We start from the raw sequence: 288358 nt of genomic DNA, 5'->3' as shown, positions 1-288358 counted from the left end.
GGCCGAATAGTAAACCAAGAGGGAAATTGAGGGTTGCGGGGCTAACTAGATTTAGCTGAAGTAAGAATTTGAAACTTTGTTGCTGTTTAAAAACTTATTTGAAATAATCCTTTGAGTAGGGGTCTCTGCATCAGCACTGGCCTTTGTGAGATTCTGTTTGGGGGTGTCTGCCATCTGCGCCTTGGTGTGAATCTGTTTGGGGGTGTCTGCCATCTGCAGACGCCTTGGTGTGAATCTGTTTGGGGGTGTCTGCCATCTGCAGACGCCTTGGTGTGAATCTGTTTGGGGGTGTCTGCCATCTGCAGACGCCTTGGTGTGAATCTGTTTGGGGGTGTCTGCCATCTGCAGACGCCTTGGTGTGAATCTGTTTGGGGGTGTCTGCCATCTGCAGACGCCTTGGTGAGATTCTGTTTGGGGGTGTCTGCCATCTGCAGACGCCTTGGTGTGAATCTGTTTGGGGGTGTCTGCCATCTGCAGACGCCTTGGTGTGAATCTGTTTGGGGGTGTCTGCCATCTGCAGACGCCTTGGTGTGAATCTGTTTGGGGGTGTCTGCCATCTGCAGACGCCTTGGTGTGAATCTGTTTGGGGGTGTCTGCCAACTGCAGACGCCTTGGTGTGAATCTGTTTGGGGGTGTCTGCCATCTGCAGACGCCTTGGTGTGAATCTGTTTGGGGGTGTCTGCCATCTGCAGACGCCTTGGTGAGATTCTGTTTGGGGGTGTCTGCCATCTGCAGACGCCTTGGTGTGATTCTGTTTGGGGGTGTCTGCCATCTGCAGACGCCTTGGTGAGATTCTGTTTGGGGGTGTCTGCCATCTGCAGACGCCTTGGTGTGAATCTGGGGGGTCTCTGCGTCGTCAGAGGCCTTGGTGTGATCAGTGTTGCTGTTCAATTTTATTAGGTTATGTGAGTTTGTTTGAGTCGGTGTGTGTGTCAAGTCCGAGTTCCAGCTGAAAGCTGGGACTGGGGAGAGATTATTAAGTTATCCCCTGTTGTCCTATCCGGGTGTTATTGCCCGGGAGGGAAAAAAGGGACTTTCTTTGTTTTCCTCCTTTCCGGTTAACCAAATAGAAGTTATCTTGTTGATAGGAACTGTTCCCTGAAAGCAGTAAGTTACAGGAAATTTTTCTGCTCCTTCCAAGTTACTTTTTACGAAATAAAAGCTCTCTATATCCCTGATTGAACCTTGCCTGTGTAATGTGTGTGTGTGTATGTGTGTGAGTGTGCTTTTCCTTCCACAAATTCTCTGTCTGTGCAACATGGGGGTAGAAACATCCAGGTCCATGTACCCTCTTTGCATGTTTTTTTTTATGGGCTTCCCCCCTTCCTCCCGAGCAAAAGGGCTGGGGAGGGGGGGGGTTAGACCTTTGCATGACTGTGTGGCTGTTTCTCTTTTTGAGTGCTTTTTGCATTGAGGCTTGTGTTTCCAACCTGATGGAAGGGGGGGCTGCGAAGAGCCAGGCGTTTGCATTCGTGTGTGTGTGAAAAGGACTATGTGTTCCTTAAGCTAGCATTTCGAATTGTATCATTTCCCCCAGAACGAAAGAAGATCAGTGCATTCTTTTTTTTTTTTTTTTTGCTGTTCTTCTGAGTTACTTTTAACACAATAGAGGTTTGTCCACTGTGTCTGGGAGCACACCCTTAACCTTCCATGAATTGCTTTACCTTCCTGGTGTTAGGGAAAAATGACCCCTTCTCCAAACACATTGCACTTTGCAGGCCTTCCTTCCCTTCTTTAACCTGCAGCTTAGGTGCACTTAAAGGCCTGCTCCCTTGATTGGCTCTTACTGGTCTACACTGGTTACTCTAATTGTCTCATTTATTCCTGCTCTCTCACTGGTTCATATTGGTTTCTGGATTTTTTTTACTGCAGCTCCGACCCCGACTATTGTTTTTTTAGTTATTGCTTGCTGGTGCTTATTCATTTTTTTTAAACGAAATTTCATGTTCTGGACTTTCCTTAATGGCACCTGCTGGTTGCATGTTCTGGCTTTCAGTATTTTATTTTTTTTTAACACATTTTCACATTTTGTTCAGGTTTTCTGCACCCATGATAGCTGCGCAATAATAGGCCTGTGTTCTCTGTGTGTGTATGTGCGCGCAGAGGGGGGTGCAGGGTATCACTCCCCCCCTCTCTCACACAGACACCCTCCCTTCTCTTCTCCATCCACCCCTCCCCTCCCTTCTGGGAGTAAATGGAGGGGGCATCCTTAGTGTGTGTGTGCGTGAGTAATCCCTTTGTTCTCTGACTAGCAGTATGAATTGTATCATATTTTGTTCTCTTCACTGCTTGTGGCCTTCCTTCCCAAGCTTTTGGCCTGGGAAGGTGGGGGCAAGTGAAGTGTGTGTGCTTCCTGATATCACCATTGCTTTTGGCATTAAACTGACTGGAAGATTTTTTTTTTCAGCACACATGCACCCAGTATTTTATTTTTTTCACACATGTTCCTGTCTTGTTCACACATGCACTCAGTATTTCATTTTAAGTGGGGAAAGAGTGGTGTGCAAGCAGTGGGTGAATTTTGAAATGGGTTAGGAAAAGAATGGAGGAAGGATATTGGTTTGTCATAAGCCCCTCTTGCACAACATTCTAAGCAAGTGGGATGAAAGGGGGCCTCACAGCTCCCAATGATCAGTGAATATGTGAACAGAGGTTTATGTGAGGGTGGCAAGTGAAGAATGGGATGTTGGGAATGGAAAAGGTGGAGCTCTTGGAAGCAGCAGCTACAGTACTAGACCTGACATTGTGAGGACGTGGGGTACTTTTGAACCTCAGGAGAGAAAGGGGGATAGTGGGATGCTACTGGTAAACAGACCGGGGGCAGAAATTTGGAATAATTGGAAGAAAAACAGGATGGAAGAGGAATGTGTACACATTTTGAGGGCAATGTCTATCTTCTACACAGATTTGGAGTGTGCTTTCACAACCCTCCGTGCCCATGTTGCAGAGCACATCTAAGGGGTGACTCCGTCGTCCAAACGGAACGCTGTGGGGCAGAGTTGATGGCCCGCCAAGGAGTTGGTGGCCCGCCAGGCTGCCTGTCATGGCAGAAACAGGGGACGATGAGAGGAGCTGAAGGTGGCTCTGGTTCCGGGGTATTGGAGGAGTGGACAAAGCAAACACTTCATAGACTGTGATAAAATAGACAGAGGTACCCCTGTTACCCTGCCCAGAATTTGTTGTTACCCAAAAGGAACCCTGAAATTGTCACCTTTTGAAAGAGCACATCGAGGGGTTAACTCCATTGTCCAAGCAAAACACCGTAGAGCGGAGTTGGCAAACACGCCAAGCTGGCCGCCACGGCAGTGTAGAACAATGAGAGTTGCCAACTGATGGCTCTAAACCTAATTCAATGCCTTGGCTCTGTCCAGCAACCTAGCTCTGTCTGAGCTTCTCCCTATTGCCCTGTTCACAGACCCCCCATTGCCCTGTTTGCAGATATTCCCTAGACCCTCCAATATTCTCCTGTGGGTCAACAGTGGGCTGGTGGTTATTGGGGGACATGCATTACATCACCATGTGCAGTCTCTCTCTGCCGTGTTTTGTTTCTTTTTCTCCCCAGGTGCGTCCTTGGGCATACCCCTTTGATGGCCTCTGCACCAGCGCACCAGTACACATCTGGCTGAATCTGTGGATTGATGAGCCATTGACACCGCGGTGGCGAGGGCTGTTTGCTGTTTTGCTGACCACAGACTGCGATTGCTGGGGGGTTTGTTCCTTGGATTCACCTTTGGTCTGTGAGCACCAGGACGTGTGCTTAGGACTAAGACTTTGACTTAGAATTGACTTTGTACCAACAGGATCCCTACGTCACACTCTGGAAGCTGGTTTGCTCTACGCAGAATGGGAAGCTTGAGGATTCTTCGATCCTAATCTCCAAATCTAAAAGACTCCCTTATTTTTAGCGCCCTCGTCCAAATAGGGCAATGGCAATTCTATACATTTTTGGATGTTAGTAGGGGGATTGGCACTGGTCTTATTGGCTAAATGGAATGGTGCCAACCCAGTACCAAATTTAGATGACAATCTGTATTTAAATCCTTCCCAACATAGTCCGTAAACATGGCCCAAAAGCAGTTACTTTTGCAATACCACCAATTGCCAAAAGCAGGAGTTGTCTAACTGAGTTACCTGAGGGTCAAGCTGAATGAGTTACATAAGTGTCAAGCTGATCGGTGCGAGTAGTCTCGCACCTCTAGCTTGAAGTGAAAGGGAGAAATGTAGCAGGGGCCCAAAGGGCCCCAATTAAGTTAATAATGTAATTCCCTATAAATCCTGGAATATGCTTATAATAGTGAATTATGGAAACCTGTTGCTTTAAAGAAACTGATGATTCAGCAAGAAGCCGTCCCTACTGGGATAGAAGGTCAGCTAATACGTAAATCACAAAGAAGCAATTCATAAGCTAGAACACAAATTGTTATATAGTACACGTAACACAGGTTCCCAACACGCATACTATCTCACAATGTAACATCTTATTGAGAATCAGAGGCCTAGCTAGCAATCCTTGGCCTAGTTAGCAATGCTTATTGCGCATGCGTATTAGATTAGGTAATGATATGCGCATTGAATATGAAATGAGACAATGATGAATATTAAAATATTAAATGATGTAATGTTTTATGTGATTGGTTAAATCAAAATCCTTTGTCTGAAATGTTATAAATTCCTGCCCGACCTTTGGGCGGGGTTGCAGTATTCCGAAAAGATTCGACTGTAACCTTATTGCTTTGCAATAAACATAATGGACTCCTAACTCCTCTTGTCTCTGAGTTTTATTGGCTAACTCAGAAGATAAGCCATTTTTGGGCTTACAACACTCTGGACTGTGATAAGGGAGGTCCTATCATTGAATCAGATTTGTAGAGTTGGAAAGGACTCATCTAGTGTCATTTAGTCCAACTCCCTGCAAAGCAGAATAGGCATAGCTGCCAAGTCTCCCGCTGAAAAATGCGGGATCAGCAGTGGCGCGGCACCGGAAGTCGCTTCTACGCATGTCTGGACATGCATAGAAGCAACTTCCGGTGCTGCTCTGTCCAGTTTCCGGTGCCCAGGCATGGGCAGAGTGGCACCCGAAATGGAGCCTCCCTGGCAGGTAGGAAATCCAGGGGATTTCCAGGATTTTTTTCTATTCAAGATAATAGCGGGAAACGAATTAAACTCCGGGTGTTTTCTGCAAAAAACAGGAGACTTGGCAGCTATGCAGTATAGGTGACACTGTGATGCTGCCCTGCTTGTTCTTGGTGTATATCTATACCTCTTTATTGTCTTTGTATGTTAATAATAATAATAATAATAACAACAACAATAATAATAATAATTTATTATTTATACCCCATCCATCTGGCTGGGTTTTCCCAGCCACTCTGGGCGGTTTCCAACAGAAAAATAAAACAGTAAGTAATCTATTAAAAGCCTCCCTAAACAGGGCTGCCTTCAGATGTCTTCTAAAAGTCTGGTAGTTGTTTTCCTCTTTGACATCTGTTGGGAGGGTGTTCCACAGGGCAGGTGCCACCACCAAGAAGGCCCTCTGCCTAGTTCCCTGCAATTTGGCTTCTCACAACGAGGGAACCGCCAGAAGGCCCTCAGTGCTGGACCTCAGTGTCCGGGCAGAATGATGGAGGTGGAGACGCTCCTTCAGGTATACTGGACCGAGGCCATTTAGGGCTTTAAAGGTCAGCGCCAACACTTTGAACTGTGCTCAGAAACGTACTGGGAGCCAATGTAGATCTTTCAAGACCAGTGTTATGTGTTCTTGGCGGCCACTCCCAGTCACCAGTCTAGCATTCTGGATTAGTTGTAGTTTCCGAGTCACCTTCAAAGGTAGCCCCACGTAGAGTGCATTGCAGTAGTCCAAGTGGGAGATAACTAGAGCATGCACCACTCTGGCTAGACAGTCTGCAGGCAGGTAGGGTCTCAGCCTGCGTACCAGATGGAGTTGATAGGCAGCTGCCCTGGACACAGAATTGACTCCATGGACAGCTGTGAGTCCAAAATGACTCCCAGGCTGCGCACCTGGTCCTTCAGGGGCACAGTTACCCCATTCAGAACCAGGGAGTCCTCCACACCTGCCCGCCTCCTGTCCCCCACGAACAGTACTTCTGTCTTGTCAGGATGAAAGCAGGGTGAACTTAAAGAGGGTGGGGGGCAAAGTAGGCCAGAGAAAACAGGGAAGGTCTCCTTGACTAAGCAATCTTGTTTCCCTAGTTTCACTCTGTTTAGAGTCTAAGCTTGTCAGGGCAGGCATAGAGCTTATCTGCTTATTTTTGTGTCTGGAAAATATCTCCCTGTTTCTGAAAACGGCAGAGTTTCAAGTCATCACCAGTAATATTCGTAGGCAGAGACTGAAGATGTTGGCCTTAGTTTCATTAGTTAGGGGAAATAATATATATTCCGTGAGTTGCGTGAGATGGAGACACTGGACTTTGTGCTGAAGGGGGTATGGTGGTGGGTATGCTGAGATGGACAACACTTCTAGTGAGCAGAAGTAGTTCCGGAGAGAAGTTCCATGGAAATCAATGGCTACCAGGATCAGAGGCAGCACGTCCCCGAATACCAGCTGTTGTGCTCCTCTCCTGCTTGTGAGCTTCCCATGCATATCTGGTTGGCTGCTATGAGAACAGGATGCTGGACCAGATGGGCCTTTGCAGAAGAACTAATAAACTGAAATGATGCGTGGGCATTCCAGTATAAATCCACCACTGATGCACTGCTATTGTGTCTATGACAACAACAACAGCACCAGTCTTTGGAAGGGCTGTAAGTGACCACCCTACATCCAACCATCCCACCTGGGCTTAAGGATACAGCACTTGGCTAACCCTGTGCAAGCCCTTGTCACTGGAGCTGGGGTTAGATCTTTGGACCAGGGGTTTAAGCCTCAAATACCCAACAGGGCCCACACCACATTTTTGTATTGTTTTAAAGGTGGGCCAACTAAGACGGGCCAACTTAAGATAGACGGAAGTTGTTTTGCACATCTGACAGTTGTGGCTGCTCCACTTGTTCAGAAAGTCTATTTTGGTTTAAGCGCAAGAACATGTGCATGCATGTGCAAAGATCTTAAAAGACGATGACCTTTTAAAGTCAATCAAGCTGAATGTTGACAGCCACGCTGGCGTGGGTGGCAGAAGATGTGGTTGGAGATACTTTGGTGTAGGAGGAAACTAATGAAGCTGTGCAGTTTCCTTGCCCATCAAGAGAAAAACCTCCTGGTGCTCTAGGTTTTGTCAAACGATTACAGTAGATATATATATACACATACCCTTTCATGTTTGTTTATGGGAAACTTCCATATAGGTTTCTTAAAGGGCCAGCAAATAGCTGTCTCATTTGTATTTATTTTTAATCTGAGTTTTTGAAAAGATCTGTGCAGTGCAAGGGCAAGATCAGGGATGGGGATCCAGATATTGTTGGACTCCAACTCTCATCAGGCCAAGCCAGCATGACCAGTGGCCAAGGATTATGGGAACTGTAATTCAGTAATATCTGGTTGTTGCCAGGTTTTGGGAGCTCTTGGGTAAGACACCCATTCTCAGTGTGAGCTGCCTCCCTTGGTTGGACCATCCCTCCTCACTGCTGCTGTCACCAGCTGTTGTTGCTGTGCCTCCTTTTCATCAATGCCACGTAGCTGGCAGGCAGGCAGGTGATGACAGCTGCTGCCACCATTATTCAGTTGCTCACCCCTTCTGGACCAGAGAGGCCAGGGAAGCAAGCAAGGGAGCTGGAGAAGGTCTAGGGAACGCTTTGTGGTCTGTTCTCACTCAGTCATGCCAACCCCAATTGTAGCAATTCAGTACTGTATAGGGAAACTCGGGTTCACATCCCTTGACCAAAGGTCACTGGGAGTCTCTGGGCAATTTCCTCTCCCTCTTTTCTCCTATTCCCCATTGTCAAAATTCAGGTTCTTCATATCCTGGTGTTTTTCATGCAGAAGGTTAAAGGTTTAATCTCCTACTTCTCCAGGAAGAGCTGGGAGAGACTGCTGCCTGGAGAGACTGCTGGGGAAAGTTGTTGTTGTTGTTGTTGTTGTTGTTGTTGTTGTTGTTGTTATTAATTTATTAATTTCTGTTGCCAGTCAGTGTGGACAATACTGAGCCAGTTGGAAAAATAGCCTGACTCAGTACAGCAGTTTCCTCTGTTCCAAATGTGCTCGGATGATCCAGACCATCAGGACTGGGACATGTCCCTTGTGTGCCCTTCAGATCCTTAGAGAACATACCTGCACATTCCCCACAGCAAACATCAGCACCTATGTGCTAAGCTGCGTCAAGGGTAAGCCAGTCCGGCTGTGCATATCAGTGTGTCTGCAGCTGCATGAGGTCAGCAGAAAAGTCAGTGCGCACATGGCGCAGAAGGTGAGCGAGGAAGCTGCAGCTCCTCCATGTCGGATGTGAACGGTGTGGGCGAGCTTCTTCTCATTCTTCTCCTCCAGCAGATTTTGGATGGAGACTTCACAACCTGGGGCAATGGGTATGAACACAGCCAGCCTCAAAGAGATCAAGGGGCTGATGAAAAGTAAGGTGTTTGTTTTGTTGATGCAAACAGGATGAGGTTAAGACTTTCTAATTCAGGGCAACGGAGCAAGTTGTGTTTTCTTGGGGGTTTGGGTTATTTTTGTTTTTGTTTTGGCAAAGGCTCACTTTCCTCTCAATTTGCTTACACATACCTTTGGTTTAGGTTTGGACTTGTGGGGAGAAAGACAAAATGTTATTCTGAACACACACACACACACACACACACACACACACACACACACACAAAACGTGTGTGCCTATGCATGCATACACTATATCGATCTATCTGTATCTATATTTGGCCTCAGGCTTTGTTCTCTTTTCTGCTTCTGTCAAAAAGGCAAACAGGTGCGTCAACTCATAGAGCAACAGATGGCAACCTCCACCCTTCCCCAATATCTTTGATGGATTGAAGGAGTCAAGAGTCTCAGCTGGGGAAGGGTTGGAGCTCAGAGGCAGAGCATTTGCAGGCAAAACGTCCCAGGTTCAATCCTTGGCCTCCCTAGATTGAATTGGGAAAGAATCTTGCTTGAAACCCTGGAGAGTCACTGCCAATGTTGACAATACTGAGCTAGATTGACCACTGGTCTGATACATTAAAATGCTGGGAAGGGCTGTAGCTCAATGATAGACTAGTTGCTCTGCAGGCAGAAGGTCCCATGTTCAACCCCTGGCCTTTCCTGGTAGGGATGTGATAGTCCCTGCCTGCAACCTTGGAGAGCCCCTGCCAGTCAGTGTCTAGACAACACTGCACTAGTTGGACCAAACGCTCTTGAATCACTATAAGGCAGTTTCCGATGGGCTTTTTCTGGTTAGCAACAGAGAACAAGGCAGCCTCACATCCTTCAAGCTTAGCTTAAAACCGCTAAGCTTGGACACTGAATAAAACTGAGGTGGGGGAGACAGCAGTGTGTATATGGTACAGCTTATGAAGATGAAAGTTAAGGAACTGCTGAATCAGGCTGTTTGCAGTGTCAAAACACTTGCCATTTAGAGTGTTTGACTGGAGAGTTTTCACTCTTCAACAGTGCTTTTCAAACTGTATTTCTGGGAATGTTTGAGGTTTCCCTAGAACTTTTCAGGGGTTTCTTCAAAGGGAAGATCACTACTTGGAAAACACGCTACGCTGAAACACAGCTTGTCTGTTAGTAATAAACTTGCTACTGTGAAGTGCAGGCACCCGAGGGGGGCTAGGAATATTCTACGTCACTTTCTCCAGTCCAGAAGAGCAGCAAGCCAAGTTGGTGCCCTGCAGGAACTGAGCTGATGCCTCGCAGCAGGTTGGAAAGAAGGGGGAACTGATGTCCATTGGCCACATTTCCGATGAGTTGCCCAATAATGCCTGCCTGCTTCTCGCAAAGCATTCTGGACTTGACCCAGCTATGAAAATATACTCAAGATCACTTAACACAGATGTGATGGAGCTTAACTGTGAAGCAGGAACGGGGAACCTGTAGTCCTCCAGATGCTGATAAATTCCCTACTCTCACCAGCCCCAGTCAGCATGGCCAATGACCATGTCAGTCACCACCTGGAGGGTGTGTGTCTGTGTCTGTGTCTGTGTCTGTGTCTGTGTGTGTGTGTGTGTGTGTGTGTGTGTGTGTGTGTGTGTGTAGGAAGGGCCCTTCCCTTATGTTAAGGGATGGACTGGTCGTTAAAAAGAGTTCTCCTCCCCTCCCAGTTCAACACATAAAAGTAACAACCATTGTCCATGCCTCCATTAAGTGAATATTTCAAAAGACTGTCCAAAGGTTTGCTCATAGCTTGGGTACAGGGGTAGAGCACCTGTGGATCTCCAGATTTTGATGGACTACAAACCCCCCCCCCCATATCTTCTCTGCCCTTTGGTCATCCTGGCTGGGGCATCACAAAATCTAGAGCACTGCAGGTTCACCACCCCTGCCTTAGTTATGTTTGTTAGTTGTGCATAATTATCATTTCTTTAAAAATTAAATCTGTATACTGTCCTATACTTGCGGGTCTCAGGGCGGTTCTCAACATAACATCACAATATAAAATGGGGAAAGTTCCACACGCCTATTTTGGGACACTGTTGACCAACCTAGGCTGCCTTATTCAAAGGCAATGAACAAATGAACTTGACTTGAAGCAAATGAAACATGAAACACTTCCTCTTTCTCTCTCTCAAGTTGAGAGCTCACTGACTCCCACCTCACTTGTTTCCTGAAACCAACTGTCTGCTGGGGCAAGGCTGGAGGCTGCTCTATGCCCCCCAAGACCCAGAGGAGGAATGACACAAACATTTCATTGGATCATCCCATTAACCTGCAAGCCTATTCTGAGGTCCCCAGCACTTTACAGGAAAGGAACTCTGGCATCAGTAGAATTTGATAGGTAGGGAAACCAGGGATAACTGGGCACACCAAAAGAATTCTTTGATCATACCTGCATTCTGTCATCCTTTTCAGGTATTTTATACATGGGTATGTCCCATTTTATCCTCTTAATAACCCTGTGAGACATGGTCAAGATTATGTGTGCCTGGCTCAAGATCCCCTAGATGAAGAAATCACTTGGCACACATCAGTAATATCTGCCAAAGGCTTAGAAAGCAACAAGGATTAGTGGGAAACCTTCACAGTTAAGGGATGGGATTTCTTTAGTTAATGCAGCGATTAAATCCATTGTCATGCTTCCACTTATGGTCTCCTTTCCTCCTGCAAACCTTTTTTTTTAAGACCAAAAAGGAGTAAGGAAAACATATAAAACGTTTGTGCATATTTTCAGAAATATCCTTTAGGCACAGACTACTTCTTCACCATCTACAAAAAACTGCCGGATGAGGTCACGCAGAGGTTTGGGTTGACATAATCAGTGCACTGGTGACACTCAGCCATCCTTCTCGTTTCTATCAGATAATCCTAGGGAGATGGTGGAAACTTTGAACCAGTGTCTGCAGGCAGTTTTGATCCTGATAAGGGCAAACTAACTGAAACAATCCAGGCAAGACAGAGGCTCTGGTAGTTGGGCATTCTACTGATCTTGGTGGAGCTTTGCAGCTTCTTCCAGGTCAGATTGCACTCCCCCCTGGAGCAGGGCTTCCCCCCCCCCAGCCAGAACTCACTGGAACTCAGTTCCAGCACCTCTCAGGTGGGCGTCATTTCCATTATAAGAGAACAAGGGAGGCATTTGGGGTGAGTTCCGGCACCTCTTTTTCTAGAAAAATAGCACTGCCCTGAAGGATCAAGTTTGAAGTCTGGGGATTCTCCTAGACCCCACATTGTTCCTGGATGCCCAGGTGCCGTTGAAAAGTTAGAATGCCTTTTATCAGCTTCACGCTGGAGAAAGCAGATCTGGTATCAATCACTTACGTGTTGGTTAGATCCTGGCTAGACTACTGCAATGCTCTCATGTGGGGGTGCCTTTAGAAGAGTTTGGAAACTGCGATGGGTTCAAAATGTGGCCATAGGATCATGGCAGGAGTAAGACCATTATCACAGACTATATCGAGCCTACACCAATTACCTTGCTTACCAATTTGTTTCCAGGCTCAGTATGAACTGCTGGTTTCCATCCAGAAGTGGCTAACCTGTGATCTTCCACATGTTGTTGGGCTACAACTCCCATCTTCCCTAATCACTGAATATGCTAGCTGGGGTGACTGGAGTTTGAGTCCAACACCTGGAGGGTCACAGGTCAGCCGCTACTGGATTAACCTTTACTGCCCTAATTGACCGACGACTACATTACCTTAAGGATCACCTCCGCCCATATGAATGCAATTTAAGCCCCAAGATCAGCATCAGCAACCTTATTCCCTGATGTGTCATTAGCAAAAATTTGAATGGCAGGTTACAGGGAGTGGGATTTTTGGACAGTGGCTCACTGGTTCAGGAATTCTCTCCCTGGGAAAGTACAGCAATCCTCATCTCCTCCTGTGTTTGGACAGGCGCTGAAAACCTTTTTATCCACCAAGGCTTGTAATGATTACTTTTCCCTAGTTTTATGCTGTCTCCTTTGCATTGCAGTTGTGATGGTTTTGACATTTGGCAGATCTTAACTTTCCCCCTCTTTTTTATTATATCTGTGATTTTCATGAGTTGTTTTGGGGAAAAATTTTTTTATTTGTAATTGTTTGGATATACTGTACATGATTAAAATAAAATAAGAAATATAATTTGAGGTTAACAACCGGACTGTGATTTATTTATTTATTTTTATGAGGGAAAAACCTGAACTCCAGGCACCCAGCAAACATTCCTCTGCAAACCCACTTTATCACCACATTGTGCCATTTCCCATCTTCTCCTGTTGTGGAGATTCCCAGTGCTCAACAGCAGGAAAACAACATCATTGCTGCAATTTGATAGAAATGCTTGTTTAAAAGCGCCCTTAGCAGAAGGGCTCCTGCAAGCAGAGCAAAGGGATTAAAGTAATCCAACACAGAGCTGGATTATGGCTGAAGATCTGCTACGGTTTGCCAAATCGTGTCAGGACCATCTCCTCCCCCACCCCACTCCTGCTCAGAAGAACACTGTGACTCCACTGGGAATCCCTGGACTCAGGCCAGCCAACTGTTTCTGAACGCTGCCTGGTCTCCAAGGGATGCGCAGAAATCCCAGCTTGCAAAGTCTGCACTCAGGGTGCAATTCATTATCAGCAAATAAACAGATGAGCACAGGTATGATGTATTGCTTTAACTTTAACCCCTAAATCATCTGCAGGCTCTCTCACTAAGGTACAAAGAAAACTTTCAGCAAAAAGACTCAGATATTTGAGTCTAAGTCTTTGACAAACTTCTAAAAAGCAAGGGGACGAAGGTAAAGGAGCAGCATTTGGAGGGGAGGGTGGGAGGAGTGTTTAACCCATCACCCTCCGGCTCCTCCCACAACTTCTCCCCTCACCACTTTTTAGGAAGTTCCACAAAGTGCTGGATTCCATCACCCAAGTGTTTCTCCAAACATCTAGTCTGACCGTTAGGCAATTAGGAGGAAAATGATATTAAAATCCACAGTCACTTGATAGCTAATGCACATGAAAGAAGGCAGCTGCCTACTTATTTCATTTCATTTTCAATTTATATTACAGGCTTTCCTCTTTTCTGTCCTCAAGGTAGTTTGCAGCCCATGGAAATGACAAAAATATACAACAAAAATCAATGAAAACTGCCATCCTATAACCATTCAAAAAAGGCCTGAATTCTTGTAAGCACATTTCAATAACCCATTTCACATAAAATACAACAAAACATCAGCAAACAAATCACTCCATCCTCATTACAAAGAAACAAGACAACATCTGCAAAAATACAAAACCTCATAATGCCAGAGGTCACGCAAAAAGAAGAATGGAGCTGTTAGGTTACATAGATCCTTCCTTGCCCTGTGCGACCCATCCAATCACAGCAAGGGGGCCAGAAACACCCCTGTCCTGAAAATACAGTGCCATCCATTTCATGGATCCAGGATCAATATGATGCTGAGTTGGCACTTAAAATCTTGGTGCCACAGCATCAACTCCCCCCCATCTCTTGGCACAGGCAAAGAACCACACGGCAAGAGTTCTTTGGCTCTTGCTAAAGGCTTACATGAGGGACGCGGGTGGCGCTGTGGGTTAAACTACAGAGTCTAGGACTTGCCGAACAGGTCGGCAGTTCGAATCCCGCGATGGCGTGAGCTCCCGTTGCTCGGTCCCAGCTCCTGCCAACCTAGCAGTTCGAAAGCATGTCAAAGTGCAAGTAGATAAATAGGTCCCGCTACAGCGGGAAGGTGGGACCCAGGTGGCGCTGTGGTTAAACCACTGAGCCTAGGGCTTGCTGATCAGAAGGTCGGCGGTTCGAATCCCTGCGACGGGGTGAGCTCCCGTTGCTCGGTCCCAGCTCCTGCCAACCTAGCAGTTCGAAAGCACGTCAAAATGCAAGTAGATAAATAGGAACCGCTACAGCGGGAAGGTAAACAGCGTTTCCATGTGCTGCTCTGGTTTGCCAGAAGCGGCTTTGTCATGCTGGCCACATGACCTGGAAGCTATACGCCGGCTCCCTCGGCCAATAATGCGAGATGAGCGCGCAACCCCAGAGTCGGTCACGACTGGACCTAATGGTCAGGGGTCCCCTTTACCCTTTACAGCGGGAAGGTAAACAGTGTCAAAGTGCAAGTAGATAAATAGGTACCGCTCTGGCAGGAACGTAAACGCCGTTTCCGTGCGCTGCTCTGGTTCGCCAGAAGCGGCTTTGTCATGCTGGCCACATGACCCGGAAGCTGTACACTGGCTCCCTCGGCCAATAAAGCGAGATGAGCACCGCAACCCCTGAGTCGTTTGTGACTGGACCTAATGATCAGGGGTCCCTTTACCTTTAAAGGCTTACATGAAAGGCCCAAGTAGCTCTCAAATGAACAAACTACCTGCTTCCAGGTGTCTACACTTCTGCTCATCATCTCTGAACTCTTATTCCCTTCTCACCTGCACCATTTTATAAAAGTTTGAAAGCTGGCATTAAACCCAGGTCACAACAGCACAACAAACTGAAATTACCTTCCCGTTGGTGACAAGGCCCACAGGGCTTAATTCACTGGAGGGTGTGGGTGTGTGCAGGGCTGCCATGGCTCTCTAAAAACTCAGTAACAAACAGGCAAAAACCCCGAGGAGACTCAGTACCATACGGTTTCCTCTCTCAAGAAAGAGTCCTCATAGTTCTGGATTAATTTCAGTCGAGTTGCATACACGAATGTGAAAACACAATGACTTTCAAAGGGGTCTAGGGAATGAAGCCAAAATTCATTTCTGCTTCAGAAGTGTACATTACAAGCCCTCTGTCAGCTTCTTTAAAGCAAGAGTGCCAAAGTACCGTAAGAATATTGTAGCAGAAGAGAAAGATAGCTGGCGTGTTCATTAAAAAGAAACTGGAACATAACTGCTTTTTAACTATGTGCAAGTCACTTTCTTTCTCAACTTGCAAAGAATGATAAAGTAGGAGGAATGGAAAGCAGATACGGGGAGATGGAGTCAGGAAAGAGGACAAGGAGGGGTGCAGAATATTTGAACCCGCAGCCAGTTCCCTGCAGGTTCTGGACTTTCAGCAGATGCAAGGGCTACAAAAACCAGCTTTTCTTATATAATCAATTCTTACAGCACTGAGTTCCAAAGTCATTTTCAGGCTTGCTTTTCGACTTTATTACAGAACATCTTGTGTGCAAACTTATTCTGGGTGGCAGAAGGTGGGTGGGGGTGGGGGGCAAAAACAAATTCAGCGTTATTCCTGTTATCAAAGCAGGAAACTCTCTCTTGTCACAACTTGCCAATCAGAAGATTTCCCAGAATGAAACAACAGCAAGGAAAACATTCCCACTAGGACTTATTGAACAGATTTTGCACAGAGTCATATAAAGCCTGAGGTCACTGCTTTGTTCACACGCCACTAAAGCGAAGGCTATTAATAGGCTAAGCCTCGGCCGCATGTTTTACTTGAACTCCAGGCGCTCTGCCTGTCTGACTAAGCTGCCCTTTTGGAGAACCTCCATTTCAGGCTGGATCCTAGCTACTCAACTCTAGCAAAACAAAAACCACCTGAAGCTGGAGTATGAATGTAGAAAATAAGTAAATGAAAACAATTCTTATACCCAGAAAGCAATATAAACAACAGTAGGCTTCTGCAGGTCCACACTCCTGAACCACCAAGAAGACAACACTCGAGAGCTCAAATACTACTGATGTATCAAGCTGATGGTTTTGAAGTTTCTGTATGTTTTATAAATTTCAAAGTTACATGTTAAATGCATATTATGGTTGGTTTCAACCCCCACTCTCACTCCAAACCCGCACTTAAACAATAATTGCTTATTTTTTTATTTCTCTATTTTGTGCAGCAGGTTCAAATGTAACCACTGAACTGGTTTTTAAACTATTTTTTTTTACATGTGTTTATATATGGAATTGTTTTAAAACTATTTTTAATGCTTTTCTTGTTGTGACCTTTTTACAATTGCATATTTTACTGCCCCAGGACCTTACGGTTATACTTTCAAGTGGATTTTGCCAGAAGAGCTCACCGCCTAGCATTCTCTGCATTCTGCCTTTGCCGGGGGGGGGGGGGGAACGGGACAACAAATAACAAGCTCACACAGAGGTTGTGTATTCAGCAGATCGGAGGCTGGTGCCAGCCAGACAACTAGCTCAGAACAAGGTTCTTTTGGCTGCGACACACTTGCCGCCTGCCCCAGTTAACCCTACCCCCGCCCCCGGCCACCTGCTTTCTTCCGGTGACTTTTAGTTGTCACAACTGGTGACAAAACCCTTTTGTGAATGAGAAGTCCTTTAACAAGCTCACACCTGTTTCCCATGGCACTGAAGCCCCTGCTGAAAGCCTCCTGAAAGCTGCGCTGCCCTGCAGGTCAGAGTGGGTAAGTTAAAAAAAGAAAAAGAAAGAAAAACCACCCAAGCATTTTTGAAGCCTGAACCAGAGAGCAGCTGAGCTGCCATGTGGCTACTGCCGCCAACAGGGCTCTGAAACCGCCCTGCTGGAGTTTCGCTATTCAAGCGTTTGGCCCCACATTCCAGGGCAGGGCTCGGCTTGAAGCCTGGGACATTCCAAAAATCGTTCCACTGACATTTCCTCAGGAGAAGGGAGTCCCCAACACAGGAGTATCTAAGGCCAAAGGGCTTATAAGAGCTCTTCAGAGTCACATTCCAAATGGACAGTGAGTGCAAACGCAGAAGGGGAGAGATGTCAGCATCTCTTGCACTGAGGTCTTTGACAGGGCACCCGTTTCTGGCTTTTGTTTGTTTACTTATTTAGATTTGCATGCTTAAAAACAACACACAATTCAAAAAATCAGGGAAAGAAACCAGAATTGAGATGCAACATCCGAACCGTTTCTGGGCAATCCAGAGCTCTAACTCTAAGGTGTGGAACATTTTCCAGACAGAAGGCTGCATTCCATTCAGGGCAGCTGCCTGGAGGCCACATGCACCTGGTGGTCAGAAGCAAATGTGGGCAAAGAAAATGTGAATTTTGCCTTTGTGCAGGAGGCAGGTTTCTACACACACTCATGCACGCGCCTCTTTCCTGCACTTAGGCAAGCAAGAAGCATTATTGGAGTTCAAAGACACAATCCTGATAGGAAGAACACTTCTCAGTGGCTAGTCCAAACAGGTCGGATCTTACCATGCTTTCAAAAGCCTACAGTGGGAGATTCATAATTTTGTGTGTGGTGGTGTGACATCCCCCTTTGGATCTGTGCAGGCTAAACTGGGTAACAGATGGTGTCGTTAAGAGGGAGTCCTTAGAGGAACAAACGGCAGTACAAATGCTGTGCCGAGAAAATCCCAGTCCCTCAAAATCAATGCTGAGATTAAATCAATGGTGCATATTTGATGCTGACCTAGTTTTCATGCGTGAATCGTAAGCAGATCATTGACGTTTTTGCTGCACCGGACTTCTGCTTGTTTGCAAGCTGAAGTGTGACTGCTGTGGTGATCATGGCAGAAATGCCAGTAGCCATGTTGAAGCAGAGACAGAAGTAGTTTTGAGTACAGGCTCACCCAGAAAGTAGCCTCCTCTGCTCCTGGTTCAGCATTTCCAAGGCGGTAAGGTCAGCACTACAGTAGCACAGCTGGACCATGAGCTACGGACCACACTGCCCTCTGCTGTTTACATAGAGTAGAACCCTCCCTTGCATTTGGTTTAGTCGACAGGAATCTTGCTTTTCAAGGTACAGAAGAGATGTAACAGAAGAGATAAAAACAGAGCAAACAGAAAATATTGAAGGAAATCTCTCTCAGTTCTAAGTAGCTCCCACAGTTACTGCAACCAAATAAATGAGATATCATCAGAGACAGGAGTGCTGGGTGGCAGGAGCCTTCTTTTGGGAATCACCAGTAAGAACCCAATAAGGTCCCCAAGCACCATGCTTTACTTTCTCCTGTGTAAGTGAATGGGTGCCCTTCATTTATATGGCAGAAATGAAAGCATTACAGAACAAGAGTCTGGCTGCTGGATCAAGCCAATAACTCGTCTAGTCTAGCATCTTATTTTCACAGCAGCCATCCAGATGCCTGTGGGAAGCCCACAAGCAGAACCTGAGTGCAAGAACACTCTCCCTACTTGAATACCAGTTGCTGGGGACAGCTTTTCGGTGGGTCAAAATCTGCCACCCATCCTTGACACACTCGGTGGCCCAACATTCATTCTCCCACCATGATTTCTCTGCAACATACCGTTTCCTGTTCCCACCTCCTAACCGTGTCTCAAAACCACATCCCATTTGTTTTGCCCCATAGAAATTTGTGGTGGAATTCTGGGACTGAATCAGTTCAAGCCTAAGTTTTGTTTTTTGATAATGAAGGGAATGTTGCTAGTATACAAATAGTCTGACTATTTTAAAAAGGTAAGGAGATCATCTAAATATAATGGATATAATTACTTTTGTCCCCCTCATCTCACTTTGCCCCAGAATATAAACAAAACATAAGAAAGCACTTAACGTAAAACCACTTTTAGGAGACAGGGGATCAACTTTTTAATTGATACTTACAGAAGACAGACAAATAACAAGATGCACACTTTTTTGAATTGGAGTTCAGAATTGCATAAAGTGTAAAAAGATACATTCTGTAAAAAGGGTTGTCAATATGTTCCCCTCCACATGTTTGACCACAACTCCCATCATTCACAACCACTGTCCATGTTGGAAGGGGCTGATGGGAACTGTAGTTCAACAACATCCAAGATCCACCATGTTGGCTTCTGCTGCTGTAAAAGGTAAGGAAAAGATGTATAGCAAGATCCGCTTCCACCCTAGCCACCTTCCCTCCTTAGCTACAAATCTCTATTAAGATTCTCACCAGCCTGCCACCAAATATCAGATATTATATAGGTAACAGATTCAATATATCTGTGACACTGAGGTTACTGCCCTTGAGCTCCTTTTTGTCACTGAGCTCTTCCCAAAGAGAGAACCGGCTGGCTAACTGACTGAAGACTGCTGTGTAGGAACATCATTTCAAACCAGAAAACTGCAGGACTATTTAAACACACACATGAACTATCCCTCTTCCCACATTCAAATACATTTACTGGGAAAGAGAACTCAACGCAGAGCCAATCTTCTCTTTTCTCAATGAAACTGCAAGCTACAAAGGCATCAAAGGAAGAGCAGAAAGAAGCCAATGATATCATACACATCGCAATTCAAAATCCAGAGTTGTCTGTTCCAGCGGACTGCATCCAGAAGAAATAGAGGGCGAGTGGGGCAAGCTGCATAGTTGTAGAATGGCTCTTTTCACACCACCGTGACAATTAAGAAACACTGGGGTTAGAAGCTCCTGGAAGAAAATGAGTTTTTTTGCAAGCAGCCTTGGCTACAAGGTCATTTCCATGCTCTCCATTGTTCAAGTGTTCCTGGTCTTGCCTCTTGCGTTTGTTAACCAAATGGTTTGCTTCTTCATTCCACTTCCCTTCTGGGAGGCCAAGGGTTCGTAAACAGGCAATAGCTGCAGCTTGTTCTGCTAACTTCTTTGACTTTTCCCTGTAAGAAAGAACAAAACGTAGGGTAGGAAGAGAACAATTCAGAAACATACATGCTGTCCAACCCAAGCTGTGACACTTGCATGTCCTATGATGAATTCTCAAGGTAGGGCTGGAAGAGACTCCTGATTGACACCCCAGAGAGTTGCTGTCAGTCAGTGTAGGCAGTACTGAGCTAGATCGACTAATGGTCTGACTTGGTATACAGCAGGTTCCTACATTCCAATTAACCACAGTCTGCCTGGGTGTGGACAACCCGGCAAGGTGTAATTAATCAAAAAGCTTCTGAAATCCTCACAGCTGTAACGCCCCCCCCCCCGGGCAGAACAAGCCCAAGGCTTGCTGCGGTTCATTCTTGCAAAGCCAAATGGCAGTTTAGTGTGCTACATCTAAACCAGTCTAATGCATGTGAAGTTCTTTAAACATTTGAAATCGCTGTGCCTACACACCAGCATCACTTCTGTATTTACAGGTTATGCAAACTAATGAACAGTTATGTGTTGTTCCCTCTGACCCTCCAGCTCCCATTTGGGGTAAAAAAAACACCCCATCCTCCAAAAAGACTTACCATAGGGTTGATCTGTACTTTTGTTCTGCTACCGTGACAATAGAACAGAAGAGTCTATCTAGTGGTCTTTCGACCTAAAACAAGGCAAGACATCAAAGGATAATTTCATGTTGTCTTCATAAAATGAAAAAGACACCTGTGAGCTGCGAGTTGGCTCTGGCTACAGGGTCATATACCCTCTTGGAGAAGTGGTAAGGGCAGCCCTCAGGTGGCAGGTCCCTGGAATTGCAACTGTGAAATTGTAAATTGGAGCAACAGTGCAGCTCTCTTAGAATACACATACCTTATTCAACAGGTGTGTTGCCGTGGTACTTCAACATGAAACATCAGATGCTGCCCACCAAGCAGCTAGGATATTTTAACTTGATGTTGGGGCAAACAACACTAAAGAAGTAAACCTGTGTTTGGCCTGTAGCACTTCCCCTTGCATACTAGAACTCATCTGGCTGAATGTTCTCATAGAAATCTAGGTATCAAGCAGAAGAGTTCTAGCCCAGTCTACTCCCTGACACGCTAGTTTTCTATGATGAACATGGGATTTTAAAAATGAACTAGCTCTCACCTGAAAAGTAAATTTGCTCAGCCCAGATAACAGGCCCACCACTTTGTGAGAACTAGATCCACAGCCTGTTTCAAAGATGCAGGGTGGAGGTATAATCCAGTAAATACATAAGCAGAAAACAGCTCGTTGGGCTTTTGACAGAGGAACCAGATGAGAAAGTCACTTCTCCCCTTACAAGGAACAGTTTTATATTTGGAATGTGGAACTATGTGCACTAATGCTAAGAAACGAGCAAACAAATAAGAAAATACCACCCTTGTAAAAGCTGCCCATCTACGAAGAAAAAGTGCTCCAGACATGTAAGATAACTTCTGGCAATGCAAATATTTGCAATAAATAAACAAATATATATATTGTGGAAGGTTTCACATACCCCCTACCGTAAATGCCAGAGGGTAGCATCAAAAATGGCTGAAACCATATCTGGCTGGAGGTCTTTGATTCTGGGAAGCTTCTATGTCACAACTTCGAACACAATTATTGCAACTTCAAATAATAACAACTTGCATGTGCCCAACAGCCACCACAGATAAATCTTAAAGCCTGCTCAACATTATCTTTGTAATTATACTTTGCAGGTAGCTCACACATTCATGAGAGACTCAGTAAGTGTTCAGAAACTAAACACATGTGGCAAATTCATTTACAGATAAAACTGCCACATAGAAATAAAACATGAGGACCACTTTGCACACTACCTGGAAAGCTGATTTATATGTTGGTGTGTGAATCATGAACATGGAGACATGAACCCGGTTCCCCAGATTACAAGTCTACCACTCTTAATCACTACACCACACTGGAAGAGTTACCTCGAGTTGAGAACTTTGACCCAGGATGAGGACAGAAATCATGTGCTGGTGGCGCAGCGGCAGCAGCAAGAGGCCCCATTATCAAAAGTGCGCCTCTAGTTAAGAACAGTTTCAGGTTAAGAATGGACCTCCGGAACGAATTAAGTTTGTAACTAGAGGTACCACTGTAGACATGTATAGGATTACACTGTGTCTTTCAAAAGAGTACTTGTTGCAGAATGCAGAGACTCACGGTTTCATAAACCGGCTGAGGGTGCTTTTCTTTCCTACACCATTCCAAGAGACACATTTTGGGTGTGATCTGTGGGGGATATTCTCGTCTGAAGAGAAAAACAGAAACAAATAGTTATTACTCATCCCAGGAGAGTCGCTGTGTTAAGTCTTTGGATGGCAAAAGGATGGCTGCAGCAGGCACAATGCAAAAAAAGGACTGCAGGAACAAACTCTTCTGGGCAACTGACATGGCTGTGTGGTGCCTGTGCTAAAAATAAAAATTAAGTTCTGCATCTAGGCAATCCAAATTCCGAGCCAATAAAACCCCAATTCTACAAGCTGAGTAAATTATGGAAACTGAGTATATGTTCCATGGACTGTATTCAATGTTACTTCTACTCAAAGGAGACACAATGGAATTAATGAACATGATTAACTTAGTTTCAATCATTTCACTGCGTCTACTCTGAGTAGACTGCAGTTGCATACCCTCATTTATTTTATTCTGCATAATTATTTCTCGCTTTTCCTAGTCATAATCAAAGTCAAAGAGTATTGGGGGGGGCACCAAAGGAACCTGCTCCTTGCCTGCATCACTGGAAATTGGCTCCTCTCTGGTTTCTGAGATTTATTTTAGCAAGCATTGCCCACACACATTCAAGAATATCTGTGTCACCATCAGGTCTTCTTTAAATACAAAAACTGGGACTCTCAGAAAGCTGAACCTTGTGTCCAATGCAGACAGTGACCATTTTAGGTGCGTCCGATATGTGTGCAACCATACCGAACCGCGACCACAAAACATCACAACTAAAGGCAGGGGCAGAGTGGGGTGTTTGCAGGCTTTTTCAATGGAGAATAGAAGACACTGGGATAGCCCTGTACTGAAAGAAACAGAACAATCAAATCCCTTTTCTTACTTATCAAATTTAACAGCCATTTTTATGACATCGGAATCTTCACTGTGGTCTTCTTCATCTTGGTTGTTAGCTTCTGAAGATGCTTTTTTGGCTTCCAAAAGGGCGGAGGTTTCTTGGTAAAAACTGCTCATCTCAAAAGCTTCACTAATTAAAAACAAAGCCACAATACATCCAAATTAATACTAGAAATATACCCTCTAATTGCAGAGGTGTTTTAAAGAATGAATCAGGTGCCAAAGCTGGCATCTGTCACAGGGATGGTATCACTATTTCCCCATTTCATAACTTCTTAAGAAATGTCATGGGCAGTCTATGCCACAGAATTTGTTGCACAGCTGTGTATAAAGTATGGAAAGCTGCTGTGGGGAGATGATTTCCAAAAAGATTTTGTTCCTTTGTCCTGAATGATCAGGCCGGAGCTACATTTTTTACATCAGAGCCAAGATCTCTCCTGAACAGCTGCCAAGCAGCAGCATGGGATGCTAAATTATAGCAAGGAAGAGGAAGATGTTTAACCTGACTTCCATTTTGCCCTGCAATCTTCACACCCCACCCTGCTGCAGCAACTATGTGCCTGGAAGCCAAGTTAGCGAAGTGACTGGGAAGTAGGTATGCAGGAGGAAAGCAGTAGACCAAGCTAAGCATCCTCTCCTACCCACCTCTTTACCCCCCTCACTCTGCCACTTGGCAGTGAATGCAATCTGTCATTGAACATGCTGCTCTGACCTCAAAGACTTGTCTGTGATGGCAACTTTCTACTAGATGCAACAAACCACTGACCACTAGGAGGTAGTTCTAAACTACTGTACTTTTTAAAATTCAGGGTCCTCATATGGTACTTTAACTGAAATTTTAAAACAGTGACCTTATTAACACACTTCAAATGCATTTACATTTAAAAACTCATCCCTTTTCAGGCCCTCTTCCTCAGGCACAGTACAACGGTCGCTTTACCAAGGGCTATTTACTTTGGTTCAAAAGGAAATATTCCTACCAGATTTCCTGCATGGATTGTGCTGCATGTAGCTTCTTCCCTTGTGCATTTTCTAATTGCTCCCTTAACATCTGGCACAAGCAGTACTTGGTGTTGGTGTAGTGGTTATCATATCTCACTGCCTGATGAGAGCAATACAAGAAACAGCATTTTATGGTAGGATAAAAAGCAGATTGTAATCAGCTGGTGAAGTCTTTCAAGACTTTGCTTCTAGTCCTGAAGTGGGGAACCTACAGCCCGTGGGCCTCATTCAGCCGCTTACTTAATTTCATCCAGCTCGTAGTAAGTGTATCTAAATATAAATCTATTATAGTAGACCGAGAAGGGATGCTTTTGCCTTTATTCACACTTTCACCTCTCTCAAAACTATCCCTCATTTTTCCTTGTGTGAGGTGTCCCCCCAACAGATTAATATTTTTTTGTGGATCAATGGCCCTTGGGGTTGGGGGAAGGTCTCCCAATCCTGTTCTAGCTTTGACTGCTTTGCCGGTTACAATCATTCCTGGATAGAGTGTGACTACAGTGACTCGTGCTCTGGTAACCTTATGTTGGATTATTGCAATGCACTCTCTATGGGGCTGCCCTTAGGGTTCAGGTAACAATGATCCTGAAAGATCTTCATTGGCTGCCTATTCATTTCCAGGCTGAATTTAAGGTGCTTCCTTTCCTCACAGTGACCATGGGAATTCCACAAGCAGGACTCTTAGCTCTCCTTAGCAAATGGTATTCAGAAACAACTGTGGATGTAGTTTTTTTAGAACAAAAATAAAGAAACCGTACATATTTGATATATTCCTGCATGACATCCTTTAAGGGCCATGGACCTTCCTTCCTGAAGACAGAGGGGTTCCACATGGCAGCACGAGCAACCATGACTGAAGATGCTGCTGTTACTTGCTGGAAGACCTTTATGTCAGAATATTCTTTTATGAAGTCATGAGAGCCTCCACTGAAATAAGAACAACATTTCTTCTATCAGTATTAACAAACTCAGTATTAGAATTTAATTATTATTATTTTTTTTTAAAAAAACCAAGCTACAGCAATGTAGTTTAATTCCAATGAACCCCACAAAGCTGAAAATGAGTATTTATCTATGCTACAATCCTTGCAAGCCAAGAATGGCACTGTTCTAATTAGACTCATTTGGTTAACAATGTGCTCCACTATTTTATGAGATCATGCTGATCCAGCAAAGGCCTGGAAGGTACTCAAACCTGGTGCTCTTGTTGCAGCCGGAAGGATTAAAGGAAGTTTATCATCAAAGCAGTCAAAGTACTGCTGAAGCTGCAATTAACCACAGGATAGGATAACATCCTATGTCAAGCTCTCCTAAATGATGTGAAGTCCTTAACATTTGTAATTTCTGGGCATTTTAGAGTTTGAGTTAAATCAATATGCTAAACCATTTTTTTAATTAAAAATGAATTTAGGACTAAGTACATATTGATCTGAGTGCTAGTGTGATGTCATTTATCATGAATGAATCTTTCAGTTCCTTTCTCTAGTTTTTCTCAACATACTGCCCATTGCTAGATAGGGATGCCTCATAACAAAAAGTAGCCATCTAGTCCCACTTACTTGGCTATTACTGGTATAGAGACTGCTTCAGAAATGGCTTTGATCACATCACAGTGGACAGGATGCTGAGGCCTCTCTTCTTTCTTCCTTTGCAAGGAAGAGAAGGAAAGGAAACAAACAGATCAAAGATTACTGGCACAGAGCATTCTTCTTCGCAGATGTAATTCCAGCCAGCTAGGCCCTTGTGGTGCAGAAATACATTCAAGAAGGGCTAACCAGAAATTATTTTGCTCCAGTGAGATGGAAAATTAACTCACCTTCCATGAACTGCAACAGCAGCAACACCAGCCCGCTCTATCTTCTTCACTAAACTTATTGTTTCTTCTTTCTGGAAATGGAGAAAAAGTCACAAACCGCCATTTGCAAGTTCCCTTCAATGCAGGCAGTACTTAACTCTATGATGACCTGGGTATATGCCCAATGAGTGATGGGAATTGGGCAGGCCTTGCCTCATGTCTGTACCCTTATGTCATGTTTGACTAAGAGCTTACACACACAGGCCCAGTGAACAAAACATTACACCCAAACTTTGAGGGGTGAAGACAGGGTCTACATGCAGTGAGCTGTACATACCTAATGCCATGGAGGCGAGGCCAGTGCATCCCAGTTCTGCTTCCCCTCCCCATGTACACTCTATGCTAGCAGGAGCTATGTCTATCTTTGGCTCATTACCAAACAACTTTAACAGAGTGATCCTATACAGTACATATTTACTCAGAAGTCAGACTCCCAGGTAAATGTGTGCAGAATAGCAGCCTGAACCCCACAAAATGAATTTTCTTGGCTTATTGCTGAGACCTAATTCAACTAGTGACAGCACTGCCCCCCCCGATGTTGCTGGACTTCAACTCCCATCAGCCCCAGTCAGCATGAGCAAGGGCCAGGGACAATGCTTAGGGCCATAGTGTCTTGATTTCTGGTCTAGACAGATTGTGCATGGACGCAACATTTGACTTTCCTATTCACAGAAGGGTAAATTTCACAAGAGTTGCTTCTTCCAACATAGCACTATTCTGCATGATTAAACCATTTGCTTGAGCAATTATTTTCAGCTAGCTTTTGCAACAGATGTATTGCCGGTCATCTTAAACATTTAAAAGCTAATGATTTTCATCTTTTTAAGCTTCATTGGTTTGTCATAGACTGCCTAGGCAGCAGTGCTATTTTATTCATTTCTGATAAAAACACAACTATTATTGTCATAATTTACTGTGCTTTCTAGTCAAAGCACTGCGCATTTGCCCAAGATCCAATGTTTCAAAAACCACAAGATGTTCTTACTGACGGCAGGATTCTGATTTTGCAGGTCACTGGCTTACAAATGCCTTTGACAAGAGTAGTCAGAATCTAAAGAGATAAAAAGGGCTGTTTCAGCAAAAGGAAAGCAGGATTTGAGTCTTGACAAGCCTAGCTAGTACTGCTAAGATTTCCTCACTTGCTCTGCTCCCATCCCTTCCCACTTCACTTCCTTTCTCAGTAAGAAGCATGGAGGAGCAAAAGCACCTTAAAAGGTGAACAACATCTTACGTCTAATTACTATCTTCTCAGACCGTTTGTTTCACCCGAGGATCACACAGTATAAAAGCACAAAAATACACAACATAATAACAAACAACATATCTGCAGCTTGAGGTCAAAAGTTGCCTTCCTCAGTCTGATGTCATCCAAATGTTATGAAATACAGCTCCCATCATTCATCACCATTTGCCATGCTTGCAGGGGACTTGAAGTCCAAAACAACTGGAGAGCACCATGCTCGGAAGTTTGACTTAACTAATCCCTAGAACAATTGCTTCATGCTACTCCCAACTGTTCCTTCTGAGCAGATTTCTTTAAAAAGAAGTTGTGGTATGCTTGCATTTTCATCAGCTTTCAAACAGCGTGCACAGGTGGTTGGAAATGTTCAAGTACCTTGTTTTTGTACTTCATCCTTTCAAGGATTTCTAATTCTTGACATATTTTAATAGCTTCAAAAAAAACCCAGTAACATTCCATATGCCCTGGAAGTCTTTAGAAATCAAGGATTCTAAGCACAAGCTGGTTCTTTGGTCCTGCACTGAATAACGCCCCAAACTCCAAAAACTATAGCTGTAGAGATAGCAAAATAGCACTACAAACCATCCTTTGTCTTAAAACACTCGTCATACAACAGCAGACATTTTAATGCCTTGCCAACCCATCCACTTCCCAGGACATTTTGCAGTTTATTCTTTGTTGAGTTAGAGCATAAAACCAAAAGCAAGACAATAAAAAAAATGAATCCAGAAATTACTTACAGATTCTATCTTGTCGGGATCAGACAGGAGTGCTGCTCCCATTCCTCCCTGGGAAAAGGCACACACAAAAGGCATTCATTATCTCAGTACCACAGAACCAACAAGGCACTTATCAAAACGAATATAAAGCAGTATAGTCACACCCACACCTGAAAATTTCAAATTGCCACATATTATGCAGAAAATCATGTTTGCTCCCATGGATCATTATTACACTTTCTGCAATGCAATCTATTGACAAGTAGTCTGATACAAAGCAATGCACATGTTTCTCAACCCCTGAAATCTTCAATTCAGGAATGAGGGACCTGATGGACTCCCATCAGCACTAGCCAACAAGGTTGATGGGAGTTGTAGTCCAACAATATATGGATGACCACAAGTTTCCCTTTAGTTCAAAGTATCTCAGATAGGCTGGGGTCTTTTTCAGCTATGCCTGAACCCCTGGGCTAGAAGGACCATCAGTCCGATTCAATGTAAGGTATGAGGGTGGGGCTGCCACCAAGAGGCTTCCCCATGCCCTGCAACTACAAAATCCTATTTCTAAAAATGGATATGAAGTCAAACCACATGCGTAAACACAAGATGCATTATCTTTACAGGAAGACAAAAAAAATACAACTGGACAAGAGTCAACCTACCTTAGTGGAATATTCTTTGGGGCATCCCATGTTGACATCAACGCCAGCAACATCATTCTCTCTGAAATGCCAGAGAGAAAAAGAAAATGTATATGTTAAAACCAAAGGACCCCCAAATATTTATACACTGCCTTTGAACAATGGATCTCCGAGGTGCCTTTCTACAGATTAAAACAGTAAGATACAAACAATTGCTCATCTCTCAACTGTGGGGTGGCTAACTGAGGCACTGGCAGCTGGTGAGCACACCATGTTAAGAATTCTTCCCAACTTTCTGGTGTTTCTGTTGATGCCATTCTTACATTGCCCAGCAGTACTGCGCAGTCAAGCCAGGTGGTGGAACATTGCTTTCAGCAATGGGTTGGAGAACTCAAGAGAGACACATAAGGGGCATTATGTGAAAAAGCCTATCCCCTCCAAGCCTGCTAAACATGCCCCCTTGAGAGCTTTTGCCTTGCTGGGAGGTGTCCTTAAACAGTGATCATGCATTTTCTTTGCCTGGATGGAAAGCATGTGGGTGGGTGAAGAAACTCTCGACTTTTGCAGTTCAAAGCCACATGATGGGGTGAGCTGCTGTTGCTCTGTCCCAGCTTCTGCCAACATAGCAGTTCAAAAGCACCAGTGCAAGTAGATAAATAGGTACTGCTGTGGCAGGAAGGTAAATGGCGTTTCCCTGCGCCCTGGCACTCATCACGGTCCTCCGTGCACCAGTAGCAGTTTAGTCATGCTGGCCACATGACCTGGAAAGCTGTCTGTAGACAAACGCCGGCTCCCTCGGCCTGAAGCGAGATGAGCACCGCACCCCATACTCGCCTTTGACTGGACTTAACCATCCAGGGTCCTTTACCTTTTTTACCTTTACTATACACAGATAAGGTTCACATCCATTGCTTTGGCCACTTGCGCTTCTGGCCCATCTACTTTTGTCCAGAAAGGAATACAGGCTGAAAATGGGTCCTCACCCTTGTCACGAGGTCCCATTTGGGGGTATTAAAATAAAACTTTTAATACTGTATAAGGAAGCAACACTTTGCACAATAACCTAAACACACCATTAGGCTGTTACAAACAAGCAGGCTCTTATTAGCTACTGTTTTGCCTGCTATACAGTAGGTGTAAATGCTGGGATGTGGAGTATCATCTTTACTCCTGATGCACAAAAGCAGATGAAGTGAGAGAGTAATTAGCAAGATAGTAATTTTTGTCAATTTATTTGCAAGACTGGGTGAAATGCCAAGCCATTTTTCAGCAGGCCCCCAAAGGAGGAAAAGGTTTTAATAAAAAGGTAAAATTTGACAGATACTTACACAAGTTTGGCTACCGCCAAGGCTCTCTCAGCATCTGCTGTCCCCTGAACAGCACAACAGCAAAGAGAAAAATACATAGACAAAAACTGTTTTACCTTTTTGTGAACCACTTTGAGATTTTTTTTTTTACAATCAAGCAGTGTTGCCATTTTATGAAATAAATGAATAAAATAATTAATACATGGCAGACAAGGATTACCCATGTTTTCATCCAAACCTTACAAAACAATGTGCTCTCCTCATTCTCTCTCCTTCTACACCCGTGAAATCACAAGAGATCTCACGGGAACTGTCCTTAGCAGTACATTAAAAATGTAAATAGCACAGATCTTATTTGGTTAGCAGGATGTTGAGGGCTAGTTACTTCCTACCATTTGAAAGACAACATGGTCCTTTTCCCTTTCACAGGTCCTGAACACAACTCTTTCATTGGGAGCAACAAAGTCCACTGTTCCAAGCATCTCTGCAGGATAGAAAAGGGAAACAGAACAGGATAAAGATAAACAGCATGCACCCATCTTTTCACTCAAAAGGGTTTCAGTTCTAAGATCTTAAGAGAGAAAGAAAAACAAAATTGCTGCCAGATTTTTTTAAAAAGCATGCATTTTAAGATGATTGGCAGGCTTTCCATTTTCCCAATTAAATTTATTGGGTGTATCATTGTTAGATTAGTGTTAAACTCTTCCAAAGGAAGCAGGTCCATTACAATACACTTCAAACTCAAAGTATCAAATATTTATACGCTGTTTTTTTGTGCAGAGTGCCCCTATCTCTAATAACAATCCTGAACAGTTTGAAGTCCCAGCAACTTATAACCTGAATCTTCAGCAATAGGGAGGAACATACTGTTTTGTTGTTTAGTCGTGTCTGACTCTTTGTGACCCCATGGACCAGAGCACGCCAGGCACTCTTGTCTTTTATTACCTCCTGCAGTTTGGTCAGACTCATGTACTTATATACTCATGTACTTATATTTGGTCAGACATACTGTGCTTAAATTTAATTTATTTCAAGGTTTTAGTTCATAGTTGAAGAAGTTCGCAATTACCTACACAACCATTTGGTCAAAGGACTTCATTCTGCGGCTGTGCTAGAATGCATTCCATTAGCCAATATTACAGGGAATATTCAGCAGTCTGTGAAGATTTTCTACTAAATTAAATACAAGCAGTAGACAACAAACTATTCTACCAGTGCTCTGAGAAACACTGGTTTAAGGAATGCTTCAGTTAAACTAGGTACAGGGAACCATTGACCCTCCAGATGTTGCTGAACTATAATTCCCATCTGTCCCAGGAAGCATATATAATGGCATGGGATGATGGAGAGCCCAAGAGAAGAAAACTGGAAAACCCCACCTACAACCTCACCTTTTTTGTCCCTCAAGTAACTGAATACATAAGCAGATACTTGCCATTTACAACTCTCTTGCACTGCAGCATCTTTATGTCAATCAGCTCCTTCAAGAAAAAAGGCAAAAGTTATAAAAATGCATCAAACGAAGGGAAAGGTGGATTCATATTCAGGAAGGCACCCCAACTTAATCATGATTTAAACTGACTCAGGTTCCTATTACCAGAATCCAAAAACTACTTTCAGCAGTGGACTTTAGTTGGACTAACCAGTTTCAAGACGTTTATGTTAAGGGGAAACTGTGTATTGGTAGTTGCTCACTTCTCCTGGCTTGGACACTGTGACCTTGGAAGAAGAATGCTTCCGGGGAGGGCTATACAGCCAGAACCACCACTGATACATCAAGTCCCTCCCATGAGGAGTTTCCCATCAACTCAGCAGCCTGAAGGGAGAACCATGTCACAGGAGCTGCCCCAGCCTCCTGCCTGGACATGGTCACCAACTCTGCTCCTAGAAGTGATTTGGGGTGGGGACTGCTTTTAGGGAGGGACTGTTGTTTTTATTTTTAAAAATAATAATTTTAATTCAATTTTTCCATCAAAACACAATAGAACAATATAACACATGAACAAGAAAAAAACAAGAAAAGAAAAACCAGCAAACAACAAACAAACGATAAAAAATATAACTTTTAAACATCCATTTTTCTTAATCATTATCTCGTGGACTTCCCCTTCCCCCCCCCCCTTACTGATTTCCAATTCATAATCCTCTTTAGGAATTTCATATATCATAATTTATTAATCCTTTTCATTTACCGGTACAGATATTACTCTTCCTTAACATCCTACCCCTCCCCCCCACTCCAATCCCAGGCATCCCCCTGCCACCAGGGAATCCCTAGGTGGGGTAGGACAGAAGAGGCAGTCCTTTTATACTTGGAGCCCACCCCACCCCCATACCTCCCCCTGCCACCAGGAGGACCAAGATGAGGGAACGAGCGGAAGTGTAGGGACACTCCACCTAAAATACCATATTTAACCTATTCTACTTTACATCTTAGGAACTGCTGTTTTAAAGAGCAAGTCAGCCAGAACTGCCACTGGAATCAGCAATGAGTTGCTGATCTGCTAAAATCTGCATAGCAGAACTATATAACTGTGTTATAAGAATTGTAACAAATTTAATAAGTTCTGCTTGACTTTGCTTTTCCCTCTTCCTGCCCATTCCTTTTTCCTTGTGTGTCATGGGGTTTAAATTGCAGGTATGAGGGAACGATCTATCTTAGTACTCATTTTTGTAAGACGTCTTGAGGGCCTTTTTGGCTAAAAGGCAACGTATAAGTGCCTTAAATTTTAAAAAGACACGTAAACACTGGTTAGCATTTAACACTGTTAAGTTCTGAGTTGAAGTTTCCCTTTTCTGCTTAAGCCAGGAGTAGGGCATTTGCTCCAGAGGCTACCTTTATGCACCATGCTAAACCACGGTTTAATGCTACATGCATGAGAAGGAAGGAGCCACTGCAAGCCTTGGGCTCATGCACTCTTCCTACTTTCCTGCATTGCGAAGAGGAGTTTGGCAGAGTTTCACATCACTTTCCACAAAACACTGTAGCTTTGAGGAAAGGCTTGTGACCTATTGCTCCTGGTGTGGCACAGCCAGGCAAAAGAAAGAGCAAAGCTCCAAGTTCTGAGCAACATCCACCAACACTCTGCTTGTTTGCAGTTAACCATAACGAAACAAAATTAACACAACATGCAAGCCAAGCCACTGGGAACAACTTGAGCAAAATAGAAATATTCTCTTGCCTCATTGACTCAGCCACCCTACCTCACAGTATACAATATCAGCACCATAATCCAAAGCTAAAAGTCGCATTGGTAGGGTCCCAACCCTGACCATAGGTGCCAATATGGCCTTATTTCTGAAAGAGAGCGATGTTGTGTTCACCGTCATGTTTCTTGGATTGTCTGAAATGAAAACATTTTTTGGGGGAAATTGCATTATTTTTAAACAATGACAAAGACAAACTACAAAGACAGTTCAGAGTGGGAACTTATATATGAGCTGGAAGCCTCACCCCCCTTCCTGGTTTTCAGTTAGGCCCCAACCCAAGCAAGTATTTCCAAAGCACTTCTCCCTTCTTGCAAGTAGCCTCATGGGCAGCTAGGCAAGCACTTTGAAATCACTGCCCCTGTGGGAAACTGGGATGTGTGATAATTTTTTCTCTTTCCCTTTGGTCACTCTGTAAGACATAGCACCTGAACTTGTTGTACTCCCTAACCCTTTCTCCTTTTTATCATGTCTCTTGGGGAACCTGCAGACAGGTGCTGTCCACTGATTTAGATTTGTAAGCTACTCTTGAGGGCCTTTTTTTGGCCAAAGAGTGGGACAAAAACACTTCTGAATTATTTCTCTTCATTCTGCACTAGTCAAGCACATCTAGAATACAATGTTATTTAAGGAAACAGACAAATTGGTAAAGGATGATCAGAGCAAGAAAAATAAGAAGGAACTAAAAAGTAAGTGCAGTTCAACAGTGGAACTAATCAATTTGGGATAGGTTTTCAACCTTGCTGCAGGCCTTCAAGCAGAGGGTCGAAAGCAATCTGTTGGGGATACTGAAGATCTCTTGTTTGACTGTATTGATTACAAGGTCCTCTCCAAACTTTAAGAATCAATGAGACTCCTGCTGCATCTTTTAACTAAGTGTGTTGGTTGAGTGGTTCCCAAGCTTCTTTCCCCACAGACCACTTGAAAACTGCAGAGAGTCTTGGCAAACTACTTAATGATTTTTCTGTCTGTTGTAGCAATTGCAATATGCTGTGGTAAGTGCTACATTGCTTTTGCTGTTCTTCACGAACAGTTCCTAGACTACAATTTGGGAGCTCCTGTGTTAGTCTGCTGAAGCAAAGAGAGAAAAGGGTTGTATCTGACTAGGTCATCCTCAAAAGTAGACCCATTGAAACCAATTGAATTAAATCAGCCATGACTAACTGAACAGCACTAGTTACAGGTAGGTAGTCATGCTGGTCTGCCGTAGTTGAAACAAAATAAAAAAACCCTTCCAGTAGCACCTTAGAGACCAACTAAGTTTGTTATTGGTATGAGCTTTCGTGTGCATGCACACTTCTTCAGATACAGCCCTGATTTCAGTGAGTCTGCTCTGACCATTAGTTCAGTGCCAGATGTAGGGCGGTGTGGGCAGTTTCCCTGCACAGGGCATTGAGCCAAGGGGGCACAAAATGGAGAAGATCCATAACTGAGATCTATTTGAGGGAGCTACATTATGAAAAATTATCAACCCTGATTTGTTAGATACAACCCAGACTTGCAGCACCTTAATGAATAAACAAATTAATTATGGCATATTACAGCAGCCTAGGGCTTGCCGATCAGAAGGTCGGTGGTTTGAATCCCTGCAATGGGGTGAGCTCCTGTTGCTCGGTCAGGTTGCTCCTGTCAACCTAGCAGTTCGAAAGACATCAATGTGCAAGTAGATAAAAAGGTACCGCTCTAGCGGGAAGGTAAACGGTGTTTCCGTGCGCTGCTCAGGTTCGCCAGAAGCGGCTTAGTCATGCTGGCCACATGACCCAGAAGCTGTACGCCGGCTCCCTTGACCAGTAAAGTGAGATGAGCGCCACAACCCCAGAGTTGTCCATGACTGGACCTAATGGTCAGGGGTCCCTTTACCTTTAAGCAGCCTAAGTAACCTCCAGATGTTGGTGGTCTCCAATAATAGGGTCATTTGATACACCAAGGAGAGGAAAAGCCCAAGGCTGTAATGGAGAGAAACCCTTAAAACAGGCACCCCCAAACTTCGGCCCTCCAGATGTTTTGGACTACAATTCCCATCTTCCCCGACCACTGGTCCTGTTAGCCAGGGATCATGGGAGTTGAAGGCCAAAACATCTGTAGGGCCGCAGTTTGGGGATGCCTGCCTTAAAAGTTGTGCGACTTCAGTTCCCACCAGCCCCTGCCAGCACAGCCAGCGGTTCAACATCTGGAAAACATTCAGGTTTGGGAAGGTCTACTTATTATGGACTTATTTTTATCGCCTTTAATGTTCTGCTTCTTTCTTCTCCAAGCAGGGTTAAATGAGAGCCCAGCCCAAAGTTAGGGAAGGGGATTTTAGGGGAGGGGGGAGGGGATAGGGGCCTCCTCTATCCTTTAAGGAGCTTCAGAAGGAGAGGGGCAGAGGGGCGGCCTAGATGCCATTCCCAACGAACTCACCACGCGCCAGACTCAGCCCCACCTCCTTCATCGAGAGTCAGCTACCACGCATGCGCGCCCATTCCTTCTCCACCCTCGCAGTACGTCATCCGCACGAGTCTCCCCTTTCCCATAGATATATAAATGGAGAAAAAGGCACCTTCGATTTCCGAGTTCTACTTTTGAAAACAAAATTTAAAAAATGAAACGAAACATTTTTGTTCTTCCCTCGGAAACTGAGAGATGTCCATAGAAAACAACAGAGACTGAACCATTACAATTTTGGGCATCAACCCTGAAATATTTAGGTAAGGTATGATGAAGCGCTAGATATGGTGTAATACCTATGGAGGTACCACAGCAATAGAGCGACACCACTCTACGTGCATAAATAGTCCATAAACCAGGCACAGGCAAACTCGACCCACCAGATGTTTTGGGACTACAACTCCCAGCATCCCTAGCTTACAGGACCAGTGGTCAGGAATGATGGGAGTTGTAGTCCCAAAACATCTGGAGGGCCGAGTTTGCCTATGTCTGCCATAAACAGACCTTTTTTGTGCGTCTGCAATATCTTGTTATATTTCTGTGAGACCATCACGGCCGGAAGTATCACTCTAGTTCTTTCTCTATGGCGTACCAATTGAGCATTCTCTAAACGCGGCACAGCGCACGCGGTTTACGTCATGAGCCGACGACCTCATGCGGTGAGGCCGATCGCCGAATAGAAACAAGAGCGGGCTTAAGACGTCATTAGAACGCGACTCTTACCGAAACTTTCCTATTCTGCTTTTGCGGAGGCTCCGTCTCATGGCTCTCGCCGCGTGCGGGGCCCTTCAGGGCGCCCCGACCCGCTTTACCCCGTGGTTGCGGCTGGCTTTCCACCGCTGGGTCCTGCTCCGCCCGAGCTCCGGCGGGCCGCCACCCCCACCAGAGTCGGAGAAGGAGAAGGTGGTGCGGATCCCGCGCGCTTGGCAACTCCGGCTGGAGCGGGGCTCCTTGAGGCCCAGAGGAAAAGGCGCCCCCGCAGCTGACCTTCCCCGGACCGGGAAACTTTTGCTGCGGAGCCGGCGGCCGGAACTCAGTCAAGCCGCTCGCCACACAGTGGGGCGCTGGGAACAGCCGCTCTTGGTCTCGGCTGGCTGGAAGCATCGCTTGTCTCGGGGGGACTATTTCCAGCTGCAGCGAATGCGACAGGAGTCGCCTCAAGAGCGAGACCCTGATGCTGCTGATGCTGCTCCTTCCTCTTTCCAAGCTCTGGGAGTGCAGCCACAGCTGGCCTCCATCTTAGAGGATGTTCTGAGCATCTCTAAGCCCACTGCTGTGCAGATACGTGCCATCCCTCCCCTGCTGACAGGGTGCAATGCGCTGTGTGCTGCAGAGACTGGCAGCGGGAAGACCCTGGCCTACCTACTGCCCCTTATCCAGCGACTCTTGCAATCCCCGGCCTTCACATATGGGGCCGCTGCTATCCCTGCCCCCCGCTCCTTGGTGGTGTTGCCATCCCGGGAGCTTGCAGGACAGGTGCGACGTGTTGCCTCTTACCTGTGCACTCCACTGGACTTGCAGGTGAGGGAAATTGGTGGTGGCCGGGGCAAACACTCTGTTCGGCAAAAGCTCCGGGCTGGTCCTGCCGATCTCTTGGTGGCCACACCGGGCGCACTGTATAAGGCTTTGCGGAGAAAGGGATTGTCCCTGGAAAAGCTGTGCTGCCTGGTGCTGGATGAAGTGGACACATTGCTGGATCCCACATTTGTAGACCTTGTGGAAGATGTGCTTCGGCATGCCTTCTTTGCCACTAGCCCTGAGGAACTTGGTGATGTTTGGAATCCTAAATCCCAGTTAGTGGCTGTAGGAGCCACCCTTCCAAAGGGGTTGGGTGACCTTCTGAGTAAAGTCGCTGATCTGAGCAGCTTCAATGTCCTGACCAGCTTTAGTCTGCATCGTCTTCAACCTCATGTTGAGCAAAAGTTCGTGCGTCTGAAAGGCGCTGACAAGGTGGTGGAGCTGTTGCAGCTTATGAAAGACCGGGGGCCCTCATCTGGAGCTGTTTTGATTTTCTGCAACAAGGCCAGCACTGTCAACTGGCTTGGTTACATTTTGGATGATCATAAAATTAAACACCTACGCCTGCAAGGACAGATGGCAGCACGTGAGAGAGCTGGCATCTTTGGCACCTTCCAGAAAGGCGAATTTGACATCTTAGTATGCACTGATATTGCTTCCCGGGGTCTGGACACCACCCACGTAGAGCTAGTTGTGAACTATGACTTCCCACAAACATTGCACGATTACCTGCATCGTGTTGGGCGTATTGGTCGCACAGGCAGTAAGTTCCCTGGGACTGCAATTAGCTTTGTAACCCACAGGTGGGATGTGGACCTTGTCCGGAAAATAGAAACTGCAGCTCGTAAAAGGACTCCATTGCCAGGGATGGAGCCTATTGTTAAAGAAGCTTTGTATAAAAAGAAAAAGGTCTGATTTTCACTAAAGGATTCCAGTTTAAAGTGATGTTTGAATAGGTACTTGACTGTGTAAGTACAATCAAACATTCTGTGTGCTTAGGTTGAGAATCTGTGCAAAAGAGCAGCCCAACCAAATAAACATGTACTCATTAAAGGCACAAGCATAAATGACTGTTGGAATGGAATTGTCTGACTTCTCAGTTTCATTTAGGCTGATGCTTGTGTGTTAGGTGAGCACATCCATCACATATAGGGGAGGGTGGAACTATTTTGTGTGATCCCCTTATTGGTTTCACCTATAGAGGTCAGGTTCAACTTCAAAGAAAGAATAACAACCTATACCTGAAGCACCCTTTGTTACTTGCGCTTACCTAAGCAGCCAGAGCAGTTAGAGAATTGGGGGCAGAACTTTCCAACAGGCCCTTCTTGTCCCTCTGCCATTTGCACATTTTTCTTGATGCATGAACTGTTGGTCAGTGGTGAAATATATGCTTTGCATGCCAAAGGTTCCCGGTTCAATCCCAGCCATCATGAGGTAGAGCTGAGAAAAGTGCCTACCTCTAATCCTGGAGAGCTGCTTCCTGTCAGTGTAGACATTACTGAGCTAAAATAACTTGTGACTGGAAAATATTCATACCTTCCTATGTTCCAATGAGGGTGGTGCTGTGGTCTAAACCACAGAGCCTAGGGCTTGCCAATCAGAAGGTTGGCGGTTCGAATCCCTGCAACAGGGTGAGCTCCCGTTGCTCGGTCCCTTCTCCTGCTAACCTAGCAGTTCGAAAGCACATCAGAGTGCAAGTAGATAAATAGGTACCGCTCCGGCGGGAAGGTAAACAGCGTTTCCATGTGCTGCTCTGGTTCACCAGAAATGGCTTTGTCATGCTGGCCACATGACCCGGAAACTGTCTGCGGACAAAACGTCGGCTCCCTCGGCCAGTGAAGTGAGATGAGCGCCGCAACCCCAGAATCGTCCGTGACTGGACTTAACAGGGGTCCCTTTACCTTTTCCTTTATGTTCCTATGCATGTGAAGCCAGTCTGTTAGCCGAACTTAACTCCTAATGAAATAAAAGAGAGTTAAGACTTGATTTGACCCATTTACTCAAGTGGTATTCACATTGAGCTAACAGCTTAAATCCAGCCTGACATCTCCGTGTGGGTGCAATATACATACAGGTACGTATTGCAAGGCCACCAGTATTGCTGGTGCAAGAGCCGCAGTGGTTGTACCAGCACCAATAGGATGTGACCTTCAAATGACTGTGCAACTCCTGTTGTCCTAGCATAACCCACTTATGCTGCTGATCTGAAGGGTTGATACCTGTACAAAAAACTTTATCTGCCTTTCTCTTATCCCAGCCTGCCAGGTCCCAGGTCCTTTCTGGATGTTTTCTAGTCAGTTATGGTATCTTCAAGAGGAGATGAAGGTATCACAATATGCTTTTCTATAATTACCAGTACTTATACGCCTGAGCTTATCTTGAGCATTTGTTAATGGATAATTCCTTTGATTTATGGAAAATAGATTGCTAGCAGGGTAGGAGTTTGGGGCATCTAACCTGGACATATTTATTCCAGTACTGTACCTGCAATTGGGCCAATATAATGAATCTTCCTTTCTTTTCTCTTGGAAACTATCTGGATATTATTAAGATAGGTGACAAAAGGCAGGAGTCTTATGGCTCAAGAACCTCCTGCCCCTTCTGCACAGGCTGCCTTTTACAAATTGCAATTCCCTTTCTGAATTAAGTACAGAGAAAGGTTGGTGTGGTTATTTAGACAACCTTTTAATTTGAATAAATTCAGTAAACATATGAATTAGAGACCAAAATTTATCCCATACACCAGGATCCTGAAAGGCTAGTTTGATGCTGCCTCTGATCACAATTAGACAGTTTCCTAAATCAATGGAAGCTTTTACGGTGGCTTGAATTCCTGCTTGTAGTTCAAAATTTGTTTTCGTTATTGTGCTGGGTTTCTTTACTGGCCAGTTATGAATGACCACCTGTGGAACATCTGGGGACCACTTTCTATAATAATTCTTGGACTTCAGGCTTGCTTCCTTATTCATTACCTTTCCAAGTATGACCTATCTCTTGGGTCACTTCCAACTCTACAATTCTATTATTCGATCCCTGCCCCTGAAGCAGCACCATGCAGGATTGATAGCTAGTTGATTAGGGCTATTTTTTATTTTTTTAAAAAGCACCGAGACTTATTGAACATTGAGTCACACAATGTTTTAATACAGTGTTTTCCAATTTTGCACAGCAGAGTGAAGCAAAGGACATTCCCACTGCAGACTGATCACTATGGTGTTTTTCATTTTTACGACAGCAACACAATGTAGGGGAAAATGCACAACCTGGTGGTTAGTCTGATGCATTCAGATAATGCACAGTAACAGATATTTTTTAACATGAACATTTATTTATTTTACCACCCTATACCCATAGGTATAGGTATTCATTTCAGAAAGAAATTTAAAAATATACATACGCAAGCACACAGTTTGCAGCCAATGCCTCTGAACAGAAAGACATATTGGTGCCTTATGAAAACCATTGTGAAGCTCAGCACAAAGTATACATGTTTCTAATGACATTTTCTTAACATACATGATGCATTGCCTTTGCCTCTGCCCTTCTCCTATTTTCTGATTATTCTTGTTGCCTCTCCCCCTCTGTTGTCTCTCCCATGCCCCACTCCAGGGTTAGCCGGATCTGGTGTGCACCTGCACCTGCCAATTTTATCATGTTTACTATAGTCTCTAAGCTGTGTACAAGCTGGTTAGCTCAGTTGGTTAGAGCATGGTGCTGATAACAACAAGGTGGCGGGTTTGATCCCTGTATGGATGCATATTCCTGCATTGCACGGGGTTGGACTAGATGATCCATGGGGTCCCTTCAAATTCTATCTATCCTTTCAAGTAAACCAACACAATAATGACAAAAATCAATTAAGAATGTAAAATCATAATTCCTGCTGAACTAAAAATAAGTCTTCAGTAGGTGCCGGAGGTTCAGCAGGCCTGCTTGACCTCAACTGAAAGGAAGTTCCATGAAACTGGGCCTACAATATTGAATGCATGGCTCCTCGTGACTACAAGCCATGCAACTGAACCATGGGAGTACCACTAGCAGTGATTTGGCAAATCTCCCAAAGACCTCAGTGATTGGGCAGGAATATTACGCACAGTATGGTTACTTTTTGGAAGAAGAGAAAAGAAGAGTTTGGATTTGATATCCCACTTTATCACTACCCGAAGGAGACTCAAAGCGGCTAACATTCTCCTTTCCCTTCCTCCCCCACAATAAACACTCTGTGAGGTGAGTGAGGCTGAGAGACTTCAAAGAAGTGTGACTAGCCCAAGGTCACCCAGCAGCTGCATGTGGAGGAGTGGGGACGCGAACCCGGTTCAACAGATTACAAGTCTACCACTCTTAACCACTACACCACACTGGCTTTCTAGTGGCGACAGAGCTATGTGGACACAGGTCTTCATGGCAAGGTGGAATCAGATCAAACTCTTTCTGATTGTAGAGATTGATCTATTTAATGTTTACCCTCCAGGGGGCTCTGAACATAGTCCTTGGATTTCAGCAACACCATCACAAAAGCAGAGGTTTGTGATAGACTTGTTCATCTTGTCAGAACTGTGCAGGGAACTGGTGTCACATCAACACTTTTCACAAATGAAGCTGTGCACATTGTGTTTCAAATGATAAATGTGCCACTTGGATATATGAATTGGGCCATCTGGGCTATGCCTGGGCAACCTTTTCTGCAGGATACGGAGTAAGCAGAGAGGATGGCATTGGAAGCAAAATGTATTAGAAGCAGATTTCTGCTTCCTGCAAATCAAAGTGTTTGTTTGTTTGTTTAATTGGAGATGGAGAAACAAGTTTCTAGTCCTTATGGCTATGAAGATATACTTAACAGTATTCAGGCAGGGCATGCTGAAACATCAGAACCCAGAAAAGTAGCTGAAATAATTTTCAGCAGTTGAGAGGGAGGCATCAGTGTCCTAGCTAGCTCCTTCCTGTTACTACCCAAACTAGAATAAAGAATAAGTTTTTTAAATAAATTATGCAAAAAAGAGTGACTATGCCAATGTACATTCTGTATCGAAAGGGCAGAATCCAGACTTATTTTGGGCCAAAATTTCAAAATGTCTTGGTATGTGCAATGCAACATCAAGGAAGCCTTTCACAAATGAGGTGGTAGAAACAAAAGTGAGCTTTAGCACTATGGATCCATAGCAGCAATTGCTTTCCAATGTGTCTCCCCTCAACATCCTCTTACCTTTATTATCTGTCACTGCTAAATACACTTACTTCACACATGGGCATATCTTTCCATAAGAAACTACTGTACTACACTTCATGCATAGTGAAAGCAGATAGGTGTCCTGCTCCACAAAGGACAGCCCCCACTTTGAAGGGTTTTGCGGTCCAAGTCCAGTTTAAAAATAAAGAACCGTAAGAAGGGTATAGACTGACTGGGAGGGTTTGAAGTTACCTGTCAACAGTGAGCCTCTGGACTGAGCAGGCCCACCAGTCACTTGGGCAGTGTCTTCCCCATATTGTACTTCGGTTGAATTAAAAAAGGTAAAGGGACCCCTGACCATTAGGTCCAGTCGCGGACGACTCTGGGGTTGCGGCGCTCATCTCGCTTTACTGGCTGAGGGAGCCGGCGTACAGCTTCCCAGTCATCTGGCCAGTATGACTAAGCCGCTTCTGGTGAACCAGAGAGCGCATGGAAACGCCGTTTACCTTCCCGCTTGGAGCAGTACCTATTTATCTACTTGCACTTTGAGGTGCTTTCGAACTGCTAGGTTGGCAGGAGCTGGGACTGAGCAACGGGAGCTCACCCCATCACAGGGATTTGAACCACCGACCTTCTGATCGGCAAGCCCTAGGCTCAGTGGTTTAACCCACAGTGCCACCCGTGTCCCTATCACCTATTTACAGCGTCCCTATTTACAGTGATTCTAAATTTGTTCCTATACATATGCACGTCAGCATCCTGTACATACCGGTATGCATGTCAGAAGGCTGTCGCTCTGAAGCCACAATTATGAGCAATGGTCTAAACAGTGGCGATGAGGAATGGACAGCTCCTGTGAGTACCATTAATGTCACAGAGGGAACACCCAGAATGGGTCTGTTTCCCCCTCCCCCTCCCCCACCCCCTTTTCCCCCTGTTGAGATGTATCTGCGTCTGTGCAAGGAATTTCTGGACACTACTGTGTTCTCTTCTGTTTCTTCCTTTGCTGATAGCTCTTCCTCCCCGCCCCATGTCACACGTTGGTTGTTGAGTGAGAAGTGGAGAAGTTCTCCATGCGGATCCTCACCATCTTCTCTGCAGGAGGCGGCTGAAGGAGGCCCTTGCATGTGAAGACTTGCCGGCAGGCTGTGCGGAAATTCTCCGACAGGAAAGCGTAGATGATGGGGTTGATGCAAGAGTTCCCATAGGCTAAGCAGTGTGCGATGATGCGAAAGGTGAAGGAGATATCGTTCAGGGGGAACTTGCCAAACTCAGCCCACATAGTGATGACGTGGTGCGGGAGCCAGGAGATTAGAAAGACAGCAACCACCAGCAGCACTGTTTGAGCTGTCTAGAAGACAAAAGCAAACAAAGGTTTTAAAATTTTAATAGTGTGTTTTGATAGTTGTATAGCCTGCCCTGGGGCCTTAGAGTGAAGGGTGTGTAAATATAATAACAACAACAACATCAACAACACAGAATGTGGTCTGACTATTATAATGTATTGCTACCATCTAAAACAGATTTGGCTGACTTTGGGGGATGCAAATCAGCCTTCCCCAGGCTAGTGCCCTCCAGATGTTTTTGGCTGCAACTACGGTCAGCCTCAGCCAGCATGGCCAGTGGTCGAGGACGGTAGGAGTTGTAGTCCAAAACATCTGGAAGGAATTGAGATGGGGAAGGCAGGTGCAAAATGTTAATGTTGCTTCCACACATGTTTAATTTGTGTGCAGTTGCACAGCAGCATAGGTTGGATAGTCTTTTACACTTTTATCATATTTTTTTATTTCTAGAGCCTGCCTCCCAAAATTCTGTTCCACTCTCCCCATCCTACTTATAGCACAGAGAGACAATAACAGAAATAGCACACAGTAAATTTGCAAGAGGCCTTTAACAAACCATATGTACAAAACAAAGACAACCTCCACTTATAACCAATTACAAAAGAAAATGTTATAAAGAGGCGGTACTGAGAAATGGTCAGAAGATACTAGAATAATCATGAATCTGGATAGCCTTATCACCATCTGCAACATGTTAAATGGAAAATAGCTGCAATTAACTGCTGAACTTGGTCAATGGGGGGCTAATCCTCTTAGCTGTTTTGAACAGTCTAACAACCCATTAATTAGCTGCTTTTCCAGTCAGGCTTTATCTGCACGTGCCCAAAAGAAAGAAGTGTCTTTGTTTTCCCTTTGGATTCAGTGTGGGGTAGAGGGAAATAGTGTTTGCTAATAGCCAGATGTCTAAGAACACAGCACTGCAGGCACAGAGCTGTGACACCATCACAGGCAAGTCCTTCCCTTTGTACATATACCTGCAGGGGCTCGTGCATGGGCAGAAGATAAACATCCAGGACTTGGCTCTAAAACTTTATTTCCCATTAGCAAAACATAGCTGTAAATGTGATTGAATTAAGCTGGCGGGAGATGACTGCCAAGAAGTTTCTGGCTGGCAAGGGGTGCTGGAATGCTGCTGCTTTGGGATTCATACAGCCCGCCTGCTTGCTTTTCAACCTGTTTATCTATAAACCTAAGAAAGCACCAGATGTCTCCAGTTGCAATCCCGTCCTGCCTGCGTGTGGAATGCTGAACTAGATGGGCCTTTGGTCTGATTTTGCAGGGCTGTTTTTATTTTATAACGCAGGATAAAGGCTACCAGCGGCTACTAGCCACTGTCAGAGGCAATAGGCAGTATGCCTCTGAATGCCTGTTACTGGGACTCACACATGGGGAAAGGGCTGTTGTGCACAGGTCCTTCTTAAGAGCTCCCTGGCTGGTCACTGCGAGAACAGGATGCTGGGTTGGAAACACAGGAAGTTGCCATATATATACCAACACAGACCGACTGATCCATCTGGCTCAGTACTGCCTGCACTGACTGGAAGCAACTCTCCTGGATTTCAGATGGGGGTCTCCAAGCCCTGCCCGGAGAAGCCAGGGGGAAAAGATGCCTGGTGCACTTACGTTCTTAGCCAATGCAGTCATAAATAAAGCCCCACTGAGTTCAGTGAAGCTCATTTGCAGGTAATCAGGCAAAGAATTGCAGTTACTCTGATCCTAACATTGGCTATTATGTCATGCTTCCTATAGGGGTTTGTGGCCATGGGTGTGTATGTGCTTTTGTGTGATGATGATGATGGCCTGCACTTTCCACTCCACCATTAGCAGGCCCTGATTTGGATTTTACAGGATGTGTAAATTACAGAGGATTGAGGTATAGTCCCTGGAAGGGATGATAGTAGTAAATCACGGTGGGATTGACTTTGTGGTTCAAAACAAAAAACCTTAGGCATGTTCCTATGGACATTAGCTGGGTGTGAAGTTTCGTCCCCTGACCCCTCTGGAGTTTTGACAGCCCTGCTCAACATCCTGGTATAGTCTGCATTGCCCTTTTAACACTGGCTTCTGTCGGGTGCCTGAGCGTAATCTCAATCTGAGTCATCATTCAAACATCACTGCAAAAGTGCAAACCTCACATGGGCTAAAGTGCTGTTGGAAATGCGTCCTAATCACGTTGCTTTGGTTACCTGTGTTTGGCTCAGAGAACAAAGCCATTTGGAGCTGCGTAGATGTTCTACAGCACATTTTTGGTAATTCTGGAAAATAATTACAAAGCAGCTTATGGAGTGGAGGCAGAAAAGGTGAAGCACACATGAAGAAAGGGCATTGTCTGTTAGAGAACCTGCAGCTGCTCATAAGAGCTCAGGAAGAGCCCTGCTGGATTTGGCAAAGAGACCCACTGAGCCCAACATCTGCTCTCACAGTAAGAGGCAACCAGTTGCCTATGGGAAACCTGCTAGCAAGACCTGAATAAAGCAATGATCTCTCCCATGTGGAAATGTGAAGAACTGAAGATTGGAAAAAGGAGAAACCGATAAAGATGAATTGCAAAAAAAGAGGAGAAACCGAGAGACACTGAAATTGACTGATTCACCCATCCCTGTCCACACATGCAGAGAGAGAGAGAGAGAGAGAGAATAGGAGAAGGCACCCTTTGCTTTTGGGCAGGGTTGGCAATGGAAGAGGTAGTGCTCATTCTCTACAAAGAGGAGTGTAAACATACTCACAAAATGTTATGGAGCAATCTGCCACAGAACTGAGAACAAAACTCAAATGTCTCTGCTGAATGTTCTCTTTCTCTCTCTCTCTCCTTCCCCCTTCTCCACCTCATCTATACCAGGATAATAGGTGGCAAAGTCTGTAATCGTATTATGGGATGTAATATCACAGGAACAGAAGCTAGAGAGCTAATGGACAGAGGAAGGTAGAGCAAGAAAGAATATCTCAGCAGTAGACGCTCCAAATGGGGAAATGATTTTTAGATTCAATCCAAACCAATTAATTCAACTTCTGCCAGTCTTGTAGTAGCCCAAAAATGTAAGAGCTGCAGAGGAAGAACTGCACTGCAAGGACTCTTGTTTAAAAGTGCCATCAGCCAGTCCAAAGTATAAGAATCATATGCTGTTCATGGGAATGGGATCACAGTTCACATTCATCATTTTGAGTCACCCCTCTTAGAGCATTGCAAGAAAGTTTGTTGTTCCCACTTGCTGCAGATGGGAAGCAGATGCTAAATAGCTGCCCTCTGGCAAAAGCTACCATCCAACCTCCCATCAACATTTTGCAGATGGCAATGGGGATACTCTGGGAGGACTTGTGACTTATAAGGATGGATGAATCTGCCAGTTTCCATTTATCCAAGTTTCTCATTTTCCCCAGGTTCATTTCAGCATAGTTTGCAATTTTTTTAAGTACCCCACAAAAATTCACCAGCATTTTAGTGTGCATTTCTCATAAAACACATTTTTGAAAGCAATTTCCCCTAATATAATGCCTTTGTGTCTGTTATTGTCAGCAATATACAGCCATACCTTGGGTTGTGAACGCTGTGGGTTATGCGTTTTCGGGGTGTGGCCCGCACTGAAACCGGAAGTCCCGGAACGGGTTACATCCAGGTTTCAGTGCTCACGCATGCACAGGAACACAAAATGACGTCATGCGCAGAAGCGCCGAAATGCATCACACGCATGCACAAACACGGCGCTGCGGGTTGTGAACATGCCTCCTGCACGGATCACGTTCACAACCCGAGGTTCCACTGTATGCATTATGTACATGTGCACATTGTAATCCATGTGTTGGTAACTTCAAGGCTGGATTACTGTAATACGCTGTATGTGGGGCTGCCCTAGGGCCTGATTCAGAAGCTCCAGCAGGAGCAGAATGCAGTGGCCTGACTACTGATGGGAGCACAACATGGCTAACAACATGTGACATCATTGTTAAAGCATCTGCATTGGCTGCCCATTTGCTACCAAGCCAGGTTCAAGGTCCTTGTATTAATTTGACCCCTAAGGCACCAAGAGCATTTCTCCAGGAGCATTTTGGGAAATTTAAAATGGGGAACTATACTGTAGCTATCTATTGTTGCCCCAAGACCACAGCACCAATGTCAGTGCCCACCATTAGCTGCTACCCACCACAATGGCTATGTTATGTTCTCCCTCTACTGTTATGTTCTCCCTCTACTGTTATGTTCAGGGGCAGTATGCCTCTGAACAGCAGTTGCTGGGAACTGCAATTGTGCTTGTGTTCTGTTTGTTGGCTTCCCATAAGCAAAGGGTTTTGTGAGAACATGATGCTGACCTAAATGGGCCTTTGGCCTGATCCAGTAGGTTATTCTTGTGATCTAATGCAGGGTTTCCCAAACTCGAGTCACCAGCTGTTTTTGGACAGGTCATCATCCCTGACCACTGGTCCTGATAGCTAGGGATGATGGGTGTTGTAGTTCAAAACCAGTGGGAGACCCTATTTTCGGAAACCCTGTTCTAATGTCTGTAGGCAGCCCTGCACAGTTCCTTTGCCAAAGGAAAGAAGAACCACTGGCTATTCTGGCTTGAAAGAGGACACTATATGGGACCCTTCCCCTCTGCAGGGAGGTAGGACCAATTCGGATGATCCGCCCCCGCCACCTTCCCAGACCCGCTGAAAGAGGCGGTCATTAAACTGCTTCTTAAAAAAACAGCTTTAGACCCGGCCAATATGGCCAACATCGCCCAGTCTCAAACCTACCATTCCTGGGCAAGGTGATTGAGCGGGTGGTTGCTGAACAACTCCAGGCACGCCTGGAAAAAGCGGACCATTTGGATCCCTTCCAGTCAGGATTCTAGCCTCACCATGGGACTGAAACTGCCTTGGTTGCGATGATCTCTGGCAGGCTAGGGACAAAGGTAAGAGTTTTTCCTAGTTGTGCTGGGTTTCTCAGTGGCTTTTGACACCATCGACCATAACATCCTTCTGGACCGTCTAGAGGGCTTGGGAGCCGGGGGCACTATCCGCTCCTTCCTCCTGGGCCGTGTTCAGAAAGTGGTGGGGGGGTGAGTGTTCAGACCCCTGGGCTCTCACTTGTGGGGTGCCTCAGGGTTCTGTCCTCTCCCCCATGCTTTTTAACATCTACATGCAGCCGCTGGGAGAGATCATCAGGGGGTTTGGGCTGGGTGTTCATTAGTATGTGGATGATACACAGCTCTACCTCTTTTAAATCAGAACCAGTGAAGGCGGTGAAGGTCCTGTGTGAGTGCCTGGAGGCGGTTGGAGTATGGATGGCGGTTAGCGGATTGAGGTTGAATCAGACAGAAGTGCCTGGAGGCGGTTGGAGGATGGATGGTGGTTAGTGGATTGAGGTTGAAACAGACAGAAGTACTGTTTGTGGGGGACAGGAGGCGGGCAGGTGTGGAGGACTCCCTGGTCCTGAATGGGGTAACTATGCCCCTGAAGGACCAGGTGCGCAGCCTGGGAGTCATTTTGGACTCACAGCTGTCCATGGAGGCACAGGTTAATTCTGTGTCCAGGGCAGCTGTCTATCAGCTCCATCTGGTATGCAGGCTGAGACCCTACCTGCTCACGGACTGTCTCGCCAGAGTGGTGCATGCTCTGGTTATCTCCCGCTTGGATTACTGCAGTGCGCTCTACGTGGGGCTACCTTTGAAGGTGACCCGGAAACTGCAACTAATCCAGAATGCGGCAGCTAGACTGGTGACTGGGAGCGGCCGCTGGGACCACATAACACCGGTCCTGAGAGATCTACACTGGCTCCCAGTACGTTTCCGAGCACAATTCAAAGTGTTGGTGTTGACCTTTAAACCCCTAAATGGCATCAGTCCTGTATACCTGAAGGAGCGTCTCCACCCCCATCATTCAGCCCGCACACTGAGATCCACCGCCGAGGGCCTTCTGGCGGTTCTCTCATTGCGAGAAGTGAGGTTACAGGGAACCAGACAGAGGGCCTTTTCGGTAGCAGCACCCACCCTGTGAAACGCCCTTCCACCAGATGTCAAGGAAATAAGAAGCTATCTTAACTTTAAAAGACATCTGAAGGCAGCCCTGTTTAGGGAAGCTTTTAATATTTAATGCTGTATTGTTTTAATATTTGATTGGGAGCCGCCCAGGGTGGCTGGGGAGACTCACCCAGATGGGCGGGGTATAAATAATAAATATGTTGTTGTTATGAAAATAATAATAATTTATTATTTATACAGCGCCCATCTGGCTGGGTTTCCCTAGCCACTCTGGGCGGCTTCCAACAGAAAAATAAAACACAATAATCTATTAAACATTAAACGCCTCCCTGAACAGGGCTGCCTTCAGATGTCTCCTAAAAGTCTGGTAGTTGTTTTCCTTTTTGACATCTGTTGGGAGGGCGTTCCACAGGGTAGGCGCCACCACCGAGAAGGCCCTCTGCCTAGTTCCCTGCAACTTGGCTTCTTGCAACGAGGGAACCACCAGAAGGCCCTCGGTGCTGGACCTCAGTGTCCGGGCAGAATGATGGAGGTGGAGACGCTCCTTCAGGTATACTGGACCGAGGCTATTTAGGGCTTTAAAGGTAAGCACCAACACTTTGAATTGTGCTCGGAAACATACTGGGAGCCAATGTAGATCTTTCAAGACCGGTGTTGTTGTTGTTGTTGTTGTTGTTGTTGTTGTTGTTGTTGTTACTATACGGTCTGAGTTATGATCCTGAAAACAGAAGAGCAGCACAGGCAATATGGCTCACATCCAGGATTTATTCTCTCCTCCTTGATACTTAATCCCCTCATTTTTCCTCCTTGAAAGCTGTTTGAATTTTTAAAGCCAGGCATTGAAAGAACACAGCATCTGCGGTGAATGGAGAATGATATGTAAGTTCTATGTATGTGTACAAGATGGCTCCATCCTTCTGTTGTATTCAGTGCAGGCCAGCCTACAGGGGTGAATGGGGCACTGCCCTGCCATGCTGTCTGCCCCATGGGTGTAGTCAGGGGGCAGGGGGCAGCCCCAGTCAAGTAAAACAATGGAAATATTTAACGAATTGACCAATCACATCAGTTCTGCCCCCCTAACAAAAGTCCTGCCCCCAACAAAAATCCAGAAGAATTCAACCTGAAGAATTCAACAATTTTTTAAAAAAATATGTAAGTTTCCTTCCCTGCTAGAAGAGAAGTGTGCAGAGGCATGTTTATGGTGGGGCGTTCTATTTGCCATCCTTTAGACCCCCTAAGAAACTCCAATCAAAGCAAATCTGCTGTAGCCTAGAACTAGGTATGTGGGACACAGCTGGAAGCAGCCTGAGCAAGCTCTGTCAACCTTGACGCCTGCCCATAAAAGTAACGCTAGATATAGGTCATGCCAGCATTTTGCAGGAACTCTTCTTATTATGAGTTTTTGGCATTGATCTGTGAATTTGTTTGAGTGAGAGCCAGGGTGGATGGGTGGCGTCCTGGGTGAGAGCCAGGAGGCTGAGAGGTGTTGCATGGGAAATGGTGTTAGAAAGGCAAGGAATTGATATCAGTATCTATACTGTAGTACAGATATGGTCTAGAGAAATAGAAAAGATAATCAAGCTTTAAAGATAACTCATCACCAAACCACAAGGATATATTTTGCCCATAATTTGGCATGTTTTTATCTACTCTGGAGAACAGATACTACCGGTACTATTCCTGCAAATGACAAGACAATAGCCATTTTTTAATTCCCCATCATACTGAATGAAGCTTCATTTTGTCCAAAGTGGTTTCTGCTGGGTAGCTCAGTTGGTAGAGTATGGGACTCTTAATCTCAGGGTTGTGGGTTCAAGTCCGTTGTTGGGCAAAATATTCCTGCATTGCAGCAGGTTGAACTAGATGACTCTTGTGGTCCCTTCTAGCTGTACAATTCTAAGATTTGGACCCCAAGCCAAATTAGGCAGTCTCCAAAATACTTCAGATCAAAGTAATGTGGTTTCCGACATGCTGAATTAGGATCCAAACCAAATCTTGTGGCAGGTGCCCGCCCCTGCTCTGCACCTTTTCCTGCCTTTAGGCCACTCATTTGAGGTGGGTGGGAGGTCTGCTCCCCCGCTTGGGAACTTAAATACTGGTATATTCCAACTTCAGATATCATTTCAACAGAGCAAGATAAATGTCTCTGGAGTTTTACATTTGTACAGCTTCCAAAGGTCACCTGGATGAAGAGGCAAGCGTCTGCTACAATTCATTAATCGCATCAGAATCAGAATTAATCACATACATAATTGGGAAGGAAACAGACCAAAACCACAAGCCATAGTCAGGCATCTAAATAGTGATCTGGCTGACAGCACTGAAAAGTATATGCTTCTGATGGAGCCTGATAGAATGATTTTACAGGACTCTGTGATCAGTTATACTTTAGCTCTGGGGCAGGCAATATTTTGCTTGCTAATGTTCCCTGGTAATTGGATGCTGTTTTCTTTTAATTTACCTTTCTTTTGGATCTCTCTGACTTCTTGGAAATATTCTTCACCTTCTTTTGAAGATGGCGTATAACCTAAGGAAAGAAAGAAAGAAAAACTTGCTTTATTGCACAATAGATCCTCCTTATTCTGCTGCATCAGGGGTGTGGGGTACCTTAGGTCAGGGTGGGGGGCAAGTACAGCCCTCTGGCTATTTCTTGCCAGCTCCTGGGACTCTTACCAGGTCACCTCACACCAACCCTGTGCTCTCCTCAAGTGACTTTGCCTGGCCAGAATGTGTTGATATTAATTTACTTATACCACGAAACAGCTAAAAAATAGTTTTGAAAACAGTACCCCAAAACCATGGGTTACTGTTTTCAAAACTTTTTTTTAAGCTGTTTTGTGGTATAAGTAAATAGTTTTGAAAACAGTACCCCAAAACCTGCATTCTGAAGGAAATCAGCCCTGAGTGATCACTGGAAGGACAGTTCGTGAAGCTGAGGCTCCAATACTTTGGCCACCTCATGAGAAGAGAAGACTCCCTGGAAAAGACCCTGATGTTGGGAAAGATGGAGGGCATAAGGAGAAGGGGACGACAGAGGACGAGAGGGTTGGACAGTGTTCTCGAAGCTACGAACATGAGTTTGACCAAACTGCAGGAGGCAGTGGAAGACAGGAGTGCCTGGCGTGCTAAGGTCCATGGGGTCAGAAAGAGTCGGACACGACTAAACGACTAAACAACAACACCCCAAAACCAGCTAAAGATAGGTTGAAAACAAGGCAAAATGAACACATAAGGCAGAGCCTTTTTCACCTAGCTGGAAAAGTTTGGTGAAACAAAAATGTTTTCAATTGTTTCCATAAGGACAAAAAAAGAGAGTGCCTGTCATATCTCCACAGGGATGTTGTTCCACGAAACAGGGGTAGCCACACTGAAAGCCAGTCCAGAACCAAACTGGTGGCACTGCGGAAGGGCCAGACTGTGGAGTGTGCAGGAAGCACAAGGCTCAACCCTTTGCTCCCAGCCATGGCCCCTGCCAGAATCAGATCTGTCCCTCTCCCACATTGATTCGTTTATCTAAGCTTATATGCAATTTGTACATAATCAATTTAGTTTGTTTTTAAACGTTGAGTAGAAATGATTCACATGATGTATTGCCTCTGTTGTTATAGCCCCTGAAGACAGCTTTTAAACACTAATTGGCTGAAATACGTTGGGCTGCTTGGAAAACAAAACCCATATATTTAGCATCTTAAGACACATTGTTTTCTGCTTTGGGGTTCATTTTGGAAGCTCTCTGCTATTTGCGTTTCTCACGACATTGATGCAATCCCAGGGGTGCGTAATTGGATCTGGTTGGTGGGTCAGATTATAACATCCCCCAGCACCCCCCACCCCATGAGCCAAATTTAACAGGTGGCCATGGTAGCAGTCCAGTCTGGGAATGACAAGTGAGATCTGACCTTGTTATTAGCAATGGGGGAAAGTGGTCTTTTGAGTTGAGTTTACTAAGGGAGTGTGATGGACTAAAATTGTGACTGACATATTTCGGTGGCAACCATTCAACTCAACAATTGAACTCAGCCATTCGACTCCATTCGAGGGTGGCTGTGTTTTGTTTCCTATATTGTGTCAGTGTTTATTCAATAGGGATGGCTATATGCTACCTTCAGGTTTGGAAGCAATATTCCTTTGTGGATGAGACTATTAGGCATAATGCTCATTGTGTGAATGCAAATAACATGCATTTTTATTGTTATGAAAACAGCAACCTTTCTGAAGCTGCTCTCTGGATTTCAGTTGAATCTTCCACTGACGCTAATGTGGAATGCACAGAGATGCTTTGGAAAGGTCATTGTCAACCCGTAGCAAGGAGAGAAAGTATTCAACTTCACATTGCCTTCCCAGTGGTGCTGAGCTTGTTCAGGCTCCCCCGGAGCAGCTGTTTACATAACAAAATCCACACGACTCAATTGTATTCATGTAATTAACATAAGATTCCAGTCTGGCCCTGAATTGCCAGTTGCCAGGGAACAACGAGAGGATAAGCCCATTGCACCGATGTTCTCCTTGCAGGCTTTGCCCAGGTATCAGGCAAGGCCCCTGTGGGGAAGAGGATGCTGGACCAGTTAGGTCTCTCGTCTGATCGAGCTTCTTGGGTTCTTACCTGTCAGGTGCAGGTATATAAATAGAACAAAGTGGAAATGCATATGGGTAAAGCATGTCTTGTAAAAACAGGAATGCTTCTGTCTCCTTGGATATTCAAATAATGTTGTGTACTGGCTTCTATTTATATCTTTATATTAGAGAGCTCTTGCTTTTCATCTATAATCTCTAAATAAGAGGCACAGCCAATCTCAGCAGGTGTGTGTTGCTAAGTACAGTGGTGGGCAGGCACCTGGCTTGTGCTGTCTACTTAGGGGATCTCTGACAGCCACCAACTGGAACCAAGTGCAGAGATAACCAATATGGTGCCCTCCAGATGTTGTTGGACTCTGCCTTCTATCACTCCCAGCCAGCAGGACCATTGGTCAGGGATGATGAGAGCTGGAATCGAAGTCCAGCAACATGCATCTAGAGGGCACCACATGGACTTCCCCTCCACACTGGCTCAGTGCAGCAGATGTATACTCACAACTGAAGAAGGACAATGATACTTCTGAGCATTATGCTCAGCCCAAGGATTCATTCTCATTACCAGAACTGAGTTTTCATTCTCCCTCCCTCCCATTCTCTCTCTCTCTCTCTCTCTCTCTCTCTCTCTCTCTCTCTCTCTCTCTCTCTCTCTCTCACACACACACACACACACACACACGCACACACACACACACACACACACCTTCCTTCCTGCCACTCACCCAAAGCCTTCTTCATTTTGACAGCCAGGAAGGCAGACTTCCAATTGTTGCTGCTGCTAGTTAGTTGGAGGTCGGAAATTCTTGTGATCTAGCAAAAAGATCTAGCAGTAGATCCCAGCCTGCTTTTTGCCTACCCGAGGCTTAGTAGATCCATTACACAGGAAGGTGCCTGTCAGTGAGTCACACCACTGGTCCATCTAGCTCAGTATTGTCTATACCAGGGATGGGGAACCTCATTCCCAAGGGCCAAGTGTGGCCTAACAAGCCTCTCTATCTGGTCCTCCAAACCCTCCCGAGGATTCCCCCTACCCCTACCCCTCACCTTCCCAGGCTGCCCCCTTCTCTGACTGACTCTGCTTTGCACCTTGGGGATTCTTGCCTGCCTGGAATGTGTCCTTGAACTCTGATGAGACCTTTTGCTTCCCTGGATAGAGAATGATATATTTTTGTGATATAGTGGTATATAAATGTTTCTGTAACTAATAAATAGATAAAGAGGGGCACATGCAAAAACTAAGCTACTGGGCAAAGGTGGCATTTGCATTCATTGCTCTGCCCACTTTTGTTTCTGGCCCTGCCCACCATTGGCATGTGGCCCTCGGAAGGTTGCCCAGAAGGAAATGTGCCCTTGGGCTGAAAAGGTTCCCTCACCTTTGTCTGCATGGACTGGCAGCAGCTCTCTGGGGTTTCAGGCAGAGGACATTCCCAGCCTTACCTGGAAATATCAGGGATTGAACCTGAGACCTTCTTCAATCTTCATGCAAACCAAGCAGATGCTCTCCCCTGAGCTATGGCCCTTCCCCTCGACAGAGTCTTTTTCTTTTTAAAGAGCTGCTTGTAAACAACTGTCTATTATTTACTTTCAGGTAAATAATCTCTGCATAAAGGTTTCGCTTTTATTTAACTCCATTCCAGGATCAAGATAAGGTACGTTAGACTCACTGGAGATTTTATTTTAATTCTTTTAAAGAATGGCATTAAGAGGGGGAATTCGTGCAGTGCACCAACAAAATTTAGATTAACCTTTTGAAAACGCAGTTACAGCAAGCACTGTAACCAAGCAATGAATGGGCTTAACCATTAATGCTAGGAGACTTTACGTACTTAAGCCAATTAATTAAAAGAAAATCTATCATGCATACCTCTTGCTGGCATACTTACACAAAGCAATGAGGCAGAAGGCAAACTACTCCCAAGCAGCCACACTACAGAATGTTTTGGTTGGAAGGAAACATACATTCATTCACTCACTCCAGCCACCTGCCTGTCCCAAAGCAAGACTGATCACATTTCCTTCGATTGATCCACATCTTCCCTGCAGTGTTGGCACCTGAGGTGGGTTCACAGTGGAACAAGGTGCTCCTGCACATTAGTTTGCTGTATTACCCTCATTAACAACCTGGGAGGTAGCTTAGGCCACTCCCAGTGACTTGTCCAAGACTTCCTAACTGAATGGGGATTTGAACATGGGTCTCCGAAGTCCTGATCAAACAACTACACCAGCTTAACTCTCTGGGACGGTTTTTCCGCTCCTGCTCTTTGCTTTGCTGAACGTTGCTGCTTATCATTTTGCTCATCTTTGCATCTGGCCCAGCACCAAGAGTCAGCATAACTGGGTATCTGCGGAGAGCCCACACAGTGACAAGTCGCCCTCCCCTTGGACCCGTTGCAGTGAGGAGGTGGAGCCTCTCAGGAAAGTGGAAGGGGGAGCATAGCTGCTGAGCCAGCTTGCCAGCAGACAGGTCACTGCTACTTACTGAAAGGAAGGCACTACTGAGCAAGGTGAACCAATGGTCTGACTCACTGTAAGGCAGCTTCCTATGTTTCTATGGGTTGCGTTCAATGAACAGGCTTCCTACCCTTGAAATACAGGATGCCTTCAAACAGAGGACTGTCTTCTGTAAAGCAGGGCACACGACCACCCGAGAAAAGGTGGGCAGGTGTTGAACTAGTCTCATGACTGAGCAAGTATGTAGAATAGGACCTGCCATGGTTCAGGAATGGGGAGGATTCATAAAGCCAAGTAGGCATGTGGGTACATTCTGGATTTGACTCAAGCCTAATGCTTCACAAGCTCTGCACAGGTGTGCATTAAAGGGGAAAGAAAGCCAACTCTTATTGTCGTTGGTTCAATTAGTTTGCTGTGAGCATCACCCGGCTGGGAACATGGATAATTTGAGGTAGTCCCAGCTTCCGTGGGAGACAAATCTGACTCAATACCTGTCATGAAAAGGACATTTTATTGGGGATCAAGTCCATTAGACCCGACCTTCTGTATTTTGTGATAGTGGCACTCCCTGAGTCCCTAGTGCCCCACAGGAAGGGAAAGGAGGAAGTTCCCAAGATCTTAGCTGGAGGGGAAGAAAAGAAAGGAGGAAAGGAGGCAAGATAAGTTTAGGGCTGTACTCTTGTAGGAAGGAAGCTATTCTCACTCCATTCCTGTCTCTCTCACCCAGAAGGCTTCCTCCTTCCTCTGCTCTTAATATACTGTCCACACCTGTCCACACTTGTCCACTCCGGCCACACCTGTCTCAGAGACAAGCTAGAGCATAGTGGCCCAGAAGTGAATGCAAGGAGTCCTTTCCCTTCTGGGCATTGTCAGAGAGGGACAGGGCCAGAGACAAAAGTGGGCAGATCAATAAATATATTTTACCTTCGTAGATATTATATTCCCTGTGGTCTTTCCAAAATCTATTTATACACTATGTAGCGATTTGTGTAACCAGGTCTTGTCCCCCAAAAAATTACACAAGGATGATCATACCTATTCCTCTCTTTGAAAAGGCTTTCTTTACCCAGACACACTATGTGCTAATGTAATCCACTTGCTTGATAGAATTTGATGCGAGCAATTTCGCTGTTCCAGCTATTACCTGCAGAAGAAAATGATATTCTGCAAAAGATCTCTGTCTGAATTTTGCTTAGGAAGAAAACACATTAAAAAGTAGGACTGCAAAGTTTAATCAAATCAGAAACTTTGAATCAACTGAAATGGTGTCCCTAAATTATCATGCAAGATGGTAGGCACGCACGCACACACACTTTGTACAAGGTAAGATGCAGTCTTCTGATGACACACTTGTACATCACCTAAAAATAAAGGGAGGACGCTTCTTGCTTCAGAACTACTATCTTACTCATATGCAAATGGAATGAAAACTCATATGATGACTCAATTAAAATGTTTGTAACTGGTTCACGAGGACTTAAAAAAAACAAAAAAAACACCCACACCACCACAAACTGATGTGGTAATTTGAAGAACTGTACTTAAGTTGGGGGGGGGGAGAGAAATTGAAAGTAATTGAAATATTCACACATCCTAACTGGGACAAATGGTCTAAGAGTGGAGAGAATACGTTATGGGGTTATGGGGAGAGACAAATACACTTTGAGTGTCTCTCACGCTCTCCCTCTTAAAAATGCTTTAAATACACAGACCTTCCCTTACAGTCACAAACAACATTTATCTCATCATAAAACAACACAGGCTTTCCTGCAATCATTGTTAAAGGTGGCTCCCAGACATTGGAACTCCCTGCCCCTTGAGGTATACCTGGCCCCAGCTATTTCATAAAAAAGGAAAAGGTGCATATTCTTTTGCCAAGGTTTTGGGGAGGTGAAATGATGGTTTATTTTCTGCGTATGATTATATTGGTGGGTAGTTGTTTTAATGGTTTAAGGACTTCCTTATGAGTAGACTTGGAGTGGTATTCAGTCTTGTTCTACTGAAAGTAGTAGGTCATTCAAGTTAATAGGCACACTAACTTACAGTAGGTTCAGTCATTTCATTCAGTCTGCGCTGAGTAGGAGTTATTTGATTAGGATTTGCTACATTGCAGGCATGTTGTGCTGTCCAAAGCATCCTGAGATTGGGACTTAAACATTTGAGCAAGCAAACTGGACTAAGGCTGCTGTCCTAAAATGACTTACCTAGGAGTAACTCCCTTTAAATTCAAGGGCACTTCCTTCTGTAGGATCCTGTCCTACTAAGATTCCCTTTCTGCACTTCACCCCCAGTGTCTCAAGGCTCTCTTTAGCCCCTCAAAGCAATGAGGCAGGTCCGTTTGTTCTCTTGTGCGTAGGTTTTCAGGGATGTTGTGTTGTCCAAATCACATCCAAGGTCGGGAGTTACTTTTGAGTAAACATACAACAACAACAACGACTGCAATTCCAAATCAGGGAGTAAGCACACATAACAAGCCACAATCCAGACCTGTTTTTTGCTTTGTTTTTTTCCCCCAATGGCAGGTCTTTATGTAGATAATGCTAATAATACTGCCCTGTTTCCTTTTCAAATTTGCTGTACAGGCAAACATGCATCATGAGACAATTGTCTAGCATGCAATTAATAATCGTGGAAGAATAGGAATATGAGTAAGAAAAATAAGAATATGAGGGAAATAAATCCCCTCTGGAGAGCTACAGGGTGGGGCAAACTATTTACCTGAATCCTAACTATGTCTACTTAAAAGCAAGTCCCTTGGATATCAGTGGGGTTTACTCTCAGGTAAGCCTTTGGACATTTAGTCCTCCCGACTTAGGGAATAACCTATGTCTACGTAATGCACACGGCACATGCAGCCTTACAGCACCAATCTTCGAAACGTCCACTCAGAAATCCCACTGAATGAATGGGGAAATGAGAGAGCATGTAAAGGGAGAAAGGCGGCCTTCTTTTGATAGATACACATCAGGAGGAAATGGACAACAATTCACACCCCTAACTGCAGTTCTGTTCCCCCACTCCCAGCAATCCAGGGCTTCATCAGCCATAGAGGTCCACTATAATAGAGGTCCACTAGCACCAGTAGCCCAGGAGTAGCACCAGTTAAGGGTTACCTACTAATATTAGATTTAAGGTGTAGGTCCCGGCTCCTCAGCATGGCCAAATCTCTATGGGGAGGGCTGAACATGGGGAGAATGAACACAGAGAGGCAGCAAAAAATTGGGGGAGGGATTTGGTGGCAAGAGGTCACCTTTGGGGGCCACACTGAAGGCATCTGAGGCTAAGGATTGGCCCTCAGGCCATGGGAGGTCCACATGTGCAGTAAGAACCACCTTGCTCCTTAGACCACCGCCCGTAACTTAGCATTTGCTGCAAGAGCCCCAGAAAGTGTCCACCCGTGGGCACAATCCATTTGATGCTCATCACTGTCCTAGGGGACTTGGGAAGGGAGAAGAAAAAGGGAAATCTTAGTGCTTGTACTTGGCTGAATAAAAAATGAATGTAGAAAATAACGGGAGCCAATGCAGCCTACAAGAGAGAACAAAGCAGAATAAGAGTAAGAGCAGGAAGAAGAGCATTTCTGGAAAGAAAGCAGTGAGGTGTCCTGCCAGATATCCAAGGGAGGAGAGACCTGCACATAGTTGACGGAGAGAAAGTGGCAAGATGACCATGAGAAAAAGTACAAGAATGGAGAAAATGCCCCCACTTACACTTCTTAATCTCAGATTTTCAAGAGGTCTAGCAACATAGCTAACTTCAAACATGCTGGGATTGCCGGTGGCACAGTTTACGTGGTCTTAGACCTAATGATCTTACGCAGGCTGTCAAAAGAAGTTCTGGGATCAAGTAGTCGTGGTTTAAACTAAGCCACTAAGCCACAGAGAAGAAGTCTGTGGCACCATTCTGAAACCCTGTTGCCAACCACCCATCTCCATCCCCTCTTGCCCCGGCACCCACCTTGGCATAGCAGCAGGTGATGAGCACCAGAGGTAGCAGGTAACCCACCACCAGAATGGTAACCTTGTAGACCTGCTTGGCCGCAGGGTTGTCTGCCCAATGCTCCCAGCAGAAGGAGCTGTTGGGTGCCTGCCGGTGGCCTCTCATGAGGGCCTGGTGCTGAGCCACCGGGATGGCGATGAGCAGAGACAGGAGCCAGATGACCCCCACGCCCAGGGTGGCGTTGCGTTTGCTACGGATGCAGAGCGAGCGCTTGGCATGCACCACGGCGATGTACCTGTCCACCGACATGGCCACCAAGGTGAAGATGCTGACCAGCATGGTGGTCATGACCAGGTAGTGGACCCACTTGCAGAAGAAGGCACCGAAGACCCATTCGGGCAGGGAGTAGATGGTGGCCTGGAAGGGGACGCAGAAGACGAGGAAAGAGCAGTCTGCAATGCTCAGGTTGAGGATGAAGATGTTGGTGGCACTGCGTGATGGGCGCCCACCTGGCCGGAGGTGGCCAAGCACCACCAGGACCAGCATATTCCCCACCATGCCCAGGAGGAAGATCACCCCAAACAACACAGGCACAATCACCGTCTCTGGGCCACTTCCAGATATGCTTGGCCAGGAAAGGGAGGCGTTGGCCTGTTCGAACCCAAAGTCATGGCTGCAAACGGTGGCATTGCTCACAGCTTCTTCCATGGAGCCAGGTCACTTGATGGGATGCCCCCCACACCCTTTGAAAGGGATAGAACTACCTTTCCTTGGACCCTCCAGTAAAAAGAGGGTGTCTGTGTGTTTTGTCTGGAGGTTTGGGAGTTCTTGGACCCTGGGGCAAAGGCTTCTCCTCCAGGATGGAGACCTGTTGGATCCCGAATGCTCTCTCTTCAGATACCTTCTCCAGTGTGGTGGTGGTCAACGTCAGTGATGCCCCACGAAAGGGTGTGTGGCTAGACAGGCAGCTGGACGAGAATCTTCTGGGTTTGGTCACTGGAAGCCAAAGGTCAGCAGCAGGAGGAGACAGCGTGCGAGAGAGAAAGAGCTAAAGAGACCTCTGCGCTTGAGAGGCTGTTGCCTTAAGCCTCTTCCAAAGATCTGCGGCTGAAGTGTTGTGAGCCTAGGCTGAGAGTGGCAGACCGAGTCCTTTCCAGCTCCTCCTCCCTTTGCTTTGTAGTCAGAGGGAGGGGAGAGGGCTGACAGCTAAGCAGAGAAAGTGCTGGTATAGTGGGTGTTTCGAGAAGGGTAATCAAGAGTATTGCTCCCCCCCCCCCCAATTTCCCAAAATCTACAGTGCAAATTAAAAACATGTTCTAGGGGTGGGGCAGAAATTCAATTTAAAGGTGAAGCTTTTTGCATTTTCCAGAGCAATACACAAACCGAAACACAGCTGTTCTTTGAAATTTGCATTTCTCTGAACATTGCAATGCAGTTCTCTAGCCATGTGTATAAAAATGCATATACTAGGGCTAAGTGTGCATAAAAATGCATATATCAGCATGCAAATGTGAATTATCTTAGGGAAATTGCTTTGCAAATGTGTGCATATGTGGCAAATTTGCATTGAATAATGTGTATATTGGGAGAAAATTGCACTAAAATGCTGGTGAATTTTCATGAGGACTGTTAAAATTATTTCATGCAAACTGATGTGGAATGGTGGAGAACTAAACTTATTCTTAGAAAAGTGAGAAACTGAGAGGAATCAGAATTGATAGATATTTCAATCCCTTTGCTGGCTCACTAGGCGTTCAACTTTCTGAGCAGTGTTAAAGAACATGTACACAAAGGTGTCTGTCTTTGTGTGTGTCAATATTCTGTACAAGAAGTGCAGGCTGCCCAGGGACCTGAAGAAAGCCAGAGCAGGGACTCTTTTGAAATCTGAGGGCCACCTTCTCCAATAGACAACCTTCTGGTATCCTACGTGCCTGGCCCGTCAGGTCTAAACCACGCCTTCTCCCTAGGTCCTGCCCTTCCCTGGAGCTGCTGCACACCCAATGAGGCTCATAGAATCATAGAATTGTAGAGTTGGTAGGGATCCAAGGGTCATCTAGTCCAACCCCCTGCAAAGCAGGAATCACAAGGAAATACGGTAGTTTTATTTTATAATATTTATACACCATTTGATTGTAAAAAAAGAGAAAAGAAAAACCCTTAAAGCAGGTTTCAATAAGTTAAAAGTGTAAAATAAAGACAGATTTACAGCAGCATTTTATTTTTTTAGGTCAAAATATACTTTTTATTTGACTAACTTTTGTTAACAAGTACGTAAGCTTTCCTGCTACACAGAACTCTTCAGTAAGGAAGAGGGAAGGAGGTTTCACAGCCATAGAGATAGAGCAAGATTACTCATTAACATTAATGCAAATACTTTATTATTTTGCCACTCCCATTTCAGTCCACTCTGTAATGGCCAGTAATCTTATCATTTAATACATCTATCAATCCCTTTTCAGCTTAATAACGTCTTACAATACAAAAACCTCACTCCCTTCCGGTGGGTCCTGGCCACTCAGGCTGCTCTTCTGCCCAATAGTTCTGTGTACTCCTGAAGCTTACAACAGTATTTCAAAGCATATGTCCCCCCAACAGATGGCCATCCAACTTCTGTTTAAAAGCCTTCAATGAAGGAGAGTCATCCAGGCAAACAAGAGGCAATTTTCTTTCTACAATTCAAGTATATATTTTGCAGATTTCTGTATTGCAGGGAGTTGGACTAGAACACCCAAATCCACTTTAATTGCATAAACCTAAAGTTCTGGGATGCACCTGAATCTCTCTCTGGTAAAATACTGACAGCCTGTAGATGGCCACAAGTGTACTCAGAAGAAGTAAGTTCAGTGAGGCTTCCTCCTAGTTAAGCTGGTATAGAATTGCAGCCTTAAGTTACACAGAGGCTGCAATTTTCTGCTTTCATCAGGAGCAAGAATAGAGTCTTAAAATGTACTGCTCTCTGAATAAAGTGTTCTGGCTTCTGACACATTTTGCTGCTCTTTCAGCTTTATATCATTATGTCCTGCCTAAAGAAGCAAAGGAGATTGCTTCATTAGGTGTTGAAAAGTGGAGATAATAAGGCACCAGTCAGTGAAGCAATATGAAAATGTCAGATAAGGTAGATGGCTGATCTGACTGGAAAAAGCCAAGAGTGACTAAGGTAGGGAAAGCTGAAACTGTCAATTTCAGTTTCGATTAGTTTACATTTTTCCACTTTTACAGTTCACTTCTCCACATTTCTACATATGCTTGCACTGATAACAAAAGTTCCTCATGAAAATTCTTCAGCATCTTATGGCAGATCACTCCTAATATGCACATTTTAGGAGGAACACTTATTTGGCAAAACAATTGCCCACCCCCACCCCCATAAAAGAAAGTACTTTCCCCGCAGAATGCAGCCTGCATTTATGATATGCTGACTTAGATGGCTTCGAAACAGGAAACCAGACAAACTTCTGAAGAAGGCTAGGACTCTCCATGGATGCTTTCCACAATACAGTGGTAACTCAACTTACGAACGACTCGACAACCAAATTTTTCAACTTACGAATGGGGCAAATGGCTGCACGCTTACGAATTTCTCGACATCCGAACGGAAACCACGGTGGTTTTAGATAGGGTTTTTTTGACTTACGAATTTTTAGATGGGGTTGCTTCGACTTACGGATTTTTCCGTTTCCAATGCATTCCTATGGGAAATCACGTTTCCGAATTTTTCGACCTACAAAGGTGCCTTCGGAACGGATTAAATTCGTAAGTCGAGGCACCACTGTAGCCATATGCAACCACTGCATTCAGAGGCTGTGTCATTCCCTTTATGTTTTCAGTGTTCGGAGCAGAGTGCCATGGCTTATGTAGCCAAAACAGTACCATCCATGCACAGGACATATCAGCAGCTCAAGGAAAACTCCAAGTTCTACAGAAGTGCAGAGCCCAGTGCAGTTTGAGCAAAGTACGTGAATGTGGAATGTTGGCTGGCTGTTTGGAGAGGGTGACCCGACAGGAGAGAGGGAATGGAGTGTCTTAGAGGGGGGCATGGCTGGCTGAACAGAAACACTCCATAGTGCAATATTTTGTTACAGGTTCAGCTTGAGTCTCTCAAAGCAGTTGCTGGGCAACCACAATGAGAAAGGACAACTGGTGTGCACGTCTTGCTTGTGGGCTTCCCAGGTTGTCCGCTGTGGGAAATTGGATGCTAGCCCTATCCGGTTGTTTTTCATTTTATGTACCTCCCCTGCATGTGAGAATGTCAAGACAGCCGTGTAAATTAGCCAGAGCCAAGAATACTTAACATTGCTTTGGCTCATTTAGATGCTGTTTATCTGCGCATCGGGGGGTCATGAATTTCTGAAATGCTTCTGTTTTGCAGCCTGGGCTTGATTACGCACTCTGCAGACCCCCCTTTCATCAGACTTTCTCAAAAGCACTTTAAAATCAGGCAAAGCATGTCCTAATGATGCAGTGGAAAAGGAAATTTTAATTCCGGCTTGGGATTCATCCAGTCCAGCCTTTTGCATGATGAATTCTGCATACAGGGGCGTAGCGAGGCGCCGCAACACCCGGGGCGGCAAATTGCCATGCCTCCGGGGGGCGCAGCATCGCTATGAAACGACGCATGTGTTGCTATGTAGAGGGGGAATCACAACCCCTCCCGCAAATTCAAAACAGAGCCTAAACGGAGCGTCCGGGCTCCAGGTAGATAGCCCACTGGCGCTCATCCCGCTACACATGTGTGCTACGTAGAGGGGGATCGTGTGGCCCTGTGACTTCTAAATGGAGCCTAAACAGAGCGTCCAGGCTCAGGCGCCGATTGCGGGACGAGGGCGCGGCCCTGAGTGCCACCTCCCCTCCAGCAGGCACCTGCATGGCACCCAATCGCTCGGCTGGTGCACCTGCAGCTTCCCCCCTCCCCCGAGGCTGCCGTGCAGAGGCGAGGGGTGGGGGTGCGGCCCCTGAGTGACACCCCATCCAGGGCGGTACCCGGGGCGGACCGCCCCGCCCCCGCTTGCTCCGCCCCATCTGCATAAAGGTTAAATAAGCAGGGAGACAATATACAGCTTTGTCGTACTCCTTTCCCAATTTTGAACCAATCCATATCCAGTTCTAACTGTAGCTTCTTGTCCTACATAGAGATTTCTCAGGAGACAGATGCGGTGATCAGGCACTCCAATTTCTTTAACAGCTTGCCATAGTTTGCTGTGGTCGACACAGTCAAATGCTTTTGCGTAGTCAATGAAGCAGAAGTAGATGTTTTTTCTGGAACTCTCTAGCTTTCTCCATAATCCAGCGCATGTTTGCAATTTGGTCTCTGGTTCCTCTGCCCCTTCAAAATCCAGCTTGCACTTCTGGGAGTTCTTGGTCCACATACTGCTTAAGCCTGCCTTGTAGAATTTTGAGCATAACCTTGCTAGCATGTGAAATGAGGGCAATTGTGCGGTAGTTTGAGCATTCTTTGGCACTGGTCCCATCACCCCCTGGCAAATAGAAGGGGAAGAAATGGAGGCAGTGAAATATTTTACTTTCTTGGGTTCCATGATCACTGCAGATAGTTACAGCAGTCACAAAATTAAAAGATGCCTGCTTCTTGGGAGAAAAGCAATGACAACCCTAGACAGCATCTTAAAAAGCAGAGACATCACCTTGCCGACAAAGGTTTGTATAGTTAAAGCTATGGTTTTCCCAGTAGTGATGTATAGAAGTGAGAGCTGGACCATCAAGAAGGCTGATCGCCGAAGAATTTATGCTTTTGAATTATGATGCTGGAGGAGACTCTTGAGAGTCCCATGGACTGCAAGAAGATCAAACCTATCCATTCTGAAGGAAATCAGTCCTGAGTGCTCACTGGAAGGACAGATCCTGAAGCTGAGGCTCCAATACTTTGGCCACCTCATGAGAAGAGAAGACTCCCTGGAAAAGACCCTGATGTTGGGAACGATTGAGGGCACAAGGAGAAGGGGACAACAGACGACGAGATGGTTGGACAGTGTTCTCGAAGCTACGAACATGAGTTTGACCAAGCTGCGGGAGGCAGTAGAAGACAGGAGTGCCTGGCGTGCTCTGGTTCATGGGGTCACGAAGAGTCGGACATGACTAAACGACTAAACAACAAATATTTACCTACAGAGGTGGGGAAATGGTTAAGTGGACTCCTCTGGCAACAGAACCCAGGAACAGCAGGAACTGGGATAGAACATTAGCTAGACAACTTGCATTAGAGCAATCCATGCTATGGACTGAGGTGGAAGGGAGAAGCTGTTAATACCCCTCTCCCAATCTCATTCCCAACTATCTTAGGGATTTGGAAACCAAGTCCTATAACAAATTATTGGAAAGAGCCAGGCATGTTTAGCTCTGAGAAGCAAAGGTCAAGGGGAGGCATGAGTGGTCTTCAAAGGGCTGCCACACAGAAGCAAAACTCAGACCAACAGATGAAATTGCAGGGAAGATCTTGGCTAAGTATTAGGAGAAGCATCCTAACAGGATCAACTGTTTTAACAGTAGAGCAGTCTACCTTTGTGGGCTGGTCAGCTCTCCTTCTCTGGGAGAGAATTAAGCAGAAGCTGGATGGGCACCTGTCAGGGCTGCCATTGTTGCATCCTGCAATGCAGGGGCTGGACTAGATGACTATCATCATCATCTATCTATCCTGGCTAATACCTTTTTGGGCAAGTAGAACAATCAGAGTCCATACCTCACATGTTTATCCTAGTCTATTGGTTTTCTGATGCCTTACTCTGGCCCACATTTGATACCAGACTGAAGGTTTTTTGTTTTTTAGTAACATGATTTCCCCTAGTTGTTAGGGTTTTTTTTTTTTTTAAGAACTGTTTTTATCGGCTATAACCGCCTCTCATTTTATTGCATTTGTAAATGTTTTACGATCTATTCTGTTAATAGTTTTTAAATTGAACCTTCCCAGAGTGCTGTGATTGCAGCAGAACAACAGAGCATACATTTTACGAGTCAATAATGGTCTCTGGGAGAAAGTGAAGAGATGCACCCTTGGGGATTTGGGGCTAAGACTTGTGGGGGGGGGCTGCAGTGGGCTTCGTGCTTGCCACGTGGCAGGTTTGCCCCCCTCGCAACTGTGTCAAATCACACGCTTTATCCCATAGGATTGAATGAAGACCACTGAGAACTAAGCCGGCCACTGTGAGTTCAAAACAAAACAAGCTTCTTTCCAAGTACTCTTGTGATGGCACATCCATAACAACAACAAATATGGTCACTGAGGCATGGAGGTGATCCAATGCAGAGAGGAAATTACTTTTTTTTTTTAGCAACTGCAAAGAAGCCCTGGCAAGATATAAAGGCAAATACTGAGAATTGTTTGGTCATGAATTGGTAATGACCTTTTTGGGAAGAGGAGACCAGGGGCTGGTAAGGAGGTTAGAGGCATCACCCTCCACAACTACACAGGCTTCCTCAGGAATGTTCTTATACTAAGTCACGCTACACAGCTTTCCTTGGACCTGGTGTTTGGGGACTACAGTGTCCATCAGCTCCAATCCGCACAGCTGTATTATCTACTCCAGTGTAGCCATGCTGGGCAACATACTGCAGATACTGGAGGGTGAACATGAGACCTTCTGCAGGCAGAGTATATCAATGCGCTATAACTCAACACATGTTCTGGAACTTATACTGACTCAGATAAGGCTATTGGTCTTGTAGCTCACCTATACTAACTGGCAGCAGCTCTCCAGCCTTCAGACATTCAGAACCTTACGTGGAAATGCCATAGGCGGTTACATGCAAAGCTATAGCCCTTCCCTAAGTAAGTGAAGTAATATCCAATGCCATTCACGAGCCCATTAATTCCAGAATCTAAAATTACCTAATTGCGATGGTGCTCCATAATTTCAGGAACCTTTACTTTTAAAGCAGGGTGGTGGATGCATTCTTTGCTGGCTATATACTTTCCTGCTGTTACAGTAGGTAACGCCGAGAAAGTGCTGCCACCTAGCTCCAGTTTTTAAACTTTGCAGGGAAAAACACAGCTACCGGTACACACACACACACACACACACACACACACACACACACACACACACACACACCTGAATTGCATCAGGTTGCAAAAGCTGTGCTTCTGGGAGTATTTGCGTCATGGATAAAATGTATTTGGTGCACGCTTAAGGTATTTACACCAATCACCTTAGAAAGTGGTAATTTTCTCCAGCAGAAGTAAAATACTTTTCTTGAGTGTGTCTGTTGCTAACGGTAAGTTGATCTCAAACAGCAGTAATAAACTTTACATAATCAGATTGCCCAAAATAAATTACTTGACTGCTGGTGCAAAATCCTCCTGCGAGTTTCCCTCAGGAAAGTAACTGGTAGAGCAGGCATAGGCAAACTCGGCCCGCCAGATGTTTTGGGACTACAACGCCCATCATCCCTAATCACTGGTCCTGTTAGCTGGGGATGATGGGAGTTGTAGTCCCAAAAAACAGCTGGAGGGCTGAGTTTGCCTATGCCTGTGGTAGAGACTGCTAAAACCGTTTTACTAGATAGCCCTTGTAGCCTGTTCCAGCAGGGGTCACTGTAAGAGGCTGGAGCAACGGAATGGTAACTGTGACAGAAAAACCCAAGCAGCATCAAGTCTTGTGGGCGAGGCAGTGGAAGACTGCAAACAGAGGGAACTGATGGCCTGGTCCCTGCCACAATTATTATTATTATTATTATTATTATTATTATTATTATTTATGCCCTGCCCATCTGGCTGGGTTTCCCCAGTCACTCTGGGTGGCTTCCAACAGAAATATTAAAATACACTAATTTCTTAAAGATTAAAAGCTTCCCTAAACAGGGCTGCCTTCAGTTGTCCTCTAAAATTCTGGTAGTTATTTTTCTTTTTGACATCTGGTGGGAGGGCGTTCCACAGGGCGGGTGCCACTACCGAGAAGGCCCTCTGCCTGGTTCCCTGTAACTTGGCTTCTCACAGCGAGGGACCTGCCAGAAGGCCCTCGGCACTGGACCTCAGTGTCCAGGCAGAGCGATGGAGGTGGAGACGCTCCTTCAGGTATTCTGGACTGAGGCCGTTTAGGGCTTTAAAGGTCAGCACCAACACTTTGAATTGTGCTCAGAAACGTACTGGGAGCCAATGCAGGTCTTTCAAGACCGGTGTTATGTGGTCTCAGCGGCTGCTCCCAGTCACCAGTCTAGCTGCCACATTCTGGATTAATTGTAGTTTCTGGGTCACCTTCAAAGGTAGCCCCACATAGAGCACATTGCAGTATTCCAAGCGAGAGATAACCAGAGCATGCACCACCCTGGCGAGACAGTCCGCGGGCAGGTAGGGTCTCAGCCTGCGTACCAGATGGAGTTGATAAACAGCCGCCCTGGATACAGAATTGACCTGTGCCTCCATGGACAGCTGTGAGTCCAAAATGACTCCCAGGCTGCACACCTGGTCCTTCAGGGGCACAGTTACCCCATTCAGGACCAGGGAGTCCCCCACACCTGCCCGCCTCCTGCCCCCCACAAACAGTACTTCTGTCTTGTCAGGATTCAACCTCAATCTGCAGTGCCATCCCTCTAAGGATGATTGCCAAAGTATGTACTGCAGTAGGATCAGGTGACCAGAGGAGCCAGCTGGGGCTCATCTGGGCTTTTATGGCTGCTAATTCTGGCCTGCTTCCTTAGCCAGAGTTAGTTGGAGCTCGATGCAGAATGAGCCAGCTTGCTGGGCACTCTCCTGGTGTTCATAGAAGTGTGTGCAAAGCTACACTGCCTAGCTTTGCTCCAACTCAGGAGAGGAGAGCAATAACTTTGTTCCCTTCCTCTTGGCTTAACACAAGCAGCCTAATGGCCCATACAGGGCTGACCATGAGGCAAAGGATAAGATGGTGCCAGTCCCATTCCATGTAGCTGAATTTTGCTTCAATACTAATGACAGGGCAGCCTCCACCACAGAGTTTCTTTGTTAGTTGCCACCTCCCTTGGATGGAGGTTTTCTCTAGACAGGAGGGAAGCATCAATTTATTTTTAGCGGAGAAGCTGAAGAAGGTGGAAGCTGAAACACTTTAAAAAGTGTGTGTGTGTAGTGAAAATTACTTACCTATCATTGCTATCGCTGCGGTTTTGATGAAAACAGCTCCAGGCTGATAGCTGATGCTGCCATTATCATCACCTTCAAATTGTTGATCCCCAGTCCTGCGTGTATGTGAAACAACATCCCACGACACCATTCCCAAGCCACCCAGCCGATGACCCTCAAGGAAAGCATGTCCCTGCCCTGGCTCCCACTCGTGGATGAAGTACATGGACTCTTGGCACCATTCTTGCCAAAGGTTTTATTCCCCAAATCACTGCAATGTCCAAACACAGATCAGGTTACACAGCTCAGGAATTCAAAGCAGAGCTCTATGGTGCATGACTGGGCAATAGCTAGTCCCTGACTCAACACCTGACACAGCCCATTCACACGAGTCCCATCCCAAACGACAGGGCTGGGCAAGCAAACAAGCATTCATGAGGGCAGGTTGGGCCAGCACATGCTCTTTTTGGTGCAGCCCTGGAAACAATGCCTGAGCCAGGCTTGTGACGTGAGCCTCCCTGTTGGCAGTCAGAGACAGGGCAGTGGCTGGAACAGAAGCTTGTGAGGTGGGAGCAACGCTAGGTAATTGAACATGGGATCGAACCCAGATTACTTAGCCCCTCTCCAGAATCCAGATGGACATTCTGACTCCATGCAGAAGGTAATAATAATAATAATAATAATAATAATAATAATAATAATAATAATAATATCTTTTTTACAGTCATAGACCAGCAAAAAAGAAAAAGAAAACCAATAATACATAAAATAGATAGTATCATCTTTGGGCAATACTGTTTCATAATCCTATTTTAAATTAAAATTAGGTTAAAATTTAATGAGGGATAGGTTCCCTTTAACTATTATCCGCTATGAATTAATAGGCGGCTTTATCACTGTTATTGATTGATGTCTCTGCGTGTCTTAGTCTTGACGTGTAGTAACAAAATTTAGCTACATTCTTAGTGCACTCTGAATTAAAATCCGCTAGTAGGTATCTAGTAAGCGTTTCTGTTGAGCAGCCTGGTAAGTTTTTTAACAAGGGATCAATTAACTCCTTCCTCATGTCTCGATACAATGTGCAATGGAGGAGGACATGACTTATAGATTCAATCTCTTTGTTATCACAAGGACATAGTCTCTGTTCTACCGGAATCTGGAGATATCTACCAGTTAACAACACCGAGGGTAGAGCATTGAAACGAGCCCTAGTGAAGGCCCACCGATATCTCGGATTTTCTAACGTTTTTAAATAATTAGCTAGATAATTTAATCAATGCTCGTACAGTTGTCTATGTATTAAGGAAAGTCGGGTTAAGTTGTTTTGTCGATCAATATCAGAGATTCTTTCCTTAATTAGCTTTTTCGCCCTTTCCCATCCCGTGGACAGAGTGGACCCCACCAGCAGTCCATACGAGACTAATTTCTTTTGGATGGTCTGCTCCCATATAGATCAGAATCTATCAGTGAAGATTAGGGGGAGAAGGCCGTTTGAAGTCTTATTCACTTTTAGCCAGTACAGTAGAGCTGAATGCCATACTTTAGATTCTACTTCCTGTAGTCCAGCTTCCAATCGTAAGGCTGCATTAGGAACGCATTTGGGCGTAAGGAATATAGATCTTAAGAATCCCGATTGGATTTTCTCATACACATCCAATTTAGATGTTATCATAAATGGGGTGCCATACAATAGTTGGGCTAGTGGTTTGGCCGCAGATAACTTGAGGGCTCATGCCAAAGGTAGATTGGGGTTGTCTAGTAAGTCTCTGGGTGATTTCTCAGTATATCAGAAAGGATTCTAGTTTCCAATTGTTTAACACAATAGCAAATTAAGCTGCTGATATGAATAAGGTTTGCAGGGGTGGAGTGGAGACTGGAAGTAGAATTATTGTGTGGCCAGTCTGTGTACCAAAAAACAAATTCCGGGGCTGAACATGTGCCAAGAGGCACCACATTTCCTTTTGGTGGATCTCGGGTCCCGGAAGCCAGAAGTCTTCCCACTCCTGGTTTACTAGGTTAAAAAGGCAACTGGCGCAAAATTGGGTAGCATTGCTCAATGTTATATGTAGCCATTCTGATTCCTTCCAGATGTTTCAGAATACAACTCCCACTAGCAAGCAACCATTATGGCCAATGACTAGGGGTGATGGGAGTTGTAGCTTGCATCATTTGAAGGGCAGTATGTTGGCTACCCCATACCTCAAAAAGTAATATCTGGGTAGAAAAATAATCTTCCTCCAATTTTTAGAATCCCGCTGATTCCCATGACTCAATAATGGCGAGATGAGAAAAGTGCTACAGCCCACTCAGTGACTTTCATCTTGTTTGTTTTGTCTTGAGAATAAAGCAGATGCCATCCAACACATACAAAATAGTCATTCACTATTGTGAAAGCTTGGCTCTGTCTGTAGGAAATGGGAAGGATAGTGATGTTACAGGGTGCTCTATATGTCCAGGCTAGTCAGGAGGATTTCTGAAAGCAAGAGAAACTTAGCCTTTTTATAAATACGAAATACTATTGTTATTTTTTGCACAATAGGATGCATACTTTAAGGCTCTCAATTGTGCATTGGCTGCCCCACCTACCTCACACCTGAAAATACAGAGGTAGAGCAGGAGGGGGGAGGTTCGGGGGAATAGCCTCATGGGCCAAACTGGTGCCTGTGTCAGGCCTAATTCTGCCTGTAGATTCTTTATTTCTCTGTCATATGTTGCTTTATCACTCCCCTCCTTAAAGTCTTTTTTGATTTTGTCTATCTCTGAGTCTATTCTATCTACTTCAGATTTTGATTTTTCGATAATTAACAACATTAAATCGATAGCACATCTGTTCAATATGCCTGTCCATTTTGTAACGAAATCTTCATCTCCTTTATAGAGTCTAGGCTGTTTTAGAACTCTTACCCTGGGGATCATGTTAGACCTTATGTATTCTGACAGGGTAGAGGCATGTGAAAATGCCCTGATTCTTTTCCTTTTCCAATCATATAAATCCTCTAAGTAATTCACCATATCGCTTCCTTCTTCCTCCTCTAAGGGAAAGTTACCAACAATGTGGGACTGTTCCTCCTCAGTATAACCAAACACATGGGTACCAGATGCCATGGTAAATGCAAAGATACTGGAAAAATGTACCTGTGCTGCTGGTACAAGTAGTGATATAAAACATGCAACATGTGGCGACACACAATAATCTCTAAATTAATTATGCATTATTCATCATACGTTATTTATCAAAACTTCTAGGAAAAATACAAAGCTTTATCTGAAAGCTGCAGAGACTTGCAAACTACCAAATCTGAAAAGAACTGTTGATACCTGATTCCAATGAGTTTTTCAAATGTTTGACTCAGTCTAAATGTCCAATTCTAATATGTTTTAAAATATTTAACTCAGTCTTTTGATTTCCTTTGGATCAGTTCATAAGGATACCAACAGAGGTAAGTTTGATGTTATTCACAATACCGAGAGATGCTGGTAGAGTTGTAGACAAATGTTATTGAAAATGTAGATGAAGATGTAGACAGGGTGCCGGCATTTTGATCCTGTTTTGCCCTGGCAGTCCTGTTACTTAGGAGGCCGCTATTCACCCCCTTTGGCTGGGGTTTGCAGATAGCACACTCCCACAATAGTTTCCGGGCTTCTTCAGTGGTTCTCAAAGCTTGAATACATATTGATATTTAATTTCATGAAGAATACTTTAAATCGGCAATTCATGGCTGTCATTTCTATTTACTTAACAGCTGTTAATTATTAGGGAGGAGAAAGGAAGTGTAGGAGAGGATGAAGGACAAGAGGAGATAGATGCTGACAATACTTACAATGTCTATGTTTCTCATACAGATTCCACTGCTCATGACCATATTTAAATAAACACTGAGAGAGCAAACTTTGAATTCAATCCCCCCGGTTGTAATGTTTTAAACAAAAAGATTAATCTTGTTTCTTGTTGCCAGGAAATACAATAAACAAGATATCCAAAAAGTCTTGGTCATGAGCAGTGGAATCTGTATGAGAAACATAGACATTGTAAGTATTGTCAGCATCTATCTCCTCTTGTCCTTCATCCTCTCCTACACTTCCTTTCTCCTCACTAATGATTAACACCTGTTAAGCAAATGTTAATGAAAGAATGTTTTTATACCCAGATCCAAACAGGGTAACCTTGCTAAGCAAATTAATTTCTTCAGCTTAAGCCAAGAAAAAGTATTCTTCATGAAATTAAATATCAATATGTATTCAAGCTTTGAGAACCACTGAAGAAGCCCGGAAACTATTGTGGGAGTGTGCTATCTGCAAACCCCAGCCAAAGGGGGTGAATAGCGGCCTCCTAAGTAACAGGACTGCCAGGGCAAAACAGGATCAAAATGCCGGCACCCTGTCTACATCTTCATCTACATTTTCAATAACATCTGTCTACAACTCTACCAGCATCTCTCGGTATTGTGAATAACATCAAACTTACCTCTGTTGGTATCCTTATGAACTGATCCAAAGGAAATCAAAAGACTGAGTTAAATATTATAAAACATATTAGAACTGGACATTTAGACTGAGTCAAACATTTGAGAAACTCACTGGAATCAGATAACAACAGTTCATTTCAGATTTGGTAGTTTGCAAGTCTCTGTGGCTTTCGCATAAAGCTTTGTATTTTTCCTAGAAGTTTTGATAAATAACGTATGGTGAATAATGCATAATTAATATAGGGATTATTGTGTGTCGCCCACGTGTTGTATGTTTTATACCACTACTTGTACCAGCAGCACAGGTACATTTCCCCACTAATTCTGCCTGTAGGCTGTAGGATCCCTGGCCCTGATCTTCAAAGATCACCAGCTGCCACCAGTTTCCACGTCCGTGGAGGCAAGTACCTTTATTATTCTCTTTGCACAACATGATTCCCACATATTAAGGTGCTTGGTTGTCCCCAAGAAGAAGACATTAACCAGGAGGAGGCTTCAACTCTAAACGGCAGTCGTGTTGTACGTCATCTGGGGAAATTTCCTCTTCTCCGGCTGTCATGGAAGCACTCTCATCACGCACCTAGAAAAATCCAAAATTCAGAGCTAACTAGAAGGCAAAACCCACTGGAATCTCCTCTTCATCTATTTCAATAATTTGTATACCAATCTTTTCTAATTGGTGCATAGGAGCTTCAATACAATGAAACTAAAAATAATGAAAGAACGAAGAATACAGAAGCAGATGTAATCTGTAGGTATATTTATTTGCATGACTCCTCACTACAGCCATCTTTCCATTTGCTCTTTTGTTTCCACCAGCTGTCTAAGTTTTAACTGCAACCTGCTCGCTGCAGGGGCTTTGCTTCAGGTATCTAAAATACCTGAAAGGCCCCAGGCTGGGGGATGCTGCTTTATATACTGATGGTTCTGTCTGTCTATTTTAAAAAGCATCAGCAACAACAATAACAACAACCAAAAGCCCAGATCAGACCAAAGGTCCATCTAGCCCAGTATCCTGTTCTGACAGAGGCCAATCAGATGCTTATGGGAAGCCTGTAATATCTCTCTGCTGTTGACAGCTACTGACTATGTTAGGTGCTTATCTTTAATTCAAGAGGCCAGAAAAATAGAAAGAAAAGAAATTTAAAAATATCAGGTTGCCATAAGCACATTAAACCACTGGACCATTAGCATAGCTAGAAGGCCTTCTCGGTAGTCACACCCTCCCTGTGGAAAGCTCTCCCTTCAGATGTCAAGGAGATTAAGAACTACATAATTTTTAGAAGACATCTGAAAGTTATGCAGGCAGCCCTGTATGGGGAAATTTTTAATGTTTGATGCTTTATTATGTTTTATATATTCTGTAAGCTGCCAAGAGTGGCTGGGGAAACCCACCTAGATGGGCAGGGTATAAATAATAAAATTAATAATAATAATTAATTAATTAATTAATAATAATAATATTTAATGGGCTGGATCCCAACTTAATTAATTGAACTCAGTTCCTATTGCAACCAATAGGAGTTAATTTAAGACTCAACTAACTTGTCCCAATGATTTCAGTGTGACCTAAGCTCAACTAACTTTGATAGGATCTAAGTCGATGTCGCTCATTCTTCTGTTCCAGTAGACAATATCAGGCTTTTAAAAACTGTAATTCAATTTGTAGAATTTTGCCTTGCTGTAAATGTTTACAATAAGGTGAATCAATTTATTATAACTATCATCTAAACTTTCCTTAACCATTCAAACAAATTTCGAAGTTATCTATTTCCACCATCACCCCAGAATTCTGCTAAGCAAAATTAATCACACAATGTTTTAAGTATTCCGTCAACATTCCCAAGTGGCATGTTGTATGAATATGGAGATTATAGGCTTGGGATCGAACACGTGTTTTCCATAAGAGTCCCAAAGTTGCTACTGTTTGTTCAGGAGGCCTGGTGCATCACTTATGCCTGTAAACCAAAAATAGGGAATGCAGGGGCCGAATGTGGCCCTTCAGGCATCTATACCAGACCCTTAGGTTTGTTTCAGGAAGTGCAAATGAGTGCAGTTTTGCATTAAACTGAATTTCTTCCCTATCCCTAGCATGAGTTCAGCTGAACATCCAAATGGCCAAGGTGATCTGCTAGATAAACAGATAGGTAGTCTCTATTGTTAGAAACCAAGCTGCATTAAAAAGGAGTCGCTTTAAGCAAGAGAGCCAGATGGACAAAGAAAGGATTTCTTTCACTCTTACTTTTTCCACCTCCCGGAAAACACGAAGGAAGTTCTGTCTCAAAACGCCCGCCAGTTCCTCCTCACCCCAACCTCTCTTTAACAGCTCCTCGATCAAGGCTGGATATTTGGAAACATCTTCCAGCCCTTCAGGGTACCTGCAAAGAAATTACAATTCACCATATAAGCCACAGTGCCGTTGGGCCAGTAATTGCAGAGAAGGGAGCTGATGTCCTTCTCAGAACAAAGCAAGGGGCAAGCTGCTTTCAGCTAACCTTTGGATGGTTACAGTGGACTTCAAGAGCCCAGCTAGGAAGGCCACATTGAACTCTCGTAGCTTCCTATACTGTATGCTTTTTGCAACCTTCATCAAGCTGGTGCCCTCTTAAGGTTTTGGACTGCAACTCTCAGCATCCTCAGCGAGCACAGCTTGTTCTGATGGGAGTCATAGTCTGGGGAGAGGCACCAGGTTGGCAAAGGCTCCTGTATGGTATATTCTTCTTTTCCCCTCAGAGGAAAACAGCTCTGGAGCCGTCGGCTGCTTCCCGGGAATGGCTCTGCTTCTGCTGTGTGCACTCTAAGGTTACCTCCTCCTACCTGGCCGATCCCTCCTCCCCAGCAACGCCTCCCCAAGCTGGATTGGACGACTAACTGTGTGTGCGGAGACCACCAGTATCCAGCCCAGGAAGGCAGCACCGGCCTCCGAACTCACAAGGCTGCCTCAGGGATCCCAGGGGGCTGTGTGCGACTGCACAAAATGCGCCTCCCCTTCTATGGGGGGAACGGTCATTCCCCTCAGAGGAAAGTCAATTGAGGGAGGCGGGTAGCAAATGTACTTGAGCTTCTCAATATCTCCCAACAATTCAGGTCTGGTAGAATTCCAGGTGAAATGGAAACAACTGCTTCACACCTTGCAGATTAATCCCAAGTGTAAAACACTGTTGTTGTTGTTGCTCCTGTTGCTGTTATTTCCACATTTCTTTTCAAATAAAGCCAAGGCGGTAGACAAAAAAACAAATCACAATGCCAAAAACAGTAATACAGTACCAATTAAATCCTAGCAGAGTGCAGCAAACCAAACAGCCAAGCAATCAGGATGGGGGAAATCCATGAAACCCGCAAGTCCAGCATCTTGTTCCCACAGCGGCTTATGGGATGCCCACAGTTTAACTAACACATTAAGTTGTTAGCAACATATTGATTTACTAGCTTAGTCACTCAGTCTTGCCTACCCCTAATAATGTTTACTAACTTGGTCACTCCATCGTAGTCACCACCAATTCCGATATATTCTGAGCCTATCGTTGTCTTGATGTGGTCAAAATGATCTAAGGGGAGGATGGAAGAGGCAGAAAAGCATGAGTTACATGATTCAGAAAGACTGGCAAATGTGACTAGTGTGGTTTGGGGTTGGTAAGTAATTGGACTGGGAGAAGAGAGTTGAAATCAGAATTCAGCCATGGAGTTCACTGGGCAACATTGGGGTCAGTACTGGGTGTGGTTTTTTGTTTTTTGTTTTAAATTGCTAACAAATGCTCCGAGCCTCCAGCCAGCAAGCGGCGGATTCTTCCTTTAAAAAAAGACCAATCCGGATTAAGTAAGTTAATTGAGTAATGGACGATGCAGCAAAGCTAAGGAAAGCTCAGAAATCTTGTTTTAAAAGGAGCTTTTTTCCAGATGCAGAGTAAGAGAAAAGGGGAAAGTGCTTAAAATCTCTGCAAAGACTGTGATCTCTTAAGGGGAACCCCCCCCCCGGTGAACTTGGAGTCGGGTCAAAGGAAGGACCAGCTAGCCGTCTTTATGACGTCACAATGGAAAAGAATGTGTCTGCTTGTATGAGACTGACTGAGAGCTGCAGACAAACAAAAGAGGAAGTCTTTAAAAAAATAGACTCTAAGGCTACTCAGTGTTGAATTTGAGACTGAAAAATAAAGAAAAAAGAGCAAAGAAATAGAGGTTGGATCCAGTTCAGATGGAACTCTATTCTTTGTATACTTGGAAAATTTAAAATAAGGACAATAACAACACCACTTCCTGCTCTGCCACAATTATGGAGGTGGAAAGCATCAACAGGAAGGAAGAGAATGTTCTGGACTGTGAGAAGAATAACACACTGTGGGACTTGATTTTGACAACAATTTTGGAAATGACAGAGGAGATTCGTAATCGTAAAGATGTTCTAACAAGTATGGACGGAAGGACTGAGGAATTAACAGAAAAGAACTTTCAAGTAGATGATCCATATGAACTTAGAGAGGAACAAGATGGAGAAGACGCAGAAGGACTAGGGGATGCACTAGAAGAAGATGTATGCTGTGACTTGACCATGGGGAAAACTTTGGAAATGACAGAGGGCAACCGCAATCCTGAAGGAGGGAAGAAGTTTGCTGACTCTAAAGATCTGATTTTTGAGATTGAAGAGGAAGAAATAACTGTTCCACCGGTGGGAGGGGTGGAACAGGGAAGGGATGAAGAGGAAACCACTGTTTCGCCAGTGGGAGGGGTGGAACAGCGAAGGGACTTGACTCAAAAGCCCCCCCCCCAAAAGGGGAAAAATAAAAAGGTTTTTACCCCAGTGAGAGAGGGGGAGAAGGAAGTAGGAGGGGGGCTGAAAGAGAAGATTGAGGATATAATGTTGGGAATATAGCAGGGGAGAGACAGGGGTGAGCAAAATTTAGAATGTGACAGAACAGGAGTGGGGTGAGGGGGAATTGAGTTGATTTTTATGGGCGGATTAAACACGGTCTGAACATGGAATGTAATAAGGTGCTGGCTGAAATCTCTGGAGACACCGATTCCAAGGAAAGGGGGGAGATCTAGTTTTTAGGGTAGCAAGAAAAAGGGGGAAGAAGATTTTGAAAATTAATTATGAATATTTTTGGGTAAAAGGTTAGAGAATATTGGATATTAAAGGAGAAGTAGGATGGGTAAAAGGTTAAAAAGAAGTTATAAATTGGATGAAAGAAGGTAATTTTAGATTTGGAAACTGCAATAATTAGAGATCGATAAGGAACTCAAGAGGGGGAAATGAGGAAGTCCGAAAGATTTGGATTAGAAATGGGAGAAGATGATAATGTTTTATGCCTTTTTATTTTTAATTTGGGCCTTTTCCCCCTTCTTTTCTTTATCTTTCCTTCTCTTTTTATACACAATGAGTAAGAAGGATTTAAAATAAGGTTATGTAATGTGTGATAAGATGTAATTTTATGTTATCCAGATGAGATTTGGAAATGATAATAGTTAATTATAAATTAGGTCAGAAAGAAAGGGAAGGGAAAATGTTAGAAGTAGTAGAAGGGGATTTACATTTTCTTTTTCTTTTTTGTATTTTGCATTTTTGTATTTCTTCTTTAATTTTTTTCTTTTTTTTGTTTTCCCCCCCTATATGTAAAATTTAATAAAAATTATTTTTTTAAAAAAAATTGCATGGTGGGGCTGTCCATTTTCAATCAAGACTGCAGCATGTGGGGAACGCAGGTATAACCCCTTTGTCCCACTCTGATCCTGACAAAGTTGGTGCATGCACTGCAATCAGCAGCAGAAATTAATCTCTCTTTGGAATTCACGGAAGGGGTTTTTTTGTGCTGCTAATTGCAGCAGTGGCAATTTTTATTTATAAAGGTGTTTGTGCATTCCCCACTCATAAAATATCGGGGAGGTGTACAGCAATGTGATATATATATATAATTTATTTAACAAAACAAAACCAACCCTGAAAAGCAGAACTGAACAATCATCATAATTACTGGCTACTCAATATTTTATTTTATTTTTAAACCTGTATAGGCCAGCTGTTGTAAAAAGGTAAGGAGACACAAGCTCGTATTCCAAATCCCTGCTGGTAGGTAAAAAAGGTAAAGGACCCCGCCTGACAGTTAAGTCCAGTCTCAGAGGACTCTGGGTTGTGGCACTCATCTCACTTTACTGGCTGAGGGAGCCGACGTTTGTCCGCAGTTTTTCCGGGTCATGTGGCCAGCATGACTAAGCAGCTTCTGGTGAAACCAGAGCAGTGCGCGGAAATGCTGTTTACCTTCCCGCCGGAGTGGTACCTATTTATCTGCTTGCACTTTGATGCGCTTTCGAACTGCTAGGTGGGCAGGAGCTGGGACCGAGCAACGGGAGCTCACCCCGTCGCGGGGATTCGAACCGCCGACCCTCCAATTGGCAAGCCCTAGGCTCTGTGCTTTAGACCACAGTGCCACTCGTGCCCCCTGCTGGTAGAGTGTTGTGAAAATGTGAAGAACTGAATTTAAGACTGGAAAATGAGAACTGTGGAGAACTGAAAGTGGCAGATTTGTCCCCCCACTACGCTTGACTCCTGCCCTGGGAGGTACACACCTGCTACGGTCGAAATGCCAACTGCATCATTGTCACAGCCCACTATCTTGGCATGGAAGGTCACCATCACAATTCCGTTGTTTGCTTTCTGCAAGGAGGAAGGCAAAATGAATGGCCAGCCCATTCACCACAATCCAAAGTACGGTAACACTTGCAGTCTGATAGCACTTTCCTAGTGTTCTCAGTTGGATTACCACAATGCACTCCATGTGGGGCCACCCTTTGGGTCATTGTTCTCATTCTTATGTATTAAAGTTATTGGTCACTTTTTTACCAAGGGAACTCAAAGCGACTTACAATATTTAAGCAAACAAACACATACATTGAAAGTGGCATGAAAGGAAAAACAAAGAAATATCTAAAAGACAATCCTATTTTTTTAAAAGGCAAGATTAAAACATTCCATTCACCCAAGGCCACAGATAATTAAGAGCCTGGCTAAAAAGTCTGGCAAAAAACGAAATGTATTTGTCTGGCACCAGGTGAATATTGTCCTCTGGTCAGTTCAGAGGCTGCAGCTGGTGCAGAACACAGTAGCTTGCTTGCTTGCAGGGGCAAACTACTGCCAGCGTGTAATATCTTTCAGGCTTTGCGATGGCTTCCAATCTGCTAAGTTGAAGGTGTTGGTACTAACATATAAGGCCATATACAGCTTGGGACCAGGTTCTGCAAGGGACCACCTTATTCTTTATATACCCAGGAGATCACTGCAGTCTGCACAAAAGTTTCTCCCAGAAGTTGCAAAGATCTCAAAAGCCTACTCTGCAGTAACTCAGAGCAGGGCTTTCAATGTGGTTGCACCTGTTGTTCCAAACAACATTCCTGTAAAACTGTAACAGGCTCCCACTACCGGCACTTTCTGGAAACAACTGAAGACATTCTTGTTCTGACAGGGTTTCCCAATCATATAAATGGGTCTTTGCCATGAGCATCTGTTTTGCTGGGTTTGTTTTGCTTTAAATGTCATCTGCTGGGGTTTTTTAAACTTTTGTTTGTTGTTTCTATTGTACATTGCCTTGAGTTGATTGTTTACAAGGTGATGAATAAACTGATGGAGATGATTCAATGCCTGTGGTGCAGACGTACGCACAATTTGTGCAGAGATTACTCTTTTGTTGCTTTTCTGCAGCACAGCTGCCCCTCTGGAAATGATCACATGCAAAACACAAAATGCCATTATGTGCACGTATCAAATAGTACCATATTTTCACTTGCAGATATGATATTCCACAAATATTTGAATATTCCATGTATATCAATCATCAAACAGCCACAGAGGAGAATAATTTGGGATCAGTTTGGTTTCTCCTCCCTTCTTAAGCAATAGTAAGCCAGGCTTTAAGTTTAAGACATTGACCAGGAAAGGGTCTGTGGCCCTGCAGGAGAGCATCTTCTTTGCATTCAGAAGGTCCCAGGTTCAATCCCCAGCATTTCCAGGCAGGACTGGAAGAGACTTTCTGTCTGAAACCCCGGAGAGCTGCTGTCAGTCAGTGTTGGCAATACTAAACTAGATGGACCATTATAATACAGCTTTATAAGTAGCTCTCCATCTTGCTTTTACCTGGACATCTTTGAATTGGTTCTCTGAGGAAGCACTTTTTAAACTGACTTTGCAGCTGAGAGGAAAAATGTGCCTCTGAGCCCCCTATTATATCCTGCCTTTGCATGGGTTTGGACAAGCATTAAGCTTTAGCTACACCCACCAGGAGCTGCAAAATATGATCAGGGACGTTCCTTGGGTTGTTGCAAATGGAGAAGGCTGAAGAATGGCTGAAAATGACTGGTGCGCGAGAGGCGCGGAGGGCAGCTTCTGCCGTTGCGTCAGATGTGTGAGATAAATCTATTAGCATCCCAAGACGATTCATCTCCTTCACCACTTCCTAGCACAAAAATAAACAAGACGGTTTCATCAGTTTTGCCACTCTGGCCAAAAATAGAGCACAACTCATATTTCACTTTGGCAATGGAAATATATGCATTCTATTTTTCTTGAGCTTTGAAAATCCCTGTGGGGAAGGGAGAGCCAGAAATTGGACATGCATCCTCGAGTCAACAATGTGACATAGCAGCAAAAGAAGCTAATGCTATTCTAGACGGTATCAACAGGTGCCTGGATTAAAAGACGTAATAGAGCCACTCTATTCTGCCTTGATCAGACCCCAGCTAGAGTACTGTGTCCAGTTCTGGGCACCACAGTTTAAGAAGGATATTGTCTGGCAAACTTAAGTGCCTCTGCTGACAATGTTGAATTCCTCCCTATGAGTCTGGGAGTGGGATGGAGATGGAGAACTCCAGAAAATAATTCTCAGCCCCCTCTGCAAACTATAAACCCCCAGGATTCTTTGGGGAAAGACTATTAAATTGGCCTAAAACCCAGACAGGTGATAATAAGCTTTTGTTGCTAAAGAATGCTAGAATGCTTCTTTGGAAGAGAATCAGTAGCGGGCATTGCAAAGGACTTCATCAGTTTACGTACTTTGCCAAAATCAGTCAAGCCATTAGTGTTAGGATAGTCTTGTGATTGCTTTGATGATGTCTCAGCCCTAAAAATGCAGGGAAGGGAAATGATTATTCAAATGGAAAAGAAGTACAAGGAATCATCTAGCCCAGTACTGTTTACACCTGTGTATTTTATATATTTCTTTATAGTGACCTGTATTAAACTCCTTTCTGAACCAGCACAGGTAATCTCGGGCTGGATCTAGACACATTTTAAAAAAAAGTGTTTCAGGAAAACGCGTTCTGTACTTCAAAATGGAAAATCACATTGGCGAAAGACGGGATTCCACAGCGCCATCTGTTGTCACAGTGTTATAACGCATACAGTACAAAACGCTTTTTCTTTACTAATGTAGCTGAGTCCCCAATCTCTTTCTGTTCTGCTTGTGGCTCACTGGTCAACCATCAACCTGTGCAATCTGAACATTTGACGGGTAGGGTGTTGTTTTTTTTAACCACCATTGACCATTACTAGAATCCCACCTCCTTGAAGGGGGGGAAACATTTATTTTCTCACTGCAGGAATACATTACAGTATTTTAAGCAATGTTGGTAAATCCCAAAGAAGGGAACACTTGTTTGTAATTTACCAGGGAGTGTTGCAGTTATGGGTCAGCGTCATGTACCGAACGCCCAGCTTGTAAAACATCCTCAAGGTCGCGAGGCTGCTGTCAATGGAGTGCCCCCCTTCGATGCCAATCAAGCATGCTATCTTTTTGCTGTCAGTTCTGTCAATGCCTGTATTTCGATCAGGAAGACAGAAGTTTACCAGGCACATTAACACAGAATGATCAAAAGAGAGCAATACAGGGAGCTAATAGATACATGGACTGCTCTGTTTGGTATGTATGTATGTATGTATGTATGTATGTATGTAGTTTATGACCATGTAGTCATAGACTAGCTTAACAGTAATTTCAGTTCCAGTGTGGAACAGTAGTTAAAGTGTCGGAATGAGGAGTCCTGAGTTCAAATCCTCTCTTAGCTACAAAGCTCAAAGGGTGAGTGTTTGGAACAATTATGGGGGTAGAATTCTTATCTCCCACCTCTAATTTCCCAAAGCTCTGTTAGTGGAACCAATAGTTTCCTTTTATGTATAAATATGGAGTGTAACTCATGGAGACCTGCGACCAAAACCTTTTATAGTTAGAGACAGTGCAGCATAGTGGTTAGTGCTGGTCTAGGACAGGTGGGGGACTTTCTTATGCCTGAGGGCCACATTGCCTTCTGGGCAGTCTTCCAGGGGCCACATGGACCAGAGCTCAAAGTTCAGAAAGCATCAGAATATAAAAATCAGTATCAAGCGTCACCTTCAGAAGATGTCACCAGTTCCAGTTCATCATAGCTTTCACACATCCGTTTGACAACATCAATCTGCTCCAGAGTGAGGCGCACGACATCTTTCTTCTGAGCGCTGCACAGAACATACACTGACCAAAACTGAAAGAAACATGAAAATAGAGCATGAGTGGGCGGGTGGGTGGAAAGCATAGCTGCCAAGTTTTCCCTTTTCTCACGAGGAAGCCTATTCAGCATAAGGGAATTTCCCTTAAAAAAAGGGATAACTTGGCAGCTATGGTGGAAAGCTGGAGCATGCCTACGGTCCCTTCCAACTCAGTTGTAAGACTGGCATCTGGCCAAGAGAGGGGAGGGCTGCTAAAATGGTCAGACTGATCTGATGGATCTAGCCAGGAGCATTCTTTTGTTAGACAATTTCTGGCAATGTGTTTCTATGGGAACCGAGATAGTTCAAAAAGGCATAGATAGATGATGACTTGTCACCTCACTTCCAGCAGGCAGGAAGGCAGGCTAGGCCTGCAGTGTGAGGCAGCCAGGCAGAGAACTGAGTTTTGGGGCTCTGCAAAACGAACAGCGTTTTGAGGGTGCTGGCTGCCTCTCCAGAGATCTAATGTGGGTTTGGGCTATTTGTTGGAGTATTTAAGCTGTGCATCCCCCACCTGAGGTTAACCTGCCCATTTTAAAACCAGTCAATTATCGCGAAAATGTCAAAAAGCCTGCGTTTCCCAGTGGTGGCTGGTGCCCATTGGGACTCCTAAGGTGGAAGGCAGGAAGGATGAAAGAGGGAGGCAGCCAGTGACAGGCAGAGCCAGCTAATGCTAGTTTTGTCCTCAAGCTCCTGCCTGCAGGATCCTGCAATGGCAACCCTGGGATTAAGGAGGAGGGAACTGATAGGCAGTGCTAACCTAGCCTAGATGGCCACCAAGTGGAGTTGGCTGAGGGCAGACAGAGCTTGATGGGGCAGTGCCCTGTTCTCTCTGATAACAACAGCCTCCACTGCTGCCACTGAATGAAACCAAACTGCTCACTGCTCAGAGAAGTGGTTCCCTTCCACAGGCCTCTTAGCCAGGAGAATGTAAACTTCCTACATTCAAGGACTTGTCTGCTAAGGAGACTTGCTACATCTGTCAGGAGGGTCGTGGGTCATGTTTTACTTGCCCTCTCATCTGTCAGGTCCACAACACTGTTCTACTCGCCCTCTCCTTTGAGGAACTGTCGGGGAAAAGTCCTCCCTTTGTGGAGCTCCAGTCCAACACCATTTTAAGGATAAGGAAGGAAGGGCAGGAGCATTCAAGAGCTTTTGCCCACAGAGGGGAATTGAACTTAGCTCCCAATCAAAAGTGTTGCCGCTGCCACTACTAAAACTCTACATATACTGTGTGTGCAGTCATCTTAGGGGAGGGGAGCGTGGGTGTTTGGGGGCAGGCATTGGCAGCACATGCTGCTGAGGGCCTCCTGATATATGGAGCTGGCCTGGCCACTAACACAAAATCCACCAGAGGGGGCCAGGTTGGCCAACCAACCAACACCCAATCTAGCCTTGGTTTCCACCTCCATCTTTCCCATCATGGCAACAGACATCCAGCCAAAGCTGGAAGTGTACTCATCCCTCCCCCATGCTTGGTCTCTGGTTCACTCTAGTAAGGAACTCAATCCAAGAGTATGGATCTACTTCCACCCTGAAGAGAGCCTACCTGGGCACCCACATGACCAGCCTGGAGCTTCTCAATGTTTGTGGATGTGGTGCTGAGGGTCCTTAAATCAATTTTACTCAGCTGGTTTTTGTAAAACCATCTCAGCTTCAGTGGCAGATCATTGTGCCTGAAAAATAAAAATACCTAGTGGAAGAGTTAAAGGCTATAAAATCCTTTCCGTATTTAAAAAAAATGGCATTCAGACAATGCTAGCAGCACACATAGATCGAAGCTATAAGGATATCCAATTAGAACAACATCTTGGTATCTGCTGATAAAACATAACAGAAAACCCTAGTCCATTGTGTTTTGCACTGTTCATTATAGAAAGTTCCAAAAACACCTGAGCTCATGGGCAGGATCACAACATGTACCAAGCATTGAACAACCTCCCTGACACGCAGGGACCCATCAAGATTTATTCTGGACATAGTTATCTTGAATGGCTTCGTTATTTAAACAATTCTGTTTCCCCCCTGCCAATTTGGCAGGATCCCATTTGGCACTGGTGACATTTCAAAGGCCACTTGCTCTGGAATTAGGATTAACTTCCCTTTAAAACGGTTCTGCCATCACTCTCATCTCCAGGCTGAGATCCAAAAGCCTGCAAACTCTTCTCAGTCCTCGTTTCTTGGCTGTCCTCATTAACCTCTTTCCACCAAAGTAGTTGCCAAAATGATGATTAGACGCAGAAAGAGAATACCCAGATGGACCAGAGTTGCCAAAACTGCCAAGCATGAAACTGTCAATTTCGGATTGCTTGGAGTTTGGGAGGGTTGCAGTCTCTGCATGTCCTCTATGTCTCCTCGTTATTAAATACCCACGACATCATATTATATCAGTATAGTACAGTCTATGAGCAGTATTATAGTTGTAAAGTTTTCCAATCAACATTACCTCCACCTTAGCTGTAAAGGCATTTTTGGTTTAATTCTTTTGCTCATCCTGACACCTCATCCACACTCAGTGCTGTATCTTTCTTATTATGGGTTTTTACTGGGGGGCTTCTCCTTCTTTCTCAGTGGGTAAATCTCCATTGGTTAATCTTGGTGGGGATCAACAAAATGCAGTAAGGAGCACAGTTCATAAAAGGGAACAATTTGTGTGTGAAGAGTTCCAGAAAAGCATTCCAAAAACCAAAAGCTCCAACTCTAGTTCCAAGCGCTAAAGTCTCCCACTAGGGTGATGACTTTTTCATTTTTTTCCTCAAAAATTATTTCCTGTAGCACAAATGGATGAACTTTTGCCTATTAATGACTAAAATGAGGTATATTCCATTGAAATATTTAAAAAAGGTTACGCACAAACCATTTTTTAATTGCCGTTTTACCATTTCATAAAATTCTATTAACAATTATATATATATTTCGTATCAAATTTGGACACAACACCACATTCCACAATGGGGAGTGTTCTTAGCAACATAGGGTATACAAATGTCACACCTGCGCAAGGTAAAAGCCCCTTTTTGGGACCTCAAAACTCAGCCAGCAGACCCTGCCGGACATGCTGGGAAAAGAACCTACAGGAGAGGTAGCAAAACATCGTCCTCTAGCAGCGTCTATACTGTTACTGCAGCTAAAAAAAGCTTCCTTGTGTGTTTGATGACCCTATATAAAGTTGTATATATGTGACTCTAAAGCGTGGGTTCAACTTTATATCTGCTTACAGTGACTTCAAAAATGGTCAAAAAACTGATAAATAAATTTTTTTAAATCATTTTGTGTGTGAGGTTTTTTTTTATATCAAATCTCTTTGAAAGTAAGATTTTATCTAATCTTTAATGAAAGCTCATCAAATTATGATACAGGGAAATGAGGTTGTAAAAAAGTCATCACCCTAGCTCCCACACAGCTGATAGTAATTTAAGTAAATGAACTTTGGAGCCCTTTAAACCACAAAGGCAAGGCAGAAACCCAGCAGGCATAATTCTTTTGGTTTGAGGTCAGCAGAAGGTAAGTTGTGGAGTTAAAATAAACAAGAACAGTTAAAAAATTAAATTTATACTTAAACCACACAGTTACCACTCACATCTCCATATTGGAAATAATCCACCAGCTATTTATTTCAAAGATTTATGTGGTACCTTTTAGGGCAAAACTTTCCCCAAACATCTCACATCAGTTTCTGGTGTTGAACTCCTGTGTTTATCAGACCTGGTACTGGAGTTTGTTTGTTTTTTTTTAAGAGAGCTAAAAATGCAATTGCAGAACCAGCTTATCTAATGTGGAAAGTTAAAGCATACTACTACCGGTAAGTCTTTTGGGTTGTAACTGTTTGGTTAAATTGAAAGCTTTTTGCTTGCAGATTCAGGCCATATTATTGCTTTCTTGCTCAGTGTGGCCTGAGGATTAGTAATTAATTGCCCTCATTCATGCTGTTTTGTTCCCAAGTGGGGGGTGTTAAATAACTGATTCCTGTTATTTTTCCCCTCTTCTCTTTCCATTATGATAAAAGAGGGAAAAGGGGAGGGGATGAATAGTAAGAAACTGGAATATAAGCCCCCACTATGAGAAATTAAAGTTGATTAAATAAGGGGAAATTAAGGGGACACTTAATTCACTAATCTGACCCTCAGGCACCCCAAGAAATGGTGTTTTAAGTACTGCGAATAACAATTTTGAAATCTCAACATTGAGATAGTAAAGCTAAATAAGGGTTCTGTAAAATGAGCACCATCATCTAATGGCATAATCATTTTGGTGCAGAATTTGAAAGCTTTCTCTTGGGTACAAAATGAGGTCTTTTTAGTACAGCGTATGATACCTTAGGCTTGCCCATAGGGCCAAAAAATAACACAAAAAGGTGTCTTAAAAAAACACCAAGATCATGGCCACTGGTCCCATCAGCCCCTGACAAATAGAAGGGGAAGAAATGGAGGCAGTGAGAGATTTTACTTTCTTGGGTTCCATGATCACTGCAGATGGTGACAGCAGTCCCACCTGCTTCTTGGGAGAAAAGCAATGATAAACCTAGACATCATCTTAAAAAGCAGAGACATCACCTTGCTGACAAAGGTCCATATAGTTAAAGCTATGGTTTCCCCAGTAGTAATGTATGGAATTGAGAGCTGGACCATAAAGAATTGGCTGATCGCCAAAGAATTGATGCTTTTGAATTATGGTGTTGGAGGAGACTCTTGAGAGTCCCATGGACTGCAGGAAGATCAAACCTATCCATTCTGAAGGAAATTAGCCCTGAGTGCTCACTGGAAGGACAGATCCTGAAGGGGACAAGATGGTTGGATAGTGTTCTCGAAGCTACCAACATGAGTCTGACCAAACTGCGGGAGGCAGTGGAAGACAGGAGTGCCTGGCATGCTCTGGTCCATGAGGTCATGAAGAGTCGGACACGACTAAACAACTAAACAACAGCAACCATGTGTTTTGGACAGGGAGATGAAGAAAGAAATCGGGCCTACCCATCAATTAAGGGGACTTCCACCATGAGGTTGAGAGCCTGCTGTCTTAACGAATCGTCAGCTCCAGCATCCCAAATGCCAGAAAGCAGCAGCAACAGCTCCAGCAGAAGCCATTTCAGCACAATCCTCTTCAGGTCCAAAAACATGTTTGCTGAGTGGCAGAAGCAAGGCAGTTTTAAACTCAGCCGGTAGTTTTATCTTTTACTAGTTTAGCTCTGAAAGGAAGAGGGGAATACCCACCTGAAATCATCCATCAGCCTTGGCCTCTTCCCACACAGAAAGAAAACACATGGTGACCCTGTTCTGAATGAGTACTGGAAATCCCTTCTTGAAAGGCTCTTCTCCACCCACACCCTGGTCATATACTGTACATCTCATAATCTGTCGATATAAAAAGTTACATGGCCTAATAATGTAGGAGGGAAGACTCTGTACCAGAGGTCAGCAACCTTTTTCAGCCGTGGGCTGGTCCACCATCCCTCAGACCATGTGGTGGGCCGGACTATATTTTGAAGGAAAAAAGTGAACCAATTCCTATGCCCCACAAATAACCCAGAGATGCATTTTAAATAAAAGCACACATTCTACTCATGTACCGTAAAAACACCAGACAGGCCCCACAAATAACCCAGAGATGCATTTTAAATAAAAGGGCACATTCTACTCATGTAAAAACATGCTGATTCCCGGACCGTCCGCGGGCTGGATTTAGAAGGCTATTGGGCCACATCCAGCCCACGGGCCTTAGGTTGCCTACCCCTGCTCTGTACCATGTTGGGTACAGTACCTGGGATATGTTGCTGGGTGATTCAGGCTCTGTTTCCCACATAGCCTTGGGGCTTGTTCACATTTGAGTAAATTCACTTCCCCACATTTCCACCACAGTTTGCTTAAAAAAGAGAGAGGCCCTCATGAAAATTCATCAGCATTTTAGTGCAAATATCCACGTGTTTATAAGCAATGTTGACAAATATATGCATTTTTGCAAAGCAGTTTACCCTAACATAGTGCATTTGGGTGTGTTATTTCTATGCTTTTTATGCACGAATTACCCTAGCATATGCATTTTTGCACACATTACTTGGCCAGAGAAATGTGAATTTTGAAGGACTGGTGTTTCTTGGTTCACATACCAGAAAGTGCAAATTAGGAAGATTTGCCTTTCTTTCCCCATCCCTCAGGAGATCTAGTTTGTGTTACAAAGAGGAAAGGAAGAAAAAGTAAAGACAGTGAGGCTGTCCAGATTTTCAAAGGAGATGAGGAAAATTCACTTAAGGCTGCTAACTAAATAAGTTTCAGCATTTATAGAATTGTGGAATATCATGCAACTGGGGTGGTCAATGCCACTTGTAGCTCGCTTTTAGAACAGAAGCAAATGCAAGCAGTTGAAGCATTGGCAATACAAATCTCCATTGCATTTCCGCAAACTCCTTCAGAAGCGTGACTTCCCTTCGTGAGCAAATGCAGTTTCTTCCATTTCCATTTCCCTATTTCGCTTCCCCCAAAGTACAAGCCCAGAGACTGCTTTTTGCATTTTAAGAGGCACCCTGCTTCATTCCAATATATTTTAAAGTTCTCACATTGTCTGGAACTTGAAAATGATATACGCAATGACTACATTCATAAACGAAAACTAAGAGGTTTAGATTACTTCTGTGTGATCTGTTGAGAACTGTCCATATTGTTTGCTTTATCATAAAGGATTGCACTCCATGTGTTTACCATTTGCCACTCACATATACAGTACTGAAAGTCCGTAAATGAAGACAGATAGGACAGATAGATAGATAGATAGATAGATAGATAGATAGATAGATAGATAGATAGATAGACAGACAGACAGACAGATAGATGATAGGTACATGATACATACATAGATAGATAGATAGATAGATAGATAGATAGATAGATGATAGATAGATAGATAGATAGATAGATAGATAGATAGATAGATAGATAGATAGACAGACAGATAGATGATAGGTACATGATACATAGATAGATAGATAGATAGATAGATAGATAGATAGATAGATAGATAGATAAAGATGATAGATAGATGAAAGGTAAAGGTAAAGGGACCCCGACCATTAGGTCCATTCGTGACTGACTCTGGGGTTGTGGCGCTCATCTTGCTTTATTGGCCAAGGGAGCTGGCGTACAGCTTCCAGGTAATGTGGCCAGCATGACAAAGCCGCTTCTGGCGAACCAGAGCAGCACACGGAAACACCGTTTACCTTCCCGCTGCAGCAGTACCTATTTATCTATTTGCACTTTGACGTGTTTTCGAACTGCTAGGTTGGCAGGAGCAGGGACTGAGCAACAGGAGCTCACCCCATCCGTCATGGGGATTCGAACCGCCGACCTTCTGATCGGCAAGCCCTAGGCTCTGTGGTTTAACCCACAGCGCCACCTCCGTCCCAAGATAGATGATAGATAGATGCTAAAGCAGCCTCCCTATGGTATGTTCAAATGCATTTTTGAATTCTGAAAAAGGGAGGGAAATGACCATCCAAGTATTATAGGAACCATTGCAAAGTGGTGCCACTCACTCTAATTCAGACAGCCACTTCAGAAAGATAACATGGTTGATGGTATCAAAAGCCACTGAGAAGTTGAGGAGAATTAGCAAAGATACATTTCCCGTTTCTCACCTGACAGAGATACAGGGTGACCAAAGCAATTTCTGTGCCACAACCAAGTCTAAACCACAACTGAAATGTATCCAGAAATTGCCACTAACTGAGTTTAAAATCTGCCACCCTCTGAACAGCTCCACCCAATGACCTTGAAAGAGGTTCTGCTGAAGTGGCTTCTGTTTTCTAGCATTTGAGATACCAGAACTGACCGATTGTTAAGGCAGAGCCGCCTCGACCTCATGACAGGAGTCCCTTTAATGGATTAGTATGCCCAATTTCTTTCTCCCTCCCCAAATGCATTAAGGCACCTTGCCACATTATTGTTTTGGGCACTCTGAGTACATTATCATGTATTAAACGTATTATCATGTAATGCATTAAAAAAAAACCTATCATTTTGAATGCAGAAAAGCCTTTCAAATGCTGTACCCAAATGAGTTATGCAATTAAATTAATATGCTCATTTTGCACAAAGATCCTATTTTTGCTATTTCCACTCTGAAGCCAAATATTGAAGGAGGGAAAGAAGAAGGCAGAATTAAAACGATGTCCTCTAAAGGAAGAATATGATATTATTTTTACTCTTACTTATTTGATTTATAACCAAACCTTCATGGAATTGTCACAAACACATTATTATATAAAGTACTGGATTGGGAATGTGCTATTTAGCAGGGTGCAACTTTTGCTAGGTAGAAGGGGTCACCTGTGCAGATTGCTAATCTCTCCTCTTTTTACCATGCAGAGACAATGATCTATCCGAGAATCTGAAATTGTTCTAACATAACAAGCAGAGCAAAACTGACATAAGGACCCTTGACACCACCCTCACAAATGTTCAGAAGCTCCAGGCTGGCTGTGTTAGTGCTCAGATAAGTGTTGCAGACCATGCATTATGTTCAGTTTGTATTATGTGTATGTTTTTCAAGGTGTGTTTAGCATTTTTTCAGAAAAAGCCACTTACTTTTTCCAGTAAAAACAACCGTGAGAGCTTCTGTCCTGGATTAGAACGCTAGCACATGGCAGGATGGGCTTCTTCAGGAAAAAGAAACTGGCCAGCATATTTGGTTTTTTAAAATATGCTTAGCATAACACGTAATTGCACTCAGGTCTGCATCCTTGAATCGATGTCCTTGTTAGAATGATCAATAAACCCAGCTGGTTTCAGGGTTTGATAAATCACTTGCTTTGGCATGCATACCTTGGACTGTAAAAAGGACTGTTCCATTATGTTCTTTGTAGGATATAAATGCAATATACGGCTGCCAGACTGTGTTAAAAAAGGTATTGAATAGGAAGGAGAACAAAAGTAAATTAGATCTACCGGTAGGAACTGTTAGGACATCCCTTTTCCCCTCACAGAGCTACAATTCCATATATATATAGAGAGATTTTATATATAGATAGATAGATAGATAGATAGATAGATAGATAGATAGATATAGATATAGATATAGATATAGATATAGATATAAAGATATATATAGAGAGATTTATATATATATAAAGATTTTTTTATATAAAAACAAGCAGTAACATCTATATATACGTACCATATTCAAACATTCATATCAATGAAAAGAAAGAAACATTAGGAATCAAGATAACAGATAAATCTAGTTTAATAACTCACTTTCCGTTTCAATCATGGACTTCCCCGAGCCCCCTTTCTAACGGTTCATTGCATATCATTCTTCGCAGGTTCTACTCGTATTTTCTATCCTTAATTTCAATTACCACATTTTATTTTACGCTTTACCATCCATTATAAAATTCTAATCTAAATTTTAAATATCTTCCCTTAATTCTTAACCTGCAACATACACAATTGCTTATATTTCTCTTCATATATCAATTCTACAATATTTTTTATAATAGATTCTAAAAATTTTCCATTCCTCTTCCGTCTTCCCCTCTCCCCGGTCGCATAGTCTTCTGGTCAGATCAGCAAGCTCCATATAGTCCAACATTTTCATTTGCCATTCCTCTACAGTAGGTGTCTTTGGTATCTTCCAGTACTTTGCTAACAATATTCTAGCTGCAGTTGTGGCATATAAAAACAAATTCACATCTTTCATAGGTAGTTCTTTTCCCACAATGCCCAATAGAAAGGATTCTGGTTTCTTAATAAACGTGTTTTTCAACACCTTTTTCAATTCATTATAAATCATTTCCCAGAAATCCTTAACCAATGGGCAGGTCCACCACATGTGATAAAATGTTCCTTCGGCGTTTTTACATTTCCAGAACTTATTATCTTGGTTATGGTTGATCTTAGCAAGTTTTACTGGCGTCAAATACCATCTATAAAACATTTTCATCATATTTTCTCTTAAGACCGTACATGCAGTAAATTTCATATTCTTCTTCCATAACCTTTCCCAATCCTCCATCATAATATTGTGCCCCACATCCTTTGCCCAATCTATCATAACTTTCTTTGTCTGCTCATCTTTCAAATGCCACTGTAGCAGCAAACTATACATTCTGGAAAGATTCTTTGTGTTTGGATCTAACAACTCCGTCTCCAGCTTGGACTTTTCTGATGAAAAACCATTTTTCTTGTCCATTTTATACAGTTCATTTATCTGGTAGTATTGGAGCCAATCATCTGGATTGCTTTTTAATTGTTCATATGTCTTTAATTTTAACTGGTCTCCTTCCTCCACCAGAATATCCCTGTATTTTGGCCATCTGGTCTCCATATTTAGCTTCTTTTGAGCCTTAGCTTCCAATGGTGAAATCCAAAGGGGGGTTCAGAGCTACAATTCCCAGAGTTCTCCGTGAAGGGAAATTGATTGTTAAACTATTCCGGGAATTGTAGCTCTGAGAAAAGAATAGGGGTCTCTAACTACTTTCAGCACCCTTGACACATTACAGTTCCCAGGATTCCTTGGGGGGAGCCATGACTGCTTAAAGAGGTATCATACTGCTTTACATGCATAGTGTAGATGAGGTCTCAGAGCTGGAGGGAGCTTGTAGACTGTTTTCTAACACTACAAAGAAGTATGCCCATTTTATGGCTTTTCTCTTTCAGTTTCAAAACACAATTTGAAATAATAGAGTCCCACCCTGAGAGTTGTCTGTGCAATACTTGAACTGAGACAAAGAGCTGTGTTTAGCCAGGTTGCTATAACTGATGGTGCCATCTGTCTCTGTTGCACTAAGAAGTAGTCTGAAGCAACTGCAGTGGCAGATCTCAGCATCTCCAAAGCCCTGGCCATTTCCAGCCTTTCATTGGCCCTTTCAACAGCCTAACGAACATTCCTGATCCTATTTTGAAGTTTCTGGTGAGTGTGGCAAATCCTTCATGCCAGTGTCCATACTTGTGCTAAGAGAGGATCATAGTAGGGTATGTCTTTCCTCCCAGCTGCAAAACCAGTAAGGGAACTGATTCCTCAAAGGATCAAATGAAAGAGCCCAGGTACAAACAAGATACACAAGGTGTATTTGTACACTGACAAAGCCAGTGTTGATATCATTTGGTCCTGTCCAGTCCCATCCCATGGATGGCAACTGTTGCAGAGGAACCAAACCAGTAACCTGGAATAGTTCTGGACTGATTCTTTGACTGGCATTCTTGGAGGGGGAGGGACAAATAGAAATGCTAATGATGTCTGGGTAGATGAAACAGAAATTTCTTAGGCAACCCTCCCTGTGCTTCTTGTTTTTGTTTCTTTTGCATTCTATTAACAATGTAAGATTGCTAGACCTCTAGCATTTGCTAGATACTCTTCCACTTCCTGTAGTTTCTCAGCTTCGCTCTGCTTGCTGGCATTACCATGGAAACCAGACTGATTGAATGGACACTGCAGCAAGTGCTACCAAGCTACAGCTTAGTCTGTACAGCAATTTAATGTTCAGGGACAATGAAAGCTTGGGGGGCATTAAAATTAGTAATAAGTATGAGAGAGAAAGGGACGCGGGTGGCGCTGTGGGTTAAACCACAGAGCCTAGGGCTTGCCGATCAGAAGGTTGGCGGTTCGAATCCCCACGACAGGGAGAGCTCCCGTTGCTCGGTCCCAGCTCCTGCCAACCTAGCTGTTCGAAAGCGCGCCAAAGTGCAAGTAGATAAATAGGTACCGCTCCGGCGGGAAGATAAACAGCATTTCCGTGCACTGCTCTGGTTCGCCAGAAGCGGCTTAGTCATGCTGGCCACATGACCCGGAAACTGTAAGCCGGCTCCCTTGGCCAGTAAAGCGAGATGAGTGCCGCAACCCCAGAGTCGTCCGTGACTGGACGACTAATGGTGAGGGGTCCCTTTACCTTTATGAGAGAGAAAACCAAGCGACCCCTTATGCCAAATATGCAGAAGCAGCAGAAAAATACACTCTGCAGCAGGGAGGAGTAATTGGAGAAATGAGGGATGGAGCTTCAGCACATCACTGGGCTAGAGTGATATGATCAATGAGAAGGACAGTCCAACTTGCTATCCAAAGGCAGAGAGAGGTAGCCAATATGTGTCCAGAGTTCAGGAGAACCACAGATGTCAAATACAAGGCTTGCAGTACCATGGACAGATCACTGGGTTCAAGGAACTTACTCCCAATTGAGGAATTACAGTGGAACCTCGGTTTATGAACACCTCGGTTTATGAATTTTCGGTTTATGAACGCCGCGGACCCATCTGGAACGGATTAATTCACTTTCCATTACTTTTAATGGGAAAGTTCGCTTCAGTTTATGAACGCTTCAGTTTATGAACAGACTTCCGGAACCAATTACACCCATGTTTCAGTTTATGAACGCTTCAGTTTAAGTACTTCACGGACCCGTCTGGAACGGATTAATCCACTTTCCATTACTTTCAATGGAAAAGTTCGCTTCAGTTTATGAACGGTTACTCTGCGGACCGTCTGGAACGGATTAATCCACTTTCCATTACTTTCAATGGGAAAGTTCGCTTCAGTTTATGAACGCTTCAGTTTATGAACAGACTTCCGGAACCAATTGTGTTCATAAACCGAGGTACCACTGTACATGCACTTCCTCTTCTCCTGCTGCTCCCCACCCTTCCACTCTAGGGCTCAGTCAGAGCAAAGATATGCAGGCTGAGCCCCTACCTGCCCTAAGACTGTCCCACCAGAGTGGTGCATGCCCTGGTTATCTCCCGCTTGGACTACTGCAATGTGCTCTACATGGGGCTACCTTTAAAGGTGACTCGGAAACTACAACTAATCCAGAATGCGGCAGCTAGACTGGTGACTGGGAGTGGCTGCCGGGCCACTCCCAGTCGAAGGATCTTCACTGGTTCTCAGTAGGTTTATGAGCACAATTCAGTGTGTTGGTGCTGACCTTTAAAGCCCTAAATGGCCTTCGCCCAGTATACCTGAAGGAGCGTCTCCACCCCCATCGTTCAGCCCGGACACTGGGGTCCAGCTCCAAGGGTCTTCTGCTGGTTCCCTCACTGTGAGAAGCAAAGTTACAGGGAACCAGGCAGAGGGCCTTCTCAGTAGTGGCACCCTCCCTGTGGAACATCCTCCTTTCAGATGTAAAGGAAATAAACAACTATCTGAAGGCTGCCCCATTTAGGAAAGTTTTTAAGAATTGATGTTTTATTATGTTTTTAGATATGTTGTAAACCACCCAGAGTGGCTGGTGAAACCCAGCCAGATGGGTGGGGTAATAATAATAATAATAATAATAATAATAATAATAATAATAGGCAGTTCAGGTTTTCTCGGGATTGTTGTTTCCTCTGATATAGCACTAAAGAGCCAGTTTAACCTGGGAAAGGAGCAGGGCAATGGGAAAACCGCTCTGACCTATGCCTAGAAAGTGTGGGTCAAGTGGAAAACCACTTGGACTTCTGCTTTCTAGGACTGGGGCAAGCGGAAGTGTGGATGAGCTCTGAGTCTCAGTCCAAAATGAGCTCTTATTGCAAAAGCTGAAATCTTGCAGCCCTAGACGTGATTCAGAAAAGGGCAACGAGAAAGTTCAAAGGTGATGGAGCAGCCTCCCCTAGGATGAAAGGTATCTGGGGCTTTTCAGTTTAGAGAAAAGACAACTAAGATGTGGCATGATAATTGCGTATAAAATAATGCATAGGGTGGAGAAAGGCTAGAGGAAAAAAAATTCTGCCTCTCTCTTAACTTGTAGACATCCAATGAAGCTGAATGTTGGAAGATTTAGGACAGACCCCCCCCCCCCCAAAAGAGCACCTTTTTCATGCAGCACATAGTTAAACTGAGGAATTCACTCCCACAAGAGGGATGGCCCCCAACTTGGATGGCGGTAAAGGGGGATTAGACACATTTGTAGAGGATAAGGCTATCAGTGACTATCAGTGCACTGCGTGTGTTGTCATTTCCAGAAAACATCATCAGTAAAAAATTATCCCGCTGATAAGGTGCAGGTGACAGAAAACACCACTGGATGCTTTGCCTATTACCAAATATCCATAGTAAGAATGGTTTGTTCTTCTCTTACCCTCCCACTTCCTCCTTTAAGTGCACTCATTTTAGCCTTATATGGCTTTTGAGGCCTGGGAGCTCTGCCAGAAAAGTAAAACCTATTTTCATCTGAACTACAATGTGCACAATTTTCACTAAGCAGCTTTTACCATGCCAGAGTTGCTGAAATTGTTTCGCTGGCAGCCTGTGCATTTCAGTTCTCTGTGTTTCGTTATCTCTGGGGAGAAAGAAAACCATGTACCAAACTGTCGGAAACTACTGGAAGTCAGTGTGGCTCTGACTTCTAGAAACCCATTATAAACCCCCCAGTGAGCAGTTTCCACGCATTCAGCCCTTACTTTGCTGCAAGGAAGATCCACATATACAATTACTGGACAGAAGAAGTAATGAGTTTTGTGGTGACTCATCATGAGGTGTTTCCCCCCCCCCAACAGACACGCTAGACTAGAGGACTGGAGGAGGTTTCTAAATATCCAGTCTTGATCCAGGATTTGCTGAGAAGAGGCTGGAGTTAGGAAGAACTGACGGGCACATTGAAAGAGAACTTCTTCATGGTTTCCAGACAGTGGGAAAAGTAAGGTCAACAAAACCCAAATAGCATGTTTTGTTTTTCAAAGCTGCCATTTCACATTACGGTGGTTTGGTTGCCAATGATGGTTCTGCTATATGGTTGTAATTGTTTGTACTTGCTACACAGTAGTGCAGTGTGTTTCCACTTGATGGGTGGAAGGGCACCAAGAACCTGGTTTGCTCCGTCTGGCTTCAAAGGATAGGACTATACATGTGTGACAGTGGCAGAGTTCTCCTAACAGGCACGTTTCTATGCAATTTTGTCTAAGAGGCACATTTTTGCAAAGCAACTCCCCTAATATAATAGATAGTAAAAATGTTATTTGCATATACGTGTGTGTGTGCACTCTCTCACACACAATTTACACTAGTACACGAATTTGGAAACTGCAGTGCAAAATTCAGAGAAGTGTGGATTTCAAAGTACGGCTGTGTTTTGGTTCACATTATGTTTTGAGAAGTGTGAGTTGGGTAGGTTTGCCTTTAAATGCACACTGAATTGACTTTCTCCCTTATTCCTAAATTGAGATTCTGTCTAGGGACTCTAGAGGTGAGTTGTGTATGTGGCAATTGGGTTTTTCAGGTTAGTTTTTTTGTCTGCCTGCCTGCCTGCCTACCTGTTTTTTTCTGAGCAGCCTCTGGCTAGATGGTCTGCTTTGGTTTACAGCCGCTGCCTGTGTTCTCCTGCCCCTGGGGGAGTTTCATAGGGAGTTCTCTGCTATGGCACCCCATCTTGCATCATTGCCCCAGTGATGCTGAGGAGCATCATAGCCCACCCATTTGAGGCTTCAGTTTGAGTGTTCAGGGCTGGCAATGCCATTAGGCAGAGGTGGTGGGAAGCAGCTTCAAGGTGTTTAAGGACAGCGTTGTGTGTGCCACATAACATGTCCCATATCCCTCAAGGCAGTGGTTCTCAAAGGGTGTGGCATGCCACACTGGCATGGCAAGAGAGGATGGTAAGCGTGGCAGGAAGATTCAAGGACCATTAAGGAAACATTTAAATATTTCATTTGTGTTGATGAGGAGTTGCGAGTTTCTTTGTCTCAATTTTGAAATGAGATTACCCAGCAAAAACAAGCTCACACTTCTCATTAAGTTGGTATAAATACTGAAGGTACACATGCAAGAGACTCGTTTCTAATTATATTTTGGGAATGATTTGTGTTCTTGTAGCTGCATTGTTTTATACTTTCTGGGTGTCCCATGTTCATATTATAACGTAGTTGTGTCCTATGTTATAAATCAAGCCCTGCTAGAAGTTGTGTCCCCCCCCCCATTGAATTTCTTATTTTTTAAAAAAAGCAGAGTGGTTCAAGCAATTTTTTTATTCTGAAAGTGTGTCCCAGAGAAAAAAGTTTGGGAACCACTGCCCTAAGCTAACCTACTGTTTTCAGCTGCGGGGGAGGATACTAAGCCATTACCAAATGTAACCAAAGAGAATCTAGAGTCTGGACGAAGTTTACCACACAGGGATCTACTGCTGGGGATGTAGAAGAATGAAAGCAGATTTTATACATAATTCCTGGAACTGTAGCAAAGGAAAAATATTTTGGACAATAATGTTGAAAACAGCACAGGGAATTACAGGATATGCTTTTACCCGAAAATCCTTTAAAAATGCTTCTTGGAATGTTCCAGTTTGCAGTTAAATATGTTGATCTTCAACCAATACAAACTCTGCTGATGACAGCAAAACTTTGTATTGCCCAATTTTGGAAATGTAAAAAATACTCCAACAATTACACAATTGCTAAAGAAAACCTGGGAAACAGCCTTGCAGAGAAAGCAATCATATAATAGAAAAACAACAACAGAATAATTACCAAAGCAAGTGTCTTGACCAATGTTTATACATTTCTGGAAAGACAATGTGGCAGATAATAACCTCCTTATTTACATTAATGTAATTATCTATCTGCGCTCTCCCTTCTCTTCGTAATACTTTTTTTCCTATTCACATTTTCTCTTCACTTTATTACTGCATATCTATCGTAAAATTAATAAAAAATATTAATTTGAAAAGTCATAGAGAATCCTGGGAACTGCAGTTTGTTAAGGGCTCAGTGAATTGAATCTCTGCGAGGCCAGCACTGTTAACCAACTACAGTTCTCCGGATTCTTCGGGGAAGCTGTAACTGTTAAGAAGAGTGCTTTAAATGTATGGCATGGATGCAACCCTAGTCCAGCTAGCTAAGCACAACTGGCTCTCTTATAAGTTTCCATGATAGTCCAACATCCTATTTCATTGCCAGAAGCTTTATTATCTTTCCCTCCCTGTAATACGGGTGAGAGACCTGATACTAAGCAAGTTGAGCAACTCCTAATCTTTCTCCTGCCAGCTGTCATCATATCAGGCACTGTTGCTGGCAGAAGTGCTGTGCGTTCAGGGGTTTTTCCTGATATGACGTGATAGAAATTCACAAAATTATGCAAAGCATGAAGAAACTTTTTCTCCTTCCCTCGTAACACCAGAGCTCAGAGGTATCCAAGGAAGGGGGATGTTGGAAGATTTGGGACAGATAAAAGGAAGTACTTCTTCACACAGTGCATAATTAAACTATGGAACTCACTTCCCCAGGAGGCAGTGATGGCTACCCATTTGGATGCTAATGGAAGAGGATTAGGCTAATTCATGGAGGGCAAAGATTTCAGTGACTGCTAGCTAGGATGGCCCTGCTATACCTCCACTATTAAGGCGTTATGCCTCTGAATACCAGTTGCCGGGAACTACAGGTGGGCAGAGGGCTGTTGCGCTCAGGCTCTGCATTCAGGCTTCCCACATGCATCTGCTCAGCCACTGTGACAGCAGGAGGCTGAACTACGGTAGATGGGCCACTGGCCTGATCTAGCAGACTTGTCCTATGTTCTAAAATTACTTGGCCATTTATTGTTGCAGTTTGGCAGGATTAAGACTGTCAGGCAATCTAAAATGGGGTGGATTGTTGTTGTTTTCTCCGTGTTATGGGTTTCTGCTGGGGAAGGGAGAGCTGGCAATCATAGATAATGACGCAGAGAGATAAGTTCCAGTGCAGGGCAAAGTTGGCAACAACTGCCGAGAAATCACAGAGAGTGAGGATATTCGGTCCTGTCCAAATTGCTCTGAAACTACAGACAATGGATCTGCTGCAACTTGGGTCATCAGACATCTGCAATGACTACACTTAATGTACCGGTAAGTGTTCTATTTTGCTGCCATAGACCTCTGAGCAACTGCTGCAAACTGTCTTTAGAGCTTATTTAATTCTAAGGGAGAAGACCAAGCTGCCATTCCCAGAGGGTTTACAGTCATTTGCCTCCTCATTTCTTTTTTACAAGACAGAAAGAAAAATTGTAGTAGAGATTGTGAGTACTTCCTACCCACAACTATCCTTTGAAATTCACTGTCCGTTGAAATTCACACAGCTAAATGTTTCAGAATACATTGATATGATAGGACATACAGTGTCATTCCTTCCAACAATTCTCTGATGAAAATAGGGACGTCCCATTCCATAATGATAATTTTACTATTTATACCCAACACATCTTATTGTGTTGCCCCAGCCACTCTGGGCAGCTTCCAACATATATGGAAACATAATAAAACATTAAACATTAAAAAAAAACTTTCCCTATACAGGATTGCCTTTAGACAGCTCAGGGGTCAGATAACTCCATATCCTCCAACATTTCTCCAATGAAAACAGGGACATCCTAAGGAAAAGTGGCACATTCCGGGATCAAAACAGAAACTGGGATGGCTTCTCTAAATCAGGGACGTCCCTGGAAAATAGGGACACTTGGAAGGTCTGCAGTGTCTGCATTTCCCTGCTAATACCGGTATACACATTTTTGTACACAATGTTTGATTGGAGAACTACACTGCAAAATGAGGAGTTGTGTGAATTTTGAAGGGTAATTGTATTACAGTTCAAGTATTGTTTCAAAAAGTGCAAATTAGGGCTGTGCATGGCCTCTGGTTCTGTCCAGGCCCGGAATTGGGCCCAATTTAACACACCAAAGTGGGCACCAGATGGGGGGAGGGGGCATACACAGCCCTGCTATTTTACATTTCATTGCATTTTAATGTAGTGCAATCCTACCTTGGGTAAAGGTAAAGGGGCCCCTGACCATTAGGGTCCAGTCACGGACGACTCTGGGGTTGCGGCGCTCATCTCGCTTTACTGGCCGAGGGAGCCAGCGTACAGCTTCCAGGTCATGTGGCCAGCATGACTAAGCCGATTCTGGCAAACCAGAGCAGCACACAGAAACGCTGTTTACCTTAGATACCTATTTATCTACTTGCACTTTGACGTGCTTTCAAACTGCTAGGTTGGCAGGAGCTGGGACCGAGCAACAGGAGCTCACCCCGTCACGGGGATTCGAACCGCCGACCTTCTGATTGGCAAGCCCTAGGCTCTGTGGTTTAACCCACAGTGCCACCCGCGTCCCTGCACCTTGGGTAGTAGGTAGGATATAAATAATCCAAAATAGCTAAAATAAAGTGACATCAGTAGTATGCCCTCTAAACCTTATTGTGCTGAGGCAGCGATAAGCACAGAAGAAGCTACCTTACACCAGCCCAGTGCTGTCTGTTTGATGTTGAATATCAAGTGCCACTTGTCCTTCTCACCACAGAGGCCAGGGAAGGATTCTGAGGTCTCCTACATGCATAGCAGGTACTCTGCCACTCAGCTATGAAGGCTCCTCCCCATACATAGCTACATCCACACAACCTATTTTGGCAGTGTACAGAAGAGTATCCAGTTAGTGGTTGTAGAGGAGAGCGAGAGCGAGAGGAGAGGTGTAATGTTTTGGGATAGCTGAAAGGCCTGAATGCTGGGAGAAATGAAAAGCCTAGGCCAGGCATAGGCAACCTTGGCTCTCCAGATGTTTTGGAACTACAACTCCCACGATCCCTGACCACTGGCCCTGAGAGTGGTCAGGGTTGCCTATGCCTGGCCTAGGCAGTTGGAAAAAGAGGAGAGTTATGAAGTGAGATGGTGCATTGTGAGGTGGGAGGAGAGAGAGAAACGACTTCATGTCAGCCTGGAAACATGTTGCTATAATTTCTCAGCTGTTCTCACAGCATGCGGTTGAGAAACTGAAATGCCAGCAACTCAGTTATGATCATACATTCCAGTGACCCTGTTTTCCAGGGGAAATTCCTATTTGGGTTATTGGTCCCTGGTAAATTGCTGTCCCAGTTTTGCCTTTTAAGGATGCCCTTTTAAACTTCTCACAGGGGTAGTCGCATTTGGCTCTTGCAGCAGCAAAAACAGCATGCCTTGTCACACCTTAACTAGCAGATTTCTTACGGTGTAAGAGGTGGTCTTGAGACCACAAAAGCTCATAAGGCCAGAGTCACCACTGCAGTGACTTTGGGTACCAATGTGCTCACCAGTGCCTGTGAAAGGTGTCAGTAAACGTCCCTGCAATATAATAGAAATGTAGGTCTGTCGTCACACAGCAGTTCACTTGGTCGCTTACAGATGGTGCTATATTGCAGGACCGGTATGATGACAGATTGGGCTCCCAAAACTGCAGCGCCATTGCAGCACTGTCAGAGGGTGAGGAATGTGTAATTTGGGGATGTGTGTGAAATTGCACAAACTGCTTGGTCTGTGTTTCGAGTTGCCCCTGCCCCACATCTGATTTCTGTTCAGTGTTAGAATGCAGGCTGTGATAGGCCTTTTGAAATAGCTCAAGGCCACAGGTCTCTGGCATCACTGATCCGCCTTCCCTTTCTCCAAAGAATGTGTATATATGCATTGGTGTTTCATATGTGTTTATAAAGCAGTCATTTGGGTGCATTTTAGTGAATTGTGGTGGTGGTGGTGGATCTATATCCAGACTTGGATCTCTCAGTATATTTGAATCTCTTTAGTATATCCTCTAAGACCACAGAAATGTGGGTGAGCCCCTGCAATTGGGTTTCTATGACAGCGATTAATAATTTCAATTTTGAAGTTATGGGATTTATCTGTGTCAATCTCCCTGGGCCATTACAAGCAAAAGGTGGTGTATCAGACTGACAAGTGAATAATAGACACATTGAACTGAGAACTGTATTGCAAAATTCAGAGAAGTGCAGGAATCAAAGGATGCCTTCAATTGCATCCATATCAAAAAGTGCCAGTCAGAATGCTTCAACATCCTCAGGTGCCCCTCTGCTGTTGCTTGTTTGTTTTTTTGCTATGTAAACAGCAATTACGGAAAAGTTTGAGCAATCTTGTGACACTGAGGGGTGGACAGGAACAGCTTAACTCTTTCTATCCCTGTTTGTTTGTTTGTTTTTAATCACCTCTCCAAAGGTACTATTTGCATTCCATGAGGCTGAGATAGGGGTGAGATCTGGAATGGGAGGGACTAAGTAGGAGCAAGAAAAAAGCAAGAAAGCCCTGGGAATCCTAGTCATATGAGAAATCCTTGCATGTGTTGTTTGTTCTCTGTTATTTCTCACTAATTCTTTATGCTGTTATAGTTACAGCTTCATCAATCTTTAAAATAGTTTTTTAAATTATTTTTTATTAAAGATTTCTTGAATTACAAAGGTGTGTGCAGTGTCTCATATTTTAACATGTATCATTTTTGCAAATCAGTTTCGTTTGTTAAGACATTAAGAAGAAAGAAGGAAAACGAGGTAGATAGGGGATGGGAGGGTGGATAGTTTTGACTTGTCTGATCTAAGAGGAGGGAGTTCCCATGAACTCCAGGCCCGAATCTTCAGTCAGGGCAATAGGATCCTTACTGGACAGTGTTGGAGTCATATTATAAGACAGGTAATAAAGAAAAGCTGACTAATATCAATGGACAGGAAGTTCCGTGGCGTAGATGCTGCTGCCACATGAAAAGACTGGTTACCTGCAAGTGTGGAATGTATGTCACAAGGCATTTGTAAAAGTAAATTCTTTTCAGCCCAACTGATATAACCTGTTGAAACATTTTGCCTTACTTGAGAACCGTCTCTGTGAGTGAGGGTGCAAAAGACATGTGAGGGCTTGTTCAAATGTATGGAGAGCCTTTTCATCTGATGCCACATACAGTATCAAAAACCAGTCATGGCCTGGAACTCATTCAGTCTTGGCAGGGAAAGGATCAAGGCTATCCTTAAATGCCCTCAAGGAGGACGTGAGTGTGTGTTTTATCCATGTGGGAGTCAACCCCTGTCACGTCCATGGAATGTGAAGCTAAATACATCTCTCCTGGGTTAAAACGCTATTAATCATTTTCTGCTGGAGAGCCAGCTTAAAGACGTTGCTTTCTGAAAGTGGGGTTGCAAGGTTCTCATCTGTAATTAGCACCCTTTCTCTCTCCGCCCCTCCTTCAGTGGCCAGCCAACAAAACACAGAGCATCATCTGTGTTTGGAAGCCATTGCCTGAGGAGCCTCCACAAGCTTGACAGCTTGGTGGTGCTCTTTATTCAAGGTGCCACGTGAACGTTGCCATTCGGTAAACATGCTTGTGGGTCCAAAGAGGGATCCGTGGAAGATGCTGCTGCTCCTGCTGCTTGCTGACATTTTGGGATCCAGAGCTGAGGCAGACTTAAGAAAGAAAGCTCATGATCTAATGAAGCAAGTCCCGTTAATCGATGGGTAGGTGGAATTCCTTGTTTTCATAACTACGAAAGCATCACTGTGGTCTGGGCTGTGCTATATTCTGATATAGCAAGGATTGGGGAAACTTTTTTTAGATTTCTGTGGGTTGTATGCCAGTTACTGGTGGGACCAGATACAAAAGTGGACAAAGCAATGAATGTCAAGTTTTCTTTTGTACAGAAAGCTAGTTTCCTTCCTTCCTTCCTTCCTTCCTTCCTTCCTTCCTTCCTTCCTTCCTTCCTTCTCTCTCTCTCTCTCTCTCTCCCTCTCTCTCTCTCTCTCCACCCATGAAAGCAAAAACCATTATCAGAATTCAAAAGCCTCTTCTGGCATGGCAGAAAGACAGCCTGAGGTGAAAGAGTATGACTTAGAGGTGGGTTATGACCTGGGGAGAGTCCCAAGAGCCATCTAGAGAGGCCTGGAAGGCTGGGTTTGGCCCCTGATCCTGAGGATCTCCACCCCTGTGAATACAGTATTCTTCTGATTCAATATACAGTAATGCCTTTCTTGAATACGAACAAACAGAGCTTGCAAATATTCAGTCATTCCTGCCTGCCTCAGGAATTTCATTCCTGGTTGTGTTGCAAACTGCCTCTGCCAGGCAGCAATGAGGAAGGAATCTGCCCAACTCGAATTTCAAAGCAGACACACCTGATTTGATTCCAGTCCGTACATGAGCCAAATCAGATCACGTGTCCTCCTTATAACCTGCATTCCTATGGTTCCCTTCACAAGGTAGTGCAGGGGCTGTTCCACATTGCCTTATCTCTTCCTTTTACATTAGAAAGAAAGATAGAAAACCCAGCCTCCCGGAACATAGAGTGCATGAGGCTATTAATATGGTTGTTTTAACATAGGGGCAGCCATGTTTCCTTTATACAATCCCTGGCCCCGGCCCCCAAAAGTGAAAATATGAGTCTCATTGACCTGCAACATTTCAATATCAAGTGTACTGTGGCAAACTGCTGCCATGATGGGGCCAAAAGTCTGGGGGCCAAAAGTCCAGGTCATTCAGGTCAAGAGAGGGAGGGAGGCATGCCACAAGTTCTGTGACAGAAATGCACGTGTGTGAACTAAGTAATTCAAAGAACGTCTTACAGTCCATCCTTTTTCATTAGCTCCCACGGCGATAGCAGACAGAAACGTACCTTTTAGAAAGCAGTAATAGACTAGAACAGGCACCCCCAAACTTCAGCCCTCCAGATGTTTTGGACTACAATTCCCATCATCCCTGACCACTGGTCCTGTTAGCTAGGGATCATGGGAGTTGTAGGCCAAAACATCTAGAGGGCCGCAGTTTGGGGATGCCTGGATTAGAATGTCCTGTCTTCTTATCACGCAGACACAATGACCTGCCCCTGAAGCTGAGATGGTTCTACCGGAACAAGCTGAGCAAGACTGACTTGAGAACACTCAACAAAACAGACACAAACATCCGGAAGCTCCAAACTGGTCATGTTGGTGCTCAGGTAGGTGCTCAGTATGTACCCAAACCCTGCAAAAGGCAGGATTGAACTCATCAGCTGATTCTACTTAATCGCAGGTACAAAAGAGTGTGGGAAATGAATTATTGTGTAGTCCCTTGATGTAAGAGGTGAAAGAGGAAAAGTATAGCAAGGAAGGGTGTAGGATCCTGGCAACAACAACAACAACAACAACAACAACAACAACATATTTATTTATTTATACCCCGCCCATCTGGCTGGGTTTCCCCAGCCACTCTGGGTGACTCCCAACAGAATATTAAAAACATGATAAATAAGGCCTGTGAGCATGTCATCTATGATATGGGTATTTTCTATGGGGTTGGGTTATGGAGGGAAAATGTCCATTTGCAGTTACAGTTTGAATTCATACCACACCTACTGATAGACTTCAAAAGGATCCCTTCTCGGCACCCATCAGCTCCTTTGAAGGCAGCTGGGTCAACGACATATCAACCGAGCATCCATTGTGTGTACCTATAGTTGTGCCAAACAGGCATATTTCCATCTGAAATTCTGTTTTAAAGCTGCATTTTGTCAACCTTCTTCCAGTTTTGGTCAGTGTATGTTCTCTGCAGTGCACAGAACAAAGATGCTGTCCGCTTGACGTTGGAACAGATCGATGTTGTCAAGCGGATGTGCAAAGACTATGAAGAATTTGAGCTGGTGACGTCTTCTCAAGGTAACGTGCCCTGCATCCGCTAGAGTGAGATGGTCTGCTTAGGCAGCTAATTTTTGATAACCTGAAAGGGGAGCAAATGGTCAGCTATTGAATTTATTATCATTGTATTTTTACTGCTGGGGGGGGGAGCTGCTTGTGGGATTTTCTTCCTCAAATGCCAAATAACAAGGCTGGGCTGGGGTACTAAGCACATTGACTTGGTGTGTGTGGCGGGGGCTCTATCTGCTGTTATGCCTCAGGTAGAAAAATGTCTTGGGCTGGCCCTAAAGATAAAGGGCCCCCTGACCATTAGGTCCAGTCGTGACCGACTCTGGGGTTGCAGCGCTCATCTCGTGTTATTGGCTGAGGGAGCCGGCGTACAGCTTCCAGGTCATGTGGCCAGCATGACAAAGCCGCTTCTGGCATACCAGAGCAGCACACGGAAACGCCGTTTACCTTCCCGCTGTAGCGGTACCTATTTATCTACTTGCACTTGACATGCTTTTGAACTGCTAGGTTGGCAGAAGCAGGGACCGAGCAACGGGAGCTAACCCCGTCGCAGGGATTTGAACTGCTGACCTTCTGATCAGCAAGCCCTAGGCTCTGTGGTTTAACCCACAGCGCCACCTGCATGCCCTACTCAGGCAGAAAAATATCCCGTGTACATCAGCCCAAAATCATATGCTAGTACCAGAAATAAGTGGCACAGTTTTCACATTTGCATATTAGCTTATCCACAGCCCCTTCAGATGCTCCATCCTCACATGGAAGCAGGGGGTGCCAGAGGCAGGGTTGGAGCACTGCATATGAGGAGGGCAGGCATGTTTCATGGCTGTTTGGGGCTGGCAGGGGGGGTCAGATATTATTTTGCCTTATTATTTGCAGGCATTGCTAACAGTAAAAACATGAAAAGCTGTTAGGGATGGGAGAGATATTTGATTCTGTTTACATTGAAAAAGGAACTTACCTCATTCACATTTTGCATAAAAATATGCAAATCAAACACAAACGTCCCACTTTTCTGAATTTTGCAATTCAGTTCTCCAGCCATGTAATGTGTGCCAAAATGCATATAGTAAACTGTGCATATAAATGTGTATATATTAGTGAAAATAACATGAAAAAATGCACTATATTGGGGGAAATTGCTTTGCAAAAATGTTTATATCAGAGGAAATGTCATTTTAAATGGTGCATAGTAGGAGAAATTCACATGAAAGTGCTGATGAATCTTAAGGAGAACTTTAAAAAAACAACAACCCCAAAACCGATGAGGAAATGTGAGGAACAGAACTTAAGACTGGAGAAACCAGAAACCGAGCGAAAACAAAATTCCTCATTCCTATATGCTGTAAATCTACCTGTAGTTGCACAACTATGTTGCTCTGATTTGATGTGCCTTAAAAAAGTTGGATCTGTCTTTCTGATTGAAATCCAGGCATTGCCAGCACTGACAGCAAAAAGATAGCATGCTTGATTGGCATCGAAGGGGGACACTCCATTGACAGCAGCCTTGCGACCCTGAGGATGTTTTATGAGCTGGGCGTTCGGTACATGACGCTGACCCATAACTGCAACACTCCCTGGTAAACGACAAACAAGTGTTCCTTCAGAGAGGGGCTGTTTCAATGCCAACATTGCTTAAAACACTACAATGTATTTATTCCTGTACCGAGAAAATACATGTGCCAGTAGGGGTAGGTCAGTATGCTAAATGAAGGACCGGGGGAAGGCTGTAGCTCACTTGTTCAACATCTGCTTTACATACAGAAGGTCACAAGTTTGATCCCTGGCATCTCCAGGTTGGGCTGGAAAAGGCTTCTGTATGAAACCCTGGAGAGTCAGAGCCAGTCAGTGCTAAGTGGAAGGAAGAGGCAGTGCAGTTGAAGCAGGGGTGGCTCAGGAAGTTTTGCTTTGTTGTTGTTGTTGTTTAGTCATTTAGTCGTATCCGACTCTTCATGACCCCATGGACCAGAGCACACCAGGCACTCCTGTCTTGCACTGCCTCCCGCAGTTTGGTCAGACTCATGTTCGTAGCTTCGAGAACACTGTCCAACCATCTCGTCCTCTGTCGTCCCCTTCTCCTAGTGCCCTCCATCTTTCCCAACATCAGGGTCTTTTCCAAGGATTCTTCTCTTCTCATGAGGTGGCCAAAGTATTGGAGCCTCAGCTTCACGATCTGTCCTTCCAGGGAGCACTCAGGGCTGATTTCCTTCAGAATGGATAGGTTTGGTCTTCTTGCAGTCCATGGGACTCTCAAGAGTCTCCTCCAGCACCACAATTCAAAAGCATCAATTTTTCGGCGATCAGCCTTCTTTATGGTCCAGCTCTCACTTCCATACATAACTACTGGGAAAACCATAGCTTTTGCTACTTGACCCAAAACAGAAAATGGCACCTGCAGCCACCTGAATCCCAGCATGCTGAAGGAGGTCGGAGAGGAGCAGGCAGTGGTGGCGGTGGGTGATGGGTGGCGGTGGGTGATGGAGCAGGCAGTGGTGGCGGTGAGTGGTGTGCTCCTCAGGGCACAAATCTGCCACCCCTCCCAGTTGTCCCCAGCCTGCCACCTGAGGTGACTGCCTCACCATGCCTCTTGGGAGGGCAGGCCCTGAATTGAAGGACGGTTGGATTTAGAGTGAAGAGAGAGGAATTCAATTCCCTGCTTGGCCCTTTCTCAGTTCATGGGGCTGTATTGTTTATGTTTTAGTGAGATCTTTAAATAAGCACTAGTATAATTAAATAATAAATTAATCTATTTTTATGTGCCATTTTGGGATGCCCACCAGTACCTTCTATGGCACCTGTGAAACGCCTAAGTAAATATCCCCTCAAAACCCTGCAATACACTTTGCTCTTCCTGCTCAGTTCTTGTTTGCACTGGCTCAGCCTCCCCTTTCATTGAACATGCCCCTTTAAACATGCTCACTTGTCATGGGATGCCAGGATCGGGCACTCAGCATCCCATCTGTTCCGACCAGAAGAGAGGTGCAAAGGGCTTCTCTCTGTAAATGAATGTGCAGGAGCTGAGAGAGGTGTCTTTCCTGCCCCCGCTTTAAGTGGCTGATGGGGAGTGAAATATACTCGGAGTCAAGAGTGAATTTCATGCTCTTTATTCAGCTCATAGTCATCAAGGAGGAGAAGAGAAGACGAATGGCTCTTTTCCCCAAACCATCTGCTTATATACATTATTTACACAATGGGCCTTGCGTGATTGGCTACTTCAGGGCTACACCTGTGGGCCAATTATATTATGGATTGACTTCTGCCTGCAGCTTGATTGGCTGCTCCTACAGGCCAATCAGGTAGCAGATTCACTTCTGCCAGCCGCCTGATTGGCTGCTCCAGCAGGCCAATCAGGTTGCGGATTCACTTCCACCTGGAGTTGGATTGGGTAGCTCCCGCTGATTCTGAATCCTATTGTTCTAGGATTCAGCTCAGTACATAACACCCCTCCCCTCTAAGTTCCAGTCCTGCCCGGGAAGTTGCATTCGTAGTCCCCAAGGTCTGCTGGCCGCCTCCGTGTGCGTTGTGGCCTGGGGTGTTCCTTGGTCAGGGGTTCTGGTTCTGGCTCGTGTTCCGAGGCTGCTGGCTGTGCCAGGGCTGTCTGGTCTGGCGCCACTGAACCACTAGGTTGTAGCTCTGGTTCCGGTGTCCTTCCAGCCTCGGGGCGCCCCTCTGTGCCTACTGCTTCTGCTTCCCCTGGACACCCCTCTCGCTCTACAGGCCTCACTGCCCTGCTGTCCCCTTGGGACCCCTCTGTCCCGCTCTCCTCCCGGGTTCCTCCTGGGAATCGTCGTCGTAGCTGGTCGCAGTGGCGGCGCCAACATTGCCCCCCTTCCGTTAGTACCTCGTACGACACGGGACCGGTCACCTTGGTGATTGTGGCGGGTACCCATGCTGGGCCTGCCCCAAAATTCTTTGCATACACTGGGTCCTGGGCCACAAATGTCCGGGGGTTCCTGCCTTTCCCCACCACTACCTCATCCTGAGCTCTGTCGGGGTGAAGTCGGTCCAGTCTAGTTGCAAGGCGCCGGCCCATTAGTAATTCAGCTGGGCTCCGGCCCGTCGTTGTGCTTGGGGTGCTGTGCTGTGCTAGAAGAAATGCGGCAAGGCGGTATTCCCAGTCCCCTTGTGTCATGCGGCGGAGGTTGTCCTTGGTGGTCCGCACCATGCGCTCCGCTTGGCCATTGGTGGCAGGGTGGAATGGTGCTGAGCGGATGTGGCGGATGGCATTCTGCGCTGTGAAGGTCTGGAACTCCTCTGACGTGAATGCGGTTCCATTGTCCGAGACGAGGGTGTCAGGGAGCCCGTGGGTTGCAAACAGCTTACGTAGTACCCGGATGGCTGCCGCCGTAGAAGTGGATGGTACCAGTGCGACCTCCAGCCATTTGGTGTAGGAATCCACCACTATGAAGAATGTTTTTCCCTGGAAGGGGCCAGCGAAGTCCACGTGCAAGCGTGACCATGGATGTCGGGCGGACTCCCAGGGCTGGACTGGGGCCCTTGGGGGATCCGGGCGGGATTCTTGGCAGGTCTGGCAGTGTTGGACCCAGGCCTCTATCTCTCTGTCAATCCCCGGCCACCACACATAACTCCTGGCAAGGGCCTTCATCCTCACTACCCCTGGGTGTGTCTCGTGTAGGGCTGTGAGGACCCTTTTGCGGAGGGGCTGGGGAACAACAACCCTGCTTCCCCATAACAGGCACCCCTTGTGGGCCGACAGTTCATGTTTGCGGTTTGTGTAGCCAGCGAATTCTGGCCCGGGGCTGCTACTGGGCCATCCTCGCCACACCCAGTCCAGGACCCGGGAGATGACCCTATCTTTTGTGGAATGGTGCGCAACTTCTTGTGCCTGAATGGGTCGGTCGGGAAGCAGCTCCAGGGTCATAACCTCTTGCGCAGGCGCTGGGTCGGGGCCTGTTTCTGGTAGTGGTAGCCTGCTGAGGGCGTCTGCGTGGCCCATCGCCTTCCCAGGGCGGTGGATTAGTGCATACTGGTAGCCGGCAAGGAAAATTGACCACCTGAGGACACGTGGAGACAACACTTGGGGGGTCTGCTTCTCAGGGGCAAACAGGCCAAGCAACGGCTTGTGGTCAGTCACTATGGTAAAGGGCCGCCCGTACAAGAAATCATGGAATTTTTTTACGCCCTTCACGATTGCCAGACCCTCCTTGTCAATCTGTGAGTAGTTTCGTTCGGCTGCAGCAAGCGTCTGGGAGAAGTATGCCACCGGCACCTCTCTTCCATCCGGGAGTTGGTGTCCCAGGACAGCGCCGATGCCATAGGGAGAGGCGTCGCATGCCAGCACCACTGGCAGCCTCTCGTCGAAGTGTGCTAAGACCGAGTTCGAGACGAGCAAGTCCTTGACTGCCTGGAATGCGGCCCTTTGTCGCTGGCCCCACACCCAAGGGGCCCTTTTATCTAGGAGTCTGTGTAGGGGCTCCGCTACCGCTGCCTTATGGGGAAGGAAGGCATGGTAAAAGTTCAATAGTCCCAAGAATGACTGAAGTTCGGGCTTGCTCTTGGGCGCTGGGGCCTCACAAATGGCCCGTACCTTGTCACCGGTTGGATGGACCCCTTCTGCGTCCACCTTAAATCCCAGAAAGTCCACCTGCGGCACTCCCAGTAAACACTTTTCCCGCTTCACCTTGAGGCCCGCCGTCTGGAAACGGTGCAGGACGGAGCGGAGGCGGTCCTCAAATTCCTCTGGTGTGGGCCCGGCGATCAGTACATCATCGAAGAAGGGGGTGACGCCAGGAATCCCTTTAAGGAGAGAGTCCATTAGATTCTGGAATATGCCTGGTGCCACGCTAACGCCAAATTGCAGCCGCTTAACTCTGAATGCCCCTCTGTGCGTCACAATCGTCTGAGCCTCTGCTGTGGCTTCGTCCACAGGCAACTGTTGATACGCTTGGGCCAAGTCCAGTTTGCCAAAGATTTTTGACCCAGCCAGGGTGGCGAGGACATGGCTGACCACTGGCACTGGGTATGCATGGGCCGTGAGAGCCTTGTTTATGGTGCATTTGTAGTCTGCACAGATGCGGACCGAACCGTTAGGCTTGACGGGTGTGACAATTGGAGTTTCCCAGGGGGCGTTGGGCACCGGCTCCAGCACTCCTTGCTCCACGAGCCGGTCCAATTCCTCGTCTATGCGGGGTTTCAGGGCGAACGGGACCCGGCGGGCCTTGTGCCTGATGGGTCGTACAGCGGGGTCCAGCTGTAGGGCAATGGGGGGTCCTGTATATCGTCCCAATGCCCCATCGAAAACCCCTGGAAACTCTTTGCATATGGCGTCCACGTCCACTTGTAAGCTAGTGCGGTTCACCCCGGTAACGGCTAGCCCCAGAGGTCCAAACCATGCCAGTCCCAGTAAGCTAACGTAGGGGCCCTTAACTACCAGCAAGTCCAATTGTTGCTTTCGCCCTCGATATTGCACCCTGAAGGTCCCCACCCCCATAGTAGGGACCTTACGTTTCTGGAAGTCCCGGAGGGTGAATGGGGCCGGCCTTAGTTTGGGACCCCCATTAGGGCACAGTTCCCTTAATGTTCGGGCCGAGATTATGGATAGAGTTGAACCCGTGTCCAGCTCCATGCGGCATGGGGCTCCCTCTATCTGTACCTCTATATAAATTTTCTCTGTGCTGGGATGGGGCAACTGGAATACCTGGTAGTCCGTGATCTCCGTCGAGTTGCCTTGGTGCATGGTGCCGTGTGACCTGGGGCTCCTGGGTCGGTCATCTGATGCTTGTCGACGGGTGAGTCGAGCCCGACACACCCGGGCGATGTGTCCCAATTTTCTGCACTGCCTGCACTCTGCGTTGCGGAAACGACAGGTCCTCCTCTCGTGGTTCTCCCCGCAGCTTGCACAGTTCCCTCCTTCTCGTCGAGGCTGCTGTGGTGTGTGTGCTGCTTGAGTGCGCCGCTGTACTCGGTGTACTACCTCCCTGTCAGATTCGGATTCGTCGGTGAGGTCTTCGTGGTAGACCCTCGGTTGGGATGGCGGGGCCGGTCGTGCCTCTTGCGTTGACCTCTCGGCGGCTTCGGTTGCCAGGGCTTCCTCCAGAGCAATCTGGAACGTGAGGTCTTTTTTGGCGTAGAGGCGTCGTTGCAACATCTCGTCCCTCAGGCCACCGACGAGGCGGTCACGAAGCATGTTCTCCAATTCTGAGAAGTTGCATAACCGGGCGGCTTGGCGGAGGGAGGTCACAAACCCAGTTATGGTTTCCCCCGGGGCTTGCCGCTTTGCGTAGAAGGCATTTCGGCAAGCTACCACCGAGGGCTGTGGTGAGAAGTGCTCCTTCAGCCGTTCCATTATTGTTTTGTAAGAGACGGTAGCGACATCTCTAGGTGCAAGGAGAGCCTGGGCGATTTCAAATGTCTCCTCTCCACAGACGCTGAAGAATGTCGCCCTCTTCATGGCATCGTTGGTGACTTCTTTCGCTTGCAGGAGGAAGTTGAAACGGGCGGCGTACCCTTCCCAGTCTCCTGATGCTGGTTTGAATGGCGAGAAGCTGCTGTCGGTTGCCATTCTGGGTTCCTTGGGTCCTGGAGCTGAAGCCTGGATGCACAGTGCGATGCAGCGGTGCAGCAGGTGGCGGTGCTGCGGTGCCGTGCGTGGTGGCGGTCAGCTCAGCAGGATCCCACCCTCGTCGCCAGTGAAATATACTCGGAGTCAAGAGTGAATTTCATGCTCTTTATTCAGCTCATAGTCATCAAGGAGGAGAAGAGAAGACGAATGGCTCTTTTCCCCAAACCATCTGCTTATATACATTATTTACACAATGGGCCTTGCGTGATTGGCTACTTCAGGGCTACACCTGTGGGCCAATTATATTATGGATTGACTTCTGCCTGCAGCTTGATTGGCTGCTCCTACAGGCCAATCAGGTAGCAGATTCACTTCTGCCAGCCGCCTGATTGGCTGCTCCAGCAGGCCAATCAGGTTGCGGATTCACTTCCACCTGGAGTTGGATTGGGTAGCTCCCGCTGATTCTGAATCCTATTGTTCTAGGATTCAGCTCAGTACATAACAGGGAGCATGCCTGTTCCTCCCCGCCCACCCTTAAATCTTTTCTGCTCTCTTGGATGTGGCAGCTATTTTGTGTTATGTCACGAACCCACAGCGGCCTTTCTGTTTCATGCCACACACCCCATGGCAGCCAATTTTTTCTTGATGCTCACAACATCCCCAAAAAGTTCAGTGTTCTAGATGCAATTACATCTGTCTCTCTGTGTGTTTGTAACACTGTTCCACTTCAGAGTTTGTTCCTTGACAGGCTTAAGTTTCTTCTTAAATATCCCTTACCATCTTTGTTCCCCTGCAGGGCAGAAACCTCAGCAAAGCAAGAACATGACTTTTATCCCGGCACTGAGGGCCTGAGCACTTTCGGCAAAGTAAGCATTAGTGAAGTGAAAATTAGCAAATTGCTGGCTGCTATGCACTTGAATGTATTCGAAATGTACAGAAAAGGCAAATTCCATATTAGGATCACTAGTAACGGGATCAAAATAAAGCTGCCAATATCACAATGCCTTTGTAAATTGTACACCCCAAAGGGAACCACACTGTACACAGCATTGAGTGGGGAGAGTATTGTTGCGCTCAGATTCTGCTTGTGGGCCTCCCAGAGGTATCGGATTGGCCACTGTGGGAACAGGATGCTAGGTGGGCCTTTGTCCTGATGCAGCAGCCAGGCTCTGCTTATGTTCTTAGATCATGTGAAGAGTAGCATAACCGACAGCACCATCTGCCCATATTGTGCTAGGAAGTGGTGAAGGAGATGAATCGACTGGGGATGATGGTGGACTTATCTCACACGTCTGACGCAACAGCAAGGGAAGCTCTTAGTATCTCCAAAGCACCGGTCATTTTCAGCCATTCATCCGCCTTCTCAATCTGCAACCATCCAAGAAATGTTCCAGATGATATCCTGCAGGATCTGGTGAGTGAGACTTAGGGCTTATCCAAACTCACTTTCCATAGCTGCCAAGTTATCCCCTTTTTTAAGGGATTTTCCCTTATGCTGAATAGGCTTCCTCGCGAGAAAAGGGAAAACTTGGCAGCTATGTCACTTTCCTTCACGGTCTGGGATTTAAAGCTCTGTGTCTGAGCACTCTCTCTTTCTTTCTGTTTTGCTTTGGCATTTCCCCCACAAAAAAACCCATTCTTTAAAGCTGAATCAGAGCAAATGGAAATCCATTGAAAACCCAAATTGCCATTTGTTGTGCTTCGGCATTAAAGAGTGGGTTTTCCTGGGATAAGCCCCTCCTGTTCTAGCCAATGACATGAAAACCTCTATTTCTTGTTGTCCAATGAGCCTCGCCAACTCAGGGAATGACCAATAATGCTTCTGCATATGATCTCAGTGATCAAGCTAGGATATAAGGGTTCTGGTGGTCCCTGAGGTAGCCCAGACCTAATCAGTTTAATACAGGAACACCTTCAGTTGTTTCACTTGTATATTCTGTAGATAACCTGGGGTGTGTCTACACTTGTGGTTTATAACGTTAAAAATGTGTTATTAAAATGTGACACCAGGGGCGCTGCAGAGCAAAGGGAAACTGCCATTAAATGTTATACAATCTTATATTTAATAATTTTTAGAAGATCAATGTAGATCTAGCCCTGGTGTGTTCCCACATCAAATCTGGGTTTGACTTTATATTCTTTTCTGAGAGTTTTTTCTTCCCCACCTCAGCCTTCACTTTCAGATACAATTAATTTGTCGTTGATGTTCTAGCTGCCAACATCCATATCATTATTGATGGTACCAGTCTACTTGTATCGGACTCGCTTCATTTCCTCTTCCTTTGTTTTAGAAAAGGAATCGTGGGATTGTGATGGTGACGTTCCCTACCAAATTCTTGGCCTGTGGTAGCCAAGCGGTGAGCATTTCAACTGTTGCAGGTTAGCAGAAGCAGCTTTCTATATATCACTCTATTAGTAATATCAGACTACCTTCCAGAACTAGAGTGGAATATAGCAGAAGTTTAGCCCTCATTTCCATGTTATTTGCAAATGGAATATTTCTGGAAGCAAACGACACAGAAATGAGCACTAAACTTGCACCACAGTCCACTATAGTTCCAGAAGTGGCTTTTACATGCTGTGAAAGCTCAAACAGAATACTGAACTTCAGTGGAAAGTTGTGAAAATGGAATAAATTGCCATGTGGATGCAGCCTGTGTCATTCTGCCACACACAAAGACTGCAGGTGTGCTTATTCAAGGTAGATATCCACCCTAAGGAACAAACTAGACCAGGGTCCCCAAACTAAGGCCCGGGGGCCGGATGCGGCCCAATTGCCTTCTAAATCCAGCCCACAGATGGTCCGGGAATCAGCATGTTTTTACATGAGTAGAATGTGTCCTTTTATTTAAAATGCATCTCTGGGTTATTTGTGGGGCATAGGAATTCGTTCACTATTTTTTTTCAAAATATAGTCCGGCCCCCCACAAGGTCTGAGGGACAGTGGACCAGCCCCCTACTGAAAAAGTTTGCTGACCCCTGAACTAGACCTTACTTAATGGTGTGATTAGGAGCTTTAAAATAGTACCTTTTTAGGTGCATGAGGGTGGTTTTCATCAGGGCTGCAGAACAGACGAAAGGGAAGTTGAACCTTTTCCTCCACAGCTACAATTGCAATGAAATACCACCACCACCACTAAAAAAAAGTGTGGTGATTTTCATCAGTATTATGGCTGGTTAGGGGAAGCTAAACTTTTTGTGGTTTTATGTTGAGTATGTTGAGTATCTGTTGGAGGGTAGTAGAGAGGGGGCGTGGATTGGAGGTTTCTGGAAGAGAGCATAGCTGAACAGTGCTCCATGCTGCAACCTTTTGTTGCAGCTCCCACTTGTAACCCTTCTAGCACTAACATAACTACTGCTCCCAGCACATGACATTTTCTTTTTCAGCACGGTTCAAATGGTTTCCCCTTTGTATATGTAATTGAAGGTAATATTGAACCCAGGTCTTATTATCCCAAGGTCAGTGACCAGGGAAATAGATAAATATCAGGCCAGCTGCCTTGAAAATTTTCATTTCCAGCTATGAGCTTGCATTACTGTGGCAGCTGCCTTCCTTCAGCCTGTTCTGACTTCTCCCTCTGTGAAAAATTGTCCTAATGAATAATGTTACTAAGAAAATAACCTAAAATCTGTACAAATGTTTTTGTTCATTTAATCAATTGCGGCATTTCTGCAACTAAGAACAAAATGTTCTAGGGTGTTGAGGTAAACATTCAAATTGCAAAACATAAAGTAGATCTGATATATAAAAGTTTTTATTTTACCTTTTGGTTAGCTGTCTATAAGGTGTCCCTTGACAGCAGAGAATCCCACACCGTCCCACACCTGTTCCACACCTGCCCCACTCAGTTTTCTCATCATTCTCTGGTAAAGCAGGACCAGTGAGGGGTGTGGCCTGGAAAAAGCTCTAAGGGCCAGACAGAGAGGCCTCACTTTCAAGACTTACCAACCTGATCTTGGTCTTTAAAATGCAAAGGGTGAAAAAACCATGGAGAATCATGTAATGTGTAGTTTGAACCTCAGGGTGGGTTGCACATACTTCAGTGACCCAACTTGCAACTGAATTTGCCCACAATTGGACATGATGTGTTTCTATCAGATGTCATAAATGGGTGTGCATTTCCCCCCTGACATGTACTTCTGCTCTGACACCTATTGTCATTGTTGTTTCCTTTAAATGATCTAGATCACTTTGACCACATAAAGAAAATTGCAGGTTCACATTCAATAGGAATTGGCGGTGACTATGATGGATTAGTTCGGTTAGTAAACTTTTTTCATTGCTGTGCAAGACAGTTATATATTCAGCACTACAGTGGGATGCAGTTTTAAATGGCATCCTTGGAATTCCCCCACAGTGTAGAATCACCCCATGTCCTCTTGATATCATCGTGTCTTGCGTTTCTCCACCTCCACTGTTGGTAGCTAATGGTGAGGACTAGGGGTCACCATCATTATTGATTAAATTTACAAACCACCCTTCATCCAAAGATTATAGCATAAGAATGGTACCCTTGAGATGTTCCTCCAAGCACACTGCAGCCACCCCCTTGAAAAGTACATCGAGCTGATGGAGGAAGTTGGAAGAATGACACTCTTCCCCACTTCCTGTTTCAGCTCTATGCTCTCAGCTTACTTCTACTGGATCCAACTTTTACCCAGATGTATAGGGAAAGCAGAATGTTTGTGTGTGCGTGCATGTACACCTTCTTTCTGTCGCTCTATGGTCAGATGATCCAGGAGCGGGAGAAGTACTCAGAAGTGATGGTGCCTGTGACAGTCAGTCAAAAATCTGCACGTTCCCACATGTGTAAAATAGTTGGCAACCCTCTGGATGAGGCAATGCACGACAGGTTGAATCAGACCACGAACTAAGTGGTCTACCATTTGAGCTGATATCCTCTAACCTGCTATCCTAGGCAATGTTAGAGGATATTGTCCTGTCACCAAAGATTCAAGAGCTGTAGCTTACTAGTGGTGCATCTGCTTTGCATGCAGAATGTCCCAGTTTCAATCCTCAGCATCTCTAGGTATCGCAGGAAATATTCTCTTCCTAGAGAGCTGCTGCCAGTCAGTGTAGATCAGGCATCCCCAAACTTCGGCCCTCCAGATGTTTTGGACTACAATTCCCATCTTCCCCAACCACTGGTCCTGTTAACTAGGGATCATGGGGGTTGTAGGCCAAAACATCTGGAGGGCCACAGTTTGGGGATGCCTGGTGTAGATGGACCAAGCTAGATTGACCACGGTCTGACTCTGTAGAAGGTAGCTTTCTAGTTTCCTAAATTCTAACTGCTTGTCCAACCTCTGTACAGTATGGAATACAGGGGGAAACGCAGCACTGCACACCGTTTTCATAAGTGCTTCAACTTCCAGAGTGTAAGGACTTTATCTAGAACGAAAAGCCTATGAAAATGGTTGCATCCCGCTCAGGAGGGGCATTCCAAACTTGACTGGGATTAAATCCCTGAAAACAATTTAGATATCCCACAGTTTTCATGGCCTTTTCATTCTGTGAAAGGAATTACATCACACAGTGCAAGGTGGAGGAAATGATTGAATGCCAGCAAGGCTTCCTCAGTCGGACTCTTGAATCTGATTTAGCACAAGAAGGATGTATATCCCCTCAGGAGTTAGCTGCACAGTTAACCGAACTCGGGAACTTATTAAGTTCCCTCTCTAGGGGAAAAAAAATGCCATCCAATATACAATTTGTTTGTTCCATACCTCAGTGTGAGCTTTCTTTGCTAACAGATTCCCTGCAGGACTAGAAGATGTCTCTAAATATCCAGCCTTGATCGAGGAGCTGTTGAGGAGAGGCTGGAGTGAGGAAGAGCTGAAGGGTGTTTTGAGAGAGAACTTCCTTCGTGTTTTCCGGGAGGTGGAAAAAGTACTGCTAATATTTGTTTTCCCCTTTTAACTGGCATTACATTTCCCCGAGGGAGGGAAAGAGATCCTCTAGGTCCGAGAGAAGGAACCTGCGCCTTCTAGATGTTCCCTGATCTAAGGGCTGAGGTTACCCAGCAAATTGGAATTGTGGGAATTAAAAACAGAAACATTTCATTGCTGGATCAAATTTAAGACTCTTTTAGGTCAGTACTCAGCCTCCAATAAACAGCTAGTCAGGTGTCCCGGGGGGTGGGGGGGAGCAGGCCAGCCTAAAGATGGGCATCACTTAGTGTGGGAGGAAAATATAATCCCTGTGACCCACATGTGTGGGGTAAATAATAATAAAAAGTATCAGCTGGGTGCCTGGATTCACAACTTGGGGCTAAATTCACCCTCCAGCAGGAGAGTAGCAGAGTTTAAACTCTCCACCCCCCTCCATTTTCTTCCTTCCCCATCCCACAATGATTAGACAGCAGTCTGGATCAACTAAGCATGTTCAGTCTGTATAGGACTCTCTCTCTCTCTCTCTCTCTCTCTCTCTCTCTCTCTCTCTCTCTCTCTGTGTGTGTGTGTGTGTGTGTGTGTGTGTGTGTACGTACATAATAGAGCGTTTGTTGTTTTGAAATTGTAATTCTGTAAACCTTGGAGTCCTCCCAGGTCTGATGATACTTTTCTCCTGGGTGTGGTGGTGTTTGTTTTCCTAGATAAGGACCAGAATTTAGAGCATGAGTTCACTCTTTGTATGTAGCAGCCTTCCCCAACCAGGTGCCCTCCAATAGTTGCTCTGTCCCAGTTCCTGTCAACCTAGCAGTTTGAAAGCACACCAGTGCAAGTAGATAAATAGGTACCGCTGTGGCAGGAAGGTAAACAGCGCTTCTGTGTGCTCTGGCTTCTGTCACGGTGTCCCGTTGCACCAGAAGCGGTTTAATCATGCTGGCCACATGACTGTCTGTGGACAAATGCCGGCTCCCTCAGCCTGAAGCAAGATGAGTGCCACACCCCATAGTCGCCTTTGACTGGACTTAATTGTCCAGGGGTCCTTTACCTTTACAAGTCTTGAATAGCAACTTCCATCAGCCTCCGCTAGCATCGCCAGGCTGCTATTTTAGGATGCTTTGTTCACAGAAGGTCCCAGCTACTGGCATCACCAGACTTCCCAAGACCCTGGTAAACCACTGCCAACCCAAGGAAACATCATTAGACAGTTTATGCACAGCCTAAATCAGGACTGGGGAACATTTGACCTGCCAGATGTGGCTAAACTACAGATCTCATCATCCCTGGCCACAGTCCAGCAACATCCGGATGGCCACATGTTCCCCAGTCCTGGCCTGAATTTTCTCCAGCTAAGTTGTACTAAAAGTAGACCCATTGAAATCAACGGGCTTAAATTAGTTGTGCCCATTAAATTCAACAGCCCTACTCCCACATATAAGATGGGTCAACAGAATAAGGCAGCTTCATATGTTTACAGTTGATCCAAAGGTCTCGCTTTCTGATACATATCGTTGTGTTTGAATACTTCTAGGTGCGTAATGAGAGCTTGTCAGAGGGCGTGAGCGAAGTGGAAATTCCTCCTGAAAAAGTCGACCATTCCTGTCGCACAAAACTAAAGCCCCCATCTAAGACAGCGACCAATTCCCGTGGACTGCACTGGGGAGGGCAGCAGCCGTACAGCCTCATACTCACAATTGCGGTGTATGCAATGCTAAATTGAGATCATCATCTCAGGCAGTGGTGCAACAACTCTGCATGCCTGGCTGGAAGATACAATGTGAAGTGTGACGCATGTAGATGCTGCTGTGGGGGGCCCCCACTGTGCCTTCTTCATTTCCGTGAATGAAGAGTAGAGGCTGTCTCTGGACACGAAGGGCAGTCAGGTGAAATACAAGGACAAGACTCCTTTGCCTTAAATACTCGTGCCAAATACCAGGTTTCAGCAAATGCCACCTCCAAATGCAGCAGGTGTTAAGTTTGGGGCAGGGAACCAGATGCTGTGGGACGCCAGCTCCCATCCTCACTGACCCTTGCCTGCATTGGCTGGGGCTGATGGGAGCTGAGAGCCCCACATCACCTGGAGGGTCACTGCTAGCAATGTGGGAGACATTCAGTGCAGTTCATGTTTATAGGCAAACCAGCCTAACGCACTTTCCAAAACAATATGCAATTCAAAACACAGGCATCCTTAACTATCCATAATTTTGCACTAAACCACTGTTAGATTTTCACAAGGACTTTATTTTTCTTTTCAGATAAAACCACAAACTGGTTTAGAAATATGGAGAACTGAAGAGTGGAGGGATGAGAAACTTGGGGCAGATTGACCACACCATATACATCTAGAGCACACCCCGTATACATTTAAAGCACATGGCTTCCCCCAAATACACCTGGGGACTATAGTTTATTAAATGTAGTTTTCTGAGAGGAAATGACAATTCCCAGGGTTCTTTGGGGAAAGCCATGCACTTTAAATGTATGTGGTTGCCTGTTTGATAGCCATACCGCAGGGTTGCCATACATCTGGAATTTCCTGGACATAGCCAGCAATCGGCCCTTGGAAACAGTGTCTGGGCAGAAATTGCTTAAATGTCCGGGAAAATCTGGACGTATGGCAAGCTCAACAACTTCTGTTCAGATTTTCACTTTTTGAAATATGGCAACGCTACCATACCGAAATATAGGAATTCCTTCCATATGGAGGTTTGTCCATCCCTACATTGATGACTTTTCACCGCTATTTCAGGGCTTTCCTCTTCTGACAGGCTTTTGACCTCTGAGATTAATTATCTCTCTCTTTCTCTTTCTAGTGGTATGCTGTTTTTTGTTTTGTTCTGTTTTTTTTACTTTTAGCTTGTTTTCTTAGCTGTTTGCTGTCTCAAGCATGCTGAGTGAAAAGAAATGATGTTGTTTATTAAAGGCAGTAAATCGTTAAATAAATCCAAAACCAGATCAATATCCAGCAGTTTCAGATTCAGCAATTTAAGAGGATCACCAAAACAAATGAGGGACAGCTGCTGAGGGAGAGGAGAGTTAGATTCATGGATCCTATAACATGCTGAAAAATTGTTGGAAAATATCACATGCGATGTAATAGTTGTGAAGAGTTTTGCTGTACAATATATATATTTAAAATCAGTATAATGAGCAATTCTGTGACTGCTTGCTGTTGGATTCGCTAGAGCAGTTTGAAAGCTAAAGCCCCAGTCAATTATTATGATTAACTTCAGTTGAATCAGAACCTTTGGTTCCAGGACCTCTGACCCTCCAGGGGTTGCTGGACTACAGATCCCATTATCTTTGTCCATTGGCCATGTTGGCTGGGGCTGATGGGAGCTGGAGTCCAACATCATCTGGAAGGATGATCATTCCCCACCCCAGTTAGTCTCATGGACAAAACTTGGCACTTTCACATTTTCTTCTGCAAGTTCCAAACATCTCAGATGCCTACTCCACAGTAACTCAGAGCAGGGCTTTCAGTGTGGCTGCCCCTGTTCTGTGAAATAGCATTCCTGTCAAAATATGACAGGAGCCTACCTTCTTCACGTTCTGGAAACAGAAAGATATTTTTCTTCTAACAGGCTTTTTCCCAACTGCATAAATGGATCTTTACCATTAGTGACTGTTTCGAAGGGTTTTCGTTATGTTTTAAACCAGGCATCCCCAAACTGCGGCCCTCCAGATGTTTTGGCCTACAACTCCCATGATCCCTAGCTAACAGGACCAGTGGTCAGGGAAGATGGGAATTGTAGTCCAAAACATCTGGAGGGCCGAAGTTTGGGGATGCCTGTTTTAAACATATGTTTTTGTGTTTTCAAATGCTGTGATGATTGTATAGAAGGCAATAAATAAATTAATAATAATTATTTATTTTTGTTATTAAAAACAACCACGTGCATGTTGGTATGAAACACAGGGCTTAACTTCTCTGTACCACATTGCTTTTTTTAATAAAAAAAACACTTGGCTGAAAATTTTAGAAAGGCAGTAACATGTAAACGATCAAATGTCTGACTTGGGTCCAGTAGTTTTGTTTTAATTTAAGGGTGGGGAAGCTCTGGCCAAGAGCCGAATCTGTCCAGCCCTTTTCCCCAGGCTTCAAACCACACTGGTCCTGCTGTGTCTCCTCTTAAGTAACCTGACCTCACTGGCGGATGGTTCCACTCAGGTTCTTGAGTGACGACTGTGAGTACCACCCCCTCTGGTTACTTCTACGTGACACACACACACACACCCAAAAAAGATACAGAGGAGACAAGGTGTGCACACCCACGTTTCTGAGGGAATAGTATGAAAAAGTTGGATCTGTTAATCTAAGCCACAAAGAGCTGAAACAGCAGTTCCTAAGGACTTAAAGAGATTCCTGTTGTTTGGTGTCCAAACAACTCGCTCATCCATCATAGGTCTGACTTCACTCACTGGTTAACATCTCTAAGGGGCGGGAGCAGCCAAGGTGGGTCATCTCACAGGTATGACTTAGAGGGGTACCTGCCATAGCTGCCAAGTTATCCCTTTTTTTAAGGGATTTTCCCTTATGCTGAATAGGCTTCCTCGCGAGAAAAGGGAAAACTTGGCAGCTATGGTACCTGCACAATTTGCTGCTTAACTTTCTTTCTAGGAGGACTAGATACTTCTTTTAAAAACAACAACAAACAAACAGAAAGCTTTAAGTCTGTGGATCCTTGCAGCCATGTGCAATTGCCCCAAGCGCACCTGTATAATCTGATCATGAACAAATTTCAGACACACTCGGGAAAGACCAGGAAATAGGTTAGACTTGGTTGGCAGGAACAGAAGTGGCAAATATTGCCCACCATCTGGAATATTTTAAGGGACAGAGGGAGGAAGTGTGCCAGCCAGACCAGTACACTTAGCTGCCCAAAGCGAATCTCAGGTGACAATCTCCCCTTTCAGAGAAAGGAAGCCCAGCTCATCATTGGAGCAACAGAAGAATGTGAGCTTGGCTTTGAAGTCTGCCTTGACCCTCATTTGTTGGGCTGCAGAGCCCTCTTGTGTCTTTATGCAGTCCCTGCAAGCGCCTCACTCTCTTCCCCCCCCCAATTTCACCCAACCCCTTTTTTTGTTTTAGAGGCTTTTTAGTTTAGTGTAGGCCAGAGGTTCAGCACCAGTCAGATACCTCCAGGGGGACACTAGCCATCTGTAGAAGAAGGGAAATGCCGAATCAGATACCTTTTTTTTAATATGAAAAACAAATAATGGGTAAAAAAAAAGAGTACAGAAGTTGAGTAAGGGCATGAAAGGAAGACTTGCTTCCACCCTGGCCTGAGTGAGCCCCAGCTTCCCAGCCCCAATCTCTTGCCCCTGAGGACCTAAGTGGACCCTGCGGCCTAGCAGGCAGAGGTCAAAGGACAACACCAAGATCGAGGGCAGGAAGTGCCTCCTGAATAACCCTGGCACCGGAGAGGCACATATCATGATTTGCCTTCCAAGTATCAAACATGATAGCTTCTGTGAGGCTCTCTTATGGGTTGCTTTGAGAGCCTCTTGCAGCTATCAAGTGGGATGTAAGAATCCCAAAGAAAGAAATACAGGTGAGCTGCTAACGTTTAGTTTGGGGAGCCTTGATGCGTATGCCATCAGTGACTTGATGCTGCTGGCAGTCCTGATCTGTTGCAGCTTCACTATTGCTGCCTGCGTAACACCTCAAACCCACAGGAGGATACAACACCTCAGAATCAGGGGGGCTGGCCTTGACCAAAGAGGCAGACCACTGCCCTCTACCAGGGAGTGCCACTAACTGTGTGTGTGAGAGAGTCCTTGCTTTCTGTCCTCGTCTGTCTTGCCAGGTGATGCAGACCCAAATCTAAGGTCTGCATCACAGGGTCCCCTCTGACTACTCTGTCAGGGGGACCTTTGCAGTGCTGACCTCTTGTCTGTCACCAGAAATGTGGGGTGCTGCTATTCCCTGTATTCCCAAGAGAGGAAGGGCCCAAAGGGTGGGTGGTTCTCCTGGCAAAACACCTGCCAGGTGGTGGCTTCTTCCTGCATGGATCTCTTTAGAGGAAACAAACCCTGAGCAACACACTGTATCCGTTGTGTGTGTGAAGCCCCTTTCATTGCTATGACATTCACACACACGCCAAAGAAGAAAAAGGAGTCATGTGCAGCATGTAAAGGCATCCCCAGTATCATTTTTTATATACCCTGGCCCTCTATAGAGAGCTGGAAGGCCCATAACAGTGCATATATGAAAATTCTGAATATAAACTGAAGTCATCTTGTTAACTGTGCAATAAAGCCACTGGCGCTGCAATGTGACTTGCCCCAAAGCTAATTGAAACAGACAATAAGGAAAATGTGGGAGAACAATTGCTTACCGTGACACCATACAGCCTCAGCAAAGGAGAATGCGTGCTCAGTAAATAACCAACATCATTGGGCTACAAACTTTGTGCAAGCAAATGAATTATCAATAAACAGATTGTTTAGAACTAGAAGTAACACATGCACACACATCCCACTGCCAAATCCCTTTTTCCTAACATACACCCAAATTCTGTGCTTTCCACAGCTGCCGACTGGTTAAGCATGAGGTGCAACACTTTGGAAATATTGCTCCACATCTGAGGCCAGAGCTTTACATGGGTGCTCTGGGATTGGCCCTTGACGTCAGCTGACTAGAGATTCTGACAGGCTGGCATCACAGCCTAGCTGGTGCCCTTGAAGCCCAAAGCTGAGGCTTGCCAGAGAAACAGAGCAATCCATCTTTGGTTATTGTAGAGGCTGGCTTTCTCCCCAGGGGCTACCAAATGGTCCAGATTTTGCTAATCTCAAGTAGCTGGATACTTGTGCAGAGCTCCACACAAGTGCAAGCAACAGGGCAAACACTTCTGAAAGCCAAGAGGTTTTGTTTCATAAGAGCTAATAACAGGAGAGCCATTTTGCTCCTGTGCAAACTTTGCCACCAGTCTTTTGCATCTGGAAATAGAGGGTGGAGCCAGGTGGCTTTTGTGTTGCTGTCGTCTGTGGAATTGAATCTCTTATTTTGGAAAGTGTTTGTCCTTTTGCTTAGATTATCTGGAGCTCAACAGTGTCTTCAGCTTCTGGAATGTAAATTACTTTATGTTTTCACATAAAGGTTCATTAAACCATGGCTTAGTGTGATGTATTAATCTCAACTAGTAGTTTAACAATGGTTTGTTTACTGACAACAAAACACATCCTAAAACCCTGGTTTGCTGTTGACTTACAAACCTTGGTTTGTTTTAGAAATACAGTAAACAAATGGTAGTTCAGTTGGTAGACCCAGGTGGCGCTGTGGGTTAAACCACAGAGTCTAGGGCTTGCTGATCAGAAGGTCGGCGGTTCGAATCCCTCCAATGGGGTAAGCTCCTGTTGCTCGGCCCCAGCTCTTGCCCACCTAGCAGTTCGAAAGCACATCAAAGTGCAAGTAGATAAATAGGGACCGCTCCGGCGGGAAGGTAAACGCCGTTTCCGTGCACTGCTCTGGTTCACCAGAAGCAGCTTTGTCATGCTGGCCACATGACCCGGAAGCTGTCTGCGGACAAACGCTGGCTCCCTCGGCCTATAGAGCGAGATGAGCGCCGCAACCCCAGAGTCGGACACGACTGGACCTGATGGTCAGGAGCCCCTTTACCTAGTTCAGTTGGTTAAAGCATAGTGCTGATAATGCCAATGTTGCATATTTCTGCAGGGGTTTGACTAGATGATCCTCAGGGTCCTTTCCAACTATATGAGTCTGTGAATCAATCAATGGCAATTTCTCATTTTTCCAGTCTTAAATTCCATTTTCCACATCAGTTTGTGATATTTCTTTTAAAAGTCCTAATGAAAATTATTCAGCAGTTTAGTATGAATTTCTCCTAATATACATGTGATATAGGCAAAAATCTGCCCTTATTCCCTATGCAATTTTGCCTCACATAGGTTAGGCAGAGGGGGCAGGAGGATAATCCAGGACCAGTGATTTATAGGGTTCTGTGCCACCTGTGGGGCAGGAGGAAAAGGAAGAAGTCGGGCAGTCAAAGATGGGAGCAGAGGAAGCAGGGGAAGAGTTGCAGGAAGGCACAGAAGTAGAAGAGATGCTCCCAGAGATAGTTGGGCCATTAGAATCTCCTCAGTCCCCTCTCCCGCTGTCTCCAAGATGAAGATTGGCTTAAAGCAACAGGAGCAGCTACGCAGAAGAAGTTGCCAGCTGCTTGCACACACTAGGTTTAAATGTGCTGATGGAGGCGTGGTCACACTGTTGCTCTGGCTCAGAGCACAAGTCTGAAGGAGATGCCTAGCTAGCTACCGTACTTAGCAGGAATGGTGCATGTGACTCTTGCACCACAGGTACTGATGTAATTGCATGCTTTGGCAATAAAGAACTAGACTTACAATTGCATGTCCTCATCGGGTGCTGGGTGTGCTCAGGACATATACCCATTTCGCAAGTCAGTTTTACCTAATATAATCCATTTATGTATGTTATTTTCACTAATGGGCTGTTTTAAATGGTTTTTAATGTTGTTTTGATGTTGCAACCCACCCTGGGACATTACAGTGGAAAGCAGGTAATAAAACAACAACAACATGACACACATTTTACACACACTTTAATATACCATATGCATTATGGTACAAATTACTTGCTTGGATAACTGGATTGCAAAATTTTGAGAGGTGTGAACTTTGAAGGATGGCTGTGTTTCCATCTGTGTATTGTTTTAGAAAGTGCAAATTAAGTAGATTCACCTTTAAATGTGAAGTGAAATTCCTAATTTGTTTAAACTATAGCTTTGCATTGTGCATGAACCCAGCACCTTTTCCTAACCACAGTTTCTTTAGGAACCTCACTGTAGATGCTCACCAAACTACAAAGTCATAAGGCAAGAGCAACTGGAAGACAAGACAAGCTTTGGTTTGTTTGGACATTTGTGGGACAACTTGTGTTGTGGTTTGCTAAATAACATGTGGCTTAAATAAACCATGGTTTAGTGTTATGTGTGAACCAGCCCACTGTCAAATCATTAAAGCAATACTGCCTGGCAATGTCTACCCACAGCCTCCGGCAGGGAAGCATCTTCCGAACTATCTTCTGGCAGTTCCAAGTTCAATCCCTGGCATCTCCAGGCAGAGCTAGGAGAGTCCTCTGCCTGAAACCATGGAGAGGTGTTAAATGGTCTGACTCAGTATCAGGCAGCTTCCTATGATTCCTAAAACAATAGCTCTACCACTGAGCTATTGTCCCTCCCCAAAGGAGAGTGATTTAACTAATATGACATGGAAAAACAAACACTGCTTCTTGTCCATCTCCGCTCGCCCTTTGAAAGAAGCAATCGAATAAACAATCTAAACAAACTTCTGAAAGTTTCCTCTTGAGAATGCACCAGCGCACTGCTCAGCCTTAACCAAGATTGCTTTATATCAGTGAATCAGACTAGGCTTATCCTGACTGCCTACCACTTCAAAGCATGCAGCACCAATTGCATTTTAGGCTTTAGAGTTTAATCCTACACACCCTGGGCTCCAGGAAAATAAAGCAAAACTCTTGTTTGCTTGTAATGGAAGCGATAGCAGTGCCATTGTCCTTCATTATAAATGAAAAAGCAGGATGATGTGCTCTCTAGAGCAGTGGTTCCCAACAGGTGGTCCGGGGACCCCCAGGGGTCCGCGAGCTATGCCAGAGGGGTCCGCAAGATGCTATTAGAATAAAAAATATCTTAAATATATTTCGTATGATAACAGATTTTTTGTTTTGGCCGCTTCCTGCATGAGCAGAGTCTAGCGCAAAACTAGAATTAGATGAGGCAGTACTTCTGCTGTATGCCGTTAGGTGGCGCTTTACAAACACTACTGTTTTACAAAGAGGCAGCGCGCGCATTCTACTAACGCTCACCTCCCCAAGATGCTTTGCGCGCGTCGGCTTCATTTGTGCGCTACTGCGCAGGTACCCTGTCTTCTCCATTCCCCTCCCTCCTCCCTGGACTCTTATAAAAAGACTCTTAATTTGGCTCTCACTTTTTAATTTTAGGATTAGGAATTAATGGGGGTCCTTGTCACAATAGCGGCTCGATGAGGGGTCCTCGAGAAAATTTTGTTGGGAACCCCTGCTCTAGAGCATGGAGGGAGTGGGGGAGACACCACTGGGAAAAGTGGAGGGGGGATTCTGCATTCCTTTCATATCACTTGTTATCTAAGCATTTATTCTGATTTATTTGCAAGGGAGGTTAAGCAATATTGTGTCAAGCTACTTTTATACTTTGCAAGTGATTTTCTTGGTCACCTTCCTTACCACCACCACCCCCCAAAAAAACTTTTAAAAAGTGAGTTGTTTGTTGGGAAAGATCACCAAATCTACTTCAACTACACAACCCGAATTTGTAGCAGTAGTCTGGAAGAAGCCCCTTTCTCTAACATGAAAATATCATGTTATGGTATCTGAAGAAGTGTGCATGCACACGAAAGCTCATACCAAAATAAAAACTTAGTTGGTCTTTAAGGTGCTACTGAAGGAATTTTTTTATTTTACTTCGATCCAGACCAACACGGCTACCTACCTGTAACATGAAAATATCAGACACCAAGACAACAAACTTCTGATTATAGCCACCCGGTCACACACAATAAGAAGAACATAAGAAGAACCTGCTGGATCAGGCCAGTGTCCATCTAGTCCAGCATCCTGTTCTCACAGTAGCTGACCCAATGTCTATGAGAAGCTCTCAAGCAGGGCCTGAGCACGAAAGCCCTTTCTCCCCTCCTGCGGTTTCCAGTAGCTGGCATTCGGAATACTGACCATGGAGGCAAAGCATAGCTACCATGGCTAGCCCTTTCCTCCATGGTTTTGTCTAAGCCTCTTTTAAAAGTGAGCCAATTTGGTGACCCTCACAATCTCCTGTCGGAGCAAGTTCCAAAGTTACACACTATGTGTGAAGACGTATTTTCTTTTTTCCTGTCCTGAATCCTCCAATAGGCAGCTTCATTGGGTGTCTGCAAGTTCTAGTCCTATGAGGGAGGGAGAATTTTTACCCCTATATCCACAATACACCAGACATTTTAAATGAATACCACAAAACAGCAAATATTTAATTTTCCATAAGCACTGTTTTCTCAAAGTCCCTTTGTCTTCAACCACATTTCAGAAAAGCAAACAAGAATGTTCCCTTCCCCTCCTTTGTAAAGTGTACTTTCGGGGGGCATGGGTTGAGGAAGTGGGTGAGATAGTAATCCTTGCCTGAATGGGGGATAAAAAGAGATGTGTGAGTATGAAGAAACTGCCCCAGTGAGGAGGTCTTGCCACCACAAGCAAGCGGGCAGGAGGCAGGCGCAGCACCCAGGTCCAAATCTGCCACCCCTCCCAGATTGTCGCTTGAGGCAGCTGCCTCAGAAAGGCTCATATTAGTGCCAACTGTGTGGCTGGGGCTTATGTGTGGCTGGGGCTGATGGAGTCCAATAACATATGAAGGGCCACAAGTTGTGCTAAATCCAGCTCCTGGGGAAGCAGTATGGCTGGGCCTTAAAAGTCTCCCCCACCACTCCAATTTTCCTGGAGAATTTGCACAACGGTCACCATTTCACAGACAAAAACAGGACTGTGTTGCTGGGATTTCTATTCACGTGCCAAGAGTCACCACAGAAGTTCAACCTGGCTGCTTCAGTGACTTCACAATACAGCACGAAGTTTCTACCACCTAAAAAATCATCATCATCTTGACTTCTCGCTCTCAAAATTTATTACGGGGCGCAGTGAGTCAAATTCAATGTTAATGAAGACCCAAAAATAAAAGCCGCCGTCACACTTCTGGGAAGAGGAAGCCCTAATGAATAGGAAACACATTATTTGTTCCAGGACAATGAAGGGCAAAATTAGACTGAATGTCAAATGTGATTAAGTGTTTGTCTGGAGGCGCCTTTGAAAGATGTTTTTTAAGTGTCGTTGAAATTACTGTGTGGGAGGGGATAGGCTCTCACCACTATTTCCTTTGAAAGGGCTCCATAAAGAATAATCTAAATGTCTCTTATCAGCTTGCAGTACTTGGAAAACTGGGAGCTGAATGTGAGATCCAAGGGACAGCCCCCCCCCCCCCGGACCTGCCTGAAGTGCTGTTGCCTGGCTAGTACCGGTATGTGTCCTTGAACTGTGTCTTAACCTGGAGACGTGACCCATTCAGGGTCTCAGCCAATTAGATTTGAGAGTGATCAGGGAGAAACAAGTCACTTGCGAAACAATATAAAAGTGATTAAATGCAAGGATGGCAAACAGATGCAATGAGTAGATAACTCCAGCAAAAGAAAGTTTGCACAGCCTTTACTCTCTCGACAAGGAGCATACATGTCTAAGAAAACTCCTGCCCTAGAGCGGTGTCTGCTACGCCTTGGAAACTTGCATAATTACTAAGTGATGTGCACAATCTTTACACATACTAAATCTACTTACTTTACAGAATTACTGCAAGCATTGCTCAGACAATGTATTCTAGGCAGTCTGCTGCAACCCAGAACAGGTAGCGTTTTTCCACTTAAGACTTCTTCGGTGGTGGTTGTTGCCCATTCGGTCTGGTAGGGCACAAAGCAAGGTCAGTAGTAGGTGGAGCCAAAGCGAATGCAGGGCAGAGCCAGAGCGCCAACTAAGGTGAGATTTGACCCACTCTCCGCCCTGCAACACGGAGGCTAAAAAGGAGGTAGCTGATGGTGAGAGTCACCCTCTGGATATGTCGTACGTAGGAAGTCCGGCAGGCTTGGGGGAATTAAGATTAAGGCTGGTGGGGCAGCACTTCATTTCCCCTAATGGACCAGCCTCCGCTGAATTCTTTTTAGACCAGGCTTTCCCAATCTGGTGCAACCCAGATGTTTTGAACTACAGCTCCCATCAGCCCCAGCGAGCATTGGCTGGGGCTGATGGGAGATGTAGTCCAAAACATCTGTGTGTGGGAGTAGGAGTGACTCTGGACTTAATGGTCTTGCTGGGCCCCTCTTCAGCTGGTAAAGTGCATTATTTCAAAATGTGGCAAGCCAGCCCTGCTGTATTTGGAGGGTATCAGCCTCCTGCACATCCTGCTGTGTAGGGGCCATGACCTCTGCCCCAAAGCCTAAGGCCACCACCGTTGCAATGCGGACCGGCGGCGGGAAATCTGTGGCCGTCTCCAGCTGGTGTAGGACTTCCGTTTCCCCTTAGCCAGCCAGCGTGGCCAATGGTTGCAGCTGGTCGGAGGAGGAATCCGACAACATTCTAGACGGCCACAGGTTCAAACCCCTCACCCCCACGCCAAGCACTTCTATATATGCTCAGGGACACTCTTTGCTTATGAGATCTTTGCTTCTCGTTGAATAGTCGCGGGTTGGCAGATGGGGACCACGACCCCTTCTCTTCCGTTTCTCGCAACCGTATTCCTCCTCTCTGCCCCTCACTCATCCCCGACAGCGTTTTGCTGGGGAAAACAGACCCCACCCCCGGGGGCGTGGTGAATTCCCCCCCCCCCCGTGATCCCAGCTTTGCAGCCTGGAGGGGGGAATGGGTGGAGTCGACGAGCCCGGGTTTCCTGAGAGGAAGTGACCCAAGGCTGCTGGAATGCCAGCCTGGCCCGGCGGCAGCTGTTGCTGCTGCCCGCATCTCGCTCTCTCCGCCGCGCGGCGCCTGCTCCTGAGAAGCCCCAGCGGAGGCGGAGGCGGAGGGAGAGGTGGGCCGCGGCGTGGCCGAGACGATGCCGCACTTCACCGTCGTGCCCGTGGAGGACAAGCACCGGACGGACTACGACAACTTGGAAGGACTCAGCTGGGTGGACTACAGCGAGCCCGGCGACGGGGCGCGCCGCGCTTCCCACCAGCGCGATGCCTACGACACGGTCAGCTCCGACGGTGAGTGGAGGGAAAGTTGGGCCGACGGCTGCAAAGTTGGCTGGTGTGTTGTGGGTGTGTGCGTGGCGTCGGCGGCGGCCTCTCCCTCTCCTTCCCTCCAGCCGCCTTTCTCTCTCTCTCTCTCTAAATAATCGCTTTTGTGTCCCGTTACTTCTGGTGGGAGGGAGCAGCAGCTCGCGGAGAAAAGGTCCCTGAGCATGCGAAGAGTTCCAGAGAGACGCTCCCTACCAAGGATGAGTAGAGAGGCGTTTCTCAGGGCGTGTGCAGAGTAACGGAGGGGTGTCTCTCTGACGGGAAGGGAACTGCCGTGTGGGGCTCTCCAGGTGTTTCTGGATTCCTGATAGGGGGAGGGCCACACGTTCTCAATCCCTGCGGAGGAGAAAATGTATGTCTCGTGAGTGTGTGCAGAATAGCAGTGAGATGCCTTTGCCTTGTAGCTAACTCCCAAGTCTAATCTGTGCCATACAGACCCTTTTTCTTTTGACCACCTGAACAATTGGGCATCATCAGGGAAACTTGACCTCCCTTGCTGCTCACCCTTCATGCTAGGTTGTTTATGATCAAGTTAAGAAGGCTAGTATTTTTATTATTGGACTTTTAGACCACTCTTCATCCTACAATTTCAGGGCATTGTAGAAACAACAGAAAACAAATGAGAAAGGAGCATGTTCAGAGAGGGGCAATGAGGATGGCGAGTGGTCTGGAAAGCGGGTCCTATGAGGAAGGATTGGGAAAGCTGGGTATGTTCAGCCTAGCTCGGAGAAGGTCTAGAGCAGGATTTCCCAAACTTGGGTCTTCAGGTGTTTTTGAACTGCAGTTCCCATCATCCCTGACCACTGGTCTTGCTAGCTAGGGATGATGGGAGTTGTAGTCCAAAAACAGCTGGAGACCCAAGTTTGGGAAACACTGGTCTAGAGGAAGGCATTATAGCTGTCCTTGAATATCTGAAGTGTTGTTGTGCATATGCTGGAACAGGGTGGTTCCCTGTAGCTCCAGGATGCTGCACTAGATGGACTTTAGACCTGATGCGGCGGCAGGGCTTCTTGTAATGCTCTTATCTGTGGTGGTTAATAGATATCTGCTGGTAGACATATGCTTGGCAGAAGGCTAGGTTTGGCAGGGAAGTGACAGGATGGAAAAGCCAACTAAATATTTGTACCTTCCAAGAGGGGGAGTTTTAGCTCACGCATCTTCACACTGAGCCTTGTGTGACAAGTGGTAGCACCTGCCAAAGACCTCCTGCTTCCACGCACTTGTCAAAGCAGGTTTGGCCCTCCAGATGTTGTTGGACTCCACCCGGCCATATAAAATCATGCTTTGGGTGGACCTGGTCCTATAAATATTAAAGTAAATAAAATGTGCCTGTTATCCTGCTCTTCCCCTCTGCCTTACCCAGGATGCCCAGAGTGGTGTTCTCTTGCAACGCTGAGGCAGACATAGTGACACACTGTAGGGGAGGCCAGAGGACCACAAGGGTGGTGCAGGTTGGTTTTATATGACCAGAGTTACTATCTTAATCATTGGGAGTCAGAAGGAAATACTTTCTTGTTTTAGACACCTGTTTACAATGGTGATTTTTGGTATGCATTGATTTAAATGTAATGCAGGTGGGTTTTCATGAGGTGGGTTTTCTGCAACCAAACGAATTAGGGTTCAGGAGTGGAGCTGCTTTGATTGATTTAATTGGCTAATGATATGCACCTAAAGTCGGGTGTGAGAGAGCTTATTGCTCAGTCCTCTAGGCTGCTCAGCTGCATTGGATGCTGTAAATCAGGCTTGCAGGATTTATGTTGTAGTCTTTTACTAGGATACCAGGGGCCACCAATCAGAACCAGCTGCAAAAAGAGTCCAGTTAGTACACCATGCAGTGGTGTGACCTGTGTTTAGAGCAGCGGTGTCTAATGGGCAGGGTGAGGGTAAGAACTTACCAGTAATCTTGTAACCCTTGATTTGGGTAACCTTTTGTACTGGGTGTTGCAGTGGCACAGGAGGTTAGAATGTTGGGATCGGGATTTGGGTTCAGATTTTCCCACATGGCCATGAAGTTTGTTGTGTGAGCATTAGTCTGCAAAACACTCACAGCCTAACAAATTTTTTTTAGTTAGGTTTTATTGCATAACATATATTGTAAATCTGTTTGAGTCTTTTTAGTATAAAGTAAAATCCAAGTCTAATACTATTGCAAATTGTTTTAAGACATTTTTATATTGTGGGAACCAATTTATCAGTTCAGTAAACTAAACTCAAGGTTGTGGTCAGCTAAGTCCTACTCAGAGTGGTAGACCCAGTAAAATTAATCAACCCAAGTTAGTTGTTTCCATTGGCTTTTCTGGGTCTATTCTGAGCAGGACTATTGCTGAGTACCTAAGTAACCAATCAGTCAGTCAAACCATGTGGGAGAACCATGCATGCTGCCTTAGGAAGATAGTGAGCTGCCTTACACTGAATGAGACCATTGGTCCATCTTGCTCCATATTGTCTACACTGTCTGGCAGTGGCTCCCCAGGGTTTGACAGGAACTTCTCCCAGCTCTGCCTGGAGATTGAACCTGTGACCTGAACTGTGGCCCTTCCCGAAAGCTCCTTTGAAGAAAGGTGGGATGTAAGTGTAATATGTTTTTTAAAGAAATGCTTGGGGTTTTATCTAAAGGTTGTCCATAAGCTTCAATTTGTGCGGGACTCCCTGCCACTGGTCTTCTGGAAGTCTTAGCTCAGCTCAGCTGGTTCCTTGTTTAGCTTGGTGCCGTCAGACATTTGGTTTGGATGCAGATCAGCAGAACTTGAGTGTGTCCATTTGCTGAAGCTTGGGCAGTGGTAGCCTTTCCAACAATTACTTGGTAAACTGCAAAGTTGGAAGCATCTAGCCGAAGGCTGGTCACTACAGGCCTAGTGAGCGGCTATTTTAATGGGTGGAGGAAACATCAGGGAGCTGCTTCAGCTTGTTTTTAAAAGTCAAGCTGCCCAGGATTTTTTTTTAAAAAACCAACAATGACAGATTATGTTTTAAAAGCATTTGTGTGAAATTCTGAGGCTGCAGAAGGGTTGGCAATTCTAAAAATATATATTTAGTTATTTTTTTATTTTCATTTTTCCTGTGCTGAAGATTTCAGCCTGTGATGCTGAAAGTTCCTGTTCAAATTTATATGAACATTTGCCTTACATAACTTCAGGGTATTTGCTTCATCTGGCCCATGACTTTTCTGCTATTTAGCAATGGATCTCCAATGAAAGGGCTGTGACACAGTGGTGGAGCATCTGTTTTGAATGCAGCAGGCCTCAGGTTCAATCCCCAGCATCTCATAAGAACATAAAAAAGCCTGCTGGATCAGGCCAGTGGTCCATCAAGTCCAGCATCCTGCTCTCACAGGGGCCTACCAGATGCCTGTGGGATGCATGCAATCGGGACCTGAGGGCAAGAGCATTCTCCTCCTCTGGCGGTTTCCAGCAGAGCCATTCCCCATCAGTGTAAATGGTCCTGTTCAAAGTGTTGGTGCTGACCTTTAAAGCCCTAAATGGTCTCGGTCCAGTATACCTGAAGGATATACTGTATACCTCTCCCATCGTTCTGCCCGGACACTGAAGTCCAGCGCTGAGGGTCTTCTGATGGTTCCCTCGCTGCAAGAAGCCAAGTTGCAGGGAACCAGGCAGAGGGCCTTCTCGGTAGTGGCGCCCGCCCTGTAGAATGCCCTCCCATCAGATGTCAAAGAGAAAAACGGCTACCAGATTTTTAGAAGACATCTGAAGGCAGCCCTGTTTTGGGAGGCTTTTAATGTTTAATAGATTATTTTATTTCATTTTTCTGTTGGAAGCCGCCTAGAGTGGCTGGGGAAACCCAGCCATATGGGCGGGGTATAAATAATAAATTATTTATTATTATTATTATTATTTATTACTGAGCTAGATGGACAACGATCTGATTCAGCATGTGGTTGATTCCCATGTTCCTTGGTCTCTGTCAAAGTTGTTTTTGCATAATAAACTGTTCCACTCTTCAACCCCTGCAATCTGTAATAGTGTTGTGAGATCATGAACGACCTGTGGGGAATTGGATCTTCAGCAGTAGTCCTATGTCGGTTTCATCCTCCTCTGCCAACTCTGATTGCTGCTGTGGGGCAATCCACTTCCTTCCTTCACCCTTTCTGCCCACACCTGGTTAATATGCCTTAAACACTGGGGTGAAAAAAAAGCTATTCAGGTGTTCATAGAATCAAAAAATTGTAGAGTTGGAAGGGAAACCCAAAGGTCATCTTTCCAACCCCCTGCAATGCAGAAATCTCAGCTAAAGCATCCATAACAGATGATCATCTAATGTCTGCTTGAAAACCTCCAATGAAGGAGAGTCCACAACCTCCTGAGGGAGTCCTGTTATTCATTTGTTCGAATATTAATATGGATTATGCATTTTAAGAAAGTGGGGGCTCTGGTGCTAAAGAGAGTGGCTTGGATCTGATGGAGCCATTCAGCAAACAGAAATGGAAGAACATGGAGCATTTACACTTATTCCTTCTGTGCCACCACTGGGTGCTGATTTGAAGGGCTCACGCAGTCCTTTGGAGCAGAGAAGTGGGAATCAAGGGCCCCTTGCTCCATGAATGGAACTCTGAAACCACCCCATTGACTTAAATGATGGGGTGTGTGTTGTAGATAATATAACTATTTAACCAAGTGCTTTCTCTTTTGTTGACATAAACTTGTGATTCTCTGTTCTTTAAAGTTTAAACTGTCTAATCTCCGGCTGCTGTTTGCTTTTCCTCTTGTGGTCATTCTGGCACTTAGTCCTGCAGAGGTAGAGGGCTTTAAAATACCTAGATTAGACAGAAAGCGGGAATGAGATATTAAACCACTGTGCAAATAACTTGGGGCGTGATCTTGTCATGGTGTTCAGCAGGTCAGATATGGAGGTTTGGCAGATCTGCAAACACTCAATGCATTGCATTGGCATATTTGCCAGCGATGCCCACGTCAGGCAATCACACCCAATCCATGCCTTGTAGGACTCTTTGCCTTTCACCATCATTTATGTACGATGGGGGGTTATTTCATAATTTATTTCAGTTGCAGAATTTTCTTGTTGCAGAATTCCAAAAGCAAGCCAAGACCTAGGCTGCTGTTGAAGCTTCTAGTGTCCTGTACCAAGGACTGTATCCAGATAAGTTCCACTTAAAGTAGACCCATTGATTTCATTAGTTTCAATGGATCCTACTCTGAGTAGAACTAACATTGGGTAAAACCTCAGATTTTCAATTTTTATTCAAAGTTTGCACCCTGTTTTCAATCAAGAAAACTATATTGCTCTCCTCTGTACCTCTAGGAAGGAAGGTGTTGTTTTTTGTGTGTGTGTAATATGGTGATTATATATACAGTGGAACCTCGGTTTATGAACACCTCGGTTTATGAATTTTCGGTTTATGAACGCCGCGGACCCATCTGGAACGGATTAATTCACTTTCCATTACTTTCAATGGGAAAGTTCGCTTCAGTTTATGAACGCTTCAGTTTATGAACAGACTTCTGGAACCAATTACACCCATGCTTCAGTTTATGAACGCTTCAGTTTAAGTACTCCATGGACCCATCTGGAACGGATTAATCCACTTTCCATTACTTTCAATGGGAAAGTTTGCTTCAGTTTATGAACGCTTACTCCGCGGACCGTCTGGAACGGATTAATTCACTTTCCATTACTTTCAATGGGAAAGTTCGCTTCAGTTTATGAACGCTTCAGTTTATGAACAGACTTCCGGAACCAATTGTGTTCATAAACCGAGGTACCACTGTATATATATATATATATATATATATATATATATATATATATATATATATATATGGACCCAGGTGGCGCTGTGGTTAAACCACTGAGCCTAGGGCTTGCTGATCAGAAGGTCAGCGGTTCGAATCCCTGTGACGGGGTGAGCTCCCGTTGCTTGGTCCCAGCTCCTGCCAACCTAGCAGTTCGAAAGCACGTCAAAATGCAAGTAGATAAATAGGAACCGCTACAGCGGGAAGGTAAACGGCGTTTCCATGTGCTGCTCTGGTTTGCCAGAAGCGGCTTTGTCATGCTGGCCACATGACCTGGAAGCTATACGCCGGCTCCCTCGGCCAATAATGCGAGATGAGCGCGCAACCCCAGAGTCGGTCACGACTGGACCTAATGGTCAGGGGTCCCTTTACTTCAGGGGTCCCCAGACTTACCACGCGGTGGGCCGGAGGGCGGGGGAGTGCGCGCCCCCGACCCGGAAGTGCGCGCCCCCGACATCGGAAATGACCTCTTCTGGGTCGGGAGAGGCCCATACGCATGCGCACAAAGGATTTTCGGCGATTTTTTGCCGATTTTTAAGATCGTCGCCGCGCCGCGCGCCGTAAGAGCGGGCGGCGGGGGTCGTCGCGGGCCGGATTGGGAGGCCGATTGGGCCGCATCCGGCCCGGGGGCCGTAGTTTGGGGACCCCTGCTTTACCTTTACCTTTTATATATATATATACAGCTGCATCAGTCGGGCTGTGATCCATATTTGGGGGAGGCACACTCTGAGTCAGTGAGGTGTTGTTAGTGTCAGACTAGGACAGGCATGGGCAACCTTAGCTCTCCAGATGTTTTGGAACTACAAGTCCCATGATCCCTGACCACTGGCCCTGTTAGCTAGGGATCATGGGAGTTGTAGTTCCAAAACATCTGCAGAGCCAAGGTTGCCTATGCCTGGACTAGGACCTGGGATACCAGGGTTCAGATCCCTACTCAGCCATGAAGCTTACTGGGTGGCCCTGGGCAAGTCACTGCCTCTCCGTCTAACCTACCTCACAGGGTTGTTGTGAGGATAAACTGGAGAGTGAGGGAACCATGTGCGGCCACCTTCCGCTCCTTGAAGTAAATGTGGGATAAAAATGTAATAAATTAGCCCATTGCTGCAGAGGCTATGGGGCAACGGAAGGAGTATAGGTAAGCTTGGCTGTAGGGTCTCCTGCAACTAGAGTGACCCAGTGTCGCTGAAATGTTTGCATGTACATATGTGCCATGTCATTGTTGTCACACATGTACAGCAGTAGTTGGATGTACATAAGTTCCTGATGCTGTGTGAACAGTATTTTTGACCAGTGAGAAGGCGAATAGGCGATGTTTTCCAGTAGTAGACTCAGTGGCAAACTAAAAGTGTCTCTACATTAGTCACAAAGTTTATTTATTCATTTGTTCATTTATATCCTGCCCTTCCTCCCGAAGGAGTTTACTGGAAAACCTTGGGCCAGCCACTGCCTTCTTCCTTTATTCTACCTCAAAGGCTTGTTGTGATGATTAAATGGGGAGAATCTCATATTTGTTAACCTGAGGTCTTTGAATATATTTTGGAATGCAGAAATGTGATAAACAAAATTGTATACAATACCAGATGAGAGGGTAATACTGTAGTATGAGTTTGGGTGGGAGGGGAAGCACATGGAAGACATATCATGGGGGAGAAGGCAGCTATTTTCTCTATAGGAATTTGTTTGTTTGTTGCGTTTATACCCTACCTTTCCTCCAAGAAGCTCAAAGTGGTGTGCATCAGAGTTCTCTTCCTCCCCCATTTTATCCTGACAACAACAACCCTGTAAGGAAGGTTAGCTTGCGAGATGGCGACTGGCCCGAGGTCACCCAGTGAGTTTCATGGCTGAGTGGGGATTTGAACCCCTGTCTCCCAGGCCTAGTTCAACACCCCCTAAACAATGAAACTTACTGACTCCTACCCACATTTCACTATAATAAGGTCTCAGGGCAAGTTGCAATGAAATAATAATACAATACTAAGACAATATTAAGACAATTGCAATGGTTATGTGTCCAAAGAAAAACCGTTGCTGCGGGGAGGGAGGGAGGGAGTATAGCTCAGTGACAGATCATATAGTTTGCCCCTGGAATCTTCAGTTAAAGGGGTCTCAGGTGGTCAGGAAGACCCTTTTGTGCCAGTTGAGCTGGAAAGCGGCTGCCAATCAGATTAAAGAACACTGCACTAGATGCACAAATCATCTTCTCTGGTGTAAGGCAGCTTCTCTGAGCCAATCAGGTTTGAGGGTGGTATAGCTGAGCCTAGAGGGTTCCAAAGAGTTCTGTGGCAGTTGTGGAGTGTGAATTGGCTGCTGTTGGTTGGCTGGCTGGCAGAAATTCAGGAGATCATATGAGATACTAAATCTCCGGGTGACTTGGATGTGCTGCTTTAATAAGATGAATTTCAAAAGCTTTCTCCCTGTTGATGCATGGAAGCCTCTGAAGACAGATGAGGCTTTGTCTCAGCTTGCTACACCTTCAAAGACCCAACTTCTCTACGTGCGTCAACACTTAACTCCCCCCCCCCCCCCGAGCAATTTATCTCCCTGGTTTGCACCAATGTGCCTTGTGTTTCTTTGCTCTTTTAAAAATTATTTCCCTCCTGAGCTGGGTTGTCTACTATGATATCTCCCGCCCCTTTGGAGTCTGAAGCATTACAGTCCTTATGCACACTTACCTGTGTATAGGGGACTGCCATTTTTTGGCTGGTTTTGGTAACCAAGTTAAACTTGTGGTTGCCAGGACCTTGGTTCCCCCTCTTGTCACTGGCTTTTTTGTTATACCTCCATGAGAGATGGGGAACAATCTCCTCTCCAACCCAGCTTTCAATTTGGGGATGGTGATGGGGAAGGGCCACAGCTTAGAGCGTCTGTTTTGCATCAGAAGTTCCAGGTTCAATCACTGACATCTCCAAGTAGAACTGGGGAGAGACTCCTGTCTAAAACCAATGCCAATCTGTGCAGACAAAACCAATGGTTTAACTCAATATAAGAGTTTCCTGTGTTCTGGGCTGACTGCTACACAGCTAGGGTAAGTAAACATGCATAAGGTTGCATTATAAAATGATTAGTTCTCTACAAAGAGAACCAGTGTCATTTTTGTATTTTGCAAATTCAGGTGTGACAAAGCTGCATTTGGTGTCCTGCAGAAAGTTGTGTATCTTCCAGTGACTGTTGTTTGTTGATCTGAAACCGCTAATAAGGCAGGCTGTCACTGACCCAGTTTGGGAGTGTGCCACTGTTGACTTTAGTGTCGTGTTTGATTGCCAGGTGCATAAATTCTTGAGTTTGCAGACATGGCAGCATTAATGCAATCAAATGTAAACCCTCCAAGGTATTGGAGGCTGGCCTTTCCAGTCCAGCGATCAAATGGATTCTTCTGATATCAGTATCTTTCAATTTTATTTATTTTTTTAAAAAAATCTTATGAACTATGGGTTAGGAATCATGTGAGGAACCATTTTTAACTCTTTAAACATGGCATTCGTAACTTGCTTGGTGACACTTGTTTTGGAGGTAGAGCTGAAATACACAGAGCTGAAATGCGTCAGAGCTTTGGGAAACTCATCTGGAGGTTGGTTATACTGCAGTGGCTAACTTGAGGCTGATAATGCCTTTTGCTTGCCTGGTTGGAGAAGGGTGTGTACGTTTGTGTAGAAACTAGCCTACCGGTATTACATTTGTTCTGCCCTATTTCACCACTGGTACATGCCCCGCAGAAGGCTGCCCACAAGGAAATTCAGCCCTTGGGCAGAAAAGTGTTCTCCACCCCTTCTCTGCATACAGGTTCATGGTATGTACTGTACAGATAAATGTCTAGTGGGGTGGGGTCATGCCTGCTGGCCCAGCCCCTGACTTCCTTGCATCCTGCCTGCACAGAGCCTAGCAGCAGAGATTGAAAGTTGCTAAGAAAACTGAAAATGATTGTCCCATCTGGAAATACTCTTGCTCTGAGCCCTGGGGCAGGCAGATCAAAGGGAAAGAGGCATATGGTGGGGCTGGATTTCATTGACAGCTTGAAGGACGCAAACTGATGAGGAAGCTCCCTCATCTTCTGACCTAGCTCTTCTGCCATCTACAGATAGATGTGTGTGGGTATAAGAATATTAAACTTTGTGTGGGAATGTTAAGGATGTGGATTAGGATATATTATTAGATAGATCCTATCCAAGCTTGTGTTTTCAAGCTTCCAATATCAGCAGAGTGACATTCCCCTTTTGTGCGCAGCAAAACGTGAGCGTTTAGGTTTGTTAAAACCTCTACAATAATATTATACTTCCTGGCAAATCCCCTTTATCCCTCTTAAAAGAAATACATGACACAATAGTCTTAAAATAAGAGAGTTTACTCACATGACATCCTGAGTTGACAGCATAATTCTCAGAAAGGCAGGCTTGCTTAGAAAAGTTAATTTATGTACATGTGGAGACTACTTAGTAAATTGAGACTCCATTTGGTCTCTCTCTTGGCTGGAAGCCGAGAGAGACTCTAATGCTAAGATGTTGCTTCTCTGAAGTGTGTGGTCCAAGAGAGGGAAATGGCTACTGGCCAGTGAATTTATCTGCCACCTTTCCCATCTCATTTGCATGTGTGGAGGAACAGGAAACTGACCTGGTCAGGTGTTCCTCCATGTGGATACTCTGGGAACTGTTGTGACTTGTCTGCCCCAGTATTCCATCCCACACTTTGGTTCATCATAGTGCATGCTGGGAACGTAGAGTATTCTGGGATTAGCCAAAAACCAGTATTCCTGGGAAAGTGTCCTTTTGGCCCTCCAGAGGAATGCTTTGTTATTTTAATTGCCTCCTGTGTAAGCTAACACCAGGCCTGTTGCCTCCCTATGGAAGGATGTATATTCTAGATAAGCAAGTGCCAGTTCTGATTGATTAAATCCCAGCTGTGTTCAAAGTGGTTGAGTGTTAAAGGGAGTATCTTTATCCCTGTTGTTTAGTCGTGTCTGACTCTTCTTGACTCCTTATCCCTAAACAGAGTAAATTAGGTAATGGTCTTCAGCTGCATTGATCTGTAATAGCTTAAGATCTATGTGTACCAACCTACTACGCATTTACAGATTTAAATCTATTGGTCAATCCACAAAAGCTCAACATGGGCTTTGTCAATAAAAATCTAGGTTTTGGAATGCAAAACACTAATTGCCTTTGTTCTGGGGAGAAGATAGTGTCTGCTGAGACCATTGCCTGAGGGGAGATGGCTCACCCTTGTCTTGCTAAGTGCCTTTTGTAAGTATGTTAAAAGTGTTTAGCCAGAGATACTTAATGTTTGTTTGTTTTTTGTATCTGTTTGTAATCTTATTTTTCTGAGAACTGTATAATCGTTTATTAGTTGCTCTTTCTTAAAATAAACTTTTGAAAGGACAGTTTGTCTGGTGTTTGGGGTGCCCTGCTGCCAATCTAATTCTAGTGTCTGCCTGCTTGTCCCTACCAGTTGAGCTTCTGTCTGAGGGCCAGTATCGGTCTATCTGGAACAGTTGTGGGTGTTGTCCTTTTACCACCCTGTCTTAAGGTGACCGAGAGAAATGAAAAGGATGGTGGCAGCTTCTACCGTTTGTTAAGCAAGTCTGGAAAAGACTGAGCTTCTTATTGTCCCCGCTTCTCCTGGTTTTCCTTGGATTAGGAAGACTGGAAGAGGGGTGGGCAAGGAACGGGGAATGCTTGAACCCCCCACGATCACCACACTCTTGCTCTGGGCCCTGGGGTAGGCAGATCAAAGGGAAAGAGGCATATGGTGGGGCTGGATTTCACTGACAGCTTGAAGGGTGCAAACTGATGAGGAAGCTCCCTCATCTTCTGACCTAGCTCTTCTGCCATCTACAGATAGATGTGTGTGGGCAGGCTGTAGCTAATGGATGTTGCGTGTGACATTCTTGGGCTGCTACTGATTCCAAGTTGCATTAGATTATTAGGAACGTAGAAAGCTGCCTAATACAGAGTCAGGCCATTGGGCCATATAGCTTTCTGGCATCTTCACTAGCTTTGTGGCAGCAGTTCTCCAAGGTTTTGGGAAGAAGTCTTTCCCTGCCCTACCTGGAGATGCTGGTGATGGAACAGAAAAACTCATTCTAAAGTAATGATAATAATAAATGTTTATTTTGCATTAAAAATAATTAAGTTAAAATATATATTGATCAATTAATTTGGGGCATTTTCTTAGCTAGGTCAAAATATGTTTTTTTTCTCATTTGAACTAACAAATTAATTGACCAGTCATTGCTAGAGCTGCAAAGGCTGGGATGGGGTAGGAGAAATTGCCCCTCTCCTAGCCTCCACATCTCTGTATAGCCCTAGCTATTAGTAAAGATTATAATACTATTACTTTGCATTTATATAGCACTTTCTAATCTTCAAAGTGCTTCATGTTCATCTCCGTAATCCTTTCAACAGCCTTGTGAGGCCGGAGGCAAAGCTGATTTCTCCCCACCACCACCTAATTCTCTGAGGCAAGGAAGATCTGGAAAATAGGACTCTAGAAACTAGCCTATTACATTTGCTCAGGAGGAGGAGGCGGTGGCAAAGTTTTGAAGATCCTGCCTGTCACATCCAAGGGGAGGTGTCACCTTAATTTTCTAATGTCTTCCAGCTCAGTCAGGTAAATGAGCAGTCATGCAATTATATCTGGACTTTTCAAGTGTATTGGAAGACTTAGAGAAAGGACTTGTATGATGAGCAAACAGTATTATAAACAGCCTTCCAGGAGGTTGTAATTTGCAGCTGGAAGATTGCCTGCTAACCCAGCTGCCTTGTGCCAAGTCTGACCATTGGTTCATATAACTCAGTATTGTTTACACTGAGTGGCAGCTGCTCTCCAGGGTTTCAGGCAGGGGACAGTCCAGTGTTGTCTGGAGAAGCTGTGGGTTGAACCTGGGACTTCCTGTGTGCAAAGCAGGTGCTCTGCTGTTCCTTGACCATTTTACTGTGTACAGTTCTAGATAAAAAAGGTAAAGGTAAAGGACCCCTGGCAGTTAAGTCCAGTTGCAGACGACTCTGGGGTTGCGCGCTCATCTCGCTCTATAGGCTGAGGGAGCTGGCGTTTGTCTGCAGACAGATTCCAGGTCATGTGGCCAGCATGACTAAGCCACTTCTGGTGAACCAGAATAGCGCACGGAAATGCTGTTTACCTTCCCGCTGGAGCAGTACCTATTTATCTATTTGCATTTTTTGACGTGCTTTTAGACTGCTAGGTTGGCAGGAGCTGGGACTGAGCAACGGGAGCTCATCCCGTCGCGGGGATTCGAACCGCCAACCTTCTAATCGGCAAGCCCAAGGGGCTCAGTGGTTTAGACCACAGGTAAATGAGTTTAGACTACAGTTCCGGTTGGCTCACCTCAAAAAGGATATTGTAAAGTTGGAAAAGGTTCAGAAAAAGGGCAACCAAAATGATGAAGGGGATGGAAGCGACTCCCCTAGGAAGAAAGATTGCAGCATAAGAGGTGACCTGATAGAAATTTATAAAATTATGCATGTGGATAGAGAACAGCTTTTCTTTCTCTCCTAACACTTAGATCTCATGGACACCCGGTGGAGCTGAATGTTGGAAGGTAAAACCAAAGCATTTCTTAGAAAGTGCATAGTTAAACTTTGGAACTCCCTGCCACAGGAGACTGTGGTGGTCACCAACCTAGATGGCTTTAAAAGAGGATTAGACCACTTTATGCTCTGCCTCTACAGTTGGAGGCAGCAATACTTCTGAATAACAGTTGCAGGAAGCCACAGGAAAAGGAAATGCTTTTGTGTTCAGATTCTGCTTGTGGGTTTCCCACAGGCATTTGTTTGGCCACTGAGAACAGGGTGCTGGACTAAATGGGTCATTGGCCTGATCCAGAAAGTTCTTATGTCCAAATATACATCCCTGCAGCTTTGCCCACCAGCTATGGAAAATAAATAGGAACTGTACTCTTGGGGAGCGGATAGATTCTGAGGAGGAAAATAGAAAGAAGAGTTCCTTGCACTCTAATAATAATAATAATAATAATAATAATAATAATAATAATAATAAATATTTATTTATATCCCACCCATCTGCCTGGGTTTTCCCAGCCACTCTGGCTTTGGCATCTCCCATGGATGCTTTTCTGTTTTGTTTTTCATATGTCTGGACTCTCTGGAAGATGCTCGGTGAAACTGCTTTTGTTGGGAAATGTGGTCCTAAAGAGCCATCTAGTGTGTTCATTGGCAAAGTGAAATGTGAACTCTGGGTTCCCAGCTTGGTACCCTTGCCTCTCTCAGCAGCAGTGGGCACTCTTCTACCCTCTGCTGCAAAAAAGAAAAAGCTACCTGATTACCCTTTAATGAACAGCTTAAACCTGGCTTGTTTGCAGCAGTGAAGCCCCCTGCTAAGTGGAGATTAAGGCCCTTTCCTGATCTCTTGGCCAGCAAAGAAGTCTACCAAAAAAACAACAACCCCTCTTTGCACTCATTGTTTCCTTTTATAAGCAAATGTCACAGAATGGGCGACACTCAGCACAACAGCAGCATAAGAGCTGGTACTGGTAAGTGGTTTCCAAGTTTTGTGTATGTTGGTGGAACTGTGCTTGGAATAAAATAAATTTTAAGTGTTTTTACTTGTTGATAATGTTTTCTACCTTAACAGGATAGATTTATTTGCAGCGTGGCAAACCAAGCATTCTGGGTTTTTTTTGCAAAGTCTTACAAGGGGAAAGGCTTGGGGCTCAGTGGTAGAGCACCAGCTCTGTGTACAGAAAGCCCCAGGTTCAATCCCTGGGAAAGCCCCTGCCTGGGACCCTGGAGAGCTGCTGCCAGTCAGTGTAGGCGGCACTGAGCTAGATGGATCAATGGCCTGTCTCTGTATAAGGCAGCTTTCTATGTTCCTGTTCAGGTTGTTTATTCTGTTTATATGTGGCATGGGCTACCTAGTCATAATCATCTACCTGTCCGTTGGGACCCACAGGTTGGTCCTGAGGCCACACCAGGTGGGTTGCAACAAAGCTGCTGCCACCACCATGTTGTAATCCAGCTAAGTATGACTGGACCAAATATGAGTGAAATCCTTAATTCTGTTCTAGGAAAACGTGCGGAAATCGAAAATTAAAGCTAGTACTCTAGATAGAAGTTCTCAGCAAAGAAATGGGTTCTGAACACAAAACTTGTTACACGTAAAAGTGATCACAAGTGCTTCAGCATGAAGTTCTGAAGTTTTTGAGAAATAAATCGCCGACATATGCTTTTTTTATTTGACAGCTCATAAATGTGGCTTTTAAAGATTGACATACCTGATAGTTGTGTTCAGTTGCTTTAAAGAAAAACCTCAATGCCAGGATTTATTTATTTTTTTACAATTTTTGACTGTTAAGACATTGGAGGCATTAAAAAAATTCTGAACCTGATCGAGAGGTTAGTAAGAAAATTCCACTGGCATAGTTCCAACTGTTGCACAATTTTTTGTTTTATAAAGGTCAAACAATAAAATTTGCTTATATCAGAAGAGTAGTTATGCAATGTGCAAAACAGTTAATTACACGTTTTGGTTTCTATTTCCACCCAAAATTTTGAGAGTATATAGTGGATACATTCGCTATATGCTGTGTACACAGTCTCTGGAATTAAGATATGAGTTCCAGAAACAATTCATTGAGCTCTAATGTGACGCAAGTACACTTTCAGTAACTAACATCACAAAAGTGTAGGATTTTGGTTAGTAAATGATACCCAGAATTGGCAACTGATGCTGTTATCTACTTCCTGCCATTTGGTACCAACCATGGTAACCATAAAAAAAAACCCTTAGATGAAAATGCCCAGGTGTCAGACTGAAATTGTGAGTCTGTCAATTGCTTCTTGGCCTTTCAGTTAAGATCAAATGTCAGCATCACTGGCTTTCATTTAGTACTAATGCTAAGGCAAAGAAAGCTAAGAATAGTGCTTTGTGAGTTGCCATTTTAGAATGAATAGTATTGCATGCTAGCACTGTTTATAAATCAAGAGTGAAAATGTACAATTGGGTCCCATTTTGCAGACTGGGAATCAGAGGTGAGTCTCTGGTCTAGAGCAGTTTAAGACCACTCGGCTAGATGATGAAATGTTCTGGTTTCTGTTGTCTTTGTTCTTATTCTTTGCACGCAGGATGTTTTGTAGGTTGTTGTATTTTGTAGGTTGTATTTAAAGGATTTGATTGGGATTGAGGACCTCTAGCCTGCTAGCCTAATTATGTCATATAATTTTCTTTCTTTCTTTTTTTAAGTGAGGGATGCCTTATGGGGAATTTGTGTAGTTGGAAAATCTGCTTTTTAAAACTCCCTGTTCCCAACCTTTTAGTCCAGAGTCTACAATTACCTACTAATTCCATACACATGAGCAAAGGTGTCCAAGGTACTCATGTAGGGATTTTTCAGGAGTACCGTACTTTACTTCTGCAGTTTTCAAACACCCTTCATGCATAGGTTTTATGTTTTGTCTCTGCAAGTTGGCTGGTATTCAGAAGTCAATCCTGGAGTTCTCAGTAGTCATGGGGGATTTGAGGGATGTGGCCACCTGCAGTGATATTTCAGGTCCTTCCCTTGATTTGTCAGTTTGGACCACCTTCTGGTTAGAGAGGCCCATGCAATCCGCCCCATCCAGTACACTATGTATTTCCATGCCTCAGTCATCGTCAGCTCCCCCATCCATCGCTAGCCATATAAACTAATGAGACCTTTGTAGAAATTTCTGTCCAAGAGGCATAGCTGCCTAAGGAGAAAACGACAATGAGGATTAGTTTCTCCCAGTGGCCTAAGGCCATTGTGTTTCACGCACATGGAAACTGCCCAATGAATGCTCACGCTGTACTTCTCACATGGCAGGGGATTTAGCTCTCTGCAGGAAACAAGGCCTGTGTGAAGTGTCATCTGTCTGTGTGTCTGTCTATACCTCTGGATGCAAGTTTTGTGTAATCAAAGCCTCACCTCATATTTTGAAAACAAGGAGTTTGTTTTGCTGAGCTGTGTTAATTCTCCAAGAGGGCTAACTTGTTGAGGCTTGTTGTTGCATAGTTTAAATTGCTGAAATAGGAGCCCAAGAATGTGTTGTGTTAAGGAGAGAGAGAGGTTCCAGCAGTTGCCCTATCCAACATTTGCAAATGTTAATTGCAGTTACTTGCAGTTGCCCTATCCAACATTTGCAAAACTCCTGTTGCTTCTTGGGGAAAATGAGAAGATTGAGCGATGTTTTGGATAGAGTGGTCCATACTTCTCCTATAGGTGGGGCTCACAGCAGGCATACAATGCCTGCCCCCCCTGCTCCCTGCAAAGGCACATTTGTGTTGCATGATACAACATTCCAGAACCAGCTCCGACATGCTTGTCTATCACTTGATTTCTTTGCCACAAGCATTGAATGTGTGAACTGTTTTCATCAAAAAGTATTGTGTCTTGATATGGGACTGATGCAAAAATTATGTCTGTGGTGTTGGAACTGTGATGGCTGGTTTGTGCATTCAAGTTAGCCTTTGCTAACCTGGTTTACTTGAGTGAAAATGAGATCATCCTTGAATTCTTAAATTTCAAGAACTGGCAAATCTGTTGTTGAATCCCTTTTGTATTCTTCTACATTCTGGTAGCTTTTGATAGCAGCATCATGTCTGATGGAATTCATTGTCTGATGCTCTACGGCCAGCGGCAGACCTTGGCGCCTCAAATTTCAGCAATGCCAAAATTCACCCTCCTATGTCTCACCTTTCATTCAACATCATAGTTGTGGTGTCCCAAAGGCTCCGTGCCCAGTGCACTCCCCTAAATCTGCCTCTGCTGTGGCAAACTTAAATAGCTTTCTGGCAACCAGCCTAGATGTACAAAAGCTGTTATGATTGTTATTACTTTAGGACAGTGTTTCTCAACCTTTTTTGGGCCACGGCACACTTGTTCCATGAAAAAAATCACGAGGCACACCAACTCTGTGCCGCCCTATATTGACTAATTATGACTGTAAGAAACACTTGCCAATTGGCGGACTCCCGGTTTCCGCCGCGACCGGGACAGGCACGCTCCGCGGAGGCTCCGCGTAAGAGTGATTGTTGGTGAGATTGAGGGGCAACGCAGGGGCTGAGCGACCCCAGAAAAGCCTCAGGGGGTGACCCTGAGGGGAAAGTTCTAGCGGCGTCAGACGGGGACCTCGGTATTCTACGTCGCTTTGACGAAAGAGCGGAGGACTCCAGACGCAGGAACAAGAACATCTCCCAACAAGAAGCCCGGCAAGCTGAAACGGAGAGCAGCGGCAAAGCTTCCGACACGGAAAACCCCGAATCTTCCTTAATTGTTTGGCTAGCATGAGGAGGACTTAAGCGAAAAGACTAGCCCAGCAAAGAACAAAGAGGACACAAACGGGGGAAAGAAGATTAAAAAATCGGAAATTGAACTTGCGGTAAGAGAACGCGCAGCACAGGAAAACCCAAGGTACGGGGAGAAAGAAAAGAGAACGCTTTGTGTTTTTTTTATCTGCTGTAACTAACTCCTCCACCCTCCCCCACCACCCCAACCCGCACTAAAGGGAAACTGTAGCGGACAATACTAACAGTAGCGGACAATATTAAGAGAGTCCCGGGACTGGGGGACAAAGTATCAAGCCTAGACCTAACTCTGGCAGAGGAGGGCAGAAAGCAAAAGGGGAGGTTTAAACAAAGACATTCAGATATATAAAAAGGACTTTGGAGAGAAATGACTGGGAGGAGGAGCGAAATGAGGTATTGATGATGTATTGAATGCTAGTACTATGGAACTGTGACTCTTTAAATAAGTGATACAAATGATAAAGGGCGCATTGGTGAGTTGGTGAAAGAAAGAAGGAAGAGTTGCACCCACTGGAGGCAAGATGGAGCAGCATGGAGAGTAGGGCGGGACTCAAAGACTATAACAAAATACTTGAGAAAAGACTGGAAAAGAAGAGGGAGATATCAGCATAGACACTAAAGACAACGAGAACAGCGACACCCAGTGACAAGAGAAAAGAATACACACTCCAGATAAGAAAATAAAGCGGCGGGTCAGTGACAATGCAAATCGCCCTTCTCGTCGCCGCACCTTCGCGGCACACCAGCCAACGTCTCGCGGCACACTAGTGTGCCGCGGAACAGCGGTTGAGAAACGCTGCTTTAGGAAGATGCCAGATGGGAGAGTGTCACGTAAAACCTTCATGGTCATAGCATGGTTAGCAGCCAAACAAGCCAAGTAGACATCTTGCATTGCACTCTGCAATGTTGGCATGGATGTGCAGGCAGTCTGGTAATGACTGGTACTTGTGGGCTTATTTGCATGGCTTTGGTTTGGATGCCATTCATTGGTTTAGGCTCCCTAAAATGTATACACCTTTAAACACAGGAGTGGGTATGCTGTGGCCCAGCAAATAATAACAAGGGACATTATGGAGGTGTATAAGATTATGCCTGCTGTGGAGAAAGAGAAGATTTTCTCCCTGCTAGAACCTGTGAACATCCAAGGAAGCTGAATGCTGGAAGATTCAGGATAGACAAAAGGAAGTAGGTCTTCACAGCCCATAGTCATCCATCAACTTGGATGACTTTAAAATAGGATTAGACGAATTGATGGAACATAAGGCCATCAGTTGATGCTAGCCATGAAGGCCTTTACTGTTACAAGGCAGAATTTCTCTGAATGCCTGTTTCTGGAAATCACAAGTGTGGGGAATGCTGTTGTGCAAAAGTCCTGCTTGTGGGCTTCCCTTGGGCATCTTGTTTGCAACTGTGGGAACAGGATGCTGGATTAATTGGGCCTTTGTCCTGATCTAGCAGAGCTCTTAGACTCAGGTGTTGCTAGACTCCAGCGCAAGTCAGCCTAGCCAGTGGTCAAGGAAGATGGGAGTTGTGGTACATCAACATCTGGATGACCACAGGTTTTGCCATAAAACATCAGCCCAGTTGATGAGTGTGTGTATGTCTCCTCTTCAACCCCCCCCCCCAAATTATTGCTCAACTCTTCAGCATTCTTCTTGCTTGACTGACCATAAGGAGCCGTCTCTCCTTGGTGATGGTTTGGCAAAATGCCCAGCAGAGGATTAGCCACCCAAAAAGAAAGAAAGGAAATACCGTACCTTTCCCCTGCAGATGCTGTTGGGCTGCCACTTTCATAATTCCTGACAATTGGCTATGATGGCTGGGGATGATGGGGGTTGGAGTCCAAGATTGGAGAACTCAGATTTGAAGGACCACAGGTTCCCTACCCCTAATGACTAGCGAATGGTTTAAACCTAAGGACACGCCTATATTGGCAATTTTGACTTGTTTTGTAGCTGTCTTACTATTTGTGGCTTCTCCAAGGAAGCCTCGGAAACTGGGATTTGTTTCCTTAGAGATCTCCAGCTGCTCCTGAAGACCCTCTGAAGTGGTGGTGTATTGAGTCCTGCCTTTCCAGTAGCATCTACTGTAATACGCAGTGGCTCTCCAAAGGCTCAGGCCGAAGGATTTTTCTTTACCTAGCTCTGCTACTTGATATAATTTCAGCTGGAGATACCAAAGACTGAAGCCAAGCCCTAATGCATGCAGAGGGTGTGCTCTGGGCACTTGTGAACATCTTTTACCAAATCACAATGCTGTCCTGTATCTTTCCCCAACCCTCTATTCTCCGCTATTATCATTCTTTGGTTTGTAAGCTTCAGGGGGTGGGAATCTGTTGTCTTGCTTTGGAAAGCATAACCCTCTTGGCTTGTGTGCACTTGCATCTTTCTGTTATCTGTAAAATGTAATTTTATCTTTATCTGGGAGCTATCACCGTTCAGAAAGGGATTTATCTGCACTGTAGGTGTGCTGTTTCTGCATACCACAAGGCAGTAGGTACTGTTCTATTAGGGCAAGCGACCACTACCCCACCAACCTCAGTTTGTTCTCTGCCAACCCCCACCTGCCTGCCATCTTCCTTGCACTCAACCTAGGGGGGTGGCAGTGGCTGCCAGCTTCCTTCCTCCTCCCTTGTCTTGGTGCTGCCATTGTATAATTCAATAGGGAGGAGGATGGGGGCAAAAATAGAATAAGCTGGTGCTGCCTGTCATTGGCTCTGACTGCATCTATGCCTTCCACCCTGCTAGTCTTAATGGGTACCAGCCATCACTGCCACAAGGCTTTAGATTTCAGTGACCACTGAAACATCTTCTGTCATCTTCAATAGCTCATCTATGGCAGCAAGGCTTGGAGGGGTTACACCATCAGGGTCATATTGGTTTTTATTTCGCCTGATGATCAGGAGCCCTATGTAGTGTGCTTGGCTGATCAATACCATGCAGCTGTGCAGCCGGTAGTCAGAGACTGTTGGTGTCCGTTCCAGGGAAGTACACAGCTGCATCTGTTTTGCTTTTGTTCTTGGCACCCTGGTGCTTCACAAATACCTGGTGCTAAATGTGGTCTAAAGGACTGGAAGGAGAAGGAGAATGGTGAGCCCCGTTGCAGAGAAGGGCAAAGGGTTCTTGCTAAGGGGTAGGTATTCCTTGAATTGGGACCTGTAATATTTCTGTGGTTTTGTCTGTTTATGCTCCTCTCTCCCTTCCTTCCTTCCTTCCTTCCTTCCTTCCTTCCTTCCTTCCTTCCTTCCTTCCTTCCTTTTTGAAAATTAACTGTAGAGTATGTATTGGACACATTGCACCTCAGAGATTGGTGAACTGGGTGATTTTTCACTGGAGATTTTTAAGTAGAGGTTGGAAGGCCATCTGTCAGAGATTCTTTAACTGTAATTTCTGCATTGCATTGCAGGGAGTTGGACTAGATGACCCTTGGGGTCCCTTCGAATGCTACAATTCTGTGATTCTATAATTGGGTAATTGGAATGGGTATGATACCTGCCAGTTCTAAAATTGAACTAACTAAAATTGAACTTCTGCATGTGCTGAGCACAGTTCTTCAGACATGCTAAAATAAGCGTGCTACTAGTTTTCAGTGCCTTCAATAAATAATGGACTACTGTATCTTAAAATACATTCAATCATTCTAAACTGTGTTTGATGTTTTAATTTGTTGGAAGCTGCCCTGAGTGGCTGGGGGAACCAGATGGGCGACATATACATAATCAATTATGGTTATCAAAATAATAAAATTAAAGCTTTGAATTTGTCTGAATGTTTTGCAGACACATGTATTCAAGCTTGTGTTTGGTTGAATTGCCCTTCACTTGGAAAAATTCTTAGCTGCTGTTGTGATGTGTTGCAATTATATTTTCTTGTGTTTTAAGAATATTGTAAACCAGCCCTGGACAGACTTAAGGCTTGTGAGATCTTTCCGATGCACCAACTAGAGCATGGTGCAAAAGACATTCACTTAGAAGAAAAGATTCCTGAGTCCCAAAATCTCTTTTGAGCCTTAGAAAGTAATGGAGCTTACAGTCCTACTACTGCACGAAATGTCCTCTCTTCTCTACCCCACCCCCAAGCTTTCTTCATTGCAGCAGTATAATTTTTTTGGGGGGTGTCATTATTTTTGGTGCCATGGTTAAACAATTGGGAGTCCAATTCTTGTTGCTGTATTCCAAGTCACTCAGAGATCTGCCAGTAGTTCCTGGTCTCCCATCTTGATATGCCAGTTGTAAAGTGCCTTGTGAGGGCAGTGTGCCCTGAAAAACCTTTAACTTTAAAAAAATCTAGCATTTAAACCGTGTTGAACAGCTCAATCATATCTATACATTACATGTCAAGTCAGAATTTAGTTCTGTTACATTTAATGGGGCTTCCAGGTAAGTAGGTGTAGGATTGCAACCAAAATGCACTTAATGGCATATGAATTATTATTATTTTTTGGCCCCAATCAAATATTTTAGTTGAGTTACTTTTGGCTATTGCATAAACTTTTCAAATATATTCAAGACAGAGGGTCACAAGTCTTGGGCTTGGTTAGGTAATAATAACAAACCATGTGAGGTAGCCCTTCATTCCTTAAATGAAATTCTGCTGTGTTTAATAATCCTTTTTTTAAAAAAGGCGAAAGGCAAATGATTTGCCCATGTGTTGGCAACTGCATTTCCTAAAGTTAAGACACAAATGCCTCAGGCTTCCAGTAATTGATTGGTCTATTCTGAAGCAAAATTCAATATTGCTAATGAAGATCAAACTCTTGACGTCAGCTCGCTTTGGAGAACTTACATATGTTGCAGCTGGAATCATTGACTGAAGTTGGCTTAAAAACCCTTGTTATAGGAAGAAATGGGAAAGTGAGTCACAAACAACCTTTTCACACATTCCATGTCAACAAACCTGAGTTTGTCATGGAGTGTGTGTTCAATAGGGAATCCCAGCCACTCCAAAGGTATGAAGCACTTCTTTGCAAATATGCTTTGTACAATTCATGCTTTACATTTTGCCACCTCTCATAGTTTTACAGAAAGGCAGCTTTTAAAATGCTGAAACAAATGAAAACAGGGGTGTATCTAATGTTAGTCATGCTCAGGACAAGACCCATTGAAATTAAACAACTTAGGTCCATTAATTTCAGCGGATCTGCTGTGAGTATAACAGCTCACTGCAACCCATGATGATGGCAATTGAACTTGTGTACTACTGCATGCAAACTTTACTGTTGAGCTACGGTCCTTCCCCAAATATGGTCTAGTTGCCAATGTGCCCCCAGGCCTTGTAATAAACATATCATGTGACGCATGCTAAAGGCCAGTCTTGAGATTGGTTCTAAAAATGAAAATGGCTAAAGACGCCAATGTCTTTGGAGGTGGGATGGTAAAAAGGCAATCCTTTTTGGGCAGCTGCCAGCACTCCACAAAGCTTGCATGCTCCTCAAGCTCATTTCACCCTGCATATTCTTAAAACCTTGTATAGAAGACAGCTGAAGGTGCTTGAAGATGAATGACTTCACGACTTGTGAATGGGCAGGTGCCTTGTTTCTCTGGATGCTTTTAAGGTGGTTTTCCTGTTGAGTGTCTGGAGAAGTTAAATAACACCTGACAGCTAGAATGGGGGGTGGGGGTGGGAATCACTACATAAGAAAGTCATGATTTTTGTTTGCTTGAAAAGAATTATCAGTTACAAAGCATTTATCCAAATACAGGAGGAGCTGGCCTTGAAATGAGTTAACTTTTAAGCTATATGAGCTGGAGCAATTGTGAAATGTGCAGATTACTCAGATATTTAACTGAAGGTGATCTTGATTAATGAATGTTTCTGCCAGAGTAGTAATGTACTCCCACTGAGAATATAACAACAATTCATCTAACGTGCTGTCTGCAATGCCCAAATCAACATATTGATGGAGATTAAAATAGGATGTCCTTGCTATGAACTTGACTTTAAACCTTTTGACTCTGGAGCTGACAGTGGAGGAATTTGGAACTTATGGGGGTGATTTGAAAGGAGCAAAGAGAATGTACATGTTTAGACAGAGAACCACATATCATCAAAGGCAACCTTGTAAATAAGTGTGCACAGGCTACCAGCCCTCAAACATTTTAACCTGCCTACATTTCCTATAATACAGTATTTCCCAACCTGTAGGTTGCAAACCTTGTGCAAGTGGGTCAGAGTAAGTAAATCCAAAAATGATTAATGCTATTAATCCTTAACAGGTATGATGAATACCATTTACAACTGAACATTGGAAAGGCTAGAGTCTTACATTATAACACATGGGAGCCACTCTCTGGTGGTTGGCAGCAGATCTGATGACAGCATGCTGCAGAGAACTGTTTTGACTATTACAGCTTTCCTCTGATGCACAGGTGCCAAAGGCAGCATGTATGAGCACCTTCTGGCCAACTGCCAGCCGCTATGCCACCAGGATTGAGGCAAGGATGATTTGAAGTCTGCTCAGTTGAAATAAGAAATAATATATTCCTCGTGTGTATCAGTAATGATCCGAGACTGACTGATTGCCAGCCATCAAACACCACCCACATTGACCTACCCATTGGCACATGCAAGCCCAGTCTTCCCTCTAGTACTTGCCAAAATGGACTTGTGAATAAAACTATCCGTAGTTCATTATATCTAACACTGCTTGCATAACCATATATTTTTGGAATAAATTTGTATACAGTCATACCTCGGGTTTACGCTGCGGGTTGCGTACTTTCAGGTTGCATACTCGGCGGACCTGGAAGTGTTTACTTCCAGGTTCTGCCGTGCGTGCATGCACAGAAGTCTTCTGCGCGCTTCGCGCATGCGCTAAAGTGCCGCTTGGGTTAAGTACTTTTCGGGGTGCAAACGGCTCCCCAGAACAGATTGGGTACTTAACCCGAGGTACCACTGTACCTTTATGGAGCATTATCCTGCAATCAGGATATTCCACATGAAAATAAACAATATAAACAACTTTTGGCTAGATGCTTCAGGTAAGTTATACATCAGCAAACTTGCAGTTAAAATGCTTGAAACTGAGGGTTGCTGCAGATGTTAGGTCCAGAATTAATGTGACGATAAGGACCTTTGCAGAGTACATAATTAAATTATGGAATTCACTTCCAGAAGGTGTAGTGATGGCCGCCAACTTGGATAGCTTTAAAAAAAGGATCAGACAAATTCACAGAGGATAAGGCTATGTTCTACCTCCCCCTCAAAAGCAGGATGCCTCTGAATACCACTTGCTGGGAGGGTGGGGGGAGTGCTGCTGCTCTCAGGTCCTACTTGGGGGCTTCCCACAGGCATCTAGTCGGCCACTGTGAGAACAGGATGCTGGATTAGATGGGCCACTGGCCTGATCCAGAAGGGCTCTTCTTATGTTCTTATCAGGATCTACTAGTAGATCTCTGTGACTTTCAGTAGGTTCTCTGGCAAGGCTCTCTGACCTCCAGTTGCTTACAGCAACAACTGAAATGCTCCACCCACACACCCCAAATGAAGCTGCTGAAGCACAGAACTATGTCTGGCGAGCTGGAGAAGCTAGGAGTAGATTTGTCTGTGAACAAACTTGTGAGCTTTGTTCTGGTACTGAACACCAATTCCTGGGTTGAGCATGTGCTTGGAGGCAATGTGTTCATTACTTTTTAGTGTACATATGTTTGCTTGTCTCACTATTGCCATCTGGCTGTAGCTGGTGAACCTTGTAAACAAACAAACAGATCCCGCACGTCTGAATCCTGCTCTGCCTCTCTAGAATTCATCAGCTTTTTGTGAGGATGCCTGAAATTTTGCCTTGATGACTATGTGACTCCTGTTCTGCCATTTCCACAACCGGTCGGAATGCTGACAGGTTTAGAAACCACCCAATCAAAAGGAGGGCAAGATATTTCTTTATTGGCAGTTATACTGCTACTCTACATTAATAGTCGAAGGTTCCATTTCCCCCTTGTATTGCATTTGGAAGCAGGCAAGCATAATTTCTCCTGGCAGAGAGCCATCTAAAAGAATCCTGAATAGATTGCAGGGTTTTTTTTGTTTGTAGAGCAAACAATTTCAGAGTATCAGGTTCTATAACTAAGTAACCAAGTAAAGACACTACTGTGTGGAAGCTCATGGAAAACTAGACCCTCTTTTTTTATACTTGGCTTTAATTCTTAACTCTGAAAATAATTATCTGTGAAGCGGAATGGATCCCGTGCCAGTTGGCTAGTTGGGTGTAACGATCGCTGTTACTACTGTTGTTTCTTAATCTTGCAATTTCTGAAAATAATATTTTGAAATTTGGACATAGCTGATGGGACTTCGAATTGAGCAAAGTCCAGGTTTTAGTGACAGAGTGGATTTGAAAGACTGAAATCATTATCTACATTTAAAGTTGCAGAGCTCCCCTATAATTTATCAGCATTTGTATAATATTTGCACCAGAAAACATTCAAGGCTCTTCACATTTGTTATCTCAGTAAAGCAGGCCACTGTTTTCACCCCTTTATTTTAGATGTGTAACTGAGACTGACTGAAGGGTGGCAGCCCTTAAGTCAATTAGTGAGGAGTTGGCTGGGGTGGGCTGGGTTTTTCCTGGGTCACTTAGATTTTCCTTATAACAAAAGCTTAAAGCTAGAAGTTCAAACGTGTGCTGAAGTTGGAATTGCAAAGTTTTTAATCAAGATTTTCTTACAATTCTTGGTACAACACTTCATAACATTCCATTGACAGGTGCAATTCCAAATGCAAGTTGTTTTTAACATTAATTAAGGTAAAGAACCAGTGTGGTGTAGTGGTTAAGAACGGTAGACTTGTAATCTGGAGAACCAGGTTCGCGTCTCCGCTCCTCCACATGCAGTTGCTGGGTGACCTTGGGCTAGTCCCACTTCTCTGAAGTCTCTCAGCCCCACCCACCTCACAGGGTGTTTGTTGTGGGGGAGGAGGGGAAAGGAGATTGTTAGCCGCTTTGAGACTCCTTCAGGTAGTGATAAAGTGGGATATCAAATCCAAACTCCTCCTCCTCCTCCTCCTCCTCCTCCTCCTCTTCTTCTTCTTCTTCTTCTTCTTCTTCTTCTTCTTCTTCTTCTTGGGATGTGGGTGGTGCTGTGGGTTAAACCACAGAGCCTAGGGCTTGCCGATCAGAAGGTTGGCGGTTTGAATCCCTGTGATGGAGTGAGCTCCCGTTGTTCAGTCCCAGCTCCTGCCAACCTAGCAGTTCGAAAGCACATCAAAGTGCAAGTAGATAAATAGGTACCGTTCCAGCAGGAAGGTAAACGGTGTTTCCGTGTGCGGCTCTGGTTCGTCAGAAACCGGCTTATGCTGGCCACATGACCCAGAAGCTGTATGCTGGCTCCCTCGGCCAATAAAGCGAGATGAGCGCCGCAACCCCAGAGTCGTCCGTGACTGGACCTAATGGTCAGGAGACCCTTTCCACTTTACATGACCCTTTACCTTCCCACCTATTTACCTACTTGTACTTAGTGCTTTGAACTGCTTCTTTAAAGTCAATGGGATGTATGCTGAAGGGTGGCACATTTTGAGAAGTATTAGTACTTATTGAAGTGTTTTCCAGAGCAATCTTACTCAGGGGCCATAGGATTTTGTGGATCTCCCTCTCTGTGGATGGAAGAAGAGGTCTGCCCTCGAAGGTCTCCTCCTGGTCACTGCAGGAAGGTCTGTTGTCAATGCTAGAGCAGAGATGGGAAAAGAGGGTGTTCTGAGAGAGTGTTTGGAGTACATCAGGGTGCAACAAAAACCCCTCAGGCACCAGAATAAGATAAGTACAGTGGTACCTCGCAAGACGAAATTAAGTCATTCCACGAGTTGTTTCGTGTTGCGATAATTTTGTCTTGCGAAGCGCGGTTTCCCATAGGAATGCATTGAAATTTAATTAATGCGTTCCTATGGGCACAAAAGAAGCGCAAAAAAAGGGGGCACCGACTCACCCACCACGGCCGGATGTCTTTAAGCCTCTGGGGAGGGGCAAGCAGGAAATCTTCTCCTGTTCCCGCCAAGGGCCGCCTGGCGAGCCCCGCTGCTTCTCTTGCCGGATCCCGCCAGCCTGCCGGGGAGGAGCCCCGGAGGCTGCCGAGGAGGGCAAGGCCAGAGCCGCAGAGGCCGCCATGAGCGTCACGCCGCTGCAGGAGACAGAAGCGGCAGCCATGGACGTCACCCCCGGCCGCGATGGCGGCTTCCCTTCCCATTGCGAGGCTGCTTTGTCTTGCAAAGCACAGCCATAGACGACTTGCGATTTTTCCCCGTTGCGCGAGGCGTCCGTCTTGTGGGGTACCACTGTGTGCTGTCTCTAGGGCTGGTGTATTCCTATTCCCTCCCATTGGGAACAATGAGGTGGAAAATACTTTTTTAAAATGCCACTGAAAGTGGGAGAATTCCACCCCACTTCTGCCCTACTGGTGTTATCCCAGGGAAGATTTGGGTTGGTTTGGCTGCCACAGCAACTTCATATCACAGCCTCGTAGGATTGTGGATCTCCATCAGTGAGGTTCACCTGGCACCTTCACTGACATCTTTTTCGCACCAGGTAAAAAATTAAGTTTTATCCCTCCAGGCTTTTTATAGATGAGGATGATTTTGCTGCTAACTTGCTGCTAAAGCTTCCTGCAGCTGTTAGAGAAGCGGTTGTTTTGCATATTTTTGGGAACTGTTTGTGCTTTTATATGAATATCTCAATATTTCCATGTATTTATGTTGTTTAAAATTGTTGTAAGTCTCTTGGAAACTTCTGTGCAATATGGAGCTAACAAATGTAATAATAATAATTGTTAAATTAGGTGTAAAGACAAGTAAAAGCAAGGAGAAAGTGGAACGTCAAAGAAAATGTTGACAAAATGTCATTTTGGGTAGATTTTTGTTCTTAACAGAGCCTTTTAAGTTTCCTCTAAAAATAATAAATTAAAAATCTTCTTTGGCATGTGACTTCTGTGAGAAACTTGTCAAGACTGGTGGGCCCCAAATGTCATTAGTTTTGCAACGGTTAGGTTAATTTTTTGAATATTATTTGAATTATTATTATTATTATTTTAAAAAAGTCTGGAAGTGATTTAGCACAACTGTTTTCTTTCTCACTTGTTGCTTTCTGTCCACTTGTTTCCCTTAATTGGGGCGGGGGACAGCCACCTCCTGAAGTAATGTCAAAATATCAGATTAATGTAATTGTGCGTGATTTTTATATAGGTAATTGTGCATGATTTTTATATAGGTAATTGTGCAATCAATACGGGCCGAACTGTGCTCATTCAATGACTTGGTTAGCTTTGTTTCTTGGCTGTTCCATTGTTGGGGGTTTTCATGTCTGCTTTTTCCTTCATCCTGCTACCACTAATCTCTGGCACATAGAAAACTAGCATATTAAGGGTAAAGCTGTGTTAGATGTCCTCGTTTCTATGTGTAGGATGTTTCAGGGGAGGCACAGCAGGGGTGGGGTAACTAGCTTTTCCTCTGCCTGCTCCTCAGTGGCCTCAATTTCTTAAGCCCTATTTACTGTTGGACATAAAGTCTCACACCCAGATGTGTGTTTTTCAAACTGAGCTTCAGGGAAAGCTTATAAAGGCTTTCTCAAATTGAAGATCAGTGATGCCAGGCAAGCTTCCCTGAAAGTGTTTGTCATTACCATTCTTCCCAAAAGGGGATATTTGGGTGAAACTTTAGGCATATGGCACCCTCAAAGATAAAGTAGGGCACAGGTGGGCAACTTTCAGCCCCAAAACTTACTTTGAGACCCACAGTGACTCTTGAATCTGCCCCATTCTTCCTTCCCATAAGTGCTCCTTCTTCATTTTCCTGCTTCTATTTTCCTGGCTTTCTAAAATGGGTGTTTCTTCTTTTTCCATGTACTTTCATAAAAAAACTGGAAGGGGCTATATCCACCCCCACCACCCCCAATTGTACATATTGGGGGAAGAGGAAAGGATTACTTCCATTTGCTTTCCAGGACCACAACTGATATGATATTTTGTATAAATGAAACAAACATAACCTGTGTACAATCGTACCTTGGTTGTCGAACGCCTTGTGACTCGAACATTTTGGCTCCCGAACGCCGCAAACCCGGAAGTGAGTGTTCCAGTTTGTGAACGTTCTTCGGAACCCAAACGTCCGTCGCTGCTTCCGCAGCTTCCAGTTGAGTGCAGGACACTCCTGCAGCCAATCGGGAGCCGTCCCTTGGTTTTCAACGTTTTCGGAAGTCGAACGGACTTCTGGAACGGATTCTGTTTGAGAACCAAGGTGCGACTAACAGTAACCCCATCAAATGCAGTGGGGATTATTTATGAATAGACCTGTAAAAGACTGAATATTCTAATCTGAGGCATCTGGTGGTAGAAATTGAAGGTGAGAAGGCTTTATTTCAGATTGCTTAATCCAGAACACTTTTGTTTCTGCCTTCTCCCCCAGTATGTGGCCCCTGTCAGGGAGTGTAGCCCTCAACAGGAAAATGGTTGCCCATCCCTCTATAGGGTAATGACACCCCCTCTCACCCCTGGCTTGGCTGGCGTTCCGCATGTAGTGAGAGTCTGCACTAGATAGCATCCCATCATGCTCTGCAGTGTGTGTGTGTGTGTGTGTGTGTGTGTGTGTGTGTGCGTGTGCAGGCTGGTGGAAATAGAAAACAAAATGATGAAAGTTAGCCAATTATGTCTCTTCCTTTTCTCAGAATTATGAGGTTGTCTTCTTCCCCAAATGATCTAGAATCATCTTCTTTTCTTTCCACAGGCCATGGCAACCATAAAGAAAGCAGTCCTTTCCTCAACAATTCTGATCCTGGCAAAGGAGGAGATTATTATGACAGAAACTTGGCTTTGTTTGAGGTACAATAATAATAATAATTTTAAATCAGCCTTGACTTTTTGTTCATTCTTCAGCTTCTTAGGGGTACCTAAACCATGTTCCCACTTGAACAGTTACTCACAAGTGTGCAAAGCAGATTCTGGCTCCACCTGCAGTACATATTAAAAGCAAACAGCCATGGCTACCCCCAAAGAATCCTGGGAGCTGCAGTTTGTTGTGGGTGCTGAGAGTTTTTAGGAGACCCCCTATTACCCTCAGACAGCTACAATTGGATTGACTGTTAAACCACTTTGGAAATTGTAGCTCTGAGGGGGAATAGAGGTCTCCAAACAACACCCAGCACTTGCAACAAACTTCAGTTTTGACAGTAGGAATAAACAACTACAGTTTCCAGGTTTCCTGACAGCTCCCCTCTGTACACCAGTTGCTAGAATTCCAAATAGGAAGAGCGCTGATGCACTGAGGCCCTGCTTGTCAGCTTCCCTTGCACATCTGGTTGGCCACAGTGAGAACAGGATTCTGGATTAGGTGGGCCTTTGACCTGATTTAGCAGGGCTCATTTTATGCCCAGGTGTTGCTGGATGCCAGCTGCTATAAGACCCAGCCAAGGAAGGGACAGCTTTCAGGGGAGAGGTGGCAGGTGGATGGATTATGCCTACAGCACTTGTCTCCACATTATCTAGGTTGCCTTGAGTCCCCAATGCGCCTTTGGTTTCTCTGAATGCCTCTCCCCTATTCTGTAGGCCCATCACTGACTGCCCTGGCCCACTGTGTCAGTTTTAGGTGTGGTGGTTCCTCATCTCGAGCGATACCAGAAAACCATGTCCCGTCCATGTCCAAAGTTTTATTTCTCAAGACTAACCATTTCCTATCATGCTCTTGGAGAAATTTGTAGGCAATCAAGTAGCGAAACCAGCCTTTGCTAGATGTTTAGAATTACCAACTCCATCAGCTTCAGCCAACATGGCTTTGCTGGCTGGGGCTGATGGGAGCTGTAGTCCAAAATAATTGCAGGCACTAGGTTGATACAGGCTGAGCGCATTTTAAAATTCATGCAAAAGAGCAGATAAACGAGTGCAAAGTTGACCTTTTCTGATCTGCATTTTCACAGCTTGAGTAAACTAGAGCCTTGCAAAGAAATCCGGCAGTTACTAGTCCCCAGAAATTTTTATTAGGCATTTCCAATTCCCCCCAGCCAAGTTGCTGTTGACAGGTCTGGAATGCCTCCTTTTAAAATGCAGCCTCAAAAAGAAGACAAGTCCTAACCCCGTAATGTCTTATTGGCATTAGCCTTTTCAACCCAGAACCTTCAGTATTGCATCACAGAGGAGAATCCTCTGCCTGTGTTAGGTTTGAATAAGAGAATGCAGTGACCTTTCTGCCTTGGGATGTGTGGTCATGTCTCAAAATGAGTCCTGGGGAAATGGCTCTTCACAGGTTTGTGCCTTAGCCCTTGATATCCCTTTAGTGGGGCAATTATTGGTGCGAGAGAGAGCACAATAGAAAGTTTCAGTTGACTTCTTTTTCTCTGAGGCTGTTAATGCAGGCAAGGGTTCATGTTTCAGTGGTAGATGGCATGCTTTGTTTGCCCATGTTACCAAGTTTAATCCTCAGCACCTCTAGCATTAAAAAAGGCAGACTTGAATTCTGGCAAAGCTGTTGCCAGTCAGAGCAGACAGAACTGGGCTATATGGACAACATGGCCTCCTATGGAACTGGTTCCTTTGTGTTCATTTGGTACAAGGAATAAAAGAACTAATTTAATTAAAAGCTCTTTGGCAAAACGCTCTAACATAACTGAAACACCCCAGCAAAAAGATTTTATTTAAAGCTCCTTTAGTATTTTTTTATAATTATAATTATAAACATTTTTGTTATAATTATAAAAAATGAGTTTTACCTGTCATTTGTAGACATCTGCCGTCCTTCAATGTTGGAAGTATTTTCAAGTGAATTGGGAAAATGTTAAACTATTAATCACATAAGTGTGTGTTTGTTTCCTTGATTGAATTAAAAAAAATGCATTGTGGCATAACAGGTGTAGCCTTAGGCAGGGATACCTCTTCTATATAAGAAAAAACAGCAAATGTATTTTTTAAAGTGGGGCTTTCAATCTGCAGTTCTGGTCTTATTAAAGATGATGGGGGGGGGCTATCCAATTTAACTGACTAACCCCCCCCCCCGATTTTAACTTTTTTTTTTTAGGCTGCAACTCTATGGACACTTGTGTGGGTGTGAGTCTCACTAAGACTTACTTCTGAGGTGGCATATGCAGTATTGCACTGTAAACTGATTAATATGTTAAACATTGCTGTCCTAATTGAAACAGTTCCATTAGCTGGAGTTGGGGGCATTTACGGAAAGAGACGAAGCATATGGATGCAGGGCAGAAATGTTGCCAGATGGCTGTTCTACCTTCTGGCTACTGACTTTACTACAAAAGTTGAGAGCAGTTTTCTGCCTGTCTCTATAGAACCGTGCCTCAGTCTCCTGCCAGGACTTTTTTTTAAAAAAATTTTTTTAAAAAAATAGATGCTAGCAAGCAGCGGCTTCATTAGGTTTCAAATGAGTTGCTCCATTTTGTACAAAGCATTTCCATGGAGATGGCCCTTCAGGTCTCCTGAGGTTGCCTCAGCAGGCCTCTCCTCAGTTCATTAGCTCCTTCAGAAGCTTCCCATTTGCTGTGAGGAATGTTCTACTTGGCTCCAGCAGTCGGCCCTTTTGTTTTTGTTTTGGGTGTGTTGCATTGTATTTTTTAAAAAAACACATCTTTGTGGTAACTGTTGGGAAAGGTTGGCCAACTTGCTTGCTTTTTCAACAAATGTCAGTTTGCCTCTTGAAAGCAAACTCTCCAGCAAACTTCTTTTGCTAAGCTATGCCTTTGGTGTTCATCTATGAGATCCCCCTCAGCCAACATCCGGACCCTCTGCAAATCCCATTTGTGGCGTCAAAAGACTGACAGGCAAGATACCAATACTGCATTGATGTGCATGAGAGAATTAAGTTGTAAAAGTAGGCCCATATTTTTATTTATTTAAAAGCATTTGTAAACCACTTAAAAATCTCTAAGTGGTGTATGACATAAAAAAACCCAATATCATTAGAATAAAAATACAGCCTAAAACCAATAAAACAGTAGTATAAAAGCATATAAAAGTATAAAAAACAGGAATTCAAACAAATAATATTTTCAGGTAAGGAGTGATCTAAATAAAGGAGCAGGAAATCATTGCACGACAGCCAGAGCATAAACTTCATGTAACCAAATAGGTTATCAGTTGTTTAATTGTAATGAAACAACTAAAAGGTTTGAGGCCCCTTTTAGACTAACATGTTTTATTATGACATAAAAACAGTTTCTTTTATTTTTTCCTGCAATAGATTAACACAGGCATGCCTCTGGAAATTGTTCATTGCATTTATTCTTAACAACATGACATGTTTTATTTCATCAAACTTAAACTGGAGGCCCAGTGCTTATCAGCTTTCTGTGTCTTTTGGAAGATGGTAAGGCTTTCCTTATAGCTGCAGAAGTGGTTTTTTAATTAAAAAAGACTAGCCAAGTCATTTATTTTTATTTGTAATGTCAGCAGAAAGCTCAGGAAGCAGGGCTTGGAAGGTTGATGAGGGACCAGGCCTTCTTTGTCCCAAGGGCCTCTTACAGTGACTGGTGTATGATATAAAAAAATATGGCAGACCACATCAGGGAGTTTACCTGCAGGCTGAACTGGTGAAGGGGAAACAAAGCCAGAAATGGGAAGATCTTTATTCAAATCTTTGCTTGGCTTAAAATTTGATAAGTTACACTGCCATTCTCCACACAGACATTATTTTATTGGTTTTTCTTTGTTTGATCATTTTATCAGCTGTAAGTATCTGCCAGATGTAGTATTAAAAGCAGCTTACAATAATAAATCATCAGAAATATTAAGGGTCAATAACCCTAAAAGAGCATAAACGACTCAGAAGAACTTTGAATTGCCACTGAATTCCAGAGGAGAGCTGTGTTGGTCTGCTGCAGAAAGTTTTATGACACCTTCTTAAAAACCTAACACATTTATTGTGACCTGTGCCACAATTATACTTTGTGTAATTCTGTATGGAAAAATGCAAGAACAGTCAGTCAGCGCAAGTCAGAACCACCTGTAAGGAATGCTTTCTGTGTGAGAGAGGTCTTTAGCTGGTAGAGAGGGGTGGCTTGCTGGTTTAAATTCATTCGTTCGTTCGTTCATTATTTAATAAAATTTATATGCTACTTGATTGTGTAAACAACAACAACCTCAAAGCGGTTTACAAAAGACAAAACAGTAAAATCAAGGGAAAAAATACAACCCTGCTTAAAACATACAAAAATAAAAATACTAGAACAGATTAAATTACCTCAACTTTCTAAGCATCTGAGTAGGCTTGTCTAAACAGGAATGTTTTTAGCAGGCATCAAAAAGCGTACAAGGAAGCTTCCTGCTTGATCTCAATAGGCAGGGAGTTCGAAAGTGTAGGCACTGCCATGCTAAATGACTGAGGAACGCTACACAAATGTAGAGTGGGTATTATGTGGTACCTGCAGTCATGCCAGTTCTGCCAACCGAGGTGGTTGGCAGGAAACGTGCAGAATAAGAGACTTAATCTGCAGACTGGAGATGTGGGAGGTGGCATGTTGGGGAGAGGTGCCCTCCATTATATGGAAACAATCCCATTGGTCTACTTCAAAGGCTGTTGTAACAATTTCTGAGATCATATAAATGTAGTGCCATGAGCATGGAAAGTACTACGTAAATGCTAAGTATTTACTGTCATTACTAAATCTCACCCTCTTGTGTTTCCTTTGCAGGAGGAATTGGATATCCGGCCAAAAGTCTCTTCCCTGCTTGGCAAGCTGGTCAGCTACACAAATCTCACTCAAGGAGCAAAGGAACATGAGGAAGCGGAAAGCACGGAAGGGTCAAGAAAGAAAATATCAAAAGTATGTAAGGTTTTCCCCTCAATTAAAACAACTACAACTACTAGTAGTACTGTATCTTCCTCCTCCTCTTCATTTATTCAATTTATACCCCACCCTTCCTCCCAAAGGAGCCCAACATCAATATCATTTTTAAAAAAAATTCTAGACACAGTTGAAAACATTCTAAAACAGTTTAAAACCATCATATTTCTCAGCCGGTAATTTCAGGGTGGCCAGGTTCCGGCATAAAATGCCTGAGTAAACAGGAATATTTTAAAATTCCTCGTGAAATTCAGTGAGGGTGACAGATGAATTGCTACTGAGAAGGCCCTGTCACACAGCAATGCCAGTTGCAGGGTCTGAGATGATTGACATTGGGGAAGGTGCTCTTTTAGGTACCTGGGTCACTAGCCATTTCCGGCTTAGTACTAATACATTTCAATTGGGCACCATTCTTTGTTTTTGCTGTTTGTAGCATGATGTAGTAGCATTTTGTCTGGGCTTAAGCTTAACCTCTATATCCATCATGGAATAACGATTCCCTTCTATGTTCAAGCCACAAAAGCTCAATATGTTTTAATTTCAAAGCAGAGGGCATTGATTCTGTTGTGATTCAGAACTATAGCAGCTATTTCTGTTATACAGAGAAATCAATGGAGGTTTTAGTCAATTCTGTCCCCTGGAGTTTGTTTGAGAGGCTATTAATTATGAATAATTCTCCACATTTGTGAACAAGAGGCTTCCCTGACCCTAAGGGTCAGCAAGCAGAGTCTCCTTCCTATGCCTGTCCCTTCCGCCTGACAAGGCAAATAACAACCCCCCCCCCTCCCCAAGGACCTTGTTTCCCATTCTAGAGGCAAAAGAGATGTGGAGAAAGTGGTAGTTTGAGTGGTTTGGGATTGCTTGCCCTTCGGAAGTGGTTGTTGCCTTTCTACAAGCCTATGCAAAGGGGCTAACAACATTAATTAAAACACTAAAAATACAGACTTCATTCTCAAATAAAAACAGCTATAATCCCAACAGCACCTTAACACTTTCCTGCTCTTCTCTCTCTGGATGCTCAAGCTCTTAAAATGATTTCACCTTGGTGCTGAGATGGAGGGAAGGTGGCTGCCCAGTAACATTTCTAGGAGGTAAACATTTCTCAGAAGAGAATGCCGAAGCCTGGGGGCACCACCACTGACAAGGCCCTGTTTTAGGGTTGCCACATATCTAGCCTCTAAAGGTAGCAAGACTCTCATTGAAGTCCTTGGCCAGCAGGCAGATTTGGAAGGGAAAGGCCGTCTTTTGAAGACTAGAAGCTGTGCTGCAATTTGGACCCTGGACACAAGTTGCAATTTGGACCCTAGACACAAGACATAGCAGGATCCTTTTGGCCAAAAACCAGAATGAAGAACTTTGATTATTATACTTTTGTTCAGTAATCAAATTCAAGTAAATTCAGGTGGTTTCATATACAGTAGACTCACAACTTACACGGAGAGGGCAAGTACCTGAGCCACCCCCTGCACTTTCCTACAGGAGAGAAGCTATTTGCAATTGTTCAGAACAGAACAGAGGGAGATTGTCCAATTCCGGCACCCAGTGAAATGCGAGGATCTTTGAGGTGGCACGTTTTATGTAGGAAAGGCACATTTAATGTCAGAAAGGCTGAGCCAGTAGCAATCATAGAATCAGAGAGTTGGAAGGGACCACAAGGGCCATCCGGTCCAACCCTCTGCCAAGCAGGAAACACCATCAGAGCATTCCTGACATATGGCCGTCAAGCCTCCACTTAAGGACCTCCAAAGAAGGAGACTCCACCGCACTCCTTGGCAGCAAATTCCACTGTTGAACAGCTCTTACTGTCAGAAAGTTCTTCCTAATGTTTAGGTAGAATCTTCTTTCTTGTAGTTTGAATCCATTGCTCCGTGTCCGCTTCTCTGGAGCAGCAGAAAACAAATCCTTGTAGGTTTTTTTTTATGGATGCTTATTAAGACCTTTTTTAGGCACCATGGGAGGTAATTCCTGACACACTAATGCTCACAGATGCCAAATTGACATGCCTGGATCAATGCCAATAACCAGTACATGCAATACTACTGAATTCCTCATTGTGGAATGAGGCTTGACTTACATACCTCGTGTCTTTTTCAGTCACCCAGCATGGGCACCTTGATGGGCGTTTACCTGCCGTGTATGCAGAATATATTTGGGGTCATTCTATTCCTGAGATTGACATGGATGGTGGGAACGGCTGGTGTTCTGCAGTCCTTCCTGATTGTCTTAATCTGCTGCTGCTGTGTGAGTAACATGACTCTGTTGAAAAGCTCTTCTCTTCAAGATGCCTTTCTGCCTGCCTCCTCCTGCATAATAAGACTCCTTGCCCAACCATGTAATATCTGTATTATTTCCTAAAAGACAGAAAACAGTGGGTGTTTAGTTGTATAATGTCTGCCCACTTACCTTGCTTGGGTGCCTCGGTGCCTCAACCAACTTGGCCATTTATTTTGCTTGTGTGTGTCTCTGTTGTGCAACCCCCTTCCTTTTTGTCTTTCCCACTGTCTAATAAATTTCCAGCTCTGTGGAAGAAAGAGACTTGTCTTGCAGGGCACTATAGTTCATTGAGAGCACTATAAATCTAATAATTTGGCTACAGAACACAGAAAGGAGAACGATAATGACAAAAGTCTAGCACACTCTTGTCCACTACAAAAGCCTTGGAAAAAATTAATAAAAACTCTGTAAAAGTTTGTGCATTATCTCCACTTTGTAATAGTGGCCAGGGAGCTGAAAGGCAACAAACCAAACCAGTGTGGAGTAGGGGTTAGAGTGCTGGACTAGGATTTGGGAGACCACAGTTCAAATCCTCACACAGCCATGAAGGTGATCTTGGGCCAGTCACTATCTCCCGGTCTAACCTACCTCACAAGTTTGTTGTGAGAATAAAATTAGGAGATGGAGAGAAAGATGTTTGCTACCTTGAGCTTTTTGGAGAAAAGGTGGGATATAAATGTAATAATAAATAAAGTAAATGAGTCCTCTTCACACATTATTCACACAAAGAGAGAAAGTGAGTAGAGAGGGGCTTTGGAAATTCACCAAAACATGTGTGTTTTTCCAGACTTGGTGGTTTCTACCTTCATAGTACAGCCTGTGCTCTCAACCAGTTTGGTTAGTGATCAAGGATGATGGGAGTTGTAGTTCAAAATATCTGAAGAGCAACAGGTAGAGGAAGGGTTGCATAGTGGAACAGCTTTAGTCTTCCTTGCAAAGGTTACTTGTAAACATCCATTTTTTCGTATTCACAGACTATGCTGACGGCCATATCGATGAGTGCTATTGCAACAAATGGTGTTGTTCCAGGTACTGTGTAATTTAACCATTGTAGATGCTGTTTTAAACCACTTGGAATCCGTGTACCAAGTAGATGAGTAGAGGAAGCATGTATCATTTCAAGCTCAATAGATTGGCTTCTCTTGTACATTGATTCTGAATGTAATCTATAAGATTTAGCCTCTGTTCATTGCACTAGTTTGCGTGGAATTCCCACTTAAGCCAAAATGAATGAGTATGCCTACCACTCTCTGTCATGACATTCAGCAAGATGGAAAATAGGCTATGGGGATATCTTTTGCCTGGTTACATTGTGAGCGAAAGGAAATGCAAGCTGTTAGGTTTTGCATGCTTTGGATGGCTGAATTTTCTCTTTTTTTCCCCTTTCCCTTTTAACCAAATGAACCTGGTGCTAATAGATTCAGTATACACTTTGCTGTACTGGGAATGCTGTTCTGCACTGGGGACATTTCTTCTTCTTTGGTGATCACTCGTAGCCGAGTAAGATTGTCTTCCATAAACATGGTTTTAACAATGAGTCTGTAAGTGACTGTGGAGGCCAATTCTGGTTCCTCACATCCTTCCACAGTGGGGACATTGGGTTTCCGGGCGGGAGTTGATCACGTTGTGGATTTGCCAAGCATGCCTTCCTCTTGGCACGTTTTTCCCTTGTGTCCTGAGTTTGAGTGTCTTCAAAGCCCATGACACCTTTGGTAAAGGCTGTTCTCCAACTGGAGCGCTCGAAGGCCAGTGTTTCCCAGTTGTCAGTGTTTATACTACTGTACATTTTTTTAGATTTGCCTTGAGACAGTCTTTAAACCTCTTTTGTTGACCACCAGCATTACGCTTTCCATTTTTAAGTTCAGAATAGAGTACAGTCATACCTCGGTTTAAGTACGCTTCGGTTTGAGTATTTTCAGTTTAAGTACTCCGTGGACCTGTCTGGAACGGATTAATCCACTTTCCATTACTTTCAATGGGAAAGTTCGCTTCAGGTTAAGTACGCTTCAGGTTAAGTATGGACTTCCAGAAACAATTACACTCATACTTCGGGTTAAGTACGCTTCAGGTTGAGTACTCCGTGGACCCATCTGGAATGGATTAATCCACTTTCCATTACTTTCAGTGGGAAAGTTCGCTTCAGGTTAAGTACAGACTTCTGGAACCAATTGTGTACTTAAACCGAGGTACCACTGTAGTTGCTTTGGAAGACGATCATGTGCATGTATGCATGTGTGCACACAATCCCAGTGGTGACCAGTTGCTTCTAGAATCCCATGGGCCTGTTTCATTTTTATGGAAAAGACCATTTCCCTTGTGGTTATGAAAGCAATATTTCAAATGAGAAGGCACTGTAGTTTGAGAACTTTTTAAAAAGAACCACTATGAGTTTGCATACTAACCTACTGCGTATTTTCTTTTCACTTCTTACACCAACTGGGGGTCCAAGTTTGAGAAACACTTGCTTATACTATAATACAATTGTTAGTATTAAAGTGCCAAATTTTCTGTTTGGGAAACGGAAGAGCAAAACTTATTTGAGCCAAGTTCTGAAACATTCTGTATTCATTGAGTTTATTTAACAGCAGAGCTATTGCTAGTTACGAAAATGATGCCTGTTTTCAGTAAGCATAGAAAAAAATGTACCTATTTTACGTAAAGCAACTTCTGATTCTTCTTTTTGGACATCTAGCTTACCTTTGCTTTTTGTGTAATCCTACAGAAAACATTTCTCTCTCTTTAACTTTATATAGCTGGCGGTTCATACTTCATGATCTCAAGATCATTGGGCCCTGAATTTGGTGGCGCAGTGGGACTGTGCTTTTACTTGGGGACAACATTCGCAGGCGCTATGTACATCCTTGGTGCCATTGAAATTTTGCTAGTAAGTAGTGACAAATACATTTCAGTGAAAGATGAAACATGTTAGAATTACAGGCAAATCTCATCTTACACAAGGGTTCAGTTCCAGGGGTTCACATGTAAACACAGAAATGTGTGAAGTCAGGACCCTCCAGGAACCCCCCCCCCTGGTGCAGGATTTTTTACCCGGCTTTGGGAAGGCATCACAAGGGCTCTAGCAGAGTCACAGAGCCCTTCTGCCTCCTTAACAAAGCACAACGCCTCGCTTACCTCACTCACAGTTCCAGAGAGCCTTAAAATAATACCTTAAGGGTATTTCATCTACTTATTTATTAAATGTATATCCTGCTTTTTGAGAAATTATATTCATAATACAGATTTCACTTCATCTAAAATTGTTTTGCAAATGTTACGATATAAAAAATAAGGGATGAAAACAGAAGCAAAAACAATTCCATAAATTAAAGTAGCAAAGCAACATTAAAATCCATGGACCCCCCAAAGCACAAAAATCTGCAAGATAGATTACTCTCTGAAAGTCACAGAGCAGAGTTAAGCCTTCAGAACTTCCTTAAACTTCAGAAGGCACCACTGCAAAGACTTATTACATGTTGGAACCTTGCGAGATTGATTAAAAATTGTTTGGTTCATGGCTGTTTATGATCATTGGCTATGCAAAACATAAATTTGGTTTAGTTTGGATATATATGTGTTTTGCCAGGGATGTCCTGTTGAACCTAAGGACATCATAAATTGCTTTCTTTTTGTTTTAGACACTGTGTTCTAACTGTTTCAGACATACATTGCTCCTCAAGCGGCCATTTTCCATCCAACTGGGGCCCACGACACTTCCAACGCCACGCTGAATAACATGCGAGTGTATGGGACCTTGTTTCTCACGTTCATGGCTGTAGTGGTTTTTGTAGGCGTGAAATATGTCAACAAATTTGCATCTCTGTTTTTGGCTTGTGTCATAATATCCATCTTGTCCATCTATGCTGGAGCAATCAAATCCATCTTTGAGCCACCCATTTTTCCGTAAGTAAATGCCGGCAATTGAAACAGAGCTGTTTGAAAGCTTCTTATAATAGTGCTATCAAGGAAAAGAAAAAAAATCCTAGGTGTTGGGTTGGGAAATGGGACTCCCCCCCCTTAAGCCATACAGCTTGGAAAGGAGGGGAACCAGCGGCATCAATTTATTTTTATCAAATGAAATACTGCCCCTTTCCAATCCAGTCCACACACTTGGAAAATAAGGATGCAAATACAAATGTTGGCCTTTGATTAATGGGATAAGCTGAAGGGGGCACTTTAAGGGAGGGAGAAATGCATGTATAGGGAAGGAACATAGGGAAGAGCAAGAGATAATGAGCATTTAAGAGAAAAGAAGACCTTCAGTGCCTTTTTAGAGCAAAGGGAAAGTGCAGAAAAGGGTCCCTCAAATGTTTAGGTTGCATTTTTCCTCTGCATGGAAAGACTAAAATGCTTGAGGGTAGTTTTTTGTAGTATATAGAAGAAGAAAAAGATGAAAAGGAAAATAAATGGTAGTGTTTTGTAAAATTAATGTGCATTCCTAATACTTGAACTGATCAGCACAAGATTAATCAGTCAATCACCTACCTACTTCATATAACATGTACTGAATTTATGGAATTTGGTGTCATGAAGTATGCTGATGACCACTAGCTTAGATGAGTTTAGAGAGGATTAAGCAGAGTCATGGAGAATAAGGCTACGAATCATAATAGCTTTGTCAAAACTTAAGGATCAGATGTCACCAAATACTAGTTGCAGGGGAGCAACAGCCAGAAAGGGATGGCTCCTTCATGGCCTCCTCTTGGGCTTCCTGGGAGCATCTGATTGGGGACTGGGAAGCAGGATGCTTGAGGAGGTGGTGGTCTTTTGGTCTGATCCAGCAGAGCTCTTGTTGTATTCCTACATTTTAAAAGTGATCTATTTTCTGCTGCTTTTTTATGGACTTCAGGGGAGAGCTTTTTCTTTTGTGGATTTGCAAGAAACCTATAAAGCTTATATATAACAAATTTGCAAACCTTTTGTGTCTTCCCAGAGTTTGCATGTTAGGCAACAGGACTCTTTCAAGGGACCAGTTTGATATATGTGCCAAAACTACAGTCGCTGGCAACGTCACTGTGCCCTCCCAGTTGACGGAACTCTTCTGCCCAGGCTTCAATATAACCTCTGGATTCTGTGATGAGTATTTCCAGTTCAACAACGTTACTGAGATTGTAGGGATTCCTGGAGCTGCTAGTGGCATTTTGCAAGGTAGAGGCAAAGATATTACCTTGTGATTCTCCACTATTATTGGGACATGCCCAGTTCCAGTGCCAGGATATTATGCACCCTTGGCAAGGCTAACTACTTGCACTGTGCCCCCCCCTCCAATGCTAACCTCAATTTTCCAAAACAGATGGTTTGTAGAAAAAATGGAAAGCCCAAAACCTGATTGCTAAATTTATTTTAAATTTGCAATAATAAGTCATGCAACAATATTTGACAATCTTTCTCAAATAGGAAAGAAAATCTTTTAGCACATAAATCGTTTTGAATAATCTTGCGAATTGTAATGTTAAAATGTAAGTCTCTTCAAAGTTTCCATTCCAGGCAGGCACATCAAAATCTTTTCCTTTGCAAAATTTGTCACCAATTCCTCCAGGTCAAGTGCTAATGCTTGGGCTTGTTCAGTTTATATACTGTAGTTGCCAAGCCAACTAGCCTCTTTTGCAACATTGTTGAGCCTATGCGAGTTTTTAATAAGTTTGAACTTTGAGAAACTGCATTCAAAATACAAAAGTGAAATGATATCAGAAACGTATAAGATATAACAAAAAGGAATTAGTATAAAACTGTGCCATTGAGAGGTCAGTCATGCGCCCCTCTGAGGTCTGTGCTGCACTGGCACTGGTTATGGCCAAAGGCCTTGGTGAAGCACATGTTTTGCATTCAGGAAGTCCCAGTGTCAATCCCTAGCATTTCTAGGAAAGGAAATATCCTATCTGAAACCCTGGAGAGCCACTGCCAGTTCGTGCAACACTACACTGAGTTAGATGGACTGGTCATCTGATTCTGCATAAGGCTGCTTCCTTCCTTTCTAATTATTTCTGTTTCTCAAGCAGTGTGCATTGTGCTTTACAAAGGCGCTTGCAACCTGAAATTCAGGAATGGGGAAGGGAGAGTAAAAAGGGGAAGAATGTGTGTTTCCTTCAGTTAAGCATACCTAGGTTTCGTTAAAATAGTACAGAGGACTAAAGGGTATGCCAGAAGCTACATTGAAAATGTGGGCTTAAAATATGAGCTTAAATTCAGTGATGTGACACACCTGAATGTTTGCAGCACACTGCTTTGTACTTCAGGATCAGGTACAGAATTAGCCATCCTGAAAATATCCCTCCTTTTGGATTTAAAAAAGAAATTCAAGATACTAAATTCTTAACTGCTTAGTGCGTAGGAAGATTTCTGAATGAGATCTCCATTGGTCATAGTGTGGAGATACGGGGTCCTCCTGTTAAGTTCTTTGCTTGTCCTAGGTACAGAAGAAAAAAGAGATGCAAATGATTTGGAACTATATGATTTATACAAGTTGTAGAACCCACCTGCTTTAGATACATAACTTGGGTAAGCTTGTGCCGCACACAGAGAGAGAGTCAATGTTAAATAAATCATTACACGGTGTAATATGTCATGTGCTGTTATTCATCTGATGTTGTATTTACATAATTTTAAGATCTGCTAAGGAACGGATGATTGTTATTATGTCTTCATATGTAAAACCACAGAATTCAAAGAGGGTGGTGCACTTTCTTTTCCCCATGACTCTGTGTGTGTGTGTGTGTGTGTGTGTGTGTGTGTGTGTGTGTATGTATGTATGTATGTATGTATGTATGTATGTATGTATGTATGTATGTAGAGAGACAGAGACAGACACATACTCCTGAACAATAGGATGCCTGATACGATATTTCTTGGACTTACTAAAAAATCATCCTTTGATAACATTTTCCTTGTGCCTAACAAAGAAAGTGGGCAGATGTTTCATTCAGTAAGTTATTTGTTCACTCTGTGCTCCTGATGGCTTCCCCCACCCCAGATAACATCTGGAGCAATTACTTGGAGAAAGGTGAGATTCTGGAGAAAGCTGATCGCCCATCTGTTGATGTGGCTGGACATAAGAACAACCTTCACCTTTACGTTTATGCAGACATAGCAACTTCCTTCACAGTGCTCGTTGGCATCTTCTTCCCTTCAGTGACAGGTGAGAATACGGAGATGGGCAGGTTTTGTTTTTTTACCTCTGGGCACTTTGGAAATGGGGGGCGGGAGAAGTGCTTCTTATTCCTATGTTCTTGCTTTTTTTTTAAGGGATCATGGCTGGCTCAAATCGATCTGGAGACCTCAAAGATGCCCAGAAGTCTATTCCTATTGGGACTATCCTAGCTATTATCACTACGTCTCTAGTCTGTATCCTTTTCTTTTTTTCTTTAAAAAAGAGAAGATTGTGGTGGTTCTAATACATAAGCTGCCCCATACTAGGTCAGACTGTTTGCCCATTGTGATGTTCCTGCAGTTTCTTCCAAGGACCTGTGCTTGGGTTGTCCCTAAGGGTAGGCCCTCACAGATACTCCACTGGGTCCACACTTCCCTTAGGTTCCTGTTGCCACCATCAACTGACTTGAAGGAAGCAGTGGGACTCTCCCTTTGTTTGCCCACTCAACCCCAGCTCTGCTTCACACTGGAGTGGTCAGCTTCCAAGACATGGATGCCTATTTAAGTAAGGAATATAACATTTTCTTAAATATTTATATAGTTTCCAATGTTTCAGGATTCTACACTAATACAGCTGCCTCTGGCCCTAGCTGTTATCCTAACTCTGCATATTTTGACATCTCTTAACCTATGTTCCAACCTAACGCTTAGGGTCATTTTAGTAACTGGTCCCTTCTGCTCTCCCCCTTTTTAGACCAGGGATAGAGAACCTTTTCAGATTGTCATGCCAGATATTTATCTCACCCATCCACGCTGCAGGCCAATTTTGACACTTGTCAATCTTCTGATGTCATTTTGATGCCAAGTGACTGATAGGTGGGTGGTCCCACCTGCATATTACAGTTGACTGGTAGGGTGTGTGTGCTTCATCAGCATTTCCCTGAAGGACATGCACTGGTGAAGCAGGATTGAACCCTGCCCATCACCATGCCTATCAGTTGATGTCACCCAATGACACGAACTGATAAACAGGTAGATGTAGATTTGAGGAAATGGATTCACAGGCCTAATTGGACATCCCGGTGGGCCAAGATTGACCTGCAGGCCAAAGGTTCCCCACCCTTGCCCTTAAACTTCTGATTTACCCATGCAGTGCAACATTATGCAGTTTGAGTGGCACTGGCCCATGCTGGCTGGGGGTGATGGGTGTGGGAGTCCTACAGCATCTAGAGGGCCACAGGTTCCCCACCCCAACTCTAGGAATATGTAAGGATTTTTATGGCAAGTACTATAGTTATAGGGATGTGTTGTGTTTTACTGACACTGTCAGAAATCAGGCTGGTTTCTTTAATGGAACGTGCACATTCAGATTTCAGCTGTGTGCTGCTGTTTGGTGCTTGCATTGAAGGTGTTGTTCTTAGAGATAAGTAAGTAACCATTAAATTTCTGCTTTATTTTCATGTGTAAAATGATGTAATCAAAATGATACTTTGCCTCTCATTTTTGCTGTGTGAAATTACCTTTGTCTTCAGCTTATTGCCTTAAATTTGTTCGTTCTGTATCATATTTACCAATTCCAGCTGCTGACGTGCAAGGTGTGCTCTGTGTGCGTGCGTGCGTGTGCTGATTCTTTGCAAGCAAATTTGTAACCAAGGTTTGGCCTGTGCTTTAGAGTTAATGGTTTGTCTGGAAGGGTTAAACCACAAGCCCCATGCTAAGCCCAAACCATGACTTAGTGCAGCACTGCAGCAAAATGGTTGAGGAGGAGCAAAGTGGCTGTGATCTCCTCTCCAGGAGAGAGAGAGAACTCTCCAGTGTATTGTTTGTGATAAGTCATGGTTTAGCTTAGCATTGTGTTAACGGGGATACTGTCGTGGGAAGGGATTGCATGGCATCTGCAGTTGAAAATAACAGACATTTTGTAGCCAGCTACATTTGCATCTGAAATTGCATGTCCAGTTAGAGATGTGAGCCACCAAGTCAAAGACCAGCTTTATCCAGTGGAACCTCGGGTTGTGACGGAGGCACATCCACAACCCACAACGTTCGTATCCCGCAGCACCGTGTCTGTGCACACGCGTGATGCGATTTGGCGCTTCTGTGCATGCGGTGGAACCTGGACGTAACCCTTTCCAGTACTTCCAGGTTTCCCGCGGTACGCAACCTGAAAACGCGTAACCCGAAGTGTCTGTAACCCGAGGTACCCCTGTATATCATTTTGTATAGCCACACTGATCCCTGTCTCATCATTGAGTTAGGATCATTGAGCTATTTCAGTTTTAGGCTCCAGGGCTATATCTGAAGTTTCCTGTGCACTTAATAATCAGGTAGGGGTGTGGGTGGGTGTGTTGAGGGCCATATGGTCCAACCCCCTGCTAGATGCTTGAGGGTCTCCAGCAGATGGCTGTCCAACTTCTACTTAAAGACCCCTAATAAGTAACTGTTGGTAACCACTTCATTATGCCCTAATATTTAAAGCATGAAATTTAAATTGCTTGCATGAGCAGTAACTCGTTTTAGGAAATGCACCTTGAAATTTACTTGGAAAAATGCATTTCACCATTTAATGAAATCCAAGGCTTCCTTTCATTCGACTCGTTCCCATCTTTTCTGCAGATATGGTGATGCCGTGAACAGGAACTTAGTGGTGGGCACGCTTGCGTGGCCCTCGCCGTGGGTCATTGTGATAGGCTCGTTTTTCTCTACTTGCGGAGCAGGTTTGCAGAGCCTCACTGGTGCCCCGCGGCTGCTTCAAGCAATCGCCAAGGACAACATCATTCCTTTCTTATGGGTTGGTACATGTTGCGCCGAGCAAGTTCCTGGAAAAGAGCCTTGTGAATCCGGGAGCTTTGTGTGCTCTCTGAGGCATAAATAGGGTCCTAACAGGGAGCTGACTCTTTGATTGAGAAGGCTAGATTCCATGTCTTTTAAGAAAGCAAGCTTTTGCTCCTAATTTTAAAAAAAATCCCAAGGAGGGAACTCTAGTGGGGTGGGGGGTGAAGAACCCAGAGGGAAAATAACATACTCCTACTAATAATACAATAATTAGTAAGGGGGGAGCTTATGATGGTCATATATACTGAGCAGTGGAAAACTAGTAGCTATCAGAGAGCTAGCCTGTTTCAGGTGTTCATTTTTGTTGTTGGAAGCTGGGGAAACCCAGTCAGATGGGCGGGGTAGAAATAATAAATTAGTAGTAGTAGTAGTAGTATTTTTTTTATCATCATCATCATCTCTTGTGCATGTGAGGGCTCCCTACAGATGTTCTAATGAATGTTTGTTGGGTGGGGAAAGGCTGAGATGCTCCCCCTTGGAGCTATTATGCATATTTTGATTCTTCACAATTAAATGCCTGGAAAGTACTGCACTCTCTCTCCCCCACCTTAATTCCAGCACAATTTTTAGATGCTTTCTATAAACTGTTCAAAACTTAAATTTTGTTCTGCAATCTCTTTTTACAGGTGTTTGGCCACGGGAAGGCAAATGGTGAGCCAACCTGGGCCCTTCTGCTCACAGCACTGATTGCAGAACTCGGCATTCTTATCGCATCCCTTGACATGGTGGCCCCAATTCTTTCTATGTGAGTTCTCCCCCCCCCCCCCCCGGAAGTTTTACTGCCATAAGATAGGTTTTGTATGAGCAGCACTTAATAGAAGCAGACCAGCTGTGTTAAAGGTTTTTTTCCAAACCAAATTTAGTGGGGTTGAATTTTGAAGGCAAGGATCACAAAAGTCACTAATATGTCCTGGTTCTTTGCTGTGGCTGCTGGTTGTAACCAGCACTCAAATCCACTCAAATGCCCCTTGGAATGATGCTATGTCATAACCAGGGACATTATGGGGAATTAAAGATGGTAGCTGGTAGCTAGGAGGAGCCAGGAAGGAATGCACCAGTGATTTTGCACCCCGTAACCCTGAACTAGCTGAAAATCTGCTCCACACTTTGATTGCTTGTGAGTCTTGGTGAAGTAGGAGGTGCCATTATACTTCAGCTTTGCTTTCCACATAGACTTGTCTGCCCAGGAAACCTTGCATACTACAGGGAATTCTGGAAATTGTGCTAAAGTGCACACTTGATTTTGTGGAGACTGCTGACCTTTGAGCTATAGAGTTGTGTAAGTAGAGTGTACCCAATAATACATGCTGGCTGTGCACTGCAGAGGAAGGTGGATAGTTATGAACAAGCTTATTTCAGAGAAAACGAGTTCCCAGGAACGCAGTTTGTGTGTCTTTTTGGAAAATTATTGCAGCATGAAACAGGATTGTATGTTTTTCTGCTTTCAGCAGCCAGCTGTAGAATGTAAGCCTCCAGCGCCACTTAGTGGTGGCTCCAGTTTGTCACAGTTAAACAAAAGGATTGGGAGGTGTTCAGTTCAGGGCTAAAATGCCACTGAGCCCAGTGAGGCCAAATCCAAGTTGACAGAGTCAAACCCTGATGCTCGGTAGTTCAGGCCAGGATTGAACAATGTGCAAAGGACAACAGGACCTAAATTTTCATCCCTCAAATGCTTCTTCCTATTCTGGGTTGGGAAGCAACAACACTGATAACCTTGTAGTCCAGGCCTGCACAGCTTATGACCTACCATGCTGAACCAAACCCATCTGCCATGTATGGTGGCTTGTCAGCTGACAGGCAGCCTCCTCTGCTGATTTGCAGCACCAAGAATACCAAGGCAGGTGGCTTGATGTTTGGCTTGGTGGCTCACATGTTGTGCAGGCCTGACTAATGGATGTCAGCTTGTCCACCAGGGATAAAAAAAGTTCCACATGACATCCTTTCAACTCCCTCCAGGTGTAATAATATAAAACATTTAGATAGCACTTTAAAGTGTCTGTAGTGTTTTGCATGTCTTGTAACATAGGCCAGTGTTATCCCCTATCATAGATTCAGTAGGGGAGTAGAGGTGCAGATGAGAGAACAGTAGCTTGCCCTAAGGTGAGATTTGAAATAGGGAATTCCTGGCTTACACTCTTGGCCAATACAACAATATGCACACATGTGCCAAGGCCTGCAAATTCCCTTGAACTCTAGGGTTTGACTAGGGTTGGTAGCCACCGTATGTTGACTGGGCCAAGGCCTGGGTCATTGGGAAGGAGGCAAGACCTGCGTATCCTACAGACTTACAACAGTACTGTATCACTAAAGTTTCTCCACAAATATTGGAAATTTTAGATTGGAGGGTTACTACAAAGCAATTTAAATTTGTTGTGTTAATTTAAAACTCCTCCATTTCCTCACATCGGTCTTCATTATGTTAGCTGTGAAATTTGTGCTTTGTTCTCTACAGTGGGCCCAGACCTATATGTGATTTTTTTCCCCTGTTTCCTCCCTCAACTAGGTTTTTCTTGATGTGTTACTTATTTGTCAACTTAGCCTGTGCAGTGCAAACACTCCTAAGAACTCCAAACTGGAGGCCCAGATTTAAGTACTACCACTGGTAAGTTGAGAGAGAGAGAGAGAGAGAGAGAGAGAGAGAGAGAGAGAGAGAGAAAGGGTGTCTCACAAGCTTATTCATATGGCCATTTGATCCCTCCTCATTAAGGGCTAGGGCACTTGAGTGTGTGAAAAGCTAAAAGCGGAAAGCTACCAGTAAGAGTTTTTGGAAATGCTTTTCAGCAGACTATTGATGATCTGCATGTGTGAATGAGCCATCACTGATATATAAACATTACAGATAAGAGTTCCTGGATCACCTCCAACACAGTACTGTTCAGTGGAATCTGCACATTCAGCTGCCGGTCACTAAGGGTAAAGAAATCAAGGAATCCCCATGCATGTGTGAACCAGCTCTAAATATGTGCTAACATTTGAGTTTTGTTTCCTTCAGGGCCTTGTCCTTTTTAGGCATGAGTATCTGCCTTGCACTGATGTTCATCTCCTCCTGGTATTATGCTTTAGTGGCAATGCTCATTGCAGGCATGATTTACAAGTACATTGAATACCAGGGGTAAGTAGCTTCTGATCAAAATAACATGATAATATGATTGCTGGGTGTGGGTGTATGCATGCACACAGAACTATCCCTTAAACAGTAGCTATACCCTGGGAAGCCCTGAACTGGATCTTCTGAAGGATGCTTAATTCTATCATTTAATTTCTGAATTTTATGGGTTGTGCCCAATGAAGTTGTTCTATTCATGTAAGGTTTTCTACTTGCACAACAGAGATTCCCCATCCTCTCTTCCACCCCACCCCCCAAATGTGCTCCACAGCTACAGTTCTTGAAATAGTGGGAGCAGAGGAGGGGGGGGATATCATTGTGGAAGTCTTTGGGCAAACATAATGACTTTGGGCTTGTCCACACTTCTGCTTGTCCCATGCATAGAGAACTGAGTGGTTTCCTGCTTGCCCTGTGCTTTCTAGGCATGGGTCCAAGAGGTTTTGTCTTTGCCCTGCTGCTTTCCCCTTGAAAACCTGCTCTTTAGTGCGAAATCAGAACAAATGTCAACCCAGAGAAAACCCAATTGGCATTTGCTCCGATTTAGTGATAAACAGTGGGGTTACCCCAAGGGGAAACAGTGGGGCAAGTAGAAGTGTGGGTGAACCCTTCCTTTGGAAGCACATAGTCCAGTGAATGTCCTAGAAATATCTACTGTTGCATTGTGCTCTCTTAAGTGGGTCTAAACCTGGCCAGTGTTTGTATGGTAGGAAGGGGAGCACATGGCCCTCCAAACATAGTGTTAAACTCCCACCACCCGGAAGTCATTGTGTGGCCAAATGGTAAGGAACACCTCCCTGTTATATAGGGAGAACTCTGGGAACTTTGTGTAAACTGTTCTATGATTTCCAAAGGAAGAGTGAGAGACAAGGGTAACAAACGAATAGCGCATTGAGGTCTAGTCATGGGAAGTCCATTTATTCTGTGAGACAGCAAATAAATGAGCTAAATACAGTTGTTTTTTCTGGAAAGGGAGTCGCACCCTAAGCTGGCTTAATTTTGAAATTGTGCTTTACAGGGCGGAGAAGGAATGGGGTGATGGGATCCGGGGCCTGTCTCTAAGTGCTGCCCGGTATGCTCTGCTGAGATTGGAGGAAGGGCCCCCACACACCAAGAACTGGAGGTGACTTCTTGTTGTTTCTTCCCAGTTAATGAAATGGAGAGCTGTGGTTTCCCCAGATTCTGAACTTACCGTACATGAAATCAAAATTATGCTTATTTTGCAAGCCCCTTGATGCAGGCCTTTTTACTTACTTTAAAAAAAAACATAAGAATTTTTTTTCCCCTTCCAGCAGCACCTTAGAGACCAACTAAGTTTGTCATTGGTGTGAGCTTTCGTGTGCATGCAATTACATACTTAGTTGGTCTCTAAGGTGCTGCTGAAAGAAAAAATTTTTTTATTTCGTTTCAACTACATCAGACCAACACGGTTACCTACCTGTATTTAAAAAACTTGTGTGGAAGTGGATCTTGTGTGCAGACTCTTCCCCCCAAATACAAAAATGCTGGAAGAGTGTCTGCAGACAACCAGTAGGAGCCAGGCTGAAGACAAGCGAAACGAAACATTTCAGCAATGCACAGTTTTAAGCTAAGAACCTCTTGCCTTGGATATTGTAATTTTCACACGCGTTTCTGTAGCTTCTTCCATCTCATCCGATGTCACCATATCTAATGTCCTGCTTGGGTTTATGCAACTAAAGATCACACCCTCGTCCACACCCTCCACCTCTCCAAGGCTGTTTATTGCAGGGAAAGAGGTTGTCATGAGAGAGGCATAGCAATTAGCCAGTGTTTAAGTAATGGTTAAAATGTTGGACTAGGGCCTGGCTGCTGTTCATGAATAAAGCTCACTGGGCGACCTTGGGCCTAGCCTACCTCACAGGATTGTTAGAAGACTAAATTGGGAGCGGGTAGCCATATATGCCACACTGAGCTTCTTGGAGAGAGGGAGAAGAAGCAAATGGTGTTGGAGCTGTATTTCAGACAAGTTTTTCGGTTGTTACTGAGCTAAGGATTGCCTCAGCATTCTAGGAGCACTGATATGAAAAGCCCTGTCATAAATCCAATTGTTACATACTTTCTGACTGTATGGTCCTCTTTCATAGAAATGTCACACATGTTGCACAAATAAATATGGTGATTCAGCTGTCTCCCCCCCACGCCCCAGTCAGCCCCTTGAAAGTCTGGATGGGCAGCTTTTTTTAGTATGCAGCCATTGGCCTGTTTGGCTTAGATTTAGATGCAAACTTCCCATGTGAACTGAATTTCTGATGAGCCAGTCTCCTAGTGAAAGCTGTCTGAATAGATAAAAGCCAGTTGGTGAAATAACTCTTCAACGCTTCCAAGCCAGAGTGCTCCTTAAGAGCTGCTTAATATTCAAAAAACCTGGCCCCAGAACCATTTCTTTCCCCCTCTTTTCAGACCGCAGCTGTTGGTGCTTCTGAAACTGGACGAAGATTTGCATGTGAAATACCCCAGACTGTTGACGTTTGCTTCTCAGCTGAAAGCCGGCAAGGGACTGACCATCATTGGAACAGCAATACAAGGCAACTTCCTGGAGAGCTATGGAGAAGCACAGGCGGCTGAACAGGTGGGCATTGGGGGGGGGGGAGAGACTAGAAACAAATTGTAAGTATCATGGAGCATTTGGCAAGAAAGTTTATATGGCTTTCTAAGGCCTGAGGCTCCGTCCAGAAAAAGCCTCTTGGCAGGCAAGCAAATAAAGTGTTTTCAGATATGTGCTAAGGCTTCGGCTGAACCAAATACTAAAGAATGTCTGAGTGCAGCGTTTTGTTTATTCAAGGCTTTTTTTCCAGCAAAGGCTGTGTGTCCTCCACACTAAAAGAAATAATTTAAATTCTCTACCAAAAAAAGGGGAATTGTGCTGTGTCAATGAGACTTGTTTCTGGGCTCCATTTAGAGTTCTGGTCTTGAACTTTATGGCTTGGGATCGGGGTCTTCATTACAGACTGACCATTTTGCATGCATTTGACTGGCATGTGACTGCCCAAGCATGTGCCATTTTCGGCTCCGAAAGGGTGTCGAATGGGGCGGGGGGCCTACACATGCAATTACCTGATGCAACCCCTGCACAAACCAGGAGTTGCTTGTACACTAATATTTTAATCAGGGACCTTTTCCTGGGTTTCTCCACCATCTTGAGTTATGGTGAGAGGTTGCTGAGGAAAGAGCTTTCTCAGTGGTGGCAGCCGTTGTGGAATGCTCTACCTAGGGAGGCTGGTCTGATATCATTTTGGTTCTAAGGCAAGAATTCTTCTTTTTCAGACCTTTAAAGTTAACTTTATCTGTTTTGTCTTTGCTGGAGTTCATGTGTTATGCTGCTCTACAGATTTTTTCCCCATGTATTTCTGTAAGTTTTTTAAATTTGTTTTCTTGTGTGTTGAAATTTCATAATCTGCCCTGGGAATCTTGAGAGGAGAATAATAAAGAAACAATCATTTAAATAAATATACTTAAAAGTTATGCAGATAGATCGTACTGTGCAGTTTCTTGTTATTTGCAAAATTTATGCTGTATATTCACTCTTTTCTATCAATTTTATTCCAATTTTGTTATTTGTGAGCAGAGAGCAGGCACAGACACAATTTTTCCAACCTTCAGAAATCTTGCTCAGGCATCTCTCTAGACCAGGCATCCCCAAACTTCGGCCCTCCAGATGTTTTGGACTACAATTCCCATCTTCCCCAACCACTGGTCCTGTTAGCTAGGGATCATGGGAGTTGTAGGCCAAAACATCTGGAGGGCCGCAGTTTGGGGATGCCTGCTCTAGACTCTGGTATTTCGGCCAGCATGGCCACATACATATATCCATTTCTTGGAAATCGCTGTACTAATTATTCTTTTGGTAAGGAGGAACCTCCCATAAATACAAGTCAACATGTGCAAGTGTAGAAATCTGTTTGCATGTTCTAATGTTTTTTAATTGCCCTATGAGGGTTGACCTCTTAATGGGAGACACCTTAATCCTGTTGGCTGTCTTCCAGACAATCAAGAATATGATCGAGATTGAGAAGGTGAAAGGATTTTGCCAAGTTGTCGTAGCTAACAAAGTCCGGGATGGCATTTCCCACTTGATACAGTCATGCGGATTGGGAGGCATGAAGCATAACACGGTGGTACTGGGGTGGCCGTATGGCTGGAGGCAAAGTGAAGACTCAAGAGCCTGGAAAACCTTTATAGGCAAGTTATTAGGATGTTGGTTGGTGTTCTTGCTCTTAATGTGTGGGAATTCCCCCTTCCCCATTTATTGCAGCTGGTGTTGACTTTCACCATGCTTTGGTGTCATTGTGCTCTGCCTGAGCTTTGCATCAGTGGTGGTTGCCATCCATTGGAACTGGTAGGGTGGAAGGCAGAGCGGCCAACATTAGGTGGAGCCACAGCTGATGAGAGGCTGAGCCAGCTGACTCTAGTTTTGCTTCCATCCTCCTCCCTGTTGAGTTCTACAAGAGCAGCACTGGGACTAAGGAGGAGGAAACGGACAGCCAAAGCCACCCACTAGTAAGAAGGCAGGTTAGTGGTGCACAATCCCGTTTGCTTTGTATTACAATGCGTCTTTATTCCTTTTGCCTCCAGACACTGTACGCTGTACAACTGCAGCCCACCTTGCCTTGCTGGTACCCAAAAATGTTTCCTTCTACCCTGGCAATCATGAGCGTTACAATGAAGGGAACATCGACGTCTGGTGGATTGTACATGATGGAGGCATGCTGATGCTGCTTCCTTTTCTGCTCAAACAGCATAAAGTAAGAGTGCCAGGAGCTAGATGGACAGGTTGGGCTCACCCATTTGCTTGTGTGTGTCAATCGAAGCTGTGGAATACTGGCCACGTTCACACCATATATTTAAAATGTTACGATACCACTAACAGTCATTGCTTCCCTCAAATAATTCTGGGAGCTGTCGTCTGTTAAGGGTGCTGACAATTCCCATCCCAGAGCTACAGTTCTTCCGAGTTTCCTGCGAAGAGGGATTGATAGTGAAACCACTTCCAGGAATTGTAGCTCTAGCAGTAGAATGGTGGCTCCTAACAATTCTCATCCACTCTTCCAGAATTTTTTGGAGGAAGCTGTGACTGTTTAAGGTGGTTTCCCATCACTTTAAATGTATGATGCGGATGTGACCACTAGCTTATTATTTTGTATAACTGGCTCTGTCTGAAAGCACCCGAGCAATCTAAAAGGTTTTTTAAAAGATAGTATATATCTTAAAACCATTTTAGAAAAATGCTTAACAAAATATAATGAAAACCATATATAAATCAACAGAAGCATTAGCCACTTGAAACAAGCAACATTTGAAGAGTAATCTCGGCAGTCGGTCCATATGGTTGACATTTACTCAGCTGCATTTGTAGGTGCTGCTCCAAGAACTGACAGTCGCATGAAACAGGAAGTTAACACAGGAAGTCACTCCAAGAAGAGGAACTTGTTCTGCTGAGGTCTCAAATTGCCATTGCTATTTTGGCATGACTGTCGCTGCTGCTGCAGCATTTAGGAAGGAGACAAACAACCTCAGTTGGTGATTTGGAGGTGTCCGGTGCTCCGATTAGGAGAGCCAAATGTTGACAATCACCTACTTTTTAGTTCATGTAATGCAGCACTTCTCAACCTGGTGTTTTGGGCTACAGTTCCCATCAGCCCCATCCTTGTGTAACATGTCATGCACACTATTTTCCTATCTCAGTATCAGAATATAGGTAGCTGTTTGAATACCAAGTATTTTCTACTAATAAGGTTGGCTTCGACTCTTGAGTTCTAGGAAGGAGCTTTCTGCAGCCCTGTCTGGAGATAGCCGTGACATTTTGCATGCAAGGCATGTACTGTACAACTATGTTGTGTATACACAACTATGTAACTTAGGAACACAGGGAGCTCCTTATATAAATCAGACCATTGGTCCACCTAGCTTTGTACTGTTGAAGCAGGCTGACAGTGGCTCTCCAGGGTTTCAGGCAGGTGGGTCTCCCAGCCCTACCTGGAATTGCCAAGAATTGAACCTGGGGTGTGTGGTGTGCAAAGCAGATTGGGTACCACCCCTGAACTATGGCTCTTTCCCTTGCATTTATAAAAGTTAAAAGAGTGGTTTTTTCGTTTTGTCTTTTTAAAGGTTTGTGCAGCCTTGCATACTACCAGGTTCTACAGGCTCTGCATACATGTTTAAAGTTTTGAGAAGATACACACCTATTTTCTGCTTCCACAGGTTTGGCGAAAATGTAAAATGAGAATTTTCACCGTAGCTCAGATGGATGACAACAGCATCCAGATGAAGAAAGACCTGGCCACCTTCCTCTACCACCTCCGAATAGAGGCTGAAGTAGAAGTCGTAGAAATGGTAATGGGGTTTATCTTGTTCTGTGGTGGATCGGGGTTTGGGACAATGCATCGTGTGTAGCTATAAGACTGACTTTCTTGTTTTCATAGCAAAACAGCGATATCTCCGCCTACACTTACGAACGGACTCTGATGATGGAGCAAAGATCTCAGATGCTGAGGCAGATGAGATTGACCAAAACAGAAAGAGAAAGGGAGGTATGTTTTGCTTTGGTATCAAATCATGTAAAGTGTTGATGAAAGTATCCCAAACTCTGCAGACACCTCTTTCACCATTTCTTCTCTAATTGCCACGTTCACCGTATTGGGGGGAAAAGGGGTTATTTTAAAAAATGCTATTCTGGGAAACTTCACTTGGCAGGTTGGGCCATAAATGAGATGCCACCACTGTAAAACCACTCTCCAGTTGCCACACATCCCACCTCAGACAATGGGGAAATTGGGAGGTAATTGCTTTAAGACATGCGTTTCACATTTTCTCCCCATCCCCCCAAATTGGAAATGGGCACATGCATCAAGATGAGGTTTGCACTTAAAACCTAGTCTTTTGTGTCTGAACACCTGCAACAAGTTTCACTCCTACGCCTCAGTTTTCAGTGGTGCTCTACAGTGTACAATTCTAATCCTCACATCCAAAAAGGGTATTTGTAGAGCTGAGGAAAAGAGCAGCGCAAATGATCAAGGAGCTGGATCGGTTCGTCTGTGAAGAAAGATTGCAACCTTTGGGGCTGTTGATCGTGTGGAACATGACAGTGGCGTATAAAATTATGGCTAAAACCTGCTGTATGTTACCTCCAGTGCTTCTGAATACCAGTTGTAAGGACCAACTGCGGGAGAGAGCTGATTTGCCCTAGCCCTCCTTGTGTGCTTTCCATAGGCATCTGTTTAAGGAAGTGGTCTGTTCCAATAGAGCTCTTCTTGTTTTCTTCTGTTCTTGTCTGCTTGGTCACCTGGAAGCACAGCCTTGACCTGCAAAAGCTGGCCTTACCAGGGGCTGTTTACAAGCCTGCTGCAAATTAGTTGCATTTGCAAAGCCATAGCAAAGCTTGGATTGTGGGAAAGGTGGTAGCCCCCCCTCCCCCTTAATGAAATCCATCACACACACACACACACACACACACACACACACACACTTAGCAGAATCCTCACCCTTCTGTAAACTTCAAAAACAGCAGTTAAGAGCGCAATCTCCAAAAAGTAAGGGGGCCAGGTCTCTCTGCCTCCTGTAATTTGAGGTCTGGGCCACAGTTGCATTGATAGCTCATTGCTGCTTGTGCTGTACCAAGACATTTCAAAATCCCTTTCCTCCTCAGTCATTTCCAGTGCTCTCAAAAAGCATTGAGTAGAAGAGCCATAGACTGCTGACTTCTGAAAATAATAGGCCTGCATGTTTGTTCTTCCAGGCTCAGCTGGTGAAGGACAGGCACTCTATCATAAGGTTAGAGAGTCTGTACTCCGATGAGGAAGATGAAGGGGAAGCAGTCCCAGAAATGATCCAGATGACATGGACAAAGGAGAAATGCGACTCTGATAAGCGAATCCGTAACAATGCAGTGGAGAACTTCAGAGAGCTCATCAGTATTAAACCGTAAGTGCAGAGGTTCCTTCTGATCCAGGATATCCACACCTTAATCCATGTCTGTAGCATCGTTGGAGGCTTAGGCTTCATATTTTGCCTTTTGGTTTGGCAGCACAAGAGCGAAGTATTTGAAATAGTGTTTCTTCCACAAAGGGTGGGATGGACTCTGCTGGCATTGGGAGGCTAGGAACGCACACAGTGGTACATGCCTCTTTGGTAATGCACTAGTTATCTGAAAGTGTGGCTCATTTGCATGTTGAGAGCATTGATAGAGTGGGGTTGTGAGATTCTCATATTGCTGTGGGCCTTGTGATGTCAGACTGGAGGCAAAGATAAGGAGTGGTGTAGGAGCTTTGCCCACCTCATGAGAAGAGAAGACTCCCTGGAAAAGACCCTGATGTTGGGAAAGATTGAGGGTAGAAAGAGAAGGGGACGACAGAGGACGAGATGGTTGGACAGTGTTCTCGAAGCTACGAACATGAGTCTGACTAAACTGCGGGAGGCAGGGGAATACAGGAGTGCCTGGCGTGCTCTGGTCCACGGGGTCACGAAGAGTTGGACACAACTAAACGACTAAACAACAACAACAAAAGGAGCTGAGGGAGGAAAATGCAGGGACTTAAAGGCTGCTGGAGAATGAGTGTGGGAGGACATAATGTGACACCTGGTCCACACGTCACATTAAGCCATCATTAAAATAAACCATGGTTTCATGGGAACAAGCAGTGTGTTGTACATTCATCTGAAATCTTGGGTGTCAAGCTCATCCCCTACTGCCATACAACAAGCTATGGTCTGCCTTATCATGTCATATAAACCCTGTCTTGTGATTTGTTTCTTTGCAGCGAAGCAACTAAGCAAAAGCTGAGGTTTGTTTTGAGAGAAGCCAACCACGAGTCTGGGTTTGGATGGCATAACAAATCCAACTGTGGTTTCCTTCTCAGTAGGGGCAGCAGCACCAAAAGCTGGGGGAGTAAAGCACCCGCAGTTACATCATGAGCACACTGCTCATCCACACTGCTCATCAAACCATCATGAACTAGGTCACTATGGTCATGATTGTGCTTTGCAATAAGCCAGGGTATCTTGATGACTGTGATTCATTGTTCTGTTCTTAGGGCCAGACTAAAATGTCTTCTCTTTTTGTGTCCGAGGCAATCAGCTTTTTCCCGTTTATGCTAACATTAATTTTATCATTACGGTTTGCTTTCATGCTGTCAGCGAATGGGAAAATCTGTAAGTTTCCTTGCTTGCTTGCTTGTTTTGAATAAACTATATCCTCCTCTTAGGTCCAAGCTAGATGTGACGGTGGCAGTTGCACAGACAGGAGGTGTGGTTTTGGGACCGTATTTTAACAGCAAAGGGTGTGTGCAGCAAAAAGCCTCCCCCAAGTTTCTCTCTCAGAAGGGGACGGGGAGAAAAGGTTTTTTAAATAAGCTGATGGGTCATACCAAAGCCTTTAGGTGTGCTTAAAGTGGCTCTTGGATGGGAAGCAAAGACTATCAGTAGCTGCTAGACATGATTAACTGGTCTGATCCAGGAGAAGTTTTATGTCCTCACAAGAAATGGGAAATTAAACTGTTCACTCAGTTTTACTCTGTACCTTGATTTGTTCTTGGATTGTTTACTTTTTCTCCAGGAGATTGAGATGGGAAGTCATATAATGGCATTAGCTTTTCACTTACAGTTTCAGCTCTTCCTATACAGCCCTTACAGGATATATAAAAAGGGACAATGCAAAAATGGGGAAATTTCACATTACGTTCAATGAGATACAAAGTGACAGAATTGCATGATGATGATGATGATTTATTATTTATACCCCGCCCATCTGGCTGGGTTTCCCCAGCCACTCTGGGCGGCTTCCAACAGAAAAATAAAATACAGTAATCTATTAAATATTAAAAGCTTCCCTGAACAGGGCTGCCTTCAGATGTCTTCTAAAAATCTGGTAGCTGTTTTTCTCTTTGACATCTGATGGGAGGGCATTCCACAGGGCGGGCACCACTACCAAGAAGGCCCTCTGCCTGGTTCCCTGCAACTTGGCTTCTTGTAATGAGGGAACCGCCAGAAGGCCCTCAGCGCTGGACCTCAGTGTCCGGGCAGAACAATGGGGGTGGAGACGCTCCTTCAGGCATACTGGATCGAGGCCTAACCTAGTATGTGTGGTTGCTGTTATAACCTACCAAAAACAGAAGCAGAATGGGGACAGGGGGTGTACACACCAGCATTAAGATTTTAGCAGTCCTTGAGAACCTACCTTTTTAGTGGGAGGGAACTAAAGTTTTTGTAACATTCCATGTTGGTGATGCTTTTCATTAGTACTCTAAGCTTGCATATGCTGACTTCTAACACCATTTGTAATTGTGACCTTTCGACAGAAACCAGTCAAACGTCCGAAGGATGCACACTGCTGTGAAGCTGAACGAAGTCATTGTAAACCGATCCCATGATGCGCGACTTGTTCTTCTCAACATGCCTGGCCCTCCCAAGAACACTGATGGAGATGAAAACTGTATCCTTTTTCATGGCAATTTAATTACCCCATGTAAAACGCACAGAAGCAAACAAACTAGAAAGAGATCTTGCAGTTGGATTCATCTGAGTTTGAGGAAGGATGAATATTATTTTTATTATTATTAATACTATAATAATAAACTCATTACCCATCCTTCACTCTAAGATCCAAGAACAAGTTACAACAGTTTTAAATACAGCATTAAAAACATCTTTTTAAAACTAACAATTAAAAAAAAAAAAGGTGGGTCCTAATATATATACACAGTCGTACCTTGGAATTTGAACAGAATCCATTCCGGAAGTCTGTTCAACTTCCAAAATGTTCGGAAACCAAAGCACTGCTTCTGATTGGCTGCAGGAAGCTCCTGCAGCCAATCGGAAGCCGTGGAAGCCCAGACGTTTGACTTCCAAAAATAGTTTGCAAACCAGAACAGTCACTTCCAGGTTTGTGGTATTCGGGAGCCAAAACATTAGAGAACTAAGGTGTTCGAAAGCCAAGATAGGACTGTATACATCTCAGGTGTCAATGCCTGGGATAAAGAGGTACTACCTTACAACATTCGCTGAAAACTGTATAATGAAGTTGCCAGATGCATCTCTGTGAGGAGTTCCACAACTTAGGAGCTGCTGCAGAGAATGCTGCCTCCTGGGCCACCACCCTAAGCTTCTAAGGGCAGAGGAAGAGGGCCCATCCATTGAGCTTAGCTGGCAGGAGGGTCTGTAGGGAAGGAGGTGGTCTTTCAGATATTTGGACCCTCAGTTGATTAGGGCTTTAAACGCAAAAATGAGCACTTTGAATTGAGTCTAGAAACAAACTGGCAACCAATGCAGCTGATTTAGAACACTGGTTATATGTGATCTTAATGGAACCACAGCCAGTAATTTGGCCACTGCATTTGGGGCCAAGTTTCCAAGTCATCTTCAAGGGCAGCCCCATGTAGAGTACATTGCAATAATCCAATCAATGTTACCGCAGCACATTAGACAAATAATTTCTCTTCAAAAGGAGTCGTAGCTGGTGAACCGGCCAGAGGTGAAAAAAGGCACTTGTGGCCAGAGGCCACCTGAGCATCCAGGAGAGAGACTGCTTGACTAAGAGGAACATTGCAGGCTGCTTTTGGTTTATGGCCTGGTCCCCAGGTAAGCTCATCTTCCCTTTGACACTTCACTCAACTGGTGCTGATCTCAAGCGCCTTTGGAGCTTGTTAGTTAGCTGTGTCTCTGTATCATTCCTGCATTGCAGGGAGTTGGAATAGATGAACCTTGGGGTCCCTTTCCAACTTTACAATTTGTTTTTTGTTTTTGCTGTGCATGTGTGTGGTGCTCATCTGTTACATTTTAGGTTCTATTTTGTTGTTGTGCGCATCATGATATAAAAACAATCTGAATCACCTTGTGTATTCTTAAATTGAAAGTGGGAAAGTAAAGGCTATATAATGATACTAAAATACAGTTCTCTTTCTACCCAAAGGGAGGGTTATACAGGGACCTGAGAGTTTCCAGGTAAAGATTTTTCTCTCAACGTTTGCAAATTATAGTAGTAATGCATCATCATTCAGCTAGAATTAAACTCTTTGAAGTCCTGTTGCCTTAGTGAAAGAGCTACCGGTAATTCAACTCTTTTGTGAGGGTTAATCTCTATTTGAATTGTGCCCCTTGAGTTACAAATAGTATGCATTTGTTCCAAAGAGATTTTAGATTGTTTTAAGTGTGTGTGAAGGCTATTTACTTGGTATAGAACTCTATAAAGGCTTTTCATGTCAATCTATAGAGGTTTCTTGCCTTGACTTCAGCTGACCCAGATATGGAATTTCTTGAGGTCTTGACCGAAGGCTTGGAGCGAGTGTTACTTGTCAGAGGTGGTGGCCGAGAAGTCATCACCATCTACTCTTGATCCAAACAGAACAGCATCTGACACCACTTACCCTCTTTATGATAAAAAGACATTCCTGTTTTTGATGGAAAATTGGGCTTTTCTTTTTCTCTGCCTCTATCTGAACTATTCTCTTCCCCTCAAAGCGTACACAAATCACTGTATGTCTATAATGCATGTTCCACTGCATTATTCCAGTTCCAACATACATATCTCTTTTGGGGTGTGATTGTATTGTACCATTCTGCTTAGGGACACATTTAATCATGACTCTGATGTAGCTCTGCTTCTGCTTTCATATTATGGCAGATGTTTGTACAGTTCTGATACCGAACCTCCTTTTTTTAAGGAAATAAAAGTGCAGAATTTTTAGTAACTGAATGTAATATATTAGAACTGAGCTCTGTTATCAGGTAGGAATATTTTAAACAAATACTTTACCATAGGGTATAGAGGGGGCACTTTGCAGGGCAGCTAGTTTCTGCTGCTGCTGATCCTCTGTAACTTGTAAGTAACAGAGGGGGAAGTAACCTAACCAGCACTGTCTAAATCATTGGTGGCTGTGCTGTGGCCTTCCAGATGTTTTTGGACTACCTTCAGCCCCAGCCAGCTTGGAGGGCCACAAGTTAGCCATCACTTTTTAAAAAAAATATACACACAATTTTTGTAAACTCAGCTCCAAATTTGTGTTGAATAAAAAAAATACATTTTGATAAACATTTTAAATTATGAAAATTATGTACAATATGCAAGAGAGTGGAAATGACCGTGTCTTCCCCCTTATTTATTTTTCTATTTATTTGTTAGAAACATGGCAGTAAGAAAGTAACCAGTGTAGACTAATGATTGTCGTCTGCTCCCTGCAGGCCATATTTAGCTGGAACTGTCTGTTACAAATGCATAGCTAGATGTTTTAAGTTTATTTAAATAAATTAGATCAAAATTGGTGTGTAGTTCTGCTGTTTCAAATAGTTGCAGGCTACCATGCTGTAAATGGATAGATTGTACTTGTACAAGAATGTCAATGCACCCTTTGGGTGCATACTGGTCACAGATTGAGGGTTGCCGGGGGGTGGGGGAGGAAAGCTTTTTATAACCAGGAAGTCTAAAGGTTGTTTTTTATCGCACCCATTAAGTTGTATTTACTGTACAGGAGGTCTGTATTTTTTTCAAATAAAATATTGCATTCACTTTAGCTAATGTCATCTATCCTGGGAGGAGTACCATTCCTCTGTATGTATCCTCTGGAGAAGCAAAACCGAGTGATCAATTTGACATGGGACACTTTGACATGCAAGTGGCCCTACCCATCTTGTCAATCGACTGGCATCAGGCGCCTCTCAAGCCATGGTTTGAATGGAGTGCCTTTTTCTATCACCCTGGAGGGAGACAAGGAACAGTCATCCAGCACTTTAACTGTATACTGTAGTACTTTTATGGTAAAGTATTGTTTTATTTTCTCAGTGGTTCATTTTTTTCTACCATTGCTTTGAAATGCTAATTATTAAGCACTGCAATAATTATTTAAAACTTGGTTTACATTGTGTCCCCCTCCCCGAAAAGGTGGTGTTATGTCATTAACTAAATCATTAGGACTACAGTGGAAGGTGACAGACTATCCTTTATTGGAGGTTTTTAAGCAGAGATGGATGGCAATCTTGGGATTCTTTACCGTAGCTGTGCTCCTGGATTGCAGAGGGTAAATGACCCTTGGATTCTCTTGCAATCCTACAGTTCTATGATTCTAGCCACAGTTGCAAAGGAGGAATTAGTGCACTTTTTTAACTTTCAGCAACAGGCTGCAAATAAGGCATGCCTAGGAGGTGAGTGGTTTGTAACTAATGAGCACAAATTCCATTTTGTAAAGCAAAGCAAATGTTATCAAAGCATTTACTTGGGATCCATTAGCCACAAATCTATGGGTTACAACCCCCACATCACTGCCCATCTACTCTTCCTGCACTTGTAAGCATCAAGTCCATTCGTCATGCATTGCATTGCAGACTAACTTGAACACTTAGCTATAGACTGAAGGATTTCCCTGCAGATTTAAGTTATACAGACTACATTCATTCCCACTCATCTTTGCATGAGCCTACCAGAAACTTGTTTTTATCATGTAAAGGCATTTGCCAATGCAAAAGGAGTTATTTTTGTAAAAACTAACACAAAGTTTTAACTGTTAGCTACCTTTTAATCTCTCAAAATAGTACAAACCCATGTAAATTTTAGTGCCAATCAGCCTTTATACACACAAACGCACATACCACTGATGTATACATACATTTAAAAATAAAATTTCTACCCAAAACAAATCAGATAAGATTTTACAAGTTAATATTTCTAAAACACACAACCCCCCCTGAAATCTGGCATTCATCAAGCCACTGTGTAGAAATAACCCTGCCACAGTCCATAATATCTGGTACTTTTTTCTCCCTTGCAATTTCAGCTGTGCCTTCAAAGGCAATTTACTCCAGATGATGACAGCTGAGGGCAGTGGCAGACTTCTGCCAGGCAACTTTGGGAGAGTAGTTCCACCTACCAAAAGAAGCGAGAGAGAGACCTTGGCAAAAAGGATAAAGGTGTGTCACGGTGGGATTTGGAAAAGCTTAAGCACACACAGCTCTTGAATTATGGCCATCATAAAAACAAAGGCCATACAAATGGCACAAAATCATTGTAGTACACATGAGCTTGGAGTTCTCAACTGATAAGCTTGCTTTACAAACATCACACATTGTTACTGACTAAAGTTTACTATACAAGCTACTCCACCCTTCAGCGTTGTTGCTTTGTACAGATTGTTCTAGTATATACAATGTAATTTTTTCCTCGCTCCCTGCCAAAAAACCTCAACCCAACTTAAACATATATTTTTTCTGACTGTTGAACCTCCATTCTAAGCTGCGCTTCCAGAATAAATCAATGTCTCTTACCAGGTGACTTTATAAATAACACACCAAAGGAAACCCAGTTCCTCTAGGAGTAGAATTTGCTGTTGCTGACTCTCTTCTCCCTCAGTCTGAAAGAGAACAAAGGGGGGGAAAGTCAGCCTTGTGGCAAGACATGCATCTATCCAAGTCCCCCGCCTTGCCAGCACTGCATTTATATAGCAGTTGATATCTGAGGAAATACATACTGTAATTTTAAGGGGGGAAAACACTAAGAGTCATCATTGTAAACTGATTTTTTTAACATTCAAGTGGTGTATAAATATTATTAAATAGGAGGCTGTAAATTAAATCTTCACATTTATTGAACATTTGATTGATTATAGTCTTAATTCTCTATGTGCCACCTCCATATATGCTAGAACTGTGGAGCTGCCTTGTTCTCTCTAGCATTGTAAAACTGCTGCCTTCCAGCTGGAAGACAGCCCTGTTTGTTGAGTTCAAGAAGCCAGGCCTATTTGGGCTGAGAAAATAGTTCCTAGAACATCAAGGTGAAACAAAGGTAATTTATTGGACTCTTCCCTGCACTTCCTTTATTTATGCTATATTATCCAGGACCTTTGGGGATTTCTTGGGAGCAGTGTCACCATCAAAGTACCTCTTGTTGCATGTCTCTTGATAAACTTGCAGCTGACCCTCATTCTTATTGAACTCTTGCAATAAATCATCTCGGCTGGGATTCTTTAAGTTCCGTCGGGTGTCATATAACTGATTGTTCAGCTCTGCTTGGCGCTGTCGTAGTTGCCGAAATGATGAGTAGAGATCTTCTTCACCTTCCTTCAAAGCGAAAAGAAAGCCCTTCTTGCAATGCACACACCATGATCAAATCAAAGTTAAGCACTTCTTTTACTGTCCCACTGATTTTAATAAGGAATTGCTCATTGTTCTCCCATTAAAGGAACTGGACTGGGTCTATATCAGGGGCCATGTTACACCTGACTGCAGAATAATAGAAAACTTGCAACAAAGTTACTAATACAAATGGGTTGGAGTCAAAGGGGTGTAAGCCAAAGGCACTTGCAGGCCCAGGCCATGCACTCCCAGCACCTCCACTGAAATGAGCTACCAGTAAAAGACACCACGCAATAAATCAAATCAGGCCACAACTTTGTCTACAGATGAAGAGGTTTGGCAGATGGGTAACTATTTACAGTTGTACCTTGGATCTTGAACGCCGCAAACCAGGAAGTGAGTGTTCTGGTTTGTGAACGTTCTTTGGCACCCGAACGTCCAACGGGGCTTCTGTGGCTTCCAATTAGCTGCAGGAGCTTCCTGCAGCCAATCAGAACCAGCACTTTGGAAGTCAAATGGACTTCTGGAACTGATTCGACTTCCAAGGTACGACTATATTTCCGGCCCGCCTGCCAGGATTCCAATGACTTACATCAAATAAGGGGATTGCCACCTAGAGGAGCTCTGAGGCCCAGGTACAGAAGCAACTCTTTCACGAATCCCTTTAACGTGATGCCCTATTTCTGGAGGGAAAGATCGAGGATACAACACACACACCCCCAATCTAAGACTAAGGTTTGTTGTTGTTGTTTAGTCATTTAGTCGTGTCCGACTCTTCGTGACCCCATGGACCAGAGCACGCCAGGCACTCCTGTCTTCCACTGCCTCCTGCAGTTTGGTCAAACTCATGTTCGTAGCTTCGAGAACACTGTCCAACCAGACTAAGGTTGGCCAATGCCTAAACCGCCAGTTGTGATGATTACTATGAGGTAGGCAAAAACCCAGGCCACAGCCAATTCGCAGGATAGGCAAATTCCTACCCGGCCCCGAAAACGGCAATCACAGTTATAGCAAGGCCAAATCAGGATGTAAAATGCAGCAATGATGGAGTGGGTTGACAAGAGATCTGGGTGCTGGGGCTAACATGGGCAACTTTAAATCCCCCAGGAGTGGACCTGAGGGAAGCCCGATTGCTCTGTCAGGCCCGTCCCCAGAGTGTGTCCTGCCCTCCAAGCCAGTCTGCCATTGATCAATCCAGCAGGCTGGCGCAGAGCCAGATTTCAAGTTGGAAGCTCACACTCAGCCTGGGGACAACTCCCCAACACCCAGCAATCCAGCGTCGGCAAGGGAGGCGCTGGCCGTCCCGCAATGCTGCCGCATTGCAGACTTCCATTCATGTTTGCAATTTCCACCAACTCTCCCTTCTAGCAGCAATCACTGCTTAACATCTCATTCAATGACCTGCCAATGCTTAAAAGTGGCTTTCAAGGGCTATGCTGCAGAAAAGACTACAGCAAAAACCCATACAGGAAACAGAACTCTGCCGGAGGTTATTAGGTACCAACCCAAGAATGGTATTTATATAGCTATTTCACATACATTAGCTTGGTAAACCTTGCAACACATGGTTTGTAAACGCGTGCTGATGCTCAAACAACATTGCAATTTTTTTATATGTACTTTTAGGTGTGTGGGGGGGGAAATGTCATTAGGATTGCAGCATGTTGGGTGGAGCATCCTTCCTTCCCCAGCTTTAATCCTGATGAACATACATCCCATGCAGCAGCAGTTAGTTTTAGAGAAATAGCTCCCACTGACATGAATGGGGTTCATATCCCCCCACCAATTTTGCAAATACAGCTGCAAAGATGGTGAGGGGACATTTTGGTGCATGGTAGGTCTCCATCCTAGTGGATGGTGGAAATCAAACAGCTTCTGCACTTACCAGGATCTGCTGCATCTCACAATAAACCAAGAGGGAAGCCAGCTCTATATCCTCACTGTATCCATTTTTGAGAGGGACAGACCGAAAGCCTAAAGGGGTAGGATTAGAAAAGTTATCTTATAACTTCAAGGCTGCCCCAAACTCGTACACATGATGGAACAGCCTATAGCTCACCTGTTCTATTCTTGAAAGTAGAACAGAGTTTGGAGATTTACTAGGAAGCAGCAGGCAGAGCAGGAAAGACAGGGCATCATGGAGAATCGCAAGACAGTCACATGAACCAGAGCTGGAAAAAACCACAAGCTGCCACAAGGTATCTCAATTTCTGCAACAGTTCAAAAAGCAAAGTAGAATCTAAGCTAGCCAGACAATCTTTAGCAGGGATTTATTTCAGGATTCATTCCAGGTTCAGAGTGTGATGAAGACTGAAAGAATTAACTCCATCATAGCTGAAGTTTATTACTGACATAGGAATAAGCTCACTGTAGCAGGACTGATAATGCTGAAGAGGGGCTTCCCCAAGAGGAAAAAAATTCAGCCATTAAATTCACATTTATTGCATCCCCATCTCAAAATAGCTTAAATACTACATACAGAGCTTATTTCTTTTGCACCAAAAAAACTTGCAGATTTTCTATGGCCACTGATTTATTGCTGATTCACCATTCAAAATCTCTCATGAGAGACAAATATAGAAAAAAAATCAAGAATTCTTAATACTGTACCTGCTCTACCGTACTTTGAATAGCTGTTTGCATGTTTTATTTTGTAAAGAGTCTTGTCCATAAATGATTTTAAATAAAATATAAATTCAGAAAAAGGCAAGATAAAAATATTGTTCCAGGGGTTAGGAATTATTAAGCAGTTATTTCTGTATATCTAGAGCAGCATGAATAAGCAAAGAATTACAGAAAGCCTAAGGAAATGAAAGATGTAGTTGCAGAATTTATCATTCAAGCACTGGATAATTAACTCCAGGTGGGGGTTTATGCATGATGAAACACTGAGCGTTGGCATGTCAGGAAAATCTTGACAAAGGTGAGTCAAAAGCTTGCAAGCCAGAACAGTTAAGGTTTTACTTGGTTTCAGGTTCCAGGGCCTGGATGATCAGCATGGTTATGGCAAAAAAACAACAACCTTAGCTTACCACATACAATAAGATCTAATAAAGTGTTTTATTTATGTATGTATGGTATGCACAGAATGAGACTCAGACTCCCCCAGGTTAATTCAGCAGTCACTTATGGTCGATCAGTATCAGTTGAGGGAGACTTTCCTAGCTCCCCTTTTGGTGTGCAGCAAACATGTCGCCCAGGATCTGAAACCCAAAGAAATGTGCAAATTATCAAAACCTTTGTTCAACCTGTCAGTGTTATACTTGATATTTACCTGATTTGATTCCTTTGATGGGAAAAGTGCCATGTGCTAAGAAGTTGGGGTCACTGAACATGTCTTCCTCATAGACAACGAAGCGCAGAAATGCTAGGCTGGGGTCATAGATTTCAAACTTCACTTGCTCTTGAGATGCCCAGACTGGATTAAGGCCATTGTCATCTGTAATGAAACGAACATTTCACAATATAAAGCAAGCAACTGTGACATTCTACGCCTCCACGATTTGAGGCAAGTGTAGAACATTTGGAGGTGTTTAGTCGTTTTTATTCTGAAGTGGGTCAGCCCATTCAAGCTTGAACACCTCAGAAAAAGAAGAAAGGAAGCTAAACTCTTTGGAGGCTAATGTGGACTCAAATCACAGGAGATGCAAGATGTTGGCTGAGCGAACTCAGGAGTCTTTGGTTGCAGACACAGAGTGGCAACTGCTTTTACTAATAAAGGCCAAGAAAAAGCAATTATGAAATAATCTGGCAGCAGTATGATCTTCAGCGATGCTGATGTCAAAATATTCTCCATCCTCTTTCTCTGGGTTATCTTCAAGAATAATCAGAAGCACAGAGCAAGACAATGGCTTCTGTTGATTTATTTATTTATTAGGAGAATGCAGACAGAGAAAGGACAAACAGCCAATAAGTTGGAATTAAAAGAGTGCCAAAGAATTATAAAGGGGGGGGTGGGACCTGACTGCCTCACTGATATACTTCTTGCAGGGAAGTTGGTGTGTGGTATTCAGTGCTAGTTCTACTCAAAGTAGACTCAATGAAGTTAATAGATATGACAAAGTTTGGTTCAATAATTTTAATGGGTAATTCCAAAAGTAACTTGTGCACCATCCTTCCAAAGTTCCATTAATGTCGAGAAGAGTGTCAAGTACACTGTCAATTCCCTCCAACAGAAGTGCTTAACTTTGGATAGAACACGTCCCAGGTTTTCAAGAAAATGCTGAAGGTGTACTGAAGACATTCCAAGGAGTCACTTTTTCTATCCTTTGTAAGTAACTAGGGGAGTTTTAAAATGATGCAATTCTTATTATTAAACACTTGTAAAGCAGCTGCTTCTTAAGTGCTATAAAACATGAAGCAGACCCTGCTCACAACCTAGTAGAGATGCTATAAAAGGAAATGGGAAGGGGAAAGGAGAGGAAACATTCAAGCAGCTGTACCTTCACTGGAGCCAAGTTGGGCTTCCCCTTGCCATGATGTTCCTCCTGGGTGGCTGGAGTTGGCACTCCTTCAACTATGCCATACCAGGTTGCAATGCTATGTAACATGATCAATTGCTCTGCTTGTTTTAATTTGTTTATGATTCTGTTTATGATACTGCTATTCCAGCCAAGGATCTTTATGATAGTTATTTGGCCGAGAGACATAGTGGTTGCCCCACGTTTACACAGTAAATTCTGAAGATGAATGTAGACTTGAACATGACTCTCTGTGCCCTAATTCCAACACACTGCACAACTTCTTTCTTTTATATTGCTGCAGAACCCATATTTCCATAGAGAGTTACGAAGTACTTACTCACAACAGTTGTCTTGAATTTACTGTTATCATATTCAGCCCCACAAATTTCTACCTCCACAAATGGGCAGGCAATACTTCTTCCAAGCTTGGGAAGATGGCGAGCTCCGATTACCTGTTTCAGAAAGTTTAACTGAGTTGCTGATTTTTTAAAAAATACATCCCACCTTTCCTCCAAGAGATCTCAACATGGCCTACACCAGGCATCCCCAAACTGTGCGGCCTTCCAGATGTTTTGGCCTACAACTCCCATGATCCCTAGCTAACAGGACCAGTGGTCGGGGAAGATGGGAATTGTAGTCCAAAACATCTGGAGGGCCGAAGTTTGGGGATGCCTGGCCTACACACTTCTTCCCTTCCTCACATCAACCCTTTGAAGTAGGTTAGGCTGCGACACAATGCCAGACCCAAGGTCACCCTGTGAGCAACATGGCTGAATGGGAATTTGAACCCATGTCCTAGTCCAACACCAAACAGCTAAATTATGCAGGTATCTCCCGCCCGCAAAAAACAAACAAACATTAAGTCACAACTGATTTCAACAAGTGATCCAGGTCCACCCACTGAAACCAATGTGACTTAAGAGCTCAGTTTTTGCTGTGAGCGAAACAGACCTTCAAGATGATGCCACCAATATACTTTAAGTTAGGACTTAATCTTAATCTTCAGGACAATGAGAATGACCTATATTATATTATGAAGTAAGTGGTAGAATTCGTTTAGCTTGTCTTTCTTCTAAGATGTTTTCTTCTAAATTCTGTTTTAGCAAATTTGTGGCAGAAATCCCTTATCTAAATAGAAAGGTATATAGGTAATTTGACTCAACCTTCTCAAGCGCAGGAAGACAAAAAAAATTGCCAAACATATATGCAACAGCAGGACAAGACTGTTTCTGTCTTCAGTGAGAGCAAGGCCAATCAACTCACAAGCAAGCACTGTTTGACACTGGGAAGGAACATATGTACTATGGGTGGGGTGTGCCACCAAACAGGCTACTGGTAGATACAACACAAAGAAGAGCTCCTTTCCACAAGGCATCTCTCCTAGAAGTTACACACTGCTGAGTCTGTAGAAGTACTGCTGAAAACAAAGTAAACATACTTTTACTGATGGGGAACATCTGGACTTCAGTTACAGTCATACCTCATGTTACGTCCGCTTCAGGATGCGTCTTTTTGGGATACGAACGTGCCGAACCCAGAAGTCCCGAAACCCGGGTTACTTCCGGGTTTGGCGCATCCGTAACCTGCACACATGCGCAGAAGTTCTAAATCATGCTTTGTGCATGCGTAGAAGCGCCAAATTGTGTGGCACGCATGCGCAGACACAGCACTTCAGGATGTGGCCTTTTCAGGTTGCGAACGGGCCTCCGGAACTGATCCCGCTTGCAACCAGTTCAGTACCACTGTAATCTGAAAGACTGCCTCCTTCCCCTACAAACCCTCTCAGGTGCCTTCTTGGATTTCCTTCACTTTAATAGACATGTGGAGTGGTGGCCTGGGAGAGGGCAAGCTCTATGGCAGCCCCTAGGCTATGGAACACCCTCCTCACAGAAGAGCGAACTTTCATTAAACAGCTTCCAGTCAGTGCTGAAGACCCACCTCTTTACCATGGCTATTGACACTTGAGATGTATAATTTTGGGATACACATTATTTTTGTTACTGTAGGTTGTTTTAAATACGGTTTTCATGTTGTAGTCCACCCTGGGACCTTAGGAGGAAGGGTGGGTAATAATTAAATTAATTAATAAGCAATTTTGTTATTTAAAATTAAAAAAATCATTTACCCTCACTGTCAAAATCATCTGTAGTTTCTTCTTGGATTCATTTGGCACGGGGTCATACGCCTCACTCCTCATGCTTTCTGGCTGCAGTACATAGCCAGTCCGCCCATTAAGGGAAAACAAGGCATGATTCATTTGCATGTATTTATCTAGAGAAAGAATTAAAAGATGTGTTAGCCAGATTTCCTACATTAACAAATCTAAAGGGATTAGAAAAACGTTAAATAATAAAGACAACTGGTATCACATTTTCCCCAAATACATGAATTCAGCAATTCAGGATGTATGAAAAAAACAATTAAGCAGGATACCATGGAAGGAAAGAGGTGCTTACTTATAAAGTGATGGGTGGGTTGAGAAATGGGTAAAATCTTCCATTGTGAGATTTTTACCTGGTGTCTGGAAATTAAGAGCCACCATCTGTGATCCACAAAACCAGAAACGAAAAGGATCATAATTTGAGGAATCTACTCTCTGCCCTTTTGGGTATATTCGTGTCAGTCCCTTCTGATTATATTTCAGTAGATCAGCAGGCTTCTGCTTGACAATGCCTTCTGCTTTGGTCTCCACAAAGGAACGGATTTCTTTGTAATCAGGATTTTCTACAAGAGAGAGGTGGGAAGAAGCCACTCATTAATATAATATATGCCTTCACTGAAGTTTTGTAATATTGATGGCAAGTTTCATTGTCCCTTGACAATGTCCCTTCTCCAAGGGCCAATGTTTTTGGCACTGGTGCTACATCAAGTCCAATCAATGGTTCCAGGACATATTATAAACTGCATTCAGCCCTTTACACCTTGTGCAGCTTTGACTCTGTGGTCTAAGCAAGCCAGAAAACAGGATGCAGCAAAGTAGCAGGGAAGCAGGCAAATTTGCTTAATTAAGCCCACGCTGAAATGTAATTTTAATCATGTATATTTCTTTTTAAAATGCAGGCTTCATTTATAGCTTGATAAATTTCATGTCTCCTTGTTTTTAACATCCAGTTTTATACATATATCTAATGAATGTTTTGTAACACATTTAGAGGATTTTTGTCAATTAAGCAGTGTATAAACTTTTGAGATATATGTACAAACTTAAGTGTAGCTAATTTCTTTATTTTTTATGATTTTAGAATTTTATGAAGTTTTAATTATGTGGCATTTTTAAAAAAGAGCTGGCAGTCTATATGTAAGCCTATTCCCTGAGTTTCGCCACTTTTGCAATGCACTGTAGGGCAACCAGGTAATGGAAGTTAACAAATGGTTGCATTGAGGAGGGCTAGCTTAATTTCAGTGGCTCCCACTGAGTTCTATGAAATATGAGAAGCAGGTTACTACAATTTGAAAGGACTGCCAACAGGTCATACAACCTGCTCAGAAAATGGGATCACTGGGTGTGAAGGGCAGCCTCAGAACCCACTCTAATGATGTCTTCAAGCACACCAATTTATTGTATCCTACATAAGTATGGACGCGGGTGGCGCTGTGGGTTAAACCACAGAGCCTAGGGCTTGCCGATCAGAAGGTCGGCAGTTCGAATCTCCGCGACGGGGTGAGCTCCCGTTGCTCGGTCCCAGCTCCTGCCAACCTAGCAGTTCGAAAGCATTTCAAGTGCAAGTAGATAAATAGGTACCGCTACAGCGGGAAGGTAAACGGCGTTTCCGTGTGCTGCTCTGGTTCCCCAGAAGCGGCTTAGTCATGCTGGCCACATGACCTGGAAGCTGTACGCCGGCTCCCTTAGCCAATAACGCGAGATGAGCGCCGCAACCCCAGAGTCGGTCTTTCCCCTTTACAAAAGCATGGAGGGCTATCAATGCAAGCCACTCTCCCTGACACTGGTGGCCCAGCCTAAACCCTCTGATAGTTGCCACTAACCTCAAAAAGGTACTCCAGAGAATTACATTGCCTCAAAGTCTGAATCCCCTCTTAAGAGGCCTCTGGATATAAAGATCCATTAACAACATTAGGTACCCAGCTTTCATGCTCAGCCACTATTGCAGCTAGAAATGCCTAAATCTTCGGTTGCAATTTTAAACCATTATTTTTAATCCTGCCCCAACCAAGCAGGCAATCAATAACTGAATCTCATAGTCATGTTTTTGAAGACTGGTTAAGTTTTCTCCCAGTGTTCCATTCTCCACACTAGGCCAACCAAACTCGCTCTTTCTCTCTCACTCCTCAGGCATCTAAACCTCCTTTGAATATTTGTTGCTATTCTCTAGACACATCCTAGTATACTCTTTGATCATGTCTAGCAATCTAGCAGGTGAAGAGTTCAAATTCATAATTAAAAATGCATTACCTAGGTTGTCCTTTGTTTTACTCGTGGGTATGCAATATACCACCAAATCAGACAATTCCATGGCAATTAACTGCTTCTTCTCCCAGAACACTCTGAAATTCTCCTGAGGATTTAACACAGTTAAAACATTAGTCATCTGCACTGAGATCACTCAGCTGGTGTCAGAGAAACAGAAAATTGTGAAACCAAATTTTCAACTTTAGATTTGTCTCTGCACACTCCCTTTATCCCTGCACGCTTTCTGTCCCCAAATTGCAGTGGTGCTGAAACAAGAGCTCGGATTCAACTAACTGGCTCTGGTAGTAGAGCCCTGCACAAAGACTTCCCTACTTTTCAAGTATGAACTCTGACTTTCAGGTTCTGTGTGGGGTTGTTTTTTTAAAAAAGGAAAAACAAATTTTGGCCGTGCAGAGCCAAAAAAGCCCTGAACTTCCACCACCAAAAAAAATCCTGCTTTGATTTCATAGTCACACTTTGAAGTATTATTTTCAAGTTAAAACTTGCATGCTGTTGGCACATAAAGCAAAACACAAAGATGCATATTATGCTTTCATGATACAGTGGAACCTCAGTTTACGAACTTAATCCGTTCTGGAAGTCCATTCTTAAACCGAAACCGTTCTTAAACCGAGGCGCATTTTCCCTAATAAGGCCTCCTGCCACCGGTGCCCTTCCACCATTCGGATTCCGTTCTTAGACCGAGGTAAAGTTCGCAAACCAGGACTTCGTAAACCGAATCGTTCATAAACAGGACTGTTCTTAAACCGAGGTACCACTGTATTGGAAACCACTCAGCTATTCCTTTGAAATATGGCATGATATAGAATTTTTAAAATGGTGATTATAAAGGCTTCTCTCAAAGCACCTTTGCTTTGCTTGCAAGGGAATCAGATGTTGGGTGTGGACCATGTTACTGGTCCTTCAGTCTTTGCTCAAATCAAAATCACTCTCATTAAAAATTAAGTGCTGGGAATTATGGCTTCCGTAGTACCTCTTCAGTAGTTTTCGTTGTGATTTCCCTGACACTTTGATACCATACAAATAGCTCTTCCACCTTTTCTGTTGCAAATTCAACAGGAGCATCTTCATGATTCTTGGGTTCCAGGATAAAGACAAAAGACTTTCCATGTTTTCCCTGTGTCATTTTTACTATTGGGAATCCAAAACAATAAATCATATGTACATAATAAACACGTCTTAAGACATCAAATAGCACTTTAGAGAAGTTTGCACCAGATCCTGGTAGGATCCCATTAATCACTGAAAGCAAGCATTTATTACAAAACAGTAATATTAAAAGTCTCAGCATTCTTCAATTGCTCTATAGTATCCTTTGATTCACATGAGAGCAGCTTACAGACTGGGGCACCTTAAAGACTGACAATTTCATTTATAACATAAGCTTTAATGGACCAGAGTTCACTACACTAGATACCATAATAAATTTGGCATTATCTATTTGTAGTTTATTTATCATGGCTTATTATTGTTATTTAATTGATTTCTATACTGCTCTTCCCCCGAGGATCACAGGGTGGTTACAGTATAAAAACACAGAAACACACAACACAGTAAAAAACGAAAACGATACCCTCCCCATCCCACAATTTAAAAGACCATAGATTAGCCAAAGGCCTGGGAGAAGAGGAAGGCTTTTGCCTGATGCCTAGGAGAGCATTCTACAAGCGAGGAGCTACCGCAGAACAGACCCGCTCTCATGTTGCCACCCTCCAGACCTCTCACAGAAGTGGCACATGAAAAAGGCCTCAGCCCATAATCTGTTAAGACTTTCAGGTGCCACAAGACACCCGTAGTTGTTTTCATATCTTTTCAAATTCCATTTTAATGCTTTGGGGACCATACACTTATTCAGTGTACAACCACAGTTGTACAAGAATATTTTTAAGTTGCAAAAAGGCAACAATACCAGCTTCTTCTGCCTCACAGAAACACTCTACCATTTTATGAACCTTTTGAGTGCATTTTTATTTGAGATTGTGCCCTCCCCACTCTTTTCTGAGCATGCATTAAATCCATACTTTTAAAAGAGGAGTACATCTGCTCCCTCTCACCTCCAAATGAGCACCCCCCCCCTCCAAAGCATAGGTGCCAAGTTCCGGATTGAAAAATCCAGGATCAGCAGTGCCGCAGCACCGGAAGTCACTTCTACACACTTCCGGACATGCGTAGAAGCGACTTCCGATGCCACTGTACCCATTTCCAAAATGTCCACAGCGCCAGAAGTCGCTTCTACGTAGAAGCGACTTCCGGTGCCGGCGCAGCACCAGAAGAACATAGCCGCCGGCAGGAGCTCCACAATCCGGGGGAATACGGGATATTTTGCCATTCGGGACACCTGTGGGATATGGTAAGAAAGAACGGGGGTTTCCCGGGGAAAATGGGGTACTTGGCAGCTATGCTCCAAAATTATACTTGGATAAGAAATTGCAGTATTGCCCTTCAGAAGAAGACTTGTCATTCAAAAATTAAAATACAGTTCAGAAATATTTGGGGTGATAATACAGAGAGACTAAAACTGAGCAATCGATAAAGGATATAAAAAAAAAATAGGTAGACTTGACGAACTATTTTCTCTCTCTCTCTCTCTCTCTCACATGCACATAAACATACACGCACAAGCTGCTTTACATGTAAGGAGTCAGGAAGTCAGAGGGATACATACCAACGTTATACTTATTGAGATCCAAAATACCCCGGCATAATGACCCTAAAGGATTGTCCTCAATTATCTGAAATGAAAAGATTTATTATATTTGAATTTGGTTGTTTTGCCCCCTTTATCAAATGTCCTCGGAATGTAAAAAAAATGAATTCATTAAATTCCCAGGACCAATGCTTAAAAAATGATATTCATTCACCATGAAGGAAGAATTAGTGCTTAAGCAGAGCTTCTGGATCACTAATTAAGCAGTTTTGCTGCTTAATTAAACTGCTACAGTGATATGACCAACTCGTTTTTCAAGTTTGCCTTCAATCTATACTTTCTACTTATTTTGTAGCTGACAGAACATAGGAACTACATTCATATTCATTCCTGAAGTGTATGGGTTTCCTGTCACTGAATAATATTAGTAACCATAAAAAATTAAACTGCTTGGTGATAATAAGATTAAGAAAGTCCATTTATTACTACCAAAGCTAGTAATTATTAACATTCTAATAGTTGCCTTCCTTGAAATTCAATGGCAGAGCTGGAAAGCTTTTCAGAAGATCAGGTTCTCCTTTCTGAGACCATTGCAGATTTTTCACGCTCCATTACGTTCTTAACCAATACAGCTAAGTATCCTTTCCCCAGTTTGATAGTCTTATCCTCTGGGTGCTGGCATAACTAACACTGAACACCAATATTTTTATTAATTTTTAAAAGTTACTTATAAAAGTGTATTATCATGGGAAGCAAAATACCTCCCAAAAAGCTCTGTGCATTCACACACAGCTCATGCATATTTTTGCCTAAGCATTGCACATGAACAGGCCAGTTTCTGCATATACTTTAGTGCCTATTCAGGCATGCAATCACAGACTTGGTACAGCACTTCTGAAGACACACCTGTTTAGGCAGAACTGAATTTCTGATTTTATTGTTTTAACTGGTGGGTGAAGTGTTTAAGAGTTTCTGATTGTCATGTTTTATAATAGATCATTTTATTGCATGGTTTAATTGAGGTTGCTTTAATGCCCCAATGGAATTGTCACTGTGTGCTTTAATTATGTACAGTCATACCTTGGGGCACATATGCTTCAGGTTGCGTACGTTCGGGTTGCGTACTCCGCAAACCCAGAAGTATTTTTTGGCGTGCGTGTGGTCTGCGCATGTGCAGAAGTGTTCTGCACAGGTCACGCATGTGCAGAAGTGCAATATCGTGCATGCACAAAATGGACACTCAGGGTGCGTACTTTTTGGGGTGCGAACGGCACCCCGGAACGGATTGAGTACGTAACTCAAGGTACCACTGTATTGATTTTATAGTTTTAAACTGCTTGGAAGCCATACTGAGTGCTGGAGGGAAGGCTGCTCCCTGCTGCAAGGCCCATTTCCACCTGGCCTAGGGGCAGAGCCCAGACTCACCCTGGACAGCTAAGAGAGGCTCCTAGGAGGCCACTGGGACATTGCTGGAACAACTCTTGGGTTGGGACAACTGACTAAAATGTTTTAAATGGTTCAAATTTTGGTTCCTCTGTTTTGTTTTTGTCGGGTTGGTGTTGGTTAAATGTTTAGTTGGGGTTGGCAGCTATTTTAATTTGGGTATAACTGTAAACTGTTTATTATTGTTGTTGTTATTGGTTTCTACTGATTTATTGGTTTGTTTGTTGCTTGTGTAGGATATTTTGTTTTTTAATGTTTGATGTTTTGTTGTGTTTTTATATATGTTGTAAGCCGCCCAGGGTGGCTGGGAAAACCTAGCAAGATGGGAGGGATATAAATTAAAAAATTATTAGTGTTATCATTATTATTACTGGCATGTGAGTCGTATGAAAATAAATACTCCACAAGACTGCCACCTCTTTAGAAATAGGGAGAAATTGTCACATGCCAAGAATCTCAAAGCTGACAATACACATTCTTCATACAGAGAAGTGTTAAAGAGCTACGAAGCCCAACTTTCTGTTTGTGTGCACAGCACAGTACTATATACAATCCCACCTTTTGTCCAAAATGTTGCATCTCTGTACGCATGTGTGAAAGCATCCAGAAAGGCAACCTTTCACACAGAAGGGTCTGAATGCATTTTTTGGAATAACTGAATGGATTTGGTGAATAACATAAACTCTAGAAACAAGTATCTTCCTACCTGATTCTCAAGATCTTCCATGTTATCAGAGGACATGTCTTCCACGTAATTGGCTGGGAAGTAGTGCTGAACTTTGTACCCATAATCGCCTTTCCACCTGAGAGAGAGAGAGAGGGAAACATGTACCAATCAAATTTGAGACACCATACCCAAATGAGATACTATAGAGAGGTTCACATTTTTTAAAAAAAAAATGCTCAAAGGCACGTAATGAAATCTATGGTTAAGACACAGTTTGGTCTACAGAAAACATCACCCAACTCGTAGCAAAAAAATATAAAAGCTGTCTTCTTACCAGCCACCAACTTCTTTTGAGACATTATGAATTAAAGCCCCTCGGCAAAAAGTCAGCTCATCGTCTCTTTTCGCTTGGTAGTCGTACAAGGCTTTAACAGTTCTCTGTGGCTTCAAGAGAAACAAATGGAAAGGAGCTTTAGGTCAAAGTGAATTTGGGGGAACAACCACAAACACTGGAATACAATCCAGAAACAATGGATTGTATTGCCCTCCAGAAATTTTGCTGGCAGGAGCTGTTGGGAGCTGTAGCCTATAGGTTTGGCAAAGGCTAAGTTAGGCTATAGTCAGTCTCAAGTCTCTCTCTCTCTCTCTCTCTCTCTCTCTCTCTCTCTCTCTCTCTCTCTCTCTCACACACACACACACACACACACACACACACACACACACTTTCCAACCCGCCCCAAATACACCTTTACCTACAATCAGTCGTTTCAATTCTCTAAACAGGAAATTAAGATAAAGGATCTCTCAGCTATTCTTTTCTCTCAGATCAAGAATAAGTTTGAGCAAAGCTTTAACATACCACAGAAGGTGTTATTTCACCAGGTTCCACATATGCCTTCACTTCATATAATGAGCTAGGATCTTTCTCCTAAGATTGAAAAAGGAAAGAAAGTAAATTGCACAGCTAGAAAAAAGTAACTCAAAGCTTTTTAGTTAATGTGCTAACATAAGAAAGTACACGATCCAAATATACTTGTAGCAATTGAGCAGAGTCTTGTGATTTCCCCACCCTATCATAGCTTTGGGGATTAAAAAAAAGTGTCAGTAGGATTTTGGCAAAGGTTTCTGCCTGGTTTTTCATTTTAAAACTAGAAATTGAAGCTTTCATAGTGATTTTCAGCAAGTTTATTGTGTTTTTAATGTTTTGTTGGGAGCTGCCCAGAGTGGCTGGGGCAATCCATTCAGATGGTCAACATATAAACAATAAAATTATTTATTATTATTATTAGCAGTATTTTCTTTAAGACCTAGGGAAAAATAATTACTATTCTTTTATCTATTGAACTCATTGGTGAAAAGAATTTAAATTATGTGCCTTTGCTTTCTGCACAGAAAAGAATAAATTTTCTCACACATGGATCCCCTTGTGTGGGATAAGGACTTAGGACAAAAATGCTGGCTAAGGCAATAGAAGTTATAGTCCAAAATCTGGAGAGCAGAATGATTTAGTATATTCATCTTCCATTTCAAAACAAAAATTGTAGACTGTAGGTAGACATTTGGAATCATTGGCTTGCCATTGGCCAGACACACTGGTCAAAAGAAAGAACTACTAGCCAACTAGGCCTTCTTGCATGTCACTAGGGTAGATAGGACTAAAGTCCACAGCAAAATATTTAGGGCATGCACCAGCATAAAACATTATGATCTCTTAATCAGAATGCGAAGCTGGTTTCAAATCACAGGTAAGCAAACTCCCTGGTTTTCTATTTACAGTATTAATTTTAAGGGATTCCTACTTTTACACCAAGTGTTACCACCTTGGATCCCATTATCCATAGCTAGAAAGCAATGGTCTTCCCAGAGCATTAAATATTGGTCTGGAGAACATTCTGAAGGCACATGAAGGCATGCTCCAGTGCTGAAGCTCAGCTGGTTCTGCTTTATATGCTGCCTGGGATGGGCAAGGGGCCTAGGTACCATCGATAATTCTGAAAATCCCAAAATGCTCAGCAGGCTAAAGCTGCCTTTAGGATGACCTCTTGTGGGTGGAGGGAGAAATATACTATTACGCAATAAATCCCTGAAAGCAACCCAGCATTCTATGCGAAGCCTTGGCGCTTTGCTTAAAAAGTTAAAATGCTTGCCGTGCTGTAGCGCTCCAGCAGCTCCTCCGTCACAGGATAGCGCAGTTTCATCTTCCTATACAACGGGTGCTTCTCATAGTAGTTCACCAGTTCCACTAAACTCTCAAAATAAGCAGATGTTCCCATGACAAAGAGGCGGCCTTCTCGTTTGATTCGGCAATGTTTCACTTTCCCCTCAGCTCTGTGGGATTAAACAGTGGTGAGCAAGCTTTAGAAAAAGACCAAAAAAAACCCAGCCATATCATATCCTCAAGCTTTGAAGTGGCATTTTCATTTCCCTCCTATTTAGGTTACTTCTTGCAGGAGTGATATGGTTATCTAGAGATAGATTGGGGGGGGGGGTTGAATTTCCTGGTTCAGAAATGCACATCTCAGGGCCTTGCAGTACTTGCCTTGTGCATAAGGTCAGCATTACAAGCTCTGAAATTCTTGTGTTTAATCCACTGCTTCCTCATTCCCACCTAGTCAGCCCCTACACCACCCACACCCACCTATCTTCCAACCCCCTACTTTGCCAGTATGACAATAGGATCTTAATTTGTGCCACTGGGGCAGCCACCATGCAGAGTAAGCAGCTCTTAGCTAGGTCCTTCCTGCACTGTAGCACTAACACAGATAGTGAACAGAGTGGAGAACTGCCACCCATTAGTCCAGCTGAACCAGGTAACTTGGCCTTATCTCTGTTGCTTCAGGCTTGATTCCTGTGTCTTGCATCTCTTTGCTTTCCTTGGGCCTCTGCTTTACGGAATGTAGCCATCTACCTGCTTTGTCCACTTTCATGCTTCTGGCCCCTCCGATAGCCATTCACTGTTACCCACCTTGTGTCTGAACTGGACTACATACTCCCCTCTGGTCCTTGAAACAAATAGCTTTAAGGTCCAACCTGCAGATCATCCATGTCAGGTCAGGTCATATTTACAAAGTTTGTGTCTCACCTGAAAGTCATGGCATAGGAATTGGGTTCGTCCCTCTTCCTTATCAAAAAGGCTCCATCTCTAGGAATTCGCATCAGCATATCCTCAGCTTCTCCTCTGCTCAGGTTACTGTAGTACCAACTACAAAAAACAGGAAGAGAGGTGGTTTCAGAGCTTGACATATTCCCATTAACTCAAGGATAAAGTTGTGGCATTGAGATAAAAGGCATTAAGTCAGTGATATAATTGTGATTTCAGGCATCAGATGCTCAGTGATGTATAGACTTTGTCCCAGTTATAAAAGAAAAAAAATAGCAAGTTACTGCTAAATGCCGAGAGCATGTTTCTGTCACTTTCACACTGCATAAGAAGCCCAAACAAGACAATTTGGAGTCTGGAAAAGAACATGCATGTGGCTGTAGGAAGGAGGAAGTCATCCTAACATCTAATAGAGCAATAATACAAACAGTGAGTTTTTATTGACGGACAACAGCAGTGTATTTCTTTTGGAGGCAAGGAGAATGATCTTACCATTGCTATCAATCTTGTACCAATTTTATAACTAAAAATAGATTTAAGACAACATCCCGTGGTAGTTCCTCCTTGGTTTGCACCTGAACACAGCAGGAGTGGGGAACTGTATCCAGTCAGCTTACTGTAACTGCCCATCACCAGGCATGGTTTCGATTTAAACTGCACCATTAGAGCATAGAGGTGCTTAGGCGGGGTGAGTTTAATTCTCCTCCCGACTGCCATTGATTGCATGGTAGGTACTAATTCAAAGTGCATTTCAGTTGGATTCTGTGAGGAAGAAAGCTCTTGGCAGGCACGAGTATCTAAAGCACCTAATCTACCTGACACATCAGACCAGTCAGTCCTGCTTTATATATCCTGGTTTACAGTCCTGGTAAACTAATGGATCTATTAGAGATCGTTTGGCTTCGAGAGATGTGCACAACAGCGAGGCAAATGCTGGTATTGCCCCACTGCCTATCATGCCCTGAACTTGCTCTCCTGTCATCACTGTTGCAGCCTTTTGTAACTGGGGAAAGTTTGATTTACTGATAGGCATATCTGGCAGTTCAATTGTGAAGCTGCATTCACTGAAGAACTTGCCAAGTGTCTTTTTGCTGCTGTTGCTTCTGTGTTCACCATTAGAGGGAGATCTGTCTCCATTCCACTCACCGCCTCCTCCTCCTCCTCCTCCCACAGGACTGCACTAGCCCTTTCCTGTGCATTAGTGGCACAGCCTGAAGGAGGAGAACTCGAGACACTCAAGATCATACCTAGGGTATAACTATTATGAAAAGTCATCGACTGGGAGGATCACAAACTAACAAACCTTCTCCACTTATCTGACAGGCTGGCCCAGTTACTCCAAAATAAACCAACACATACCAACACTTGCAAAAGGAAATCAACATTTAACATTGGAACACAGACTGTAAGGAGCTGTACCAACGTAATAAAAGTAAACACGAAATGAGCAGGATATCCTGCGATACAAATGAAGTCTAGATGTGCTCCTTGAATGGCAGTTTCCAACCACCATTCCAGCTCATAGCAAAACAATAAGAATTAAAACAAAACTTGGGTGTCATTTAAAAGCAGAAAGAGAAGAGAAGGGACTCAGCAGGAGCATCCCACATAACTAAAATTTCCTCAGTCTGCCTTGGTCTGCTACCTTGGTGCTCTTGGTTTTCCAGCAGGCTTAATATTCTCCCTTTCTGGACGGTTTAAGTCAAAGAACATATTCAATGCAAAACTGCTAAACCGTGGTTGCTTAAGCTAGTTTTTTGTTTTTGTTTTAAATCAAATTCCCCATAATCCACAGTAACTGTGTCAAGCAGTAAGCTTCAGCATTAAAAACAGCATTTCACTCCCCCCTACAATTTTGTTTTGGCCATACGTACTTCTTAGATTCATGAGGGTTGGGGTTAGGCACAGCATCAGTCAAACGTAGTTCGAATTCGGCACACCGCAAGTGTGCTTCTCTATAATGCTGAACTAGATCACAGACACTATCAAAGGTGAGGTTGTCTGTCAGGAAATATTTTACAGTATCTCCATCAATTGAGGAACGGATATGACAGTGCTGGACTCTACCTGATCTCCTGGGAAACATGGAAGAGAATGAACCAGTTAGATTTCTAAAGCCAACACATCCATACACTTGCCTCTAGTTTCTTGCTGTTTATTCAGCTTGTGAACCAAGAGGAGTGGGAAGGAAGATTGAGGGGAAATAGGGACTGATCAAATATTCAGACTAAGAATTTATGGCATGTAAATCATAGTGTTCCAGAAACTGACATTATGGTCCAAAGATTTTGGCACTGGAAACAGGAAATGTTAGTCAAAGCACGAAGTCCATTTGCTCAGTTTGTTTACCTGTAGAGTTCAGCAAATCAATTAGCCCATGTGAAAATGTAACATTCCATAAATATAATAGACTAGCTGGCCCTGCCATGCGTTGCTGTGGCTCAGTCTGTTAAATGGAGACTCAAGAGCACCCCTTCAGACTCCCCTCACCTTCAGAGTCCCCGTTTTACACGTGTTCTGTTTACGCAGGTGCATCCCTGTGAGGCCCCCCACCCTGTGCCGATCCATGACGTATCACGCCCCCTCTTCCCCCCCACCCCCCGGCTCATTCCTGTGACTGGTCCCACCATGTCCTGACCTATCCGGTCCCCCCCCCACCCAGGGGAGTCAGTACCTGCATTCGGCCTAGTCTGTAAAGGCTTCGGTCTAGTATGTAAACGGGAGCCAAGGTGCTGTTGAGACGGAAGGTTTTACAGGTGTAGTATCAGTATAGCCACCGCTAGAGGGCACTGGTTTGCCACCTGGTTCTTTTCCCAGAATGCATTTTCATCTGAGTGGTGTGTTTTGAAACAGGGGGTTTGGGTTTTTTTTACCTGGCACAGGCATGATATCTGTCTTTGAAAATGGTACGGGGTTTGTCTCATATTCACATGCAGCATTGTGTCAGAATTTGAACGCAATCGGTCAAACGGTTTTGGTGAAACGTGGATGCTAATGGAGATGGCCAGTTTACATTTTTATATATATAGATGTGTAAACCAGGATTCATCATTAGGTTTGAAGGAGAAAAATGAAGGGGGCTTGGAGGTGTAGTCCTACCACCCATTAGATGCACCCCCTCCTTGTTCTACCTTAAAACCTCAGAAGTTTGAAGGGATAATTATGAAAGCCTTCCTCTCTCCTTTGCTTGAGTGTTCTCCTATAAATATATCTCAAAATGCTATTCCTGTAGAAAAACCAGGAAAATGGCAAACTGCTAAAGCATTAAGAAGAAGTCAAAAGGAAAGAAATTATCTGTTACCAGAATGACAGTGTGTAGTCATTAGGGAAAGCTTCACTCTCCCTCACTAAGAATGTTCCGTCCTTGCCACCCATTTCAGCACAATATTCCTGGAGCAGCTTCTCAGCAGTAGTTCTCCCTTCTTTCATTTTTCCATGGAACCATTTCTCACCATAGTGCAGCTCAGCACGCTTCACTTCCTACAGTATAAAAGGGGATAGTTTCCATTTGTTAAGATTCAATTTGCGATTCCTCTATAAAGCTAACTCTGAACTCAACTCTTGTAGGGTTCATCAGGAAGCATAAAGTTTTATCTAAAGAAGCAGTGCTCCAAATTGGAAAGGGGAGGGGTGCTTGGAAAAGCACTTGCCAAGAGAAAGGAAAGGGTGCCATTTGGCGCCACATGTTGCTGATGAATCACCTCTTTTAATGTAGGAGGTGCAGCAGCCCCTTTAAAGGAGACAATCTACACCATGGGATAATATAAAGAATTTGATCCTCACTCTCTTGTAAAGTGTGGACTCATAAGGGTTTTTTTAAAAATGCATCCAGTGAAGTGAAGTGGCTAAGAAGCTGGAGAATGAAGCATGTGCCTAGTTCACCATTGCCATAAGCTTCCTAGGCAGCCCAAGTGTCTGTTTAAAACAAAAACTAATTTAGCAAGCATGCTGACCTCTATACTTAAATCTCTTAACCCTGATCAAGCAGTAAGAGTCGAAGGCTACTTTTATACTTCAAAGAAGAAAAAAGAACCATGGGGAAACATCATCTCTTAGGTTTAGTTTTGTAAGTGACGCAACAGGTCATATAGTTTATTACTGAGCTTCACCCAGAGATTGCGAGGTTCCTGGAATTTTGCTACTCCGTCCTGTATGCCACATATTCCTATGTTATGCTCTCTAAAACCTGAGCACAGCAATGAAATGCATTTCTCAAATTATGAATACTTATGACTCTACTATGCCTTTAGCATCAAAGAAAACAAAAACAAATGTATGGTTTTAATACCTTTGATGGTTCTTCTTCAGTATTCTGCTCTATATCATCACTGAATGAGAGCTTCTCATTTGCTACAGCACAGTAATGGCGAGTCCATTTCTAGAACACAAAATAACTGTTATACCGGTAAGAATACTGTATAAAAGCACTGTAAGATTACAGCAATATGCGAACAGCATTCTCTTCTCTCTTCAAGTACAACTCTGTAGGATTTCTTTCAGTCATCCGTGAAATTCTGTGCCATAAAATAAAAACAAACAAAAAAATGTTTACCTGGTCTATGGTGTCCCACATGTAGAGTTCTCCTTGTTGCTTTTTTTCCTCTTTCTTATCTTCCGTGTTCACATCCACATCACCTTTTGGTCCCAGTTTTTTATGCTAATAAAAAATGAACAGAGCAGCAATGAAAAAGGAAGACTTGGGGGGATTTCTCTGGCATCTCTTAGATGGGCTTTCTTTCTGCTTTAATAACCTAAGAGCACATTCTATGTGAGGGGGCTACAAATATCAGATGTAATCTTCCGTACCAACTTGGATGCACTGCTATTTTCTCTCTCTGTTTATCACTGCAAATCACCAGCCTGTGGTCAGAGATCACTCTGCATACACAGAGCAGACCTGTAAAGTTTAGTAGAAGAACCAGTTTTAAAACTGATTCATAACTTTTGAATAATTTTTTTTAAGCCGCCAACTACTCAGGCAGCAACTTGGAGGGGGGAGGGGTTAATGAAATGTATAAAATTTGGGGGCTTTCTCTCCTTACACACAAATTCATTTATCGCATCAAGTGCTCTGCCTAAAAGCAGATATGTAGTCTCTCCAGGTTACTTTGTTTGCAATGATGGGGAAAGCTGTAGGCTGAGTGTGCAAATCATGCTTCATTTATAAAACACCTCAATTTATTTAAGGAAAGCATCTCAAGCCTAAAGCGTGCAAATTCAAAAAGCAGAACTTCCTCCATGGCTTTCATTGAAACACATTGCATTTCCAGGATTTGTTAAGGAGCAATGAATTCCTGTCAACATGTACACTGGCTGTTTTGGTTGGAAACATTTCTCACAGATGTATTGTTTCATATTATTAGATGTACAAAATGAGAGGAGTCCCCCACCCCCTTAACAAATGCTTGCTCTCATCCTGGAAAAAAGCTGCCTTCTGACTTCGTGATGTTTCCCTTTGTCCAGCGCCTCTCATGTGCTAGGCAAACAGCACTTCAAATGAATATTTATACACTTAAAAGTAGTTGCAGCTGTTTCAAGATGTGCAGGATGCTGCAATCTTAGTTAGCTGCTACCAGTCCACACAGCAGGTGGAGAACCAGAATAGACAGTACATCCTAATCAGCTAGCTCAGGCTTCCTCAACCTCGGTCCTCCAAATGTTTTGAGACTACAATTCCCACCATCCCTGACCACTGGGTCCTGCTAGCTAGGGATCATGGGAATTGTAGGCCAAAAACATCTGGAGGGCTGAGGTTGAGGAAGCCTGAGCTAGCCTCTCATACTCGGGTTGGAAAATACAAGGCTTTCTCCAGAAAACGTTATATATTTTTGATTGTGTGCTTCAGTGCCAAGTGCAGGAAGCTGCCATCTTCCGTAGGAGGCCAGGAGGGAGACACCAGCATCTCCCAAACACATTTTCTTCAGTACATGCAACTTACCTTAATGATGAACCTCTCTTTCAGCTGAGTTGGTGATGGTAGCTGATCAGCACTAGCTTCGATGGGCTTTGTTAAAAGCTGATCCCCAAGTACTTCCTTAAAGACTTTGGCAATGTGACGCTGCTGCTCCACGTTGCAATGCTCCTCAATTGACAAAATCACTGGGTACCTTGGGCAAAAGAAACAAAAGCAAGGGGAAGTCAATTCTAGGTAAGAGCTCTATCTAATCAGACCATGAATCCATCTAACCTAGCATCCTTCCTCCCATAGTGGCCAGTCACATGCCTCTGGGAAATTCATAAACAGGGCACAAAGGCACTGAAGTTTCTGAATACCCAGCAACTGCTGATCAGTGGCAAGCATATTCTGGACATTGAGTTTCCATATAGCAATCTCAGAAGCCAATGATAAAGCCATCTAAGCCAGTTGCTCTTATATTATTATCATTATTATTATTATTATTATTATTATTATTATTATTATTATTATTATATAAATCTGTTTTTCTTTCCTTCCCTTAGTCATTGTTTTAGCAAACCACAAGCACTTTAGTCATTCCCCCTAAGGGGAGGTCTAGGTATGTGTACTTATGAGGATGCAGGAGTAAAAACTTTCCCAGCTCCTGTTTTGCCTAATCAAGCTAATATACATGCATCTCAGTACAACTGAGGCTGCGCAAAGCCAACACACTGTCAATTCATCACTCTCCTTTCCACTCACCTACTGCCTTTCCCCAATACTGGACCAATACATGAAAAGGTTCTAGTAATAGAACACAGCTGTACCAGGGGCTTGGACCCAGATGACCCTTTGGTTCCCTTCCAGCTCTACAATTCTACGATTCTATTCATATTAAAATGACCTCAAACAGCCATAATATCATGATGGCGTATTTTAAAGAAATATCACCTAGACCGTAATAATTTTATCTTTTATTCTTAGGAAATACTTTCATTTAAAAAAGTAATGGAAACCTACTCGGATGTGACAAATGCATGTTCCTTGATGGCTTGCACAACATCATCAAATTTTATCTTTGTTGTCCTTGTCCATCCATGATAAATGATAGGCTTCCCATCAGGACCATCCCAGCAATCCACTAGTGTAGGCAATGAAGGAAACATAAAAAGTGCAATGTTCAACTGACAACATTCTGTTTCCAGAGCTTTGGAGTGCTTGATCTCATAGACAGAGAAAAAGGTAGCCAAGCTTAAGGGCCACAAAGTTTAAAGACAACTCAGCAATTCAGACAGCAAGGAAGAAGAATGCAAAGTACTGTACCTAAGAGGGAAATGATGTCTGCTTCTCTACTGCTGCTACCATGAACTACCGTAGAGAGATATTTTGCAAGAGAAAGTGCCTGTGGAACTCTGATTTGAAAAGGGAGAAAATTGTTTGTTTGTTTTTACTGAAAGAACAAAAGGCAGATGCAGAGACTGGAAGCTCCAGACCAACCTCTGCAGCTGCCTTTGTGCTTCCTTGGCATTTTCTTTACTTGATCCCCAACTTTTATGTGGTTTCTTAGTGGCCAACATGAGGATCACTGCAGCAGTTTCTCTGGTACCTTAAACTAATGGCTGATATGAACACTGAAGTCCCTGATTACTTTAACTAAGGTGACAAGAAAAAATGAGGAGATGCCAAACTAAAATGTAGAGGTAGAAAGCTAGAATGTAATGGGGTTCCACAAGATCCTCTTGTAATTGTCACTTTCTCCTAATAATAGGTACAGTTCAAATTCCTACATCTGGAATTCTGGGGGAAGTATGGAAAATAGGTTACTCACATTCAATACATCGGCACCCCATTCGGAGACATCTTATGTAAGCTTCTGGAGAAGATTCACTACGAAGCTGGTCTCCTGTGAGGTACCTAGGTCATAAAGAATTGTGTTAAAAGGAATTGCACATTTGCCATTTTGTGAAGGATGACGAATAGATATATATATATTTATAAACTTACGTATTATGTGAAGAAGATATCCAGTAGTGGGACAAAGGGTTATTCATGTCCTGAGGATCTATTGAGTCATATTTGTCATCCCATATGCTGTTTTCTTTTGAAAAAAGGTAAGTAAGGAACTAAGGCAAACAAAGAGAGAGGGAAATATAAGTGAGTTTCAATTTTTTTTAAAGGACAAAACCAAATGACCGATTTCCCAAACTAGAATCATAGCACAATGTGAAACAGAAAATAAATCAAAACAATCAGTTTTCAACTAGTTGGCTAGGACCTGCAACCTAAGATGGATCACAGCCATGGCATCCGCACCATTTGGTTATGGGATTTGCTGTTGTTGAAGAAGAGGAGGAGAGAGAGGGTGATCAGAGGTCAAAAAGGACATGCCTCTTGTATCGCTAAATAGCTGCACAGTTGTAGAAGGCATTCCTTTCTTCATCCCTGCATGATCAGCTCACCTACCAAAATTCCTTCTTCTGGGCAACTATTAAAAATTACAGGAACTCTGTCCTTCCTTTTCTTGGGTCACCGTAGAGGCACTAGATTGCAGTCAGCTATGTTTTACACATGGTAGACCCAGTGAAATCATTGACCCTTAGTCATACAATTAATTTCTATATGTCTACTCTGAGCAAAATTTTGTTTACTATCACTCAAAAGCAGGAAAATTGATTTCTATGGTTAAAAGTGGGTTATAGGCTAACTGAATGTAGTTAAAAGTGGGGTCCCAAGCCTAAAATGTTTGAAAGTGACTGTTCCAAATACTTATGGATCAGTATTTGGAATTGTGTTCCTAAAAGAAACATGCCTGGTGCCACCTCTTGTTGCCTTCTCAATGCCAGGTGAAGACTTCTTATTTGCCCAGGTTTTTTTTTGATGTTTTGATATTGTTTTATGGGTTCAGTTGCTTTATTGTTTTAATCAAGTTATTATTACTTCCAATTTGTAATGTTTTTTATTTTATTTTAATTGTTAAGAGACTCTGGAAACAGTATTAGAGTTAAAGAGTACAAATTAAACTATTGAATTCACTGCCACAAGCTGTGATGGTGGGAACCAACTCAATGAACAATCCAAATCCTGGCCAGGAAGCAGCAGAGTGGTGGATCCACCAACCACATCCATTGCCCTACTGGCTTGTGAAGGACAGGGTAGAAAATGGAGACTTCCAACCCTTTTTGTTATTGCTCTTAGACCAGCTCCAGGATGCTTTGGATCCAGTGAAACTAAAGTGGCCTCTGGCCTGACCCTGCTACAAAACACATTATGGAGCTGTCCTCTAGCTACCGCTGGTGGGAGAACCCCAACCAAGCCAGCAGCACTCCTCTCCAGCAGCATAGCTACAATAATGCCATCTCCTAATCCCGATTCCCAGGCATCAACATAGGAGGGTGTGTGTAGGATTGGGCTCTTAGGTGAATTTGAAAACAGGATTATACAAACTCTAAGTCCATTAAGGGCAACTAGCTCCTGGTTGCAAGATGGTGATTCCCTGCACATGCCCTATTCATCACCTTCCCAGAGGCATCTGATTAATCATTTGGGGAAATAGGATGCTGAATTAGACGGGGCTCCTTTTTTGCTTCTGTAAAAATGTTGCAAATAAAATAAATAACTTACCTCATCAACATACAGAAAGGGTTCATCTGTTTCTCTCATAGTGTCATCTACAAATTTAGACATCCGTTCTCTTACTTTACTAAGATCCTGTGCCCAAGATTCCTGAAAATTCAAGAGTATACAAGTGTACTTTAAATACACCTCCGTATATCTCCATCATTGATTCAAGTCATTAAATTAATGTGTGTGTTTCTTTTCAGGCACAGACCACCACATAGAAATGAGCTGGCAGGAGATTGTCCACAGTTGCAGCGGACTGAAAGCTCTTACAGCAGCTTATGGGAAACCTCAAACAGGGAGGGGGATCCTGTGCAGAACCAGATGTTGCTGGACTATAAATTCTACCACTGATCATTCCCCACGGAGGATGGTGGGGGTGGATGGGAGTTGGAGTCCAACAGTATCTGGAGAGCCACAGGTTCCCCATTCTTTACCTAAAAGCAAATAAAATCAGCGTAATTCAAAAATACACATTACATGTCTGGATAGCCTTGCCGAAACAAAACAGCTTTTAGCAAGCATTTTTAAAAAACACAATGAGGGTTAAATAGGCAGACAGCTATTCCAGAGCATATATGCTGGAATAGCTCAACTCCTCCCAGGTGTGGAGCAATGTTGTATGGCTTATTTATTCAAGGAGATTGGCTGCAGTAATGTCTTCCATGTTATCCAAACACATGGCCGTGTGAACCCATTAGTTTGGGTTCCATCCTCTGGAGCAACAGAAAGCAAATCTGTTCCATCATCTAGCCTTCAAATATTTGATGAAGGCTATCAGATATTAGCACCACCTTATACTTTCTACATAATACCATACATAACAGCAACAAATTATCTGATTCTGTAAATTCATAGCTAATTCTATGTGCAAATATGAGGCATCATCAGGTGAGATCCAGGAGCCCCTGACACAAGTTTCATTCATGTGTGACCCTGATTTCTGCTCATTCCTGTCTGTGGCCTCCAAAGCTACAGACTTACACCATTCTAGAGGGTCTCCCTGAATGAAGAAGATATAAATGCCCTGTTAAGCATAGGAACACAGCATAGCTGTCAAGTTCTCCCTTTTTTAAAGGGAAATTCCCTTATGCTGAAGAGGCTTCCTCGCGGAAAAAGGGAAAACTTGACAGCTATGGAACACAGGAAGCTGCTTTATAATGAGTCAGACCATTGATTTACCCAGCTCTGTAATAATGTCCATATTGACTGGCAGCAGTTCTCAGGGGTTTCAGAAAGAGTATACCGTATTTTTCCTTCCATAAGACGCACCTTTTTCCTCCTAAAAAGTAAGAGGAAATGCCTGTGCATCTTATGGAGCGAATGCGTGGTCCCTGGTGCTGAATTGCCCAGGGGCTAAAGGCAGATTGTGCTTTTTTTAAAAAGAAAGAAAGAAAGAAAGAGCTAAAGGCTAACAAGAGGGAATGAGCGAGTTGAAAGGAACCCGCTCAGCAGCTGACTGCAAGAGATCGGGGAGGGAGATAAGAGAGCTGGCTCCCTTCCCGGCCCCTCCCGGCCCCTTGCCTAGGCCTCAATTGTTGTCTGCAGAGGGAGACATGTGACTGGCTGATTAGATTATCTGTCTGGAAACTGTAGAAGCTTTCCTAGAGAAGCTGCAGAACTGTGAGTTGAACCCCATAAAAACAGGATTTTTTCCTTTTGCAAGGAAACTCAGCAACTTTGAGCTGATCTTAAAAAATGGAGCTTTCCCCCTTTGCAAAAAAGATGAACAAGTGTGAGCTGACCCCGCCCCGCCCAAAAAACGGGGCTTTTCCCATTTGCAAAAAAACTGTACAACTTTGAGCTGATCCTAAAAAAATGGAGCTTTCCCCCTTTGCAAAAGAAGCTTCCTCAAATATTTAATGGGGGGGGGGCAAAGGCACCTAGGCCTCTAGGAGTTGGCTGCTATGCCTAGGACAATTCAAGAAAGCAAAATATTTTTTTTTCTTGTTTTCCTCCTCTAAAAAATTAGGTGCGTCCAATGGTCAGGTGTGTCCTATGGAGCGAAAAATACGGTATTCTCGGCCCTATCGAGAGATTAAAGGGATTAAACCTGGGGCCGCTTGCATACAGAACAGATGCTCTACCAGTGCCCTGCAGCCCTTCCCTCAAACCACGTTGTATCACTATATTATACTCATGCATATTTTCTTTTCATCTTCCTGATTACGATTTTTGGAATCACCTCACCTGCTGTTCATGTAGCAAAAATCTCTGAAAGTCATGCAAGTGCACTGCTGAAGCATCTGGGCGATCTGTGTTTCTGCAACAGAAAGGGAAAGTAAAAGAACAATTATAAAAAAGAACATCAGCAAAACAACATACCCAAAATGTTAGACCATGCCATAGCAAATATGAGAATTCTAGCCTTTGAGGAAATATAATTAGGAAAATGAAACTGACAAATAATCCCAGTCACTGAGGATTTGAAATTATGTTTGCTGTCTTTATTCACCAATATTAATTCAGATATACTAAATAGATATATTGGTATTATAAAAACTAGTTAAAGCACCGAATACTAGCTATATCTACCTGAACCTACCTACATGATCTTAACACACAGGATGCAGAACTCAAAAAATCAGTCTCCATTAAAACTAACAAACTGGGCTCTGTAGCAATATATGCAAATATGAACTAAAAATTCTTTATCTAATTAAGAAATTTAAAAAGAGTAGCTATTTTATTCTTGAAACACACAACAATAGCACAGAGTACTGTGGTATTCTGATTAATGAGTCTAATCTTGATTAGATTAGGAAATCTCATTTATACACAAACTACTTCATCTACAAAATACAACTGTAGTCACTGGCTTAGTGGAGGCACAGTATTTATTAATCCTTGACAAAAACATCTTCAGGTCATTTACAAAAGACTGTCAAAAGAAAACAAAATGTCAAACTTCACACAGGAGTTATTTTTCATTTGCAGACTGGTCATGAAATTATTGTTACTGTTTATGAGTGATACAGTAAACCCACCCACCCACTTTCAATCGCAGCTCGCTGCTTAATACGGTATATTATGAAAAACAATCACTTCTTAGTAGTGGTGCCCTCCCTGTGGAACACCTTGCCTTCAGATGTCAAGGAGATAAAGAACTACATAACTTTTAGAAGGCATCTGAAGGCAGCCCTGAATCAGAAAGTTTTTAGTGTTTGATGTTTCAATATATGCTGTAAGCCGCCCAAATGGGCGGGGTATATATTATAAAATAATTATTATTGTCATTACATCCCAACAAGCTTCATATCCAAAAACTTAAAGCACAAATGTGGATAAAATGGCATGACATGACATCTCACCCTAGAAGAAACATAGTGGAATCCTTCTTGAACTCATCAAGAATCTGGGGAAGGAAACAATGACAAACAAACAAAGCATGTAAACTTGCTCCTTCAAGTAATAGTTTCTTCATTCAGGTACTTCCTAATTCTGCAAAACACGTTCACCCTTCCCTATTCTCTCAAGCTACGGTAGTACAGATTTTCTCCTCTTAAGAGACAACTACGCTTCTCAATATTCAAAACTGAAAGAAAGGAACTAACACAACATGCTTGTATTTGATGGGACAGGGAAGGCCTGCATTCTAGGAAAGTATTGTATTCAAGTTACAACACAGCATGATAACTAAGGGGAAGTAATGTGGGGTAGGAGCTTTACCAATTTCTGTTGCTCAAACATTATTTTCTTGTAGAACAGATGAAATTGCTCAAAGCTAAGTTCTTCTTTAACAGCTTTTATTTCCTGTAAGGGGGAAGGGGAACAAGCAATGACACCGAGTTTAGTTTTCTCCAAAGGCTGTATCCATATGAAGCACAAATCTCAAAACGTTATAAATGAATTCAACTCTTTTTATTTTGTAGATTAGGAACCAAGAGAAATGCAATTGTATGCAATGTATAACAGTTTAAACAGAGAAAGCATGCCATACTGGATTCTCTGGTCTTTTCAAGCTCTGTTTCTATAAAACTTTGACCTTTCCCCCTGCCTAATAAAAAGAAAAGCTGCACTCTGAAAATCATTGGCCTTGATGTTCCACAATCTGAATATGGAAAGATAAAGGAGGAACCATTGGGTCAGGTTGCTTATCTTTAAGAACACCATTTACACCAGGCCCTCCAGATATCAATGGACTACATGTTCTATCATTCCTGACCTTGCTGGCTGAGACTGATGGGAGTTGATGCCCAATAATATCTGGAGAGCCAGAGGTTCCCCACCCATAATATATACTGATAATGCTACATAGCAAACCCTATTAACCCTTTAACTGTAACCTCTCCTGAAATATAATATAATGAAGGGAAAAGGTACACAGACATTTTAAGTAAGTAAACAAATGGGGCTGAAAACGTGAAATATATAGTTCTTTTTTCCAAAGCCAAAGTATGCATACAAATTCTGCTGGTGATAAAACTGGAAGCAGAGCAACGGAAGCAACTGGAAGCAGAGCCTCTAGTTTGGTAGATAAATACCAGACTGCAGGTATACCCATTTCCCTCATACCACCAGCAAATATCCTGAGTAACAGGGGGGCATTGCACAGACACTAACTGTTTTCCACTGGGGCAATGTAGCAATCACCAAGGGAGAGGGAATTGGGCCCCGGAGACAAGCATTCTGCTGTATGTTTCCTTGAAGTTCAATTCTCCTGCAGTCAGCACATACTTACTGCAAACTTATCTTTCAGGAACTTCATACTGCTCACTTTGAAGTTTACCGATGGGAGAACAGTCTTCAGCTCTCTAAGGCTGATGCTGAAGGTCAAAGAACAAGGAGAGAGATGAACAGCAATGTTCTTGTAGCCAAACTGCATAGCACCAAGCCTTGTATTTCACCAACATGCAACTTAAATGACTGGCCTGGAATATATGGCAGAAAAGGGTCTCTGGTTCAACCCTTTGCATCTCCAGCTGAACGAATCAGAGATAAACCTTGATATTCTGCTGCCGCAGTAGAAACTACTAAGCAAGATTAACCAATTATCAAATTTGGTATAATGCATCTGCCTTGAGGTCAAACAAGTGTGCAAAAAGTGTGCAACTTTTTCTAACCTTTTTAAAAATTAAAATGTTGTTGCAGAGCGTTATGAATTTGTTCAGATCAGTGGGCTCCACCCTGTGGGAAGTCAGTTTGGGTGCTTTGGGTTGAAAAAACAGCCAACAGAAAAACCTTTAAAATTTCACCTCTGCAGCAATTAATTCATTAGTTTGAAGCTTAGATTGACATAACTCTTTCAAAGCAGGAATGTATATGACATAGTAAAGGGAGCTGCCTCAAGTCCGAAGTTCATGCTTAAACTGCTATATTTTCGCCACCCTAAGCAACATAGGCTTTACTTTACTAATTAAAGTAGCCTTGATCTCACAAAGCTACCCTGTTTCTCATATTTTAAGACATGCCCATAAAATAAGCCATAGCAGGATTTTTAAGCATTCAAGGAATATAAGCCATACCCCGAAAATAAGACATAGTGATAGGCGCAGCAGCAATGCCAGACGCAGCAGGAGGAGGAGGAAAAAAATAAGACATCCCTTGAAAATAAGCCATAGTGTGTGTTTTTTGAGGAAAAAATAAATATAAGACGTGTCTTATAATATGAGAAACACGGTAGATGTTGGAACAGAAATTATAACAAAGCACTCCGTAGTAAGCAGGAAAGACTCGAGTTACTCATTTACAAATCTCTCTCTCTCCCTCTGACACTAGTCCTCCTTTTGATATTCCATAACATTTTAATGGCATAGTGCTTTGATTTCAGACTTCTCCTGCCAAAAAAATTCCACCCTGGAAGTATTCTACATATACAACTTGTACCAACTACCCTTTGAACACTCCAAACTTGACTAAAACTAAATTACTGACAAACTGGAACGTGTCCAGAGGAGGGCAACCAAAATGGTCAAAGGCCTGGAAACAATGCCTTATGAGGAACGGCTTAGGGAGCTGGGTATGTTTAGCCTGGAGAAGAGAAGGTTAAGGGGTGATATGATAGCCATGTTCAAATATATGAAAGGATGTCATATGGAGGAGGGAGAAAGATTGTTTTCTGCTGCTCCAGAGAAGCGGACACGAAGCAATGGATTCAAACTACAAGAAAGAAGATTCCACCTAAACATTAGGAAGAACTTCCTGACAGTAAGAGCTGTTCGACAGTGGAATTTGCTGCCAAGGAGTGTGGTGGAGTCTCCTTCTTTGGAGGTCTTTAAGCAGAGGCTTGACAGCCATCTGTCAGGAATGCTTTGATGGTGTTTCCTGCTTGGCAGGGGGTTGGACTGGATGACCCTTGTGGTCTCTTCCAACTCTATGATTCTATGATTCTATGCCATTAGCACAGTCTGCACACCACATTTAATGGCTTATCAAGATGAGGCTGATCTTCCTAAATTTTAACCACCGCAGTAGTGTGCAGGAGAAAGAAACTACAACCCCTGGCTTAGCACTATGCCCAAACTGGAAACCATGGTCTGTTTAGCGCCAAACAAATCACAATCTATAGCCAAGATTTGTTCTGGTCATGGCTTATTTAGACCACCATCACCAATTCAGATGCAACATTTAGCTAGAGATCGTGCTTGTCGCTCCTGCACAGTACCAGGGAGGAGCAAATGGGGCAAGATCAATGCATTCACAGCAAACCATTGCCAATGTCAGAGAAACAGTACAATGACTATGCAACTGTAAAATGCAGGTCTTAAAGTACTCTCAAAACACAGAACCAGACAAATTTGGCTTCCTGCCTTTCCCAATAAGTCCCTAATCTAGGGATTCAAGAACTAGGGGTGCTTGAAGCGTCTTTAATATTTAATTATAGGAATTTGCGGCTAGACCTCATGATTGCAGAGAAAAGCAATCAGTAGTGGCACTCTCCCTGTGGAACGCCCTACCTTTAGATGTCAAGGAGATAAAGAATTACATTTTTAGAAGACATCTGAAGGCCGCCCCGTATCGTGTTTGTTTTTTGATGCTTGCTGTTTTTTAAGTTTTTAAATATGCTGTAAGCTGCCTAGGTGGCTGGGGAAACCCAGTCGGATGGGCAGGGTATAAAAAAATAATTTATTATTATCATCATCATGGAAATGTGTAAGATGTATCTTAGAAACCAGATTTCAGCAATCAGAGAGCTCAGTGTTGGTACCTGTACTACTCCCTGACTTGTGTCTGAAATATTTCCTATCAATATAATTCCATTATACACTTGTTGAATTTTAATTTAAGGTAGGGGGACTTCAACACTGGATTCAACTTAGTCTGAATACAACTTTAATGTTAAAAAGGAAGTGGACTTTGAATTACCCTCTCAGTTACCTTTGCCTTTCCATACTCAGTCTCCTATCAACTCAAAGGGCAAGAGCAGACATAGACAAACTCGGCCCTCCAGATGTTTTGGGACTAAAACTCGCATGATCCCTTGCTAACAGGATCAGTGGTCAGGGATGATGGGAACTGTAGTCCCAAAACATCTGGAGGGCCGAGTTTGCCTATGCCTGGGCATGAGATTGAAATGTTAAAAATAATTTGGGGGGGAAATAGATACTACATATGCATATTTCCATATGGCCTGCATAAGATTTGTTCCACTAAAGATCTCCTGCACGTCACAACACTGAATTTGAATACTGATACAATTAGCCCAGTACTGACTGACAGCAGCTCCCCAAAGTCTCAGGCAAAGATCTTTCTCAGACCCACTACTAGAGATCATTTAAATGGCCATGCCAAGGTCTGAACTTGGGATTTTACACTTGCTAAGCATGCACCTCCTGATAAACTATCAGGATTCTGAGGGTGTAAACCAAGTTCATGTTTTCCCCTACTAAATTTGGAGCCCCAAAAGCAATGCTACCAGTTCTCTCTTCCTTAATCTTGGGATAATACCAGCTGTGTTGCTGTTCCGTGTTGTGAACAAAACACAGCAAAATGGATTTAAGGTCAGATAGGGCACATTTATGGCAACTGCAAAGGCGTTGCTGCTCCAAGGATCTCCCATGCATCACAACCCTTCCTTTTTGTGGTGTTTTATATCTAAACACAGGTGCCAGCACAGCTGCCATCAAATAAACACGCTGCAGTTGGCACTTTGCCCTTCTTCCGAGAGAAAAATTCAACCTTAGTCATAAAAATTCTCTTGCTGAATAACCTGACCCTGTTGCTGCCACATACCACTAACAGAAGCCACATGCACTGAGATGCATTGATCAATCATTTACAACTTCCAGAGGGGTAGTTGTATTAATCTCTTGCAGCAAAATTGCCTACGAGTCTTGTGGCATCTTAAGGACTTACAGAATGAGGGCTCATCCAGACTTCCTTTTCTGTCGCATTTCTAGGCATAGGTCTGCACTTTAAACTCTATGTGGTGGTGGGTTTTTTGTTTTGTTTTTGGTCCTGGCACTTTCCCTGGGTGATTTGCTCTGATTCAGGGGGTAAAACATGAGTTTCCCGGGGGAAAGCACCAGGACCAAAAAAAAGCCCGCTTGGACATGGAGCTTCAAAAGTGCAGACCTATGCCTTGAAAGTGCAGCACAAAGGGCAGTCTGGATGAGCCCTAATTATGGCATAAAGTAACCTATCCATCAAACATTGACAAACTGTGTCAGCTATTTGGTAGGAGATCATTCCACTGCTGGTCCAACACTTCAGCTTCTCTTCCCAAACATCACTGAACACTAATTTATGGGAACATCCCCTAGTCTGCCTTACTCAAGATGTCCAAACCAAACTTCTCATATGCATTTTTAGTCCTTTCCGATCCTTCCATGTCTGTTCCAAATTTGCATGAGCCCCTTTGCAAGGCTTTCTTCCACCATCTCACCACTTGGTCAAGGGGCTAACCATTGCAGGCCACAATAACAGTAAGGCTTGCCTTCCTTATAAACATATATTGGTTTTATATCAGTTTAATTATCATGACTCCTACCCCACAATCGGAAAATTGCACTGTGTGGAGGTGCCAAGAATCTTGCTGGAAATCCCTAGTCCACCACCACTGGTTTCCTTGGAATATGAAATTACTATTAAACCAATTTAAAGTCTGTGGTACATATATGCCCTTAGCCTTTAACAATGTAAACCCTCTTCAGAAGTTCACACTGAATGGGTGAAAGGGCAAGTGAAACTCCCTTGATGACTACCAGGCACCTTTACCAGCCAATGCATTATAGGAGGTAGTCTGCAGGGGCTGCCTTACTAACGTGTAGGGCAGGCATAGGCAAACTCGGCCCTCCACTTTTGAGACTACAATTCCCATCATCCCTGACCACTGGCCCTGTTAGCTATGGGTGATGGGAGTACCAAAATATCTGGAGGGCCAAGTTTGCCTATGCCTGGTGTAGGGTTTTCAAAATTGGGGGGGGGGTCCTCACTACAAGTGTTGCTGCTTGCCTTTCATACATTCAAAAGGAACATCTAAAGAAGACTATACACAATCAGGAAAACTACTCCTCATATGATGGGAGACTTTCAGATCACACCACCACCCATCTTTGGTGCAGGCTGCAAGAAGAGGATGCAATAATCGACTATGGATTTGCTCAAGAGCAACTACACCCCTATTCAGGCTTGATTTCTATAAGAGTTCAATATGCATGCATGCATATATTACTGTATCCCACTTAAAAAGTTGCAAACACAGACAGACCCAAGCACAAACAATGCAGACACTAAAGACAGCAGTTTTACCTGTTTCTTCTGGATTGATCCACAGAGTAAATCAGTTTTCTGAGCCAGCTATAAGGAACACATAAAACACAGCACAGGTAAGTTTTATGAAGAACTAAACAAACTCATTCAGCAATTTTGGCTTCAGGGCAGATAAAAGGAAGCAGAATTCCCTCTTCATTCTCTGATCAGTTTTTCATTTGCAGGAGTTAGAGAAAAACAAACAAATAACAGCAGCAATTTAAATTACTTCTTCCTATTTACATGGGTCTTCCAGCCCTCTTTCTGCTCTTCTTTGTACAAAAGAGGTGCTAAGAAGGAAAACCAACTCATGCCATGTAAGAAAACAATACTGCAAATATTACACATGATGCCAATGACCTGGCTCACATGTAACATTAAAACATAGTTAAAATAAACAATGGTTTGTGTGAATAAGCAGTGTGCTGCCAGCACAGCCGCTTTGCTCCTCCACTGCTGCCAGGAAACAAGCCATCATCATGAGCACAAGCCAAAGTCTGTTCTTGCCTTACCATTTATGACTTGCCTGGAGAGAAATAAACCAAAAGACTATACTTTGTTTCCTGGCATGGAGAAGTGAAGTGCCTGTGACTTGAGAAGCACATTACTCATTCATGTTAAACCATAGTTTATTTTCAGTACAGTACACTTGACATGATGTATGAACCAGGTGAATGACAGGGAGTTACATCAGGATTTAGATCAAGGCTGCACTGGACGTCAAAATTCCACCCACCCCTGTGTTTTCTCTCTCTCTCACCCCCAGAGAGCATATTCAGAGAGACAGTTTAAAACAGGGAAAGGGACAGGGAAAAGGGATTAACTCCCATACCTGCAGCACCACGGGCCCAATCCAAATCACCCTCCCAAACTATATTTACCACTTCAAGAAAAATGAGAGCTCCATGAACCTATTTCTCACTATCTTAAGTCCGAGTGAGCTGAGGGCCAAAGGGCCTCTTAATTATTTTATTTCTAGGTGTACGCCAGATGGTTTTCAGTGCTAAAACGTACACCTAAAAATATGAATGTCACAAATACATACATCTTTGCATATACTTACACCATGCAAGTACATTAATCAGGGAGATGTGTCAGGCTGTAGATCCGTAGAATGCACAAGTTTGTCACTGTGCAGTCAGCCCGAAATTTAAAGTACAAAATACTTTTGGTCCAATGTCCACAAGTAACAATTCCTGCTATCCCATGTCAGTTTATCCAAAAGGCTAATTCATGGAATCATAGAGTTTGTAACAATCCCCAAATAATATTCTCTGTTCCAGTGGGAGGGGATATAATGCAATGCCTGTCTGGAGTGCAGAAGATCCCAAATTCAATCTCTGGCATCCCCAGGTCAGGCTGAGAAAGGCTCCAATCTGAGACCCTTGAGAGTCTCTGCCCGTCAGCTTCCTATGTTCCTAAAATAATTTAGCATTCTTCAGTACCAAGTACAGCACACATGGCGTAGCACATTAAGAAGTTGTTACTGCTTTTCTTACCCTGTGAAATTAATTGAATTCCTAAACTCTTAAATTCCTATCATAAGAAAAATGGGAAATGGTTCCTTCCACATACCTCTCTGTAATTGCTGGAGTGGAAGCATTCACTGCTTCTTGATGCAAGATATTCAAGCCACACAGCCATTTGTCAGCATCATCCTTTGAGTCAGCTGCAAAATTAAATGGCATGTGAAGAAACAATCAGGAAGAAGGCAGGTTGAACTTTTTCAACTGCACTGCTTTATAATGCCAAACCCATAATGCTAAAAGAAACTGTCTGCATGCACCTGAAAGCTAGCAAGAAATAGTAAAATCTCACCAAAAAGGCATTCCTTTAAAAAAGAATGGCACTAAAAGTGAGGATTTTTAAAGCTTCAGGAGGAATAATTATGGATATATGCAAATGATTTTCATTTTGTAGCACAGAGTTAATGCATATGGGCTTTCTCCTTCCTCAATATTCCACATATCCCTTGAAATGAACATGACTTCTAAACATCAGAGCATGGTGTGTACATTCTACAGACTTCTTGATAGTCTGCAACATGCTCCCTTCCTAGTCACCAAAATACTGTGCACAGACATTTGTGTTGTTATATAGGATGTGTCCACAGAGTCTACCCCGGTCATTTAAAACTTCTCAGTAATACACTGTGTTTGACTTGTGCTAATCAAAACAGTAAAAATTCAGGGGGGAAATGCCCACAACGTTATTTATTTGCTGATGCTATGCTGGAATTAGACAAAACAAGTTTGTACCAGTGAAAGAAAACACTTAACCTTGAAATGAAGATGCTCAACAGATGCCTACCACATTCAGTAAGAGTACTTCCATTTTCTTAGTTTTAACCACTCAGCTTTTAAGCAAGTCTTAAAGTGAGCCAGGCTGCTTTCCAAGCAAGAAACTTGTCAGAGCTAATATATGCAGTGGCTAACTGCACAACCTAACTAAGCGTATGCAACGTTTTGGGTACTTATTTGCACAGCTACTTCATCTTTTAAGTCATGGAGAAATACACACAGAGAAAACTCAGGGAGAGAAAACAAAATAGGAGGAGAGGTGAATGGAATTGAAAAGAACTTTTAAAACCTGTTACAGGTAGGTAGCCATGTTGGTCTGCCGTAGTTGAAACAATTAAAACAATTAAAAAATTCATTAATAAAAAAAATCCTTCCTTCTTAGGTGCTACTAGAAGGATTTTTTTAATTTTTAAAAAATGCGGTTACATTTGAGAATATGGATTAAGAGGATAAACTAAAGACAACACAGAAGAGGTGGATAGTAAAAAGATAAATCCAAAGAAAACACATTTACCTGCTAAGCTTAAGGTGTTGAGAACAAACTGAGTACCATAGAAAATAGTAAAACAAACATCATCTTTTTGCCGTGCTGCTTTCCCCCGTTCAAAATCCTTTGAGTTTTTTCCTGGCCGGATTTCCTTTATTTCCATCAAATCCACTGAAAAGAAAAACATAACTGTCAATTGAACATATGCTCTCATGCAGAGAATAAATGACTGCTTACTTAGACACTAGTTTATAAATTGGCAACTAGTTTATAAACTGCAATGTCAGCATGAAGAAATTGTTGCCTAAGAAACTGCGGAACAGAAGAGAGAAAAAAGACCACAAGTTAATTTGCAGTATTCCTCAGTTTAACAACTGGAGAGCAAGCAGAGGATTGCACAGGAATAGCTGAAGAGGCATCCTGCTGAAAGGATAAATTGATTTATTAGATTTCTTTCCTGCCCTTCTTCTCAAAGAAGCCAGTTAACCTTTCCCCTCACCCACTTGCTTTCCAGAATCACTTATCCTGACCATACTATGGCATTTCATTGGCATATTTTTGCACCAACACATTGCTCCAATAATTCATGGTAAAGAGGCACAAAGGTCAGTGACCCCCTTCTCACTCACCACCAACTCTATACCTTGGGGAGGCTAGTCCATTAGGGCAAATGGGGAACTGCCTCACCAACCTCAGTCTTGATTCCTCAAGCCTACCTGCCTTCTTACTTACAGCCAGTCCAAGGGATGGCCCTGGCTGTCAACTTCCTTCTTAGTCTCAGCGTTTCCCATATAGAACTCAACAAGGATGAGAATGGGGGCTAGACTAGAATTGGTGGGCTCTGCTTGTCATTGGCTCTACATACCCTGCCAATCCTAATGGGACACCGCTGTCTGCACTCCCCAAAAACATTTGTTGAAAAGTTTTCATCACAGCCACGAGGAACCTTACTTCCTTAGTGAAAAGCTGGTGTTAAAACTGCAGTGCTGCTTTTAGGAAGCCTGCAAAAATTGAGAACTGGCATTCTCTCTCTCGCATTCTTTCTCTCACATTCTACAACTTGCTAAAGCAAGCATAGGCAAACTCCAGCCCTCCAGATGTTTGGGACTACAATTCCCATCATCCCTGACCATTGGTCCTGTTAGGGAAAGAAATTTCAATTTGCCCAAAACACAAGTAATGTGCATTCTTCTGATAAAACACTTATTTGTAAACTGAGGAAGTGGTTTCATTCCGCTTTGCAGGCTGGATACAAAAACTGATGGCTGCTCCTACTTATTTCTTTACAGGTCAAGGGTTACTGTTAAACTTTTTACATGTGCAGTAAAAAAATAATTGTACCTCTGTCACTCAAATGTGTTTATTGAGCCATACCACAGTTTGATCCAGTTTGTTAATGCTGTGCATAATTCAGATTATTCACATAATGTACTGGTACAAACATTAAAGGCTCACCTTTTGGGATTATTCAGCTCTAATGAACATTGCACATTTAAGAAAATCAGCAAAATGAGATTAAATTATTATACAAAAAGCAACAACAAAAAGCAAATTGGCTTTTTACAGGGAAAGCCTCAATAACAGACCATTTGCTTTGCAAGCAGAACATCCCAGTTTCACTTTCCAGCAGCTCTTCCATCAGAAAAACTGGAGAGTCATGGCCTGTCATTGAAGACAGTACTGAGCTAGGTGGACTAATGGCTTGAGTCCTGTGTTCATATAGCTGCCTTAAGCAGAAACTATGTATGCTGTTGCTGCCCTGCATTGCATTGCATGCAGAGGCACAAAGGGGCAAGGGGAGTATGTTCCTTTATAGTACCTCCCTGCCCCCATTTTAGCCTTGCCCCCCTGCTGTATAAATGAACCTGCAATAAAATCCGGAAGAATGTGGTACATTCCAAGATCCTGAACTTTTTTTTTTAACAGTACAGCACCTCTTGAAGTTAGATGTCACCTGACTCCCTATACAGTAATAATAATAATAATAATAATAATAATAATAATAATAATAATAATAATAATACCATCATCTTCATCACCATTTATTAAATATCTATACCACCATTCATCTAAGCATCACATGGTGGTTTACAATACGAGTATCCTAAAATACATCTAATCTTGTTCCAGAAAAAGTTAGCTGGGAGCAATTCTTACTGAAATAAATGAAATTTGAATTAGTCATGACTAATCTGTCCTATTGATTTCAAAGAGACATAAACATGGAAGTCTCTTAGACTGGGGCTGTTTCTCTGTAGTAGTGATGCAAAAAACAAGATGTTCCATAGTCACGGGGTAGGTCAAATCTAAAATAAATGAAGAAGGCTACCTAGGGCATCTGAATTTAAGAGTTGCTACTCTATTCTGGAAAATGCTGTACAGAAGTGTAGTCATTTTGAAGAATGTGGGGTTTTGTTTTTTGAGAAGGAACTTGACTCTTATTTCCACTCCTCAACCTCAGAAAGGTTGGAAAGTGTGCAAATGAGAAGCACAAAATTAAAAAGTCTTTGTTTCCTTTTGCAAATCTGCCTTACTGTCCTCAAGGGCAAAAACAATGGCTTCATTTTTACATTTTACCATTTGGTTTTTGACTATCAAATATACCCTAGGATGCAACACAAAGATCATGTGGTGCCAATTCTGAAGCAGCCTCAAAAGTAAATGGGATACACATCTGATTAAAGCAATGTAAGATTTATCTTCAGAAATAAAGCTGAAAGTGTGATATACATCTCTTCTACACAGTAAATAAAAAGCTATTTCTTCTAGAGGAGAAGCACACAATTTTAGTAGAACAAAATTTATTAAGGATTTCCAGGAATTAAAATGCAGACAGCTAACATCAAGGTTACATAAGGGCTGCATGTCCAAAGACATGATGCCGCATGCATTTAGTTGGAGGCACTGCAACGAAACCACAAAGTTTAGAAAAATCTAGACCCCACACAGCAGCTATAATTTCTCTAACCACAGCCATAACTTAGTAAAGCAAGAAGTCCTAAGTTTGAACACATGCATTTTAAATTCAAATGTTCACTATAAAACAACAAAGTGTCTCATGGCACTTCAAAGACTTACACAACCATTATGCATGAGCTTCTGTGTAGCACAGCCCATCAGATGCATGAGTGTTACACTGAGTTTCAGGTTTAAATAGAACACTTTAGAGAGTTGTAATCAGAAAGCTCAGAAGGAAATGAAATGCAGAAATGCACAGATGGTGATAATTAGATTCTTAAATGTAGCTATTCACAAAAACCAACAGAGACATACTGCCATCAATAAGCCAATTAAAATAACATGCCATGATAAGATTATTGTGCTCATTCAGTCCATAAGTGACAGCACTCAACCTCTTGATGTATTGCAATTCAGTGGTTTTACATTGCACTCTACCTTTGAATTTCCTCTGTTCCGGTGTGGTCACTTTACAGTCAGTTACAAAGCATCCCGGAAGGTTGAAATGCCCCCCCCACACACACCCATTTCTCAATATTGCCATTTTTAATGCAGATTTCTGTTCACATAGAGAATGGTCTATATTTGTTCTACACAGAATGCTAATAAGAACACTGCTGGCAGATGATGGCATATATCACATTGGAAAATAAACAAGTAAACTAACCCCTGGTTTTGTGGATGGCATTATTAGATCCTGTAATATTGCTGCCAGAGTAGAGAGGGCAACACATCTGACAACTGGATCTGCCACAGGGTCTGAGCCAGTCCCTGTATCTGTTATGTGGACTGCAGTTGCTGGTGAGCAAATGTTTGGTGCTATAGATCGCTGGCCTTTAGATAAATAATAATACATTTTGTTGGGGGATTCATTCCCCGTCTGCAGTCATAGGTTTATCGTATATCATATGACTGTACAGTATGTGTTTTCATTCCACAGAGTGGATGTGACGTAGACAGGATGTTTGTCTTACTGTCTTCCTAAGTGGGACTGTTGTTTTCCTTTGACCTTTCTCTTTACTGGCTGTGATGCCAGAGAGAGGGAGCCATAATGTAGAGCTCCCAGTTTATATGTAAATAAAGCAGTTTAGCCTTATTTAGTGACTTGTGTGTGTGTTGTTCTACATGTTTGTGAGAGCAATCACATATTTGGCCTGTGGGGCCAGTTTAGCCACTGGCCCCCGGGACAGCTTAATGCTGACACAATTGAGGGGCTTAAACTGGGAACTATAGTACCAGCCCTGTTAATCAACTTTTTTATGTTATCTTCACCAGTTTGAATCTTTCAGAACAAAATCTAGTGATTTTGCTAAATTATGTAACATTCTCAATTCATATTTCAATTAATATGGTAGCTTGCCCTGCTTTATTCCATATAGCAATAGACTACAGTAGGCCAGAGGTGGGCAACCTATTTCCTTTGTAAGGGACATATTCCCTTGGAGGTTTACTATAGTGAACAAAGTCAGAGCTGATGAGGGGCAGAGCCAAAGAGACAAGTATTCTGGGCTAACTAATTTGGAAGAAAGGTCACCCCGCTTCAATTTTCACCATGGCTACCTCTTATTAGAATTCGCAGTACTATGCAACTCTGCTTATAACTAAGTTCCACTGGGGTAATTTAAAAAGCAGATGCAAGTTACACTCAAATCAGTAAGAAGTGATTGTGGGTGTGCATGCTTTGTTCCTCATTCACCCACACACTCCCCAGCAACAACTGGTAGGCGTCTGCCATGTGTATGTGTGTCTACACACATGGCAAAAGTCAACCAATTATTCTCAAATAGCCAGGGTGATGGTGATACAACTAGGAAAATAGTGAAACATACTTCGATTTATTTCTCTCAAAAAACTGTCCCAATTCAGTCCACCCAGACTGAAACTACATAGAAAGAAGAAACAACCACCTTTTAAAAGCCAAGGAAAATGAGGAGAAAACAGGAAGGAAGGAAGGAAGGAAGGAAGGAAGGAAGGAAGGAAGGAAGGAAGGAAGGAAGGAAGGAAGTCTGATGGGATGGAAGAATGGAGATGCTCCAGGAAGCACATAAAATGAGATAGGGGGCCACGTGCAGCTCACAGTCTGTTAGTTGTCCAATTTTGCACATGCAGATATCTTCACCCACTGCAGAAGCCTCAGAAGATCAGCTACCAATATGGAAGCCCAATATGGAGTGTCTCGGTGACACTCAGGAGGACCAAGAAATGGGTAGAGATATGGAGATGGAAGGGTGATCTAATGCAGATAAACAGGGGTAGGCTCCCCACTGTTTTAAGCATACTGACAGTATTGGCTTGACCTCAATTATACACACACACCTTCAGAACCCGTACCACTGAGCCACCTTGGTCTTGTCCCTTTTGCAAGGCCATGCCAGCCTTCTTCCACAGCCCACACCCAATCAGTTTCAATTCAGAAGTAATGGAATGGGGAGGGAATTGATTTTTTTGGACAGTAAAACCAGTCAACAGAAGTGCTTTTCAACCTCATGCCAAAGGCAGGGTATGAATTTTGAAAACAGTAATAATAAAAGGAAGACTGCCTAGAATATGTCCAAACCAAACCTATTTGCAGAGTACATTTAGAGAATTATAGCTAACTTCACTTCACCCTTCCTCTGACTGACCATAAACAGGAAGTCTGGCCTAGGTAAGTGAGCATTAAAGCAGAGGAAATGAACAGCTCAAGAGACCTGAAAGCAGTTAGGCGGCCACATTTGTTGATTTTTTCATGTGACCACAGACACCCAGTTGAAGAAACAAAATGGTGCACCCAAGACGTCCCATGAATCAGAACATCTGTTTTAGATAAGAAAGTGAATAAAAGCCATTTTGCAGGATTATTCAAATTAATGTTCTCAAGTATCATAGCTTGGGCATTGGATCCTAGTGACTTTGGTTACAACCTAACAAGCTGGCAGGAAGCCACAATTTGTTTCACTATGGACACTATCTGCTTCACTATGACTGAACCCAAAAGCTACTGCATCATGATAGGTAAACAACTGTATCATTATTGAAATCAGGCTTTTGCATAACCACTGTAAGAACAGGGACTGGAAGAGAGCTTTCAACACAGTCAAATAATTACAAAAGGAAAGAGGAATACTTCGGAAAAATAATTCAGAAAAACACTTTATGGATTGTGGTCAGCAAATAGTACATAGCAGCTTTGAAATCAGACACTTTTTGCCCTACTCACCCCTTAAAATAGAATTGTATCAGCCAGGACACACATCTGCAACTAGCCGGGCTGAGGGACATACAAACCAGCCTGCAAGTTAAGACTTTCCATGACATTGAGAGTTCTTCATATTCACCCTCATTACATAGAAAGAGGGAGATCAAATTCTCAAAGCAAAAGAGAAGTGTGAATGAGAGACACAGAATCCTCAATCCCATGTGTGGTTTACCTGCATGCAGCCTCCATCTCAAGCCACTTGGACAAAAGGGCTACAGAGAGCTAGATCAGAGAGATAGAGAGGAGGCACTCTTCACCCACCCAGCTCTTACGCTTTTAAAAATGGGATCCCACAGCCCGCTTTCTAATGCAAATCTGTCTACAATTTGCTTCTAATACACTATGCTTGTTTCTAATTAAATTAAACAAATATTGCAAAGCCACCTTACTCACATAAAAAGGCACCATCCATTCAAAGGCTACTTCTCACCTCTTGAGGAAGCTGGTGAGTATGTAATAGTATATTAAGAGATGCAAAAGCGGAACTGCTGTTTCTGGATCAAATTCATGGAAACAAATACTGTACTGTATATAGTATTGTTGTGGGCAGGGTTCTGCAAATTGGACAGAGATATCAACTAAGATCCACAGAGTAGCATTAAACTTACGGTACTTCAAACAGTTGTTGGCCTAGGAGAATATGGTTCACAGGGCCCGAGAGATCCTACATTCATTCCTGCAATGCTGTCTAGAGGCATCTGGCTGCCCACAGTGGGAAGATAGACAAGATGGACCTTTAGGCTAATCCAGCAAGGCTCTTATTATGTACTTGTTTCCTTCTCCTTATCGTATGAGGCTAATCGTCACCATCTCCACTTCAGCCCTGGGTCCCAGAAGGGGTTACAATTTAAAATACATTATTAAAAAAAAATAAAAATTCACAACTACACAAAGAAAAATAGGGTGAGTCATAAAATCAGAGGTATCAAATGCCAGGGTAAAGAAATATGTCTTTATCATTTGCCAATTCACTTGTACCATGCTGAGATTACTACCTGGAGTATTATATGTTAACACTCCAGATGGGCAAGACAGGAACAGATATAATTAGCAAAAATGGGGTAGATATGTAAGAGTCATGTGGCAGTGAAGCAGCAGCACCCAGGACCTCTTGCTGTGTCATGCAGAACAATTATGCAAATATTCACCTCTTTTTTCCAGAATGGTGATAGTATTGAATTTTCGTCTTTAGATTGGGTGCAGGAGAAAGGACAAGAAGCAACTATTTTCCACAACTCTGCGAATTCCCATTAACGAGGCAACCTTTTCGTCTCTGAAGGTTAAGGATTGCAAGATTTAATGAAGGCTGTTGTGCCTTTGGTTTCTGAGAGTTGCTTCTGTGTAAACACACACTGAATCATGCTGCACAGCATCTTTTCAAATGTCCACAACTCCTAAACGATGGCAAGGATTTATAAATGGAAACTATGTTTGTTGTGTCACTACTGCCTTGGGATACCTAATGTATAGTAAACATAACTCCAAAGGCTATTATTGAACAGGTGCCACCAATGTAGGAGGACTCTCACATACTGTTAGCAACACAGCCTAAAAAATTAATCTGAATTAACCTTATAATTGTTGCACATCTTCACTAAAGAAACAGCAAACACTAAAGAAACAGAGCAGGGCAATTAAAGGCACAGAAGTCCTGTCCCCATTTGAGTCTGGCAAGCCTAGCAGGGAGTGAAGGCAATGAAGAGGGCTAAATCTGGAAAAGCATCTGAGCTGAATGAAATGTATGCTGGTCCAGCCAACCACAAAGCAAAGAAGGTGTTAGTGCCTGCCTCAGTGATCATGAAGCACCAGCAGGCAGAAGCTGGCACAAAGGTATTCCCAAAGGCAGGAGGGACTGCCTCATCGAATATGAAGCCCTTCTATCTGTGGATTCTGAAAGTATTTTTTTTAAAAAGAATGCATGTCTTTAATTGATCAAAAAGGTTTTAGTCAATTAATCATAACCCAAGTGCAAAAAAGGTAAAGGACTATGCATACAAGCATAAAAAACCATTGCTGCTTCTGTACTAGGAGGAAGAAGCAGTGAATCAAATAAGTGCAAGTTCACACTGCCATGAATCATCCATTAAGGCAGAAGTAAAGAAGTGACAGTTCAGAAAAACTGCTAGCTTTCTCCCTTTCTCACCAATTGCCTTGTTGAAGATCTTAAATCTAAGATAGAAGCACACACTACTATCTTCTAATTTCTTTTTGTTCCTCTCTGTTGCTGTAGAAGCAGGCACATGTTAAGAATTTGGTGCGTGCCTCTCACTATCTTGCCTAGGAAGTTGCCTTTTACTGCATCAGACCATTGGCCCATCCAGCTCTGTACTGTACTCTATACTGACTCAGAGTGGCTTTCCACTGTTTCAGGCAGGAGGACTTTCCACCCCTACCTGGCAATGCCAAGGTCTGAAACAAGGTCTGATTGTGTGCAAGTAAAGCTAGAGTGATCAAACTCCTGAAACACAGGAACCTACTTTCTACTGAATTTGACCAGTGGTTCATCTCACCCACTATTGTTTACTGGCAGGGAATCTCCAGTTTCAGACAAGAGTCTTAGCCAGCCCTACTGGGAAATGCTGGACATTTAACTTGTAATCTGGGCTCCGCTAAGAGAAGGGGATTCTATAAATATAATAAATACATAATAGTCTTCTGCATGCAGAGGGGGGCAATAAATCCTTTTTTTCCTTTTTTTCTATCACCGAAACACAGCAAGTGCCTTGAGCCAAATCACAGAAAGTGTTTATTGTGTACCTGCATCTACTGTGAAAGTTCATTAGACTCCTGTTTCGATTTTATTTACACATCCGAGTTATACGAGTTGACTGCAAAAATAAGGAGCCTCTTTAAGGAAATCCATACAGTTCACTCATCCAGCTCAGCTGAAGTATAAAAAACAAAAAAACACAGAACAAACTTCATACTTTTCACTGCATTGATAGATCATGATAAATATTGCAAACCCTAGAACAGGGCTCAAGCTCAGAATCTGGTACTGGGCACAAAATTCATCATGCGAGAACTTCAGCGCTCTGTCTCTCTCTCTCTTTTAAAAAAGGTTTGTACTACTGTTTGTAACCTTTGTAGGAGCAGCAGGTAGAGTGCAGGAATGTTGTACTATATGGTGCCATCTCACTTACACAATGAAGTTTTCATCCTTCCCTTAAACAACATGAGAATTCTTACTTCAAGACAGAAGAAACAGCAATCTTTCTCTGCTATGGCAACATACATAGCATGAAGATGCATGCAGCCAGAGTGGAGTCAAGAAAATTGTAGTCATTTACCCTGTGAAGTATGTGGTCTGGTGATTTTGTGTCAACACACCCCAAATTTAATTTTAGAACATGAGGACTTATGAATGACTCCAATTCAAGCCAACAGCGGAAAGCACTTTCCCTGATACTTGGGACAGAAGGGGGGAAATCCCTCCTTGGGTAAACAATTTCAGTCACACATGGAGCACAAGTAAAATGTTTGTCCACACCATGGAAAAGACTTGAAATGGAAAGAAGGATGACATGGAGAATCTGCATGCCAGTCTGATACACCTGCAAGGAAACCTTTTAGCACACCAGTAAACATATCAGAGACTAGAGGTGAAATCATATGCCCAAATGATGCCAGTTTAAAAGTTTTTTGAGATCTGGTGCATCCCCCCTGCACTAGTATAAAGGACAATGTCACCATCAGGGATCAATGCTGGCCATGGGCATAGTCAGGTTGGTAGTGGAAGGGAGAGGCAACTGCCCCCTAAATCAATAAAAATACGTAGCTAACTGAGGTTCTGCCCTCCCCCCACAAAAATCCTGGCTACGCCCATGATGCTGCCCTACGATTACACCAACATATCCACACCATTGGCACAACTCCAACTGTCTAGGGACCAAAAATGGACAATGGAAAGGCACCTTCACTCTGAATCCATAACTTTCCATGGTATTGCTTACACCCCACACTATAAAAGGAAGAGGTGGTGCAAGTAAAAAAACCAAACTCAACTGAAAGTCAAAACACATTGTTCTCCCCGCCCCCTACCACACCATTACAATGTTGTTAAGAAAACATGTGGTACAGGAGACAGGGTGCATTGTACAAAGCGCCCTGCATGTGTACAACACATGCAGAAAAAAGAAAAACACTAAAACTTACCTTATCAGACCCCTTACAGATATTCTGCCTTGGGTAAGATATACCCCCCAACATCCAATAGCAACTTTCATTCTACTAGCACAAGTGGGGTGACAGAACAAAGCCAAGTAAAGCAGGAATACCATGCCTCTTTAGTATGACCCTGCAAATGCCTCCCATCTCTTTCTTCCATGCCACCCTCCAGTATTGGTACTGTTTCCCCTTTTTTAAAGACACCGTCTTATAACCTTTTTTCCTCAAAAAACCACAGGGTGGCTTATTTTCAGTGGGGTGTCTTATTTTTATTGTGTCAGTATGGTACAGTACAGCAATTTGCATGCTGAGCAGGTGGTGGAGAACTCAGCTGAGAGGCATGTTTCTCCCCCGTGCCTATCGCTGGTTCGCTGGCTCCCTGAGCACGCAGGAGGGGCTGAAGAGGCAACAGGAATGGGGCCGTCTTAAGCCTACCCAGAGCTGTGGGAGGCAACTGAGCAGGAGAGAGGGTGGCACTGTAAGAAGGACTCAAGAACGTGGCCTCATACGGTACCAGATAATAACTCTGATCCATCTTGCTGAGGATTGACTGCACTGGGTGGTGGAGGCTCACTAGGGTTTCATGCAGGACCTTCGCAGAGCTACTGGTACCTGGAGATGCTGGGATCCTTCTGCATGCAGGACAGATGTTCTGCCAGTGATCCACCACCCTTCACCAAGGGGACTGGCTGAGGTTGACTCACTGGAGCTCTCTCCTGGTTCCAGGGTTTAAGGGCCAGAAGTATAAAGCAGCATCCTATGTTTCTGAGGAAAGAGAGGGAGGGAGGGATTGAGGGAGGGAGGGAGGGAGGGAGGGAGGGAGGGAGGAAAGAGGGAGCGGGAGCAGGAGGGAGAGAGGAAGGAAAGAGGGGAGAGAAAGAAGAGTAGGAAAGAAGGAAGGGAATAAAGAAGGAAAGAAAGAAAGAGGGAGAGAAGACAGAAAGGGAGAAAGAAGGAAGGAGAGGGAAAGAAAGAATAAGAACGAGGGAGAGGAAGGAAGGAAGGAAGGAAGGAAGGAAGGAAGGAAGGAAGGAAGGAAGGAAGGAAGGAAGGAAGGAAGGAAGGAAGGAAGGAAGGAAAGAAAGAGAAGCGGGGGGGGGGGTTGCCGCCTTGATTCGGTGCCAGAAAAGAGCAGGAAGGGACCCAGGAGCAAAAAGCATTTCCCGCGCAGCATGAGGCAGCGGGTGTCGGTTTTAGGAGAGGTGCGTAAAGCCTCCTCAGAATTGCGCGTTCGCGGGGAGGGTGCTGAGCCTCCTCCTGCCGTGGCTCGGGGTGCTCCACGCGGCGCTGCTGGGTGCTTGTTGGTGGTTCAGCAGCAGCAGCCACCAGTTCCAGGCACCGAGCCACGGCAGGAGGAGGAGGATTCAAAGTACTACAGAGCACTGCTGCATCCCAGAGGCTCAGGACTCTCCACGCGGCGCTGCCGGGCGCTGACCCAGCAAGCCACCGCCTCCTCCTCCTGCCGCAGCTCAGCACCCAGAAATGGCTGTTGCGACAAAGCGCTCTGCCCCATTTGCACATAACAAAAAATGTATTTTGGCACCGGCGAGCGCGCGGGCGACATGGCTGGTTGGGGAGAAGAAGTGTGAGTAGGCGACGCCGGGAGCCGAAGGCCCCAGGTCCGGTCAGCTGGCCCTAGAGGGCCCCCTATGTACGGTAGCACTTTGAAACCTCCTCCTCCTGCTGTGGCTCGGGCGCTCCACGCAGCGCTGCTCCGGCCGCCTTTCTACCCCGCCCCCAGGCCCCAGCTGTTTGGCGGCTTTCTGCTGCTCTTTGTTTGCGGCTCGGGATATGGCTTATTTTGGAGGTATGGCTTATATCCCGCAAATGCGTAAAAATCCTGCTACGGCTTATAAAATGACTACGTCTTTAAAAAGGGGAAACACGGTAACTCTGCCTTGTCTCAAGTGTGTTAAACAACCCTTCCTGGGTCACTAGTTGTAGAGGTGTCTTTCACACAGGATATCCAAGAGTATGCAGGAACTGTGCAGGGGGTTGATAGCCATCAATCCCCACAGGTAAGCAAGCCCTCCACATTCAAGTTCCCCACCCCTCCCCTCCCCTGCCAAGCCAAACCAGGAGGGAGGGGGCAGAAAGAATGCATACAGCTGCAAATTAGCCATCCAAGAAGGAAGTGTATTGAATTGTATGCATGACAGAATTTAAAGTCAACCATCCTGAAAGGAAGATAGGTTATTGCCCCAAAACCTAAAAGCAAAACAACAAGTAGCAAAAGCCTTTTTGAATTGCAAAACTCAGGTCTCTCTGCCCACAACAACTGCTGCTATTCTAGCACATTTGCATCATATCACAAATGGCAGCTGCTAGTCAAAAGAAGTTTTACTAATTGTAGTAAGTATTTTTGCCTTGGCTTGTGAGAAGAAAAACACACAGGCTAAAATTTACACAGAGCTAGTTGGTGCTCTGCCTCGAATAAAAAACTGCAGGATCCAGCCCTATACTTGTGGCAGGAAGGGAAAACCACAAACTGGAATAGTGCACATTTAGCACATTTCTCACTGCCAGGCACACAGAATGCTAGTCCTTTGGAGATCATGTCTACAAGACTCTTAACATCTCAGTAAGAATCAGGCTGCAATCCAGTTTCCAGAGCGTACTGAACTTATTGGGAATTTCTTTTTGAGCAGCAATGTATAGGATTGTGCCATTAGTGAAATGACATCAGTATATTGAGACGTATCTATCAAATTCCGTCCAATATTCATTTATTAGTGGTGTGCCAAACATCCTATACTAATAATGCTGATGCAAGCCATGATCAGCAAGTGAGAGATACCTCTCTTGTGCTTATAAAGCTGTTTCATGACTAACTACAGAAGGAGATAATGCTCAATGTAATACTGTAATGAAGCTCTGTTTACAACTTCTGGTACGCATGCTAGGCCTTCTTTTCTTCTTCCCTTTTTCCTCGTCAACTCATTAGACATCTATATACCGTAATCTAAGCATCTAAAACTTGTGGGTTTGGCTTTTTTGCACAAAATGTACTATTTGTTTTTACAAGGCATACTGCAATCTTTCCAACTATAGTTATCCACTGTCATTAATTTATTGTTTCCCATGATCTAGGCGTAGGTGTCAATTAAAAGGGAATACTTAAAATTCCAAATTTCATAAATGCAAACTGATTAAAAAAAATATGGACATGTCCTTAGAAAGGAAGGGTGCTTCCAAACAATGATGTTTTTAGAATGACACTCTCAATGTTCTCTCACTGTAAGCTACAAAACTTTCCAAACCTGAACATGTACATTTTCTGTCATGTTAATTTTCACTTGCTTTTCACAGGGTAAAGAGTGTAAATTCCACATTAAAACACCTGGTGAGGAAGTGGCACAAAAAGTCTTACATCTTTCAACAAGTATACATCAAAGAGTAAACCAATTTTAAAATAAAACAACAGTTTTCCACATAAGCCTGCAATAGGTTTTGATTGATCCCACATCCCCAAGCAGGAATCATGAAGAAAAACTTCAAAAAGGAAACAATATGCCTAACTTCAACACAACCATTATTTCAAAAGTAAAGAATACAGCCACCTTTTTCTACCTTCATTAAGCAAATGGGATTTAATTCTTACTTGCACTTCAGCACATTTTTTAAAACATAGCTATTTTAACCTGCTGTTGAACAGACTGAACCTGCAGCTAAGGAATTTCCACCCTCATGCTTGCTGTTAAACAGGCTGAACCACGAGGAGGCTTACAAGGGGGGGGGGTCTGGTTCAATAATAAATATCTTCTGAGAGATTAACTGTCAGAAAATATTGATCATTAACCACTCAATTTTCTTGAAAAAGCTATTCATGAGAAATTACAACTCCTATGTAATACTTTAGTTAACAAAAAAAACAGGTACCAGCACCTCCATTTCTGTGATTATATAACCTTAACATAGCTTGAAACTTTAACTTTATGTACTTATTGTTCAAAGCTTCTGAAACCTTGATATTACAGTTATTGTTTAGTTAACTCCATCAATGAACACAGAACTTAACAGAATAGCCCAAGTGACAGAAATAGGTTCCTTCCGCAAGAAGGTTACAATTTACGTTTTGAAAAGTGGGAGAGAAAACAGGGAGGGAAGGAGAGATACTGTGCTAATTGGAAATTGGTATGTACAAATGCAATTCCACGTACTTAAGCTTAGTTCCGGTTCAATGTGAGGATTCATGGTAGGTGATGGTAGCATAAAAAGCTTTTGAACACTGCAATCTCACAGAGGTTAATGGGGTGGATCCAATGTGGTACTGGAATGCATATTTAAAATCCTTTACGCAAGAAGACAACATGATTCTGAAGGAGAGTTTTGCAAGTACAGGTGGGCAAGAATCTGAACACCTGCCCAGAAATATTTCCAACAAAATGTTTCACATATTTAATCTTAGATGTGGATGAAAATTTTATACCAGAAATAGACCTGGATGACACTTCTAGGTAGGCTTCTATTGTACTTTCCATGTTTTATATGTAGCTGTTTTTGCATTTCTTATTTTTTAATACTCCCACCGTGGGAGTCTTGTACTGAACTTGTTCCTCAGGTTAGTAGTTATTTTTAGATTGTAGAAAGATAACTTATTAATCCATGCAAAACAAAAGACTGATGTTTATATTTCATAAACAGCAGCTGAAATTTTAAGAATCTCCATCTTCAGAAACAGAACTCCTATTAGCCAATTAAAGATGCAGTAATCAGGGTGCGTCTTTACCTCCCCTACATCTGATGAGGCAAGTGCATGTGGCCTGAGAAATAACAGCCTCACTGGCCAAATTAAGATCCCTTTTGGAGCTAATTAGGCCCCTGGGTCAAAGATTCCCTGCTGCTGGCTTAAGTTAATGTGTATGTCCTAGGTCTATCCATCACAAGAAAAAGGCCTGGTAGTCAGCAGAAGGATGGAGTCATTTTCAATCCCCTCCCTTTTTCTAAAGTGGACCTGTGCACGGTATACAGAGTTATACACCAAATCAGAAAACATACACCATTTCTTCATTCCCATCAACACATCTAAGAAAATAGCAGCTCATGACAGGGTTAAATTCAATTATTTGCAAAGACTACCGTAAGCAGATACTCACAGAAACCTTCTATTTTGTCAGCTGTCTTGCTCCATGCCACCTGCCTAGTTTCCATAATGACTTGGATTGTCCTCCTCTCTGGACTACTCTTTTTGATGCTGTACACTGTCATGACGGTGCCTAGCTCCAAGGTCCTTTTGATTTGACTCTTCTCATACTCAGGTAGCTCCCCATAGTCTATGCTTTTCTTCGACATTTTCAGGGTGAAGGCAGCAAATCTTCAGTGGGCTGAAAAGGAAAAAGCAGAGGAAGAAAGATGTATCATTCTAAAATAGGGTTTTTTGTTAAAAAGACACTTTTTGCAGCTTCCTTTTAAAGCAAAAGGAATTTCTAGAAGTGAAACTAGGCTAGCACGAATAACCACTCTTAGGGTCAAGGTACACATATCTCCATTACCATCTGGTGAACTTTAACAAATATCCCTACCTAAATGAGGTGCATTTTAAAACAAACCCAATGTTGCAGAAGACAGGAATTAGCAATGCACTAGCCAACACAATCCAATTATGTACTGCTTATTAACAATGGCCAGGGTGGAGTAATTTGAGCAGTTGATATAGTATGATCTCATTCTATGGAAAACAAAGAAAGAATGCCTCTAGTTCGTCAATAAGGCATCACCATCAATTGTTTGTCCTTAATAGTATTATGCAATGATCCGTAGAATAGGGATTTTAGCTCCAACCCCTTCCCCAGATTATTATATTGCCTTAACAAGATCAAAATCCTGACAGTGGTTTGTTTCTGGATCAAAATCAGACACAAGGCAAGAGAATAACAACTGCAATCCTAAACACACTTATCTGGGATTACATTTCACTGAACAAACAGGACTTTCTTCTGAGTAAACATGTACAGGATTAGGCTGTAAGTGACTGAGTTTAGAGCCAGGAAGTATCTGCCTCCAATATCACCTCTGCCATTAATTTGCTAGTTCTCCAAAGGGTACTATCTCTCAGTCTAATCACCTATTTCTCACCATATGTAAGATGGAGGTCACTATTCTGACCTAACTTAAAGGAACATTGGCAAAAATTACTGAGACAATGTATACTGACCGCTTTTAATATTAGAAGGGCTATATAAACAAAAAAAAATATGTAAAAGATCTTCTTTCCCAAGGAAAAGGTACAGTAGATATGGTCCAGTTTTATTAGGATTTATTTACAACCCACTTTTCTAATATCAAATAACCAAATAAATGTTAAACACAAAATGGCAGTGCTAAATTACTGATAGAAAATGCTATTATAAGCAGCTGTTCCTTCAAATACATTATCAAAAGCTGGCTGCAATTTTTAACAATCTACCGAAACCACCTAAAAATTGAAAGAGAGGGAGTCTTACAGGTCTTCACTGCTATGATATCCCTGGTCACAAAAAAGTCCCTTTCTCTTTTAATTTACATAGCCTAGATCTAAAAATGAATGAATACCTAATTAGTCAGACTGGGTATAAACAGTTCAGGCAGGTTCACGGTTATCACAGAAGCTACAAACTCCCGAGCTGCACCAGGCATTAAGGCCTCAGTGTGACGTCCACCAAAACAAGGTAAGCATATGTAGGACTTCATACTACAATAACATAGAAATTGGAGAACCATATTTGCATAAGCAGAATTTCCTTTTGGTAACACAAGGGGTTCTCTGTATCCAAATCACCAAGTCAACTTGGGTTTGAATAGTATAAACATCAACCCAACATAAACAAACATATTTCAGTTAGGAGATTGGTGTCTCTGTAGGAGGGTGGCATATTCAGGCTCATCCCTCAAAGTCATCATAAAATTATCTCAAACCATCTATAAACAAACAACATTAGTATATTCCAAGATATTATACCAGACCCACCAATCTCTATTTCTTCAATAACCCCACTAGCTTTCATAGAATCACAGAACTGTAGAGTTGAAAGGCGCCACAAGGATCATCTAGTAGTCCAACCCCCACAATGCAGGAATCTTTCGCCCAACGTGGGGCTTGAACCCACAACCCTGAGATTAGTACAGACTGAGCTATCCATCAAATTCAATTAAGCTTTCATGGGAAACAGTGATAAAAATAATTACCATCTACCTCTTATATCAAGCAAACATCAAGCTCTTCAAATGCCTGCTTTAAGTAGCGATTACTGAAAAAAGTAGTAAGAATCAAATAGTGATCAGGACTAAGATGTGTGAATGTATATCAATTCAGTGGGAAAACTGGTTCAACTCTACCCCTCCACAAGATTTTCCTGATGAAAATCCCCAGCCCAGACTGAAGCTATTAATCCTCTTATGAGGAAAAAATACATGGATGTAGATGTTTTTCCTAATGGGAAATCGTCAACTGTGGGGAGGTCAATTTCCAATGGAAATTCCCACCCACCCCACCCCTAATTCTCATCTGCCCCCACATGCAACTGTTGATCTGCAAAGTATAAACCAGGGGTTCCCAAACTAAGGCCCGGGGGCCGGATGTGGCCCAATCGCCTTCTAAATCCGGCCCGTGGACGGTCCAGGAATCAGCATGTTTTTACATGACTAGAATGTGTCCTTTTATTTAAAATGCATCTCTGGGTTATTTGTGGGGCCTGCCTGGTGTTTTTATCTGAGTAGAATGTGTCCTTTTATTTAAAATGCATCTCTGGGTTATTTGTGGGGCCTGCCTGGTGTTTTTACATGAGTAGAATGTGTCCTTTTTTAAAAAAAAATGCATCTCTGGGTTATTTGTGGGGTATAGGAATTCATTCATATATTTTTTCAAAATATAGTCCGGCCCCCCACAAGGTCTGAGGGACAGTGGACCGGCCCCCTGCTGAAAAAGTTTGCTGACCCCTGGTATAAACAAGTTGAGATGTAGCATTTCCAACATTATTTCTACTTTGGCCCTAACACACATTTAAATGTAACCCATTCACTCAACTCAACGTAGCTGCGACATAGCTATTTAACAGGAAAAGGATATGGTGCAAAGCTTGCTGCCAAGCGAAAGTGTACAGTGCAACCTCAGTTTACGACTACCTCTGTTTACGAACGCTTCGGCGAGCGAACACCGCGGACCTGGAAGTGTTTACATCCGGGTTCTGTGGCGTCGGATGCGCAGAAGCGATCTGAACAGCTCGCGCATGCGCAGATGCGATCTGCGCAGCATGCACAGAAGCATGCCTTCAGCGAGCGAACGCCTCCGCGAAACAGATTGCAGTCGCAAACCGACGTACCACTGTATAAGAACAAGCAACTTTTTCTATAGCAGGTTTAGTACTCTGGATTAAATGAAGTATGTGGCATAGCATTACTGATTCATGGTTAAGACTAAGCTATATCATCCAGTCTGAAATCCTATATACATTTAAAGGTAAAGGTACCCCTGACCGTTAGGTCCAGTCGCGGACGACTCTGGGGTTGCGGCGCTCATCTTGCTCTATAGGCCAAGGGAGCCGGCGTTTGTCCACAGACAGCTTCCGGGTTATGTGGCCAGCATGACTAAGCCACTTCTGGTGAACCAGAGCAGTGCCAGAGCGGTACCTATTTATCTACTTGCACTTGACGCGCTTTCAAACTGCTAGGTAGGCAGGAGCTGGGACTAAACAACAGGAGCTCACCCCGTCACGGGGATTGAAACCGCCGATCTTCTGATCGGCAAGCCCTAGGCACTGTGGTTTAGACCACAGCGCCACCCGCGTCCCTGTATTACCCAGGAGTAAATCCCACTGAACTCAATTAGGCTTACATCTGAGTAGATGTGTATAGGATTGCATTCTTAATTGCAAGTTTTCCTTCAATGACTCAACCTTGCTTCTTGATTATTTCATATTTTGGAAAGTATCTGGAAATGAAAAAGAACACATTTGCACTTCAGTTGTGGCATACAGATAGGAAGAAAAAGGAAAAAAATAAGAATGGAATGGTAACACTGAAACAAGCCTTGTATAACAACCACCTTGAGGGTGAACTCTCCACCCACCCACCCACCCACCCGCCCTCCCACCCCCATTTTTTACAACGAGGAACTGAAATGCAAAGTGATAGTGACATCAATTCCATTGCTGGGCTAACAAGACTTCCGATTCTTAAATTATAAATTTACTCATGTTCAGTTTAATATTCTGAATGTGCAGCAAGCTCTAATGAAGTGTCAGTGAAGCAGCAGTTGTAATCCATGGATTGAGTGGTAAAATATTGAAAAAGCATGGAACTAACCTTCCCATTCCAGTATTTCAAACATGCTCTGTCAATCATGAATAAATGGTTACACTACTTTAAAATGACAACCTGTTCAATTAAGCCACAATGCCATTCAATCCATATTTACTCAGGAGACAGATTCGCTGCATCCAGAAGGGCTTACTTCTGGGTAAAAAGGTGTAAGATTTTGGACTTGGTTGGTATAGTAAAATTTACCAGTTTGAAGTATTTCTTTATTTTGCCACACCCATACAATTGCAAAGTTGAAACTCAAACCTTGTAAATTACCGGTGAATTATGGTATCTCCTCTCCTCTGTCTTTTCTTACATGGCACAAATATTAGCAAGTCTGCTCTCCTTCATGAAAAACAGTAGGAAGAAATAGCTATCAAGCTTTCCTCTGGAATCATACTATACACAATAAGGATTGGAAAAATGTCTTCAACCAAAGCCCAAAAATGACTTCAGCCAAAAACAACAGCATCTCCCTTACTGTTCTTTCCCCTCAGCCTTTTTGCCATCTACTTTTTATTACAAGCTTCTTGTTTCAGTTTCCTTGTTAATAACCAGGCCCCAATATCTGCTTTCCTTCTCATAGCCCTCATCTTCAGCTTAACGCCTTCCTTTTGCCTGTTAATAGTTAGAAAAAATTTAAGCACTATCTTGCTCTAGAAACACTTATATTTCACCCTTTTATTTCCTTAATTTGTTCACTTTTTATTTTACTGTATTTATTTGTAAGTTTACAATATACCATATATCTGATATCTTATAGCAGTTGTGTATAACAAAGCAATCAACACTACTTACATATATAGAAATATATGTGTTCAGTAGCCCTTTCAGATTCTCCAAGAATAATAATAATAATAAAAGAACCTAGATTACACACAAAAAAGGACAGGGAAAAGAAGAAACCTGAAAAAGAAAAAAGGTGATAGAAAAAGAAGATAAAAGCTAATGGAAGTATTTTACTCAATTTGCTCCTACTGAACTGCATATTGTAGTTTATCATTCTAACAGTGAATAAATTAACTGCAATTCCAATTTGTTCAATTTTTAAACTGTCCTTCATCTGTTAATATTGCAGAGACGTTTACAAAGAATACCTAAAATACATTTCAAAATACATTTGAAACATTAATCATTCCTTTAAAAGAATAGTCAAAATACAACACTACAGGTAGCCTCAGTACACCTGGCCTAAAATGCATCTGTTCGTTACTAAGACCCGAGTGAAATTTCTTAATACACCATCAAAAATTCGTTGATGAGGGTTTTCCTATCCTGCAGGGATAGGAAATTCCACAGGCAAGGTGCCACCACTAAGAAGGTCTGGTCCCCATCACTGCACAGTGGGCTTCCCTCATCGGCAGGATGACAAGGTCCTCCAAAGCAGATCTAAAAGCCTGGGCTAGCAGATGAAGACAAAGGTGATCTTTCAAGCATTTCAGCCTCACAATTTATGGAATAATACCTTCTCCCAGAGCTTTCATGTAGATGTTAAGAAACCCAGAGGTCAAGAGGGAGCCCTGCAGGACTCCTGCAGCATAACTGCCAAGGGGCCAATCATGGGGTCTCCCGATGCTAGTCTCTGGAAATGACCCTATAGGGAAGAGTGAAAGCAGAGCCACCATAGCTCCATGACTCCCACTCCCAGCTGACAGAAGCATTCCAGGAAGATACCATCATCAAATATATCCAAAGCAACAGAGTTAAAGGAGAATTAACAGGACTACCCCAGTTTCAGTGACAAACTCAGGCCTAAAGCCAGACTGAAATGGTCCAGATAATCCTTTTTCTTCAAGTACACCAGAAGCTGTCTACCATCCTCTCAACCATCTTGCCCCCAAAAGAGCTATGAGCAAATAGGTTGTAGTGGAAACACACCTCCAGGCCCAGGATGGGTTGCACTGCCACCTTTCTTAATTGCCTTGCAAAGCACAAAGTGAAAGGTATTTTGACATTTTAATTTTCATCTTGCTGCCTAGTGGAAAAGGAAAATATGAACCAAACCACAACAAATGCTACTCAGAGTGTTCCACATCCTTTCTCTCAAATTCCCTGGAGGGAGCTTAAAAATGCTGCATTACCAAAATCCTGGGGACAAACACCATCTTAACAGAGGCTACTGGTACTGTAGATCTCTAGATGATGTGCAGTACACTGGCAAGGATTTCTGACTCTCAACTGTTTAACCTGAACACCAATAAAATGACTCTTTCCCTGCGCCCTTGTCCAAATTAGATTGCTAAAATGAATAAAGCCTGAGGGAACCATAATAAGAGTTTTGTGTGGAAGGACTGTGAGGGTAGCTCAGTTCTGGTAGTTAGAACAGATCCCTGAATTCAGCAGCAGCTCAGAACACTTAATTATTCTTCTTTATTTATATTTACTGTATATCCTGTGTACCTTGCTCCAGTTGGTGGATCTTTGAGTCCCAGTAAAATACAAAAGTAGATCCACCAAGCATGAAGTCTGCCCTCCCTGGTCCTGAGCTGCTGGAACAAATCCAATGGAACCAATCATAATTACTCATTATGGCAGTTTCCTACACAGCAGACTTTATCCTTCAAAGTCAGAGGTTTTATGCCTATTTGTTTGCACAGCACGCCAGATAAATGTATTCAGCACGTGAAGTGATGCCTGCACTCTAAACCCTGAGCCTATAACGTACATAATTGTGCAGAATTTCTTAGTTGAAAATAAAATATGGAATCGAAAAATACATAAAACTAACAGGCACTGAAGAAGTGGCAGCAATACCAAGAAATGGAACGATGAGAAGCAATTACAGGACAGCCAGGATAAAAGTATAGAATTTTATGTTGCCAGAACTGAACAGGAAGTAAAAATAGTCGGTGGCTATGTGAAAAGCATCTGGATCTATGAATGTCAGGAATATTATTGTCTGAAACATTCTCAAAACCCTTCAGTGTGCATGACAAAAGGAGACAAACTAAATGATGAATCTTGAAATTCTGCAGGTAAAATATAACAGGTTTGATCCACCACTGGAATGCTACACTGGCTTTTATTACAGCCTGCTCTAATTTACATTGGAACCTGGAAATATCATGCAGCTAGGGAGAGATTTCCCTAGCTAATGACTGGAAGAGTTCTCAGTGGCCACAGCTGAGTTACACAACCATCTTCTCTACCTAGCCTGCAAATAAAGTTAACTATCTACAAAGGATGACAGATCAATTAACAAACTTGTGCAAGTGTGGATCAGATTAGTCTAAACAAATAATGTGAACTTCCAAAGAAGTCAAAACCAGGGAAGTATGGTTAGTACGCACTTCTTGCTGGCAAAAACCATCAAGTGAACTCTATCTTGAGTCCTTATTGAAAAGATTTGTGTGTGTGTGTGTGTGTGTGTGTGTGTGTGTAATTAAACTGCCTGTCCTGTCTCTCAAGTCAGAAACCTCTAGCCTATGCAAAGTCCGAACACCAGTTTGAAAGCCAGTAGCTCAGCTGGAAGTTATGCATCAGCAGTGAAACTGGATATGACACATAAGCTCACAGGTAACTCAGATGAATTAGTACCACCATGTAAAATTAGGTCCTTGATATTTATTTGTACCAAGCCTAGAACATCAAAGCACCAGGGTTTGTACATGTGGGTTACCTAGTTACAATATAATAAATTAATCAAACAACACATCTTGGCACGGGAAGTTCAGCATCAAAGGGTTCAGTCATGTATTGCTACTATCCCAAAGTCTTGGGACCAGTGTTACAGGATGACCCATCAGATCTCCTTTGTCATGTTGCAACTGCCTTAAAGGAAATTATTTCCATATGCTTAGTTGGACACTAAAACATGAAATCAAAAGCACAGGAAGCACCCATCTGGTCATGCCCTTCAAAACACAAAATGTGTAAGGTGTAATAATTTCTGAAGCTCTCCAGTTGTATTTTATTAAATAAAGGTTCGTTACCATCATTTACGTTCCTTTTCTTCTGATCAGTATGTTCTATGTCCTTGGACTTGTGTGTATAAAGTTGTGTGTCTACAACAACAACCATGTGAAATAAATGAAAACAAAACAGTATCTATACAATGTTACCTCGGTTTACAAACACAATTGGTTCCGGAAGTCTGTACTTAACCTGAAGCGTACTTAACCTGAAGCGAACTTTCCCATTGAAAGTAATGGAAAGTGGATTAATCTGTTCCAGACAGGTCCGTGGAGTACTCAACCTGAAGCGTACTTAACCTGAAGCGAACTTTCCCATTGAAAGTAATGGAAAGTAGATTAATCCGTTCCAGACAGGTCTGCGGAGTACTTAAACTGAAAATACTCAAACCGAGGCGTACTTAAACCGAGGTATGACTGTAACCAGTTTCACTATAAAAAAATTCCTTCAGTAGCACCTTAAAGACCAACGAAGTTTTTATTTTGGTATGAGCTTTCGTGTGCATGCACACTTCTCATACTCATTCCAAAGCTCATACCAAAATAAAAACTTAGTTGGTCTTTAAGGTGCTACTGAAGGAATTTTTTTTATTTTACTTCGACCCAGACCAACACGGCTACCTACCTGTAACCAGTTTCACTATTGTTTGAAACCCGCTATCTACTCTGAGTAACTCAAAACCATATAATGAACATACAGAGAGAAGATGGTCCAGAAAGATCACTCTATCTGATTTTATAACCCATGAGAATTCATGTTGAGCTACACAATTTTAGTCTACATTTTTTAAAGTGTACTATTACTAACATAAGATGTTGCTTATCGCAAGTACCCTAACTAATTGTCCAAAAGTTGTAGAAAGTTTCATTGCTTTATCAGGCTTTAGGAAATGTAAAGAACAGGACTAAAAAAACTGGAGTACAAACAGCAAGAAGAGAAAATTACAAATCCCCTTCTGTTTGAACCTGGCATACATACGGTAAAACAGGCATCTTTGATTGGCCTTAGAGATTATGACAGAATAAGAGCTACTTAAGTGTTAAACCACTGAGCCTAGGGCTTGCTGATCAGAAGGTCAGCGGTTCGAATCCCTGTGACAGGGTGAGCTCCCGTTGCTTGGTCCCAGCTCCTGCCAACCTAGCAGTTCGAAAGCACGTCAAAATGCAAGTAGATAAATAGGAACCGCTACAGCGGGAAGGTAAACGGCGTTTCCATGTGCTGCTCTGGTTTGCCAGAAGCGGCTTTGTCATGCTGGCCACATGACCTGGAAGCTATACGCCGGCTCCCTCGGCCAATAATGCGAGATGAGCGCGCAACCCAAGAGTCGGTCACGACTGGACCTAATGGTCAGGGGTACCTTTACCTTTTTAAGTGTTTATTGATCAAAGGTAGTGAAAGAGGGAGGTGGGGAGCACAAGAAGATGGGCAGCTGCTTCTGTATCAAAATAGCCCCATGAAAAAGCATTGCAGTTCTTAGATACTTGGGTGTATTTGATATTATACATACTGTAATCCTACACACTTGGTGGGAAGTCCCACTGAACTCATTAGGACTGAATTTCTTTGGAGTAGACATGCGTAAGATTGCACTTCTAGTCACCAGCTTTCCTTTTTCCTCACAATGCAAAAAATCCATTTTTTTTAGCATTCCTCAATTTTTTTTCATCCAATACCATGTATGAAGATGACCATATACTGAACCAACAACAAAAAATACCCTACCTGAAGTTGTTCCTTCTGCTCTGCTGTATGAAGCGTCCACTGCTCCCCAGACAAAGCCCCTTCCCTAACCCAACATAAATTGAGGGAGTTTGGGAGGATACAGAAACCCCTTCCTTTTCAAGGGCAACCCAGAGACTTAGGTTAGCATGAAAAATTGGCTTTCAACCTTAAAACCATGTTCATACATTTGAAATAGTGATAAACATATCTGTTTCCTTCCTACAAGGTTCACACACACATTTTCTCTGAACCCAGATTCACCTCTTTGTTCACACCTTTCCTTCCCTCACTCTGCATTTAAATTGGTGCTGTTACTAACCCACCCACCTCTCTGTTGGGGGAAAAGTGAAAGGGGGGGGAGGAGGGCGGACAGCTGGTTTCCTTCCCTCTTTTGCAGCGGACTCTTCAGTGAGACAGAGGTGGAAGCAAATGAAGCAGAGAGTCCTTAGTCACTTTGTCAAAAGTAAGGTTGTCCACTGGGTGAAGAGCCAGGGCTCCCCACAGGAAGACTGATTTATTACAAAACCTATTGATGTATTGCCTTTCTGTTCAATGACACTAAAGGCAAATGGCAAAGGGTGAAGTAATGAGAAGTTCAAAAAAATGTAACAAAAGGCTAAAGAAAATAATCTGCAGCACTCTTCCAGGAACAATCTCCTCGTTAAAAAGTCTGTACAAACAAGTAAATTTTGACTAAGCAAGGAAGGACCTGAGACTACAGTAAGTAGTTAGGTGGCCCAATGGGCCTGCTAGCAAGGTTTCTACAAAATGAAGCGTTGCTACAGATAAAGTCCTATCTAGATAAAGTCCTCAGCTAGCCTGAGCAAAGTCTCCAAGGAAGATCTCTAGAAACTGGAGAAGTGGTAGAGGTGCAGCACCTTAATATAACAGAGTGGCCAAGAGCATGTGCAATGTTAGTTCCTTTCTATCAGAGCATGAAGGAGGGTAAAGGGGGGAGGCAGTGCCCCAGAAGATGTGCATAAATTTAGCTCCCCTCCAGCCTTGCCAGGCATCAAGTTAAAGGACATTTCCAGCCATATTTAAGACTAAACACCTTTTTAATCCACTAACTAGAGAAGTCCAAAAAAGAGTGGGGGTGTGAACTGAAGAGGAAGAAGATGCAAAGCAGCAACAACTTGTTTAAGGATGAATGCCGCCCTGGGGTCCTTTGAGAGGAAACATGTGATGTAAGTCTAATGAATAAATTTCAGTAATAGGAAGGCTGTCAAGTGAGTGCCCGTAGAGCATGTGCAGAACGACGTGTTCCCTACACAGCTGAGACACGCCAGCCAATTTCCCTGGTTATTCTTTCCTGGCCAACTTCTGATCCCCAGCGCTATCACTTAGTGGGCGACGGGTCAGCGGCAGGAAGGAGAAAAAAAGATGTCGAAGTAACCGCAACCTGTCTCGGGCTGGAAGGAAAGCACTCGAAATAACCCCACGGGACACGTACACAGCCTTGATATCGCGGCCAGTTTTTAATCTATTGCTTCACGCTCTCTAAATTTCCTTTAAAAACGACAACAAAAACTTATTTGCATTTACTGTAAGGCTCCCTGAGAGTATCTTTACGGAACGGCAGCATATTAGTAGCAGTAGTAGTAAGTATTTAAGAAACCAACCAACACATAGCCCGAAGCTGGGATGGAGGGGATCCCTCAACCCGCCCCGCACCTCTTAATACCTGCCATATAACTGAGGCGGGACAGGAAGGTGTGAGGAACCGCCGCCCCAACCCGCCCGCAGCTGAGGAATCTAGGGCGAGGAGAAGGAAAGAGGGCTCCGCACGGTGGGGCTGGAGGAGGAGAGGGTAAGAAAGTAAGTGCGGGGGTACCTTCCTTCTCTCTCTCTCGGCGTCTCCCCTCACCTGCGCCTCAGTCCCAGAGGCGGGGAGCCGGAGTCGTCCCCCTCGCTCGGTCGTGGCTGGCGGCCCGCCCTGCTCCTCGCCGCCTGCTGCCCCAGGAAGGCTCCCCACTTCTGCTTCTCAAGCCCCGGGAGGGAGGCAGGCAGGCGCGGAGGGTTGGCCGGGGGAGGGCAGGGCCACGTGACCCTGAGGAGCCACAGAGCAGCGGCGGCGGAGGAGCGGGGGGCGGAGGGAGACGCCTGGGCGCAACGTGTGTGTAAAATGAATGAGAGGAAGGAAAGAGCTCGCCGTTTGTGTGGGGGGGAGGGCGTGCGAGTGTGTACATATATATATACAGAGAGAGGGGGGGGGTGCGCGAATATACAAGCAGGCACACCCGCGTTCCCCTTCCTCTCCTTCGTATGTCCGCTGATGTGTAGGTGCAAAACGCAAACGTTCTTCACGTGGCCAGCCTCCCGTATGGGTTTGGGAGGGAAAACGCAAATGCAGTTTGTGAGTCCATCCATCCATCATGCCCAAAATCGGATGGAGCCAATCCAAAATTACATTTTGGTTTGTCATCTTAATTCAAAATGGTGCCTGGCATTCAAACACTGGTGAAGACCGTCCACTGACCCCACCTTGGGAACCCTCATGCTACGTTTGGCAATGATATCTTGAGAGGAGGCCAAACCAACGTCATTTTTACATGTAAGCAGTATGTAAATTAATAATACATCAATAAAAGTGCCTCAGGCAACTGCCTCAGTTTAGCGTAGCACTGCAGGGCTAAAATGCCACAGGGAGGCCTGTTAGCCCCCTTAGACTTGGAGCAATTCCAGGCCCAATTCCCCGAAATTCCAGCCCCAATCTCTTTTCTTTTTAAAGTTGTCTAGCACTTTTTTGTTGTTGGTAGGCAAAGAAAAAATGGGCAGCAGGATTGAACTCAGTTGTTAAGTCACAATTTAAGTTTTCAGTATTCCAGTGTGCAAAGGTGCTAGTATAGATGAGAAACAGCAGTAAAGCAATTTGATTAACATGTACTACAATTAAATAACTTTCAACATGTACATGCAGCTACTCTTATTTGGTAGACAGACGTGGCGATCTAAGGCAGCAGGTAGTGGGAGTGGGGTGATGGCAAAACACCAGGCTATTTTCCTGGGCAGGCACAAAAGTCACATGGTGGTATATACTGCATTTCTATTTAAATTACAGTAATCATTTCCAAATCTGCTTCTATACTTTTAAATTAGAACAGGCACATTTCATGCACATTTGTCTTCATTTGTCCTGGGTGGGGTGGTGATGATGTGGTTCCTTTTTGGGGGGTGATGTGTGAAGTGGCCACCCTACATACCTCCCCACCACCACATTTTCCTGAGCCAGCACCCCACTCAACAATGATGAATATTTGTTGCTAGCCTAGGCTTGTGGCTGTTTCACTTAGTCCCTTTTACCCAATGCAACACAGCCCCTAACTGAGTAAGCATACAGAAAATCTACCAGCCCAGACCATTGATTATTCCAGGCAACAAGTGTGTGTTATATTCTATTCATATAATGCACACCAGCAGCACCAATGCTACACTGCAGCATTTGTTTGAGCAAGCAGTGAGTAGGCCCCAGCCAGCGTGGTGAATGAGCAACAAAGACAGAACTACTGTATGTGCCACACAGGTTAATCTGTGCCTCCTAAATTAGTCTGCTTACCTCAGGTGCAATAAAGAATGATGGCCCAGGTCCATATTAAAGTAAGATTCATCTGCTAGTCCAATTGGCTCCTGTAAGTGGAAGCGGGGAGGGAATGCTTTTTCTTGGATCAGTCTACATTTTCCTCACTGCTCTGGTTTCCCTTAGGCTGCCTTGCCTTGTTGTTTTTCTGCCCCTGGGTCTGTTTGGCTGCCTTTGGGAAAGGGGCGCAATTACACCAGGCATGGGGATATAAGATTGGGGAAAGCTTCACTTCCTGAATTTCTACCTGTCATGCAACTTTATTTGCCAACCTTTTTAAGCTGTCTTGTATCCTTGAACAGCAATCCAAGAGGCAGATATTTAGCTTGAGTTGTTTTGATTTGCTTAGATTTAAGGGATGAGGGCAGCAGCAGCTGCTACATTGTGCTATGCCAGGATGCTGTTGAGGGCACAAGAACTAGCCTGATGAAAGGGGGATAAATGTTTTTTTTATATGTCACTTTGTGTGCTGACATACTAATCATGGCAATGTTTGTGTGAATAGTTCCATAATTTCATGTGAAAACAGCCTCGCTTCTGAGTGTTTCATTTCCTCTGGGAAGAGTTGAGATAAATAGGCTTTTTGAAAAGAAGGAAAGAAAGAGACTGAGTAAATGTACAGCCAGGAGGGATTTATTTATTTCTGCTTCTCAAAAGAAAGGGGAATGAATTTTGGATCATTGAAGTCTCATTTTCCGGTGGACAAGGAATGAAGAAAAAGTTGTTCATAGCTTCCCGGAATATCAGTTTAGCATGCATGTATATTTCATAAAACAATAAAAGGAAGGGGTTGCGTAAGGTATTTCAAATATTTTAAAGAGAAAGATAAGCATCTGCCAGAGAGGTTTTGGTTATATTCTGGGAATCCAGCTTTTGCTCAGGAAGTCACAGTCGCTGAACTAACTTTATTTCAGACCTACAATTTTCTTATACCAATGAACCAATCTGGATCAGATCATCTTCAGATAATTTGCTTAATACCCTTTGGCACAAAATCTATTTGAATTATGAAACTAACTAGAACATTTACCTACCTCTTGTTAATGGACTATTCATTGCTCAAATGTTTTTTAAAAAATAATTGTTGCACAAGTGACCTAAGTAACAATTCAAAAGTTCTGGACAGCTTATTTTTTTAATTTTGTGTGCTTAGAAATACTCTGTGTACATTAAGAGTTCAGTAAATGTGTATTCTGATATATTTTAAGCAGATCTTCTCTGAAACAACAATAATAAAAACATTAATACCCCCAATGGTGAAATAAAGTGATTTTAGAATGAGAAGAGTAAATCCTTTATAGTTTTAAGGCACTCCTCTTGGATGACTGGGATCAGGAAAAGATCACTATCTTGTTAGTACTCCTGGGTCACACCTTGATTTCATTTCTCCACCCATAAGAATGAAGCAAGCAAATGCTGACTGTTGCGTATTAAATAATCTTTAATTTTTCTATGTGCAGTAAATCTTAGGTCCAGCTGTGAAACTACCTGGCAACAACAATTCATTTTTTGAGCCTCACTAGTGCTTAAAATTTGTGGATCAGTTTAACATGGGGTTGCCAACTTTTTCCTGCCCCTGTGCTTCTGACAGCAGGTATTTAGCAGAAGAAGCTTGTCCCCTCCCTTTATCTGCATGCCTGAAAAAGGTTCACCTGCTAAACTTCTACTATTTAAAGTAACAGGAGCAAGACTAGTAAAAAGTTGGCATGTGTTTACTATCACCTGTCTGTTAATGTGCAATGGAGACACAGAACCCACCTTCCATAATAGTGTATTATTTAGGCTAGTATCTCCATGTTAGGTCAAGACACAACAAGAAGGTATGAACTGGATGCATTAAATTAAATGCAGCCTAACAGCATTTGACCATCTCAATGAAAAAGCAATGGGGTTAGCAGTGACCACCAGGGCTTTTTTTTCAGCTGAAACCCGCCAGAACTCAGTTCCAGCATCTTTCAGGTGGGTGCCATTACCATTATAAGAGAACAAGAGAGGCGTTCATGGTGAGTTCTGGTACCTCTTCTTCTAGAAAAATAGCACTGGTCACTGCAATATATGGTTGATTAACTATATTTGGTTCCAAGGGTGTGCAGATTTGTTCTAAGGCAGGGAGGGGTAATTGTGGCCCTAACCTTCTCTATCTGACCCCTGAGGCTCCCCACAGGCTACACACCCTTCTAAATGACACCCCTCACCCACTGACGGCTGGTGGCACCAGGGCCGGCTCTAGGGGTAGGCTGGGTGGCGCAGGGCGGCAGGGGGGGTGGCACGCTGTGCCCGCCCACCAGCCGTGGCAGGAAACAGGGCGGGGCGGGGGCGCCAGAGTGATCTGCACACCATGGCACCCGGGCGCCCGACATGCTTAAGACGGCCCTGGGTGGCACCTAGATTTAGTGGGGTGCCTGGGCGGAGCCTAAGAGGCCACATGGGCAGACCCTAGGAGGTGACTTCTTGTGAGTCTAAGCTTGGTTCAGATGGGGTCCCTACTGTCACACTTGCTTCTCTGCAATCACATTCCTGGAACCACAGTTAGAGGGAAAGCATTTCAGAAAATCCAAGCACCACCTCTCCTTGGTTTTCCAAGCGCTTACCCAAGTGCTTTTGGAAATAATGCACAGCAAAGAGTATAGTGTCTCTATGATAAACAGATTATTTACACATATATACAACCTGAGACTACAATGGAAGGGTTCACTCCATTAACACCCCCAAGGGGTCTTGTTCTTCAATTGCCGCAGCCTTTAATTCAAACAGAAATAAAAAATTGTGGTCTGCCTCTCTGGCTTTCCAGCCTGCTGTTTTACTTCTAGGTCACATTACACACACTTCCAACTCTAAACTCTGGCTTTTATCCTTCTCACTACCTGTGAATTGCGAGTGGGCTGTCTCACACAGAGCCCTCTCTCCTTTGCTTACTTAATGGCTCATCACCTCTCCTTTGTTCTCTTCATGGCCTGACACCCAGGTGATTACCTCTAAACAGGAAGATAGCCTGGCTTGTATTTTAGCACTCGCTAGGGTTATAGGTGTCTGGCACCCACAAATTCAAAAAAGGATGTATCCTAAGTAAAGCAACTTACAGTTACCACTAATGGTCATGGTTCTGCAAAAAACAAAACAACAACAACAACAAAAAAACAGTAGTATGGCAAGAAGCAAATTTTAGATCACAATTTTGTAGCTGGACTGCAGTTTAGCCATCCAGCTGTTAGATTTATCAACCCCAATAGGTTAGAATTTCCAGGCAAGAGGGAAAGTGTTAATTGGCATGCAACTGATGTTGTATGTTGCATGTACCATCGTTTTAATTGTTTCATTTCATACACACATTTATATAAATAAATGCCATGAAACATATGTTTTAATTGCAAATCATTGTAATTTAAAGGAATTTGCCTTTTCAGGGGAACTAAAAATGTCAAGAACACTGATATATATATTTGTACAAAGTCATGTTCAACATAAATTTGGAACAAGCTGACATTGTCTCCTGTCCCTGGTTGAAAGAAAGTGAACAACATCAGGTTGGGGATCCTAAAAGGCAGTACATTTGCTGTAGTATTGAAAGTACTACTGGACTATTTTTGTTGTTGTTGTTCTCTGCTGTAAGCCCTCCAGATGTTATTGAACTACAACTCCCATCAACCCTGGCCATGTTTGCTGGGCTGATGGGAAGCAACATCTGGAGGGCTACAGGTTCCTCGGCCATACTATAAAGCAGGCATGGCCAAACTCAGCCCTCCAGATGTTTTGGGACTACAATTCCCATCATCCCTGACCACTTAGATAGGGATGATGGGAGTTATAGTCCCAAAAACATATTGCGGGCCAAGTTTGGCCATGCCTGCTATAAAAGGTAGAAGGGAAAAACAGGACATACATATATATGTGTATGTGTGGCAGTGATATTCAAATTGATTCTGGTAAGCAAGGGAGGAGGAATTTTAGCATAGCTGGGCAATTCCCTACAGTGCCTGGAAAGTCCCACATTTGCCCAAATGCAGTGTTTTGCACCTGGGAAAATGCAATACAGCATCTAGAGAAGAGATACCGGTACTAGCAGTCAGTCAGTAAGTTGGATGAGGTCTCTGAGGCATACTCAACCATTTACCTCTAGAAGCGCAACCAGTTTTTAACAAATGTGTAATTAATTAACCCAAAGGTTTCCAAAAAACAGCGAGAGAGTCCATATATTTGTGGCTTCTCTCTCTTTTTCTCTCTTAGGGTGTTATGTCTAATATGGGTTAGCCAAATGCTCTACTCTGAGCAGCCATGAGATGCCACAATCACATTACATTGCTATCACATGGGTCCTGCCACCCACTCAGACAGTAATGATGTCATAGCCAGCTAGGAGTGGATGAATCTTTTGATTTTGGTTTTCCGCAGTTTCTCATTTTTCTAATCTTCACCACATTTCCACAAGTTGTTGTAATTTTTTTAAAAAAGTTCTTATGAAATCTCTTCAGCATATTAGGTCAATTTATCCCTAATATATACCCAGTTTCGGAAAGCAACCCCCCTTTTTCCCCCTCTATGCTATTTTCCAAAGCATATACCTTTTTGCAAACACTTTACCCTGGGATATGCATTTTTGTATATATATTACCTGACTGAAAAACTGCATTACAACATTCAGAGAGGTATGAATTTCCAAGGATGGCTTTGTTTCAGTTTGTATTTTGTTTCAGAAAGTTTGAATTAAGTAGCGTTGCTTTTAAATGCAAACTGAGTCAAATTTCTGCCCCATCGCTATAGCCAGCAAGCCCTTGTGTTCCATAATTGAAAATCACTTACTGCTAGACAGTGCTATTTTTCTAGTACAAGAGATGCTGGAACTCACCATGAACGCCTTCCCTGGTCTCTTATAATGGCAATGGCACCCACCTGAAAAATGAGGGAACTGAGTTCCGGCGAGTTCCGGCTGAAAAAGCCGTGCTGCTAGGGAGGATAAATGTTTGCTTTACAGCTTGATAATTTCCAAGGGGGTTGCATTGTGTGGCAAAATACCCTCCTAGTCCAATATCTGGGGAACAAAATGCTCCCCAATAATCAAAAGTGGCTTGCTGGGTGGGGCAGAGCCTCTACACTAGCTTCCTGGCAGGTGAGTCACCATGGTTAACCAGGAGGGTGATTGGCACCTCACCCCTCCTGCCAAGAAGCTAGTGTAGCAGCTGTGCCACACTCAACGAGCTGCTTCTGCCAAGAGTACAGAATATAGAAGAGCTTAATTGGGCAAGTATCTCAGTGAGTCGTTTCCCACATCCTCTTTCTAACCATTGCCTCTGCCTATTTGCTTTCCCCTCAGAGCAGGGCCTTGTCTATTGTGGCACCCCAGAAGTTGAATTCTCTCCATATGAAGATAAAGTTTCCCACATTGGCTGCTTTTTGGCATCAGAAGAACACACATTTTCTTTTCTTTTTTCAGGCCTACCGTATGGAAATGACATGACACTGAAGTTGCTGCCCAGAGTTGTTGAGCTTTTGGGGGGGAGATTGCCCACAGCAGCCAATCGCCAGCAGGCCTTGCTGCAGCAACCAATCACATGCCCAATCGTCGCTGCTGACAATCTCCTGCTCGCGGCTGCCACCAATCGCCAGTCCCCCCTCTGCACTATCCGTGTATAAGACGACCCCCAATTTTAAACATTTTATTATAATAAAAAACATCATCTTATACACAGAAAAATATGGTACTGTATGTTGGTTTGCTTATTTTGGTATTGAAAATGAGCTAGTGGAAAGGTTAAAAATATATGCTTTGGCTGATTGTGTGAAGGCTCTGTATTCCATAATGCAAAACTGTGTTTCGGTAAGCCCAGAGCTCATTTGTTTAGTTACATAGATCACCCATCAATAAGAAAGCAAGAACAATGCTAAATGATGTGGAGTATTTCACTTGCATACATGGGTAGTGTTTGTTGAGAATTTGAATATCAAATTTTCACACTAGATTCTTAGAGGCAATATCACTTCATGGAAAACATTTTATAAATAAATGAGCCCATATTTTGAATACCAAATTACTGTCACTGTCTACTGGAAGTTCAAGTTAAATTGCAAATTCGTTACCCAGTTTATAACAGTGCCACTTTAAACACATCAGGTTTTAACGTGACACAATTTGTGTATGGCATAAACATCTTATGTATTTATTTATGCCATTTGTATGGGTGCCCAATAACACTGCTCACTGGGTAGCTTTCAAACCTAAAACCATAAAATATAATTTAGAATGTTAAAATATTAAATACAAACCAAAGAAGCAGCAATTCCAAATGGAGGGGGGGAAACAGGGCTGGGGGAGAAATTGGATTGGTTTCCCCCCCCCCCTGTATTGACCAATGTAATGTTTGGAGGTTCTTTGCAGAGTAATTTGTGTTTTAGCTAATATCATTTAACTTTAAATTTATTTAAACAGATTTGCAACCTCAATAATTCACCTGCAATTTGGATATGTTTTTTTCCCTAAAAGTGTGAATCAAACATATTTTTTCCACCTGTGGTAATATACATAAAGAGCTAATGTTTCATGGGAACGTGTGTCAAACTTTTGGTAATGGAAACTCTGGTGAAAGGGTTTTATGGCAAATTACCTATGACCAATGTAACTTGTGAAAATTCACTGACAGACCCCTCCAAAAAATGCCTCCAAAGCAAGACCCTGTGCATATGATACTTTAATAGGCATTCACAAGTTGCAGGTCAGTGTCAAGACCAAGTTGAAAAGCCCACTTAGCTATGGTAACACAATAATGACTTGCTTCTTTTCAACTCAACATTTATAATTTGCAGGGAAATCCCCATTTTTAAAAAGAGAATGTAGTACTAATTGCATCACCTGGCAAACCAATTTTATTTTCACTTTCCCAGTTTCAAACGCAACAATAACGAAGTTGCCCACTAACACCAGTGCTTCAGTGGTTATTTCTGCTTCTGCGCTTTCTTTCAGGCTAACCACCAATATAAGGTTCTACACTTAGGTAGGAAGAACCAGCTGCACTAATATAAGATAGAGAACATCTGGCTTACTAGCAGGACATGTGAAAAGGATCTAGGGGTCTCTGTAGACCACAAGCTTAATCATAAGCCAACAGTGTGATGCAGCAGCAAAAAAAAGCTAATGCTATTCTAGGCTGCATCAACAAAAGTATAGTGTCCAGATCAAGGGAAGTTATAGTACCACTCTATTCTGCTTTGGTCAAGGCAAGCGGCCTTCAGCTCCTGAGGTAAATTGTTGTATTTTGAAATCGGAGTGAGGAACCTCTGGCTTCTGGGCCAGCCTTGGCCTGCCTAACTTCCCAATTAGCTAACGAGGCCATTTTGGGCAAGTCATGGCCCCCCGCCATACACCTTATGTCATATAGGTAAAGGTGAGGCTTGACTATGAGGATGAGGCTTGCCCAAAGCTGCTTTGGTGCAGCTACCCAAGCTGGTTGCCAGGAGCCTTTGCATAAAGTGGGGCCACAGTGCTAAACAGGATTGCACCCCCTTCACACCAGCTGATGCAAGGAGCCATTGGGCCCACCCAAGCCCAGCACCAAGCAGGATCACTCTCTCCACATCATGAGAGCGGGGATGCTTCCTGGTACTGGCCTCAGAAAACCATCAGGTGTGCACAGGCTCCCTGCAGGGAGCTCTTGGGCCAACCCAAACTCAACACTAGAAAGGAAGGAAGGAAAAGCCTGATCTAGCTGCAGTCTTAAAGGGGAGGAGACTTGCAAATACTTTCTGTAGGTTGACATTTTTGTGGAATGGAATCCAATCTTTCTCCTATCGCCCACAGTCATTATTAATACCGTACATTTTCCACTACAGTACCTGAGAGGCTTCCTAGATGCTTCTTCCCATCTCCAGTTTGCCAGTCAAAATAACCAGCACCAGCAGGTCACAGCCCTATATATGGCTTTGAGTGCGTGGTAGAATCTTTTGCCCATTCCCCTCCCTCATTTTCCCTGTAAGGAAGCCATGGGGTGGGGGGGGGGAGGGAACCTGGTGGCCCTCCTTGTCAATTAGCCCACCTTATACCAATCAGAGCCATGTGTGCTTCCTGCATTCACTAGCCAATCAGAACTATGCATTCTTCCTGCGTTCTGCAGTGCGTGGAGAAGAGAGAGATTTCACTCACAGTAGGAACCTTGTTTTACTTATATTTCATGTGTATTACGGGGGGGGGAGATAAGAGAGGAGTGTGAGCACGTTTCTTTTTCTTTGTTTTCTGGCTAGAATACTCATATCTCTTCCTGCCTTCCCCCATCACTTCTTTCTTTGGATTTCACCCCACCCCCAGCAGTCACTCCCCTCTTATTTCTCAAACATTAAAACTAAAAAGCACAGCCCAAACACTTTCCATGTTGCCCTGGTTTTAAGTACGTGCATATTCTGTTTGCAGAGTGTGTGTGTGTGTGCGCGCGCGCGCGCGTGCTAAAGTGGATTTTCTTGGAGAAGCCTTAACCTGAAATATACTTTTACTAACATTTTAAATTGAATACTGTGTTTTGATTTTAATTAAGTTTAAACTCTCGCTTTGGTTTGGGAGACACCCAATGAACTGTTTTGGGAGGTGATATGAATGCAATTAATAAACTAAGCTCTATTGAATTTCAGAGCAGAGAGGTAAGTCACCAGACCCAATAGAATTGGCTTGTTTTTGTTGCTACCTTCCCATAACCAGCTGGTCCGTCTTCAACCAATTAATACATGTGCCTGGTTTTCCTTTTGTGGCATTTATGATTCTCCTCTTCCACATTTTATCTTCACAACCTTAATAATAGTGACAACCACAAGGTCACCCAGGAAGCTTCACAGCCAGGTGGTGATTTTAACCTTGGTCTCTTACACCCTAGTCCCTTTAATATCCCTTCACATGCTGTAAAGAAGGCACGGAAGTAAATATGTTGGAGTGTGGGGATAATCTTTTCCCATAGTGCTGAAAGTTTAGGGAGAAGCCAAGGGATTCCTTTCACAACACAAGGGATGAGAAATTGCTCACTGAAATAAACTGCCTTCTGCTGCCCTCTTCAGACATAAAGCCAGAATACACAAATACTATTTTATTTTAATTTTGTTTGTGCTATTTATTTTTTATTTAAAAAGAAGCAGCTTAAAATAATAATGCAAAAATTGTTAAATAAATGAAACTATTATGGATTTGGACACATCCATAAAGGGACAATGGGAAAGAGATTTTGGATATGACCTATCACCAATTGGAAGTTGCTTTCGCAGAATGTCCCTCAGTAAACTTCTAGCCCCACCCTTATGGAAATAAGGCAGAGCAAGCAGCTTATGCTGGCAATATAAAATAATGAACACTGATATCTAGGTATATTTATTCGGCAGCGGGTTAGTGTAGACCACCCCAGCAAATGTTGTGAAATAAATAACAGTGTGTTGTCCCTTGTGCCCATGCTGCGCTGCCTTGCTACTGCCATGTAGGGAAATGCAAGCATAACTCTCTCCGAAGGCAGTCTACACCTCAGCATGCTTTTGGAAGAGCAGAGTGGGAAGTGCCATTACCTATTCATGCCCAATGAGGGCAGCAGAGATTGTGAAATGGAAATAAATTGCAGAGTCCAATTGGAGGGCTGCATCCAAGGTTAGTCCTACTCAGAGGAGACCCACCGAAATTAATGGTCATGATTTGTCCATTAATTTTAACGGGTCTATTCTGAGTAAAAATTAATGGGATGCAACCCAGAGGGCTTTTAAAAATTGTATTCAGCAAAGTCGACATTTAAAAAATGCAGAAGTGAGATTAATATTGATCACATTTGATGTTTAAATTGTAGATTTCTGCAGAAGTGCAAGTATTAGAGCCTTCCTCAAGAACACTGGGTTGTAACCAGCTAAATCCTACTCGAGGTAGGCCCATTGAAATTAATAAACCTGTTAGCCATGTCCATTAACTTTAATGGGTCTACTCTGAGTAGGCCTCATGTTCTATGCCAGGCACCCCCAAACTTGGCCCTCCAGCTGTTTTGGGACTACAGTTCCCACCATCCCTGACCATTGGTCCTGTTAGCTAGGGATGATGGGAGTTGTAGTCCCAAAACAGCTGGAGGGCCGAGTTTGGGGATCCCTGTTCTATGCCACTTTCTTTTCGGTAGCTCCCTTTCCATCGCAAGGGATGGCAATAGAGGGTGGCAGCAGAATTTGGCCTTCTCCAGCAGTAAGCTCTGCAGTAAGCTCTCCTTCTTGAACAGCAATGGGGAACCTTAGGCCTAGGGCCAGATGTGGCCCCCCAGTCCTCTCTGTATGGCCCTTTAGACTTTCCCAGAAGTAAACTGGTTGAACTGATTTCAGAATTGTCATTTTGCATTTGTGGTAGGTAACTAGGGATGTCTGATAATTTTGATGGAAACAGAAACAGGAGCAGAAATTGCTGACATTCGCTTATTTGTCCGATGTCTGGAACAGTCCACAAATTATTATTATTATTATTATTATTATTATTTATTTGTACCCTGCCCATATGACTGGGTTGCCCCAGCCACTCTGGATGACTAACGCCTCTGCCATAGGCGTTGAGTTTCCTTGGCATTGAAATTAACAGTGTGGAATAACATAATAACAGCGCAGTTAATTACATAAAATTCTGCCACAGTGAGACGAGTTCTGTCGTTTTAGTTGGAAGCTGAACTGGAACGGAAACAGCGCTGCGTGGAACGAACATGGGCCAGAACAGAAATCCAAGCCTTCTGACATCCTTCGTTGTAACCCACCCTGGGACCTTGTGGTGAAGGGCAGGTAAGAAATCCAGTTAAAAATAACACATAATAATGCCTTCAGTTTCTTGTATTTGCATTTATATACCTGTGATCTAGAGACACAGTGAATTCGTGCCCCTCAACATTCAACTGTGAAGAACAGGAAAGGGAACTGAACTAGGGTGAGTCCGTGTTCTCTACTTTACAGAGAACAGTCCTTTATTGAAGGGCTATCAGATGACTGTTCTCTGTGTGAAGGCATTTTCTATTAAAAGGACTGTTCAGTCAAAGTCCGGTTTAAAGATAAAGATTAGGAGCAGGGGGGCCCTTGAAGTTGCCCATCAACAGCGAACACCTGGACTGAATAGGCTGCCATCTGACCACAGTCTTCCCCATTATGACATTTTCTGTTACATTTCTGTTGTGTCACAACAATTTCTAAAAGTGCAACTATACACATAAATCAGCATACGACAATTTGATGAAATTGGATGAACCAGCATGTAAGTGGTTACCCTAGAAGGAACCTAAAAAACCCCTACTCTGTGCCCGCCCAGTGTCAACACTCAGAGCACTTGAGTAGCTGTCAGGACCCCAGGGTCCTGGCAGGGTTGGCTGGCAGTGGAGCCTGCACTGCATCCCTTGCTATGAGTTTGCCCAGATGTGATGGGCCACTTACATTTCCCACAAGGCCCTGGAGTGATGCTGTGTCAGGCGCTCTGGGATACTGTGGGGAGTGAAATGGCTGCAGCCACTGTCAGGTAAACCTCCATCTGGGGGCCCACTCTAGGAATTCATGTTAACATTTTTAAAAAGGCAGGCCCTGAAAACAAAAACGGGCAGAAATAAAGCCACTGGTTTTCTACAGGTAAAGGGACCCCTGACCATTAGGTCCAGTCGCGGACAACTCTGGGGTTGTGGCGCTCATCTCGCATTATCGGCCAAGGGAGCTGGCGTACAGCTTCCAGGTCATGTGGCCAGCATGACAAAGCCGCTTCTGGTGAACCAGAGCAGCACACGGAAACGCCGTTTACCTTCCCGCTTGGAGTGGTACCTATTTATCTTACTTGCACTTTGACGTGCTTTCGAACAGCTAGGTTGGCAGGAGCTGGGACTGAGCAACAAGAGCTCACCCCGTCGCGGGGATTCGAACCGCCGACCTTCTGATCAGCAAGCCCTAGGCTCTGTGGTTTAACCCACAGCGCCACCCGCGCCCCCTTTTCTACAGGTAGGGACTAGCAAAAAGATGCTATTCCCTGTGAAACAGGAGCAACTAGAAATTAATTTCTGAGGTTTAAGAAGGAAAAAAACAGTTTACAAATAGTGCCATTGCCAACACCAGGAAAGCTGACACACACACACACACACAGAGAGAGAGAGAGAGAGAGAGAGAGAGAGAGAGAGAGAATTTTTCCTTGCAGCTGTGTGACTTAACTTATCTTTGCAGAGTCTTAACATGTTTTAGTCTCCTTAGATGGGGTGAGTCAGAGTTGAGGAGTCAAGAAGGCCAACAGAATCCCAGTCTGTTTCGCCACCATCCCCTGCTCCCTGCATATGATGCATCTGTTATGAGTCACTTGAAAGAGTGAGATTTCTTCCAAGGAAAAGTCATGCATGCAAGACCCTGAAGCTCGACAGCCGGGTTATATCAGAGTCACTCCACTCACTTTCCTAAACTGAAATCTCACTGTTCAGGCATTCCCCAGATTAGAACAATGGAGCAGAATGATAACAGGGTACTCAAGACTCCTGGCCTAGAAAGCTATCGTCTGTGGTGCAATCAGGATAGGACTTAAAGAACAGAAGGCCAAGGCCTCACTCCGAAGAATGAAGTGCCTCATATCTCAGGTTTTTACAAATACTAGAAACTTGCTTTTCTTTTTGAATGGAAGCTCAGAATTTAGGAATTAGGAATTATGGTTCATCGGGGGGGGGGAACTGCCCATCTTTATGAATCCTCATGCTAGATGCACAAATCTTTCAGGGGTTTTTGAAACCCCAAGCAAACCGAAATCATCAGAGAAAGGGTTGCAGTAGCACATCAAGCCAATTCATAAAGAGGCTGGGATACATTTGAATAGAGTTACTTGGTTTTCTGATTCAGGTCCATATACAGGGAATGGGAAGAAAGCCCCGACCTGTGCCAGGGGGCAATGTCTACATTGTCACTTACATTCATTCCCTTGGCAGCCAAGCAAGGGGGCCTAGGCCCTAGGTGAAAATGTGGTCGTTATGGCGACAGTGATGTCACGGCCTCTGAGGTGGAAAAGTGGAAGTATGACTTCCTCCCACACACACTGTGTTATAGTTTGGCTCAAAAATAGGGACGGTCCAAGCAGCAGCCTTGCAGGGGCAGTTTAGCTGATAAGTCCCATGCATTGCTGTATACAATACCCCTGGTTATGGGAATCCTGAACAGAGTGGTGGATTACAAATGCAGCACTGCAGGAGCTCTGTTTGGGAATGGGTACGAATGCAATGTGCCATTTAGTGGCAGGGACCACCTCCCCACCCTCAATTTCAAATCTCACGTGATTATCAAGGAATATTTTGTACCTCTAGAGAATTTGTGTTGGTAGTCAAAATATAGTAGAAATACACCGTCCGTTCATGATGTTTTGTACTGTTCCCAGGGACAGATTAGTGGCACACCGTGGCTGGCTGACTCTGACATAGGGTGGCCAACTGTCCTACTGTGAAGAGAACAGTCCTCTAGCTGAGGACACCTTCTCTTCCAGGATGAGGAACCTCTGGCCCACAGGCCGACTTTGGCCTGCCAAGCCATTCTTGGCAAACCACTCCCCACACCTGATGTCGTATGTGATGTCAGGTGCGAAACAGGTACTAGCATGACTCCAAAGGAACAACTGAGAGCTTAAAGAGAAACAATTGGGAGCTTAAAGTGATTCCGATCAGCTGATGGGCGGTGGGAGCATCCCTAGCTCCAGAATAAGGAAGGGGCTTGCCTTGACCCCCCTGCCAAAATGGAGGAAATAACATGTACCTTAGCAGTGGTTGCAATGCAAACCCCTTTGTGATCTCAGAGCAAAGCCCTCTTAAGGCATGCTCAAAGAGGCTTGTTACCTCCATTGTAATGTCAGATGATTGACCCTGTGTGGGGTGGGGTGGGGTGGATGCAGATCTGGCCTGCTTGCAGGGGAGTGGGAAAAGTTCAGGGTTCCAGCCAGCCAGCCATACCCTTTTTCAGGGCACTCTTTCCATTCCCATTCTCCCCTCCCACATCAAGTTAGGCAGCCACTGACCATGTAGTTTGGGGTTTTTCTCCCTCCTTAGGAATTCCTCCCCTTAAGTTTTTGTTTGTTTGTTTTTACTTCTTCACAACTTGGGGTTTCCCCAAACCAGCCACTATTTCCCATTTTTGTGTAATGGTCCTGCTTTAGCTGCCTTAAGGATCATCAGGTGGAGAATTGAGCTTGCTCTTAAGATTGTGCAATGACAGAATTGTCACTTTTGCCATTTTGTTTTCCTCATTGAATCTCTTATAGGTTTTGTGCAGCCCCTTGTTTTCAGAACAATTAATGATTGACCTTGTGATGCTTTACAAGTTAACATCTCCGGGTACCTACCTGAATCTCACTCCGGTTATTTTTAAGGCTCATGCACTCAGACAGGCCCTATATCATTTATCTAGATGGCAAAATTCACTGGGCATTTTGGTGGCAAAGTCAATAATTTATTCCAGCGTCTCCGACTGCCTTTTGAACTGGATCACTTGAGCAGCTGGTACTTGATCATGGCCTTCTGTTCAACACATTTAGGACCTTCCTCCAGAATAGGTTTGCAAATTTATAATTGAACTAGTGCCATTCAGCCCGTTTAATAAACGGGCGCTAGAACATTCAGCCTTTTTCGGTGGCAGCGGCGCGTGGGGGGCTTTTATTCCTTGTCTAATTGATTGTTCCTCCCCCTCCCTTTGATCCTTAAGTCATCCCTAATTCCCCCCCCCCGTTCCCAAACCCCAAGCCAAAGTCCCCCCTTTTTACCTTTACAGCCCGGGCTCGGCGGGGGGGTTGTGGGGGTATTTCTTCCTTTACCCCCTCTGAAGCTTGTGTTTGGAGTGCGGATCCCTCCCCACCCTGTTTTCACGCACTTTTTGCGCCTGCCGTTTGGTTCCTAATTTTTCCCCGTCAATAGCGCTGCTGCTGCCAGGGCCCAGTGGCCGAATTCTGGCTCCTGGACGGCCCGGACGGCTGCTCCGGGGTGTACACCCAGTTTTTTGGGGGGTGGGGGTGGCTCCTGCTACTTTTGTTGGCCTCCGCGGCTGTTTTTCAGTCGCCTGCTGCGTCCGGGAGGGAGCTTTGCCGTCCGGGGGGCTTGCGCCCACCCCGGCGCTTTCTGAGGGTCCCGCGGTTGGCGCTGAGCATTCGGTGGCCTCCCCGCGCCTTTCCTGGCCGTTCCGGCCCAGCGGGGGGTCTCCCGGTTGCTTGCGCTGTTTGGGCCTCAATTTTGGGCCCGTTAGTGAGAAGCCGGGGCCTCGATTTTTTGGTCGTCCCGGCTTCCTCCTCAGGCCCTTGGGCACGTTGAGAGAGGGCCTGCCCTGCTTAGGAACCTTGCTGCCTGCTCCTGCCTCCCACCTGGTGGCCTCTGTTTTAACTGCTTAGTGAGCCAGTGCAGGGCAGAGGGGTGGGGAGTGTGTGTGCGTGCAGTCTCTGCGTCCAATCCCTGTGTCCCTGGGGCACATGCTCAGTAGCGCGGAAAACGGGACACAGGGAATCTGGACACAGAGACACTTGCATATTATTATATAGGATATATAGCAATAATAAGAACTCTAAGCCTAACCTGCCTCACAGGGTTATTATGAGGATAATATGGAGAGGGGGAGAGCCATGTTCATGCCACTTTGCGCTCCTAGGATGAAAGATAGGGCATAAATGCAATAATTAAACATCTAGAGAAGTACTGTGCCAGTGTGGTGTAGTGGTTAAGAGCGGTAGTCTCATAAACTGGTGAACCGGGTTCGTGTCTCCGCTCCTCCACATGCAGCTGCTGGGTAACCTTGGGCTAGTCACACTTCTTTGAAGTCTCTCAGCCCCACTCACCTCATAGAGTGTTTGTTGTGGGGGAGGTAGGGAAAGGAGATTGTTAGCCACTTTGAGACTCCTTAAGGGTAGTGATAAAGCGGGATACCAAATCCAAACTCCTCCTCCTCCTCTTCTTCTACTTTGGAATAGAATTTTAAAAGAGTTAGAAAAGATGGTACTTACTGTAAACAAGTTCTCACCAGAGTATTCTGTCTCTTGTGCATAAACCAATGATCAAGAGAACCACAATACTGGTAGTTTAATTGTACTATTAGATAACTCTGAAGTCCAATGAACCCTTTCCATAAACACATTACCTGTTCTGTAGCAAACATGACGATCTACCTCCCTTTCTCACTCTGAATAAAGCCAATTCCACATATTCTGTCACTCTCTTTCATGACAGGAAAGAGGGTAGAGTTCTGCAGAATGGGAAAAAATGTGGCTTCCAGTTGCACCAATTCTTTTTTAAAAAATGGTTTTTATTAAGAATTTATTGGGTTACAAAAGTACATACAGCGCCTCTGCTTTCCATTCCTACAGATCAGTTATATTTGATGTGGGACACTAATGTTAATAGACAGTATGAGGTTGGGGGAGAAGAGAGGTGGGAATAGAGAAGAGGGGTAGCAAACTTTCATTCTTTTGCATAGTGTACGTGCAAGGTTTTTGTGTCAGCGTCTTGTGGGTAGGTTCTCTTTCTATTCATTTATTAGTTTTCATTGGTGGCAAGATAGGTGGGGGGGCCTAGGGCATGGTTGGTTGCCTTCAGTGGAGCGCAGTGAATTTTGTTTGTAAGGGGGAGGTGTTGT

General features: G+C 43.8%; 7 protein-coding genes and 1 long non-coding RNA gene across 29 annotated transcripts in view; 4 read left to right on the top strand and 4 right to left on the bottom strand.

Annotated features, from left to right (window-relative positions):
* LOC148685329 (uncharacterized) overlaps positions 1-4759 on the top strand; it is a 5220-nt gene extending 461 nt beyond the window's left edge. Inside the window, exon 2 of the long non-coding RNA XR_015950548.1 lies at positions 3563-4759. This is a non-coding gene — a long non-coding RNA (uncharacterized LOC148685329). The remainder of the gene's footprint in view (positions 1-3562) is intronic.
* Positions 4760-18969: 14210 nt separating this feature from the next.
* DUS2 (dihydrouridine synthase 2) lies at positions 18970-35517 on the bottom strand. 2 transcript variants are annotated; one of them, XM_035120082.3, is made up of 16 exons: positions 35462-35517; positions 33037-33198; positions 31290-31335; positions 30247-30338; positions 29876-29919; positions 28569-28629; positions 27928-27975; positions 26933-26998; positions 25909-25979; positions 25652-25738; positions 24851-25019; positions 24071-24192; positions 23077-23220; positions 22176-22263; positions 20570-20643; positions 18970-20002 (listed from the first exon to the last, which is right to left on the bottom strand). In XM_035120082.3, the coding sequence occupies exons 3-16, from the start codon at positions 31315-31317 to the stop codon at positions 19774-19776; spliced, it is 1323 nt and encodes a 440-aa protein (XP_034975973.2). In that variant the 5' UTR covers positions 31318-31335; positions 33037-33198; positions 35462-35517; the 3' UTR covers positions 18970-19773. The 2 variants fall into 2 exon arrangements, with proteins under 2 accessions (XP_034975973.2, XP_034975972.2); XM_035120081.3 differs by having other exon boundaries at positions 33059-33198.
* A 654-nt stretch (positions 35518-36171) lies between these two features.
* DDX28 (DEAD-box helicase 28) lies at positions 36172-38990 on the top strand. Its single transcript, XM_035119899.3, has one exon. The coding sequence runs from the start codon at positions 36251-36253 to the stop codon at positions 37919-37921; it is 1671 nt and encodes a 556-aa protein (XP_034975790.1). The 5' UTR covers positions 36172-36250; the 3' UTR covers positions 37922-38990.
* Positions 38991-39076: 86 nt separating this feature from the next.
* On the bottom strand, positions 39077-61155 carry LOC118086775 (galanin receptor type 1-like). Of its 2 annotated transcripts, XM_035118767.3 has the most exons (3): positions 60454-61155; positions 51935-52000; positions 39077-43524 (listed from the first exon to the last, which is right to left on the bottom strand). In XM_035118767.3, exons 1-3 carry the CDS (start codon positions 61141-61143, stop codon positions 43207-43209), a joined length of 1074 nt encoding a protein of 357 aa, XP_034974658.2. In that variant the 5' UTR covers positions 61144-61155; the 3' UTR covers positions 39077-43206. The 2 variants fall into 2 exon arrangements, 1 of the variants encoding a protein (XP_034974658.2); XR_015950547.1 differs by lacking the exons at positions 51935-52000; positions 60454-61155 and adding an exon at positions 46243-46332 and having other exon boundaries at positions 43390-43524.
* A 14263-nt stretch (positions 61156-75418) lies between these two features.
* Positions 75419-91747, bottom strand: LOC118086776 (dipeptidase 2-like). Its single transcript, XM_088672037.1, has 10 exons — positions 90412-91747; positions 86991-87117; positions 85308-85437; positions 84588-84735; positions 83975-84041; positions 83202-83378; positions 81499-81586; positions 78413-78488; positions 77183-77318; positions 75419-75520 (listed from the first exon to the last, which is right to left on the bottom strand). Exons 1-10 carry the CDS (start codon positions 90555-90557, stop codon positions 75419-75421), a joined length of 1197 nt encoding a protein of 398 aa, XP_088528163.1. The 5' UTR covers positions 90558-91747.
* An 8161-nt stretch (positions 91748-99908) lies between these two features.
* LOC118087311 (dipeptidase 2) lies at positions 99909-127155 on the top strand. 7 transcript variants are annotated; one of them, XM_088672033.1, is made up of 12 exons: positions 102526-103205; positions 105522-105582; positions 107343-107607; positions 108953-109079; positions 109647-109776; positions 111194-111341; positions 118080-118149; positions 118521-118697; positions 119575-119662; positions 121470-121545; positions 123038-123173; positions 124701-127155. In XM_088672033.1, the coding sequence occupies exons 3-12, from the start codon at positions 107471-107473 to the stop codon at positions 124887-124889; spliced, it is 1278 nt and encodes a 425-aa protein (XP_088528159.1). In that variant the 5' UTR covers positions 102526-103205; positions 105522-105582; positions 107343-107470; the 3' UTR covers positions 124890-127155. The 7 variants fall into 7 exon arrangements, with proteins under 7 accessions (XP_060131937.2, XP_088528161.1, XP_060131936.2 ...); XM_088672034.1 differs by having other exon boundaries at positions 103090-103205; positions 105505-105582; XM_060275954.2 differs by lacking the exons at positions 102526-103205; positions 105522-105582 and adding an exon at positions 99909-100037.
* A 9524-nt stretch (positions 127156-136679) lies between these two features.
* SLC12A4 (solute carrier family 12 member 4) lies at positions 136680-201651 on the top strand. Its single transcript, XM_035120938.3, has 24 exons — positions 136680-136993; positions 167781-167875; positions 172687-172818; positions 174934-175080; positions 176088-176142; positions 177867-177997; positions 178772-179013; positions 180044-180258; positions 182081-182245; positions 182353-182451; positions 183566-183623; positions 184813-184987; positions 185658-185776; positions 187535-187633; positions 188024-188143; positions 189153-189257; positions 190556-190724; positions 192139-192334; positions 192728-192897; positions 194354-194485; positions 194575-194682; positions 195888-196072; positions 198445-198578; positions 200386-201651. The coding sequence occupies exons 1-24, from the start codon at positions 136840-136842 to the stop codon at positions 200475-200477; spliced, it is 3297 nt and encodes a 1098-aa protein (XP_034976829.3). The 5' UTR covers positions 136680-136839; the 3' UTR covers positions 200478-201651.
* Positions 198131-271931, bottom strand: PLCG2 (phospholipase C gamma 2). Of its 14 annotated transcripts, none has more exons than XR_015950546.1 (35): positions 270050-270374; positions 258402-258629; positions 242970-243113; positions 241731-241824; positions 240156-240203; positions 235147-235231; positions 234135-234218; positions 233777-233820; positions 232656-232728; positions 230469-230570; positions 228852-228970; positions 228676-228761; positions 227868-227988; positions 226890-227058; positions 225504-225608; positions 225240-225329; positions 224253-224431; positions 222826-223026; positions 220934-221053; positions 219999-220179; positions 218711-218779; positions 218186-218295; positions 217891-217987; positions 215760-215826; positions 214068-214225; positions 213077-213179; positions 211180-211389; positions 210791-210936; positions 209003-209117; positions 207477-207641; positions 206262-207405; positions 206088-206176; positions 204009-204187; positions 203396-203481; positions 202630-202997 (listed from the first exon to the last, which is right to left on the bottom strand). XR_015950546.1 is itself a non-coding variant. In XM_088672027.1 (34 exons), exons 2-33 carry the CDS (start codon positions 258595-258597, stop codon positions 203439-203441), a joined length of 3792 nt encoding a protein of 1263 aa, XP_088528153.1. In that variant the 5' UTR covers positions 258598-258629; positions 270050-270374; the 3' UTR covers positions 198131-198245; positions 203396-203438. The 14 variants fall into 14 exon arrangements, 12 of the variants coding, with proteins under 12 accessions (XP_088528153.1, XP_088528152.1, XP_034976824.1 ...); XR_015950545.1 differs by having other exon boundaries at positions 206262-206373; XM_088672027.1 differs by lacking the exons at positions 202630-202997; positions 206262-207405 and adding an exon at positions 198131-198245.
* Positions 271932-288358: the final 16427 nt, after the last annotated feature.

Source organism: Zootoca vivipara, chromosome 6, assembly GCF_965207765.1.
Source record: "Zootoca vivipara chromosome 6, rZooViv2.hap1.1, whole genome shotgun sequence".
In the NCBI taxonomy this organism is placed as follows: domain Eukaryota; kingdom Metazoa; phylum Chordata; class Lepidosauria; order Squamata; family Lacertidae; genus Zootoca; species Zootoca vivipara.
The sequence above is the reverse complement of the archived record's forward strand: the minus strand, read 5'-3'. Positions and strand labels throughout refer to the sequence as shown.

What these genes read in the sequence shown, in the direction of transcription:
- DUS2 (XM_035120081.3), bottom strand. Translation starts at nt 35,492, where the DNA reads ATGAAGGAGGTGGGGCTGAGTCTGGCGCGTG. An exon ending in TTGGCGGTAGCCAAACTTGT is followed by an intron (nt 28,630 to 29,875) that starts GTAAGTATCTGT and finishes CTGGCATTTCAG; the next exon opens with AGAGAATGATGTTGCTGGCG. An exon ending in TGCAGGAATATATCAAATAT is followed by an intron (nt 24,193 to 24,850) that starts GTACGGTTTCTT and finishes TGCTCTCATCAG; the next exon opens with GCAGTGAGATATGATAACCA.
- DDX28 (XM_035119899.3), top strand. Translation starts at nt 36,251, where the DNA reads ATGGCTCTCGCCGCGTGCGGGGCCCTTCAGGGCGCCCCGACCCGCTTT.
- LOC118086775 (XM_035118767.3), bottom strand. Translation starts at nt 61,143, where the DNA reads ATGGAAGAAGCTGTGAGCAATGCCACCGTTTGCAGCCATGACTTTGGG. An exon ending in TCACCTGCTGCTATGCCAAG is followed by an intron (nt 52,001 to 60,453) that starts GTGGGTGCCGGG and finishes TTCTTTCCTTAG; the next exon opens with GTTATACGCCATCTTCAAAA. An exon ending in CAGAGAGATCCAAAAGAAAG is followed by an intron (nt 43,525 to 51,934) that starts GTAAATTAAAAG and finishes TTTGTCTTCTAG; the next exon opens with ACAGCTCAAACAGTGCTGCT.
- LOC118086776 (XM_088672037.1), bottom strand. Translation starts at nt 90,557, where the DNA reads ATGTTTTTGGACCTGAAGAGGATTGTGCTGAAATGGCTTCTGCTGGAG. An exon ending in TGGCATTTCGACCGTAGCAG is followed by an intron (nt 78,489 to 81,498) that starts GTGTGTACCTCC and finishes TCCTCCCCTTAG; the next exon opens with ATCATTTTGACCACATCAAG. An exon ending in GACTACGATGGAGTGACCAA is followed by an intron (nt 77,319 to 78,412) that starts GTTAGTAAACAT and finishes ATTTCTTTGCAG; the next exon opens with GTACCCTGAAGGGCTGGAAG.
- LOC118087311 (XM_088672031.1), top strand. Translation starts at nt 103,185, where the DNA reads ATGACTACACTTAATGTACCG. An exon ending in CTGGTCATGTTGGTGCTCAG is followed by an intron (nt 109,080 to 109,646) that starts GTAGGTGCTCAG and finishes ACCTTCTTCCAG; the next exon opens with TTTTGGTCAGTGTATGTTCT. An exon ending in ATGATATCCTGCAGGATCTG is followed by an intron (nt 118,698 to 119,574) that starts GTGAGTGAGACT and finishes CCTTTGTTTTAG; the next exon opens with AAAAGGAATCGTGGGATTGT.
- SLC12A4 (XM_035120938.3), top strand. Translation starts at nt 136,840, where the DNA reads ATGCCGCACTTCACCGTCGTGCCCGTGGAGGACAAGCACCGGACGGAC. An exon ending in TGCTAGTGGCATTTTGCAAG is followed by an intron (nt 180,259 to 182,080) that starts GTAGAGGCAAAG and finishes CCCCCACCCCAG; the next exon opens with ATAACATCTGGAGCAATTAC. An exon ending in GAGCTCATCAGTATTAAACC is followed by an intron (nt 196,073 to 198,444) that starts GTAAGTGCAGAG and finishes ACCTTTCGACAG; the next exon opens with AAACCAGTCAAACGTCCGAA.
- PLCG2 (XM_088672024.1), bottom strand. Translation starts at nt 258,597, where the DNA reads ATGTCGAAGAAAAGCATAGACTATGGGGAGCTACCTGAGTATGAGAAG. An exon ending in ATATCTTCTTCACATAATAC is followed by an intron (nt 228,762 to 228,851) that starts GTAAGTTTATAA and finishes TTTATGACCTAG; the next exon opens with GTACCTCACAGGAGACCAGC. An exon ending in TCTCAATAAGTATAACGTTG is followed by an intron (nt 214,226 to 215,759) that starts GTATGTATCCCT and finishes GATTCCCAATAG; the next exon opens with TAAAAATGACACAGGGAAAA.